The sequence below is a fragment of the Aquarana catesbeiana genome, linkage group LG02 (assembly GCF_042186555.1).
Source record: "Aquarana catesbeiana isolate 2022-GZ linkage group LG02, ASM4218655v1, whole genome shotgun sequence".
Classification (NCBI taxonomy): Eukaryota; Metazoa; Chordata; class Amphibia; order Anura; family Ranidae; genus Aquarana; species Aquarana catesbeiana.
Window position 1 is genome coordinate 581202374 of NC_133325.1, and position 288358 is coordinate 581490731.

The window sequence follows — 288358 nt, forward strand, 5'->3', positions numbered from 1 at the left end:
CGATGCGAATTCTGCTATACAGTTTGTATGGCTGAATTCGCATCACACAGACATCGCATGTGATCTGCACAGCAAGGCTGTGCAGATCACATGCAATGTCTGGCATTGTACTAGTGTGAACTGGCCCTTAAACCTAGAAGCTGATTGGTTTCTATGCACAGCTGCACCAGATTTTGCACTCTCTAGGTTTAGTAAATAACCCCACTGTGTTTAGTATCACTTTAACCACATCCCGCCCACCCTATAGCAGAATGACAGCCGGGCTGGGGATCAGTTATCCTGATTGGACGTCATATGACGTCCTGCAGGATAAGCCGTTCACGCGTGCCCACGATGGTGCGCAGCATGACGATCAGTGGTGTGGTGTGTCGCTGTGACACACTGCATCTCCGATCTTGGTAAAGAGCCTATGACATAGGCTCTTTGCCATGTGATCAGCTGTGTCCAATCACAGCTGATCACATGGTAACCAGGAAGTGCCATTTATCGACTTTTCTTCTATTCGCGCTGACAAGGCGCGAGTAGAGGAGAGCCGATCAACAGCTCTCCTGACAGGGGGGTCTATGCTGATAATCAGCACATCGGTTATTAGTGCAGGCTCTTCAGGGATGCCCACAATTGCCAACCTGTGCCCACGAGGGATGCCAACCTGTGCCCGCCAGGGATAGCAATCAGTGCCCATGTGTAATACCTATCAGTGCTGCCTATCAGTGCCGCCTATCGGTGCCCATCATTGCCACCTATCAGTGCCCACCAGTGCTGCATATCAGTGCCGCCTATCAGTGACCATCAGTGCTGCATATCAGTGCCGCCTATCAGTGCCGCCTATCAGTGCTGCATTTTGGTGCCCATCAGTGCCACCTCACCAGTGCTGCCTCATCAGTGCCCGTCAGTTAAGGAGACACATTACATATTTACAAAATTTTGTAACAGAAACTAAGGAAAACTTTTTTTTTGGGGTCTTTTTTTATTTGTTTAGCAAGAAATAAAAAACCCAGCGGTGATTAAATACCACCAAAAGAAAGCTCTATTTGCGGGAAAAAAAATGATAAAAAATTAATTTGGGTACAGTGTTGCATGACTGCGCAATTGTCATTCAAAGTGCGACAGCACTGAAAGCTGACCTGGGGCAGGAAGTTTATTGAAGTGGTTAAGTCCACAGAGAAAGCAGTTCTGCAAGCACAGCCACCCAAAGATGTAACCCAACTGAGATACTTTTTAGGATTTATTAAGCTGAACTCCAGCCAAAAACAATATTTGGAAATGTACACTATAAAAATAAATTAGCACTAATGAGTGTGGGTCGTTTGTGTAGGGTGCAGTATTCTGTAAATCTCTTACTTTCATTCACCTCACACAGTATAATAAGCCTTGGTATTTGCATGTCCGGCTGGAGCACACAGAGCACAGGGGGTCACTTACTCTGCAGCTCGTCTATTTAGTAAACATCTTGCATAGCATTTACTTATGAGATGTAAGACGTTTTGTGAATGGAGGAGGTGCAGTCAAGATATATACTCCTACAGAGCACCTTGCATTTTGTTAAAAGAATGCAAGATGTTTACTGAATGGATGTGCTGTAAAATGAGCGTCCGCTATCATCTGTGTATTCCAGCTTTCACAACTTTCTGTGCCTACTATTCTGTATGGAGTAAATTTGTTAGAAATTCTGTATATAGCCCTACAAAACACACAGACAGTGCACAGTCCACGTGCACTTTGCTGCTTAACTGCAGACAGGAACAGAAATTTTTTATTCAGGAAAAAGACTATATACAGTACTGTAAATGCAGCTACAAACTTATAAACACTGAAATCTACTGGCTGATGTAGTTGTTGCACAAAATACATGAACAATGTATTCCAACAATTCATGTAGCCTACACACATGGCTTACACTTGATTAGTTTTACAGTGCACATGTCCAAATATTGCTTTTTGGTCAGAGTTGAATTTTAATGATTTGTGAATGTACAAACTTGGCAACTGTGCTATACTCATTAAATTGCTTGCTCCAGAAAGATCAGAAATTGCAATAGAATGAACAATGAAATGAAGTATTTAAGGAAATGATAAGATCTCTTATCCTGTCTACCCTGTATGAAAAAAAAGAAAAATCTGTATACTTACATTACATATTTTGATTTAGTTCTGGTCCGGTTACGTGATCCCACAAATCTGGTTCCTCTGTGTCAGTAAGCGACTGCTGCTGGGGAGAGAAGGGAGCACCACCAATGGCTGGGTCATGGGAGCCTATGGATGACAGGATCCCTTGACTAGGCCAGATTAAAAAGTAGGTTAGTACACACACACCTTTTTTATACAGGTTAGGCAGAATAGATAGGAGGAGGGGGAGGGAAAGTTTTTAAAAATAATTAGACTTTTCATCCACTTAAAATTTGACCTGAAATATGCTGTGTTGTTAGGTACGAAAATCTGTGAACATTTGAGGACTTGCATCATAATACTTGCAGCATATTGATTTCTTGGTAGCATTCAGTATGTTCCAGCTTAGTTTACTCTACTCCTTGGGTCAAAGTCTAGCATAATTGATTTACTCCTATGACTAAGCCCATAATATGGACAAAACACGTCAGTGGCAGAGTCACATCTTGCAGGGAACCACATGCTTGACTGACCATGTTTAGTATCAATAAAGCTTACTTTGATTTGAACAAAAAAGTATACCGAATCAGTATTATTACTTAGCAGCGCAATTTCAGCACTTAACGGGGTGGCTTAACTCTGAGTCCTCTGACCCTATTAGGAACATGGTACGCCCTCTGCTTTCTAGTTAAGACCTTGTGGAATGTATAGAGGCAGGAGACAATGACCAGTTGTCCCACATTAACGTTAATAGACAGAATATGGAGCAAGACCAAGCAACACTTGCAATATAGGGGATATACTAAATGGTCCTGTATTTGGAACAATAGGAACTACTCTGAACTGAATAAGCTACGGGGTTTTTACACCTGGTCTAGATGTGATATAGTGTGTATTTCACAGTTATACCTAGGAAGGCTCTTGAAAGATTTTCCGTCCCTGCGAATGGAATTTGGTTTACCAAACTATTTTTCAAATACCTACAGCTTCGACATGCCATTTTGGCACAGTCTACAATAACTAAGTGGGAATGAACTAGTCCTATTGTGCTTACGCAATTAATGTCATCTTTGTTTTGGAGAAATTGCAGGTATGAGATATATACATACACACACACACACACACACACACACACACACACGCACACGCACACACACACACACACACACACACACACACACACACACACGCACACGCTTCAAAAGAGCATAACTAAAGCATCACCGAAGCCTCACCAAAGCTTAATCGAAGCGCCACCGAAGCTGCATCAAAGCACCACCAAAGCATCAAAAACACATCATAAAAGCGTGTTGAAATGTTAGGCGTTTTAATGTGTGTTGAAGCCGAAGCAAGTGTAAATGAGCCCTTATAGCATTCCTTCTGTTCATGCTGTGAGCCCCACAAGATATCATCTAATGCTTGGGATGTCACCTGGAACTTTGTCAACATGTTTGGCTGGAACTTTTCGGCCACCAGAGGGCATACGCGCATGCCCGCTGCACGGTGGAGGACCCAATGCGTGTGGCCAGCGGTCAAGAGCGCCAGCATGGGGATTTGTGTGTGTAAACACACAAATCCCTGTGCTGTCAGCGGAGGGGAGACATGTTGTTTGTTTCTAGTAGGTAGGAACAGTCTCCTCTCCTACTCAGGCCTATCCCTATACAGTTAGAAAACACATTTAACCCATTGATCGCCCCCTAGTGTTAACCCCTTCCCTGCCAGTGACATTTACACAGTAAGCAGTGCATTTTATAGCACTGATCGCTGTATAAATGTCAGTGGTCCCAAAAATGTGTTAAAAGTGTCCGATCTGTCCGTCGCAATACCGCTAAAAATCACAGATCACCGCCATTACTAGTAAAAAAAATAAAAATAATAAAAATGCCATAAATCTTTCCCATAGTTTTAGACACTATAACTTTTGCGCAAACCAATCAATATACGCTTATTGCGTTTTTTTTTACCAAAAATATGTAGAAGAATATATATCAGCTTAAACTGATGAAGAAATTAGTTTTTTTTTTTTTTTTAAATCCCTTTCCCAACCACTTTAACTGTTTAAGGTTTGTTGGGTTTGAGCCTTAATTGCTGAGCCAGTTTTTTTTGTCATAAGTGAAATATATATATTTAAACATTTATTTTAACCCCAAATTACCTACCATTGCTATTTTAAAGGCACTTGATTTACTGTGTCATTGTGTTTTTATTTATCAATTATATTCTAGTTTTATTTGAGCTTCCCTGGTGTGACAGGGTAGCTGGGATTGGCGTAGTGCAGTCTCACACAGGTGGGACCAATGCTATTCTACCTGGCCTGAATTCAGTGTGTCAGAAAATAGGTGGTACAGAGCTATTGTTGACCTTGAAGAGTAATAGGATCTGTATCACTGTAAGGAAGATCAGCACGACCTTAGGGATAATCTTCCTACAGAGCTGCGCTCATAAGTGCGGGGAGAGGGATATCACAAGTAAATAGTCCAGAGCGAGAGAATAACTACCAAAAATGGGATGTAGGAAAAGAAAATAATATCTAGAGAAACTGACTTTAAACAACAAGCAAATTTACACGTGGATCAATATCTACTCTACAGCTACAGCAGATAGTTTACAGGTAGACTTTTTAATGTATTGTACATGTTTCCTGTTTGGTTGAGTGTTAATATTCATGCTAAGCAGTGAGACATGTATTTTTGTGTAGCACCCTGTAGTTTAGGCAGGGAGCTCCTCACAGATTTACTTGCCAGGAGTAGTTATCCTGGTTGGTTGATAAAGATTTATTGCTTTCTCCCTAAGTTTGGCCTTGTTGCACTTTTCTCTTCTACCACTAGGTGGCTGGGTACTTGGTGGTACTAGATATGAGAAAGGCAACCCAAGGTCAGGTTATGGGTATATGGGGTATCTCAGCCAATGGGCAGGGGTTTTCTTAAATCCCTTGGCCTGCTGGGAGCACCCCATGATGCTCAACTACACTGCAGAGTGTATGAGCATCATGGGAAATGTAGTTCCAAAACATCTGGGGTGCCAAGGTTCGCCATCACTGACCTATATATTTGGATGGAGTCAGGTGATCTATGTTCTGTATAAAACCAAGGGATGTAGGTCATCAGCTCACTATTGAGTAGCCGCTGTACCATGCTAATTAGGTACCTACTGATGCAGCGTCCCTTAATTTGCAGACTCACCAGGTTGGTGCAGTCTCCGTAAGCTAAACCTTGAACTCAAAAAGAAAAAAAGGAAATGGGAATCCTCTAAAAAGAGCTACGGCTCTTGAAAAAGGTATAATTTTATTGTACAAAAAGAAAATTAGTTGTACATATTACAAACACTAAATACCCATCACCTTAGCTCATTTAAAAGTTAATAAGACAACATTGTCTAGTAAAATCAATTACGTCACTAGACAACGTTGTCTAGTAAAATCAATTACATCACATATGGTGCATGCATGCATCAGATACCCACTGTAAAACTACCCAATGAGATACAAAAAATGGCAGGCGATTAGCTCAGGGATCCCGGTGAGTATCACCGTTGGTCAGTGTGCTCAGCCCGTCAGTGGTGCTCAAAGGGCCCCCCGCTAGGGAATACACAAGGGCAATGATGGAATTTGCTGTACATTTGAAGTCCCTGGGATGGTGTACCGCTAGTTAGCTGAGTGATGAACTGGTATTAGGTCCTGTGTAGAAGGTGGCATATAGGCACTAATTGATGGAAAGTCCAGATAGTCAGTCACTAGTAAGACCAAATAGTTCAAAGCTAAAGCACAGTACAGTTCCAGGATATGAGCAGCTGAGGACAGTTGCCTCAAATTAGAACACGTATGATAATGACAGGTATAGAGCAGAATCACATGGACCACTGGTCCTCTCACCCAGCCAAGGTACACAAAGAACGTTGGTGCACAGACAAGTGTCCCGGTGTGTCCACAGATATCCACAGGTGGCTGAGGGTCGTGCACTGCGGGGCTTTTGCAGCTAGAGTAGTATACTGCTGACTCTTGATCCAGGTGGCTTGGCTGGGGGCTCTGCTGGAGATTAGGCCTATCCTGGGGGGGGGGGGGGGGCAATCTGTCTGCCAGGCTTTGTGAAGGCCTATCCAGAAGTAAGAGGGCAGCGCAGGGTTGGGATTGCGGCTTGCAGTCCAACCAAAAGTGACAGTTCTGCCGGCCGGAGAACCTGTCATGGTCGGAGGTAGAAAGGGAGCTGTAGCCACTAAGGGACCAACCACCTTTACCAAGGACCACTGTGAGTAACTGAAGCAAGTACCAGAGCAGCATTCTCACCGAACGGGCACGGTGGAGAATCGGGAAACTTCAGGCAGTGATCAAGTCAGGGACCCAACCAGCGGAGGTGACGCTTGCAGAGAAGCCTTGTGTGTCAAGCCAGGGACTAAGCCAGTCAGCAGGGGGGAAGCTTGACAAATATCTGGAGTGCCAAGCTAGGGACCCAGCAGGGAAGCATGGGTGACAGTTGAGGAAGATACCACCACACAGATTGGAGGAGCTCAAGGGATTCAGAGTCAGTGAATCAGAGGGTCTAGTGAGAGACCGAGAGCTCAGTGTTGAAGAACTACAAGAAGCAGTTGTAGTGAAGCTGAAGGAATTGTTACGTTTGAGTTAGGAACTGTTAAAGACTGTTGCCATAGGAGACAGCATTCCTGCATGTGCAGATGTAGCGCTTTGCTGGGGCCTTTCCCTGCACGGCTGTCCTCCTAATGAAGTCTCGGAGTCTAGCAATTGAATCTACAACTACTTAAGGGTGTCCTGGCCCTAACCCTCTTTCCCCCAAAAATACAAAAAGGACTGTTAAAAGAAATAAAACCTCTTTTACATCCAAGAAGTGTCTGACGCCCACTGACTTTCACCATCTTTGCACCCACTTTGCCTCAAAACCCATTACATATGGAAGGATGTCAGCTATCTTTGGCCTTAGAGGTCCTCATTAGACCAGAAGAGGCTAAAGACTTTGCTGCATTTGCTTTTTTATACAGTTCCTCCTACCCCAGAGTGCAGCCTGCACTTGTACTGCCCTATTTACAATCTCAGTTTAGTGTTGGGTCAGTGGAGAAATACTTTTATCAGTGTTGATGAGAGGCTTTCTAAAACGTATGTGGAAGTTTTTGTTTAGTTAAAAAACATGCAGAAAGCTGTACTCCTTGGATTCTGCCATGTTGTACAAAGGTATATGATGTGAAACTCCATTCAGCAGGTTCTGTGGTAGGTACACTGGGGAGTTTTTACATGCACTTGACCATTCAAAATCACCAGTAGACTAAAACAAAAAAAAAGTGTTTTTTTTTTTCGTCTTAAAATAAAATATAAAATGAAAAACATTTTAACCGGTTCCCGACCGGCTCACGCAGATTATACTACAGCAGAATGGCTCTCCTGGGCGAAACCCCGTACAGGTACGTCCTACCCTTTTTCGGCCACCAGAGGGCGCACTACACAGCGGGGGACCCGAGGCGTGTGGCCGGCGGGCACGATCACTGACGGCCACGCGCGATCGCGTGCATGAGCGACAACACAGGGATTTGTGTGTGTGTAAACACACAAATCCCTGTGCTGTCAGAGAAGAGGAATCATAGCGTTTGTTCCTACTAAGTAGGAAAAACGATATGTCTCCTCTCCTAGTCACTCCCATCCCCACACAGTTAGAACACACTGAGGGAACACACAGTTAACCCCTTGATCACCCCCTAGTGTTAACCCCTTTCCTGCCAGTGATATTTACAGAGTAATCAGTGCATTTTTATAACACTGATCGCTGTATAATTGTCAGTGGTCCCAAAAAAGTGTCAAAAGTGTCCGATCTGTCCATCACAATGTCCCAGTACTGCTAAAAACTGCAGATCACCGCCATTACTAGTAAAAAAAGAAATAATAAAAATGCCATAAATCTTTCCCATAGTTTGTAGATGCTATAACTTTTGCGCAAACCAATCAATATACGCTTATTTGTGAATTTTTTTTTACCAAAAATATGTAGAAGAATATACTGTATATTGGCCTAAACTGATGAAAACTGATGAAGAAATGTGTTAAAAAAAAAAAAAAAATTGGGGATATTTATTATAGCAAAAAGTCAAAAATATTTTTTTTTCAAAATTGTCGCTTTTTTTTTGGTTATAGTGCAAAAAATAAAAACCTCAGAGGTGATCAAATACCACCAAAAGAAAGCTCTATTTGTGGGAAAAAAGGACACAAATTTTGTTTGGGTACAATGTCGCACGACCGCAAAATTGTCAGTTAAAGCATCGCAGTGCCAAATTGTAAAAAGTGCTGTGGTCAGGAAGGGGGTAAAATCTTCCGGGGCTGAACTGGTTAACTGTAATCGGGCCCAAATAAGTCATCCTTATCTTCCCCATTCAGCTATTATCTTTATGGGGTTTTTTCAGTATGTTTTCTAATTATACATTTTTTACCTTTTAAAGCTGAACTTTCTAAAATCCGCATGTTTACTATGGGTCAAGTCTAACAAGGTGCATGCCACCTTGTGGATTCATTACATTTTATTTACATCTGTGCTATACTCCTGGGGCTCTGACAGGAGAGATGCTACTTTCTCACACAGCAGCCCCTCTGCTTTGTATATTGTGAATAAGGGTTACATAATACAAGGTGCTCAGTGATTGGGCAGGAGGAGGGGGGGGGGGCATAGCGGCTGCATAGGACTGCAGTTGCTGGAGCTGAGACCAAAAGCATGGGAAGTATAGTGATAGCTATGCTTCTGTCGCTTATTAAAAATGTAAAATATAAATTAAAGAGGTCAAGGAGGTGGCACGTGAGGAGCTCTGTACAGAAACAGGAGTAGTATTACACACACTTTCCCTTACCTACAACATGTTAAATACACCACCGGATGAATATCAACTTTCAAGCCTCAACAAATGGGAAACAGATCTAAACTGCCATTTTACCACCAAAAAAAAAACACCACATCCTCAAATTCACACACAAATCATCCATATGCACCAAAATTCAGGAAACCAACTACAAAATCCTGTCATGCTGCTACAGAACCCCTGCTCTACTAAATAAACTCTTCCCTACAACATCAGACCTATGCTGGCGTTGCCAAACGGAACGAGGAACCCTGATACACATTTTCTGATCCTATCCCCGGATCAAGAGCTTCTGGGGAGAGGTTCGCCAGATAGCACAAAAATTTACAGACCGCACAATCCCAGATGACCCAGCATACTTCTTCCTGCATGCGAATGACACCCCCGAACGTGTCTACAAAAAATCAGTTACCACTTACTAGATGCAGCCAAAGCCTGTATTCCACTTAACTGGAAGTCACCACACCCACCGACCATTAACTTATGGCTCAAAAAAATAGATGACATTAATAAAATGGAAGACCTAATCCTCACAAGCCAAGACAGACAACAAACATACTCCAAAACATGGCAGTTATGGAATATATTTAAATATTCAGAAGAAGCCTTCAGAGGAGGTGGCTTAAAAACGTACAACCACACAGTTCCCCCATTTCAGACAAAATAACATAACTTAGAGGAAAAGCATCTACTGAGCGGATGCATAGATCCTTGTTTGTGAATCCCCCCCCCCCCCCCACCTATACAACCACGTCTACTACCCCCCTCCCTCTCTTTCTGCACTTTAGGGCAATGCCCACTTTCCAACTACCCCTACCCCACTTTAATGTTAAATATTTAGGCTAAGAAAGGGAATTGGGCCCACGGGGCTATGGAATCCTAGCATACCACAATCAAAAACACGAGACAACCCTATGGATATGGGGACCTACAACAGAAACCCGCAAGAACAACTCTGTAGGTAGATCTAACCAAGAACACCATCACATCCACTATGATTCCAAATACACACCAACATGGAAAAATTATGCAAATTACATCAATCTTACCCACGCTTTGTAACCTATGTCCATGTACCTTTATTTGTATTACTGTTACGTTGGTTGTATCGTTATTGTGGTCTTTGTGGACGTTTCCCAATATAAATAAAAAAAAAAAAAAAAAAAAGGAGATGGCATGCACTTTGTTGGACTTAACCCACAGTAGTTTGACACATTTTCGAAAGTTTCTTAAATTTCAGCTTTATATTTTGTCATGTTCTTTCCCAGAAACTGAATTGTAGTGGCATTTAGTGTCATTATAAATGGGATTAATCACAGAATAAAATTTGCCTTTTTATCTTCAGGAAACTGGTTGTTTGGAAACAAAGGGAAGCCATACATAAATCGAAATTCAGACGTTTCAGCATGGGCCGGCTGAATTTCGATCCATGTATGGGCAGGCTGGTTGTACAGAAGTCATTCTACTGATTGGCTTCTGTACAATCTGCCTGTTGGCAATAGCCAGCAGCACTGATCATTGTATTCTGACAGCGGGGAAGTATCCTCTTTGTCAGAACACAATAGTACAGTGGGAGTGATTGCCCTGTCCACATCTTATTTCTTTCAACTCGCTGGTTGAACGAGAAAAAATATTAATATATAGCCAGCCTTACGATATTCAAACTAGAAATTTATTTTTGTTTTGTTACATCTTTGTGCCTTTAATTTGCATATAATTTTTTATTTTTTTGCAAGACAGTATTATCAAAAGAAAGGTTTGTATGTCCTTAAAAAAGTATAATCATTAGTTTGGTGTACTGTATGTAATGACCAGGTTATTGCTTTATTAGAAGAAAGCCAACAGCAGGGCCCTGAAGTCCATATCAAATAAACATCACTTAACATAAGAAACACATTTACATTGAAGTTGGCATGAAACAGCATAAATAGGAAATACCTGAGACCAAACTGATGGGATCAGTGTGAGGCTGTAGGCATCACTGAGCAAACAGAGACCAAGGATGACAGGGCACTAGCGAGCTCAAGGTATGGATTTTAGCATTGGCGTTCTCACGAAGATGACAGCTGTCAAAATGTCTGATGGCTGTCAACAGAGGGGATGTGCTAGACACGTTTCCAGGGACTTCACCCTCTTTTTCAAATGCATGGTCTGTCATCCTTGTTCTCTGTTTGCACAGTGATGCCTACAGCCTCACATTGATCACAGCTGCTTGGTGTCAGGTGTTCCCTATCAATGTTGTTTCGTGCTAACTTCAATGTAAGTTTGCTGCTTATTTTAATAAAGTGATTTTATTGTTCATTTTCTTCTGCAGTGAGGTGATCCTACCCAGATCTTTTGCGGGAGCTTCAGAGGTTCCAGTCTTGGCCCTTTCTCCTGCTCATCCATCCATCAATTACTCTCTCATCCATCTATCCATCCATCCAGTTACCTCATCCCTTCCTCTACCCTGTTGATGGTTTACAGATACAGATGAAGGTTCCAAAGGTCTAAGTGACTCTGCACTTCTCCCAGGAGTGCCGTATGTACTGTATACACTTTTTGGATTTACCATATTGTTGTATTAGTAGGCTTAGAGTTAAATGTAAAAATTGCTCTGGTCCATAAGAGGTATGTAGATGCGAGAGCTAAAGCAATTAAATTCCTACTCCAGAAAATCTAGAGATTTTTGGCACAATGATTGTAGTTTTATCTTGTTTTCTGCAACAGCTTCAGCAATTTTTTTCAAACTTTAAGGCTCCATTCACACTTGCACCACTCCAAAGTCACACTATTTCCAGTGCAACTTTGATGTGACTCTGGCACTAAGCTGCATTTAAAGTCCCAAAGTAGTTCTGGCAACTTTTCAAAATCGCTGCGACTTTAAGTAACAGCGATCTGAATGGGTACGATTGAAAACAATGGGCTGTGACTTGTCATGCAACTTTGTAACAGATAGTGTACCTATAATTGCCAACAACTTTCATGGAAAACCACCAAAATAATGAAATTACATTGATATGTAAACCTTCCTTTTACTGTTTTGTTTTGTGCAGTTCCTGTTTTCTGCAGTGGCTAGCTGCACACCATATATTCTGCAGGTCGTATGTTTGACTTTGCAGAATTTAGGTTTACAAGCATGGATGCCATCTGGGCCTAAGCCCTTATATATTTTATATTGGTAACGCTGAACTCCATAAATTATCATTTTTGAATACCTACACTGGGCCAGCTTGGCTTGGTTTAAGTATGCATATCTAGAGAGCTGCTGGGTATGCTGTAAACACCGGAAGTAGTCGCGTCACATACAGCAGAGCCGCGCTCTGCACACTGACAACAGGGGGTCACTCCCCATTCATAAAACGCTTTGTAATTTTTCAATGAATACAGGGTGTTCTCTGACTGGATGAGGTGGAGAGGAGAAGCAGGGACAAGTTATATTTGTTTTGAAAGATTTATTATTTTTTTGTGAGGTATTATTTTATTTTAAAAATACTGTTGGTATGTAGAAAAATGGTGTGACATTCTAAAAATCCCATTTACTTTTATTCTTCAAATGTCCTTTATTATAGGGATGGGGTGTCTGGATTTATTCCATTAGTCACAAATAGAGATATTGTCTAAAAACTTTGTTTCGCTAAATTTTTATAGTTGAACTTTTAGATATTATCCAATCACATTAAAAGTGACCTCTAAGTTTTTCAACTCTCTACTGGGGCTGAAATGGTGCAGCCCTATAACCCTGGTACTTTGAGAGAAGGTCCTATTTTTTTCCATCTGTCTCGTAGAGAATAGAGGTTGATATCAGCAGGCAAACGCCTTACATATTTGTTGCCTTTCACCCATCGGTGAACTAGCCTATATGGAATATGTGTTGGGCTGACATCTATAAGGAGGGTACCTCATGCAAATTTTATATTTTAATTTAAAAAAAAATGTTATTTTTATTTAAGAAAAAAACAGTAGATTAAAATTAGGATCAAATTACCAGATTGATTTGTGCATATACTTTCGTAAAAATATAATCCAAGTCATTCTAATGCAATCTGGATATTTGCAGTTGAGTTTGTGACTTATTCTACTTGTTCAAATTATAAACATAGATATTGATATTTCAGTTTAATCTGCATTAGAGTGCATGGCAAAATATCAACTGGAAATCAATAGAAACCTACAGAGATGTGCATACATGCTGTTGAGGCGGGGGTGGGGGAAGGACATCGCTTTCCTGATCTGCAAACAGGAAACCAGCATTTAAAAGGATTTACACATAGACCTCTATTGCCATCTACAGGATATAAAAGTTAGTGCACATTAAACCAAAAGACGTTTTCCTTTATAAAGTCATACTTTACAAATGTAGCAATTTAGAAATTGAATGAAAGTTTTAGCACTGGGAAACACTTTTTGAAAGATAAAAAGTGCATTTTATATACGACTATATAGATCAGACCAAAATGAGGAGGAAAGAGGGACGGAGGGACTTTGGTCCAAATCAGGGACAGTTGGGAGCTATGTAAATTGTATGATTACATTAAAATTATCCTTTATTAAAGATGTAAATTTGTGATGTAATAGCCAATAATGTAAGGTCACATTCAACATTTTTATGTTATAGTAACTTTTGTCATGTTGGGGTAAGTATTATGGTGTTCATGGTTGTGATTATTATTATTATGAGAATTGTGATGTCATAGTTAAGATAATAATACATCAAATTCAGTATTGTGATTTCATGGATATTGTATTTTGTATTTTTATGATGTCAGTTTTATTTCATCAGTATTGTAAAGTTATAGTTGGTTTTGCGATGTTGTAGCAAGTACTGAAAAGTCACCGTCAGCACATGCACTAATATACATTAAGGTAAATAAACCTCCTGTATGCAGCTCCCCCCAGCCCCCTCTAAATACTTACCTGAGCCTGATCTCAATCTAGCCATATGCACAAGAGCAGCAGCTCTCTCCTCATCATTAGACAGAGAGGCAGCAGTGGGAGTCATTGGCCCCTGCTGTCAATCACAGCCAGTGAGGAGAGCGTGGGGGGCGGGGCTGAGCCACGCTCTGAGTGTAAATAGACACACAGAGCTGGCTGGGGCATAAGCACTCACGAGTGCCCCCATGGCAAGCATCTTGCTATGGGGGTACTCGTCAGGGGGGAGGAGCCCAGAGCACCAGAAGGGGACTCGAGAAGAGGAGGATTGGGGCTGCTCTGTGTAAAACCACTGCACAGAGCAGGTAAGTATAACATATTTTAAAGAAGAAAGAAAAATAGGTTTAGAATCGCTTTAAGCAGGATTCCATGTGGCTGTGGAACAAAACCCAGACAAGGAGGTATCTTAGCTTTTCTCTTACTTCACTGATCTGCTGATATTTGCCTGACCAGTATTAGAACAGCAGAGCTGGGGTGCTTTTCAGTGACTCCAGGAACAATATAGCGGGATCCAGAAGGTCCCTAAACTATCCCTATACAGCAGGAGCCTTTCCCTACAGTAAGCCTCTATTCACACCAATGTATTTTTTCATGCTCTTTGCAGAAACGCAGGACATTATTTTTAACATGGGTTTCTGAAGAACACATTCACATCAATGCATTTTTGTGCCTCTGTTTTTGGAAAGTTTTAGGGACTTTTTTAAACGCAAAACGCTGCATTTTTTTTTAGACTTTAATGGAGGAGCTGCAGAAAAGCATGTAGTATGTTTTTACTGTGTTTTTGCCGCAATTTGTGTTTTGCATTTTTAAATCTGCCCAACAACAAATTTGCCTAAAAAAAAACCCCATAAAAAACACGAATCGTGGCAAAACTGGAGTAAAATCCCACAAAAGCACAGCAAAAAGCACTACAGAAACGATCAAATGCAACATGCATAGATGTGAATGGAGCCCAAGAGCTTGTTTATACCAGGTGCAGTGCAGGAATGCATGCAAAATTGCACGCAAAAAAAACACACTGCCTTTTGCAGATACGCATGGGTGCCATTTATTCTTAATGGCACCCCCATGCGTCTAGCAAACGTGCACACATTCTTTCCTGACAAAACGCATAATACCACAGTACCATGCATTTTGTTGTGATGTAATTTAAAAAAAATAAATAAAAAATCGCACCAGCAAATTTCTTGCATGTTTTATGCGCATATGGGAGCCCATTAAAATGACTGGGCTGCCCTAAAACGCGACTCATGGGAATGCAAACAAAAGCCTGCTTGCTCAGATGTTGCACGTTTCACTCGCATAGGGTAGCCCATTGAAATGAATGTGCTGCTCTAAAACACGACATGCAGGCTGCTCTGCAGTTTTTGATGGAACTCCTCCATAAACTGTCCAGTTGGAAACTGCCCCTTTTGGACCGCATAGTAATTTTCTTTGGTGCATTCGACTGGTTAGACCTGTAATGACGCTGACAATCTAAGCAAATATTATCCGCAATGATGCCTCTGCCCCTCTTTGTTCCTGTAGGAAACAAACAGTCTCTCTAAATGCTTGCAAGAAACTTCAGCATCCTGAGATTATTATTATTATTTAAGGTACTTATATAGCGCCGTCAATTTACGCAGCACTTTACATATACATTGTACATTCACATCGGTCTCTACCCTGAAGGAGCTTACAATCTAAGGTCCCTAACTCACATTCATTTACTAGGGCCAATTTAGACAGAAGCCAATTAACCTACCAGCATGTCTTTTGGAGTGTGGGAGGAAAACCCACGCAGGCACAGGGAGAACATGCAAACTCCAGGCAGGTAGTGTTGTGGTTGGGATTCAAACCAGTGACCCCTTTTTACTGCTAGGCAAGAGTGCTACCCACTACACCAAGGTGCTCCTTTTACCATCCAAGCAGGAACATCTGCCAAGTTTGAGAACCGATTATCCAGCTAATCGATCAAACTCTGATCAACCCTCGGACATTAATTGCAAGTATTCTTCCTCTCCAATTCTACTTGATTTCTTTGTGGCTGTATATTTGTCGTGATCTCTTTGCAACATCTTTTTTCTGTAAATATTTTATTTGTACCAACTTTGACCTTTTCATATTAAACCCTTATGTTGAAAAGTATTAACCTTGTCTCTAATGGGCCATACACACAATCGGATTTTCCAACGGCAAATGTTCGATGTGATCGTGTTGTCGGAAATTCCGACCGTGTGTATGCTCCATCGAACATTTGCTGTCGGAACTTCCGACAACCGTTTGAGAGCAGGTTCTCAAATTTTCCGACAAAAAAATTCTGGGCATGTGTACACAAGTCCGAGTCACAAAATTCCACTCATGCTCAGAATCAATTACGAGACGGAAGCGCTCGGTCTGGTAAAACTGTTTTACTTATTTGATTCTTTTACCTGAGAATTAGAACTGCAGCTTGGGGGTGTAGGGAAGCGCAGTAATTTGTTATTTTTCTTTGGTTACTTGCATATTTGGTATTTGCTGCTGCTACCCACTTTAGATCACATTTGGTTTTTAGGTGTGTACTTAATTGTGAGATTATTTAAATCTATGGATGTGTTTGATTATAGAGCCACTAGGGTGGTTAACACCGAAGGTGTGTTCGAGATATACAGAGATGATGAGGGTGACCTCAGTGGTTTGTTTATGAGGCTTAAAAATCTTACAATTTCCGAGATACATACTCAGTGGGATATAGCCTACCTGGATACTTATGTGAAAGGAGGTATGGTTCCAAGAAGTCTCAGGTGGGAGGTCAGCCCTCAAAAGGGCGATGTCCAACTTGAAGATTGGTTTAGCTACTTCAATAAAGCAGGGATCGATTTTTTAAAATTTCTTATCGATCGTAAGAAAGCTAAACTTACCAGATTAGATGAGGAGATAAAAAACATTAAGGATAAATTGAGCCCCCTCAGGGAGAGTAACAAATATAAGGAAAGATCTCTCTCTCTCCTTACCCTCTTGGAGAAGGAGGAGAGGGACCAGAGAGTTAAGAAAAAAAAGAAATACAATAGAGATTTGCTGGACTACCAAGGGGCAGTTGTATTCAAATGGCAGAAGAAACTGCTGGCCGAACAGGCCTCCACCAATCCTGTTGATATGGAGACGGGTCCGGCGAATATAGGGGAATTGCCTTCTTCTGTGCCATATGCCCCCCCCCCCACCACAACCTAGTAATGCTAGACACTTCCCTGGTGGCCTTAATGGCCCCCCGGGGAGATTTAGACAAGGGTCTCAACAATCCCCTGCTAGACGGGGTGGTGGAGGGAAAAGGGCTACACCCAGTTACCCGCCTACTTTCCCACGACGTTCTCGTGGGATGAGTGGTTCCTATCAGAGGGGACGTGGTAGAGGTGGTGGTCATGGTAATGGTGGTCCTTGGTTGGCCCCACAGTCTAGTGACAGACCACATGACCAGTATAACACCTATGCGGAGTATCCACCTTCCCCTCGGACCTTTGATCTTGGACCATATCCTGATCGCAACTACGAGCCCAGCCAAGGCTTGAGGCATGATTATTATGAGAGGCAGGGGCGAGGTTTTCAAATCCCTAGACCTTCAAGTAACGGAAGAGGCTATCCTGATTATAACATCAGTACCTCTAATTGTTTCTATCCCCTGAGTGACCTGGATGGACCTGCACCTCTTCCAATGACCAGGATGGAGGTACCTTGCAGCCCATCCCTATGGTAAGGGGATCCACCGTCGACGGGGGTAATCCGGGCCCTTCCGGTTCTGGTTATCAACGGTGGGGTTTTCACAGGCCAGGTCAGGGCATCAAAAGGTCGGCAGACCAAAGAGAGGATCTAGAGGGGGGCGGCGATTGCGAACAAAAAAAGAAAAAATCGTAACTTATGATGGGATATTCAACTTGAGTTCAGTCACGTTGAGTGATTCCGAAAAAACCTTACTCAACAAGGGCCTTAAGTTTGCACCTCCTCGTGGTTTGGATAAATTCCAGACCTATATAGACATACATAAATTTGTACGTAAGGTTAACATCAAAAGATATATGGCCTCTAATTCTAATTCGAATACTGTGCCTAACTCTACTGAATACCGTCATTCGGGATTGGCGAATGCATCTCTATTCAACCCCCCGGGTACTATGGCTCCCTCCTTAAGGGTATTTAGGGACCTACTTCTCAGGGACTTAGAGCAACTACCCCTGAGAAAAATACATTTCAATAAAGAGTTGAAGTCTGGTTTGAATTCTCTATGTGAGAATAAAAACTTAGTAATCAGACCTGCCGACAAAGGGGGGGGTATTATTGTCTTGGACAAGAAGGACTATCTTGCAGAGATGTCTAAGATATTAGGGGACCGAGACACATATACCCCCCTCAGATCAGATCCTAAGTCTCAATATAAGAGGGAGCTTGAAGTAATTGTTCAATATGGTTTTGATCAAGGTATTTTGAATGGGAAGGAGAAATCTTATTTGGTACCTAAGGCTCCACGTACCCCGGTAATTTATTACTTGCCGAAAATTCATAAGCATCCTACCTGCCCCCCGGGACGCCCTATTGTTAGTGGCATTGATTCCATCTCATCCCGGGTGGGCAGGTATATCGATTTCTTCTTGCAACCATTGGTTTTGAAGATGCCGTCACACTTGAAGGACTCCCGTCATGTGATCAACTTACTCTCCAATGTTACTCCCAAGTCAGGGTGTTGGCTAGTGACGGCTGATGTCGCCTCATTATACACGGTGATACCGCATAATTTGGGGCTATTTGCAGTGGAATATTTTTTGAGGCGCGACTCCGCACTATTTGATGAACAGATTTGCTTCATCATGCAATTACTTCATTTTGTAGCCACCCGGAACTACTTTTGGTTTGGGGGTCAGTTTTATAGACAAGATAGAGGGGTTGCCATGGGGGCTAAATACGCCCCAAGTCTGGCTAACCTCTTCATGGCCCTATGGGAGGAGGATGTCATCTATGCCCACCAGAGACCCCAGGTGGTCTTGTGGGCTAGATATATAGATGACGTCCTCCTCCTGTGGGATGGTGATCGCCATGATCTAGACGCCTTTATGAGTATGTTAAATGACAACAATCGTGGCATACGACTCTCATATGAGGCAAGCCAAACCGAGATTAATTTCTTGGATCTCAAGATAAGTATTAGAGATGGACAGTTTACTACGGCAACTTATTTTAAGAATACTGACCGTAATTCTTATATATCCATCGACAGTTGCCATCATGAAGCCTGGCTAAAGTCAGTGCCGAAAAGCCAGCTCATACGCCTGAAACGTAATTGTTCAGACCATGAGGAATTTTTGGCTCAGGCTGATGTCCTAATAGGACGGTTTCTTGAGAAAGGTTACCCTGAGGCGTCTCTCAAAACCACATTGGATGAGGTTGCTACCCTCGATAGGCGCACTCTACTTAGGGACAAGGTTCCCAACACGGATAGGATACCATCTGTTCCATTTATTACCACTTATTCCTTACAGCATAGGAATGTGGCAAGGCTAGTTAAAAAATATTGGCATGTCCTCCAAAATGACCATATATTGGGTACCATTCTCCCGGCTAAACCACAAATGGTGTATAAAGGTGCCCCTTCCCTCAGAGGGAGAGTGGCCCCCAACATCCTTGATCCTCCCCCAATCAAGAGGGGTTTTTTTGAATACATGACGGGTTTCTACCAATGTAAGAAATGCAGAATATGTTCCCTAAGTGGATGTATGCATAGGAGAACACATAAGTTTATTTCTACCAGTACTTCGGTTGAATTTGAAATTAAATCATTTATTACGTGTTCTACTGAGCGCGTGGTATATCTATTGCAATGTCCTTGCGGATTGCAATACGTAGGGAGGACAAAACGCCCTCTTTCCGTTAGGCTCAATGAGCATGTAACTAACATCTTGACAGGTTTCCCTAAACATCCGGTCTCTAGACATTATCTCGAGACACACAATCGAGACCCTAGAAAGACTATCTTTCTGGGGATTGATAGATATACCACCCCCTGGAGAGGGGGTTCCCTCCTAAGGGGGATTTCTAGGCTTGAGATGGCCTGGATATACAAACTCAGGTGTTACACCCCATTTGGGCTCAACGTTGAGGTAGACCTTAATGCCTTTTTGGACAATTCATGAATTTACATTTTTTCATAATACATTTATTGAGATGTGAGGGCTATATATCTGTAAAGAAGAATTCCAGCTATTTGTGATAATTGACCTATAACGGTTTTTTATCTCCTTTTTTTTACTGTCTTGGTGTGAACCCGCTTTGATCCTCTGGTGGCCTTGCTTTAATGTTAATTAGTTATTGTCAAATGGCCATTAGTGGCCATTTTTTTATTGGCTCTAACATCTGGGGCCAACATTGGTTATTATTGCCTTAGGGTGTTGTACACCCCTTACGATGGAGGCATACAAGTTTCGAGTTTCGGACTGTGTAAGGTCTTTTTAGTAACTTTTAAGTACTTATATATTTTCTATTAATGAATTTTTGTGATTTTTGGCCTATTTGCCAACTATTACTTAGGACACATGCGTAGGTCTATCAATTATTTGGTATGCTCTACTCTTGTTTAAGGCTTTCTTGTCTTCCCTATTATAATTTCATAACTTTATAATAGTTGGCTGGTTAGCGATGTGGAGGCCTACTTATTCTTAGAGGCCTCTTTATAATTTTTATAATTTTCATGTTTTTTTAAATATTTTTATATTTTTTATGGTTTTATGTGCCAACAGGGGAATGATTTGGACCCTATTGCAGAGTGTTATATGACTCTGGGAGTGTTACAATACAAAATTCCTTTCATTAACACCTAAGCAAACTATGTATGCCATTTAGGGACATGTATAATTGAACATTCCCCACTAGATGGCGTCTCTCTAACTGTTTATGGATATATTTTGAAAGGATGATTCCAAATTAGTTACCTGAATAGGTGGTTATTCTCTAAATGGCATTATCCTGTGAAGCCCAGTTAGTATGTTTATGATTTATACTCTCAAGGGATATATACATGTCGTTTTGGCCCCTCTAGCGACCGAGAAATTTCACTGTTCAAGTGGCGAAGTGAGTGTTCGTTCTGTGCATATTAGTCTCTTGTTCGCTATGAGATAGGGTTAACCGGCGTCATTTTCCTGATACCAAAGTGAGGCTTGGTTTCATTTTGAATACTTCCTGCTTTTAAGGCAGGATGTGGCCACCAGAGCGTCAGAACGAGGTGTGGTTCCATGATTGTATTTAAGGAGCGATGAGTCAGTGCGTCGCCCGTTCCTATGACAACGTCCAATAGGACGAAACGTACGTCGGAAGGCAGACGCGCTGACGTCATCGTTTCCATCCCACTGTGAACGGGTGCATGCAGGCCGGCCGGCTGATTTATATTTTATGCTGTTTTATTCGACATTTCGACATTTCTAGTAAGTGCGCTATTTTTACTCCTTTCAATAAACTGTTAAAGCGGATTCACACTATGGAGGATGTGTTTTTTATTTCCCTGGGTTCCTATTGCTGAGATATTTGGCCCTCTTATCGGTGAGTTCCAGGCGATCCTCCCTCTATGCTGAGACCGATGGTGGTGTCCCCACAGAGTGGATTTCTGGCATAAGCTTCATTACAGCTTACCTCTGGTAAACATATATCTGCATAGGTGGTGGATTCTTTTCACGAGAAGTTTTCAATCACTACTGGTGGAATTATTTACATTAAGGACTGTTGGTATCCGAAGTCACTTTTAAAGTCACGGACTTTATCTTTTTTGTCACTTTCTATATTTTATTTGCATAAAGTTTTTTAATACACTTTTTGATTATTCATATTATCACGTATATATTGTGTTGATATTTGGGTTTAGAATTTATTATAACACGTTGATTTCTTCACATCATTTGAGTTATTTGGAATTTTTAGCGCGGTTCTTTTAAATTGTTTTACTTATTTGATTCTTTTACCTGAGAATTAGAACTGCAGCTTGGGGGTGTAGGGAAGCGCAGTAATTTGTTATTTTTCTCTGGTAAAACTAGCACTCGTAATGGAGATAGCACATTCGTCACGCTGCATATTTTGAAATATTTCAATGCAGCACATTCTCTTCTTCTTTATAATGCTAGAATAATTAAGTTGTTTTGCTGCTGATATTCACACAGAGTCCTGATCTCCTGAATAATCTTTTTTTTTTTTTCACCAGATGTCCAGAATAAAGGTTTTAAAATTTCTTTTAGAGTGATCTACTTTTTTTTCTTATCATGATCTCCAGTTTTTTGTTTTTTTCTAGTAATCTCCATAATATTTTTTGTCGTTTTGTGTGTCAAGTTACCACAACACCATTATTATCTTGTATTTTTTAACCTCAAAGAGGTTGGTTGGTGTTGGTGTCCCTTGTTAATTTGACATTGTATTTTTGAAATGTACTTGCCTACTCACAAACAAACTGTCCTTTTTTAACTAAAACACATAGCCAAGGATTTGTAAAAAAAAAAAAAGTAATTTATTAGTGGTCATAACAAAATAAAGCGGAAGGCAACGCTGGATAAACTGTTAAAATTGGTGAAGCCTTTGTACCCCAGGGCAGACATCAGTTATTTGACAGGCCAAATTGGTAACCTGAGGAGTCCATTTAATAGGGAGAACAATACGGTCCAAGACTCCGAGAGATCAGTAGCAGCAGCAGATGACATATTTTATTATTATTATTATTATACAGGATTTATATAGTGCCGACAGTTTACGCAGCGCTTTACAACAACATTAGGGCAGACAGTACAAGTACAATACAATTCAATACAGGAGGAATCAGAGGGCCCTGCTCGTTAGAGCTTACAATCTAGGAGGGAGGGTCAAGTTATACAAAAGGGTAATAGCTGTGGGGGATGAGCTAATGGAGAAAATAATGCAGTTGTTAGATGGAGGCAGGATAGGCTTCTCTGAAGAGGAAAGTCTTCAGGGATCGCCTAAAAGTGGATAAATTTGGAGACAGTCTGACAGATTGGGGTAGGGAATTCCAGAGGGTGGGCGAGGCTCGGGAGAAGTCCTGGAGGCGGATATGGGAGGAGGTGATGAGGGAGCTAGAGAGCAGGAGGTCTTGGGAGGAACGGAGATGGCGTTTAGGTTGGTATTTTGAGACTAGGTTAGTGATGTAGCTGGGGGCACAGTTGTGGATGGCTTTGTAACTTATTGTTAGTATTTTGAATTTAATTCGTTGGGCGAGTGGCAGCCAATGGAGGGATTGGCAGAGAGGGGTAGCAGACACTGATCGGTTTGTAAGGTGGATGAGTCTGGCAGCAGCATTCATGATGGACTGAAGGGGGATAGTCTATTTAAAGGTAAGCCAATGAGGAGGGAGTTGCAGTAGTCGAGGCGAGAGATAACCAGGGAGTGAATCAGGAGCTTTGTAGTTTCACTGGTTAGAAAGGGACGTAGTTTAGAGATGTTGCGGAGGTTGAGGCGGCAAGCTTTGGAAAGTGATTGGATGTGGGGCCGAAAGGAGAGTTCAGAATCTAGGATAACACCTAGCACCCTGACATGTGGGGACGGGTGGATGGTTTTGCCATTGCTCTTGACAGAGAAGTCAGGGGAAGAGGCACGTGGGGGAGGAAATATTATAAGCTCAGTTTTGGACAAGTTGAGTTTGAGGAAGTGGTGTGACATCCATACAGATATGTCGGTTAGTAAGTTAGTGATGCGTGAGGAGACTGATGGAGTGAGTTGAGGGGTGGAGAGATAGATTTGTGTGTCATCAGCATAGAAATGATATTGAAAGCCATGAGAGGCTATCAGCTGACCCAGGGAAGAGGTGTAGATTGAAAATAAAAGAGGTCCAAGAACAGAACCTTGGGGGACCCCGACAGAGAAGGGAAGAGGAGTGGAGGAAGTAGAATTGTAAGTGACACTGAAGGTGCGTTGGGATAGGTAGGATGAGAGCCACTGAAGAGCACAGTCACGGAGACCGATGGAGTGAAGTTTTTTGAGGAGGAGGGGGTGGTCAACCGTGTCAAAGGCAGCTGAAAGATCCAGAAGTAGGAGTACAGAATAGTGTCCGTTGGTTTTTGCAGTTAGTAGGTCATTTGTGAGTTTTAAAAGAGCAGTTTCTGTGGAGTGTTGAGGGCGAAATCCAGATTGAAGGGGATCAAGAAGGTTGTTTTTAATGAGGTGGTCACTCAGTTGGTTGTAAACCAGGCGTTCAAGGAGTTTAGAGGAAAAGGGGAGCAAGGAGATAGGGCGTAGGTTGTTAAGATTGGTAGGGTCCAAGGATGGTTTTTTGAGTATGGGAGTGACCAGTGCATGTTTTAGAGCATCGGGGAAGACGCCAGAGGTGAGGGAGAGATTGAAGATGTGGGTTAGAGAGTGTAGGATGGGGTCAGAGGGTGACCGTAGCATTTGAGAGGGAACAGGGTCCAGGGGACAGGTAGTTAGGTGGGCGATAGAAAGGAGTTTAGCAACTTCGTCTGGAGTAGTAGATTTGAATAGAGGTAGTGTCAGTTGTATCTGTTGACATGGGGTCTTAGCTGGGGGAGATACCTGTAGAGTGGAGATTTCATCACGGATTGTATCAATCTTGTTTTTGAAGTGATTAGCGATTTCCTGGGCAGTGAAATCGCACATATATGTCCCAAGGCTGTGGTCGTACAACAGTCTGCGTCTTTTGCCAGACCACACCAAACCCAGGCGATCACTCTCAAGACTTCCTTGCATGTTTCCTTCCAGGCTGTGGCTGTGGTGTTGGAGTTGTGTCAGGAGGTGGAGGAGTATGGTCCAACTCACATATGTGACTTTTCTTGGTGAGTTCGCCCCTCACCCGCTTATTTAGGACCTGAAATATGAGCTCCTCACTAATGAGGCATTGGCCCACCTCCATTTCCTGCATCTTACTGGCCGTCATATACGCAAAGGCCTCCTGGACATTAGGGGTGTTTGTGAGGACCGCAGAAGCCTGCCGAATCAAACCAAGCGCTGACTCCTCCACGTTCCTCCCCTTCCTGGGCCTTTTTGTTGGAGGGTGGAGGGGAGGAACCTGCGATTTGGTCAGGCTACTGGGCACAGCCACCTCCTGGCTGCCACTTTCCACGGCCACCTCCTGGCTGCCACTTTCCACGGCCACCTCCTGGCTGAGACTTTCCACGGCCTCCTCCTGGCTGAGACTTTCCTGTGTATGAAAATGGGACATAGTTTTAGGTTTTTGGTCATCAATAACACACAATTTAGAGCTTATGACTGTTGCAAATTGAATGTTAACAAAAAGAAAAGACTATCCTTCTGAGCCTAGCATTTTTCATTCTTGTCCCAATCACTTTTGGCTACTACTGTCTATTGATATGTAAACCACTTTGTTAAATCTGAAATTAGTGATCAATAATAATATCTAGTTAACATCATTCATTTTTGGTCAAGAAATATGTTGAACAATGCTATACCTGGCTCAAGCTGGGCTCCTCCACATCTTCCTGGGTGGAAGGCCCAGGTTGTATGTCTGAAGCCTCATCTGAGGTGGAAAGAAGTGTGGAAGGAAGGGTTGAGAGTGATTGCCTGATTTCAGTCTGGTCTGACAAAAACTGCAGTGTGTTGTAGTACCAGAGCCCGGGGACATAAACGTCATCTGCTGCTGCTCCTGATCTCATGGAATCCTGGACCTTCTTGCGATCCCTATTATACGTGCTCCTTAGGCCACCAATTTTGCACTTCAAATAGTTGATGTTTGCCGTGGGACTCACCGGCTTCACCAATTCCAACAGTTGATCAAGCACTGACTTCCTTTTTAGTTTGTTATTATAAAATGGGTGTTTAACTTGCCACAGACAGGGCAGCTCCCTGTATTTATCAATGAAGTTGGGGAGGTAGTCATGGTCATTGAATTTATCCATATTACCTGCAAGACACAACACAAGACAAACCCTAATGTCAGGCTAAACTCTCCTAATCTTTTCCTCAATCTATAAGCAGTATAGGCCACTGATGCCCCAAGTTAATATGGTACCTTCGTTTGCATGATCGGCGCTTACGCTACTCCGTCCTCCGCTCACAGATCGTACGTACAAGGCATGTTATGCTTTATATACATTGCGTATGCGTGAAACTCCGCCACCTGACCTTTTTTCTAGTATATTCCCTGCCCTTCTCTTTCGGCGCAGTGTGAGAGCACATGATGGAGACAGAGCAGGTGCATGCAGAGGAGAGCAGCAACGACGAAAGCCCGGAGCCAGAAACGTCCCAAATCCAGGAGGAGATTTAAGGCGTCAAATATGGCCTTTGTTGAGATTGTGGACATCTTGAAGAAGGCTGACTATGACGGGAAATATGGACCGTACAGCAACCCAAATGTGAGAAAGACCAAAATCATGACTAAAGTTGTGAAAAGTCTGCAGAAGATTTTTGGGGTACGACAATCCAAGGAGCAACTGAGGAAACGATGGTCAGACCTCAAATTGAGGGAGCAGGATCAGTACAGAAGGATCAAGAGAGTGCTGCAAAAAAGTAATTTTGTTGTATGTTCCAATTATTATTATTACTTGCATGCTGCTCCATGTGCTTTTCTTTACTGTTGTACAGTTTAAAATGGCGTTTAAAATGGCAAGTTTCCGGTTCATGGGGACAGTAATCGTTCGTAATAAACATCATTCGTTCGCCCACTAATACAATGTTTTTGACAGATGCAGGTTACCTACATTTGTTCAGGCCTATTTGTATTAAAAGAAGTTTATTACATTGTTGTCTAGATGGGTTTGTAACTAGAATTGAATGCAAACTTGATTCAGTGTAAGGAGGTAACACTCAGCAGCTGTTTACACATCTGGACGCAGGAGCACTAGTGTGGGACATCAGAACACCCTTTTTAGGGTGTCCCACACAGGTGCTCCAGTGGATACTAGGAGTGTCTCCATGTGTGAAACTTTAACAAAAAAGGTAAGTATTCCAGCTTTAAGAAAGGGAAAAAAATCATGTCTTCAGCTTGGAACTCTGCCAAAACAGACAATTGTATGACACTCCCAAGCAATGTTTCATATTCTTATTTCTTGCCGCAAATATCTGTGTGCTAAGTATTCCTTATTTTTTATTCACATAGGGGAGAAAAGACTCGAACATCAGAGGACACCATGAACACCACACCTCCTAAAGAAGGGAAAATCCCTACACCACAACCTGAGGATGTGGATTCCGAGGTACAGGAAGTGGGCGAAATAGTGACCACAACAGGTGAGGTCTGAGACCACAGCTTCGGGTAATAGATGTATGCATGCATATTTATAATACATGGTGTGTTTTTTTATTTTAGGTGATGTGGATGTTGTGGAAGAAGAAACTCATTTCACCAGTGCATGTGCACACGTCCTCATCGGGGAGATCATGGTGTAAAATCATGATTTAGAAAAGATAAAGGAAAACCATCAATGATGTTCAACAAAAAATAAAGAACATCACTGATGTTTTAGGCAGAATCTAAAACACACAAAAATTGTACCGTTTTGTCGTGGAATTTGTTCTTTTAAATCAAGTTTTAAAGTAATTTGAAAGACAAATTTTGAAGATGCACACAGTTTGTCAACATGTGCTATCTGCCATCATGGGATATCAATGTACGTGTTTTGTGGGTGCAACCCCTTCCTCGCAACTCAAGTAGGTGAGAGGAAGGGGTTGCACCCCTGAAACATGCCCATTGATCCCCCATGATGGGAGCTAGCACATGTTGACATTAGGCATGGGATCAGGAGGGAAATCCACATTTTGACTCCTAATTTGTGTGGATCTTCAAAATTTGGCTTTTACATGGGTGACATCACCCCATCTGATGAAGGCAACATCAACACAGTTTGGACATACTAATGTCTGATATTGCCTTCACTTTTTCAAAGTTGATCTTTGTAAGTTCCCGAGTTGTGTATGTGATTATGGTTTTAAACATGCCTGTTCAACCAAAAAAAAGGCTATTTCTAATGTCAACCATAAAAATGTTATAAACCAAAGATGTTGGTTTGTTCAAAAACACTTTTCTAACACACATGTGAATGTGCACGGAGTAAAATGTTTTATACTCAACAATGCGTGGCTTCTTCTTTCAATGCTCAATACCAGTTTTTGGAGTAGGATGGTGTAGTTTACAGTGACAATGGGGGTATTTACTAAAGGCAAATCCACTTTGTACTACAAGTGCACTTTCAGTGCACTTTCAAGTGCACTTGTAGTGCAAAGTGGATTTGCCTTTAGTAAATAATCCCCACAGTGCTCTAAAATTTGCTCCAATCAGGCCATTTTAGGGACTCAAAACAATTAATTCATGGTGCTGAAAACGAGCCCAAGCCACCATTCTGGAGCCATCTGTAAAACTCAGTCTGGGCGATGACTCCACCATCCGACATCCGGCCATTCTTCCCCACGTCCACATACAAAAACTCGTATGTCGCAGACACCACCGCCAACAACACAATACTATTAAACCCCTTATAATTATAATAGTATGACCCCGAGTTGGGTGTTGGGACGATGCGGACGTGTTTCCCATCAATTGCCCCTCCGCAGTTTGGAAAGTCCCACTGCTGGGCAAACTGGGATGCCACAGTCTGCCATTCCTGTGGGTTTGAAGGAAACTGTGGAGTCAAACAAGAAAAAAAAAAGTACTTTGGCACAACCATTGCAAGCAGATTAGACACAAACATTCTTGGCCAACTTAATTATAACAATTATTGAAATGAGTATTTAAAGACAAAAGTATAAGGTCCACTTATCAGATTCCTCACCCCCTCTGATGGCCCACTGTAAAAATTTTATGGTGGGGGGGTTATATTTTGGACAGGTAACCCTCTCCACTTCATTGAGAGCTGAATGCATAAATAATGTGTTTTACTTTGGCCAGCCCCTCCTTACTTACACTATTGGCAGCCCACTGGACAGGTAAGAAGTGTCATAATCCAAAAATATGAATACACACTGTACAAATTGAAGCACATTTTTACATTTTGGAATTCATCAAGATAAAGGGAGAACAAAACTTTAAACAGTACCATTTGAAAGTATTCAAGCAGGCCCTTGCACTACATGCTTTGATGAATTCATCCATAAATATGAACACAAAAGAGGTAGGTATAGTGTGTATGGGTTCGGCAAAGTCAGCAGATATAGTATTGTTATCAGCTGACTTAGCGGTTGGGGGGAGGGAGGGTTTCAAATGAGTTTTGGCCCCCCCCCCCCCAAAAAAAGCCTCTTGCACTCTGCCTGAATTTAAGGACAAAAATCACATTTGTACACATTTTAGGGTGTGTTTAGGGTAAGCACTACAATGGAGCTGACAAAATACATTGTTGTTAAGTGACTAGGCTAGGTATGTATGGGCCTAGGATAGCATGCTGGGGAGGTTAGTGAAGGCAAATATGCATGAAGGACAAAAAAGGAGCATTAAAAGCTTCCAGCATGCATGAGGACAAAGAGGACATTCACAGCATATTACAATCATGGTAATTAGGGAATGATGAAAGAAATACAATAGATTAGCAAACATTAAATACATAGAATGTGATGTTAAAGGAGAAACCTTACCTTAATATAGTCCTTCTGCAGGACTTGTATGATGGCAGAACAGGTCTCTGGAATAATGATCTCCAGGGAGATGCCTGTCGAGAACTTGATGTCCTGCAGACTTCTCCCCATCGCCAAGTACTGCAAGGTGGCGACGAGCCTCTACTCGGGAGTGATGGCTTGCCGTATGCAGGTGTCCTGCTTCGTAATATAAGGGGACAGCAAAGCCAACAGACAGTGAAAAAGGGGTCCGTTATCCAGAGATAATTCCTGAAATCATCAGGATTATTCTCACTGATCTCCCGCAACAAAGACAGGTGAGAGAATTGATCACGCTGGAGCAACCAATTCTTCATCCATGAACTCCTCCTCGCCCTGTTCATGGACTGGGCTTGGGTCAGAAAGAACCCCAACAGCAAGCCCCTGCACAGCACAAACTCTGCGACGAGTACGTACCCGCAACATGGCTAGAAAACGGTCGGCTGGTCAGAACGAACTAACAGAGCGCACTAAAAATCAGAAAGAACCTGATAAGAAGGATCTGAAAATCAGAAACGAGCGGACAAGAACTCACTGTAAAACAGATACAAACTGACAACACGCACTGAAAAACAGATACGAACCCACAAGCACAAACTGAAGAGCAGTAATGAACTGAAAAGCACGAGTGTCACGTACCTGGTGGTGGAGCCCAGAATGCAGGGAATGGCCTCTCGTGTGCCTCTGGCTCAAGAACCCCTGATAGAGGAAACAGGGACTCAAGAGCGCAGGGGGCCACAAGTGCCTGGCAAGTGGCAGATGTCTCTGAAGTTCAACTGGAACACCGGAACAGCAGACTGTAAGAAGATGCACTGGAGAGCTGTCTGGAACACTGGAACCACTGGTCGTAAGAAGAAGCACTGTAGCAGGCAGGAACTCTGGAACAGCAGGCAACAGGGAGGTGTTCTGTAGTTCAGCTGGGGCACTGGAACAGCAGGCTGTAGGAGGATGCACTGGAACTTCTGGCAGGAACATTGGAACCACTGGCTGTGAGAGGTGCACTGTAGCAGGCAGGAACTCTGGAACAGCAGGCAACAGGGAGGTGTTCTGTAGTTCAACTGGAGCACAAGCAGAATCAGACAGACCGGATCAACACTGGCAGGCAAGCAGGCACCAAACGGAGGCAGAAGAATAGTCAGGATACAGTCCGGGTTGGCAACAGGCGGGCAACAGATAACCGTAGGACAGTGTAGGGGTGGCTAGGTGGTACCATAGGATGCAGCACCTCATCCCCAAAATAATCAGATAGCTATTTGGGTATGTGGACGGGGGATTATAACGGTGCTCAGGTCAAGGGGTATGTAAAAGAAAAGCACGAGAAAGGAGAATTTGTAAAAGACAAAAGTTACAAAGTTTTTTAGTGGTAATACAAAGATCGAAAATTACACTTGGAACAATAAACACATTAAAATCAATACGTATACTGTATATGACCCATAGTATGATGGAGCCGGCCAGATGGAAGTGGCCGACAGAGAGGGGGCTCAATTTCCTACATGTTTCGCCAAGACATTGGCTTCTTCAGGGAACAAGAGCTCAAGAAGTGGATATATAAAGGGGGTTCTGTATATGAAAATATAGAAGACATCATGTAATCAACAATTATTTATCAATACAGTACATCGTATACATTCAAAAAAGTCAATATTGTGGCTGGATAGACATGCAACCCAAGGAACCCACCGATCCTGGAAATGCAAACGTACCTGCGGCGTCAGTGCCAAGGGGAGGCCGCACGGAGGCGTCACCACAGGGGAGTGAGCAGGCCGCGCCGTAAATTGTGCCTGCAGGGGGTATGCAGCAAACCTGGCAATGGAGTGTATTGACATTATATAAGTAATTGTTGAGTTTAACATACAAAGGGCAGGAGATAGTTACATGTCGGTTGCATGAAGCTAAAATGTGTATAAGTGTATGAGTAGTGTAACTGAATCTCATTGAAAAAGTATAAACTCACGTTTTTCTCTAAAAGCAGGTAGAATAGAGAGGACACAGAGTGCCTGCAGGTGGATACACACTTACACAGCAAGACAGTCGACGGAGTAAGCCAAATCGGCGATCAGTTGGAAAAGAGCCTGAGTGAAAGAATGAATTGCTTGAAAGACTAATGATTACTTTAAATTTGACTAGGCACGAGTCATCAAAAGGGTACTTACTTAATGTAATTAGCTACCAACTAAAGATGTAATGGTGATGCGGTGACACGTATGAAGTGTCTGGCTTGGAGGTTTTTTAATTAGGTAGTCTTTGAAATAAGGCTGCAATTACGATGCCTACCTAGATAGAGTAAATGCAGGAGGGAAATTTTAGGGCAACATAGATTCTATTGGGCAGGTGGAATTAATAAGAGGACAGAGAGTATCTTACCTAGTAAGCCCTATGGCATGTAGTGTCACTCGGAGGAGAGCAGCATTGGCCAAGAGAGTAGGTTATGAGTCCAAGGTAGCTCCTATAGGTAATGATAGGAGGCACTATAAGTAGTACACAAGAAAGGAATCATTGCAAAGTATCATCAGAGAAGGGGATTACCTGGATGCTGTGTGTAGAGTGGATGCAGGCACGTCCCTCGTCCAACAGAGGGACTGGGGAACTGGCCGGTTGCTGATATACCCCCCACATCTGATCAGATACTGTCTCGTTTGTCCAATATCTCACCCTGAACACGTTCAATCTCAGGTTTACCATGGAGTGCAGCCAGTCACAGATCCACTTTCTGGACCTTGTGATCGGCCTGCAACCCAATGGCCAAATCTACACCGGGTACAATTACGTTTTATCCTCAGATATTGACTGAACGGGATGCTTCTAAGGAGAGGCTCAGGGTGGGCACTCTGGGCATGCAATATCGTGTTGCCCGAAGAGGGCTTGCGGTAGAGGGCGGTGTAGATTTGGCCATTGGGTTGCAGGCCGATCACAAGGTCCAGAAAGTGGATCTGTGACTGGCTGCACTCCATGGTAAACCTGAGATTGAACGTGTTCAGGGTGAGATATTGGACAAACGAGACAAGTTCTTCCTTGGTACCTGACCAAAACAGCAATATGTCGTCTATATATCTGTACCAGGATATCACCCTGGACCAGTAAGGATTAGAATGGGCCGGATCAAATAGTTCCCTCTCCCACCCCCCCAGGTAGAGGTTGACATAAGCAGGGGCACACTTGGTCCCCATGGCCACACCTTGTACCTGGAGGAAGTGGGAGGAACCGAACATGAAGTAATTCCGAGTTAGTATAAATCTCAGCAGGTCAAGGACAAAGTCCCCGTATGTGTCATATTGGGGGCCTCTCTCCCGGATTAGTTTTTTGATTACTGAGATTCCTCTATTGTGAGGAATGATGTTGTACAGACTTTCCACGTCTAAAGCTACCAGCCATGTGTTGGTTGGTAAGGTTTGACCATCAAGTATACGCAGAAGATGAATGGTGTCCTTAATATATGAAGGCAAGGCCACTACATGGGGTGCCAGATAATTATCGACCAATGCGCTGGCCGATTCAGTGAGACACTGTCGACCGGACACAATTGGACGGCCCGGAGGATGGTCTAGGGATTTGTGTAGTTTGGGGAGGGAGTAGAAGGTGGGGGTTCTAGGTTCTGTAACACTCAAGAACTTCCATGTGTTGGAATCTATAATGCCCTTTTGGTGGGCTCCGAATATTAGCTGTTGGTATTCGGATATGTAATGATCAATAAGTGTTTTTGAGATTGGTCTGTACCACTCGCGATTATTTAAAATGTCAAGACACATTTGTTCATAAAAGGGCACATCCATCACCACCACATTGCCGCCTTTATCGGCTGGCTTAATGATTAGTTCAGGATGATTTTGAAGAGATTTGATGGCTTTGATAAGGGCCGGGGTAAGGTTGGAAGGATATGAGGAGTTGAGATTTAAACCTTCAATGGTGTTAGTGACCTGTTGTACAAAAGCCCAGATATTGGGATTTGTAGATAGGTTCGGGAAGTTGGTGGATTTGGGTTTAAAAGAGGCGGGAGGGGGGAAGGAGACACCGAGGGAGGCCACCTCAGGATCATAGGGGTCCAAGAGGTCGTCTCCGTCAGCGTCGCCCTCCTCCCAGAGTGACATCAGCTCCTCAAGAGCTTGTATTTCGGCTAAGGTGGGAGCTTGTTGAGGGGGATTGGTATCTTGGAGGGATACGGTGCTGGAGGGAGATTTATCGTAAATCACTTTGTAAAGCAATTTGCGTGCGAAGAGGTGGATGTCTTTGATAAGGGCGAATTTGTCAAAGTCGTTAGATGGACAGAATGTCAGGCCAAGTTGAAGTACATGGATTTGATCCATGTTAAGTGGGATAGACGATAGGTTGATTACATCAGGGGTGGATGATCTTCGTGCGTCGCCAGAGTTTGTGTGTGTGAATTGGGAGTTGGGCTCGAAAGAGAGTCCTGGCCCTGTCCTAAAAAAATAGGTGCAAGTTTGGGATCCGCAGGTAGTGAATTGACTGGGAACATAGAAGTGATAGTGGGTTCACTTACCCTACGAGTGGCCGTGTGCGCTTGGGAGTGCGAAAGTGCCGATGTGACCGAAGGTGCCTTGTTGGTGGATGATTTTGATGCTGCTGATGTCTTTGATTGTGTTTTAGTGAAAGGAGTGGATACGTGAGCAGTCTTAGAGTGACCTGTGGATGAGTGAGGAAGAGGAGTGGGTCCAAGCGTGCGATGTAGTGATTCCGAGGACGTGGCCGATAGGTCGCCTTTTCTTCTTTTAGCCAGTTGTTCCTGTGTCAGATCTTGATATACGGTGGAGGTACTAGATGAAAAGGAAGCAGATAGAGTGTTAGAGGCATGATTGTTCGAGGTAGGTATATTGGAAGTGAAAGGCTTGTTTTTGGGTTTGGTTTCCTTGGCGTTATCCCAATTGTAGGCATAGCCATTTTCATGGGCCGCTAAATCTCTAAGAAACTTGCTTTCTTTGTCATTGATTATTGTGAGTGTGTATTCCTCCAGGTGAGCTCGCAGGGTTTTGTCCCGTTTGCTATACCTGGGGGAAGACAGACCTTGTGCATGGTCTGAATACCACCGGTTGATCGCAACGTCAAGTTGTATCAACTCAGTGGTGTATTCATTGCATAACATGGAAAGCATGTTGAGGGAGCATGACAGAAGGTTGCTCTCCCAGGATGCCTTTAGTGTATCATTAACTTTTTTGATGTTTGGGAATAGTTGTATTCTTAGTCCCCAGGGGATTATCTTGTGTTCAGCATATTTTTCAAAATACATTTTGTGCCAGTAGATTCTGACTTTCTTTTCTAAAAGGCGTTGTAGTCTGATAAATGCCCTGTCCAGTTCAGCGTCGGTTATAGTGGAAACGTTTTGAGATGCCTGGATGCGTGACATAAGGCCCTCCCAGGCCTCTCCACAAAAATCTGCCATAGCTGCACCCGATGGATCCCAGAACAGCACTGGAGCTGTATACAAACAAATGAAATATAAGTTCCTCACAGTGGTTAGTCACATTGGAGACAAAATGGCCGTAAAGAGGATACGAAATTACTACGAGATAAAAAGAAATTTAGAAATAGATAAGGTTGAAAAAGACAATGGGTAATGGGAGGGAAAGTATGGGGGTACTAGAATGTATATATGAGGGACCAGAGCTAGCCAGGAGAACAATAAGCATTAAAGCTTCAATCTTCAAACAGTGTAGGGGTGGCTAGGTGGTACCATAGGATGCAGCACCTCATCCCCAAAATAATCAGATAGCTATTTGGGTATGTGGACGGGGGATTATAACGGTGCTCAGGTCAAGGGGTATGTAAAAGAAAAGCACGAGAAAGGAGGGAGAGGGATGCGCCTTGGTACCTCCCATTCCACTGCGTCTCGCTCTCCTATTCGCCACTTGGCCCGCTAGCTCCGAGCATGCGTGCGCGATGCATGATGGAACGTGTAGTTCCACGGCACCGCATTGTGCGCAGGCGCGGATGCCTCCCATTCGCGTCCGCACACCTGATCAGTATCTGATCAGATGTGGGGGGTATATCAGCAACCGGCCAGTTCCCCAGTCCCTCTGTTGGACGAGGGACGTGCCTGCATCCACTCTACACACAGCATCCAGGTAATCCCCTTCTCTGATGATACTTTGCAATGATTCCTTTCTTGTGTACTACTTATAGTGCCTCCTATCATTACCTATAGGAGCTACCTTGGACTCATAACCTACTCTCTTGGCCAATGCTGCTCTCCTCCGAGTGACACTACATGCCATAGGGCTTACTAGGTAAGATACTCTCTGTCCTCTTATTAATTCCACCTGCCCAATAGAATCTATGTTGCCCTAAAATTTCCCTCCTGCATTTACTCTATCTAGGTAGGCATCGTAATTGCAGCCTTATTTCAAAGACTACCTAATTAAAAAACCTCCAAGCCAGACACTTCATACGTGTCACCGCATCACCATTACATCTTTAGTTGGTAGCTGATTACATTAAGTAAGTACCCTTTTGATGACTCGTGCCTAGTCAAATTTAAAGTAATCATTAGTACTATCTTTCAAGCAATTCATTCTTTCACTCAGGCTCTTTTCCAACTGATCGCCGATTTGGCTTACTCCATCGACTGTCTTGCTGTGTAAGTGTGTATCCACCTGCAGGCACTCTGTGTCCTCTCTATTCTACCTGCTTTTAGAGAAAAACGTGAGTTTATACTTTTTCAATGAGATTCAGTTACACTACTCATACACTTATACACATTTTAGCTTCATGCAACCGACATGTAACTATCTCCTGCCCTTTGTATGTTAAACTCAACAATTACTTATATAATGTCAATACACTCCATTGCCAGGTTTGCTGCATACCCCCTGCAGGCACAATTTACGGCGCGGCCTGCTCACTCCCCTGTGGTGACGCCTCCGTGCGGCCTCCCCTTGGCACTGACGCCGCAGGTACGTTTGCATTTCCAGGATCGGTGGGTTCCTTGGATTGCATGTCTATCCAGCCACAATATTGACTTTTTTGAATGTATACGATGTACTGTATTGATAAATAATTGTTGATTACATGATGTCTTCTATATTTTCATATACAGAACCCCCTTTATATATCCACTTCTTGAGCTCTTGTTCCCTGAAGAAGCCAATGTCTTGGCGAAACATGTAGGAAATTGAGCCCCCTCTCTGTCGGCCACTTCCATCTGGCCGGCTCCATCATACTATGGGTCATATACAGTATACGTATTGATTTTAATGTGTTTATTGTTCCAAGTGTTATTTTCGATTTTTGTATTACCACTAATAAACTTTGTAACTTTTGTCTTTTACAAATTCTCCTTTCTCGTGCTTTTCTTTTACATACCCCTTGACCTGAGCACCGTTATAATCCCCCGTCCACATACCCAAATAGCTATCAGATAACCGTAGGAGGAAGCAGGAGAGTAGTCAGACGAGCCGGGGTCAGGGACTGGCAGCAAACAAGAATAGTCAGGAACAGGCCGGATAACAGGAAGCAGGTAGGCAGGTATTCAGGTAGCTTAGGGTCACAGGGAACGCTGTAGACCGGACAGCAAGGAAGCGTGCTGACAGGCTCCTTTAAATAGGCCTAATGGCGCCAAACGCTGTCACACTGCATGTCTGCGCGCATCCACGTGCACGCCCGTGTACCGGTCGTATGTGCCCGTTCGTACCATCGTGCACCCGCGTACACCCGTTCGTACGAGCGCGCACCCGCCCGCGTCCGTTCGTGCCAACGCGCCTCCGAACGCGTTCTCTGGCTCTAACAACAGTGGTTCTGTTAAACGATCTTCCGCCGACGGTCGTGCTAACAGGACGCCTTTCATGACAACGAGGCTGAAAAGCACGAACCATCTCTCACCAAACTTCTACTAACACGAGATTAGCAGAAGGAGCCCAAAGGGTGGCGCACTTGGTATTGAACTTCCTTTTTCTAGCCCCGTCGTACGTGTTGTACGTCAGCGTGTTATGCCGATTGGAATTTCTGACAACATTTGTGTGACCGTGTGCATGCAAGACACGTTTGAGCCAACATCCGTTGGAAAAAAATCCACGGTTTGGTTGTCGGAATGTCCAATCGTGTGTACATAGCATAAAGCTCTTAATACAAGCTATATACAAACCTGCCTCTTGAAGAGCGCTACTCTTTTAGAGTAAGGCCTCTGAGCAGACCTGTCTGTGGTGGCAGTGTGTGTTGCAGACACTTATTCTTAAATCATAATTGGCATTGCTAAATTGATGGAAGTCCTGACCCTTCCTAAACAAACGTCAGTGGTGGCAGTTAAAGAGTTAATTGCGTAATTAGCCCAGTAACGATCGCTCTCAGGCTGCTGGCACCTAGATTGTGGTCCCGCAAGCTGGAAAATCTTTGTTCCGGGCGCAGCTGAGAGTGGTATTGTTACGTAAGTGAAAGTGTGGTGTGAGGTTGGCCGGTCCTTCGTTGTGAGTTAGCGAGGAGGGCAGGGATCTGACACCCACGTTCATCACATATTGATGTCAAGTTCCTTTACATGTTGTGGGTTAGTCTCATTTGCTAATGGTGGTATGGCTGGTAATACTCAGTCCAGACCAATGCGAAACTTCAAGGCAAGGGGATAAATCTCAGGACTGGACATATTGGGGGAGATTTACAAAAACTGGAGCACTCAGAATCTGGTGCAGCTGTGTATAGTAACCAATCAGCTTCTAACTTCAGCTTGTTCAATTAAGCTTCGACAATAAAACCTGGAAGCTGATTGGTTACTATGTACAGCTACACCAGACCCTGTGTGCACCAATTTAATAAATCTCCCCAAATGTCTGACAAAAGTCCAGATAGGACGGTTCACACCCCCTAGAGCATGTAACTCCGAGACCCTGCAGGCCAAGTGTATTGCCATTAAAAAGACAGCCTTCAGTATCAAATCATGATGGTACAATTCTTGACTGGAGCAGGTGACAGCTCCAAAAGGTGCCTTAAGACCAGGGACAGGTTCTACTGAGAAAACTCATTTTGCTTTGGGGGTTGAATCTTTTGTACTAATTTCAAGAACTGTTCGATAAAAGGCTCTGAAACCTACTGATAGTCTGTTATGGCTGAGATTACCAATAGTTGTACTGTAGGAACAACTATCAGTTGATTTGAAGGAACCTAGACTGTTTTGCACTATGGTGGTATGAGTATCTTATACATTAAGACCTGTTTTTAAAGCATCCTACTGCTTGATGGTTGCTAGATGTTAGGGCACAGAAAACCGGCTTTACGAAAATGAAAGTGACATCATGCACCTGTGCAGTGCCCCATAAAAAATAGGGGCCGTGACACCATCCACAGCCTAAGACTGCGGCATGGACCAGGAACCTGCCCAAACATTCACGAGGGCCAAGGCATGACCCCCCAGCAAGGGTGAGACCAAAAGAACCAGAAGAAAAGACCAAAGAGAAGAAGTAAAAATGTATAGCTGTAAAAGAACAAACGACAAAAAAAAGAAACAGGAGAAAATATCTGTCAGAAAAGTGAAGCAAAGATAAAACAAGCCAGAGATATCATGGAAAGGTAGTAGCAGTGAAAAGGTCTTATGGCATACACTTATCCCCACTTAAAGCGGAGCTCCACCCAAAAGGGAAGCTCCACTTACCTGCTTCCTCCCCCCCTCCGGTGCCACATTTGGCAACTTTCGATAGTGGAACAGGTACGTGTTTTTCACAGGTACCCGTCCCCACTTCTGGGAGACCTGGCTGCGGCGAGGTCCCCCAGAAGTTTCGCCCCCCCTGAAGTTTAGCCCCCTCCTCCTTCCCCCGCCTCCGGGCCATTCAGACAGCGCAGCACGCTTTGCGCATGTCCAGTAGGGCAATGGCAACGGCAGCACCCGAGAGCCGATGGAAGGACAGGCAAGTGTCCTGATATTAAGTTAGTAGCTACAGTATTTGTAGCTGCTGACTTTACATTTTTTCGTGGGGGGGGGGCTCTTTAAGGCATGTGGCTTCTAACTTGAGCAGCATTGTCCTGGCCCCAGCAGATCCACAGGAAAGGGTTCACCTGACCTTAAGCCTAGATTCAGACTATTGCGATGCGGGAACCAGTGCGATTACAGCACCGGTTCCCGCATCGCTTCTCTCCCGCAGGCAGTTCACACTGCCCTCTGTGAACCACTGTGGGTGTCAATACATTGTTAATCACACCATTCAGAACGGTTCACAGATCGCAGTGCAAACTGTGGATTCGTACAGGAATCGGATTGCATAGGTGAGAACACTCATGCGATCTGATTCCAGTGCGGGGGGGAAAAACAAGTCCCTGCATCTTTTTCTGTGGGAATCCAATGCAAGTTCAGCCATACAACTGTATGGCTGAACTTGCATTGCTCAGACATCGCATGTGATCGGCACCTGCAGTGCGGGTGCGAATCACACGCGATGTCTGAGATCGTATTAGTCTGAACCTAGGCTAAAGGTGCAGTTAGCTACCGAAGATCCACTTTACCTAGAAGAGTCTGAATCTGAGTGGACACCATGTACACAGGAGAGGTAAGGGGTGTTTGCACCACTGGCTATCAGTTCTCTGGGGACAAAAAAAAGGGATGTGGCCAACTCTTCCTCCTACACACTCACATGTGGCTGCTCTGGCTGATCGAGCAGCTGAAACTGGGAAGGGTGCACTGCTTATTGACTGGCTGTCCTCACCACACACCGCACACTGCTTACTAACTGGCTGTCCTCACCGCACACTGCTCACTGACTTGCAGTCCTCACTGCACACTGCTCACTGACTGGCTGTCCACACCGCACACTGCTTACTGACTGGCTGTCCTCACTGTACACTGCTGACTGGCTGTCCTCACCGCACACTGCTCACTGACTGGCTGTCCTCACCGCACACTGCTCACTGACTGGCTATCCTCACCGCGAATTGTTCACTGAGTGGCTATCCTCATCGCACACCGCTCGCTGACTGGCTGTCCACACCACACACTGCTTACTGACTGGCTGTCCTCACTGTACACTGTTTACTGACTGGCTGTCCTCACCGCATACTGCTCACTGACTGGCTGTCCTCACCGCACACTGCTCACTGACTGGCTGTCCTCACCGCACACTGCTCACTGACTGGCTGTCCTCATCGCACACTGTTCACTGACTGGCTGTCATCACCGCACACTGCTCACTGACTGGCTATCCTCACCGCGAATTGTTCACTGAGTGGCTATCCTCATCGCACACCGCTCGCTGACTGGCTGTCCACACCACACACTGCTTACTGACTGGCTGTCCTCACTGTACACTGTTTACTGACTGGCTGTCCTCACCGCATACTGCTCACTGACTGGCTGTCCTCACCGCACACTGCTCACTGACTGGCTGTCCTCACCGCACACTGCTCACTGACTGGCTGTCCTCATCGCACACTGTTCACTGACTGGCTGTCATCACCGCACACTGCTCACTGACTGGCTGTCCTCACCGCACACTGCTCACTGACTGGCTATCCTCACCGCGAATTGTTCACTGAGTGGCTATCCTCACCGCACACTGCTCACTGACTGGCTGTCCTCACCGCACACTGCTCCCTGACTGGCTGTCCTCACCGCACACTGCTCACTGACTGGCTGTCCTCACCGCACACTGCTCACTGACTGGCTGTCTTCACCGCACACTGCTCACTGACTGGCTGTCTTTACCACATTTTTGATAAGTTAAAAAAATGAAAATGTTTACTCTGATAAGTGTCTATTTATTCTTAAAAAATGTTTTAATACATTTGTATAAATGTTTGTTTAAATATGTTTATAAAAGTGTGTGTGTGTGTGTGTGTGTGTGTGTGTGTGTGTGTGTGTGTGTGTGTGTGTGTGTGTGTATATATATATATATATATATATATATATATATATATATATATATATATATATATATATACACACACACACACACACACACACACACATACTGTATGTGTATATATATATATATATATATATGTATATATATATATATATCTCACAAAAGTGAGTACACCCATCACATTTTTGTAAATATTTTATTATATCTTTTCATGTGAGAACACTGAAGAAATTACCGTTTGCTACAATGTAAAGTATTGGGTGTACAGCTTGTATAAATTTACATTCCCCTCAAAAGAACTCAACACACAGCCATTAACTTCTAAACTGCTGGAAACAAAAGTGAGTACACCCTAAGTGAAAATGTCTAAATTGGGCACAGTTAGCCATTTTCCCTCCCTGGTGTCGCGACTTGTTAGTGTTACAAGATCTCAGGTTTGAATGGGGAGCAGGTGTGTTAAATTTAATGTTATCGCTCTCACTCTCTCATATTGGTCACTGGAAGTTTAACATGGTACCTCATGGCAAAGAACTCTCTGAGGATCTGAAAAAAAGAATTGTTGCTCTACATAAAGATGGCCTAGGCTATAAGAAGGTTGCCAAGACCCTGAAACTGAGCTGCAGCACGGTGGCCAAGAACATACAGCAGTTTAACAGCCCGGTTCCACTCAGAACAGGCCTCGCCATGGTCGACCAAAGAAGTTGAGTGCACATCCTCACCCTCATATCCACAGGTTATTTTCTTTGGGAAATAGACATATGAGTGCTACCAGTGTTGCTGCAGAGGTTGAAGGGGTGGGGGGGGGGGTCAGCCTGTCAGTGCTCAGACCATACTCTGCACACTGCATCAAATTGGTCTGCATAGCTGTCGTCTCAGAAGGAAGCCTCCTCTAAAGATGATGCACAAGAAAGCCCACAAACCGTTTGCCGAAGACAAGCAGACTAAGGACATGGATCACTGGAACCATGCCCTGTGGTCTGATGCGACCAAGATAAACTTATTTGGTTCAGACGGTGTCAAGCATGTGTGGCTGCAACCAGGTGAGGAGTAAAAGAAAGTGTGTCTTGCCTACAGTCAAGCATGGTGGTTGGGGTGTCATGGTCTGGAGCTGCATGAGTGCTGCCGACACTGGGGAGCTACAGTTCATTGAGGGAACCATGAATGGCAACATGTACTGTGACATACTGAAGCAGAGTATGATCTCCTCCCTTCAGAGACTGAGCCGCAGGGCAGTATTCCAACATGATAATGACCCCCAACACACCTCCAAGAAGACCACTGCCTTGCTAAAGCAGCTGAGGGTAAAGGTGATGGACTGGTCAAGCATGTCTTCAGACCTAAACCCTATTGAGCATCTGTGGGGCATCCTCAAACAGAAGGTGGAAGAGCGCAAGGTCTCTAACATCCACCAGCTCTGTGATGTCATCATGGAGGAGTGGAAGAGGCAACCTGTGAAGCTCTGGTGAACCCAATGGCCAAGGGGGTTTAGGCAGTGCTGAAAAATAATGGTGGCCACACAAAATATTGACACTTTGGGCCCAATTTGGACATCTTCACTTAGTGGTGTACTCACTTTTGTTGCCAGCGGTTTAGACAATAATGGCTGTGTGTTGAGTTATTTTGAGGCGACAGCAAATTTACACTGTTATACAAGCTGTACACTCACTACTTTACATTGTAGCAAAGTGTCATTTCTTCAGTGTTGTCACATGAAAAGATAGAATAAAATATTTACAAAAATGTGAGGGGTGTACTTACTTTTGTGAAATACTGTATATTTATATATACACACACACATACATACTTACATATACTGTATATGTGCACACATGCATATGTGTTTGAGTTTAGGGGTGCACACCCTAATGCAATAGGCTGCGCACACCTATGGCTCAAACATTTATCTAGATTTACTTTTTATGTTAGTAGATAGACTGCTTTCACATTGAAAGCAGCGCTAGTTAGCACCCGTTAGTGCTACAGCTCTGCCGGTTTTAGCGGCACGTTAGCATCGCTTTTCGGCCGATAGCGGGGTGCTTTTAACCCCCCAAAATGGGTTGAAAACTCCAGTTTTGCGGTGAAATACAGTGCTCCCAACCCACCCCAAAGATACTGCTTGCAGGACTTTTCCGAACGTCTCGCAAGCGTACCGCCCGAGTGTGAAACACTGGAATGAATGGGAGGCGGCTTTCAGACACTTAGCAGAGGCTAAGGGCTAAAGCACCTGAAAACTTCCCCAGTGTGAAAGGGGTCTTAGGGACTGGGCTATTAACATAATGCATGCTGCTATTTAGATAGATGTTTATGGTGTTATTAATGTAAACCATGCCCTCAGAAGAAGCTGCTGTCCTTGGAAAACACATCATGCAATATGATGTTCCGGTACATAGAGGTTCCCTGCTTCACAAATCTCTACAGGGTTCTGGATGTAGCAGATTTACACCACAGTCTGAATACTTTGAGGGAATATACAAGAAAACATTGGAAAGTGCCCTTATATCAGAGACTCTTAAGACATAACTGGCAATGTTGCACATAACACATATTTAGTTTAATATGTACACAATAGGAAAATTAATGTCTTAGATGTACAGTGCAGGAATCAAGATCTTTAGTCTTTAACCATGGGTCATATGCAGCTACCTTCAGGTGATTGGACAGGGGGGAAAAAAAAGAAAGCTGGAGACACGTCCACTATATAAACAATGCCAATCCCAGTTAGCAACAGTTATAAAGCAAGCAGTAGGGAGATCATAAAGGGAAGGATTTTGGTGGCAAATCAGACAGTCCTTTTTCTTTGTAATACGTTATATGACACAGGATCTTTAATATTTGACACAATTTTTCAGGTGGTTTGGTGCAAGACTGGCTATTGTACAGCCTAGTTTTCAGTCAATGAGGATGTGTATGACATTTTTTTCATTTGGATGCTGTTCTCCTAGTCGGCACAAGCAGCTTTGGCTTCCTATTGTACAGAACAGCAATCTTTGGATGCCTACCTGGGTGCAGCAGCCTGTAGTGACTGGCGCAGAAGGCTTCACCTTTCCCCTTTCACAGCTGTGGAAGATAATCCAAGGACCTGCTAGTCAAAAGGTTAGAGGCCCTCTTTAAAGCCCTTTTTCCTTGGCAGCCCCCTCCATGAGACCTACAGTTTGCCAGATCCTTGTTGCCTGAACTAAGCACAAAGCTCTACACTAGACATGTGCGATTAGTTTTGTATGAATCCGAAATACAAATTTTTATGCATACGAATTCTGTATGAAATACAAAATTTTGTTTACGAATTTCGGATCCAAATTTATAATGAACATTTGTAATTGTTACAAAAAGTTAACAAACTTAAAAGCTAAAAACCCAGGAAGTCAGCACAACACAGGGATGGTGGGAACCCCTCACAATGATAAATTTATCATAACAGAAATTTGTAATTGTTACGAAAAGTTAATGAACCTAAAAGTTAAAACCCACGAAGTCAGCACAACACAGGGATGGTGGGAACCCCTCATAATGGGCACAGTGGGTGTACACTCAGACCCAGGAACTCAGCACAGGGATGGTGGGAACTACTCATAATGGACACAGCATGTGTACAGAGCTGAGAACTCAGCATAGGGATGGTGGGAACCCTATGGGAATTTCTATGCTTACGAATTTTATATGAAATATGAAATTTCGTTAACGGATTTCGGATCCAAATTCCGTTACAACAGAAATGTGACTGGTGTTTTGTTCACCAGAAGAAGTCAGCACAGCACAGGGATGGTGGGAACCCCTCATAATGATAAATTCATCATAACGAACTTTCGTTATTTTACGAATCTAATGAAAATTCATATTTCGTACAAATCCGAATTGAATTTCGGACACGAATTACGAATCAATTTTCGTACGAAACAAAACGAATTTATTGACGACGCACATGTCTACTCTACACCCTAGCCCCAAGAGCATTTACCTGTGATAAACGCTCCTCTTATTTTACATGTGGAGAATTTTCTGGCTCAAAAGCTGCTCAGTCTCTTGTGCAAGAAAGAACTTGAGCGTTTGCTCTTTGAGAAAAATTATCTGTTTAGTCACTCTTTGGATAAGTACATCAAGACGATCACCTTATTCGCCCAGAAGAAAAAGACTCCTGCTTCCATGCAGTGACGGCGTTTCCATTCCATTCCATCATCCATGCGTCCATGATCTACATACAGGGGAGCCGAATGCATGGATTCCAATGGGGGGGGAGTTGTTTTTTGAAGCATGTGATTAGAGCCAGAGGCTCTAATAGGTTTCAAAAAAGGGTGGGCTCAGGGTGCAGAGCTCCGAGCCCACTCAGTTGTGTGACAATAGCGAATGAATATTCGCTATTTTCACACTAATTCTCCTCCTGGCCAATCAGGAAGCGGGTCTAAGACCCGTTTCTCAACTGGCCAAAAGGAGAAGTGTTCCGATTGGCCGCCGAGTAGGAGGAAGGAGACGGAAGCCGACCGTTATGCCTGCGGAGGAGAGGAGGGAAAGCCGCCCGTGATACAGAGGAGGAAAGCAGGGGAAGGAGAAGCAGCAGCCTGTCGCCGCCATAGATGGGGTAAGTGCTCCGGTGCTCCTGATGACCCGACCGTCCGACTGACTGGCTTCCGTGGGTATACCTTTACCTCCTGAAACTAGGAAAAGTTAATTTCTCTCCTCTTAGACCTCTAGCTCAAAGCTTAGTGATGAGGAGCCCCCACTTGTCAGAGTGAGGGAACATCTGTTAGCCTTTTCCACATTTTGGTCACAGGAAATCTTAGATGTTTGGTTCCAGAGTGCAATTTCCTGTGGATACAAACTGGAGTTTCAGACTTTACCTCCTCCTTGCTTCATGACCTTAAAATTTTCCTCCATCTCCTCAAACACAGGTGTATCCTCTTCCTGTGGTTCGTTGTCCCAGTTCAAGCAAGAAAAGCTTTCAGGGTTTCTACTCCAACCTGTTCACAGTTCCTAAGCCAATTCTAATCCTGAGGATTCTCAATTTTTCCCTGCAGGTTCAAAAGTTCATCGAAGTTGCATGGAACTAGGCAGGCTGGTGATCACCTCCCTCCTTCGGGGGGGGGGGGGGGGGGGATTTCTTGGCTTCAGTAGATATCCAGGATGCTTACCTGCACATTTCTATTTTTCCTCCTCATTAACCCTATCTGCTTTTGTCCAGTGAGTGATCAGCATTACCAGTTTGTCAATCTTCTCTATGGCCTATCTACAGCCCCCCAGGGTTTTCACTACAGTAAGGATCTGCAGACATTCGGTTGGATCCTCAATAATATGGAAGTCAAAGCTGGAACGTACTCATCAATTAGAATATCCAGGGGTGATGTTAGATACAGGCCTGTCCAAGATTTTCCTGCCACAGGACTTCTGTCCTTCCGTACCTTCCGTGTCCTTCCGTACCTCTAGCCAGGATCTTCTGTCCCAGCATTGACCCTCGATTCATGACTGCATTAGGGGCTGGGCCTGATAGTCTCCTCCTTCGGGGCAGTGACATAATCCAATTTCACTCCAGACCGCTGGTCATCAGAGGAAGCCTGTTTTCCTGTTAACATCCTGGAACTCAAGCCTATTCCAGTTGTTTCTTCATTGCCAGATTTCTCAGTTGAGAGGTCACCCAACAAAAATGGTTGATGGCTATCAACCATCAAGGAGGCACCAGAAGTCACACTAATCAAAGGGAAGCAGACTTGATCTTCTCTTGAGTAGAACTGCATTTTCTGGCCCTGTCCATCATCCACATCCCAGATGTATAAAATTGGCAGACAGACCTTCTCAGTGTACATTGTCTGCATCATGGCGCAGTTCCAAGCCCTTTTCTTCAGGTGGGGGACACCACACGTAGATCCTCTGCCACAAACTGGACAGGATTGTCACCAGGTCCAGAGACCCTCAGGGTTTCACAGTAGATACTCTGGTGACACCATGGTATCAGTTCCATCCGATCTATGCCTTTCCACCTCTCCATCTTCTCTTTTGTTTGCTTAACAGGATTGAGATGGAGAGCATTATCTGACCAAATTTGCAAGGTGGCCTTTCTCATTGCTACCCCCTTTGTGATGAGGGTCTTTTTCTAGTATTACACAAGGCCAAGGTGGTCCTGAGGCCTAAAATCTCTTTTCTCCCTAATGTGGCTTTTCCTCCTCCCCTATCATGCTCCAAAACATCCAGAAAAAAAATGTTCCCCTCTGCTTGACGTGGTACATACTGTGAGAGTCTACTTCTTGGCTATAGGCTCTTTTAAGCAATTGGATTCCCTCTGTGCTTTTTCTTTTTTTTCAAATATAAATTTTTATTGTTTTTCAAAAAAAAAAAAAAAAGAAGGAAAAAAACTAAGAAAAAAAAAAACAGAAGGTACAGTACAATGACAGCCATAACCACTGATGTTCACAGGTAAGTACATGTAACATTAATATCAATAATTGTGGTGGGACATTCATCACACGTACTTCCCATCTACTAAAAAAACAAACAAAAAAAAAACCAAGTGTAATGGGCAAGGAATCTCACCACGTCTTTGTATTTGTAGGTCTGGTTGTACTGCCCAATCCCTGCATACAAATACCTCATAGAACCATAAAAAGAGAGAAGGAGAGAAGAAAAAAAAATAAAAAAAAAAAAAAACACAGAAACTAGAAATAAGGGGACATAAAGGTTCTGGTGAGACTGGAGAAGGGGGGGGGGGGGAGAGTCAGGGCATATTATCTTTCGGCCTGTAGTGTTTTATTATTCATGTGGCAAGCATAGCCACTCCTTCATCGGAGAATATAAACAAATTCCAGGGCATCCATGCTTTGAAGTCCTGTTCTTGTTTATTTTGTGCTGTCAGGACTAAGTCCTCCATCTTCCTGATCTCTTCCACTCTGCGTAGCCACAACCCAATATTCGGTGGTGAGCTTTTCTTCCACATAAGTGGGATACAAGATTTAGCTGCATTCAATAGGTTTCGTATTATCGACTTTTTGTAGCTCTGTGCCGGGATTGTAGTGGCATGGAGCAGGATGAAGCAGGATCATCACTTATCGTGTAATCCGTGATTTTTTGAGTAATCATCCCGACTGTCGTCCAGAAATGCTGAAGCAGAGGGCAAGACCAGAAGATATGGAGGAGTGTCCCTTTGTCCGTCTGACATCTCCAACATTTGTCTGGTGGATGGGAAATATCTGTGTTAGCCTTTGAGGTGTATAGTACCATCTGGTCAGGATCTTATGCCGCGTACACACGAGCGGACTTTACGGCGGACTTTGCCCGGCGGACTGGATTTCGTCGGACAATTCGATGTGTGTGGGCTCCAGCGGACTTTGTTTTCTCAAAAGTTGGACGGACTTAGATTTTAAACTTGTTTAAAATTTATCCGTTGAAATCGAGTCCGGTCGAAAAGTCCGCTCGTCTGTATGCTAGTTCGACGGACAAAAAGGCACGCTAGGGCAGCTATTGGCTACTGGCTATGAACTTCCTTGTTTTAGTCCGGTCGTACGTCATCACGTACGAATTCGACGGACTTTGGTGGATTGTGTGTAGGCAAGTCCGTTCATTCACAAAGTCCGTCGGAAAGTACGTCGAAAAATCCGCCGGGCAAAGTCCGCCGTAAAGTCCGACCGTGTGTACGCGGCATTATAGTTAAGTTCCAGTATCTTTGTGCAGATGGATGTTTTTAAGGAGAATCTGAAAATTATTTGATTTTGGGTGTTGGTAAACTTGCGTTGTAGGTCGGTTTCCCATGTCTGTATGAATGTCAGGTACTCTGCTTTTTCTGACTTTTTTTTTCAAATGGTAATCCTGTGAATAACACACTTCATGTCCTTTTTTGTCTATACTCATTTGTCCACTGTATCTATGTCTGTAGCCATAGTTGTACACACAGGCTGGACTTCAAATGTCTGTCTTTGTTCATCTACATTACATGGTGGATTGATGGGACTAGTAGTTAACACAACAAAGATATGTTTCTCTTTAACCTCCTGACATCCGGCCGTAGCCGAATGACGGCTTCAGTGCGGATGTCAATTCCCGGGAGGCCGTCATATGACGGCCTCCCCTTTCCTCGCTCCCCGTGCGCGCTCACGAGCGTGCAACGGGGAAATTCTGTGTTGGCCGTGTCCCTTGGACACAGCCAATCACAGATCGCTGTAAACGGCCAATCACATCGGCCGTTTACAGCGCGATCGCTGCCTCCAATGGAGAGATGATCTCAAATGTAAACATTTGAGATCATCTCTCATTGCCGGCTCTCTCTCCTCACACAGAGACAGCGTGTGAGGAGAGAGTGATCTGTCAGCGTTCTGTGAGTGTTAGTTTGTGATTTACTGTGCCCACAGTGCCCATCAATACAGTGCCCCATCAATACAGTGCACCATCAGTACAGTGCCAATCGGTGCCCACCTGTGCCAATCGGTGCCCACCTGTCTGCCCAGCGGTGATCAGTGTCCAGCTGCACATCTGCACAATCAGTGCCCACCTGTGCCACCTCATCAGTGCCCACCTGTGCCAATCAGTGCCCATCTGTGCTGCCTCAGTGCACATCTGTGCCGCCTCATCAGTGCCCATCTGTGCTGCTCCATCTGTGCCGCCCCATCTGTGCCGCTCCATCTGTGCCGCCCCATCAGTGCCCACCTGTGCCACCTCATCAGTGCCCACCTGTGCCACCTCATCAGTGCACATCTGCACATCTGTTCCACCTCATCAGTGCACATCTGTTCCACCTCATCAGTGCCCCTCTGTGCCACCTCAGTGCCCATCTGTGCTCATCAGTGCCGCCTCATCAGTGCCCATCAGTGCAGGCTTAGCAACCATGGCCAAAAGAAGCTTTTCCGCCGAGGAGGCATACCAAATACTGTCCCAGGCCGACGAGAGCAACGGGGAGCTCTCTTTTTCAGATTCCCTTTCCGATTCTGAGTCGGACATAAATTATGAGCCAGTCCTCAGTAGTGAAACACTGAGTGACTCAGAGGAGGAAGAGATTCGGCCCGCCAAACGAAGGCGTTCTGGTGGGGAGGCAGTGGCATCTACCAGCACCGCAGTCCCATCCACCAGCATGGCAGTCCCATCCACCAGCACCGCAGTCCCATCCACCAGCACCGCAGTCCCATCCACCAGCACCGCAGTGCCTCGGCAAGAAAGGCCAAGGACCCATGCCAGCCTTCCCTATGCCCTGCAGAACCCCTTGTGGCTTCCTCCGAATTCAGGAGAAGCCAACATTCCCCCTTTCACTGCCCAGCCAGGAGTCCAGGTGAACACGGAGAATTTTTCCCCAATAGATTTTTTTAATTTATTTTTTACCGAGGACATGCTGTCAAGTATTGTGGCCCAGTGCAACCTTTATGCACAGCAATTGATTGTGAATAATCCAACGTCCTACTATGCCCGTCCCTACGAATGGAGAGACCTAACGGTGGAGGAGTTGAAGGTTTTTTTAGGGCTCACATTTAACATGGGACTCACAAAAAAAACCACTTTGCTGTCCTATTGGTCAACCCACCCCCTCCAACACATGCCAGTATACTCCAAGGTAATTTCCAGAAACAGATACCCCATGATATTGAGGTTTCTTCATTTCAACGACAATACCCAGTGCCCTCCCCGAAATGACCCAAACTATGATAGACTTTTCAAAATTCGGCCACTTTTAAATTAGTTTTCTGCACTATTCCCCCTGCTGTTTACCCCGGACAAAAACATATGTGTGGATGAGTCCCTTCTTAAGTTTAGTGGCAGGCTTAAAATAAAGCAATATATTCCCAGTAAAAGGGCCCGCTATGGGGTGAAGGTATACAAATTATGTGACCGAGTCACAGGTTACTTGTATGCCTTCAAAGTGTACGAAGGGAAGGACACCCAGCTGCAACCCCCTAATTACCCAGACTACTTGGGATCAAGCGGGAAAATTGTTTGGGACCTCACATACCCCCTACTGGAGAAAGGCTACCACCTGTACGTAGATAACTTCTACACATCTCTGCCCCTATTCCACAACCTGCATCGGAAGAAGACGCCTGCATGTGGTACCATCAAAAAGAACCGGAAGGGCTTTCCTCAAAGTCTGGTCAATAAAAAATTGAGAAAAGGAGAAACGGCGAGTCTACGAAACAATGAGATTTTGGCAGTGAAGTGGAGCGACAAAAGAGATGTGTACATGTTGTCTTCAATCCACGATGATACCTTCATGGAAATCCCCAGAAGAAATGGCCCCATACAGAAACGTAAATGCATCTTTGATTACAATTTGTTTATGGGGGGAGTCGACTTGAATGACCAGATGCTGGAACCATACCTTGCTACAAGACGGACATACCATTGGTATAAGAAAGTCACAATTTATTTTTTTCATTTGGCCATCTACAATTCTTATGTCATTTATCGTAACTCCACCCAAAACCCCAAACGCTTCCTTGGCTACCAGGAGGAAGTTTTCACTGCCCTTACATTCCCGAACGGCCCCCCAGAAAATATCCGATCTGATGTTCTAAGTCGACTCTCCGAACGCCACTTTCCAGATAAGATCCCTCCCAAACCAACAGGCCAACGATGGCAAAAAAAAATGTAAGGTGTGTACCAGAGCTGGATTCAGAAGAGACACATCTTATTATTGTGCACAATGTCCTTCTGAACCAGGCCTCTGCGTAGGTGAATGTTTTCGTCGTTACCATACTTCACTAAATTATTAGTGAAGTATGGTAAACATAAGCCTACGTTCCTGCAATTTACCCTCACACCCCTTATGCCACTGCCTCCTCTGTAACTGACCCTGGCTTGTTATTTGACCACGCTTCTGCCTAACGATTCTGCACATACCTCTGCCTGATCTGGAACTGACCCTGGACTGTTATTCGACCATGCTTCTGCCCAACGATTCTGTACATACCTCTGCCTGATCTGGAACTGACCTTGGACTGTTTGACCATGATATTTGCCTGCCTCTTGGACTGATCTTGTACCCTGCAACTGGACTAGTGGGATTCAACACAGGGGTCTCACATATGTGAGGGGCTCCAGAATTGTTTTTCTGGATGAAGAAAACAATTTTTTTTGTTTTCTCAATCCTAGATTAGAGTCTGGAGACTCGGAGGCTTCAAAGAGATTTGGGTGGGAGAAGCCTCTACCCCGGTCCCCATTCTGTCCTGAACGAGGCCCTACTTCTGCCTGTAGGACTTACTGCCTTCATGCCTCTGCCTCTTGCACTGACCACACCACATGGACCTGCCTACTACCAGGACCAATATTTTTGGCACTGCGGACAATATCTCTGCCTGCACTGACCCTGGACTTTATATGGACAGTAACCCTGCCTGCTGCCTGGACAATTGTGTTCGCCGCTGCTGACTAAGTCCCTGCCTGCTGCCTGGACCAGTGCTATCCTCCTGTGTACAACTGCGCTACTACAACCACAGGTAATCTTTTTTTACGCTTTGCTCAGCATGATGTATTTTGGGGTGTAATTCTTGGTATGTGCATGCTATGTGTCCCTGGAACACCTGACGGTGTTCCTTGCATGTTGGATCTCTGTATGTGGCCAGGCTGTGTAGAAGTCTCACACATGTGGTATCGCCATACTCAGGAGGAGTAGCAGAATGTATTTTGGGGTGTAATTTTTGCTATCCAAATGCTATGTGTTGGAAATATCTTATAAACGGACAACTTTGTGTAAAAAAATGCGTTTTCATTTTTTTCCACATTTTCCAAAAACTTCTGGAAAAAAATAAACCATTCAAGACTCATTATGCCTCAGATTATACGTTGGGGTGTTAGCTTTCCAAAATGGGGTCATTTTGTGGGTGTTTCCATTGTCCTGGTGCTCCAGGGCCTTCAAAAGTGTAATAGGTGGTTGAGAAATGTGATGTGTAATTTATGCTCCTTGAACACCTGATGGTGCTCCATGCATGTTGGGCCTCTGTATGTGGCCAGGCAGTGAAAAAGTCCCACACATGTGGTATCGTAATACTCAGGAGGAGTAGCAGAATGCATTTTGGGGTGTCATTTGTGGTATACACATGCCATGTGAGAGAAATAAGCTATTACAATGACAATTTTGTGGGAAAAAAAAAAATCTCAATTTTGCAAAGAATTGTGGGAAAAAAAATACAACTTCAAATAACTCACCATGCCTCTAACTAAATACATTGAAATGTCTACTTTCCAAAAAGGGGTTATTTGGGGGGCATTTGTACTTTCCTGGCTTGTTAGGGTCTCAGGAAATGAGATAGGCCTCAGTACATCAGATGTGATCATTTTTTTATGATTTGCACCATAGCTTGTAGACTCACAGACCAAATAATTTCCACAAATTTTTGGTTATTTTTACCAAAGATATGTTGCAGTATAAATTGTGGCCAAAATTTATGAAGAAAAATTACAAATTTGCAAAATTTTATCACAGAAATTAGGAAAAATGTGTTTTTTTTCAAAATTTTCGGTCTTTTTTCATTTATAGCGCAAAAAATAAAAAACCCAGAGGTGATCAAATACCACCAAAATAAAGCTCTATTTGTATGAAAAAAAGGACAAAAAAATCATTTGGGTACAGTGTTGCATGACTGAGTAATTGTCATTCAAAGTGTGAGAGCACTGAAAGCTGAAAATTGGTCTGGATAGGAGGGGGGTTTAAGTGCCTAGTAAGCAAGTGGTTAAAAAGAACATTGCATTTCTGGAAAGAGCAACAAGTATTTACTGAATTTGTACCCTGACCCAACTACTGCACTACTTAACCTGAAACCATTGTGTCTAACTCACTGTCAATTTAAACTTTTTGTCCATCTACTTACTGCCGCTAAACAAACAATAGCAAAAGCATGGAAATCCCCTTCATTGATTATAGTTGAGACAATGAATAGAATGCATAACTCGATGATTCAGGCTAAAATAGCAGCCATAGAAAAAGATCAAATCCCCAAATTTGAAAAACTTTGGCATCCATGGATAAAACATCATCTTCCTTCGACTTTCGATGAGAATGTTCTCTTGCCGTGGTAGTTGATCTACATATATCCAGACTATATCCACAATGTCTTTAGGACCTGCTGATTGGACACCCCTATCTTAGCCTCTCCACCTTCTCTCTTCCTCATTGTTCTTTTTGGTTCACCCCTGTCTACCTCTCACAAACTTGGAGCTCTCGTTACAACAGTATTTTTTCTGTATCTCAACTTATCAGCATTACCTGTTACTCCTTATAACTAATTTTTATTTAGCTTATTAGTTTTATTAACAAAATTGTCCTTCTTTATCTTTGTTTGTACTTACAAATGACAATTTATGGTTACACCATACTTATTTAGTATGTATATATACCACCATAATTTTGAGCTTCAACTCAATTATGATTTTGTAATTTATTATTTTTTCTGTTATCACCTTGCATGTATTAAATAACATCTTTTGACAAGGAAAATGTTCTTAGCCTGAAAAGTTAATACAAATGCAGTCACCACATCCAAGGACTAGCAAACTTAATTAAGGTTTGTTTTTAGGTTTAAATATTCTTTAAGAAAAGAAAATGCGGTGGTATGGCTTGTAACTCCAGTCAGGGTTTACCAACCATCTGTATTGTCACAGAACGTTTGTGAAAAACACCCAAATTTCTCCTGTCCAAAAAAGTCAGTGGATGGGAGAAACTGCACATGAGAATACAGAGGCTGTTAACAGCAAGTGATAATGCAGAACGTGCAGCTTTTTATGGTCTCTCAATAGCCATAGTCTCCAGGCACTGTTCTCTCTGCATAAAGAGGACAGAAGCTGTATGATCTACTCTGCCTCCTCTCCAAACACCAGTGTTCATCCAGCCCCACACTCTGCCTCCCGTCCTATCTCCTGTGTCTGCCCAGCCCCACACACCAACCCCAGGTGTGCAGTGGGATAACCCTGTACCTGTGAAAGGGCTTCTGTGGGTGCTTTGCAACAGATTTGAAACAGTGCAGTAGATAAAGCTGATCCTAGCTAGCTGCTGCCTGAGCCTGGGGGGGGGGGATGGGGGAGACCAGCCGGGGGGGGGGGGGCATAATTGGTGAGTGCAACTTCTGTACACTAAACACTCCCACCTATCTGTCTCTCTGCCCCCTTCCCCTCTCTTTCCCAACCCTCTCCTACTCTCATCCTGCACTCTATGCATTGGGGTTGTTTTACTAAAACTGGAGAGTGCAAAATCTGGTGCAGCTGTATATGACAGCTAATCATGACATCACAATCTCCTCCTCGGTCAATCCCAACCCACTGAAAGCTAAAAGATCTAAACTTCACGAAAACCTAGGGTTAGTCTTTAGGCCCTTTCCACTGTGAGGCTCAACCTGACCATGAGCATCGTTTCCCACAGCAAGCAGATGGAATCTTTTGTGGGCAATAGTGGCCTGGAGCGGTAGCATTTACTCACTGGTGATATATTTCACAGTTACCAGTGTGCTTATGTCTGCTCTCATCCAATCATTCAAGCCCTCGAATGGCAGGTGTTATAGTTGGTCATGTTTGCAGTATCCATGGCAACTGCAGATCTAAATATAGGCTAAGATGACACTTTCCGCAGTGAATAGAATGGTTTAGTTCTGCTTTAGATACACAGATGAAATACATGTTCCCCTCCCAGTACTTGTATATCTTGCTAGATAGCATAGACAGGAAGTAACCTGATTTCTCTTTATGGCAGTTGAGAAATACAGCTGGGACATCAACATGCCTTCATTTTCTGGACAATAACGTGAAGGCAGCACACTGTTGAGGGCATCACTTTGCAATATTTTCCTGCAATCACATTCAAACTGTTGCAAGACAACTCTGATTGGCTCACAATGTTCTTTTTGCTTTTGTAATGAATATACAGTGGGTATAGAATAGAATCACCCCCCCCCCCTTTCTGCAAAGAGTGGGCAAATATTGCAAAGATAGTAGAGACATATCTCAACAGACTAAAGCTGTGATTAAAACAAAAGGTGGTTCAACAAAATACTGAAACAAGGGGGTGATCCTTTTTCCAACTCAGTGATTCTGAGTTTTTTTTCCTGACATGGTGTTATATCTTTCACTTGGATGTTATAAGTTGCACTAGTAAATACAGCTGGATAAAACAAAAGCTGTGTCTGTCTTTGTTTCAGGCCACAAAGCAACAAAATGTGATTATTTTAAAGGGGGAGGGATTCTTTTCTATACCCACTCTATACAAGGATTATCTGCCTGGAGTTTAGCTTTAAAGTAATAAGGGGCTCCAAGCTCCTGCTACTCTCAGTGTGTCCTGTGAAAGCTGAAGAGAAAACAGCACTGGATCGCTGGAACTCAGGTAAGTGTTGAAGAGGGGGAGGGGGGTTTGTTAAATATTGTTGGTAGAAAAAAAGGACAAGTAGTAAAACTTAGTTAAATATCAAGTAGATATTTATAAGTACTGTGGTTTTAAGATATTAAGGTGTGGTAGGGTGGCTAGGAGCTACAGTATACCACAGCTTTTGCAGCAATTTTAAAAACCATGGTATGTTTGTACTGCAAAATAAAAATCTGTATGTATTAATATAAGCCCAGCGTGTGGCTGGTGATCAGATATGTGAGTTCAGAAGCCCTGTGTAGTTTCCATACACTTCTTCATGTAGCCATAGAGTTTATGGCACTCAGGGCTCCTGTTAGAAATCATGGGGCCCCGTACAGCCTACCTGATGGAGTCCCCTTTGACCCCACCCTCAATCCTTCCCCTGGCCCCACCCCTGGTTCTTCCCCAGACCTCCCCTGTACAGTTTGTGTCCGCATACACACTACACAGTGGACACAGGTGGACTTGTGATGGACCTATGGGTGGCTCGATGTAAAATGTCCATTAACATCAGGCTACCTCTGATCTGTACCAGTTAGGTCTAGAAAAACAGAAAAAGACGCAATCATTAAAAAAAAAAATTCTGGGCCTAAATGGACATGGAGGTAGGCGTAGACCTACATGGTGCTTTCAATTAGGTCCACATGAAAATCTGACCGCCACCTTAATGGGAAAACTTGGGTGAGAGGTTCATAAAGCGGAGTGGTTGGGGGGCAGTAAAAATGTGCATTTTTACTGCCCTTCCCCCAAACGCAAGTCTAAAGTAGCATCTCACTGTGCCTTATGATCATCAGCATTAGCATAATCACACAGCACAGCAGGCGATCTATGGCTGTGCTACAGTCTGTAACACACAGTACAGCCATACATTAAAAAAGTCAGCACCCAACTGCCATGTGACAGAGCCATATATTGCCTGCTGTGCTGTGTGATTATCCTAATGCTGATAATTATAGGACACAGTGAGGATTCTAGGGACTTTATCCAGATAGTGTGTCACTCACTGTGTGCTGAAGTGCTGCCACACCACCCGCCACTGCCAGGATTAGTGCTGCTGCTGCTCCCTATCTGTGTCTCACATCAGTCTCGGTACCTGTCCTGAGGCAGCGGAGCATGTACATAAGATTAGTCTTCCAGGGAAGACAGCCTGCCACACCTATAATTGAGCAGCACAGGTTACAGTGTGGAACTACAGTATGTTCCAGGTCATAATTAAAAAGCCCCTGCAATGCTCCCACCGCCTGGTCCCCTCTGTTGACCTAATGGGACCCAGGAAAATGTATTTATACACCCCCTATGCATGTAGGAGCGGGGGTGTATTTTAGTAAGCCCCATTTCTTTTTTTGGCAGACTAACTATAAAGCTGCCTGGGCCCCTCCTGTTGAGCTGATCGAGCCCGGGAAAACAGGACAGGTTGTACTGTCTTATCAGCAGCCCTGGTCACACTTGCAATACCTGAATAGCTTTCCAACCATCATACCACCAGCAGATTCTTTTTGCCAAAAGGTACACCATTGTTACTGTATAAATCAGCAGACAACTTATCACTACACTGTAGACTGAAGTAAGAGGCCGATTTCAATGTGCTGACTGATGAGATGTGCATAAGGTCTACAGAACTCTGGCCTTTCTCCAAAAGAAAAATGCCTGAGAAACTATATTGTAGTAAATGCAACTCAAATCAAGGTGATCTCAAACATCTGCTGTGAAGGAGCCAACACTTAACCACTTCAATACAGGGCACTTATACACCTTCCTGCCCAGACCAATTTTCAGCTTTCAGCGCTGTCGCAGTTTGAATAACAATTCTGCGGTCATCCATCACTGTACCCAAACTAAATTTTTATAATTTTGTTCCCACAAGTAGAGCTTTCTTTTGGTGGTATTTGATCACCTCTGCGGTTTTTATTTTTTGCGAAACAAATAAAAAAAGACCGAAAATTTTGAAAAAAAATAAAAGTTTTGCTTTCGTTTCTGTTAAAAAAATTTGTAAATAAGTAAGTTTTCTCTTTCACTGATGGGCACTGATAAGGTGGCACCAATGAGCGGGCACTGACAGGCACTGACGATGGGCACTGATATGCAGCACTGATGGGCACTCATGGGTGGCACTGATACGCGACATTGATGGGCACTGAAAGGCTGCAAAGATGGGTTCTTATGGGTGGCACTGATGGGTACTGCTGGGCACTGATACGTGGCACTGATAGGCATCCCAGGTGGCACTGGCAGTGGTAGGCATTGTGAGTGGGCACTGATTGGCAGCTGCCTGCGTGCCCTTCTGCGTGAGGCGGTCAGGAAGCGCTTAATATGGACTAGATGGCTGGATGCTGTGGTCATGGAGGCTGGCCACAGGGGTAATACATAAGAAATACACAGAAATATGGCTAAGAAAAAAAAAAAAAAAAGAAAAGGGCAATAGATCATATACTGTAACTAAAATTAATATCATCATTCTTGTTGAAGCTCCCTTGGTCTTAAAAATGACCTTATGTTCCCATATTCTGTATGGGCATGATGATACGCGTCGTGGAGGCCTCTGCTGATAATCAATGTGCTGATTATCAGCGCAAACCCCCCCCCGACAAGGAGAGCCGCCGATCGGCTCTGCCTGTCAGCGTGAACCGAGGAAAGCCGTTTACCGGCACTTCCTGGTTTACTCTGATCAGCTGTGATTGGTCACAGGTGATCACGTGGTAAGGAGCCTCTGTCAGAGGCTCCTTACCAAGATCGGAGATGCGGTGTGTCATTGACACACAGCACCACTGATCACTGTGCGCGCCGGTATGTTATCCTGCTGGACATCATATGACGCCCAGTCAGGATAACTAAACCCCAGCCCGGCCAGGAAGTGGTTAAATTGAAGTGATCTTGCACCTTCACCTTTTGTATCGGCCATCCAACAGCGCAGCACCATCATTTTTACATTTTACATTTATCTGCTACGGATCAGCCGAGCGGTGTCTCCTGCAGTAGGTTGTTCATTTTATTTAGTTCCAGCTGACAACGCGAGAGTACTACCTTTTATTCATTTTTTCTTAGTATCCTATTCACTCTTGCAGCAGTCATGGAAATTTTTACATTTGTTGAACAAAGACAGATCAATTTGGATGAAGTCTTTAATAGTGAGAACACCAAGCAAAATAGCAATGTGGAAAGTTTAATAGAGGAAACTGGGCCATCACATGGAAAAGAAAGTTAGCCTCTGGTGGGATGTCACCACTTTTGATAGCTCTATCAAAGCAAATATAGTACCAAGGCGTCTTCGGTGGAAAGTCCTACTTAATGACGACCTTAAGATCAAGAATCTGTAGATGAATAGTTCAGGTTCTTTAATGAAAAGGGACTTGAGCTATTACATTTTTTCCTGAAAAGGAAACAGACGAAGATTAGGAAGATTGACCAGACAATAGCAGAATTAAAAGGAACTAGAGATTCATAAGGAAACAGCTGAATTTGTAACAGGTTCAACAGAGGAAAAGTAAAAAATATTCCAGAGATATTAATGATTTTAAAACCGATCAAGTTTAAGTGGCAGAGCCAAATTGGTTTCAATGACCCTATTTCTACAAACTCTACACCAAAGAAAGTAGTGAGGGTTCACTCATATCATACAGATCAAACACCAGTACATAATATACCTAAACCACCTTACCAAGAAGATCGCCCTAGAGAACAAGTTGGACATAACCCAAGAGAAGAAACCCCGAGACATCAGAGATATGACGATTGACAGAGAAGACCCAGTAATATTACGCCTATTGGACCAAGAGATACAAGAGGCCCACCCTATGAGCCCTATAGACAATACGAGAAGGGTCCAGCTCACAATAGATCCAATCATAGACCTAGAGATACAAGGGGAGCACCATACAAACCCTATAGACAGTATGAGGAATCCTGTACATAGTTATCATTATGGACAAAGCGAAGTGAGAAGCCCACCACATGAACCATACAAACCATATGATAGATATCCAATCCCCATGTATAATTATTATGCTCCCTTAGAGACTACAGGGAAGAAGAGAGACATCAGAGGCACCAGTATGGAAGTTAAATGGAATCAGGCCACAATCAATCTTTTTTAGGGAAGGGAACAGAATACCATCATACGAGACGAACAGAAGAAACGGTAGAGAGAAGAAAAAGTCCAGTAAGAAAAGAGGATACAGAGCAGGAAACAGAAAACAAACACAAAATAGAATAGTGGGAGAAGGGACCTACAATCTCAGTAATATACTACTAACACAAGAGGAAATAGGGGTACTAGATAAGGGTTTAAAATATGCACCCGTTAGAAATCTTGATAAATTCCAAACGTATATTGGAGTTCAAAAATACGTGAGTAAACTTAATATTAAAAAATACTTGCTGGGCAATCCAGTGAAGGTAGGATTTCAGCACTCAAAAGAAGTGATTAAAACGTACCAATTTGAGGAATAGATCCATATTTAATCCTAATATAAATAAGAACAAATATATTGAGGTGTTTAAGAATCTTCTTACACAGGACATCAAGGATCTGAAGATCAAGCAGATAGAAGAGCCCAAAGAGAAAAAAACCTTGTTATAAGACCATCGGATAAAAGGGGTGGTATTGTCATCCAGTCTTCAGAACAATACCATATCAGTATGCTTAAATTATTGGATGACAAGGAAACTTACCTCACCTTAATAAGTAATCCAATATTTAAATGGAGGAAAAAATTGGAACAAGTTGTCTATTTGGTACTAAAGGAATATATAAAAAGGAAGCAAAATATCTGATACCAGAAGCATGCCGGAAGCCACGCATATATGCACTATCGAAGATCCACAAAGATAAGACGCACCCCTCTCTAAGCCCCATTGTAAATGGCATCGAGTCAATAACAGCAAGAATGGGCCAATACATAGATAAATACCTCCAACCAGCGGTTCAAAAAACTAGATCCTATTTAACCACTTCAATACCAGGCACTTAGACACCTTCCCGCCCAGGCCAATTTTCAGCTTTCAGCACTGTCGCAATTTAAATGACAATTGCGCGGTCATGCTACACTGTACCCAAACAAATTTTTTTATCATTTTGTTCCACACAAATAAAGCTTTCTTTTGGTGGTATTTCATCACCTCTGCGTTTTTTATTTTTTGCGCAACAAATAAAAAAAGACCTAAAATTTAGAAAAAAGTTTTTCTTTGTTTCTGTTAAAAATTTTTGTAAATAAGTACGTTTTCTTCTTCAGTGACGGGCACTGATGGGCACCGATGGGCACTGATGATGGGCACTGATAGGCGGCACTGATGGGTACTTATGGGTGGCACCGATGGACACTGATGGGTGGCATTGCTGGGCATCACTGAAATATAATGGTGCCAATCAGTGCCCATTTGTGGCTCTTTACCAAGATCGGCGTAGCGATGTGTCAGACTGACACACCGCTCCACCGATCGCTGCGATGCGGCGGAATGTTATCCTGCTGGACATCATATGACGCCCAGTCAGGATAACGGAACCACTGCCCGGCCGTCAATCTGCTATAGGCCGGGCGGGAAGTGGTTAAGAGACACTAAACAAATGCTACAATTACTTTAAGAACAGATGAAGGATTATTGATTATGGCGACAGCTGATGTCTCTTCATTATACGCTATTATTTGCCACCACCAGGCATATGAAGCGACAAAATGGGGGCTCAGAACGTACACCAACCTTCCCTGCATTCAAAGAAAATTCTTTATCAAGCGTTTAGATTTTTGTCTCAAACATAGTAATATTTATGATGGTACCAAAAGTAGCTAACAGAAGACAGGAGTGGCCATGGTACCAAGATTTGCACCTAGTGTGGCAGGACTCTTTGTGGCTCAACGGGAAGAAGCCATCTTCCGTAATCCACCAGTGGAACTTATACTCTACAGAAGGTACATCGACAATGTTTTTATTGTATGGAAGGGCGATCGTGAACAGCTACAAAACTTTCTCAGTACATTGAATATTAATAACAGAAACCTCAAATGATCATGGGAAACAAATGTATCGCCAAAACACACTTCAAAAATGTAGATCGCAACAGCTATTTATCGATGGAGAGCTGCCACCATAAAAACCGGCTCTTTAATATTGCCAAAGGCCAATTTATGCAACTGAGACGCAACTGTCCCAATGTTGGAGATTATTTTGTTACAAGGGAATACGATAGGAAACAGATTTGTACAGAAAGGATATGATGGGGAATTTGTAGAAGAGAGAATTGCAGAGGTAGCACAAATAGATATAGGGAACTTGATTAACCGATTGCTTCACGCAGATATACTGCGGCAGAAGGGCACGTACAGGCATGCTAACGTACCTGTATGCTGCCCTTTAAGAAGCAGCTTGCGGGCGAGTACCCGAACTAAACGCCCTAACAAAAGTTCGATTTCAAATCAATAGGCAATGGAACTGTATATGATATACAGGAATTTATAGGATGTAATACTGAGGGGGCAGTGTATGCCTTAGAATGTAGTTGTGGACTACAATACATTGGCCGTACAAAGAGACTCTTCAGGATCCGTCCAAAAGAACACATGCAAAATATATTGAAAGGCTATGATAAGCACAGCATGTCCAAACACTTTGCAAAGGTCCACAATAAAGATCCCACACATTTAAAATTCTGGGGTATTGTACCTTGTAACAGACATTGGGGAGGTAGCCATAAAGTTAGAACCCTCAGTCAACTTGAATCCAAATAGATATTTTTACACTGGACACTTTTTCACCTTTTGCACCTCACGCACTCAACATCGAGTTTGATTTAAATTGCTTTATTAATGATTTCTGAACATATATTTTAATTTCTAGTAATGTCTTCTAATCACCCATACGTCATATCAGCGGTATCACACCTTCATCAATATTCACCATCTATAAATTCTTCATTATCAATTAATCACTTCATTAATTTCCCTTCCACTATCACTTTCCTTGCACTATTTTTTAGATCATTGACACACAATTATAGGATTTTTATATACAGTGGGGACGGAAAGTATTTAGAGTATATAAAAGAGTGGGGAAGTGGCGCTACCCTATGTGGCACAAATTATTTAGTGGTAAGTTAACTAATTAAACATAAAAACCCAGTGTACATATACCTAAAAAAAAGCATATGAATGAGGTGTGCAGATCTCCTACCAGTAGGTAATATGAATAATATCATAAAGTGAACAAGTGTTGTGGGTAGATGTGTTTGGGTAGGGACGCAACCCAGCTGAGACCAAATCTGCAGCGCTCGTATCCCTCACCCATCCAGACCCAAAATACCAGATCTCAAAAACTAGCATTAGTAAAAAACATAATCCTATAAATGCAGATAACTCCACACCTTAGTGCATGTAAACATTAATACTGTGTTCATCAACCTGCAGTCCATGCATCCAGTGTCCACAGTGCTTAGTTGATATGTAAGTGTTCAATATATAGTACAGGTCCAAAAGATTTTAACTAATTGTGACAAAAATAATAATATATAAATTGCATATAAAGGTGATTGAACAAAGCGTAGTCTCAGGTTCCAATTATAAATTCCAGTGACTTCTGTGCACAGCAGGTATCGTGACTTGGTGCTCCCCCAATGTGTCCCCACTTACCAAAGGTAATTACCCCTGCAGGGGTAGAAGGGATAGAGTGGGCAGCTTTACAAGGATCTCCCCCTTGGGTAGCCGTGTTGGTCCTCTGCACCTCCGTCACCCTGTTACTTTATTTCATAGACTCCCAACATATATTCCGAACCAAGGTTCCTCGAGTTTCTTTTTTTTTTTTTTTTTTTTTTAAATTCTTTATTTTTACATATTATATGTTACAATCCACAAAGAGCTTTTAACATATTCTTCATATCTTCTCTAATCACTTGTCACATCCCCATATTTCCAAATTATAACAACATTATTCATTTCATAATCAATACAGCTCAATCTTATCTACTCAATAAGCACATATAATTTCCTTTTCTCTTTTCCTAACCCCTACCCCCACCCTCTAAAGCCCCAATAAAAAAAATAAAAAAAAAAAAGGAAGGGAGCACCCCCTCCCCCTCCCATCCGATCGCACATGACCTATCTCTCATGTTCTCCACTTCTAAAAGCTAGGTAGGGAGCCCATATCTTCCAGTATTTTTCATTCTGTTCTTTCAACATCAATGTCAGATTCTCCATTTGTTGGCTTCTGTTATTCTAGCCAACCACTGTACTCTAGACGGCGGAACTGTGCTTTTCCACAATGCCGGAATACAGGCCCTCGCTGCCGTGAGAAGGTGTTTGAGCAGGGAGTTTTTATATTTTTCCACCGACATGGGGACATCATTTAATAAGAATGCTGCTGGATTTTCTCCAAGAGACACACCTGTAATATCCTTAACCGTTTCCTTGACCATTTTCCAGAATTCCCTAATCTTCTCACATTCCCAAAAAAATGTGCAACATCGTGCCCTCTGACTTCCCACAGCGCCAGCATACATTTGAAACCTGTGAAAATATTTTATGTAGCACGAATGGTGTTCTATACCATCTGGTGAGGATTTTATATCCTCCCTCCTGGTACCTACTTGCGACTGATGTTTTGTGGATAGATTTTAAAATTTTATCCTTCTGTCTTTGGGAGAACACTATCCCCATTTCCCTCTCCCAGGCTAGAATAAAATTAAGATCTTGGGGTGCTTCCAGGCTCGTTAATACTTCATAGAAATACGATAGGGAATGCCTCATACTCTCTCCATCTAAACATCTCTGTTCAAAGCCCGATAGTCCCCGTATCTCGGGGTAAGTTTTTATTTTCGAGCGGATGTATGCTCCTAACTGCATCACCCTAAAAAAGTCCAAGTCCGGTAGCGAGCGTAGCTAACCTATTCATGGACAGGTTAGACGACTTAATCATACTGTGGGACGGAACACCGGAGAGTTTTAGTAAATTCCTTGAAGATCTAAACTCAAACAGCTATGGAATCACATTTACAGGAAAGTGGAGTCATCAGAAGATAGACTACTTGGAGATCTTTAAAGTAGGGGATACACTATCTACCCGTACATACTTTAAAGCAACAGATGGGAACGGGTATATTCCCATTTCGAGCTGTCACCACCCACGGTGGAAGACCAATGTCCCTAAGGGGCAACTATTGCGGATACGCCGTAACTGTGACACACTTGAAGACTTCAATAACCAGGCTGACATCTTAATCACAAGATTCCAAGAAAAGGGCTGTGCAATTGACCGCCTCCTAAAATTGAAAATGGAAAACATGGGAATGGACAGAAACACCCTACTCCAAAATAAAAATACAAGAAAGAATGAGCAAACCGATATTTCTTTCATAACTGGGTTCAACAGTCAGTTTAAAGAATTCAAACGAGTAGTGAAAAAATATTGGCCGATATTAAAAGAGGACCGTATCCTATCCAAAATCTTGCCCACAAAACCTAAATTTGTGTACAGAAGGGCACCCAGTTTAAGGAACCACCTAGTACGTAATTGCTACAGACCCCCCTACACCAATCAAAATCCTTCCTGACCTTAAGGGGTTTTTTAGATGTCAAAGATGTCTACCCTGTAAGGTCAGCAAAAGGCAACCCAGAAAAAAGACCTCATTCAAATCACTCACTGATCATAAGGAATACCATATCAATCAGTTAATTACATGCTGGAGTACACACGTCACATACATTATTGAATGCCCTTGCCACCTCCAGTATGTGGGTAGAACCACCCGCCCCCTTTTTGTTCGCATAAGGGAACATATCAAAAACATAAGAAAAGGTTTTCCCAATCACAACCTGTCAAGACATTTTGATGAGGTCCACCACAGAGATCCAAGTGGGCTCATCTTCTATGGAATTGATCTGGTACAAGAACATTGGAGGGGGGGCAATAGGGAAACTCTAATTTCCAGGAATGAAACCAGCTGGATATACCAGCTGGGATCCCTTGCCCCTAAAGGATTAAACCTAAACATTGACCTGAACTGCTTTATAGAAAACCCATGAATTTCGGAAAGATGTCGAGATACCGAGTTATGCTTATTAGTGTATACTAGGTTAAGGGCAAGTAAATTTTACAACTGGGCACTCCTATTATATCAATAAATATGGTGACACCTGTTTATTTATAAGCAGTGGGAAGGGTGTTAGGGCCTTGGAGACGCAGGAACATCTGTAGTAACCTGGAGGGCACAGCATTATGCTTTTGTTTGCAGTAGCTCATTTACATTAACGAGTAATGCTCATCATCACTCCACTGGAATACATCTCTTCGGGATGTAGATTTCCCCTCCCCCCAATCCAATTTATATGAGGGAGGTTCACTGTCAATTAGTCCTTTACATATATAACATGATTTACGTTAAGTACTAGTTCTTCATTTACTTCTCAGCTTTCCCTTTTTTATTATGTTCACTTTCGACTCTTGTCATTACATACATATCCTCATATATTATACCATATGATCAGTGTATACTCTACGTAGTATATGCAATGATAATATACCACCTCTAATAGCTTTTCCCTCTCGGAAGGCATGCACGTGATACGTGGAGCTAGCCCCTTTATAAGGGCCCCTACAGTCCCTACTAGGGACTCTGATTAGTTCTTCAATGTATACACACACCTCTGGCCAACCCCTATTTATATTGAAAGTAGCTTTGGATTAACTTTATATCCCGTAGGGTTGGTCTCCTGTAAGATCTATTGCCATTATTATTACCCTTTAAACTTATTTTAAACCTACCCTGAGAGTATTATCCTTTTAATGTATTTTACACGTATCTTGAATGTATATAACCTTGGAGGTGTATACTCGTAATGATTCATATTTTTATTAGGCTCACTCATATGGTTTGGTATTATGGGATAACTATATACATCTGGTATCTTGTTTTTACAAATACACACGTATATATATTTTCTCTGCCATGTTTAGCAACATCTCTGTCTGTTTATACATATAGACAGGCGGCTCCATCTATTTACTCAGATACTATTCCCTGGCCAGCCTATCTGTAGCTGCTCCTAATTGCTGATTATTCAATGCAATTGTAGGGGAGGTAGAATTGAGTCCGCCTGCCTATATGATACGTGGAGTGATGGCACCGCCTTTGAGAACGTCCTATGACGAAACGCGTAAGGCAGAGCCACGCTCTTACGTCATACCCAGAAGGTTCGGCTTGGAACGCTGGTGGTGCGCACGCTACGGACTAGCTCTCCATCTACAGTACTGCATGCGCCCCTGCTTATTTGTTTTTCCGCCGGACAGGGTTTTTTTTTATGTATGCTATTTTAAATAAATAGTTTTACTACACTATGGGAGTCCCTTGTGTTTTCCGGTGAGGATCATGCCGCTTGCTGCGGTGAAGGAACTCGAGGAACCTTGGTTCAGAATATATGTTGGGAGTCTATGAAATAAAGTAACAGGGTGACAGAGGTGCAGAGGACCAACACAGCTACCCAAGGGGGAGATCCTTGTAAAGCTGCCCACTCTATGCCTACTACCCCTGCAGGGGTAATTACCTTTGGTGAGTGGGGACACATTGGGGGAGCACCAAGTCACGATACCTGCTGTGCACAGAAGTTACTGGAATTTATAATTGAACCTGAGACTACGCTTTGTTCAATCACCTTTATATGCAATTTATATATTATTTTTGTCACAATTAGTTCAAATCTTTTGGACCTGTACTATATATATTGAACACTTACATATCAACTAAGCACTGTGGACACTGGATGCATGGACTGCAGGTTGATGAACACAGTATTAATGTTCACATGCACTAATGTGTGGAGTTATCTGCATTTATAGGATTATGTTTTTTACTAGTTTTTGAGATCTGGTATTTTGGGTGTGGATGGGTGAGGGATACGAGCGCTGCAGATTTGGTCTCAGCTGGGTTGCATCCCTGCCCAATCACATCTACCCACACTTGTTCACTTTATGATATTATTCATATTACCTACTGGTAGGAGATCTGCACACCTCATTCATATGCATTTTTTTTAGATATATGTACACTGGATTTTTATGTTTAATTAGTTAACTTACCACTAAATAATTTGTGCCACATAGGGCAGCGCCACTTCCCCACTCTCATTTATATACTCCTTTAGGTCCCGAACTAATTAGGGGAGGCTGCAACCCTGGTTTTCCTAAGAGCGGACTTTTATTATACTATTTACGGAAAGTATTCAGACCCCCTTAATTTTTTCACTCTTTGTTATATTGCAGCCATTTGCTAAAATCATTTAGGTTAATTTTTTTCCTCATTAATGTACACACAGCACCCAATATTGACAGAAAAACACAGAATTGTTGACATTTTTGCAGATTTATTAAAAAAGAAAAACTGAAATATCACATGGTCCTAAGTATTCAGACCCTTTGCTCAGTATTTAGTAGAAGCACCCTTTTGATCTAATACAGCCATGAGTCTTTTTGGAAAAGATGCAACAAGTTTTTCACACCTGGATTTGGGGATCCCCTGCCATTCCTCCTTGTAGATCCTCTCCAGTTCTGTCAGGTTGGATGGTAAACGTTGGTGGACAGCCATTTTTAGGTCTATACAGCGATGCTCAATTGGGTTTAAGTCGGAGCTCTGGCTGGGCCATTCAAGAACAGTCACGGAGTTGTTGTGAAGCCACTCCTTCGTTATTTTAGCTGCGTGCTTAGAGTCATCGTCTTGTTGGAAGGTAAACCTTCAGCCCAGTCTGAGGTCCTGAGCACTCTGGAGAAGGTTTTTCGTTCAGGATATCCCTGTACTTGGCCGCATTCATCTTTCCCTCTATTGCAACCAGTCATCCTGTCCCTGCAGCTGAAAAACACCCCCACATCATAATGCTGCCACCACCATGCTTCACTGTTGGGACTGTATTGGACAGTGCCTGGTTTTCTCCACACATACTGCTTAGAATTAAGGCCAAAAAGTTCTATCTTGGTCTCATCAGACCAGAGAATCTTATTTCTCACCATCTTGGAGTCCTTCGGGTGTTTTTTTTAGCAAACTCCATGCAGGCTTTTATACGTCTTGCACTGAGGAGAGGCTTCCAACGGGCCACTCTGCCATAAAGCCCCGACTGGTGGAGGGCTGCAATGATGGTTGACTTTCTAAAACTTTCTCCCATCTCCCGACTGCATCTCTGGAGCTCAGCCACAGTGATCTTTAGGTTCTTCTTTACCTCTCTCACCAAGGCTCTTCTCCCCCGATAGCTCAGTTTGGCTGGACGGCCACCTCTAGGAAGGGTTCTGGGCATCCCAAACATCTTCCATTTAAGGATTATGGAGGCCACTGTGCTCTTAGGAACCTTAAGTGCAGCAGAAATTTTTTTTTGTAACCTTGGCCAGATCTGTGCCTTGCCACAATTCTGTCTCTGAGCTCTTCAGGCAGTTCATTTGACCTCATGATTCTCATTTGTTCTGACATGCACTGTAAGCTGTAAGGTCTTATATAGACAGGTGTGTGGCTTTCCTAATCAAGTTCAATCAGTATAATCAAACACAGCTGGACTCAAATAAAGGTGTAGAACCATCTCAAGGATGATCAGAAAAAATGGACAGCACCTGAGTTAAATATATGAGTGTCACAGCAAAAGGTCTGCTTACTTAGGACCATGTGATATTTCAGTTTTTCTTTCTTAATAAATCTGCAAAAATGTCAACAATTCTGTGTTTTTCTGTCAATATGGGGTGCTCTGTGTACATTAATAAGGAAAAAAAAGAACTTAAATGATTTTAGCACATGGCTGCAATATAAACAAAGAGTGAAAAATTTAAGAGGGGTCTGAATACTTTCCATCCCCACTGTATATCTATCTATATATCCATAGAGATTATATCTATCCATCTATGTATATATATATATACACATATACACACACACACATATATATATATATATATATATATATATATATATATATATATATATACACACACACACACACACACAACGCATTGTCTGCCTCCATTTATTTATTTATTTCAGGTACTTATATAGCGCCGTCAATTTACGCAGTGCTTTACATATATACATTGTACATTCACATCAGTCCCTACCCTCAAGGAGCTTACAATCTAAGGTCCCTAACTCACATTCGTACATACTAGGGACAATTTAGACAGGATCCAATTAACTTACCAGCATTGAGTATATATAAATGGGGTAGTGGCACTCCCTAAAGTTTGGTTGGGCAGGTGAGTGATATAGGATACCAATAGTAATTTGGGACCGGTATGTTAACTCCAAGGCGGGTGGCCCCACCTGGGTAAGTTATATAAATAGATACCAAACAACAGTGAAGTAACAACTCTCCCTCAGTATCCGTGAGTGTGCAAATAGAGAATAATGAGAAATAATATGATAATAAATTATTGATAATAAAATTATTACAGTCTCCTCGCCATGAGTGATAGTGTTGGTAGATATGCTTACCCTAATTAAACATACATTCCATGTGAGTGAAACCGTAAAGATGCCTTATTTGGTATACCAATCGTATACGTGTACACACTCCAAAAGTATGTAATACTGTGCCTGTGACTAAAAAACAAGTGACTAAAAAACAACAAGTGCTGATACCTCAAATTGACATAGGTACCAATAAACCTATAAGTGACTATACAGTTGAGCGCCTAACTAATATTAGGCCTCTACCCAGTTATAGATCCTTAACCATATACATTGAAACAAAATCATTTAAACCAAATCATATAAACCTTAGTTAGTTGTGAATCTTAATCACTATTTAAGAGTGTTTATAAACAGTCCACAATTGTTAGACAGTCCATAGTTGTGAAGAAATCTTCAGTGCAGTGAAAAATAGACCATAAAAACCAAAACCAAAACCAAAAATCGTGACTTAAGTGCATTCAACGTCCTTGGTGACTTAGTGCTCCCCCTCAAGGGTCCCCACTCACCAGATCCATTCACCCCAAAGGGGTAATTCGCATATGGATGTAGCCTCTACGATCTCCCTGCCGGTGTAGTGGATGAATTTCCCAGGATGGTCCTCGGCATATACAGGATGATGGAGCTTTGTCACTCATATAGAAAAAAGGAATGGTGGGCTCCCATAGTGTAGTAATTTAAATTATATTTATTCCAACATAAAATTCTTTCATTAAAAATACTACAGTCCAGCTCAGCTGGCTACAGTATTACAGCAGCAAAAAGATTTAAATATGTACGCACACCATGGGCATAGGTATGTAACCTAAAAGTGCCTAGCACAATTGCTCTCATATATAAAAAATTCCTAGCCAGATAGCCCGTACCGCGAGGTGGAAGTAAAACAAGCGTCTGCGCTCTACCTGTGTTCCACCGGCCTAGTTAGCGGAAATGACATAATGTGCGTGGCGCAGTCGTACGCGTTTCGTCATAGACGTCCTCAGCAACGGTACCCGCATGCCACGCACCACGTCATTTAATAGGGAAGCAGCCGTTCCGGTAACGCCCTACATGAGCAAAGACACCTATCATGGTCAGCTGTAGGTGGAGTTACATGCCTGGTGCATGCCTGCTAACTCCAGAAGTGTACGCAATGAGGGTCAGACCTCTAATGTTTATAATAGGTGTGCAGCGTCTGTCTAATTATGGCTGATTTCCTACTGAAGAACCACTAATGGGGGATGTCATAAGTATCAAGAAAATATATTTAAAATAAATAACAATTAATAATCCAGATATTCAATACTGCCAGTATGTCCATAGAATCCAAGAGTGTGCACCATAGACTATGGCTCTTATGGGGACATGTATATCCATCTGACTAAAAATATAAATAAGAGTATATGTCTAGAGGTATACCGGCTGTGACAATTCCCCACATGTACAAGATAATCCATCATATGCATAGATTGATATATATAATAAGTGGGTACATAGTAGTAAAACAACGGGGATAATGATAAAAATAAATAGATGGTAAATTATATAACATATTGAAAAAGGCCAATGGAACTAAAGATAATATATCCTTGAGCTGAAATATGAATATCTGATGAGAGAAGGAGACCTCAGGATATGCTGAGTTCTTGCACCTCAATATCACACTAACGGTCAGGTCATATAAATCCTATGGACAGGTGTGCCATTAGTATATGCATACAGGTACAAGCCTAAATAACCCACAGCCCAACTACAGTAAAGGCCCATCAACCTGCATGTGGGGGCACATACATGGGTATGCACAATCTAACGTATATGACCGTGCCCATTAATGGGTCTCTAGCAGCCCACCCGCAACATCCCAGGGATGTAGCTCGCACTAATACCAGCAGAACTATAGTAGTCCACTTGTTGGGTTAAACAAGAGGGGGGGGGAATCCTACCCAGATCCCCCTTAGGGGTTGGCTATGAAGTAGTTTAAATCGATATCTAGGTTGAGGCCCCTCGGAGCAAGGGACCCCAACCTATATATCCAGCTGGTTTCATTTTGTGACACCAGTGTGGTTTTATTGCCACCTCGCCAGTGATCCTTGACGCAGTCAATCCTGTAGAAAACTAACCCTGTGGGGTCCCGGTTGTGAACTGCGTCAAAATGGCGGGAGAGATGATGTTTAGGGAACCCTTTCCTGATGTTTTTAATATGTTCCCGTATACGCACATACAAGGGCCGGGTGGTTCTACCCACATACTGCAATTGGCATGGGCACTCAATGACATAGGTCACATGAGTGCTCTGACAGGTGATCAGTTTCCTAATGCGGTATTCTTTGTGGTCCATCCTAGATCTGAAGGTTTCCCTTTTGCTAGGTTGCTTTTTACTGACCCTACATGGTAAGCATTTTTGCCATTTGTAAAAACCCCTCATCTCTGGAAATTTTTGGGCCCGCTTTGGAGGATTAATGACGTTATGTACTAGGTAATCTCTGAGCGTGGGAGCCCTTCTATACACCACCTTAGGTTTACTAGGCAATATATTAGCTAGGACTCTATCCTCTTTTAGGATTGGCCAGTACTTGGTTAGAATATGTTCAAACTCTTTGTATTGGGTATTGAAACCTGTGACGAACACCAGGTCTGTGTTGTTTTTCCCTTTTTTGGACTTTTTGAACAGGCTTTTTCGGTCCAAGTTTGCTATGTCATTCTTCATCTTGCATAACACGTTTAACTTATATCCTTTCTCCTGGAATCGCTCAATCATAATATCCGCTTGTTGTGAATAATCTTCAGTAGTGGCACAGTTTCTCCTCAATCTTATGAGCTGGCCTTTAGGGATATTCCCTTTCCATCGGGGATGGTGACAGCTGGTGATAGGAATATACCCGTTTCTATCCGTGACCTTAAAAAGGTTTTGGTATATAAGCTATCATCCCTCTTGAAGATTTCAAGGTCAAGATACTCGATCTTATGGTTATCCCATTTTCCAGTGAAGGTTAAACCATACCTATTGGTATTTAGATTCTCCAGGAAGTTTTCAAAGGTCTCTCCTGTCCTGGTCTTCCCTGGGATATCCCCATTCCATATATGGTTGATGTACGCCTTCCGGGGTCCTGTGTTGTTCTCCTCGAATTTCTCTTCTGTCCATATTCATTCCTCTCCATCCTGTATTCCTGTAGGCAGGCCGAGTCTTCCATCTCCCCGGTGGCCTGTCTCTGGCCCATCGCTTGGGAAAATCCCTAGGAGGTCTTGGATCATTCCGATGGTATGTACCCACTTATTATATATATTGATCTATGCATATGATGGTCTATCTTGTACATGTGGGGAATTGTCACAGCCGGTATACCTCTAGACGTATACTCTTATTTATATTTTTAGTCAGATGGATATACATGTCCCCATAAGAGCCATAGTCTATGGTGCACACTCTTGGATTCTATGGACATATTGGCAGTATTGAATATCTGGATTAATTATTTATTTTAAATATATTTTCTTGATACTTATGACATCCCCCATTAGTGGTTCTTCAGTAGGAAATCAGCCATAATTAGACAGACGCTGCACACCTATTATAAACATTAGAGGTCCGACCCTCATTGCGTACACTTCTGGAGTTAGCAGGCGTGCACCAGGCATGTAACTCCACCTACAGCTGACCATGATAGGTGTCTTTGCTCATGTAGGGCATTACCGGAATGGCTGCTTCCCTATTAAATGACGTGGTGCGTGGCGTGCGGGTACCGTCGCTGAGGAAGTCTATGACGAAACGCGTACGATGGCGCCACGCATGCTACGTCATTTCCGATAACTAGGCCGGTGGAACACAGGTGGAGCGCAACTATGGACTGTCTAACAATTGTGGACTGTTTATAAACACTTTAAATAGTGATTAAGATTCACAACTAACTAAGGCTTATATGATTTGGTTTAAATGATTTTGTTTCAATGTATATGGTTAAGGATCTATAACTGGCTAGAGGCCTAATATTAGTTAGGCGCTCAACTGTATAGTCACTTATAGGTTTATTGGTACCTATGTCAATTTGAGGTATCAGCACTTGTTTTTTAGTTACTTGTTTTTTAGTCACAGGCACAGTATTACATACTTTTGGAGTGTGTACACGTATACGATTGGTATACCAAATAAGGCATCTTTACGGTTTCACTCACATGGAATGTATGTTTAATTAGGGTAAGCATATCTACCAACACTCTCACTCATGGCGAGGAGACTGTAATAATTTTATTTTCAATAATTCATTATCATATTATTTCTCATTATTCTCTGTTTGCACACTCATGGATACTGAGGGAGAGTTGTTACTTCACTGTTTGGTATCTATTTATATAAACTTACCCAGGTGGGGCCACCCGCCAAGGAGTTAACATACTGGTCCCAAATTACTATTAGTATCCTATATCACTCACCTGCCCAACCAAACTTTAGGGAGCGCCACTACCCCATTTATATATACTTGGCCATTACATAACATTTCACTTCTTTCCCTTAAAAAAAACTCTTTGGTTGCTTTTGCAGTATGCTTCGGGTCATGGTCCATCTGCACTGTGAAGCGCCGTCCAATGAGTTCTGAAGCATTTTGCTGAATATGAGCAGATAATACTGCCGGAAACACTTCAGAATTCATCCTGCTGCTTTTGTCAGCAGTCACATCATTAATAAATACAAGAGAACCAGTTCCATTGGCAGCCATACATGTCCACGCCATGACACTACCACCACCATGCTTCACTGATGAGGTGGTATGCTTTGGATCATGAGCAGTTCCTTTCCTTCTCCATACTCTTCTCTTCCCATCACTCTGATACAAGTCGATCTTGGTCTCATCTGTCCATAGGAGGTTGTCCAAGAACTGTGAAGGCTTTTTTAGATGTTGTTTGGCAAACTCTAATCTGGCCTTCCTGTTTTTGAGGCTCACCAATGGTTTACATCTTGTGGTGAACCCTCTGTATCCACTCTGGTGAAGTCTTCTCTTGATTGTTGACTTTGACACACATACACCTACCTCCTGGAGAGTGTTCTTGATCTGGCCAACTATTGTTAAGGGTGTTTTCTTCATCAGGGAAAGAATTCTTTGGTCATCCACCACAGTTGTTTTCAGTGGTCTTCCGGGTCTTTTGGTGTTGCTCAACTCACCGGTGCATTCTTTCTTTTTAACCACTTCAGCCCCGGACAATTATGCTGCCTAAGGACCAGAGGACTTTTTCCAATTTGGCACTGCGTCGCCTTAACTGCTAATTGCGCGGTCATGCAATGCTGTACCCAAACAAAATTTGCGTCCTTTTCTTCCCACAAATAGAGCTTTCTTTTGATGGTATTTGATCACCTCTGCCGTTTTTATTTTTTGCGCTATAAACGGAAAAAGACCGAAAATTTTGAAAAAAAAATGATATTTTCTACTGTTTGTTATAAAAAAAATCCAATAAACTCAATTTTAGTCATACATTTAGGCCAAAATGTATTCGGCCACATGTCTTTGGTAAAAAAAAAATGTCAATAAGCGTATATTTATTGGTTTGCGCAAAAGTTATAGCGTCTACAAACTAGGGTACATTTTCTGGAATTTACACAGCTTTTAGTTTATGACTGCCTATGTCATTTCTTGAGGTGCTAAAATGGCAGGGCAGTACAAAACCCCCCCAAATGACCCCATTTTGGAAAGTAGACACCCCAAAGAAATTGCTGAGAGGCATGTTGAACCCATTGAATATTTTTTTTTTGTCCCAAGTGATTGAATGACAAAAAAAAAAAAAAATATTTACAAAAAGTTGTCACTAAACGATATATTGCTCACACAGGCCATGGGCCTATGTGGAATTGCACCCCAAAATACATTAAGCCGCTCCTCCCGAGTACGGGGATACCACATGTGTGGGACTTTTTGGGAGCCTAGCCGCGTACGGGGCCCCGAAAACTAATCACTGCCTTCAGGATTTCTAAGGGCATACATTTTTTATTTCACTCCTCACTACCTATCACAGTTTTGAAGGCCATAAAATGCCCAGATGGCACAAAACCCCCCCAAATGACCCCATTTTGGAAAGTAGACACCCCAAGCTATTTGCTGAGAGGCATGTTGAGTCCATGGAATATTTTATTTTTTGACACAAGTTGCGGGAATGTGACAATTTTTTTTTTTTTTGCACAAAGTTGTCACGAAATGATATATTGCTCAAACATGCCATGGGCATATGTGGAATTACACCCCAAAATATATTCTGCTGCTTCTCCTGAGTACGGGGATACCACATGTGTGGGACTTTTTGGGAGCCTAGCTTCATACGGGGCCCCGAAATCCAATCACCGCCTTCAGGATTTCTAAGGGCGTAAATTTTTGATTTCACTCCTCACTACCTATCACAGTTTCGAAGGCCATAAAATGCCAAGATAGCACAAACCCCCCCCAAATGACCCCATTTTGGAAAGTAGACACCCCAAGCTATTTGCTGAGAGGCATGGTGAGTATTTTGCAGCTCTTATTTGTTTTTGAAAATGAAGAAAGACAAGAAAAACATTTTTTTTTTTTTTTTTTCAATTTTCAAAAGTTTGTGACAAAAAGTGAGGTCTGCAAAATACTCACTATACCTCTCAGCAAATAGCTTGGGGTGTCTATTTTCCAAAATGGGGTCATTGGGGGGTTGTGCCATCTGGGCATTCCATGGCCTCTGAAACTGTGATAGGCAGTGAAGAGTGAAATCAAAAATTTACGCCCTTAGAAAGCCTGAAGGCGGTGCTTGGTTTTCGGGGTCCCGTACGCGGCTAGGCTCCCAAAAAGTCTCACACATGTGGTATCCCTGTACTCAGGAGAAGCAACAGAATTTATTTTGGGGTGTAATTTCACATATTCCCATGGCATGTGTGAGCAATATATCATTTAGTGACAACTTTGTGCATAAAAAAAAAAAAAAAAAATTGTCTTTTTCCCGCAACTTGTGTCACAATATAAAATATTCCATGGACTCGACATGCCTCTCAGCAAATAGCTTGGGGTGTCTACTTTACAAAATGGGGTCATTTGGGGGGGGTTTGAACTGTCCTGGCATTTTATGCACAACATTTAGAAGCTTATGTCACACATCACCCACTCTTCTAACCACTTGAAGACAAAGCCCTTTCTGACACTTTTTGTTTACATGAAAAAATTTTTTTTTTTTGCAAGAAAATTACTTTGAACCCCCAAACATTATATATTTTTTTAAAGCAAATGCCCTACAGATTAAAATGGTGGGTGTTTCATTTTTTTTTTCACAGTAATTGCGCAGCGATTTTTCAAACGCATTTTTTGGGGAAAAAACACACTTTTAAATTTTAATGCACTAAAACACACTATATTGCCCAAATGTTTGATGAAATAAAAAAGATGATCTTAGGCCGAGTACATGGATACCAAATATGACATGCTTTAAAATTGCGCACAAACGTGCAGTGGTCGACAAACTATATACATTTTTAAAAGCCTTTACAGGTTACCACTTTAGATTTACAGAGGAGGTCTACTGCTAAAATTACTGCCCTCGATCTGACCTTCGCGGTGATACCTCACATGCATGGTGCAATTGCTGTTTACATTTGACGCCAGACCGACGCTTGCGTTCGCCTTTGCGCGAGAGCAGGGGGGGACAGGGGTGCTTTTTTTTTTTTTTTCCTTTATTATTTTTTTGATTTTTTTTATCTTATTTTTAAACTTTTCCTTTCATTTTTATGTTTTTTAATCATTTTTATTGTTATCTCAGGGAATGTAAATATCCCCTATGATAGCAATAGGTAGTGACAGGTACTCTTTTTTTTTAAAATTGGGGTCTATTAGACCCTAGATCTCTCCTCTGCCCTCAAAGCATCTGACCACACCAAGATCGGTGTGATAAAATGCTTTCCCAATGGCGCTGTTTACATCCGGCGAAATCTAAGTCATGAAATGCGCGTAGCTTCCGGTTTCTTAGGCCATAGAGATGTTTGGAGCCATTATGGTCTCTGATCAGCTCTATGGTCAGCTGGCCGAATCACCAGCTGCATTTTCAGGTTCCCTGTTGGGACAGGAGAGCCAGAGAAAAACATGGAAGACGGTGGTGGTGGTGGTGGGGGGCATTCCCTCCCACTGCTTGTAAAAGCAGTCTAGAGGCTAATTAGCCGCTAGGATTGCTTTTACATGAAAGCCGACCGCTGGCTGAAAAGAATGATATCAAGATGATACCTAAACCTGCAGGCATCATTCTGGTATAAGCACTCAAAGTCCAGCAACATACCAGTACGTTGCTGGTCCTTGTTGGGCATATATTGTAAACTTTTTTTTCATGCAGCCTGTGGGCTGAACGAAAAAAAAGATATTGATCGGTGGGTATGCCCACCATTAGAATACCTCCCTTCATCCACCCACTTCTAATGATGGGCATACATGCACCATTTATATATGCCGAAGCATGGGGGCATCCTCCCGCAAAAGGCAGGAGCAGATCGCTATTCCACCCACTGCTGCCCCCACGCTTCGGCATATATGCTGAAGTACGTAACTGTGGTGGTGAAATCACCTCCGACAGCGCTGGAGTCACGGCTTTATATATCGTGGGAGCAAACGCTGTTGCTGTCAAGATAAATAAATCCGCGCTGCAACTGAATGGCGTACCTGCTAAGCAAATGATGGTTAACCAAAAAACAAAGTAACATTACAGTATAACAGTAATACTTACCATACCGGCAAAGCAAATACAAAAAAAAAACATAGTAAAAAATAAAACATTTAACGCAACCTGTGCCTAAAATATATATGCCGAAGCATGGGGGCATCCTCCCACAAAAGGCAGGAGCAAATCGCTTCTCCACCCACTGCTGCCCCCACGCTTCGGCATATATGCTGAAGTATGTAACTGTGGTGGTGAAATCACCTCCGACAGCGCTGGAGTCACGGCTTTATGTATCGTGGGAGCAAACGCTGTTGCTGTCAAGATATATAAATCCGCTCTGCAGCTGAATGGCGTACCTGAAAACAATAAAATGGTTACCAACAAAACACAGTAAACAGTAAAGTATAAAAAAAATTGCATATCTGAAAAGCAAACATGGTAAAACATAATAACAATAAAACATTGCAGAAAGAAAAAAAAAAAAAAAAAAAAAAAAAAAAAAAAAAAGAGTAAAAAGAGCAGAACAATAGAGAGAGAATAGAGAGAGAGAGAACAATAAAACAACAACTATTTTTGTTTTTTTTTATTTTATATTTTTTTTGCGTTTTTATTTTTTTTATACTTTTTTTTTTAGTAACTTTAACTTTTGTAACTGGTACCAGGTTTGGGTCTCTCAAAATGCGATGGCATCTTGGGAGACCCTGTGAAAGTGTGTCCTAGTCTGTGCAGTGCTGTACCCTACGCTAATACTCAACTAGTGTATGGTAGCGTTCAAAACATTCACCCATGCAAAGACCAGGATTGCCAGGACAGGAGGAACAATAACACTGGGTGTCACGCCTAAATCCGTGCTTGCTACAGACACAAAATCTTTTTTGGGGGGCTCGTTGAGTAGGGGTACTCGGGAGGGCATAAGGAAAATGCCTCTCATGCAGCCGGCCCTACTGCATTTGGTTGGGGATGGTGAGGTGGAGCACTGTCTGGATACAGAAGGGCTCTGACGATCTCTTCCTGGAATTTAAGGAAGGATCCAGTCCGTCCTGAAGCTCTGTATAGCACATGAGCGTTCAGCAAAGCCAATTGAAATAAATAAACAGACACTTTTTTGTACCAGCGTCTGGCCTTACGGGCAACTAGGTATGGCGCCAACTGGTCGTTGAGGTCCACCCCTCCCATATTTTGGTTATATTCGTGGACACAGAGGGGTTTCTCCACAACACCAGTCGCCATAGTAATTCGGGCGTCGTGTCTGCATGAAGGGAGGTGAGAATGAAAACATTCTTCTTATCTCTCCACTTCATAGCGAGCAAATTATTACACTTCAAGCAGGCTCTCTCCCCCAGCCTAAGATGGGAATCTACAAGCCGCTGGGGAAAGCCCCGGCGATTAGGTCGCACGGTGCCACATGCTCCAATCTGCTGATCAAACAAGTGACTAAAAAGTGGCACGCTCGTGTAATAATTGTCCACGTACAAGTGGTACCCCTTTCCGAATAAGGATGACACCATGTCCCACACTATCTTGCCAGCGCTTCTTCCTATGTAGTCAGGGCAGTTTGTTGGCTCTACGTGACTATCTTTACCCTCGTAAACCATAAATCTACATGTATAGCCTGTGGCCCTGTCACAGAGCTTATACATCTTGACCCCGTATCTGGCACGCTTGCTGGGAAGGTACTGTTTGAATGACAAGCAGCCAGAAAATTTAATCAGGGAGTCATCAATGCAGACAACTTGATGGGGAGTAAGCAAGTCTGCAAAACGTTGGTTGAAGTGGTTTACGAGGGGCCGAATTTTGTAGAGCCGATCGTATCCAGGGTCTAAACGAGGACGACAGAGTTCATTGTCAATGAAGTGCATGAACCGCAAAATCTGCTCGTATCGTGCCCTGGCCATGGAAGCAGAGAACACGAGCATATGGTAAATTGGGTCAGTGGACCAATATGACCGTAACTTACCCTTTTTGGTTATGCCCATGTTGAGGGAAAGGCCCAGAAAGATCTTAAATTCGGAGACCGTAATTGGTCTCCAATCTCTGGCAAGGGAGGACTGGGGATTAGCGGCAATGAATTGACCAGCGTATACATTGCTTTGGTCCACAATAGATCTATAGAGATCTTCGGTGAAAAACAGCGAATAAAAATCCAGTGGCGTAAAATCAACTGTTACCACCTGAATTCCGGGTTGGCCAGTGAATGGGGGAAGTACGGGTGCTGCAGAAGTGGTGGGTTCCCAATTCGGATTGGCGAATGCAGCAGGAAGGGCACGATGGGCCTGTCTTTGTCTTCTTGGTGGCAGCGGGACACTACTTGTGCTTGCCACCTCGCCAGCTTGAACTGCACTTATGGGACTCGCCACGTCACCAAGTGTTACTGCAGTGCTGGATATACGACCAGGGTGTACTAGGCCGCTGGTGCTTGCCAGTTCACCAGAAGGAATAGCGGCACTAGTACTTCTCTGCTCCATACGAGAGCCCTGCGGTTCTTGCACTTCAAGGACAGAAGAAGATTGGGGTCTGGTACGCCTGACCTTAGCAGGGACCACAACTCTGTCGTCAGAGCTATCTGTCATGGAGCCGCTGTCCTCTACAGGATCGTATTCTGAGCCTGAATCTGACAGATGAGTGACTTCCTTTTCACTATCTGTCATGCTCAGAAACGTGTAGGCCTCTTCACTAGTGTACCTTCGATTTGCCAATTTGGGCTCTAAATTTAGGGGTACACTAATGAGACTCACAGGCAAAAAAGCTCCTGACTATCAGCGACTGATTCAAAACGCTACCAAAAAACTGTTAGCGATCGCAGGGATCAAGCCTGACTTTGCGAACGCTGCAGTTATGTGTGCTTAGTGTTTTGTAAGTGTCAGTGATCGATCGATACTGCACTTGGGTGGGCTGGGCTGGACTGGGCGGAGGGGCAAAACGCAGGTGCTAGCAGGTATCTGGGCTGATCCCGCTAACACTGCGTTTATGGGAACCCTAAACTACTGGGGACGCTAGTATAGATCTGATCAGATCAGATATCGATCCGCTCAGATACTATAGCATTAAGGGAGGTGTATGCTGCGTGCATGGGTGTTAGCGGTACTGGCGCTAACCTGACGCTGCCTGGGGAGACGCAGACCTTATCTGACCCTAAAAACTTAACTTATATCACCGCCGGGCAATTAGGGGGTTAAACCTTTATAAAGTAATAAACGGCGGGTGCCCTAAAACTATAAAAAACAAACTAACTAACCAGCGTCACCCGTAACACTTATACGGTGATCGCTGGTAAAAGGGTTAACTAGGGGGCAATCAGGGGGTTAAAACCTTTAGTAGGTAGTTATATGGGGGTCCCTGTCACTATAAAACACTGACAGCGAACCTATATAGTTACCTCCCTAACTAGCGTCACCTGTGTCACTAATACAGCGATCAGAAAAATGATCGCTTAGTGACACTGGCGACGGGGGGTGATCAAGGGGTTAACCTTTATTGGGGGGGTTAGGGGGTAACCCTGGACCTAAAGGGGGCTAACCTAACTGCCCTAACACTTATAACTGTCACAAACTGACACCAATGCAAAAAAAACAAAAACAAAAAAACTGCTATTGGTGTCAGTGTGACAGGGGGTACAGGGGGGTGAAAAGTGTGCCTGGCGTGTTCTACTGAACGTGTTGTGTTGGTGCACTTACTTGGATGTCTTCTCTCCTCGGCGCCGGATCGAAAAGACCGGCTAGAGGAGGGATGACATCACTTCCTGTGCCTCTGTTTACATTACAGAGGCACAGAAAGGATTTTCATTCGCCGGGAGCGATCGGGAGGGGGTGGCCACGAATGGATGGCCTCCCCCTCACCTCTCATCGCCCGGGAAGAAATGGCGACCGCCTCTGACACCGGGGGGGGGGGGGTGTCCGATCGGACCCCCCTCCCGCGGAAGGCAGATCATGTATATGTACGTGATTCTGCCTGTCCGTGCCACCTTGCCGACGTACATCGGCGTGAGGCGGTCGTCAAGTGGTTAAGGATGTTTCAAACAGTTGATTTGGCCACATCTAATGTTTTTGCTATCTCTCTGATGGGTTTGTTTTGTTTTTCAGCCTAATGATAGCTTGCTTCACTGATAGTGACAGCTCTTTGGATCTCATATTGAGAGTTGACAGCAACAGATTCCAAATGCAAATAGCACACCTGAAATGAACTCTGGACCTTTTATCTGCCCCTTGTAAATGGGATAATGAGGGAATAACACACACCTGGCCATGAAACAGCTGAGCAGCCAATTGTCCCATATACACATATACAAACTGTTGTAATTCCTACACCGTTTACCTGATTTGGATGTAAATACCCTCAAATTAAAGCTGAAAGTCTGCAGTTAAAGCACATCTTGTTCGTTTCTTTTTAAATCCATTGTGGTGGTGTATAGAGCCAAAAAGATTAGAATTGTGTCGATGTCCCAATATTTATGGACCTGACTGTATATTTCAATAGCGGGCTACTAGAAAATGGCCACCACAATGCTATTTCATTATACTATTTAAGGACATCAACCCTTGCCTGTTATTCTCTGATGAAGTCATGTGGGCGTGATGATACGCGTAGGGATTGAGTGATAGGCAAAACCAGAAGTGACGCAGGAATATGAGCTTGCTGCTCGTGGATTGTTTGTATGTGAGCTTTTTATAAAAAAGTGAGTGTATCAGCTCTAGGTTTTATCTTAATAAACCCTTGTTAAAACGTTATTACAACCATCTGGGATCTTTCTTCCACCTCTATCACTGGGACTGAGGTAACTTTACAGGAGGCTGTATCCATCCTAAGGAATCACTGCTAGACCCATTGGAGAAGGACCCCTAGAGGACCCCCAGAGGCTGTCTGGAGCACTGGACCTAGTTACATGCTATAACCTTACAACAGTAGGGTGAGAGGCTAGTGAACACTGAGGTATCTTCTCATTGGCTTGGCTAGGCATCAGCCGTTTATTCACTGTCCATGGTGAAGGGAACCATCAGTTATTGATTAACTTTAGATTGTTTTATGTATTTTCACTTTTGGTTTGTTGTATATGCCTAGGCTGACACTTTGGACTTTTATTCATTTTGTTCTTTTACCACATTTTTTTTTAATTTTCTAGAAGACAATTCACAAAATTACTGATGCTTTTATTCATGCATTTCTGGTCCCGCACAATGCTTAAGTAATATATTTTCCAGACCAAAAAAAAAATCAGACTCATTTGTATTGATGCATTGTGCTTTAAAAAAAAAATATTAGATATTTTTGGAACTGGATCTCATTACACACTGTACTTAATAACCTTCTTTACATTTATTTCAAGTGTACAAGTCAGCAAAAAGTCACAGAACATCTTAATTTTTGCAGCTTAGCTTATTTGTCTTGCTTGTGCAGTTGCTCTTCAGTTATATAATATGCAGGCCTTGAATGTAAGATTCCAGAGTCTTTAAAGTCCCAGATCATCATTGCACCGATGCTGGTAGTAGAAAACTTGTGACAATCAGATTTGTCCCCCTCATAGACACCTGGGTGATGCTGTTCTGATGCAGAGTGTCCAATGTAGTCTTGTGGTCCTCAGTGGTTGCTCTCTTATCCATGTTTCTAAACCGTTTCATAGCTGAAATGTTACGCGTGTGCTTTGCTTTGGAATGTCCAGTTTAGACACAAATGTCAATGAGCCATGATCATCCAATGTAAAGAGCATAGGACAACATGCCCAGCTGCTAACACGCTGTTCTCAGACACAAAGGTGACACTCAGGAGAGGCAAGCATTCAGTCTTCAGCTGTGAAACGCTTGTGTTTTTAGATGCATCAACCACAGACGCAATACTGTCATGACTGACCCAGTCCAAGCGATTTCCACTAGCAGAAAAGCTTACACTGTGCACCCAGCCACCATTGCCAGCACTTCCAAACACCAACATTAGCTGCCCAAAAGGCATATTTGATCCCCAAGGAGGTGCTAGCTGGCTTCTCGTCAACTTCCTTAATATATGCAGAGAATACCTTAGTCTTGAAATCACAAGATCCTGCAGCCAAAAGTACATTATTTGGGTGCCAGTCCAGGCTTAGCACAGTAAAACGAATTGGTTTCCTGATGTGTTTGCCCACCCACCAGTCGTTTTCTGACTCAAAGTAGCACACGGATATAAGTCTTGCTCTGCTCCCCACTGCAAACTTATTTTCCAAAGGTGACCACTTGACAAAGGTTGCTGCTCGATTTATAAGCAAGATAACCAATGTAGGTGTCCATACGCCATCTTTTTTGCTCCACACATAAGCATTCCGATCAGCTCCACAGGTCACTATACGATCACTTTTTGGAGCCCAGTCTGTGCCTGTAATGTGTCCAATGCGCTGCCTTCAGCTTATGAACCTTCACCCACTGGTTCCCATTTTGCTTGTAGATGTGTACCTCATGGTTATTGGGGGTTATTGCAATCTGTGTGCAGTCTTTATTCCAGGCATGGCAACTGATAGGTTCAAGTAAGAACTGGTATGACATTCTGAATTTGTTTCTCCATAATGAGCTTTACAGCGGGGATAGAAAGATTTGCAGACTCTGGTCAGTCAACACAAATCCACCGATTCAATGGAGTCTGGAAAAGGAAGCGGAATGGAAGTGCTCATCCTTTTATTCATTTTCACTGACTGATTGCCATCTGTGTCTAGGCTGGCATACTGGACATTTATCATATTGCATCGTCTTTTGTATTGCACTGTTGTTTCAATATTATGTGCTTACTTACTTGTACATTCATATCATTTGCACTTTAAATTGAAGTTATCTTGCACCTTCACCTTTTGTATCAGCCATCCCACAACGCAGCACCATCATTTGTACATTTTCCATTTATCTGCTATGAATCAGCCGTATGCTGCAGTAGGCTGGTTATTTTATTAAGTTTCAACTGACAGCACAGGAGTACTACCTTTTATTCATATTCTGTATACTTGTGATCAAGCAGTGTTATGCACCTATGTACCATACAAAACTGTCTTGTTTTTATTTTCTGCATTTGAAAAAGTAAAAAAAAAAAAAAATAGTCAAAAATACAAAATAAACCAAAAAAATAAAACAATCAAAACTCCAGGAATGGAATAACTTTATACACTTATGGTCCAGCTGGGTTCAAATGAATTATGCAGATGCCACCTCTGCATGATTGATGGTAAATATGCGATTTACCGTTGTAGCCTACGCTACTTACAGAAGCATGGTCCTCTTCCAGTGGGTGCCCCAGTCTAGTGACTTTCTATCTGTGTGCTAAAGAAAGAGAATCTCTTGCTCCTGCACCTCTGCCACTCAGAAGAAGCTGTGTTTTTTTTTTTTTTTCAAGGAATAAAAAAGACTTCCTCTGATTGCCCAAGGAAGATGATATATGGTTATCCACCTGCCTCTCCAAGCAGATTTTTTTTTTTTATGAAGAAAGACTACAACACTAGGCTACAGATTTATCAATGGCCACACAAAGCTAGCATCTAATTCGTTTGAACCAAGCTGGCCTGAAATAAGTGTATGAAGTACTTCCATTTCCAGAGTTCTTTCTTTAAGCGCAGATAAATTTACATTACTTGGGTTTACTGGGAACAATGGTCATTTACTTACATTTAATAGCATGGTTTGCAAAGCTAAAAACAAACACAGAATTTAAAAACCATACATTTATTTTCAAAATAATAATAAAAAAAAAAAACTCTTCTATATTTCTCACAGATACCAGAATGCTGATCACCTTTATACATGAAATTGCAATAAATCACTGTGCAGGAGAACTGAACACGCAAAAGGCATCTCTGCACACGTTTAACATGTACACACTTGTAAAATGCTTAACCTAGACATATCTTCTGTATGCAGAGCAAAGGCACATGATGCATGCACATATCTCCCTCGCACAAGCATTCACAAGATCTGGCGCTATTATTGCACAATAAATTGAGTTCTTCAGCTGTAGAAGCAGTGCTGCTTATGAGAGAATTTGTTCCCTAACATGAACGGATAACTAATGTAACTCATTTTTTGGGGGGGCAGAGATATACAGCCCCAATATATCCACATCGAAATGTTTAGTGGAGAGATATGATGTAAGAACTGTGGTTATTTCTAACAAGTCTGTAATATATGTATCTAACTGCAGACAGTGAGAGTGCCAAGCACCCAGAGCTAAGAAAAAATGCATGAAAAAAAAAAAATCGTTCAAGAAGCTGAAGTACCGTGGTGATGGACACTAAACTGCTGGTGTACATGTATATAGTACATTTCTGTAGGTGCATCAATAATTCTATTATACATTCATATGAATAAAATCTGCAGATAGTGTGTTTAGCCTTCTTGAAGCTATGTAATGTATGTAATTTAAGATTTCCATGCCTAAGGCACAGACAGACATGCAGTTGTCTTTTTCAGCTTAGTATGATATTTTTGATAGGAGCTCAGTACTGCATTGGTTCAGACATGTATGATTTTATATATATATATATATATATATATATATATATATATATATATATTTTAATATGAATAGGTTCACCTTGTATATAAAACAGCAATAAAATGAAAAATCGTACAAAAAAAAATTAGCACGTTCATAATTCTTTGGTTACAAATATAAAATAAAAATATTAAAAATGGCAACAAAAAAGAATGAGAATGTAGGTGGAGAAAACAAACAGAAAAAAAATCATTGAGCAAAAAAAAAAAAAAAAAAAAAGAAAAAAAACCACACACACGTGGTGAGGAGTGTAAGATGGAGGCAAAAGCCTACTTCATGCGTCTCATTGCTGTTTGGCTCAGTCCATCAAAAGAATATGGATCAGTCCTTCGGCAGGAAAGGCTGGTTCTCTTCAGGCTGAGGTCCAGGATCACTTAAACAACGCTGTAACTTTTGGGTGTTAGGGCTGTCACTGGGGCCAAACACATCATCTGCCCCTGGAGAAGGTGGCTCTCGTGCAACCATTGTAATCCCACCTTCATCTTCTTCCTCCTCTTGCGTTTCATCCACAATATCTACAGACTCAGGTGAAGCTGGGTCAATGGTGATCACAGGGACATCCTCAGAGCCTTGTTTTGGCTCAAATGCAAGGGGGTCTAAGGTGTAGAGGGGGGAGTAAAATAGATTAAAACAGGTCACATCATAATCAGCTAGTGTAAGGTTTTGCAGTCAGTGCAGGGCTGTGTGGCTTAATACAGGTTCAGTGGGCCTCTAAGCAACTTGTTTATATGAACTAGCAAGTCTGTTGGGCACACATTACTGGAGATAAGCAAGTGCTTTGGGCTTACATATTACTAAAACAAGACAAGTAAAAATGAAGGGCTACCATGGGACTGGGAATGAGGGCGGTCTTAGGACAAACATAATACTAGCGACAAGGACAGTCTTGGGGCAAAACATTATCAGTGATAAGGAGGGGCTCTGTGTACACACATGCATTACTGTGACTAAAGAGGGATTCCGGATAATCCACATACAGTATTACTCAACATAAAGTGCTGAGCTCTGGACACACAATAACCAACATCATTTGCACTCACCTGAACCCACACGAGCTCTGGTAAGGGTGGGAGAGTCCAACTTGTGTGCAGGAACAGTCAAATAATGATTAGCCTAGAACAGACAAAGCAATTACAAGCACCAGTGTGGTCTTAATAAAAAAAGTTAATGTCTATAATTATAAATATTTATAATTATTATTATAAAAGGAATTCTTTTTAAACAATTACAAAACATGTATTTTTCTTTTGATTACCAACCAAAGGACCATGATTGTGAAATATACTTCATTGTAATATATATGTATATGGCCAATACAGGTTACGATAGTTTAAAAAAATTTTATATATATATATATATATATATATATATATATATATATATATATATATATATATATATATATATATATATATATATATATATATATATATATACACACACATACACACATATACACACACACACATACATACACACACACGCATACACATACTTCATTTGGTTAATTTCTGTTTTCACATTCTTATTAGCATCACATCTTCATGATTACACGTAAAAGCCAGTAAATTAGAATATTTTGAAAAACTTGATTTATTTCAGTAATTGCATTCAAAAGGTGTAACTTGTACATTATATTTATTCATTGCACACAGACTGATGCATTCAAATGTTTATTTCATTTAATTTTGATGATTTGAAGTGGCAACAAATGAAAATCCAAAATTCCGTGTGTCACAAAATTAGAATATTGTGTAAGGGTTACATTTTGAAGACACCTGGTGCCACAAACTAATCAGCTGATTAACTCAAAACACCTGCAAAGGGCTTTAAATGGTCTCTCAGTCCAGTTCTGAAGCCTACACAAACATGGGGAAGACTTCAGATTTGACAGCTGTCCAAAAGGCGACCATCGACACATTGCACAAGGAGGGAAAGACACAAAAGGTTATTGCTGAAGAGGCTGGCTGTTCTCAGAGCTCTGTGTCCAAACACATTAATAGAGAGGCAAAGGGAAGGAAAAACTGTGGTCAGAAAAAGTGTACAAGCGATAGGGATCACCGCGCCCTAGTCAAGATTGTGAAAAAAAACCCATTCAAAAATGTGGGGGAGATTCACAAGGAGTGGACAGCTGCTGGAGTCAGTGTTCAAGATCCACCACCAAGAGACGCTTGAAAGACATGGGTTTCAACTGCCGCATACCTCGTGTCAAGCCACTGTTGACCAAGAAACAGCGCGAAAACCGTCTCACCTGGGCTAAGGAAAAAAAGAGCTGGACTGCTGCTGAGTGGTCCAAAGTCATGTTTTCTGACGAAAGCAAATTTTGCATTTCCTTTGGAAATCGAGGTCCCAGAGTCTGGAGGAAGACAGGAGAGGCACAGGATCCACGTTGCCTGAAGTCTAGTGTAAAGTTTCCACCATCAGTGATGGTTTGGGGTGCCATGTCATCTGCTGGTGTCGGTCCACTCTGTTTCCTGAGATCCAGGGTCAACGCAGCCGTCTACCAGCAAGTTTTAGAGCACTTCATGCTTCCTGCTGCTGACCTGCTCTATGGAGATGGAGATTTCAGGTTCCAACAGGACTTGGCGCCTGCACACAGCGCAAAATCTACCCGTGCCTGGTTTACGGACCATGGTATTTCTGTTCTAAATTGGCCAGCCAACTCCCCTGACCTTAGCCCCATAGAAAATCTGTGGGGTATTGTGAAAAGGAAGATGCAGAATGCCAGACCCAACAACGCAGAAGAGTTGAAGGCCGCTATCAGAGCAACCTGGGCTCTCATAACACCTGAGCAGTGCCAGAAACTCATCGACTCCATGCCACGCCGCATTAATGCAGTAATTGAGGCAAAAGGAGCTCCAACCAAGTATTGAGTATTGTACATGCTCATATTTTTCATTTTCATACTTTTCAGTTGGCCAACATTTCTAAAAAATCCCTTTTTTGTATTAGCCTTAAGTAATATTCTAATTTTGTGACACACGGAATTTTGGATTTTCATTTGTTGCCACTTCAAATCATCAAAATTAAATGAAATAAACATTTGAATGCATCAGTCTGTGTGCAATGAATAAATATAATGTACAAGTTACACCTTTTGAATGCAATTACTGAAATAAATCAAGTTTTTCAAAATATTCAAATTTACTGGCTTTTACCTGTAGGTCATGGCGTTACTACTGCTGCACTACCTATCACGTTTATTAGGTACGCACAGATTGAGTTGGTCACGTTTTCAGGTTTCAAAGGCCTGAGTTCTCATTAACCGTTTGGCGACCGCCGCATGTAGATATAAGTCGACACAATAGCACAGACAGGCAAATAGGCGTATAGGTGCATCCCTTTAAATTTGACGCTGTGCCATTGCGTGCGCAGCGGCGCGTGCCCGCCCTAAGCCCCGTGAGTGTGATCGCGGGACCCGCGGACTCGATGTCCACGGGGATACCCGCGATCGTCTCACGGAGAGGAAGAACGGGGAAATGCTGATGTTCGCCGCCATTACTAGTTAAAAAAAACAGTTATTAATAAAAATGCAATAAAACTATCCCCTATTTTGTAGACGCTATAACTTTTGCATAAACCAATCAATAAACGCTTATTGCGATTTTATTTACCAAAACTGAGCAAAAAAATGTTTTTTTTATATATTTTTCGGGGATATTTATTATAGCAAAAAGTAAAAAATAATGTGTTTTTTTCAAAATTGTCGCTATTTTTTGGTTTATAGCGCAAAAAATAAAAAACGCAGAGGTGATCAAATACCACCAAAAAAAAAAAAAAACTTTGTGGGGAAAAAAGGATGTCAATTTTGTTTTGGAGCCACATCGCACTACCGCGCAATTGTCAGTCAAAGTGACGCAGTGCCGAATCGCAAAAAGTGCTCTGGTCTTTGGCCAGCCAAATGGTCCGGGGCTTAAGTGGTTAATTTGCTTGATTACACCTCGGGTAACTCGGCCTGGTAAATGCACGACGCTGACACATTTCAGTCCTGCACAAAACATATCTTCAAAACATACCGCAGGTCAGCCTGTGTTTGTAGGAGGAGTCCGGCTGCATAAAGTCTGCCCTCTTGTTCCTCCTGCCCTGACGATGGTGGCTCGCGTATCCCACCCACCAATTCCCCTTCTTTCTTTTACTTTCCATTTAAATGTTATACTTGGGTATGCCCCCTTTTAGGCATACTGACCACGGCACACCCCAGATCAATTTTCAGTTTCTTCTTCCTTTCCTAAAAACAATCCACAAGGAGTACCAGAATACAAATAAACCTTGACTGCCTGGACAACGTCCAAAGAATGCAGTCTTCTCTTCAACCGAACGAGGCAGAGAGAAAAAAGAAGGCAAACTGGTGTCCTAATTTAAATGAAAGGCCAACACCACTTTTAGCAAAAAGGATGGAACAGGTCGCAACACGACCCTGTCGTGGTGAAGGATCAAGTATGGCCCCCTGCACAAAAGGGCCGCCAACTCCGACACCCTTCTAGCCGAGGTGATGGCCATCAGGAAGCCTAGCTTGCCTGACAGCAAGTCTAATGGAATTTCCTTAATAGGTTAAAATGGTTGTTTTTGTAACACAGACAGCACCAAGTTCAAGTCCCAAGGACACATAGGTGACCTAATGGGGGGAAGCAAGCGAGTTGCCCCCTGAATAAAGGTTTGGATCAGTGAATGGGAGGCTAAAGGCCTTTGGAAGAATACTGATAGGGCCAAAACTTGACCTCTGATTGTACTAAAAGCCAATTTAATTTCCACAGCTGACTGTAGAAAAGATAATTCTCCCAATCACGTATTTCTGAGGATGCCATTTTTTGGCTTTACACCAAGCAATATAAGTTTTCCAGACCTTAGGATAGATCTTCCTAGTGACAGCTTTTCTAGGACACCACTGGTCCAGAGATGCCACGGTCCTTTAACATCCTGGCTTCAATAGCCATGCCGTCAAATTTAGAGACTGTAAATTGGGGTGGAATATAGGACCTTGAGACAGTAGATCGGGGCAACATGGAAGCGTCCATGGCCCATCTATTGTCAGTCTCACAATCACCGGGAACCAGGGCCTTCTAGGCCAGGCTGGTGCCACCAGAATGACTGGAACTCCCTCTCTCCGAATCCGGAGCAATAAATGTGGAAGGGGAGGGATCGGAGGGAAAGCATAAACCAGGGAGTACTGGCTCCATGGAACTACCAGAGCATCTGCTCCGATTGCCAGAGGATCTCTTGTTCGATACACAAACTGTTGTAGTTTGTTGTCGAACCTGGATGCCAGTAAGTCGACCTCTGGTCATCCCCAACATTGGCAAACTTCCTGGAACACCCCTGGATGTAGGGACCATTTCCCCGGGCAGATTTGCTGGCGGCTGAGATAATCTGCCTTCCAGTTCTCTACTCCCATGATATGGATTGCTGATAGAATCGGCACATGTCTCTCTGCCCAGGCTAGAATGTGGTTCACCTCCTTTAGAGTTGAACAACTCCAGGTACTGCCTTGGTGGTTTATATAGGCCACTGAAGTGGCATTGTTGGACTGAACCCGGATAGGGTAGTACTGAAGCTCCACAGTCCAGGACCATAGGGCCAGTCATACTGCCCGTAATTCCAGGATGTTGATGGGCAGGATCTGTTCCTGACCATTTCCCCTGAGCCCTTCTAGGGTTGCTCCCCAGCCTGAGATATTGGCATCTGTAGTCAGTACTCTCCAAGTTACCGGGAGTAAGGATCTTCCCTTTCGCAGGTTCTGATCCTGGAAGCACCAGTTTAGGCTTAAGTGTGCCGGAGGAGATAACATTGGATAATCCAGGGTTTGTGTTCTGTTTCAAGCCAACAATATGCCTTCTTGTAGAGGCCTGAAATGGAACTGGGCATAGGGCACCACCTCGAAGAAGGATACCATCCTCCCTAAAATACTCATACAGAGCTGAATGGAGGGTTGTTTGGTGCCCCTTATCTGACACACCTGATTCTTCAGGGCACAGATCCTTGCAGGTGGCAAGAATACTCTTGCTTGTACTGTATCTAGGATCAGACCTAAATACGTTAGACTTTGAGCTGGTCTCAAGGTTGACTTTTTCGGTATTTATGATCCAGCCTAAGCTTTCCAAATACCGCACTGTGCATGGTATTCTCTGTTCTAGAGCCTGTAGTGAGTGATCTGAGCAGGAGGAGGTCGTCCAGATACCCGAGCACCAAGATCCCTTGAGCCCTTAACCACTTGCTGACCGCCTAACGCAGATATACTGTGGCAGAATGGCACGGGCAGGCAAAATCACGTACCTGGTACGTGATCTGCCTCCCGCGGGCGGGGGGCGCATCGCGCCCCCCCGGTGCCCGAGGCGGTCGGCTTTGTTAGGGGAGCGATCCAGGCTGAGGGGGAGGTCACTCATTCATGGCCACCCCCTCGCGATCGCTCTCAATGAATGACAATCTTCCTTTGCTGCTGTAATGTAAACAGCGGCAGAGGAAGTGATGTCATCTCTCCTCGAGCCGGTCTTTTCGTTCCGGTGCCAAGGAGAGAAGACATCGATGTGAGTTGCACAACACTACACTAACAGTAGAACACACTAGGCACACTTTTCACCCCCCTGTACCCCATCACAGTGACCCCAATTTTTTTGCATTGGTGTCAGTTTGTGACAGTTATAAGTGGTAGGGCAGTTAGTGGTAGCCCCCTTTAGGTCTAGGCTACCCCCCTAATAAAGTTTTAACCCCTTGATCAATCCCCGTCGCCAGTGTCACTAAGCGATCATTTTTCTGATCGCTGTATTCGTGTCACAGGTAATGCTAGTTAGGGAGGTAAGTATATAGGTTCGCCGTCAGTGTTTTATAGCAACAGGGACCCTACTACCTAATAGAGGTTTTAACACCCCGATTGCCCCCTAGTTAACCCTTTCACCAGTGATCACTGTTACGGGTGACGCTGGTTAGTTTGTTTTTTATAGTTTCAGGGCACCCGCCATTTATTACCTAATAAAGGTTTAACCCCCTAATCGCCCGGCGGTGATATAAGTTAAGTTTTAGGGTCAGATAAGGTCTGCGTCGCCCCAGGCAGCGTCAGGTTAGCGCCAGTACCGCTAACACCCACGCATGCACCATACACCTCCCTTAGTGGTATAGTATCTGAACGGATCAATATCTGATCCGATCAGATCTATACTAGCGTCCCCAGCAGTTTAGGGTTCCCAAAAACGCAGTGTTAGCGGGATCAGCCCAGATACCTGCTAGCACCTACGTTTTGCCCCTCAACCCAGCGCTGCCCAACCAAGTGCAGTATCGATCGATCACTGTCACTTACAAAACACTAAACACACATAACTGCAGTGTTCACAGAGTCAGGCCTGATCCCTGCGATCGCTAACAGTTTTTGTTGGTAGCGTTTTGATACAGTCGCTAACAGTCAGGAGCTTTTTTGCCTGTGAGTCTCACTAGTGTACCACTAAATTTAGAGCCCAAAATGGCAAATCGAAGGTACACTAGTGAAGAGGCCAACACGTTTCTGAGCACGACAGATAATGAAGAGGAAGTCACTCTTCTGTCATATTCAGGCTCAGAATACGATCGACGTATGTAGACAGCGGCTCCATGACAGATAGCTCTGACGACGGAGTTTTGGTCCCTGCCAAGGTCAGGCGTACCAGACCCCGATCTACTTCTTCTGTCCTTGATGTGCAAGAACCGCAGGTCCCTCGTATGGGAGCAGAGAAGTACTAGCGCCGCTATTCCTTCTGGTGAACTGGCAAGCACCAGCGGCCTAGTACACCCTGGTCGTACATCCAGCACTGCAGTAACACTTGGTGACGTGGCGAGTCCCATAAGTGCAGTTCAAGCTGGTGAGGTGGCAAGCACAAGTAGTGTCCCGCTGCCACCAAGAAGACGAACACAGGCCCGTCGTGCCCATAGTGCCCTTCCTGCTGCATTCGCCAATCCAAATTGGGAACCCACCACTTCTGCAGCACCCGTACTTCCCCCATTCACTGGCCAACCCGGCATTCAGGTGGAAACAGTTGATTTTAAGTCACTGGATTTTTATTCGCTGTTTTTCACCGAAGATCTCTATAGATCTATTGTGGACCAAAGCAACTTGTACGCTGGTCAACACATCGCCACTATTCACCAGTCCTCCCTTGCCAGAGATTGGAAACCAATAACGGTTTCTGAATTTAAGATCTTTCTGGGCCTTTCCCTCCTCATGGGCATAACCAAAAAGAGTGAGTTGCGGTCATATTGGTCCACTGACCCAATTCACCATATGCCCGTGTTCTCTGCTTCCATGGCCAGGGCACGATACGAGCATATTTTGCGGTTCATGCACTTCAACAACAATGAACTGTCGTCCTCGTGGAGACCCTGAATACGATCGGCTCTACAAAATTCGGCCCCTCGTAAACCACTTCAACCAACGTTTTGCAGACTTGTTTACTCCCCATCAAGTTGTCTGCGTTGATGAGTCTCTGATTAAGTTTTCTGTCCGCTTGTCATTCAAACAGTACCTTCCCAGCAAGCGTGCCAGATACGGGGTCAAGATGTAGAAGCTCTGTGACAGGGCCACAGGCTATACATGTAGTTTTATGGTTTACGAGGGAAAAGATAGTCACGCAGAGCCGACAAACTGCCCCGACTACATAGGAAGCGCTGGCAAGATTGTGTGGGACTTGGTGTCACCCTTATTCGGAAAGGGGTACCACTTGTACGTGGACAATTATTACACGAGCGTACCACTTTTTAGTCACCTTTTTGATCATCAGATTGGAGCATGTGGCACCGTGCAACCTAATTGCCGGGGCACCGTGCGACCTAATTGCCGGGGCTTTCCCCAGCGGCTTGTAGATTCCCATCTTAGGCTGGGGGAGAGAGCCTGCTTGCAGTGTAATAATTTGCTCGCTATGAAGTGGAGGGATAACAATGTTTTCGTTCTTACCTCCCTTCATGCAGACACGACGGTCCAAATTACTACGGCGACTGTTGTTGTGGAGAAACCCCTCTGTGTCCACGAATATAACCTTAACATGGGAGGGGTGGACCTCAACGACCAGTTGGCGCCATACCTAGTTGCCCGTAAGGCCAGACGCTGGTACAAAAAAGTGTCTGTTTATTTCAATTGGCTTTGCTGAACGCTTATGTGCTATACAGAGCTTCAGGACGGACTGGATCCTTCCTTAAATTCCAGGAAGAGATCGTCAGAGCCGTTCTGTTTCCAGACAGTGCTCCACCTCACCTTCCCCAACCAAATGCAGTAAGCCGGCTGCATGAGAGGCATTTTCTTTATGTCCTCCCGAGTACCCCTACCCAACGAGCCCCCCAAAAAAGATGTCGTGTCTGCAGCAAGCGCGGATATAGGCGTGACACCCGCTATTATTGTCCCTCCTGTCCTGACAATCCTGGTCTTTGCATTGGTGAATGTTTTGAACGCTACCATACACTAGTTGAGTATTAGCGTAGGGTACAGCACTGCACAGACTAGGACACACTTTCACAGGGTCTCCCAAGATGCCATTGCATTTTGAGAGACCCGAACCTGGAAACTGTTACAGTTACAAAAAGTTAGTTCCAAAAAAAAAATTGTAAAAAAAAAAAAAAAAAAATATATAAAATAAAAAAACAAAAATAGTTGTCATTTTATTGTTCTCTCTCTATTGTTCTGCTCTTTTTTACTGTATTCTATTCTGCAATGTTTTACTGTTATTGTGTTTTTATCATGTTTGCTTTATAGGTATGCAATTTTTTTTATACTTTACTGTTTACTGTGTTTTATTGTTAACCATTTTTTTGTTTTCAGGTACGCCATTCAGCTGCAGTGCGGATTTATTTATCTTGACAGCAACAGCGTTTGCTCCCACGACACATAAAGCCGTGACTTCAGCGCTGTCGGAGGTGATTTCACCACCACAGTTACATACTTCAGCATATATGCCAAAGCATAGGGGCAGCAGAGGGCGGAAGAGCGTTTTGCTCCTAACTTTTGAGGGAGGATGCCCCCATCTCTCTCATTATGTGTATATGTATATATATATATATATATATATATATATATATATATATATATATATATATATATATATATATATATATATATATATATATATATATATATATATACATACATACATACACACACATACATATACATATATATACACACACACACACACACACACACACACACACACACACACATATATACATACACAGTGGGGACGGAAAGTATTCAGACCCCCCTTACATTTTTCACTCTATTATATTGCAGCCATTTGCTAAAATCATTTAAGTTCATTTTTTCCTCATTAATGTACACACAGCACCCCATATTGACAGAAAAACACATCAATTGTTGACATTTTTGCAGATTTATTAAAAAAGAAAAACTGAATTATCACATGGTCCTAACTATTCAGACCCTTTTCTCAGTATTTAGTAGAAGCACCCTTTTGATCTAATACAGCCATGAGTTTTTGTGAAAGATGCAACAAGTTTTTCACACCTAGATTTGGGGATCTTCTGCCATTCCTCCTTACAGATCCTCTCCAGTTCTGTCAGGTTGGATGGTAAACGTTGGTAGACAGCCATTTTTAGGTCTCTCCAGAGATGCTCAATTGGGTTTAAGTCAGGGCTCTGGCTGGGCCATTCAAGAACAGTCACGGAGTTGTTGTGAAGCCACTCCTTCGTTATTTTAGCTGTGTGCTTAGGGTCATTGTCTTGTTGGAAGGTAAACCTTCGGCCCAGTCTGAGGTCCTGAGCACTCTGGAGAAGGTTTTCGTTCAGGATATCCCTGTACTTGGCCGCATTCGTCTTTCCCTTGATTGCAACCAGTCGTCCTGTCCCTGCAGCTGAAAAACACCCTCACAGCATGATGCTGCCACCACCATGCTTCAATTTTGGGACTGTATTGGACAGGTGATGAGCAGTGCCTGTTTTCCTCCACATATACCGCTTAGAATTAAGACCAAAAGATCTATCTTGGTCTCATCAGACCAGACAATCTTATTTCTCACCATCTTGGAGTCCTTCAGGTGTTTTTTTTAGCAAACTCCATGTGGGTTTTCATGTGTCTTGCACTGAGGAGAGGCTTCTGTCGGGCCACTCTGCCATAAAGCCCCGAATGGTGGAGGGCTGCAGTGATGGTTGACTTTCTACAACTTTCTCCCATCTCCCGACTGCATCTCTGGAGCTCAGCCACAGTGATCTTTGGGTTCTTCTTTACCTCGCTCACCAAGGCTCTTCTCCCCCGATAGCTCAGTTTGGCCGGACGGCCAGCTCTAGGAAGGGTTCTGGTCATCCCAAACGTCTTCCATTTAAGGATTATGGAGGCCACTGTGCTCTTAGGAACCTTAAGTGCAGCAGAAATTTTTTTGTAACCTTGACCAGATCTGTGCCTTGCCACAATTCTGTCTCTGAGCTCTTCAGGCAGTTCCTTTTACCTCATGATTCTCGTTTGTTCTGACATGCACTGTAAGCTTTAAGGTCTTATATAGACAGGTGTGTGGCTTTCCTAATCAAGTCCAATCAGTATAATCAAACACAGCTGGACTCAAATGAAGGTGTAGAACCATCTCAAGGACGATCAGAAGAAATGGCCAGCACCTGAGTTAAATATATGAGTGTCACAGCAAAGGGTCTGAATACTTAGGACCATGTGATATTTCAGTTTTTCTTTTTTAATAAATCTGCAAAAATGTCAACAATTCTGTGTTTTTCTGTCAATATGGGGTGCTGTGTGTACATTAACGAGGAAAAAAATGAACTTAATTGATTTTAGCAAATGGCTCCACTATAACAAATAGTGAAAAATTTAAAGGGGTCTGAATACTTTCCGTCCCCACTGTGTGTGTATATATATATATATATATATATATATATATATATATATATATATATATATATATATATATATATATATATATATATATAGTGCATGTATGCCCAATCATGAAGGGAGGTATTCTAATGGTGGGCATACCCACCGATCAATCTCTTTTTTTCGTTCAGCCCACAGGCTGCATGAAAAAAAAGTTTACAATATATGCCCAACAAGGACAAGTAACGTTCCGGTATGTTGTTGGACTGAGTGGTTATACCAGAATGATGCCTGCAGGTTTAGGTATCATCTTGGTATCATTCTTTTCAGCCAGCGGTAGGCTTTCATGTAAAAGCAATCCTAGCAGCTAATTAGCCTCTAGACTGCTTTTACAAGCAGAGGGAGAGAATGCCGCCCCCCCCCCACCATCTTCCATGTTTTTCTCTGGCTCTCCTGTCCCAACAGGGAACCTGAGAATGCAGCCAGTGATTCAGCCAGTTGACCATAGTGCTGATCAGAGACCAGAATGGCTCCAAACATCTCTATGGCCTAAGAAACTGGAAGCTACGAGCATTTCATGACTTAGATTTCGCCGGATGTAAACAGCGCCATTGGAAAATTGGGAAAGCATTTTATCACACCGATCTTGGTGTGGTCAGATGCTTTGAGGGCAGAGGAGAGATCTAGGGTCTAATAGACCCCCAATGCTATCATAGGGGATATTTACATTCCCTGAGATAATAAAAATGATTAAAAAAAAATGAAAGGAACGGTTTAAAAATAAGCTAAAAAAGCAAAAAGCACCCCTGTTCTCCCCTGCTCTCGCACAAAGGCGAACACAAGCATCGGTCTGGCGTCAAATGTAAACAGCAATTGCACCATGCATGTGAGGTATCACTGCGAAGGTCAGATCGAGGGCAGTAATTTTATCAGTAGACCTCCTCTGTAAATCTAAAGTGGTAACCTGTAAAGGCTTTTAAAGGCTTTTAAAAATGTATTTAGTTTGTCGCCACTGCACGTTTGTGCGCAATTTTAAAGCATGTCATGTTCGGTATCCATGTACTCGGCCTAAGATCATCTTTATTATTTCATCAAACATTTGGGCAATATAGTGTGTTTTAGTGCATTAAAATTTAAAAAAGTGTGTTTTTCCCCAAAAAAATGCGTTTGAAAAATCGCTGCGCAAATACTGTGTGAAAAAAAAAAAAAAAAAAAAAAGAAACACCCACCATTTTAATCTGTAGGGCATTTGCTTTATAAAAAAAAAAAAAAAAAAAAAAAAAAAGTGTCAGAAAGGGCTTTGTCTTCAAGTGGTTAGAAGAGTGGGTGATGTGTGGCATAAGCTTCTAAATGTTGTGCATAAAATGCCAGGACAATTCAACCCCCCCCCCCCAAATGACCCTATTTTGGAAAGTAGACACCCCAAGCTATTTGCTGAGAGGCATTTCGAGTCCATGGAATATTTTATATTGTGACACAAGTTGCGGGAAAAAGACAATTTAAAAAAAGTTGTCACTAAATGATATATTGCTCAAATATGCCATGGGAATATGTGAAATTACACCCCAAAATACATTGTTGCTTCTCCCGAGTACAGGGATACCACGTGTGAGACTTTTGGGAGCCTAACCGCGTACGGGACCCCAAAAACCAAGCACCGCCTTCAGACTTTCTAAGGGCGTAAATTTCTGATTTCACTCTTCACTGCCTATCACAGTTTCGGAGGCCATGGAATGCCCAGGTGGCACAACCCCCCCCCCCCCCCCCAAATGACCCTATTTTGGAAAGTAGACACCCCAAGCTATTTGCTGAGAGGTATAGTGAGTATTTTGCAGACCTCACTTTTTGTCACAAAGTTTTGAAAATTGAAAAAAAAAAAAAAAAAAAGTTCTTCTTGTCTTTCTTCATTTTCAAAAACAAATGAGAGCTGCAAAATACTCACCGTGCCTCTCAGCAAATAGCTTGGGGTGTCTACTTTCCAAAATGGGGTCATTTGGGGGGGTTGTGCTATTTTGGCTTTTTATGGCCTTCAAAACTATGATAGGTAGTGAGGAGTGAATCAAAAATTTACGCCCTTAGAAATCCTGAAGGCGGTGCTTGGTCTTCGGGGCCCCGTATGCGGCTAGGCTCCCAAAAAGTCCCACACATGTGGTATCCCCGTACTCAGGAGAATCAGCAGAATGTATTTTGGGGTGCAATTCCACATATGCCCATTGCCTGTGTGAGCAATATATCATTTAGTGCCAACTTTGTGCAAAAAAAAAAAAAAAAAGTGTCATTTTCCTGCAACTTGTGTCAAAATATAAAATATTCCATGGACTCAACATGCCTCTCAGCAAATAGCTTGGGGTGTCTACTTTCCAAAATGGGGTCATTTGGGGGGGTTGTGCCATCTTGGCATTTTATGGCCTTCAAAACTGTGATTAGTGAGGAGTGAAATCAAAAATTTACGCCCTTAGGAATCCTGAAGGCGGTGATTGGTTTTCGGGGCCCCGTACGCGGCTAGGCTCCCAAAAAGTCCCACACATGTGGTATCCCCATACTCAGGAGATGCAGCTAAATTTATTTTTTGGTGCAATTCCACATATGCCCATGGCCTGTGTGAGCAATATATAATTTAGTGACAACTTTTTGTAATTTTTTTAAAATTTTTGTCATTATTCAATCACTTGGGACAAAAAAAAAAATTAATATTCAATGGGCTCAACATGCCTCTCAGCAATTTCCTTGGGGTGTCTACTTTCCAAAATGGTGTCATTTGGGGGGGGGGGGGGGGGTTGTACTGCCCTGCCATTTTAGCACCTCAAGAAATTACATAGGCAGTCATAAACTAAAAGCTGTGTAAATTCCAGAAAATGTACCCTAGTTTGTAGACGCTATAACTTTTGCGCAAACCAATAAATATACACTAATTGACATTTTTTTTTACCAAAGACATGTGGCCGAATACATTTTGGCCTAAATGTATGACTAAAATTGAGTTTATTGGATTTTTTTTTTATAACAAAAAGTAGAAAATATCATTTTCTTTTCAAAATTTTCGGTCTTTTTCCGTTTATAGTGCAAAAAATAAAAACCGCAGAGATGATCAAATACCATCAAAAGAAAGCTCTATTTGTGGGAAGAAAAGGATGCAAATTTTGTTTGGGTACAGCATTGCATGACCGCGCAATTAGCAGTTAAAGAGACGCAGTGCCAAATTGTAAAAAGTGCTCTGGTCAGGAAGGAGGTAATCCTACTCCTACTCCAGTAGTGGTGCTAGGACCTTTGTGAACACCCGGGGAGCTGTAGCTAGCCCGAAGGGTAGAGCCATAAACTGAAAATGATGTTCCTCTACTGCAAATTGCAGGAAACTCTGATGAGGCTGAAAGATAGGTACGTGTAAATACGCGTCCTTTATATCGACGGAGGCTAGAAAGTCTCCCATCTGGAGTGAGGCTACTACTGAGCAGACAGACTTCATCCGAAAGGACTGGATCAGTAGATACTGGTTCAGGGATCTTGGGTCCAAAATGGGCCGTGTCTCCGTTTGGTTTTCGAACCATAAACAGATTCAAGTAAAACCCTGTGCCCTTTTTGGGTACAGGAACCTCTACAAATCACTCCTTGATGCACATGATGTAGTGCCTGAAGCAATAAGTCTTTTTGGAGAATCCGAGGTAACGCTGGATCTTAAAAAACCTCTGAGGGGGAACCCCCCCGCAACGCTAGCTTGTAACTGCGGGATATAGTTGAGGTAACCCACTCGTCCTTAACCACTTGACGACCGCCTCACGCCGATGTACGTCGGCAAGGTGCCACGGACAGGCAAAATCACGTACATGTACGTGATTTGCCTTCCGCGGGTGGGGGGTCCGATCGGACCCCCCCCGGTGCCTGAGGCGGTCGTGTTTTGTCCCACGGCGATCGGAGGTGAGGGGGAAGCCATCCGTTCGTGGCCCCCCCCCTCACGATTGCCGCCGGCCAATCGAATCATTCCTTTGCTGCTGTATGCTAAACAGCAGCAAAGGAAATGATGTCATCTCTCCTCGGCTCGGTAATTTCCGTTCCGGCCCGAGGAGAGAAGACATCTATGTGAGTGCACAACACTACACACACACACAGTAGAACATGCCAGGCACACAAAACACACCGATCCCCCCCCCCCCCCCAATCACCCCCCCCCCTGTCACAAACTGACACCAAGCAGTTTTTTTTTTCTGATTACTGCATTGGTGTCAGTTTGTGACAGTTACAGTGTTGGGACAGTTACTGTTACCCCCCTTTAGGTCTAGGGTACCCCCCTAACCCCCTAATAAAGTTTTAACCCCTTGATCACCCCCTGTCACCAGTGTCGCTAAGCGATCATTTTTCTGATCGCTGTATTAGTGTCGCTGGTGACGCTAGTTAGGGACGTAAATATTGAGGTTCGCCGCCAGCGTTTTATAGCGTCAGGGACCCCCATATACTACCGAATAAATGTTTTAACCCCTTGATGGCCCCTTAGTTAACCCTTTCACCACTGATCACCGTATAAGTGTTACGGGTGACGCTGGTTAGTTCGTTTATTTTTTATAGTGTCAGGGCACCCGCCGTTTATTACCGAATAAAGGTTTAGCCCCCTGATCGCCCAGCGGTGATATGCGTCGCCCCAGGCAGCATCAGATTAGCGCCAGTACCGCTAACACCCACGCACGCAGCATACACCTCCCTTAATGGTATAGTATCTGTACGGATCAATATCTATACTAGCGTCCCCAGCAGTTTAGGGTTCCCAAAAATGCAGTGTTAGCGGGATCAGCCCAGATACCTGCTAGCACCTGCGTTTTGCCCCTCCGCCCAGCCCACCCAAGTGCAGTATCGATCGATCACTGTCACTTACAAAACACTAAACGCATAACTGCAGCGTTCGCAGAGTCAGGCCTGATCCCTGCGATCGCTAACAGTTTTTTTGGTAGTATTTTGGTGAACTGGCAAGCACCAGCCCCAGGCAGCGTCAGGTTAGCGCCAGTAGCGCTAACACCCACGCACGCAGCATACGCCTCCCTTAGTGGTATAGTATTTGTACGGATCAATATCTGATCCGATCAGATCTATACTAGCGTCCCCAGCAGTTTAGGGTTCCCAAAAACGCAGTGTTAGCGGGATCAGCCCAGATACCTGCTAGCATCTGCGTTTTGCTCCTCGGCCCAGCCCAGCCCACCCAAGTGCAGTATCGATCGATCACTGACACTTACAAAACACTAAATGCATAACTGCAGCGTTCGCAGAGTCAGGCCTGATCCCTGCGATCGCTAACAGTTTTTTTGGTAGCGTTTTGGTGAACTGGCAAGCACCAGCGGCCTAGTACACCCCGGTCGTAGTCAAACCAGCACTGCAGTAACACTTGGTGACGTGGCGAGTCCCATAAGTGCAGTTCAAGCTGGTGAGGTGGCAAGCACAAGTAGTGTCCCGCTGCCACCAAAAAGACAAACACAGGCCCGTCGTGCCCTTCCTGCTGCATTCGCCAATCCTAATTGGGAACCCACCGCTTCTGCAGCGCCCGTACTTCCCCCATTCACATCCCCAACCAAATGCAGTCGGCTGCATGAGAGGCATTTTCTTTATGTCCTCCCGAGTACCCCTACCCAGCGAACCCCCCCAAAAAAGATGTTGTGTCTGCAGCAAGCGCGGATATAGACGTGACACCCACTATTATTGTCCCTCCTGTCCTGACAATCCTGGTCTTTGCATTGGTGAATGTTTTGAACGCTACTATGTACTAGTTGAGTATTAACGTAGGGTACAGCATTGCACAGACTAGGCACACTTTCACAGGGTCTCCCAAGATGCCATCGCATTTTGAGAGACCCGAACCTGGAACCGGTTACAGTTATAAAAGTTAGTTACAAAAAAAAGTGTAAAAAAAAAAAAAAATATATGAAATAAAAAATAGTTGTCGTTTTATTGTTCTCGCGCTCTCTATTCTCTCTATTGTTCTGCTCTTTTTTACTGTATTCTATTCTGCAATGTTTTATTGTTATTATGTTTTATCATGTTTGCTTTTCAGGTATGCAATTTTTTATACTTTTCCGTTTACTGTGCTTTATTGTTAACCATTTTTTTGTCGTCAGGTACGCCATTCACAACTTTGAGTGGTTATACCAGAATGATGCCTGCAGGTTTAGGTATCATCTTGGTATCATTCTTTTCAGCCAGCGGTCGGCTTTCATGTAAAAGCAATCCTAGCGGCTAATTAGCCTCTAGACTGCTTTTACAAGCCGTGGGAGGGAATGCCCCACCCCCCCACCGTCTTCCGTGTTTTTCTCTGGCTCTCCTGTCTCAACAGGGAACCTGAAAATGCAGCCGGTGATTGAGCCAGCTGACCATAGAGCTGATCAGAGACCAGAGTGGCTCCAAACATCTCTATGGCCTAAGAAACCGGAAGCTACGAGCATTTTATGACTTAGATTTCGCCGGATGTAAATAGTGCCATTGGGAAATTGGGGAAGCATTTTATCACACCGATCTTGGTGTGGTCAGATGCTTTGAGGGCAGAGGAGAGATCTAGGGTCTAATAGACCCCAATTTTTTCAAAAAAAGAGTACCTGTCACTACCTATTGCTATCATAGGGGATATTTACATTCCCCGAGATAATAAAAATGATTAAAAAAAAAAAAAAAAAAATGAAAGGAACCGTTTAAAAAATAAGATAAAAAAGCAAAAAAATAATAAAGAAAAAAAAAAAAAAAAAAAAAAAAAAAAGCACCCCTGTCGCCCCCTGCTCTCGCGCTAAGGCGAATGCAAGCGGTGGTCTGTCGTCAAACGTAAACAGCAATTGCACCATGCATGTGAGGTATCACCGCGAAGGTTAGATCGAGGGCAGTAATTTTTGCAGTAGACCTCCTCTGTAAATCTAAAGTGGTAACCTGTAAAGGCTTTTAAAAATGTATTTATTTTGTTGCCACTGCACGTTTGTGCGCAATTGTAAAGCATGTCATGTTTGGTATCCATGTACTCGGCCTAAGATCATCTTTTATATTTCATCAAACATTTGGGCAATATAGTGTGTTTTAGTGCATTAAAATTTAAAAAAGTGTGTTTTTTCCCCAAAAAATGCGTTTGAAAAATCGCTGCGCAAATACTGTGTGAAAAAAAAAATGAAACACCCACCATTTTAATCTGTAGGGCATTTGCTTTAAAAAAATATATAATGTTTGGGGGTTCAAAGTAATTTTCTTGCAAAAAAAAAAAATAACTTTTTCATGTAAACAATAAGTGTCAGAAAGGGCTTTGTCTTCAAGTGGTTAGAAGAGTGGGTGATGTGTGACATAAGCTTCTAAATGTTGTGCATAAAATGCCAGGACAGTTCAAAACCCCCCCAAATGACCCCATTTTGGAAAGTAGACACCCCAAGCTATTTGCTGAGAGGCATGTCGAGTCCATGGAATATTTTATATTGCGACACAAGTTGCGGGAAAGAGACAAATTTTTTTTTTTTTTTTGCACAAAATTGTCACTAAATGATATATTGCTCAAACATGCCATGGGAATATGTGAAATTACACCCCAAAATACATTCTGCTGCTTCTCCTGAGTACGGGGATACCACATGTGTGAGACTTTTTGGGAGCCTAGCCGCGTACGGAACCCTGAAAACCAAGCACCGCCTTCAGGCTTTCTAAGGGCGTGAATTTTTGATTTCACTCTTCACTGCCTATCACAGTTTCGGAGGCCATGGAATGCCCAGGTGGCACAAAACCCCCCCAAATGACCCCATTTTGGAAAGTAGACACCCAAAGCTATTTTCTGAGAGGTATAGTGAGTATTTTGCAGACCTCACTTTTTGTCACAAAGTTTTGAAAATTGAAAAAAGAAAAAAAAAAAGTTTTTTCTTGCCTTTCTTCATTTTCAAAAACAAATGAGAGCTGCAAAATACTCACCATGCCTCTCAGCAAATAGCTTGGGGTGTCTACTTTCCAAAATGGGGTCATTTGGGGGGGTTTTGTGCCACCTGGGCATTCCATGGCCTCCGAAACTGTGATAGGCAGTGAAGAGTGAAATCATAAATTTACACCCTTAGAAATCCTGAAGGCAGTGATTGGTTTTCGGGGCCCCGTACGCGGCTAGGCTCCCAAAAAGTCCCACACATGTGGTATCCCCATACTCAGGAGAAGCAGCAGAATGTATTTTGGGGTGCAATTCCATATAGGCCCATGGCCTGTGTGAGCAATATATCATTTAGTGACAACTTTTTGTAAATTTTTTTTTTTTTTGTCATTATTCAATCACTTGGGACAAAAAAAATAAATATTCAATGGGTTCAACATGCCTCTCAGCAATTTCCTTGGGGTGTCTACTTTCCAAAATGGGGTAATTTGGGGGGGTTTTGTACTGCCCTGCCATTTTAGCACCTCAAGAAATGACATAGGCAGTCATAAACTAAAAGCTGTGTAAATTACAGAAAATGTACCCTAGTTTGTAGACGCTATAACTTTTGCGCAAACCAATAAATATACGCTTATTGACATTTTTTTTACCAAAGACATGTGGCCGAATACATTTTGGCCTAAATGTATGACTAAAATTGAGTTTATTGGATTTTTTTTATAACAAAAAGTAGAAAATACCGAAAATGTTGAAAAAAAATGATCTTTTTCCGTTTATAGCGCAAAAAATAAAAACCGCAGAGGTGATCAAATACCATCAAAAGAAAGCTCTATTTGTGGGAAGAAAAGGACGCAAATTTCGTTTGGGTACAGCATTGCATGACCGCGCAATTAGCAGTTAAAGCGACGCAGTGCCAAATTGGAAAAAGACCTCTGGTCCTTAGGCAGCATAATGGTCCGGGGCTCAAGTGGTTAACTAATGATCTCCAAATGTCCACAAAGTGTAGCAGCCTTCGCCCCACCCGATAGAGTGGGGGCATCCCCTCAAAAGGAGGGCTTGGTGCTGGGTTTAGAAGAATTTGGACCCAGGGCTTTCCCTGGCCTTGCGACTTGCCCCTGGCCCTAGCGCTCTGTTGGCAGCAGAACTGCCTTGGCACTGAGACATTTGAGGAAGCAGTCCCTGAGGTTTTAAACGAGGGATGCCTGGTGCTTTTCTTCACAGGAAGTAGAGAACTCTTCCTTATGGAAATCTTTTGGATATATTTGTCCAAATGATCACTAAATAAACATTCCCCCATGAAAGGGGAAACCTGCCAATAACTTCTTACAAGGAAGCTCGGCTGACCAGTTCGTAAGCCACAAAAGTCTGCGCATATGTACAGACAAGAGAGCCAAACTAGAAACCTGCTGTATTGAATCCTTTAAGGCGTCAACAGCAAAACACAGCTCTCAAGGAATAACTGCCTATTTTTCAGGCAGATCATCCTCCTGGTTAGGCCTGTCAGGCCTTCTGATCTGCTCCTTTACGGACTGGCAGATACCAATTGCTGCAACAGCTGGCTGAATAGCTGAACTGGCCAAAGAAAAGGAAGCCTTTAATAATGACTCCAATTTCTTATCAACAGGGTCTTTCAAGCCCTGTGCGTTATCTGACAAGTCAAGTTCTTGTTTAAGGAAGAGACTGCTGCATCTACGGCTGGCATGCTCCACTTCTTAAACTTTTCATCCATGGGATATAAAAAGGGAAAACCTCTTTAGGAGGAACAAAAATCCTGTCAGGATGTTCCCAATCAGCATACACCGCCTGTTCCAACAGACGGTGTAAGGGCTCTTTCACACGGGGCGGATCAGTGATGATCCACCCCGTGAACACCCGCTTGCTCAGCGGGGATCGCTCCGCCGATCCCCGCTGAGCAGGAAGATGACAGGTCCATCGCTGCACACTGTGCAGCGACGGACCTGTCAGAGCGCCGCTCTCCCCTATGGGGGATCGGATGATGACGGACCGTAGTGTCCGTCGTCACCCGATCCAATAACGGATGGAAAAGTAGGGTTTTCCTCCATTACACTTTTCGGATCGGAGCGGGTCGGATGTCAGCGGACATGTCACCGCTGACATCCGATGCTCCATAGGGATACATGTATGTCCGTTTTTCATCCGAAAACGGAAGGATGAAAAACGGACATACGGATCCTCCGTGTGAAAGAGCCCTAAGGGGAAAGCCTGTGGGCCTGAAGAGGCCTCAGGGATCCCAAAGAGGACCAGGGAGGCTCAATAACCTCTGCAAGAGACAACTTAAAAGGCAGAACAAACAATTTCGGTAAGAGGCAGGATCAAAAGCCTCCGATTGAGAGACAGACACCAACTAGATATCTTCTTGTCCAGATTGCTCGGAAGCAGACTCATCCGCTAGGCCATCCACAGAATCCTGAGCTTTTGGCCTCATGCACACGAGACGCTGTTAAACGCGTGTTCAGAGGCAGTTGGACACTTTTCAACTGCCCCCGAACTCATTCAATGTTATCCTATGTGTCCATATACACAGACTCATTTTTTGGCGTTTTTAGGCAGTTGCGTTTAACCTCGTTTTTCCAGAAGCAAAAAAATGGGTTCAGACGCAACAGTTTTCCACGTTTCAGACGTTTTTAAAGGAACCCTATTTTTTGGACTAGAAAACACAGAAATATGATGGTAAACTGCAGCAGAGAATGGCATTTTGCGACCCGAATTTGGAGCCCCATATCTCGGGGCCACTTGGTGCTAGGAACCCCAAATTTGGATATGTTGTAGTGTTAGTTCCACTCTGTTGGCACACTAAACTTGGAGTTCCTAGCACCAGGTGGCCCTGAGATATGGGGCCCCAAATTCGGGTCACAAAAATGTAATTCTCTGCTGCAGAAAAGTGCTTGACATTTTGCGACCCGATTGGGGCCCCATATCTCGGGGACACTTGGTGCTAGGAACCCCAAATTTGGTGTGCTAACACAGTGGAACAATACAACATATCCAAGCACCAAGTGGCTCCGAGATATGGGGCCCCAAAGTCGGGTCGCAAAATGTCAAGCATCTGCAGCAGAGAATTACATTTTGTGACCCGACTTTGGGGCCCCATATCTCGGGGCCACTTGGCGCTAGGCAAATTTGGATATGTTGTAGTGTTAGTTCCACTGTGTTTGCACACCAAATTTGGGGTTCCTAGCACCAAGTGGCCCCAAGATACGGGGCCCCAAATTTGGGTCGCAAAATGTAATTCTCTGCTCTGCAGACACTTCTAGACGCAAACGCGGTAAAACGCGGCTAAACGCAGCGTGCAAACACGGCAAAATGGGCGTTTCTAAACGCCGGTTTCAGCTTTTAAAAACGTGTTCAGCAGAGTTTGCACCGGCGTTTCGTGTGCATGAAGCCTTAAGCTCTTCCCCATCCTCAACCCATTCCTGCTCCAGACTCTGGGGAGGGGGATCTTTCACGCTTCTTGCCACCCTGTAGGTTGGAGGCAATCATGCCAGTAATCCTGTGCTCTAACCCGGCTAGGGCTTAAGACAGTTCATCCTTAGTGATAAAGGGTGAAGCAGCAGCGTTGACTGTAGGCAATCCCAGATAGGCGCAGCGGCTCAGATTCCCCGAAAGCCTCTGGTCCTTCAGGGGATACGACTAGGTTCATTAGGAACTACTGATGACATAGGTGTGCCCTTCCCTGTAGTGTTAGTCCCACTCCTCTTTTTTGAAGACATTTACTAGCCACAAAAAGGGAGTACCTGGGTGTAGTATTAACACCTCAGAAGGGAGACCCTTTAATAGGGCTCACCAAGCCCCTAGGCAACAAACCTGCTAAGCACCTTTAGCCTGCCAAGCAACACCTGGTGACTCATGTGACCAGTGTAAGGAGAAATGAACCTCTGCAAATGCCCGGTTTGGAGCCTGCTCTGTGTCCCACAGCTGCCTTCTGGAAGCCCCGCATACAGTGTTGCATGACTAAGTAATTGTCATTCAAAATTTGAGAGCACCGAAAGCTGAAAATTGGTCTGGTTAGAAAGAGGGTTTAAGTGCCCAGTGGGCAAGTGGTTAAGAACTATCTTCAATGTAAGGACAACAAGGAGTCCTGGAAGAGATGGTTTGGCCCCCACAGAGCCCTGATCTCAACATCATCCAGTCTGTCTGGGATTACATGAAGAGACAGAAGGATTTGAGGCAGCCTACATTCACAGAAGATCTGTGGTTAGTTCTATAAGATGTCTGGAAAAACCTGACAAGTGCCTACAAAAATTGTGTGCAAGTGTACCTAGAAGAATTGGTGCCGTTTTGAAGGCAAAGGGATTGGATTTGGATTTCTCTTTTGTTCATTTACTTTCCATTTTTTATTAACAAGAACTATTAAAACGTATTTCTGAAAGCATTCCTAATTTACAGCATTCTTTCACACTTTCCTTAATTATCAGCCCTAAAATTAAATGTGTGCAAAAAAAAAAAAAAAAAGGCCCTGGTGGTTGTCCATGGAAAATTTTGAGTGCCATAGTTTTTGCGATTGGACAGGTGCACTGAATTTCAACGCTTGACATGTTTGGTATCTATTTACTTGACAAAACCTACATTATATTTTACCAAAAATTGGGCGAGTAGGTTCTGTAGAAAATATGCACAAAAGTCCTGCAGCATAAAATTTTGCAAATGCCACCATTTTCCATGATCTTCCCACTTTTTTGGGCTAAAAATTACTTCAAAACACCCATACAATTTTCAGATTTTCTGAAAGCAGATTTTAAACGTGTAAAAAAATAAATAAAAATAATTAAACCATTTGTCTACTGTGGCAATTTAAGGAAACACAGGTCCTTCCCCCTCTGTTCTTATGATCCCCTCCTATTACTGCAAAACTGGAGCACGATAGGAGTGGTAAGGGGTATCTTACACCTTTGATTGCAGGTGTTTAATCTCCTGAAGGAAGCAGGATAACCCAATGTACCTGAATTATTTCATCCTGTACTTTAACCACTTCATTACCGGCCCATAGTAATATGACGCCTGCAGGAGAGATCTCCCATCCTGGGCGGGCGTCATATGACTTCCTGGGTTTCCCGGCCGTCTAGGGGACGCCTGCCGCGTTGCTCGGGACCTGGTGTGTGTGCCCGGTGGCCGCGATTGCCGGTAACACAACAGGACCGTGGATTTGTGTGTTTACACGCTGTCAGGAGAGGAGACCGATCTGTGTTCCCAGTACAGAGGAACATTGATCGGTCTCCTCCCCTTGTGAGTCCCCTCCCCCTACAGTTGGAATCACTCCCTAAGAAAACAATTAACCCCTCGATCACCTAGTGTTAACCCCTTCCCTGCCTGTCACATTTACACAGTAATCAGTGCAATTTTATAGCACTGATCGCTGTATAAATGTGAATGGTCCCAAAAATGTGTCAAAACTGTCCGATATGTCTGTCGCAGTCACGAAAAAAAAAAAAAAAAAGCCATAAATCTAACTTTTGTGCAAACCAATCAATATACGCCTATTGCGATTTTTTTTTACCAATAATATGTGGAAGAATGCATATCGGCCTAAACCGAGGAAAAAAAAATTTGTTTTTTTTTTTTAAAAATTGGGATATTTATTATAGCAAAAAATAAAAAAAAAAAAGTTTTTTTTTCAAAATTGTTGCTCTTTTGTTTATAGTGCAAAAAATAAAAACCGCAGGGGTGATCAAATACCACCAAAAAAAAGCTCTATTTGTGGGAGAAAAAGGACATCAATTTTGTTTGGGTACAACGTTGCACGACCGCGCAATTGTCATTCAAAGTGCGACAGCGCTGAAAACTAAAAATTGGTCTGGGCAGGAAGGGGGTGAAAATGCCCTGTATTGAAGTGGTTAATGAACTCCAAGAAATGGATTTTACAGCAAGTCTAAAATTCTATTTTTCATGACCGGATCTTTGTCATCTACAGTTTGGTATGTCTTACCATACAAATACAATAAAAAAAATATTGATACAAAAAAAAGAAAGGAGCGACAGCGAAATTTCCACAGCACTGAAAATATTCGATATGTTTTGTGAAAAAAAGGCCGTGCTTTATTAGTTTCAGTCAAAGTTTCTTCACATTAAAAGCACTTACCCTCTGGTCTATTTGATTTATTTTTTGTCTTCTAAGTAACATCTGATTCCAGGCCTCTTCATAGGGATCAGCTACCAATGTGTGACGATTGTATGAGCGTAGCTGGAGAGATTGTAGTTAAAACAAACATGTTAAAAAAAAAAAAAAAAAAAAAAGAAGAAGAAGACCATATTCTATTGCATACAAAGTTACATTACATGTCTAGGTAAACAGACTTTGATTTAAAGCCTCAACCCTGCTCTACATTAACCACTTGCCGACCGCCGCACACCGATATACGTCGGCACAATGGCAGCGGTGGGCAAATGGGCGTAACTGTACATCCCCTTTAATTAGCGGGGCTAGCGGGCACACACCCGCCGCGCACAGAGTGACCGTGCTTGTGGGACCCGCGGACACGATTTCCGCCGGTGTCCCGCGATCATGTCACGGAGCTGCAGAACGGGGAGATGCCTATGTAAACAAGGCATTTCCCCATTCTGCCTAGTGACATGACCGGAATCTACTGCTCCCTGTCATCGGGAGCAGTGATCTCTGTCATGCCAGTGGTAGGGCCCCCCCCACAGTTAGAATCACTCCCTAGGACACACTTAACCCCTTGATCGCTCCCTAGTGTTTAACCCCTTCCCTGCCAGTGTCATTTACACAGCAATCAGTGCATTTTTATAGCACTGATCGCTGTATAAATGACAATGGTCCCAAAATAGTGTCAAAAGTGTCCGATGTGTCCGCCGTAATGTCACAGTCACGATAAGAAAAAAAAAAAAATAAAAACCCTTACAGATCCCTCCATCCACACAAGTGTTTTGTATACAGGGATTTTCCCCACTATGATATGGTATCATGAAAGTGCCCCCCCCCCCCCCCCCCCCCCGCTTTCAGAATACACAAATCAGATCAAATGCTGGTTTTCCAGCATCAGAAAAAAAAAGGGGGGGGGGGGAATGGAATTAGGGATCAATTCCAAACGAAAGCAATTCGTCAAAGAGGAGCAGGCAATTAAAAATAGAAATAACATTTATTGATAACTCACTTGAACAGTTTAAAAACAGGTACCGCCACCAATTCTTAAAATAGACAACGTTGTCTTGGACAAACACAGATGGCCACCACACATAAAAACCATGCACACCTCCTATAAAGTGGGTACAAGATGATGTCTCCTATTGGGTGTGGCTGTGCTATGGAGAGCGTGATCAGCATGACGCCATCACGCTCTCCATAGCGCAGCCACAGACCCACCCACCAGCCTTGGGAACTCCGTCCGCACTTCTGTGAGGTCATTCAAACGAGCCCGGGAACTGGATGCATGCATGTATCTTACCGCTCACCGCATCTCACCAGTTAAGCACCATGTTCCCCGCTCATCACCAGCTGGACTTCACTGGCAATACTACGGATCCGGCTGGAAGATAGTTTGACCGGATACCCGGAGACGGTTCGAGCAAGATACGGCTTTCATCTGACCGGTGTCACATCCCTGTGCCTACATTTGGGTGAGATCTTACCTCTATACCCCATTATTGGGATTCATTATTCATATTCTGTTCTTTTCCCCTAAATGCACTGATGATTTGCCTGACACAGCTGTCCATCTAAGCCTGCTCCATTCCTCCAATTCCCACGGTCACTCAGATACAGGACTTCCTCCCTTGCAATCTGTCTACCACAGCAATATATGTCTATGGTGAACTCTGCATACTAGGACTGTAATTCTTTATGCATAGCGCTAAGTCGGTCACTGTTAGTTCCCCTCGTTGACATTTGCATATTGGACGTTAATCCCATATAGGCTGTATTCAACATCCACCTTCCCTCCATCCGCAATCAGCCTGAACGCTGACACTTATCAGGACAATCAGCTTCCTGCTAGATGACCAAATAGGAGACATCATCTGGTACCCACTTGATAGGAGGTGTGCATGGTTTTTATGTGTGGTGGCCATCTGTGTTTGTCCAAGACAACGTTGTCTATTTTATGAATTGGTGGCGGTACCTGTTTTTAAACTATTTGATTGGTGTTCAAGTGAGTTATCAATAAACTTTATTTCTATTTTTGTTAATTGGCTGCTCCTCTTTGATGAATTGCTATCGTTTGGAATTGATCCCCAATTCCATTTCTCCCCTCCCTTTTTTCTGATATGTGTAATTAATTCAGGGGAGCACACCCACATTATGGCCTGAGCGCCACCGGTGTTAGCAATTACTTCTACCATATATAGGCATAGATACCATTGAACCTCTGCCTGTTGTCACTACATAGTCAAGAAGAGCCTGTTTGTTCTTTTTTACTCCCTTGTTGTCTTATGTATGGTTTTCCAGCATGGCCAGTCAACAGAAGCCGGTCATTAGAACAGAGAATAAACACATAGAAAGTCGGCCAGTTCCTGCTGAACCAAATGAATTTTGGTACATGTGTATCCTGCTTTAGACCGACAACACTGTGCACTGTAACAGGGCCTTAACACCCTCTGCTACAACTTCCTCTCCTCTAGTGATGCCGATTACAAAACGCTAACAAAAAAGACAATCTGTTATTTGTTACCAGTCGTTTGATTTTCTTGAATGCATATAAAAAAATAAAAAATAAATAAATTTTTACATCCCCACATGGCTCTTAAACTTGCAGCTTTTTTTTTTTTTTATTTAACAAAATGGCAAATGTTTCTGAAAAAAAAGTTTAGCTATCTTACCCTTTGGCGAGTCTTTTGCAAGTTTGTGCGCAGGATCTTGCGTATCTCTTCCTCTTTCACCTTGGACAATGCTGGAAGGATTCTCTCCGGCTTAGGTTTAGTTTGGATATTTCTAAAGAAAAGAAAAAAAAAAAACCTTTGGTCTTCACACACGGATTATCTCAACCAGTCAATGACTGTCTGAAGCCACAGCCAAAGTCTGGGAAGCTGAGCACTGAAGCAGACCATACAGGGCTCACATTTCTGCCGAAATAGGATTTTTGACCTACCGTAAAATCAGTTTCTCTGAGTTCATTGAAAGACACAGCGCTTCCTTATTCAGAACCATAGGGTTATATCGCCCCCTACAGGAGTAGGACACTAGGCAGAAAAAAAAAAAAAAAAGAAGACTTGGCTACACCCATGGGCAGTCTTAGGCGATATACACCCCCCTCTCTGCTATAGGCCTTCCGTTTTGTCCCAAGCAGTGTCAGAAGCATTAAAAACTCCATAGAGGGGTGGGTGCTGTGTCTGTCAATGAACTAAATCAAAAATCCTATTTTCTCCTTCGTTCATTGACAGACACAGCGTTTCCTTATTCAGAACCATAGGGACATCCCAAAGCAGTGCCAAACATGAGGGGCGGGACAATGAAAAATCCCAAGGCTAACAAGAGCCAACAAGGTAACAGGAGCTCAACACAGAAACAAACTGGAGCCCAACCTGAACAATACCCCTTCAAGAGGGAATAGACCCTCTAAACAGCAGCCTGCAACAAGTTGCGGCCAAAAGAAGCATCCTCAGATGCCAGCACTTTTGTGAAAGTGTACACCGACGACCAAGTGGCCGCCTTGCAAACCAGCATAGCTGACACCTGATGATGGAAGGCCCCAGAAGCAATAAAGCAGTCAAGTAGAATGCGCCGTGACAGGGAAAGGAGGAACCCAACACCTGATAGAATAGACCAGAGTCATTGTCTGTCGGAGCCATCTAGAAAGGTCGCAGAAGAAGCAGACAGCCCCCTTTTTGGCCCGTCCATGATCACAAACAGTGAGTCTGATCTCCGAAAAGGCCCTGTGACTGCCAAATGCACCCGAATCGCCCGAACACATCCAGAGCATGCAAGGTAAATCCCTTAGGACATTTTGACCTGGGACACAGGGAGGGCAATACAACGTCCTTAATCAAAAGGAATCAGAGGAGGGAACCACGGACAAGGGCGAAGAACCACATAATCTTTGTGGATCACCAGGTAAGAAGTATGACATGGTAACGCCTACAGTTCCGACAATCTGCGAACAGAGATGATAGCAACCAAAAAAAGCTACCTTCTGGGACAGAGCAAGCAGAAGAACCTCCTGAATATTTTCAAAGGGAGGCTCCTATAGAACCAAACGCACCAATAGTAGATCCCACAGCGGTAGAAGCTATCGCACCAGTGGAGGCAGATGTTGAACCTCTTGATTAAGAGTATGCAAGAGGGAGTGTGAGACCAGGGGACGCTGAAGAAAACCACCAAGGCCGACACCTGGCCCTTGATGGTACTCAAGGCCAAGTTCTGCTCAACCGTCCCGTGAAGGTCAGTCGAGATCTAAGCCACCGAGAAAGAACGAGGGTAAATGGCAAGCACCTCACACCAGGATATGTATGCTATCCATGTCCGGTGGTAAATCTTCCCAGAGGAAGGCTTCCTAGCCTTCAGCAGCGTCATAACTTTAGCACCTGGCTCATAACAGCCAGGTCTTCAAAAACCGGTGTCTGAAACAGGATGGAAGATCGGCCCGTGGGACAGTAGAACCTCCCTGAGCGGCAGTCGCCAAGGGAGATCAGCGACCAAGCGCACCAGGTCGGCGTACCAAGACTGACAAGACCATCCGGGCCCACCAGAATGACTGGAATCCCTTCAGCCTTGATCCTGTGCAAAAGCCACAGCAGAATCTTGAGAGGCGGAGAGGCGTAGATCCGACTATACCGGCCCCACCAGAGCATCTGCAAGGTCCACGAGAGGAGCCCCTGACCTTGCCAGAAACCTCAGTACCGTTCCGTTAAGCCGGGACGCCAACAGGTCTACCTTGGGAGGACCCCATCGGAGACATATCCAATGAAACATGTCCTGGTGAAGGGACCACCCCGTAGACCAACACTACCCGACTGAGGCAACCGCCTGCCATTTTTCCAACCCTAGAATGCATACGACGGAGAGAGCCGGAATAAAGCATTCTGCCCACCGGAGGTTGCTGGCTACTGTCAGGGCTACCAACGCACTCTTCATTTCACCCTGGTGATTGACATAGACCACCACCATGGAATCGTCCGACTGGAGCCATACCCGGAGCCCCCAAAGTCAACCTCCAAGATCCATACATATAGTCTGATCGCTCGAAGTCCCAGGATAATCGATTGGCAGTCCGGATTCCTCCAGCGTCCCACCCAGACAGACTGGCTTTGGTGGTGACCACTGTCCAATACAAGAGGAGAAAGGATGTGCCCTGCCGAAATCCCGGAGAGTGAAACCACCAGACCAGGTACCCCCGGTTTTCTGGCTCAGCCGAATCTGATAGCCCAGAGACCTCGGGCACTTTACGTCAGGATCTCACTTGAAAGGAGCTTGTATGGAACTGCGCAAATGGAACCGCCTCGAAGGTAAATACCATCAGGCCCAACACCCACCTGCAGGACCGCAGGGAGGCCCACCTGCGAGACAACAGTAGTTGAAATGCAGCATGCAACTTCTGGAGTTTGTCCAGAGGAAGAAACACTCTGGCCAGAGATGAAATCAGAGTCAGGCCCAGATAATCCAATTTTATGGAAGGAGCCAGAGCAGACTTCAGGTAGTATAGAAGCCAACTGAAAACTGAGGTCTGTATAGCGAGCTACGGCGCTCCTCAGGGTAGCCGAGGACTCTGCTTGCAGAAGATTGTCCAAGCAGCCCAGGACCACAATCCCCACTTACGTAACCACACCAGAACTGGTGTCAACACCTTTGTGAGAACCCGAGGGGTGGAGGCGAGACCAAAAGTCAAAACTGCGAGCTAAAAATGCTCTTTTCCCACAGTAAAACGGAGGAAGTGTTGGTGTTGGGCAAATATTGGAGTGCGTAAATAAGCATCCGTGATGTCAACAGAAGCCCGAAAGTCCCCATGATGAAGGGATGCCACCACCATGTGGCTGGACTCCATTCTGTACCCACTGGAACCGGGACAAGCACATCATGAAGCAACAGGGCTTGCACAGCCCCAAGGAGAACCGCCAACAGTCCGGTGACAGACGCCAATTGGAAGGAAAAAACCCTTCTCTGGGTTCAAGGCCGGAACACTAGGAAATAGGTGAGGGCACGCCTTCATGAAGGGGCCTTGTCCTTGGGTTTAGGAAGCCCCACTCTCGGCTCCATTGCACGCTGAGAAGCAGGACCGCATCTGCTACGAGGCCCCCCCCCCCCCCCCATTTCAGACTGTGGAAGACATTTACACTTCCCTCCTGTGAGGCTCGTAACAATGTCATCCAGGGTAGTCACAAACAGACAATTGCCTTGAAATGGTAACCCAGTCAGACCTTTTTTAGAAGCTCAGTCCGCAGACCAACACTTAAGCCCCAATACATGTCTAAGCACCACTGCAGAAACAGAGAGCTTAGCAGCCAAGGGAACTGCGTCCAAGAGGCATTGCCAACTCAGCGAAAGCAGAGGGAATCTGCTTCCCCTCCAGGTATGTCAGCCGGATCCTTAAAAGTCAGAGACTCCTCCCAGAATCATGGTCACCTCACACAACCTAGAGACAGGGGGATCCACTACTGGTGGAACAGTCCACTCCTTAAGTAAGGACCCCATAAAGGGGTACCTCACAGCAAAGCGTATTTGGAACCACAAAGGGACGCTTTGGACACTCCCAGACTTTACGAACAAATATCCCAAAATAGGAGGGAGAAGGGAAGGCTTTTGCCATGCGAGACAGTTTATGGGTGCCAAAGGGACCGGCACCTCGGCCACATCCTCCAGCTTTAAAGTTTCCCACACAGATGTAATAAGGGAGACAACCAGCACCTTCTTGTGCGTCACTGCAGCTGTGGAGGAACAACCTCACTGACAGGACAGGGAGTGTGGCCACCAACCCCGCAAGGTGGGCCACATCCACAGCGGCAGAGCCAGACATAGCATAAGTCGAGACCGATGAGGCGGGGGGGGGGGGGAATGCCATTTACTAGCCTATATGCCTAAGCACAACCTGTGAAACCGCAGAACACACAGGGGAGCCGCCGACTGAGACCTCCGCCGCTTTAGGCCCCGCACAGGGGCGTCACCAAGGTCCTCACATACCTTGCACAGAGGGCACCATTGGACTCCTAACAGGGGCACTGGCTGAGACCCCAGCACAGGGGGAACCACTGAACGCCTCACAGGGGGCACTGGCTGAGACCCTGCACAGAGGAGCACCTACGGATGCCCTACACAAGGGACACTACTGGGCCCTTCACAGGGGGCACTGGCTGAGGCCCTCACGGGGGGCATCCACTAAGGCCCCTCACAGGGGGTGCCTATGGAGGGCCCACTTAAAACAATCCCCCCAAAATCGGGTCGCACTCAGAGCCCCCACAGCGCCGTCCCTCTGGAAGAAGGCGTCTGGCGTGGCCGTGCCGACTATAAGGCCCCAGCCTAAATTTTCGTCTGCCTGCCACGAGTGCACAGGTCCTTGGTGGGACCGGACCAGGCTAGAGCAGAGGAAGGAGGGCAGATGCCCGCAACGGAAAGCAGCGACCTCTGCCGTCCACTCTAGGGCCGCCCGTTGCCCAGTCGAGGAGTTGATTGTAGATCTCACAGGAAAAAAATCCAAAAGAGAAAAAAAAAGTAGCTTACACCCTGTTCCAAATTATTATGCCAGTGATATTTTTCTCATTTACCTAAATAATTGATGTAAACAACAGTCAGCATAATTCTTATGTTATCAACTATTACAATGCACTGTTCCAAATTATTATGCACAGTAAGTTTCAAAACACTTTATAGGTTGTAAAGAACTGAAAATTGTCATTTGTTGTGTTTGCAGCATATTTACTGAAATCAAAAGCCATTTCAATCAAACTTTGAACAACATTTTAATTTTTTAAACATTTTAACAGGTCACGTTACATTTTAACATAGGACCCCTTATTTGATAGCAGCTTCACAAGTCTTGCATCCATTGAACTTGTGAGTTTTTGGGCAGTTTCTGCTTGAATTTGTTTGCAAGATGTCAGAATAGCCTCCCAGAGCTGCTGTTTGGATGTAAACTGCCTCCCACCCTCATAGATCTTTTGTTTGAGGATGCTCCAAAGGTTCTCAATAGGATTGAAGTCAGGGGAGGATGGAGGCCACATCATGACTTTCTCTCCTTTTATCCCCATAGCAGCCATTGATGCAGAGGTATTTTTTGCAGCATGAGATGGTGCATTGTCATGCATGAAGATGATTTTATTACGGAAAGCATAGTTCTTCCTTCTGTACCAGGGAAGGAAGTGGTGAGTCAGAAACTCCACATACTCTGCAGAGGTCATCTTTACACCTTCTGGGACCCTAAAGGGGCCGACCAGCTCTCTTCCCATGATTCTGGCCCAAAACATGACTCCACCACTGCCTTGCTGACGTCGCAGCCTTGTTGGAACAGGGTGGCCATCCACCAACCATCCATCTGGACCATTGGTTAGTGGTGGCTGAATGGAAAGTTTATGCACAGTTGCAAGACTCTGAAAGACTCTACACCTTGATGTCCGTGGGACTCCAGGAGGCACCAGCAGCTTCAAATATCTGTTTGCTGCACTGTAATGGTGTTTTAGCAGCTGCTCTCTTTATCCGATGCATGGATCGGACAGAAACCTTCCTCAATGTGCCTTTATCTTGACAATACCCGTCTGTGCCTTGAATCAGCCACATATCTCTTAAGAGTGCGATGATCGCGCTTAAGTTTTCATGAAATATCTAATGTTTTCATACCTACTGAACTATTTTACTCTTTTCGGCAGCAGAGAGATCCCTTTTCTTCCCCATATTGCTTGAAAATGGTGCTCTGCTTAATAATGAGGAACGCCCTCCTTTAGTAGTTTTTCCTTTAATTGGGCTCACCTGGCAATCTAATTATCACAGGTGTCAGAGATTGTTTTCAGTGATCAAAAGAGCCCTGAGACACAATGCCATCCATGAGTTAAACTGAAAAACAAATATTTAATCTTTGTTACACTGAAATAGAATTTGCATAATAATTTGGAACAGGGTGTAAAAAGCAAAAACAAAAAATTGCCAGGACCAGAGATCCCAGCAGGAAACTAGGTCCTTACTCCTGACTAGGCAGAAAAAAAACTGAAAGGCCTATAGCAGAGAGGGGGGTGTATATCACCTAGGACTGCCCATGGGCGTAGCTTAGCCTTTTTTTGCCTAGTGTCCTACTCCTTGTAGGGGGCGATATAACCCTATGGTTCTGAATAAGGAAGCACTGTGTCTGTCGATGAACGAATGAGAAATATAATTTATACTATAAATTGGAGCTTTACCAGTGAGTTAGTGGGAATGACCTGAGGAAGGAGGCCATGCCTCCGAACGCATTGTCATGGGAACCGTGTGTTGTCCTCACTCTCTTCCCCCCTGTATCCTGCTTGTGTGGGTTTGTGTGTCCTCGAAGAGCAGCGCCGGCTGGACCAGATTCATGCACATTAGGATCTGCATGTTGAGCGTGGCGGTGGACAGCCTTGGATGTGCGGCCAGGATTTGGGCAGCTAGGTTGAACATCCATGGCTCCCCCTTTACCTGTCGGGATCTTGAGGTGGTTACAGGAGTGCGGTCACAGTGGAATCCTTATGCTGCATCTATCTTCACACAATGCGAGTTTGACCATTGTAGTGTTTTTAACTTTACCATATTAAAGCCGAGTTACACTAGGGCGGCTTTGCGCTCTTCTTTTTATGTTTTGTCTAGATGTGTTTCTGCCACCCAGAGAATCCATAGAGAGCAGCAGCACCCTTTGACTTGTCTAATTATCACCAATAGCCAGCTGGAGGCTGGGTTCACACTGGTGCGACACGACAGCCGTCCTACTTTGGATCCGACTTTGCCCTGCGACATGAAGCCGGCATGTGTCCGACTTTCAATGAACGGGGATCCGACTTGGATCCCCGCCAATGCCCGGCACTGTGTTTGGTATGAATCTTTAGGGGGAACTCCGCGCCAAATTTTAAATAAAAAACCGGCATGGGTTCCCCCTCCAAGAGCATACCAGGCCCTTGGGTCTGGTATGGACCTTAAGGGGAACCCCCTACGCCGATAAAAACGGCGTGGGGGTCCCCCCCAATCCATACCAGACCCTTATCCGAGCACGCAGCCCGGCCGGACAGGAATGGGGGTGGGGACGAGCGAGCGCCCCCCCCCCCCCCTCCTGAACCGTACCAGGCCGCATGCCCTCAACATGGGGGGTTGGTGCCTTGGGGGAGGGGGCGCGCTGCGGCCCCCCACCCCAAAGCACCTTGTCCCCATGTTGATGAGGACAAGGGCCTCTTCCCGACAACCCTGGCCGTTGGTTGTCGGGGTCTGCGGGCGGAGGGCTTATCGGAATCCAGGAGCCCCCTTTAATAAGGGGGCCCCCAGATCCCGGCCCCCCCACCCTATGTGAATGAGTATGGGGTACATGGTACCCCTACCCATTCACCTAGGGAAGTGTCAATAAAAAAAACCACAGTACACAGGTTTCAAAATTAATTTATTGGGCAGCTCCAGTATCTTCTTCCGACTTCTCCCGGTGTTCCGCCTCTTCTCCCGGGCCCCGCCGCTATCTTCTTCCAGCTCTATTGCCAGCGAGGGGCCCGGTCTGCTGCCGCTGTCTTGTCGCCGCTGTCTCGCCGGTTCTTCTCTTCATCGCTTCTTCCGATGTTAACACGACGCTCTCCCCGGCTGGAATGCTCTCTGTGCGCTCTGCTCTGACTTATATAGGCGGTGACCCCGCCCCCTTATGCCGTCACAGTCTCTGGGCATGCTGGGACTGTGACGGCATAAGGGGGCGTGGTCATCGGTTGATGACCACGCCCCCTAAAACGTCACAGTCCCAGCATGCCCAGGGACTGTGACGGCATAAGGGGGCGGGGTCACCGCCTATATAATTCAGAGCGGAGCGCCCAGAGTGCATTCCAGCCCCAGAGAGCGTCGTGTCAACATCAGGAGAAGAGGGCAGAAGGCAGAAGATTGAAGACCGGGCTCCTCCGCTATAGCAAAAGAGCGGCAAAAGAGCAGAAGATAGCGGAGGAGCCCGGCAGAAGACCCGGAGAGTGCGGAGAGACCCCCGAAGAGAAGAAGGCAGCAGACCGGGCTCCTCCGCTATAGCAAAAGAGCAGAAAATAGCGGAGGAGCCCGGCAGAAGACCCGGAGAAGAACCGGAGAGACCCCCGAAGTCGGAAGAAGACCCCCGGAGCTGTCTAATAAATTACTTTAAAAATCTGTGTAGTGTTTTTTTTTAATTGCCACTTTTTCCCTAGGTGAATGGGTAGGGGTACGATGTACCCCATACTCATTCACATAGGGTGGGGGGCCGGGATCTGGGGGCCCCCTTATTAAAGGGGGCTCCCGGATTCCGATAAGCCCCCGCCCGCAGACCCCGACAACCAACGGCCAGGGTTGTCGGGAAGAGGCCCTTGTCCTCATCAACATAGGGACAAGGTGCTTTGGGGTGGGGGGGCCGCAGCGCGCCCCCTCCCCCAAGGCACCACCCCCCATGTTGAGGGCATGCGGCCTGGTACGGTTCAGGAGGGGGGGGCGCTCGCTCGTCCCCACCCCCATTCCTGTCCGGCCGGGCTGCGTGCTCGGATAAGGGTCTGGTATGGATTGGGGGCGACCCCCCACGCCGTTTTTTCGGCGTAGGGGGTTCCCCTCAAGGTCCATACCAGACCCAAGGGCCTGGTATGCTCTTGGAGGGGGAACCTATGCCGGTTTTTTATTTAAAATTTGGCGCGGAGTTCCCCCTCAAGAACATCTGAGCACAAGTCGCGTGCCGAAGTCGGATCATGCAAGACGGCAATCCGACTTTGATCCGACTTCAATGATAGTCAATAGGCTGAAGTAGGATCAAAGTCGGACCAAAGTAGTACAGGGAGCATTTCTAAAGTCGGAACGACTTGTGTCGGACCAGTTAGGACGGCTCCCATAGCGAAACATTAAATTTCACACGTCATGCGACATGAGCTCCCAATGTCGGAACGTTTGTCGGACCAGTGTGAACCCAGCCGGAGGGCTATACCAAAAACTTTTGATCAGCGCACCTGCTAGTCATTTCTTTCTTGTGTGTATTTTGTTCACACACACAGTGCATTTCTGATTCCAGGAGTTAGAGCACAGCTGCATTCTCAACAGGCTGACAGATACTGCAGCTATTTGCAGGTAATCTCATGTCCTGGACACAAAACTGAGCTACTCAAATCCCTATATGCAAGTTTTTACGCATAGCATAGTAAAAGCCCAGAATTCTACTTTAAAAGTTGCACTAGAGAAGGTTATCTAAAGGAGGCAGGTATACAAACTCCAGGCCTCATCCTTATCAAGGCTGCCCACAAACTGATGGATGTTGATTATATAAACATGCTACAGGAACTAAAGATGCAGTAATTTAAACTTTGTTAGGGTTAGAAAAAGTAGGTCAGGAAAAACAAGAAACAGTGGGGTTGATTTACTAAAGGCAAATCCACTTTTCACTGCAAGTGCACTTGGAAGTGCAATCGCTGTAGATCTAAGGGGAAGATCTGAAATGAGGGGGAAGCTCTGCTGATTTTATCACCCAATCATGTGCAAGCTAAAATGCTGTTTATTTTCCTTGCATGTCCCCCTCAGATCTACAGCGACTGCACCTCCAAGGGCAGTGCAAAGTGGATTTGCCTTTAGTAAATCCCTATGTGTGCCTAGAAGCAAAAACAGAAAAGCAGCAATATCAAAGCATCTTTGACGTTATAGGCAGGGGCATATGAAACCACATGTACCCTGAGACAATGAAAAATTAAGAGTATAATGTTAGTTGAGAAAAAGTTATTAAAATAAGCAGACTTTATATCAGGAGAAAACCATTTTAATATAAATATATGAAAATGTACGTAAAAACTCAGTATGGAGGTAATAAAATGTGTATATGTGTTGCTCATCTAAAATACAGGCTGGTCATATTAGGCCTGGTTCACACCTATGCAGGTTGCAGTTTGCATATTCCAGGTGCGCTTTTCAATACATGTTTTTGATCCATTAAAGTCTATGGAACCAAAAACCAGAAACAAAAAAGTCCCTGGCCCTTTCCACAAAATGCATAAAACATGACCCCTAGGAAACACTGCTAAATGGACTGTTTGAGGAGTTTTTGCACTGCTACTGAATTAAGGGTCACTGAAATATTAAAAGCTGCTGTGTGGCTTTTAGCACTAAATCATAAAAAAAAAAAAAAAAAAATCTTCACACTGAAAACAGCTTTCACATCTATTCAGAATAATGCACTGATCAACACTGCTCATAATTAGTGTTCAGTAAGTGGTCATCCTATGCTCCTAAACTGCTTCTATCCTAAACACAGAGCATGCAACTATTATACAGGTTAAAACACTGATTAAAAAAAAGCAACTATATTTAATGTATGTAGACACCAAGCATAACTTTTTATTCTTTCCATTGCCTCATCTATTCATAGTGAAAAGGTTTTGGCTGGAGCTGCACTTTATATGCGATTAATGAATGTGCCATCATACTTACAGCATGGAAACGGTAGAAACAGTGGATGGGATTTTTCCAATGCCCCCGCTCTCTACCAATTCTATTGCCTGCTTCATCTCCATTTTGTGATAAAAGGCAATGAGCTGAGGCTCTGTGGACCGCTCCCCTGCAATAAGGCACTTCTTCACATAAGTTTTATTAAAACGATTCAGCCTATGTAGTAGAGCAAATGAGAGAATGTTTTAATATTAGTTAGTTTTGAGCAATATTTTAATAGTTTTTTTTTTAATGCGCAGTTTTAATGGAAAATATTTTATATGGTCAAGCCCCCCCAGAGAATTAGGCATTCTATGTATTTAAGATTCAAATATAAAAAGTCTGTTCTGTATATTATTATACACAAAAGTGAATTATTCCAGGACAGGAAATGAGTCTTCGGTGCTACTGCAACTTTTTTTTAGAAGTAGGATTCCAGGTATCATTTCACTTTAAAGTGGAATTCAAGGCTAGAATTACTTAAAACTGCTCCCTGCTCCCCTTTAACTCCCATTCTAACTACCCAGTAGAAGGCAGATGCTTATATTCTCAGCGCCCCCTGGTCTGGTCACATGATTTCCCCAGTGGCCAGCTTCAGGGGAAAGAGAAGAGTGCCCACAACGGATGGAATGACTGGGCTTACCATGGGGCACCCATTGTCGGCTGCCCCTCTTCTCCCCTAAGTGGGCAGCTGGGAGCTGATCACGTGACTGAACCACTGTGAGAATAGGCAAGTATAAGCATTTTCCTTCTTCAGGGTAATTAGTAGATGGGTTGAAGCAGTTTTAGTTTTCGTTTAACGTGTACCGTTTTCGTACGAGCCAAAAAGTCAGAAACAAAAAGACTGCGCATGATCAGAAATGAAAAAAACAAAACAAAAAATAAAAAGCTTGCCGTACGAGGATTTTTATACAAATTTTCCTTCATCAGCTCCATTTTGCTGTGAAACGAGAAAAAACAGACAGACAATCGTTCGCCCGATTTTCTTATAGGGTGTGCCACACTTTACTGAACATGTGAAGTACAGTGTACATCCTCAGCATGGGTTGATGCCAAGATGATTTGACTCCTGTGCACAAGTTATATAATCTCCAGCCAATCAAACAAAATGGCTGAATATGCCAAATCTGGAAAATTAACTCAGAAAACAAAAAAAAGGCATGGTTGGCAAAAGAGTGTTTGCAGCTGTCTTTAGAGGGGAGGAGCGTATAGCAAATTTGAATTCTGCTTAAAAAAAAAAAATATATATAAAAAAAATAAATAATACACAAAACTCATTAAGTACTTTTTTAAATTTTGGACAGAGTGGTGAGGGATTAGAACACCTGTGATATTTTCATTGCCATTTGTGTCACAGTTAGGGAGATTCACCCTCTATTTGTCCTGTTTACCATTAAAAAAAAAAAAAATTTGGGTTGTCTCCAGAAAATTAATAGAGCAGAAATCTTTCAATGGGGAGGCTAGTTCTGGTGATCCGGGGAATCCCTGGGGATTGCCTTAAAGCGAATTCACGCATAGTTCGGTGACTGGTGTTTTACTGCATTGGAAACCACCTGTCACTGCAAGGACACAGAAAATAGTTGCTTTGAGTTGTGTATTATGCGCAAAATTGTGTACCACACTGCCCACTACCGCAGGGGTAAAGCGCTCTGGCAGTTGCCTGTTCTAGTGTGAATTCGCCCTTAATATGCAGGGATTTTCTCACTTCCCGTTTTAGCTAAGAAACAGGAAGTGAAGGTAAATCTCCCCAATGGGACACAGATGGAAAAAAACGACAGGGGTTATAACTCTCCCTTACTCCATCCAGTTAATTATAGTCTAACAGAATTCTATTTAATAAGATTCTTTTAGCTTTCATTTATTATACATTAAGAGTTTTGCATGACTCACTTGTCTTTCCAATGATGATGACCATAGTGACCACATACATCCTCAATTCCAGTTAAAAGGTGATCAAGGAACTATAAAATAAATAAATAAATAAATAAAATAAATAAAAGTGGGAGAAGAACACACACAACAGCATTAGTCTTACTGCAAACATGTTAAAATGTGTTCGTGACAATCAGGTAGTTTTACAGCTAGCCTTGTAGAAATTTACAATGCTACTGGATTTGCAATATGAAAAGCTATTATGAGAACAAGGTGGACACCATTTTGTCAGATTCTTCTGCAAAATGCTAGTGACCTGCTCTGCTGGCCAATGAACTAAAATATTTTCTGAGTCACTATCCCTAATGAAGTATGCAGCAAGCAAAGTCAGACACTCTGTTCTACAGGATTCTTTTAACATGTAAGTGTCCAAAGAGTGGGACAGCGATTTACAATGTTTGAAGCTGTTCTATAATTAGGGGATCACCATGTTGACATCAATTGCTTCATTCAGTAAAGCAATGCAGACAACTCTCATGGCTTCTTCAGTCTTGTTCATTTTAGTACAGCAAAACGTATGAATTCTGATGCATAGAAATGCATTTCATGTAGAAATCATATTCTTTACTATGGAGATGGTTCACATCTTTGCACTTCAATTTGGTGTAAAACTAAAAAGGTCTGAATGTACCATACCTATTAGTGTCTGTCACACACACACACACAATGCACATGAAACAGCACGAATAGGGCCTTGGGCATACTGGTCAGGACTTCTTACAGCCTTACTGAATCTTTAAACTTTGGCAAAACTTCACAAAGTGTGCTGGAACCCCAATAACAAATTATTAGCAAATTAGATAAGGCCAAGAAGTGGCAAACTACCCTAGTTGTAAAGCCCAATTCCAGCCAAAAGAAAAGTTTAGAGAATCTGTTAGCTTTTATTACTGTATGCAAGTCTACTGGTAAGATTCACCATCATCTGTGGCTTTAGGAGAACTGAGTGGACAAGGAGCCATCGAGACAGGCAGCCAAAGACAGTAATAAAGAAAAAAAAGTTCCTTCCTGATCTCCTGGGAGGCAGATTTGTCTATCCATTAGAATGCATGTGTTTCCACTGTGGAGACGCTCATAAATTTAGTAGTGTTAGGACTGCAAGCAATACAGGGTGCCTTGAAGAGGCCTTGCAGCTTATGCATACGTTTGCAAATGTGTGCCAACTAAACCCCTGTTTTTAACAGGTTAATTCAGTTGGTAAGCAGATTGGTTGGTTAGCTGAGCTGGGAATTTCCTCTGGTTTGGTCTTTCAGGCAAATCTAATATTTCCTGATCAACTGGTGTTACCTCTAAATATTAAATATCCAACGTCGCCGGAATGACGTCACATGCGTTCAGCGCAATCTCCTATTGGGTGAGTATATCTTCCCCATTTTAGCTTGGATTGGTTGCGGGAAATGATGCGTCCCGCTGGGTGTGTCATCTCCTGGCCTGACATCCTGTTGGTAGACGGAAGTCACGTGCCCCTAGATGTCGTCACGTGAGAGGTGACGCCGTTCATATCATAATCCGATTGGATTTACCATACCGAGGCTTGGATGCTTACCAGCTTTAGAGCTATTGTGATAGGCTGATTGCTTATGTTGACGCCATTCTTCGGCAACCCGGAAGTGGCGATATACATGGCGCGAACAGCTGCTATTATTTGGTAATCATACATTATATATATATATATATATATATATATATATATATATATATATATATATATATATATATATATATATATATATATATATATATATGCAAGAGTGGCAGACAGTCATATACCCCAGTTGAAGTCCTATCGGACGAAATGCGTCGGTTTGTTATGCCTGTCTTGCCACCATTTGATTTAAGCGCTTTTTTATATTACCTTACACCTGACTCTTATCTTTAAGCCAGTGTGTGTTTTATTGCTTCGTTTTTAAATAAAGCTTTAACATAGCTGATTTACACTATGGGGAAGTCTTCTTTTTGATCCCTATCTTATCTGAGGACCTATACCCACTCCATGGAGTCAGTGCTTTCTGTGAGCAGTTCCAGTTGTTGAGACCAGAGAGGTCCGGTTGGTGAGTTCCACAGTTTTCCTCATCGCCTTCAGCAGCCGTGGAATCAGCCCTCCTGCTCCATTACAAGCTTGTTTGACTCCCAAGCCGCTGGCTTGGGAGTCCATCATTTCCGGTAAGGGTATTTCTTCCTACTTTTCTCATATAGTTGGATTCCGTATCCTGTGAACGCCATCCCTGGATCCAAGGGCCCTATACTACCACTCTCGGCCATTGTTGATGGTCCCAGTTACATCTCCAGATGCCTATCTCCCTATACATGTTTGACTTTTAATTATGTCAGTTACCCATACGTTCATGCTGGATTTTCAGGACGGATAGCCATCCATATTACTATTGTGTCATATCACGGGTTTATTATGTATTTTTGTCACTGTATCTTTTGAGATGATTTAGCTAACTCACCGTTTGATTACGCCCTTCAACTATTTCAGAGACCTTTGTTAGTGGTTAGCTATCAGATTATATACGGTCCCTTTCTAGTGTTATATTAACACACTTATCGCACAGATTGTTTTTATTCTCACTTTGCACTTTTCACCTTTATTGGTGCCTAGCTATATAGCTTATATACGATTAATTTTGTGTTTCATTAATACACTTTGTTGTGCATATTGTCTTCCAGAGGTCCATTCTGTTAGGCTTTGCTCAATAACGCACATATAGATTTCTTTTAGCGCCACACTTACCCACATTATATTTATCAATAATAAACCTCATTTGCCACACAGTTGCCCAATTAAACACTGCAATGAGGTTAGGTTGAAGACATCCTGGAAGGACATTATTTCACTGCATAGCTTGGCATCATCTGCAAAAACTGAACTTTTAATCCCAGATCCTATATCATTTATAAAATAGGTTAAAAAGTATGTATCCCAACAATGAACCTTGGGGTACACCCCGATGACCTTAGACCATTCAGCGTATGAATATGAATACATTAGCCTTCTCTTTGTCCCCAGTCACCCACTCTAGATTACAAAATAATCGAAAGGACAAACAAATATGCTAAATACATTTTGTAGTCAACTCAGATTTGGTGTGTTGAGTGTTCCTTGTTTTTGTTTATTTTGAAAAGGGTCTACATGCTCAGATCTGACCTTTTTCATTGTTAATATATTTGAATTTTTTTGGGTTTGATCTGCTCTTTAAGGCAACCTGACATTTGTTTATCATCAATGAGTCTGACAGAAGTTCAGTCTGACGCCTTACAAATCTCAGCATGCCCCCGAAAAGCAAATGTCGGCACGGGTGACAGGTTCATGTACCTGCAGGAAACAGGTACTTGAATTTTTGGCAAGCATCGCATGTAAAGGTGCAATAAGGTCTAAGGTGTCCAAAAGACACTTGATCCCCATTGCGGCTGAGCTTCCTCCCTGCCATTGCAGCTATCACAAGTTATGTAGCTAGGTGGGTGGAGCATTCAGAGGCGCTAGTTTCCCAATAGGTCACTCCCCTTCTGATTGAAAGCAGGCAGATCCATGGCCAATAAGAAGCTTACTTTTGGCTATACAATCCACCCACTGCCTGCTGTCAATTACAAGGACAGTGCATTGCATACTAGTCCATTATGTGGTACTTGCCTGCAAAGAAAGCCCACGCTGTCCCCGCTGCAGGAAGCTTCAATCTTCACCCCTCTCCCTTCTGGGGCCATGGACCCTGGTTCTGTTACTGGCCAGAGTCGCATGCGCACGGGAGCAGACGGTCAAGGCACAGGCACTATAGAAACACCACGATCGTGCCCATGCGCCAATGTCGTCAGCGCAAGTGTATATTGTATACACGTACACACACACACACACACACACACACACACACACACACACACTCAGTAGAACATGCCAGGCACACATTACACCCCCTCCCCCATTACCCCCCGATCAAACCCCCCCCCCCCCCGTCACACTGACACCAAGCAGTTTTTTTTTTTTTTCTGATTACTGCATGGTGTCAGTTTGTGACAGTTAGTGTGGTAGGGCAGTTAGTGTTAGCCCCCTTTAGGTCTAGGGTACCCCCCCAACCAAGTTTTAACCCCTTGATCACCCCCAGTCGCCAGTGTCGCTAAGCGATCATTTTTCTGATCGCTGTATTAGTGTCACTAGTGACGCTAGTTAGGGAGGTAAATATTTACTTTCGCCGTCAGCGTTTTATAGCGACAGGGACCCCCATATACTACCTAATAAATGTTTTAACCCCTTGATTGCCCCCTAGTTAACCTTTTCACCACTGATCACCGTATAACCGTTACGGGTGACGCTGGTTAGTTTGTTTATTTTTTATAGTGTCAGGGCACCCGCCGTTTATTACAGAATAAAGGTTTAGCCCCCTGATCGCCAGGCGGTAATATGCGTCGCCCCAGGCAGCGTCAGATTAGCGCCAGTACTGGGTCTGGCAAGCACCAGACCCAGGCAGCGTCAGGTTAGCGCCAGTACCGCTAACACCCACGCACGCACAGTACACCTCCCTTAGTGGTATAGTATCTGAACGGATCAATATCTGATCCGATCAGATCTATACTAGCGTCCCCAGCAGTTTAGGGTTCCCAAAAATGCAGTGTTAGCGGGAACAGCCCAGATACCTGCTAGCACCTGCGTTCTGCCCCTCCGCCCGGCCTAGCTCAGCCCACCCAAGTGCAGTATCGATCGATCACTGTCACTTACAAAACATTAAACGCATAACTGCAGCGTTTACAGAGTCAGGCCTGATCCCTGCAATCGCTAACAGTTTTTTTGGTAGCGTTTTGGTGAACTGGCAAGCACCAGCGGCCTAGTACACCCCGGTCGTAGTCAAATCAGCACTGCAGTAACACTTGGTGACGTGGCGAGTCCCATAAGTGCAGTTCAAGCTGGTGAGGTGGCAAGCACAAGTAGTGTCCCGCTCCCGCTGCTAGGCCCGTCGTGCCCATAATGCCCTTCCTGCTGCATTCGCCAATCCTAATTGGGAACCCACCGCTTCTGCAGCACCCGTACTTCCCCCATTCACATCCCCAACCAAATGCAGTCGGCTGCATGAGAGGCATTTTCTTTATGTCCTCCCGAGTACCCCTACCCAACAAACCCCCCCCCCAAAAAGATGACGTGTCTGCAGCAAGTGCGGATATAGGCATGACACCCGCTATTATTTTCCCTCCTGTCCTGACAATCCTGGTCTTTGCATTGGTGAATGTTTTGAACGCTACCATACACTAGTTGAGTATTAGCGTAGGGTACAGCATTGCACAAACTAGGCACACTTTCACAGGGTCTCCCAAGATGCCATCGCATTTTGAGAGACCCGAACCTGGAACCGGTTACAGTTATAAAAGTTAGTTACAAAAAAAGTGTAAAAAAAAAAAAAATAGTTGTCGTTTTATTGTTCTCTCTCTCTCTATTCTCTCTCTATTGTTCTGCTCTTTTTTACTGTATGCTATTCTGCAATGTTTTATTGTTATTATGTTTTATCATGTTTGCTTTTCAGGTATGCAATTTTTTATACTTTACCGTTTACTGTGTTTTATTGTTAACCTTTTTTTGTCTTCAGGTACGCCATTTACGACTTTGAGTGGTTATACCAGAATGATGCCTGCAGGTTTAGGTATCATCTTGGTATCATTCTTTCAGCCAGCGGTCGGCTTTCATGTTAAAGCAATCCTAGCGGCTAATTAGCCTCTAGACTGCTTTTACAAGCAGTGGGAGGGAATGCCCCCCCACCATCTTCCGTGTTTTTCTCTGGCTCTCCTGTCTCAACAGGGAACCTGAGAATGCAGCCGGTGATTCAGCCAGCTGACCATAGACCTGATCAGAGACCAGAGTGGCTCCAAACATCTCTATGGCCTAAGAAACCGGAAGCTACGAGCATTTCATGACTTAGATTTCGCCAGATGTAAACAGCGCCATTGGGAAATTGGGAAAGCATTTTATCACACCGATCTTGGTGTGGTCAGATGCTTTGAGGGCACAGTAGAGATCTAAGGTCTGATAGAGCCCAATTTAAAAAAAAAAAAAAAAGACTACCTGTCACTACCTACTGCTATCATAGGGGATATTTACATTCCCTGAGATAACAATAAAAATGATTAAAAAAAAATAAAAAATGAAAGGAACAGTTTAAAAATAAGATAAAAAAGCAAAAAAATAATAAAAAAAAAAAAAAAAAAAAAAGCTCCCCTGTCCCCCCCTGCTCTCGTGCTAAGGCGAACGCAAGCGTTGGTTTGGCGTCAAATGTAAACAGCAATTGCACCATGCATGTGAGGTATCACCGCAAAGGTCAGATCGAGGGCAGTAATTTTAGCAGTAGACCTCTGTAAATCTAAAGTGGTAACCTGTAAAGGCTTTTAAAAATGTATTTATTTTGTTCCCACTGCAGGTTTGTGCGCAATTTTAAAGCATGTCATGTTTGGTATCCATGTACTCGGCCTAAGATCATCTTTTTTATTTAATCAAACATTTGGGCAATATAGTGTGTTTTAGTGCATTAAAATTTTAAAGTGTGTTTTTTCCCAAAAAAATGCGTTTGAAAAATCGCTGCGCAAATACTGTGAAAAAAAATGAAACACCCACCATTTTAATCTGTAGGGCATTTGCTTTAAAAAAATATATAATGTTTGGGGATTCAAAGTAATTTTCTTGCAAAAAAAAATAATTTTTTCATGTAAACAAAAAGTGTCAGAAAGGGCTTTGTCTTCAAGTGGTTAGAAGAGTGGGTGATGTGTGACATAAGCTTCTAAATGTTGTGCATAAAATGCCAGGACAGTTCAAAACCCCCCCAAATGACCCCATTTTGGAAAGTAGACACCCCAAGCTATTTGCTGAGAGGCATGTCGAGTCCATGGAATATTTTATATTGTGACACAAGTTGCGGGAAAGAGACACGTTTTTTTTTTTTTTGCACAAAGTTGTCACTAAATTATATATTGCTCAAACATGCCATGGGAATATGTGAAATTACAACCCAAAATACATTCTTTCACTTCTCCCGAGTACGGGGATACCACATGTGTGAGACTTTTTGGGAGCCTAGCCGCGTACGGGACCCCGAAAACCAAGCACCGCCTTCAGGCTTTCTAAGGGTGTAAATTTTTGATTTCTCTCTTCACTGCCTATCACAGTTTCGGAGGCAATGGAATGCCCAGGTGGCACAGCCCCGCCCCCAAATGACCCTATTTTGGAAAGTAGACACCCCAAGCTATTTTCTGAGAGGTATAGTGAGTATTTTGCAAACCTCACTTTTTGGTCACAAAGTTTTGAAAATTGAAAAAAGAAAAAAAAAAAAGTTTTTTCTTCTCTTTCTTCATTTTCAAAAACAAATGAGAGCTGCAAAATACTCACCATGCCTCTCAGCAAATAGCTTGGGGTGTCTACTTTCCAAAATGGGGTCATTTGGGGGGGGTTGTGCCACCTGGGCATTCCATGGCCTCCGAAACTGTGATAGGCAGTGAAGACTGAAATCAAAAATTTACACCCTTAGAAATACTGAAGGCGGTGATTGGTTTTCGGGGCCCCGTACGCGGCTAGGCTCCCAAAAAGTCCCACACCTGTGGTATCCCCATACTCAGGAGAACCAGCTAAATGTATTTTGGGGTGCAAATCCACATATTCCCATGGCATGTTTGAGCAATATATCATTTAGTGACAACTTTGTGCAAAAAAAAAAAAAAAGTGTCACTTTCCCGCAACTTGTGCCAAAATATAAAATATTCCATGGACTCAACATGCCTCTCAGCAAATAGCTTGGGGTGTCTACTTTCCAAAATTGGGTCATTTGGGGGGGGGGGGGGGGGGGGGGGGTTTGTGCCATCTGGGCATTTTATGGCCTTCAAGACTGTGATAGGTAGTGAGGAGTGAAATCAAAAATGTACACCCTACGCGGCTAGGCTCCCAAAAAGTCCCACACATGTGGTATCCCCGTACTCAGGAGAAGCAGCTGAATGTATTTTGGGGTGCAATTCCACATATGCCCATGGCCTGTGTGAGCAATGTATCATTTAGTGACAACTTTTTGTCACTTTTTGTTTTGTTTTGTTTTGTTTTTGTCATTATTCAATCACTTAGGACAAAAAAAAATAATACTCAATGAGCTCAACATGCCTCTGAGCAATTTCCTTGGGGTGTCTACTTTCCAAAATGGGGTCATTTTGGGGGGGGGGGTTTGTACTGCCCTGCCATTTTAGCACCTCAAGAAATGACATAGGCAGTCATAAAACTAAAAGCTGTGTAAATTCCAGAAAATGTACCCTAGCTTGTAGACGCTATAACTTTTGCTCAAACCAATAAATATACACTTATTGGCATTTTTTTACCAAAGACATGTGGCCAAATACATTTTGGCCTAAATGTATGACTAAAATTGAGTTTATTGAATTTTTTTTATGACAAAAAAGTAGAAAATATCATTTTTTTTTTCAAAATTTTCGGTCTTTTTCCGTTTATAGCGCAAAAAATAAAAACGGCAGAGGTGATCAAATACCATCAAAAGAAAGCTCTATTTGTGGGAAGAAAAGGACGCAAATTTTGTTTGGGTACAGCATTGCATGACCGCGCAATTAGCAGTTAAAGCGACGCAGTGCCAAATTGTAAAAAGTGCTCTGGAAGGGGGTAAATCCTTCCGGGGCTGAAGTGGTTAACCCTCATTTGCCATGTAGTTACCCAACATATTAATTTGTTCAGATCTTCTTGCAAGGTTTCCACATCCTGCGGACAAATTATTGCCCTGCTTAGCTTTGTATCGTCTGCAAATACTGAGACTGAGCTGTTTATCCCATCCTCCAGATAGTTTATGAATAAATTAAATAGGATTGGTCCCAGGACAGAACCCTGGGGGACCCCGCTTTCCACACTGGACCATTTCGAGTACTCCCCATTTATCACTACCCTCTGAACTCGCCCCTGTAGCCAGTTTTCAATCCATGTACTCACCTCACCTTATGGTCCATGCTGACAGACCTTAGCTTGTACAGTAAACATTTATGGGGAACTGTATCAAATGCCTTTGCAAAATCCAGATACACGTCTATGGGCCTTCCTTTATCTAGATGGCAGCTCACCTCCTCAGTGCTGGGACAAGGCAATTTGGTGCCCAGGGCGAAGATGGCAAACTGCGCCCCCCCATTTTTAAGAAAGAATCAAAACAAGAATATACTTAAAACAATAGAAATTCAATTATCACCCCACACACAGTATTTAACCCTTTACATGACCCCCCCCCCCCCACAGTATTGTTACTCTTATGCCTGCTAACAACCCGCCCAGGGCCGTCTTTAACCACTTGCTGACCAGTGCACGACGATATACGTCACAATGGCACGGCTGGGCAGATTTTTTTTAAAAAAAGTTATTGAACAATTTACATTTTGAACATAGTTCTGCAAGTTACAAGGCAATACGGGAGAAATGCATAAAACAAAGAAATGTGGCTTATACACATATAGACACAGCAGATCAAAAACTTATTCAGATCCTGTATCCTCCCCCCTTCTATAGCCACCTCTGTATACCCCCCCTTCTATAGCCACCTCTGTATACCCCCCCCCCTTTTATAGCCACCACTGTATACCCCCCCCTTCTATAGCCACCGCTGTATACCCCCCCTTCTATAGCCACCGCTGTATACTCCCCCCTTCTATAGCCACCGCTGTATACTCCCCCCTTCTATAGTCACCTCTGTATACCCCCCCTTCTATAGTCACCTCTGTATACCCCCCCTTCTATAGTCACCTCTGTATACCCCCCCTTCTTTAGCCACCTCTGTACCCCCCTTCTAAAGACATCTCTGTATACCCCCCCTGTCCACAACCCCCTCTGTATCCAACCGCCCCCCACCATTGTAATCCTCCCTTTAGAGTTTTCACCTCTTTTCACAAATTCCTCCCCCTCCTTCTCACAGATCTCATCCTCACTGCGTGACACTGCACCTCTCTGGTATGTGTGAGCGCTCTTTTTCCAACACACAGTCTCAGTGCAGTCTCAGATCTGTAGCATACAGCCAGAACACTTCACTCTGTTTTGTGCTGTGCTATAGAAGTCTGGGGGGGGGGGGGGTGACAGGATGGGGGAGCACGGACGACCGCTCTGCCTCACTCCCTGTCACAGGCCAGCCACTCCGATCCTGCAGCTCCTGACAGAGGGAGAAGCAGGATGAGTCAGCGCTTACACACACAGCCCGCAGCTGTTATCCTCCCCTGTCAGTGTGGTCATTTGTGTTAACCCAGCCGAAAGAGCAAACGGGGGAGGACAGCACAGGTGTGTTCGTGACCGCTACACCGGGAGAACTGTTCTAAGCAGTGCGGGCTTCAGGGGCAGCTGCTTTTGCTCTGCATTAAAGAGGGCACTGAACCCGCCCCCTCTCACACTCCGCCCAGGGCACTCGCCCCTCTTGCCCACCCCACCGGCTCTGCACCTCCTCATAGAAGGTTAATAGATTACTGCTAATGTGTGAAGCAGTAGGCAGGGACTCCATGGCAAAACAGAATCTTTAGTTAAGAATTCTATATCTGTCGTTACTGTTAATAAATGTTATACTTATTTTTTTAACTTTATAATCTTCATTGAATTTTTTTTTACGATTAAACATCTTAACATACAAAACCTCACTGATCCACTCCCCCTCTCCTCCCCATTTAATATACAAGAATACAAAGAGATGGGAGATAGACATATTCGCAATACATTTTTCAGTTATTTGTTCTATACCAAGACAGTCTTCCTCCCATAAACTTCCCATTCGAAATCTCCTCCTCTACCCTCACAACACCCTCTATCACACCATCCACTTCCTTCCTGTTCCATCTCTTTCCTTGATATCCCAATACCCACTCTTATCCTCCCTCCCCTCCATATTCCACACCTTTCACCCTCATTCACACTACTCTTCCATACCTATGTGTCACCGCTTATTTTAATTGCATTCATCCTCTACCCTTTTTCTTTTTCCTATAGCAAGGGTATCCTTTATCCCCATCTTCTCTTCAAATATTTATGTCCTCCTTCCTTTGTTCAAATGGTTCATGGCCATTTATTTCTTCCACCTCTCTCTAAAAAGGGTATCCTTTTACCTCCCACCAGGGTTTCCAAATTTCTTCATATTTCTTTAAACAGCCTTGTCTGACATATACAGATTTTTCCTTCAGGATTGTCGGGTTCATGCCTCGCTCCCATTCTATACAGGTTGGGGGTGAGACTGACTGCCACCTTTGTGCTATCAATTTCCTTGCCTGGAATAAACACCTGAATATTGTAATCTGGGTGTGTCTGGGGTTACCCTCTCCCTCTACAAACCCCAGCACACAAAGCCTTACTTCCGGGTTTGGAACCTCCAGAACATGTGGATTACATCCCCCTTCATTTCCCCTGCATCTTTAACAACTTACGTCCAATCTAAGGCCGAACAGGAAGAGTCGTTGGGGAGTTTATTATGCTCTGTATAACAGGAACAGGTGTGACATCTTTTGGGAGGGGGAGAGTGAAACCAGGGGGCCCATTTCAAGGATTCTTCTCCATTGCTCTTCTGATATAGTTTCTAAGTCTTGTTCCTATCTCCTACTCGGTGGGGCCCCTATCCCTTCCGGGCTCCCCTTAAATACAGTGGGGACGGAAAGTATTCAGACCCCCTTACATTTTTCACTCTTTGTTATATTGCAGCCATTTGCTAAAATCATTTAAGTTAATTTTTTTCCTCATTAATGTACACACAGCACCCCATATTGACAGAAAAACACAGAATAGTTGACAGATTTATTAAAAAAGAAAAACTGAAATATCACACGGTCCTAAGTATTCAGACCCTTTGCTGTGACAGTCATATTTATTTAACTCAGGTGCTGTCCATTTCTTCTGATTATCCTTGAGATGGTTCCACGCCTTCATTTGAGTCCAGCTGTGTTTGATTATACTGATTGGACTTGATTAGGAAAGCCACACACCTGTCTATATAAGACCTTACAGCTCACAGTGCATGTCAGAGCAAATGAGAATCATGAGGTCAAAAAGGAACTGTCTGAAGAGCTCAGAAACAGAATTGTGGCAAGGCACAGATCTGGCCAAGGTTACGAAAAAATTTCTGCTGCACTTAAGGTTCCTAAGAGCACAGTGGCCTCCGTAGTCCTTAAATGGAAGACTTTTGGGACGACCAGAACCCTTCCTAGAGCTGTCTGTCCAGCCAAACTGAGCTGTCGGGGGAGAAGAGCCTTGGTGAGAGAGGTAAAGAAGAACCCAAAGATCAATGTGGCTTAGCTCCAGAGATGCAGTCGGGAGATGGGAGAAAGTTGTAGAAAGTCAACCATTACTGCAGCCCTCCACCAGTTGGGGCTTTATGGCAGAATGGCCCAACAGAAGCCTCTCCTCAGTGCAAGACACATGAAAGCCCGCATGGAGTTTGCTAAAAAAAAAAAAAAAAAAAAACACCCGAAGGACTCCAAGATGGTGAGAAATAAGATTATCAGGTCTGATGAGACCGAGATAGAACTTTTTGGCCTTAATTCTAAGCGGTATGTGTAGAGAAAACCAGGCACTGCTCATCACCTGTCCAATACAGTCCCAACAGTGAAGCATGGTGGTGGCAGCATCATGCTGTGGGGGTGTTTTTTAGCTGCAGGGACAGGATGACTGGTTGCAATCGAGGGAAAGATTAATGCAGCCAAGTACAGGGATATCCTGGACGAAAACCTTCTCCAGAGTGCTCAGGACCTCAGACTGGGCCGAAGGTTTACCTTCCAACAAGACAATGATCCTAAGCACACAGCTAAAATAACGAAGGAGTGGCTTCACAACAACTCCATGACTGTTCTTGAATGGCCCAGCCAGAGCCCTGACTTAAACCCAATTGAGCATCTATGGAGAGACCTAAAAATGGCTGTCCACCAACGTTTACCATCCAACCTGACAGAACTGGAGAGGATCTGCAAGGAGGAATGGCAGAGGATCCCCAAATCCAGGTGTGAAAAACTTGTTGCATCTTTCCCAAAAAGACTCATGGCTGTATTAGATCAAAAGGGTGCTTCTACTAAATACTGAGCAAAGGGTCTGAATACTTAGGATCATGGGATATTTCAGTTTTTCTTTTTTAATAAATCTGCAAAAATGTCAACAATTCTGTTTTTCTGTCAATATGGGGTGCTGTGTGTACATTAATGAGGAAAAAAATGAACTTAAATGATTTTAGCAAATGGCTGCAATATAACAAAGAGTGAAAAATGTAAGGGGGTCTGAATACTTTCCGTCCCCACTGTATATGCGAATATAAGCTTGAAATAAGGCCTTTTGGGGTGGTTGCATTAATTCCCTTCTAGAGCAAAGGTATCTTGCTCCATTTCAGCGCTCTCTTTCTCTCTCTCTCTCTCTAAACTGAGCCCCAGAGCATGCCTAATCTGTAGGTACCTAAAAAATGTTTTATTCGATATTGTATATTGTCCCCTCAGTTCCTGAAAGGATTTCAGAATGCCATCCTTGTATACCAACTTTATTCCACATCTTTCCCATTCCTTAATTGTCCCCTTCTTCTCAATTAAATTTCTGTTCTCCCATAAGGGAGTATACTCTGTTAGTCCCTTATACCCCAACAGTGTCTTGACTGTCTCCCAGGTTTTAACCATTAGATTTTATGTGGGAAGCCTAGAGGGGAAAGAACCCTCCTCCATAGCTTCCACCATTGATCCACGTGTGGTATTTTGTAGCAACATTTCCCTCCCTACATATCCAATCTATTACACCCTCCTATGTGCTTGAGTTGTGCCGCAAGGAAGTAACTCTGAGGGTGTGGGAGTGCAACCCCACTATCCTGTGTTTGTAGTTGTAGGGTACGCAGATGGATTCTTACCGGGCCACCTTTCCAGATTAATTCTCTGAAAACATCTAGCTTCAGAAACCATTTTTTATATACCCACACTGGGGAGTTATGCAATGCATACAGAAGCTGTGGCAACCATAGCATTTTGATCAAGTTACATCGTCCTGCTACTGACAATGGGAGGCGTTTACATATTTTAGTTTTCACCCCTAAATTTTTCCATTAGTGGGACAATGTTATTTATTGTTTAGGATCTCTTGTAATAGTAATTCAAGTACTTCATTTTGTTCACTACTTGAATTTGATCAACCTCCTCCGGCAAGGGACCGTCCAGGGGATCTATTGGTAACAATGCAGATTTTTCCCATTTTATAACAATTCCGGAAAATTGGCCAAAATTCTTTATTTCCATTGAACTCAGTAAGGAGGCCTGCATATCTCCTAGAAATAATAAAATGTCATCCGCGTATAGTGCCACTTTTTCTTCCGCTGTTCCACTTTAAAGTCCCATTACATTCGGGGAAAGCCACCGCCAGAGGCTCGGCTGCGAGAGCAAAGAGCAGGGGGGACATGGGGCACCCGTCTCGTCCCCCTCATCAGTCGAAATTTGTCAGAGTGTTCATTGTTCACTCTCACTTTTGACCCTGTATAGCATTTTTATCCATTTAATGAAACCTGGGCCAAACAAACTCGGTCAGGACCCTCCACAGATATCGCCACTCAAGGCTATCAAAAGCCTTAGCGACGTCCGAAGACAAAATAGCCCTCGATCCATCCCCATCAGCCGGGACCTGCAGGTTCAGATACACATGCCTTATATTTATGCTAGTAGATCTTCCCGGTATAAATCCTGACTGATCGGGGTGGACAAAATTTCTGGAAGACCCTAGTTAATCTGGTCGCCAAGACCTTCGCTAGGATTTTGACATCCGCGCTTAGTAGGGAGATGGGTCTATATGAGGATGTATTAAGTGGGCCCCTGCCTTCCTTATGTATCACGACTATGGTAGGTTCCACCATCGATGCAGGGAGCTCCCCCTTTATCGCTGACCAGTTTAAAACCCCCAACAGCTCGGGTAATAGCACCTTCCTGTAACGCCTGTAAGTCTCTTATCGGGAGACCGTCAGGGCCAGGAGACTTGACCTGCCATCTCCCTTGTAGCCCGCTGCAGTTCCTCTAATGTAGGTCCAGCTCGTCTATCAGTTTCAGAGAGGGTCGGAATCACCAAGCCCTTGAAAAAAAAAGCGTCCATTTTCTCCTGCTGGGAGCTATACAAATGCTCATAATATTCTTTGAACTTTTCTACGATTTCTGGAGTATATGAAGGTATCCTATCCTCCCCTATACTAATCGTGGGGACCATAGATGGTGGGGAGTTTGTCCTGACCAGGAGGGCCAGCATTCATCCCACCGTTTCCCCCTCCCCAAAAGGTTTTCTGCCTCTGAAAAAGTTGTTTATTCTCAGTCTTCCCGATCATTAATGTACTGTAAATCTGTTGTTCATCTAACCAGGACCTAAGGGTCTCAGAGGTTGAGTTATTCACATATTGTTCTTCCATGGTTACCACTCTCTCTCTGGCCACCCTTTCCCAATCCTTGGTCCGTAAAATTTTTTACACCTGCTGTATAAGTATTCCATGAAGGAAAGCCTTCAAGGTATCCCAGATCACTCCCACCGGGGCGGTTCCTCTATTTAAATGAGCAAACTCTCAAGGCTGTTAGCACCTTGTCTGGATCACCCGATAGTTCCATCCAAAAAGGGCTTATTTTCCACTTCACCGGGTCGTGGGCTCTCTCTCTCACCTCTAACGATACTGTCAGCGGGAGTGGTCCGAAAGACCTCTTGGCTTGTAACTCACATTTTTTTTATCACCTGTAGTGCCTCCTCATTCCCCAAAACCATATCAATTCTAGAAAGAGTGGAGTGTGTCCTGGAAAGACATGGAGTACTGTTGAACCGCCGGATTCCGCGTTCTCCATATGTCTATTGTTCCGGTCTCTATCAGGAAAAGGGACAATCAATTGTCAACTATAGCACTCGTCTGCGTCCAATGAGGAAACCTATACACCTTCCAGACCAAAATCATATTAAAAGTCACCCATAACAATCGGCACACCCGGTTTATCCAGAACTCCACCAACCTATACAAATCAAAAAAGTGTCAAAAGAACATATAAACTGGCCAACATAGGCGTAGGTTCTATTCTCTATTGTACAATAATAAAAAAAAATAAAAAAATAGCTTCCTAGTTTAGTCTTAATCTGACTGCAGGTGAACATCACCACAGACCTAATGAGGATACTTGCCCCCCTAGGAGTAGGAGGTGTGAAGTGAATTGTACTGGGTTCGAAATTCACCCCAGCCCAGTTGGAGTATAGAGACATGAGTAAGGTGCGTCTCCTGCAGGCAGAGTAATCCCACCCCATACGTTTTTACCAAGGAAAGAACTACTGTTCTTTTAACGGGATCTCCCAACCCCCGAATGTTCCAAGAACATATAGTTAATTATTTTCCTTGCATAGGATTAACCATTTAGTGTACAACAAATGCATATCATTCAAAATATCCACTCCCAATCGTGTGCTTTCCATATACTTTGTGTAATCTTTCTTATTAACCAATACCCCTTCTTCTCATTTTTCTCCTCTGTGATACTTTAGTGGCAATATTTTTCCTATTTAAGATATATTTATTCCTCACACATCCCCACATATGCCTTTCAGACCTTACCCACCATCTGTGCCTCGTTCCCATTTCACTCACCACCCTTTTGGGTCCCCTCTGGGGGCTTTCAAAGTGACCTTTCCATGTGCTCGAAACTATTATTTCCCTTGTGTATATCCTCCCCTCCATTAACTTTGGAGAAAGCCATTTACACATTATCCCTCTAACCTAAATGCAACCCCCTGCCCCGACTCCTTAAAGTGCAAAATAAATAAACAGCTATACCCCTGGATCATCCATGCGGTTATTATACCTCTAGTTCTTCTATAATTATTCCTTATGGGATGCCAACCACCCCTCCATGAAATCAAAAAACAGTCTCCCCATAGCTGTCACCAGCAATCTTGCTGGGTATAACAAGGCATAGGAGACTTTCAGATGTTGTAGTTTGCGTTTGATTTCCAGGAACTTGGCCCTCCGTCTCTCTAGTTCTGGTGAAAAATCTGGGTACATGGATACCCCAGTGCCTTCATAAAATAACTTTACCCATTTCCCTGGCCTTCTGCAATATGATTACTCTGTCTTTATAATAAATAATTTTAACCAGTAAAAAGTCTTGAATAACCCCCTTGCAGGGGAGGTCTAGAAAGTACCCTATGGGCTCTTTCCATTGCAAAAAAGGGTGAGAAAGTGTCCTTTCCAAAAAGAACTGAGCCATTTTTCGAGAAATAACACACGATTCGGGCCCACACAATCCTGACATTCTTCCTTCGCAGTCTGTTCTCCATGTCGTCCATTTCATTTGTTCTTTTGTTCTTATCTCCCGATTAAGGGGGTTCAGGTCATCCTCCATCAGGCTAACTCTTCCTTCTAGGGTGGGTGGTAGTTCTTTCACGCACTTTCTGTAAGTCATCCTGACAAAGGATAGTTCTTCCCGAATTGTTTTAAACTGATAATTCACCTAGAGAGGTCCTGCAGGAATTAATTGCTTGCAGGATTTTTTTAATGACAGTTCCCCTTCTATTGGGGGTTCAGCTCCAGGAGAGGATTCTAGATTATCTTGAGTATCCTGGATGTCCTCCTCTGCAGGTTTTACTCCTGTGTGAATTCCCTCTGGTGCCATCACCTGTCCTTGTCCTTGGCTTTTTCTCACCGCTCCAGCATGCGCCTTAGGCTGCACCTGTGGGTTCTGTTGCCCTCCCTTTGTAGAGGTCTGACTTGGATTATGAGCAAATCTCTCTAGTTTGGCTGCCGCCTGATTCCCTTTCATGCTTCGGTGTGGCTGGGTGCTAGAGCTGGCACTGTCCTGTTGCACAGGATCTTCCCCCCGCTTCCTCGTTATTGCTATGCGTTAGCGGAGGCTTGGGGGAGAGCAATACTTGCACCCAAAAAAAAGGAAAGTGGGAGAGTAAGGTCAGACACTTAATAAAGCCAATGAGCAACATCCCAGTAAACCAGGTAGGGTCCCCCTAGTTTCCCTTCAATCCGTGACCAGGCTATACAAGCTCTCCCCCTGCTCAGCTTCGACCATCCACGCAGCGCTGGGGTGTCTGGGATGTCAACTTAGGCGAGGCAATGCTCACTCCTCTGAGGGAAAAAAATATGCCTGCAACAATCCCTAAGATGGCCCTTTTTTTCCCCCCCTTCCACTGCAGGTAAATCAGTGTCCACTGAGTGTCTCTATAGGACAAACCAAGTCTCCCTCTAACAGTTATATTTACCGTAGCGTCTTAATGCAGGATCCACTCACGTTTTGCCGAAAAGGTCTCTTCCCTCACTTCTCTGCTGCAACTAAACAGTCTCTGTGGGCTCTCCCTCACTTAGCTGCAGGCTAAGAAAGCATGGACTGTCTGTGGTTGTCCGTGCTGCACGACAGGGAGTGGTGGCAGGAGTGTCATCCAAGGCACCAGCGGCTCTCCCTCCAATCTCAGAGTGGTGGTCAGGATCCCCTGGGTTGAGACAGCCAATTCACCGTGGGTAAATGCTGTCCTCGCATCACCGCTTCAGCGAGGCAGGATCTTTCCCGGAGTTGCGACGGGAGCTAGGTCGCTCACGTCCTCCCTCTAGCACATCCGGTCACGCCCCCAATGTTATATTTATAAGCATTTGTGGGATCTCTCTTTGCACATATCGCCTACAACCCCAAAAACTTAAAATATCAATTAGCCGTGATGAAATAACAGCTCTAGGTTTATACATATTAAATAGGAGTTCATTTATAGTCAAATTATTTTGCAAGAGTACACTGGGAACCCCTAAAGTGTAATTCCACGTTTGCAGCCAAATTGGGATAACACATACCTCATGTTCCCATTAGCATAGCAGAACTCAAATATTAAAAAGTTACTGGTTACATTTTACTTGCTTAAAAATCCTTGACCCCCCACCCAATTTGTTTCTTTCTCTCCCTTTCTGGGCCTCTTTGCAAGGTTGTCTATGGCCTATTTTACTCTGACTTTCCAAAAAGCTCAAATGGCTTCTGTTATATTCATGGTAACACTAATGGAACCCATTACAGATAAAAGTATACCAACTTCCTTGGCCCTCTTGGCCTCATAGGCCACTTGGAGGCATAACGAGTTACAATACACTATGTCAGAGGCGTAGCTTAAAGCTTGTGGGGCCCGATGCAAAGGTTGACCTGGGCCCCCACTACCACCCACCACGTGTGCAGATACACCCACCGTATGCCAAGATACTCAAAGTGGCTTAAGAGTTTTGAGTTCCTCCTTACATCAGAGGACAGGGGTCGCCCCGGGAGAATCAGAGGACAGGGGTCGCCCCGGGAGAATCAGAGGACAGGGGTCGCCCCGGGAGAATCAGAGGACAGGGGTCGCCCCGGGAGAATCAGAGGACAGGGGTCGCCCCGGGAGAATCAGAGGACAGGGGTCGCCCCGGGAGAATCAGAGGACAGGGGTCGCCCCGGGAGAATCAGAGGACAGGGGTCGCCCCGGGAGAATCAGAGGACAGGGGTCGCCCCGGGAGAATCAGAGGACAGGGGTCGCCCCGGGAGAATCAGAGGACAGGGGTCGCCCCGGGAGAATCAGAGGACAGGGGTCGCCCCGGGAGAATCAGAGGACAGGGGTCGCCCCGGGAGAATCAGAGGACAGGGGTCGCCCCGGGAGAATCAGAGGACAGGGGTCGCCCCGGGAGAATCAGAGGACAGGGGTCGCCCCGGGAGAATCAGAGGACAGGGGTCGCCCCGGGAGAATCAGAGGACAGAGCTCCTTTCCCATTCCAGCACTGTAAACAACTCCTCCCCCCACAATACACAAGGCTGAAATCACATTCCTTTACACACAGTCCATCAGCCTTCACAGGGTGTATCTGGCTTTTATGTTGCCGTTCTGAACTGTGAAATCCCTTGGTCGGAATGGCAGTGTAGTTGCAGTAGGCAGATACACCCTATGCAGATCATGGCTGACTGGCTGTGTTGTAAAGGAATGTGATTTCAGCCCTGCGGAGGAGGAGCAGTATAGAGTGCTGTACTGGGAAAGAAGCTCAGCAGCGGGGCATAGCATCCGGGGTGGAGGGGGTGGTCAGTGGGCACAACTTAGGTCGGGGGGGGGGCAAAGCGAAATCTGGAGCCTGCAGCCCCTCAGGAGGTGTTAAGGGATATGTTTTAGCAAATTCTGAAGGTTTCTCGGTCAATGTTGGTGGAAGGTCACCTCCCGGAGGTGCGTGTCTTTTGCCCAGTTGTCAGGGAAGTGGTATAAGCAGACATCCCCGGATGGGGGGGGGGGGGTTACAGAGAATCCCAGCTAGTGACTAGAAGACACTGAGCGCTGTCTTACGTCACCAGCGACATCGGTCCCATCGTGGCTACAGGACGGAACTCTCCTCCTTTTAACTCGGTTACCATTCCATGTTGCCAGCACACAGCACAGATACTTCCCCATCCTGGGCCGTTCTCACCCCGTGCTTCTCTCCATTCAGGAAATGGCTCACAGCTTCTCCCCAGTCAATGAGAACAGAGGGGTGTGGACTGTGGAAGGCAAAGTGTAAGCCCAGTACTGGAGCGTGGCTGTGGGGCATATCGGAGCTGGACTTTGTGGAGGATATGATAACATGACAGGGAGGCTGCAGGGGCCCCCTGGAGCTAGGGGCAGGGTTGTGATTGTGATCCCTGCAACCCCTTATGCTACGCCCATGCACAATGAAATTTACTAGATCCTGTGATGGTCCTTCAGTTTCATATTAGAAGTCATATTGCTCCTATCCAGAGTCTCCATTCTAGAAACCACGGTTGTACCGATGCAGATTTAAAGTGTTATCAAGTAAGCCTGTATTTCATTAAATACTACTGCTGTTTTTTTGTATTTTTTTACTGGCTATATATTTTCTAAAATGAAAAATAAAGAATTTACAATAAATTTTTTGTAATGTTTAGAAGGGGGTGGTGCAGTAATGTTTAACATAACTTACCCTGTCTTTACTGTGTTCGCATTTATTCATTATCAGCTGTAAACTAAATTTGAACTGTCCCAACAATGTGTTACAAAATTTAAAAAAAATTAAAAAAACTGTCTTCCTGCATTGTATGTTAAAGGGGTTGTAAAGGAAATAAAAAAAAAATAACAAACATGTTATACTTACCTCCACTGTGCAGCTCGTTTTGCACAGAGTGGCCCGAACCTGGTCTTCTGGAGTCCCTCGGCGGCTGTCTCAGCTCCTCCCCGCAAGAACTAACCAGCTTCATGTGAGCTCTCTCGCATGGTGTTTAGTTCTTGCGGGCGTGCTCCCATGATACAGCCGGTGGCTATAGCCGCTCACTGTATCACTCGGCCCCGCCCCCCGCATCATTGGATGTGATTGACAGGAGCGCGAGCCAATGGCTGCGCTGCTTTCAATCCATCCACTCTAGCCAATCAACGGCCAGGCTGAGCGGCGAAAAGGACATCGGGGGCGAGCGCAGCAGGTTTAGGGGCTCAGGTAAGTATGGGGGGGCCGGTATTGTCGGATGTTTTTTCCCCCTTTAACCACTTAACAACCGGCCCATAGCCGAATGACGGCTGCAGGGCGGCTGCTTAACTCTGGGAGGACGTACTAGGACGTCCTCCCGGAATTCGCCTCTCGCGCGCCCCCTGGGGCGCGCACCCGAGCACATCCGTGACCGCCAGGTCCAGAGGACCCGGCCCATCACGGATCCCGGTAAATGGCCGCTGATCGCGGCCGTTTACCATGTGATCGCGCCGTCAAATGACGGCGCGATCACATGTAAACAGACCGGCGTCATCCGATGACGCCGGTTCCTCTCCTCCCCTCCTGTGTACCGATCGGTACACTGTGGAGGAGAGGGAGATGGATGGATGGCTGCAGCGCTGTGGGCTGGATGTGTAGTGCCCACAGCGCTGCACAGAGACATCCAGCCATCCCTTCTGCTGTGCAATACTCCCACAATACTCCCACAATACTCTGCCATGCCCCGCAATACCCCGCCATACTCGACAGTACTCGGCCTCTGTATGTGGCCAGGCTGTGGAAGTCTCACACATGTGCTATCACCGTACTCAGGAGGAGTAGGAGAATCTATTTTGGGGTGTCATTTTTGCTATGTACATGCTATGTGTTAGAAATATTGTATAAATGGACAACTTTGTGTTAAAAAAAAAAAAAAAAAATGCGTTTTAACCACTTCCCGCCCGCCGGCCGTCATACAACATCCTTGACTTTGTGCGGGGATATCTGAATGATGCCTGCAACTACAGGCATCATTCAGATATCAGCTTTTTCAGCCGCCGATTACCTACACCATAAGAACGATCATAGCGGCTGTTCCACTGCTTGATCGTTCTTACGGGAGGCGAGAGGGGATGTCCCCCCCTCCCGCGCTTCTACCGACTCACAGCTACGATCGAAGCCAGGATCGTTTTTTTTTTTTTTAAATTTCAGGCTTCCCAGCCTAGAGGTGAGATGTGGGGTCTTATTGACCCCATATCTCACTGTAAAGAGGACCTGTCATGCCATATTCCTATTACAAGGATGTTTACATTCCTTGTAATAGGAATAAAAGTGGTCACATTTTTTTTTTTTTTTGGAAAAAAGCATCAAACTAAAATAAAGTAAAATGAACAATAAAAAAAAAAATAAAAATTTTAAAAGCACCCCTATCCCTGTGTGCTCGCATGCAGAAGCGAATGCATACGTAAGTCCCGCCCACAATGAAAACGGTGTTCAAACCACACATGTGAGGTATCGCTGCGATCGGTAGAGCGAGAGCAATAATTTTGGCCCTAGACCTCCTCTGTAACTCAAAACATGTAACCAGTAAAAAAATCTTAAAGCGTCGCCTATGGGGATTTTTGAGTAGCAAAGTTTGGCGCCATTCCACAAGCGTATGCAATTTTGAAGGGTGACATGTTGGGTATCTATTTACTCGGCGTAACTTCATCTTTCACATTATGCAAAAACATTGGGCTAACTTTACTGTTTTGGTTTTTGTAAAGCACAAAACAGTTTTTTTTTAAAAAAAAACGCGTTAAAAAAATTGCTGCGCAAATACCATGCGAGATAAAAAGTTGCAACGACCGCCATTGTATTCTCTAGGGTCTTTGCTAAAAAAACATATATAATGTTTTGGGGTTCTATGTAATTTTCTAGCTAATAAATGATGATTTTTACATGTAGGAGAGAAATGTCAGAATTGGCCTGGGTGCTCCAGAACGCCTGAAGGTGCTCCCCTGCATGTTGGGCCTCTGTAAGTGGCCACGCTGTGTAAAAGTCTCACACATGTGGTATCGCCGTACTCGGGAGTAATAGCAGAATGTGTTTTGGGGTGTAATTTGTGGTATGCATATGCGGTCTGTGAGAAATACCCTGCTAATATGACAATTTTGTGGAAAAAAAAAAAAGTAAAAAAAAAAAAAACCTTGATTTTGCAAAGAATTGTGGGAAAAAATTACAACTTCAAAAAACTCACCATGCATCTTTCTAAATACCTTGGAATGTCTTCTTTCCAAAAAGGGGTCATTTGGGGGGTATTTGTACTTTTCTGGCATGTTAGGGTCTCAAGAAATGAGATAGGCCGTCAGTACTTCAGGTGTGATCAATTTTCAGATATTCGCACCATAGCTTTTGGACTCTATAACTTTCAAAAAGACCAAATAATATCCACCGATTTGGGTTATTTTTACCAAAGATATGTAGCGGTATAAATTTTGGCCAAAATATATGAAGAAAAATTACTAATTTGCAAAATATTATAACAGAAATGAAGAAAAATGTATTTTTTTACAGATTTTTCGGTCTTTTTTCTTTTACGGCACAAAAAAATAAAGAACCCAGCAGTGATTAAATACCACCAAAAGAAAGCTCTATTTGTGTGAAAAAAAGGACAAAAATTTCATATAGATACAGTGTTGCATGACTGAGTAATTGTCATTCAAAATGTGAGAGCACCAAAAGCTGAAAATTGGTCTGGTTAGGAAGGGGGTTTAAGTGCCCAGTTGTCAAGTGGTTAATGAGGGATAGCCAAGTCTGGGCAAGGACTTTTTTTATGCTGTTTGAATGGGAACACTGTAAAAAGTAGATACGCTTATACCTCTGCCTAGTGTTGACTCAGGGTAGCAAACACATTGAGCAATGCATTACATTGTTTATCATCATCTCCACTGTATAAAAAAAGGAAGTATTCAGCATGACAACACTCAATGATGTTTCTCAATTTAGCACCAGTGTTCAAATCTGTTAAAAGGGAAACAATATAGGTTCCTTTAACCCTTCTCCATCAAGGCAAATTTTAATTTTTTTTTCTTTACACTATAAAATGCATTGAGTGTTTTTTGCGATACGGCACTGCATTATTTTAACTGACGATTGCGCAGCTGTGCGGCGTAAACAAAAAAGGACAAATCTAAAAAAAACAACCCAATAGTTAAAAGTAGTAGTTAAAATTACTTCATACCCAAGACATTAGATATCGTACAAAAGCAGAGAGGCTGTGGAATTAAAAAAGGTAGCTGTACATTTTTTATGGCACACAATTTTGTGCAAATTGCAAAAAAAAAAAAAAAAAAAAAAAGAAGAAGTGCACATCTGGGTTTATTGCATGGAAGAGAGATCCGGTGCTTTAGAAGCACCCACAGCACTGTGCTACAATATAGCCATGAGTCAAGCAGATTGATATTAGACCAAGCTGAGTGAGCTTGAATCACTGAAGTGTTTACAATTTTTATATGACTTACATTTTCTTTAAATTCATATTTTTTCCTATAGTATTTATTACAAAGATTTATTAGCCACTAGAAACCCTCAGTTGCTTACTGCAATTACTGCTCTTCCCTTAAAGGTAATCTGTCATGTAATAATAACAAGGGCTGCCATTGCTGAGCTTTACTTTGGAGAATCTTAGTTCCCTCGCTGGAATTCAGAGGTTCTCCCATAAGTGCCGTCTGTTGATCCGCAACAGGTATAGAGAGAAGGAATGTTGACATTCATTAATAGCATGCCTGTTTTGGGTCTTCAGTACCCAGTAAGTCAGAAGCAGCAAAATACTAAACAATCCCTACAAAACACATTTCGACCATGCATTCCTTATTCTGTTAAAGTCCTATGAAAGCATTCTGGACCTGCTAATTTTCTTATCTAAATGTGTGACCATAACAAATCCGGCATAACTGCTTTTTACATGTGACTGTATCTGCGGTTAAAATCAGACAGACATTCTGAACATACTGTCAGTGAACCCAAAAGAAGAATAGGCTGGTAGATACGAAAAAAAAAATGTGTGCGTGTGTGTGTGTATATGTATGTGTATATGTATGTGTATATGTATGTGTATATGTATGTGTATATATATATATATATATATATATATATATATATATATATATATATATATATATATATATATATATATATATATATATATATATATATATATATATATATATTTTATAAATACAAGTTTTGAACAATTCTTTTTACCTTTCCTAATTATTGTAAACAGTCCATCACCTTCCTTTCCCTATAGGAGCTAGTGGGATCCTTCTTTAGTGGCTCACAAGTGCTGGCATCACTAAGAAGAGTGGTCAGATTAGAATGGTAATCAGATGTATTAATGACCCCCAGTGCATCTCTCCATTTGTCTGCTGGCATGACAGTAATGCTTGGCACCTACTAACCACAACTTTCACACCTCCCATCCTGTTTTTGGACTAACATCTACACAGCTTAGAGAAGCTACAAAAAGGTCTTTAAAGCTGAGTTCCACCCAAAAGTGGAACTTCCGCTCATTTGTCTCCTCTCCTCCGGTGCCACAATTGGCACCTTTTGGGCGACTTTGTCTTTGACAAGTATCCTGTTCCAACTTTGGGGAGTCCGGGCCCTGCCCCGTGACATCACCGCAAGGCTCCCTCCTCCTCTCCCTGTCGCCGGGCCAGTAGGAGAGAGGAGCGGGGCCTTGGGCATGCGCAGTAGGGTTCCTGGCGTGAAGCCGTAAGGTGCCGACATCGCTGGACTATAGGACAGGCAAGTGTCCTATTGTTAAAAGCCAGCAGCTGCAGTATGTGTAGCTGCTGGCTTTTTATTTTTAGGGGCGGAACACCGATTTAACATTACAGAACAAGTCCAGTTGAAATGTGACTGCTATAAATAGATACACTTAGATGGCGAAGTCTTTGTTTCCTTTTGTTTTTACAGTGTATAGAGGAGATCCAATATCCTGAGAAGAAGTGCAGCAGCCATCACTATAGTGGACTTTTAATTTGTACCTCCTTTACTATATTGACTTTATGGCTTTTGTGTGGGGTTCTTTCCACCCTCTGCTTGCGCTATTGAGCCTTTTTTTATGTTTTACTGTTACATTATGGTACTGCCAAGGTACATAAGCTAGTTTTTCACATTTATGGAACATCGGGTTTACACACCACTTTAACGACTTTAACCACTTCCTACCCAAGGAATGTACCTGTACGTCCTTGGGTTTCAGTGTTTATACCGGTATGATGTCTGCACTTACAGGTATTTTTTTCAGCCAACGATTCAAAGTAATGCAGAAGTGAGCCGAGTGGCTAATTAGCCCCTCGATCACTTCTGCAGGTGGTGGAGGGGGGTCCGGTCCCATCGCTGAGGCCGGGAGCGATATGGCTGCCCTGTACAGAGAGAAACTGACGTTGTTCCCCTTGCTCTGTAACCCTGTAAACCAGGAGCAAATAGTTTGTCACTTCCGGTTCCGACCCTTTACCTGGCCACGAAAGCAGTCAGAGGACTACAACCCCTAGAGGTTTAACCCATTATGTTTTATACCTCAGGCTGACAGTGTAAACAGATTCTTGAATTGGGTGGGCTATTTTTTTAGGCCTATTTTACTACCCTATCTGTGTTAAATTGGATGAGCCTAGCCCCCCCCCTTCTTTCTCTGCATTATTGTAATTTTTAGGGATCATACTTCCCTTCTGGACCCTGGCTCTCCATATCCAGATACACCCTTCTCTCCAACTCATATTTTAATGTGTTTACAGGGGCGATCCTGTAGTGTGATTTGTGTTCGATCCCCGTGTTGACTAAACTACATGTGATTTCTGAAACACTAGCACCTGTTTGGGAATCTAAATACATATAATTTACATTCCAGTATGGCTTATCTCTTGGATGAAGGAATCGACCTTGAGATACAATCAGCATTTTCCTGTGATTCATCTACCACCTATACTGGTGATGATTGCTTGAAAAAATTATTAAAGAACCACAAAAAATTGACTATTAAATTCCTTAATAGGAAGTGGGACATTTCATCACTAAAATCACATATCGAGCATAAAATCATCCCTAGGGGCCTGAGGGAAAAAGTCACTCCGGCTGGCCACCTACATACACGATTCCTTGAGCTATGGAAACAAGGTTGCCTGGAACGTGGTCTTGCTATTTTACATAGGAATGTAATTGGAGAACAGATACAACTCGAGGAAATTAAGAAAGAAATAGATAACAGTGTACAGTTATTGGAACCATATAAGTCAGACCCGGCGTTTATTAAAAGTAATGACCTTCTCAAGAAAGAAGTGGAAAGAACACAGAAAACCCTAAAGTCTACTAAAGAGGACAAATTTAAACAGAACCTACTAGACTGGGAAAGTGGGGATATATTTGACCCTACTATCCCCAGAGGGAGAAGTAGGTCCCGTAGAGGAAGTAGGAGAAATAAATCAAATAATGGCCGCTCTAGACAATCATCAACTGATAGTGAAGCTGGATATCAGGAAAAAGCAGTTGCTTTTTTTTTAGAACAGGAGGGGGACAGTATAGACGATCGGGTCTCCAGAAAAGGCAAACCAAAAACTACACCTATCGGCAGACTACTTCCCCAAATCAATGTGGGAGGCCAAGGAAGAGAAAAAGATACAAAAGGAAATCAAAGGGAACTCAGATCAGGGTCAAGGAGAGTCTAGTAGACACAACAGATAATCCCGATATTCATACTAGTGATAGGTCATGTTTTGATATGAAGGTGGTCAATTTAACTGACTTCCCACTTAACCAGCATCACATATTGTTACAGAAGGGGTTGTCTTTTTCACCTACGGCCACGATGAGTGATTTTGAAGTATTCAAAGATGTTAGCCTATTTTTGCGGAAAGTAATTTTTAGATATTGGCATTCGGAACAAAAAAAAACAAGATATAGAAACGGATGAACAATCTAAAGAAGAGCGTGAATCTCTTGAAGCATTAATAGCTGAAACCCTTAGTTCATCACCAATGTGTCCTCGTCCTTCTAAATTATCCATCAAGTCACTCAAAATGCCCCCTCTATCCAAGCATAAACGGATCCATCTATTCTTGGAACAGCTCAAAAATGACCTGTCCAAGATAGATTGGAAATATAAAGGGTTTGACAATCTCACTAAAGCAGAGAGGAAGGCTCTTAAGGAGCTACAGGAGGCCAACGATCTCAACATTAAGGGGAGTGATAAAGGGGGTAACACGGTTTTGCTTTCACAGAGCTTGTACGAGGGAGAAACTATGCATCTCCTTCAAGACGAAACTACATACCAGAGGCTTCCCCCTAAACCCCTTTCCTAAAATCGTGGCCAGTCTTAATTTCAAACTTAACATGACCCTAGAGGAACATCTCATCACACCTAAGGAATGTAAATATCTCAGTGTCCACGAGTTCAACACCCCCACTTTTTATACCATTCCTAAGCTCCACAAATCAATTACCAACCCCCTGTGGAAGGCCGATTGTGTCAGCCATCAAGGGTCCCCTGGAGAGGGTTGGAAAATTTGTGGATGCCCTCATTAAAGAGTTGGTGTGTGAACTCCCTTCCTATGTACAGGACACACATGATGTGCTCAAGAAACTGGATAGGGTCTTATTGCCACCAGGAGCTATCCTAGTTGGAATCGATGTAGAATCCCTTTATACATCGATTCCACACAACTGGGGTCTAAAAGCGGTACACCACTTCCTGGACCATAAATTCCCTCTGCTAGCTACACAAAATGAATTTATCGTGGACCTACTGCAATTCATGCTGGAACACAATTGCTTTCAATTTCTAGGAAAGTATTATCGGCAGATCAGGGGTACCTCGATGGGTGCCCCTTGGGCCTCTTCATATGCATGTCCGCATTTGGGGCTGTGGGAGATGGAATGTGTACATTCCTCGTCGATGTACCTTGGCCACTGTCTCTTGTGGCTAAGGTACATCGATGATGTGATCATGGTCTGGGGGGTTCATCCCTAGACCTGGTTTCCTTCATTGAGGAGCTAAACAATAATGACAGGAACATCAGGTTAACCCAGTGTTTCTCAACTCCAGTCCTCAAGGCGCCCCAACAGGTCAGGTTTTCAGGCTTCCCATTATATTGCACAGGTGATTTGATCAGTTTCACTGCCTTAGTAATTACCACAGACATTTCATCTGAGGGAAATCCTGAAAACATGACCTGTTGGGGCGCCTTGAGGACTGGAGTTGAGAAACACTGGGTTAACCTATTCCTTTGATGCTGCCATTTTGCCTTTTCTGGACCTATCTTTATTAAGGAGGGTAAACTCCACACAAAAACATTTAGAAAAGAAACGGCAGCAAACACTTGATTGTTGGCTTCCAGCCACCATCCCAGATCTCTTCCAGGGAATTCCAGTAGGCCAGTTTCTCCGCGCTAGGAGAAACTGTTCAGAAGAATCGGACTTTAAAACTGAGGCACATGAACTGTATGGGAGATTCCGTGACCGTGGCTACTCTCATGCCAGTATCAGGAAAGCCAAAAGAAGTGCTCTTCAAACATATAGGTCGTCTCTGCTTACTAATGCCCCAAGGGGGAAAGAAAAAATCTCCAATCATGCCCCCATAAGGATTATTACTAAATTCGGGGCACAGTGGGAACAGACTAGAAATGTACTGAGACGTCACTGGCATATTCTAGTCGAGGCACCTATACTTGGTGACATTGTTGGTGACCGGCCCCTCCTTACAGCAAGAAGAGCCACTAACCTAAGGGACAGACTGGTTCACTCGGAATATCGTAGACCTGAGAGGCGGGGATTGGCTTACTAGCCTCCCTCCTCTTAAGGGTATGTATCCCTGTGGCAGATGCCATATCTGCAGATTTGTGGATAAAACGGACATGTTCACCAGTTCTGATGGAAGCAAACAGTTTAAAATTAATAACTTTATAAACTGCTCTACAACATGCATGATATACATGCTCACTTGTCCCTGCGGATTGATTTATGTGGGTAAAACCAAAAGACAGCTGAAAATCAGGATTGGTGAACATGTTCTGAGTATCATCAACAAAGATGATGATCCGCCACTCTCTCCCATCATCTGGCGTGAATAACCTGCTTTACTTGGTTTTCTATACAGCCCCATGAGTTTGGAAGCCTGTGTGCATTGGATTTTACCAGCTCCTATGATTTCCGGTTGGAATTTTTTCAAGCTGATACTCCAGTTTCGGCTACTGATGTAGTCTGCAAGACAGTGGATCATTGCTACGGAGACTAGACTTTCATGGACAAGGACTCTACAACACAAGACGTCAAACGGTGAGCTGTATCCTGCCCCAAGTACCTGAAGGGGAACTGCATAAACAGTATATCGTTTGCTTTCCTTGTGTCAAGCTATTTCCATGTCTTTGTGTCAGCTATCTCCGATCCTTACCAATATCAGTCTCATGATATACACAATGCAGGCTTAGCACCACGATATTACCAGCTTATATATCCAAGGGACTTCCCACATATCTCAAGAAGCACAAGCACTTTCCTACATTCCCATGGGAATACTTAACTGAACATTCCAATAATATCTTTTTAAGGAGGAAACACATTTTTTCTAAACCTCCATTTGCCAATTTTTTCCATGACCGAATTAATTTATTCCCGTATCTGACACTAGGTCATATTCATGTTGGATTGTGTGTGAGACGGGTATGAATTGTTTGAATCGGGTGTGGTGGCCACCTGTGTCCCATTAAGACGTTAGGTCTTATTTTTAATTATGTGTTGGAGATGGGTGTAGTTTTCTATTTTCTATTATCATTTCTTATTTATATGAATAATCAATAAAGATATTTAACTTACACCGGACTGTCCTCTCTGATGAATAACTTTTGGGTTCTTCCCGTTTTTTTGCACGATCGGACCGATCTGCCTGATTGGCTGCATGGGGGGCCGGAGGAGAGATTTGGGGTCTAAGACCCCAAATCTCTTCATAAAGAGGACCCCTCATGACCTATGCTGTCACAAGAGATGTTGTTCATCCCTTGTAATAGCAGTAAAGTTAGTACAAAAAAAAAAATAAATGATGCAAGTTTAGGAGATATTTACAGTACCTTATTATAGGCTTACCTATAGGTACAAACAAACTAGGGGAGTTTACTTCCTCTTTATTGGTAAAAATGAAAAATATTTTTATTAAAATATGCCATTCTAGTATGTGACATAAGAATTTATTTGTGCAGACTTGAAAAGTTGCTTGCAGTTTGGTCTCAAAGGCACTAAAATGACTATCCCAATATATATGGTTACAAATGTTTAATTTCTTAAACATGCACTTTCATAAGAAAAGGATATCTGTTATTCAATTACCTGTGTGTGTATTTCTTCATTTACTGAGCGCTTCGTTTCTTGTTTCTTCTTCACAGCTAAAAGTTCCACCAGTGGACGAATGGTCATTCCCTTTCAGTGACAGAAGTTTGCAAAAAGGGTTAATGCTCAGTTTAAAGCATGGTCATTCAGCAACCATAAGTCCTATCAGATGTAGAAGTAAAGCATGTGCAGTGTTTACTTGCCCTGTACTGTAGTTGTTCCACATCTGCCTATAGCTATGCTCACACCCCTTTTATTATCCTTCCAAAATCACTGGGTTACAGTCAACTTTTAGGAACAATTCAGTCTCTTCAATTTGGGTTATCCTGAAAGTCAAACATAGCTCAAAGTGCTAACGTGCAGCCACTGATGAAAGAGAAGTACTATCTGCTTTAAATATGCTGTGAATCTCAGAAAGTGGTTTTGCTCATATGATCCTGTGGTTGGATAGCAGCAGTTTAGGGTCACGTTCCTCAAACAGTGCAGGGTGTGGACTGCATTATTATTCTTTATAAGTTTATATGATACATTTCCTAATTTGTGGCAGTTATGTTCTGGGAGTCCTGAGTAGGCTGTGGGAAGGGGGCATAATTTATGCATACATACTGTAGCTGTACAAATATATACACCACATTCATACCACAATATCCTCAAACTTAGATACTGAGACAAGGATGCAACTTCAGGTAACTGCATAGTCTCATAACAAAAAGTACTGGATATCTTGGTGTACAGTGTAATTTCCTTTATTTTCAGTACACATACTCAGAAGCCTTTAGACTACTACAACTAATGAACTGCATCTCATCAACACTGGTAGGCAAGTTTATCTTTTGTCAGCTGTCCAGTTCTTTATAGTGAGGTTTGTCCAACACAACAAGGTTTCTACTATATACTGTACATTCCCTTGTTCATAGTTTTTACATAGTTATAACAGGACAATTTCATGTGTTCATTTTCAAAACACAAAATTAAAAAAGTAGTTCACACGGGCAGAAAAAACTCCACTGCAGTTACACCCGCAAGGAAGGAAGGAAGGAAGGAAGGAAAGAAGGAAAGAAGGAAAGAAGGAAAGAAGGAAAGAAGGAAAGAAGGAAAGAAGGAAAGAAAGAAAAATACACACCTAAAGTACATGTGTTTATGCGAATTTATACATGTATAATCTGCAGTTGTGTTCTACTTCTACTTGTGAGCGACTAAAAGCAGCACACGTTGTTGTAAAAGATGCGGCTGTGTATGGGCTCATCAATTACTATAATGCTGCGTTTAGATGCATACAAAACCATCTGCTGCACGCATCTAAAAACGCAGTGTTTTTTTCTGCCAATGTGAATGGGCTCTGTGTGTTTGGGCTCACTGATTACTATAGTCCTGCATTTAGATGCATACAAAACTATCTGCTGTACGCATCTAAAAACACATTATTTTCGGCCGGTGTGAATGAGCCCAAAATTTGCTAAACTCTTGTTTGTGCATGTTTAGAACTTCCCCAAAAGCATTAATTTCCAACTCATACAAGTGACATGGCTAGACAAATGTGCTATCATTGTCAAACAATATGTTGCAGCCCCTTTACACACTGGACTATTTATTAAAATTAAAAAAAAAAACTAATGTAACAGTATAACAGTTGTACCTGCCCCAAAAAGTTCCTTTCCTCACCTGCACAAACACCGTGAAGAATATTACTGTAATTATTGCAGTGAGGAACATATTTCTGTTAGGACTATGTAATAAGTATCCCAAGGAGAAAGCAATGGCTCCACGCAAGCCACCATATGCAATAATGAACTGGTCTTTGGGTGTCAACTTCACTATGCGGAATTTGTTGATAAACCAAGTTAAGCCAAGAACACCTAGGAAAGAGACAGAAAATGTAACACTTGACACTTATAAGTAACACAAACATTTTTTCTATGTATCGTAATTATTAGTGTTAAGGACATTTGTCAGGAAATGTAATAAAAATACACTACAGGTAAAACTGTTAACATGAAAGGATTGGGCAGGGGGGAGCATTTAGGCTACTTTAACACAGAGGCAATTTACATGCGTTTTTGTGCTTAAAATAGCGCCTGAAAAGCGCCTGTAAACTGCCTCTTCTGCAGCCCCAGAGTGAAAGCCAGAGTGCTTGCAGGACAGAGAAAAAAAAATCTTGCAAGCAGCATTTTTGGGGCGGTGCAGGAGCGGTGTATACACCGCCCCTGCCATTGAAATCAATGGGCAGTGCTGCCAAAAACGCCTGCAAAGCGCTTTGGCAGCAGCCCTTTTTGGGTGCTTTTAACCCTTTCCTCAGCCTCTAACGGGGGTTAAAATCGCCCCCGCTAACGGACGAAAAGCACCGCTTTACCACTTACGCCCCCGCGCCCCAAGTGTGAAAGTAGCCTTATGAATGCATATTTACTTCTATTTTCAGTCTTCTGGATCCTGGAACACATAACGCCCCCATCTGCTTTGGGTTTAAAGCACACCTGCTAGCTACCACCACAAATATATAAGATCAATAATATGTCCTTAAAGGGCATGTTCACCTTTACAGAAAAAACTGTAAGGTGAACTTAAACAGGGCGCCCTCTTCACCCCACCCCAGTCCCGTTGAGCCGGAGCGCGGCGTTCACCCGCACTGACACATCGGGTCGCCGCCTCACTGTTCGGGGCTTAGAAATCCCCCGGCAGCTTAATCTCCAAAGCTTACCTCATCAGGAGGTACGTTTAGGAGCATTCTAATTGGTCAGGCTCCTCACATTGGCGGCGCCGACCAAATTAGAAACCCGCGTAGGCTGTCCTGTCACCGCAGGCGAAGAGAAAGCTGCAGGGATTTCAAATCCCCAGACCGGTACAGCTGCGATATGAGCTGTCAGTGCTGGAATCGCTGGACTGCAGGTTAGCAGGACTGAGGGGGATGGGGAGGGGGTCCAGTGCAAGTTCACCTTACAGGTTTTCTGTAAAAGGTGAACTTACACTTTAAGAGGGAAATAATCCCTTGAAGTGGTTGTAAAGGTTTTTTTTAACCTTCATGCATTCTATGCATGAAGGTAAAAAAACTGTGTGCCGCTCCCCCTACACACAATACTCACCGGAGCCCTTTCTAGATCCAGCGATGTGCACGGGAGCCTTGGTTTTCTCAGGTGTTTCTCTCCTCATTGGCCGAGACACAGCAGCGAGAGCCATTGGCTCCCACTGCTGTCAGTCATAGCCAGTGATCCAATGGAGGGAGAACAGGGGGTGGAGCTGAGCCACAGCTCTATGCATCTTAGGGATGCATAGAGTGGGGCTCAGGAGAAAGCATGCACTAGTGCCCCCATAGCAAGTGGCTTGCTATTGGGGGCCCTGGTCAAGTGGGAGGAGTTGGCGGAGGACCCAAGAAGAGGATCGGGGTTTCTCTGTGAAGAACTATTACATAGAGCAGGTAAGTATGTTTGTAATAAAAAATAAACCACCACACACACTGTCTAGGGAGTGACAGCATTGCCACAGTCAGTTCAGTCCATGTGTTGATTTCTATTGTTTTTTTTTCTGTACTTGCAGAAATTGTACTTAGCCTTTAAAAGAAAACTAATGCAGCCATCTCATCCAAGGGCTTGTAAACTGCAGTATATTACATTTTTGGGGATCAGCTACACCTTGAGGTCAAAAGAAAATAAATCCACATTGACCCGTGTGTACATGTTCACATGCACTGTATACTTGCTGTGTCCAGACTGTTACCAAGGTCAATATAAAGGAAGAGAAGCCAAACACATTGACAGACGTTATTTCTGACATTTACCATGACCCCATGACAAAGCAGGGTCATACAAACACAGCTGCTATTCAAAATCCGTCTCCATCTACACCTTATAGTTAATAGGCCAAGGCCAAGATGAAATGGCACTTTAAAGCCATCTATATAAAAAAAAAAAAAAATGTTGTTAAAAGCCCCAAACCACTCAGGTTATGAAGTTATGAAGACACAAAATAGCCCAAATAAGGGGATTAAGGTATTCTAGAAAAAAAATGAATACACAATGGTAGTGGTGTCCAGAAAAAAAGTATTTAAAAACACACAGATTTATAGGTGTATTCACTCTTTTGATTTGCTAAAATCACATATTTAATAAGCATTGTTATACCGTGAAAGTAGGTTACTAGTTACACTATTCAGATAATGGTAAACTAAAATGCCCCAACTGTCACATGTAAATCTAGCTACACTTCACATGTTCATGCTAAATACAGTCTGAATTAAATTTAAAGCAATACCCAACACGCGTGCTATCAGACAGAAGATAAGGGTGCAGATGACATAAGTCCAATTCCAAGAATGAGGTCCAGCCACGGTGGAAACTCCAAGAAAGATGAAAATTAAAGTCTCACTGACACTGCTCCACATTTTCAGAAAATATTTGATGGTAGTATGGGACTTGTGGGAAATATTAGCCTCCACATAAGGTCGCATTACAACTCCTGAAGCAATAAGCCTGAAAGAAAAAAAAAAATTTAAATAAGTTTTCAATCTGCAAAACATTTTATTTTTACAAACCAGAGCAATAAAGCAACAAGACAAGCCAGCATGGTGTCAGCATGCCAAACAGAAGGCAAGAGCATGGTGATACCCACCAAAAACAGGTAGTTTGGAACAAATACTATAAAACATAACATATGGTAAAAGTAACTTACGCCATAATTCCTGAGAGATGGAAGAGCTCTGCAGACATATATGCCATATAACTATAGAGGAAAACAAACAAGGGCTCAATGACACGGATGTGGGAGGTGAAGCGGGAAGTGAAGGCTGCGATAATCCCATATACCACTCCAACAAATATCCCTCCCAGGGCAACAACAAAGAAACTCAGGAACCCCAGAGCTATATCACGGAATTCGACTTGATCCAAAGCAGAATACTCTTCAAAAAGGTGATATAAAACCTAGAGAAAGAGATACACATCAACCAATAGGAAAAGAACAAACAAATGAGTGGACATATGGGAATAAATAGGTTTTGGATTGGAAAGATTCAAAATAACATGGGTGACAGGGAAAAGTGTTACTTACATGGCAAAACGTTGAGTAGGTTATTTATTTTTACCCTTTGCCTACACAGAGCCCAGTGTTTTCTAGCATTGTAACTAAAGTTGGTCATAGGTGGGTCAGTTTTTTGTTCAACGAAAAATAAAAATTGTCCGAATCGACGTGCATTTGAGGTGGATGGAGGAATTCTCCCTGCTGTGGCGTTGTACTCCGACAACATCAGAATACACAGATAAGCAATGCAGTATAGAGCCTGCAGCGCTCAGCAAGAGGACATTTTCCAGCAGGATGGTTGTACAGAAGATCAACTTCTGTACAACTACAGTGTCGAAATTTGGGCTGTCTCTGCTGCACTTCGATCCACCTATGGGCAACTTAAGGCAACCGAGTCTGGTAGACACTTTTTTAATTTTATTCGTTCAACCCAGTGGGAGTTTGAGAGGAGTGCTTTGTACTAACTATGCAACGTTAGTACCGTGATTTCTCCGCTGAGCTATTGTGTGCTGACAGGGGGATGGCCCCCCGCCAGAACACGGATGCTGGTTTTCCAGCATGCCTGTTAGGCAGGCTTCTGTCTTACCACCTGGTGTACACAAGGGCCGAAGATTGGACGTTTTTTGTTGAACCGGCCGATATTCAGCCCATGTGTACCAGGCTTTAGGTACAGTGGAAAAATGAGTTTTAGGAGGAGGGTTTAGCAAACAAAAAAAAACAAAAAACTTTGGCAATGACGCCTCCTACTCTACTTCCACCCCAATTAAACTTCCTTTCCTCATGTATTTAAAATTCAGTTCAATACAATAGTTTAAATGCAAGATGCTGCTCATTTACAAAATGTGCAATATAATCATTTAGAAGCTCTTCTACAGAAATCTTACAGTGGACTTCTACCCAACAATATAAAATGTATAATTATTCTTACCTGCATATTCTTGACACAACTGTACAATGTAGGTATTCCTTAATTTTGGTGAGCTCCCCCACCCCCCCACCCCCCAATTTCCTGGTGCATTTCCAGGATAGGAAGCCTAAGAAAATCACCTAGAAATATTCCCTATTCTATCCAAAAAAAAATAAGTCTGGGTGTTACATCCACTTTGTGCTAGTTCACACCAGATGCAGTTCCGTGTGCTTTTTTTCCGCACTAAAAATGCATGCACAGTGTTTTCAATGTATTCCAATGCATACATACACTGAAAAAACTGTGCATGCATTTTTAGTGCAGAAAAAAAGCACACGGAACTGCATCTGGTGTGAACAGGCCCTAAAAGGAAGGTCTGCCCTCATTTTTGCAGAAAGGAAAGAGAAAGTCTCACTGCTAAAGCTAGCTAGTTTGTTAATCAAAAGATAGAAAAGCACAGCTAATTTAAAGTATAACTAAAAGGCCAAACTTTTTTTGGATAGAGTGGAGAGGGATTAGAAGATCTGCCAGGTCTTTATTGCTGTCTGTGCCCCCATTAAGGAGATTCTCTGTGTCCGGTTTACCATTATCATTGAAAGTAAAAGAAAAATCCCAAATTTTAGGTTGTCCCCAGAAAAATTATAGAGGGGAAATCTTCCCAAGGGTACAATCGTTCTGGTGATCTGGGGGTCCCCAATAGATTCCTTTAATTTGCAGGGATTTTCTCTCACTTCCTGTTTTGGCTAGGGGAAAGGAAGTGAAGTGAAATCTCCCCATTGGCCGTCCCTTACTCTATTCAAAATGAAAAACAAAAAAAAAAAAAAAAAAAAATTGCCTTTAGTTCTACTAGAATAGCATATGGAAATATGACTACGGAACTTGGTTACATTGAACAGCTACCAATGTTGTATGTTCTTGCAAATACCTTTAAGCAAGCTATTCTTAAAAAGAGGAGGGTTCCTCTACTCCAGAAAAAAATAAAAACGTAAGCAGCTACAAATACTGTAGCTGCTGACTTTTAATACAAAGGATACTTACCTGTCCAGGGATCCAGCGATGTCCTCCCACGAACCTTAAATCGACATTGGGTGCAGGCAGTAACGGAAACAATGTGAAGCCTTTTGGCTTCACAGCCTGTTTCCTACTGCGCATGCACAAGTTGTGCTGCGCTTTGTGAATGTCCCAGGACCTGTGATGTGTCCCAGAAGACTGTGGAGAAAGGGGGGGGGGGGGCGAACATCGGGGGAAGGGGAGCGGGTACCTGTCAAAACCATGTACCCCCCCACAAAAAAGTGCCAAATGTGGCAGTAGAGGGGATGAGGTGCAAACAAGGGGAACTTGGTTTTAAATTACCCACACCACCTTAAAAAGATAGGTCAGTTCACCTTCTTTGTTGGTTTGACATAAATCATCGTAATATCACTTTTAGTTATATATATATTTTTATTACACACACATATACATACATACATACATACATACATACATACATATACATATATATATTTATTGTGACGGACCTGGCCGGGACAGAGGCTGTTGGAGAGGACTGGGTGCGGGCCTGTTGCCTTTTGATTATGGGCCCTAGCATTTGGGGGAATGGTACTCTCTGTGAGCTGTATGCCTGGGGACCCTGGGGTTGGTGTTACTTTGGATTCAGCTCCATGTCCCCCCAAAAACACACAGACTCTGGGAACCCTTTATATGCCATATTAGAATGGTGACTGATTTATACCGTTGGGACTCGTACTGTTAAATGCTAATGTCATCAATTCTGCTATAATGTGTTTATTGTAAATAAGTCTAGTGTGGCTCTAAGAGTCTTTTCACCCATTGTTGTTTGTGTTAATTAACTGTGTGAAGCTCGGTGACCACAAGTCTGGGCGAAAGGTCATGTCTCAGTCACCTAGGCTGTATAAAGGATTAGATAATTAGCTCATGTTAATTAAGTTACAGTTGTATTGTTAGAGGAGGTTCCAACGGCATATAAAGTCTTGTAACTTCGATTCATGATAAACAGTCCATGTTAGCAGTGAAGCAAGTGTCGCCTTGTTTTCTGCTCAGAGAGGTTGGAATACCTGATATCTGTGTACAGACTGGCAGGAAGTGGTATATGATGGAAGCACTCAAGCGGAGTGTGGGACGTTCCGTGACATGCTAGGGCCCATAATCAAAAGGCAACAGGCCCGCACCCAGTCCTCTCCAACAGCCTCTGTCCCGGCCAGGTCCGTCACAATATAATAAATATATATATATATATATATATATATATATATATATATATATATATATATATATATATATATATATATATATATATATATATATATATATATATATATATATATATATATTTTTTTTTTTTTTATTTTTTTTTTTTTTTTTTTATTACACACACAGTGGATACGGAAAGTATTCAGACCCCCTTAAATTTTTCACTCTTTGTTATATTGCAGCCATTTGCTAAAATCATTTAAGTTCATTTTTTTTCCTCATTAATGTACACACAGCACCCCATATTGAAAGAAAAACACAGAATTGTTGGCATTTTTGCAGATTTATTAAAATAGAAAAACTGAAATATCACATGGTCCTAAGTATTCAGACCCTTTGCTCAGTATTTAGTAGAAGCACCCTTTTGATCTAATACAGCCATGAGTCTTTTTGTGAAAGATGCAACACGTTTTTCACACCTGGATTTGGGGATCCTCTGCCATTCCTCCTTGCAGATCCTCTCCAGTTCTGTCAGGTTGGATGGTAAGCGCTGGTGAACAGCCATCTTTAGGTCTCTCCAGAGATGCTCAATTGGGTTTAAGTCAGGGCTCTGGCTGGGCCATTCAAGAACAGTTACGGAGTTGTTGTGAAGCCACTCCTTCGTTATTTTAGCTGTGTGCTTAGGGTCATTGTCTTGTTGGAAGACAAACCTTCGGCCCAGTGTGAAGTCCTGAGCACTCTGGAGAAGGTTTTCGTCCAGGATATCCCTGTACATGGCTGCATTCATCTTTCCCTCGATTGCAACCAGTTGTCCTGTCCATGCAGCTGAAAAATACCCCCACAGCATGATGCTGCTGCCACCACACTGTTGGGACTGTATTGGACAGGTGATGAGCAGTGCCTGGTTTTCTCCACACATACCGCTTACAATTAAGGCCAAAAAGTTCTCTCTTGGTCTCATCAGACCAGAAAATCTTATTTCTCACCATCTTGGAGTCCTTCGGGTGTTTTTTTTTTTTTTTTAGCAAACTCCATGTGGGCTTTCATGTGTCCTGCACTGAGGAGAGGCTTCCGTCGGGCCACTCTGCCATAAGGCCCCGACTGGTGGAGGGCTGCAGTGATGGTTGACTTTCTACAACTTTCTCCCATCTCCCGACTGCATCTCTGCAGCTCAGCCACAGTGATCTTTGTGTTCTTCTTTACCTCTCTCGCCAAGGCTCTTCTCCCCCGATAGCTCAGTTTGGCCAGACGGCCAGCTCTAGGCCGTCTGGTCGTCCCAAACGTCTTCCATTTAAGGATTATGGAGGCCACTGTGCTCTTAGGAACCGTAAGTGCAGCAGAAATTTTTTTGTAACCTTGGCCAGATCTGTGCCTTGCCACAATTCTGTCTCTGAGCTCTTCAGGCAGTTCCTTTGACCTCATGATTCTCATTTGCTCTAACATGCACTGTGAGCTGTAAGATCTTATATAGACAGGTGTGTGGCTTTCCTAATCAAGTCCAAAAGAGTATAATCAAACACAGCTGGACTCAAATGAAGTTGTAGAATCATCTCAAGGATGATCAGAAGAAATGGACAGCACCTGAGTTAAACATATGAGTGTCACAGCAAAGGGTCTGAATACTTAGGACCATGTAATATTTCAGTTTTGTTTTTTTTTAATAAATCTGCAAAAATGTCAACAATTCTGTGTTTTCCTGTCAATATGGGGTGCTGTGTGTACATTAATAAGGAAAAAAAAAATGAACTTAAATGATTTTCGCAAATCGCTGTAATATAACAGTGAAAAATTTAAGGGGGTCCGAATACTTTCCGTCCCCAGTGTGTGTGTGTACAAAATGTATTTATGTTGTATTACTACATTATACCTGCTACAAGCAATGTATATTGTACTTTTTTTTTTTAATAAAAACTGAACCTGAAAAAATGTTCAATTAGGTTTACGTATTGAATGTATTGAAATGAGAGATGGGAAAATTTAAAAGGAGATTTTACCCGCAGCAATTAGATTTAGCTCTGCACAGGAAATAAAAGCAGGTCTCATTGTCTATGGCTAAGAGCTCATCATTTTTTTATGCTACAATTTTTAAAACACATCTCTAGATTAATCCATTCAAATTCTTTAAAACCAAGAATGATGAAATTAGTTAAAAGCCAATACTTACTACTGTGACTGCATCATTAAGCAAGGACTCCCCAAACACTAGAATGTGGAGCAGCTCATTGATGTGGATTTCTTCAAACACAGCCAACACAGCCACCGGGTCCACAGCTGATATGATACTGCCAAACAGCAAGTTGTCCAGGAGGCCTACATTTGAAAGATGGGGTCCACTTATCTGGCACACTGCAAACAGCAGTGACCCTATAAAGAAGGCATTCCAGAGGGTGCCCACCACTGCAAACATCAGAATAGTTCCCAGGTTTTCAGAGAAAGAACGCAGGGGCAAGAAGTATCCAGCATCTAGGATAATGGGGGGCAGAAGGTACAGGAAGAAGACTTTGGAACTTAAAACTGGAGGGATTTCACCCACTGCTTTGATAAGTCCACCAACCAAAAGCCCAACAACAATCAGAAGACAGCTTTCTGGAACGACGTTGGACACAGTAGGAATCACATGGAATCCTGAAAAAAAGAAAACCCAAGATATTACATGATCAGTATTTGGCAAGGGATTGTGTTACAACATTTAGGTGTAGAGTTAAAAAACAGAACATCTGACAATCACCAAGCATTCATTGCAGGTAAATCTTCCTGGTACAGGTGTTTCAAATTACAGTGATTTATTACACATTATATACATACACAAATACACAGCCTTGACAAATCTTATCCAGAACTAGGGGCCAGCTTTAAAAAGATAAAATTCACCTTGTGCAGGTTAAAAAAAAAAAAAAAAAAAAAAAAAAAAGCACATTTAATATTTTTGGGTTTTGGAAGCCTGTAAAGGGGCTGGTGCATTCATAACATGTTACATAAATATGGGTGTAACATGCTATGAAAGGTGAAACTTATCACACCCTGAAAGCTACATAATTAAAAGAAGTACAGCCAAAGCTAATTTGGCTGTACTTCTATGGATCACAGGAGTGCAGTTAGTTTTGCACTCCTGTGATCCGTTTTCAGCAGAGAGCGGTCTGAAGTCCGCTCTCTGCTGACATCACAGAGTCGGTCCAGGCTCGGGCGTCATCACAACCATAGTCGGGATCCGCCCTGATCAGCCTCTCAGCGAGCCGCTGAGAGCCTGAGCCAGCTGCTCCAGCCCCCTCCACAGCCCAGCGCTCCAGGGGGGCAGAGCAGAGAGCCACTGACTAAGCTGTGAGAACTGAGCATTCACTCGGTTCTCAGTGTTAGAGGCGCCGGAGACCAATGCTGCATCCACCTAGGTAAGTATGATACTAACAAAACAAACACACCCCATACATCTCTTTTAAGAAGTAGTAAAAATTAATACACAGGTTCAGTTAATTTTGAACAGACTTTATTTTATTAAATTAAAATACAGAATGGACTATTACTTTACCTAAGACACTGTATCCCAAATCATATTCCTGCTTCTAGGCATGAACCTACTGAATCAACAAGGATGTAGGAAAAGAACATGGCTGGTCAGCCACCAGGTCAGTGATATCCTGGTCTTGGGACAAAGATGCATGGGTTGGTCCAGAGACTGGGTGATATAGTCCCACATAGTCAGCACAGAGCCAGAGAGGCCTGGAGTTAAACTGGCTAACATCACCACATCAGATGATGCCAACATGAGGTCCAAAACCTGCATGCAAAAATCAAAACACAGAGCTTTTTTTTTTTTTTTGAGGAATACAGTCCAGTCATGAGCTCAGAAGGTCAACACTCTAATGTGGATTCCCCAACAAGGCCCTCTAAATAAATGCAAAAATATATATTTTTTGGAACATTTTGGATGATGTGTGGCATAAAGTGGAACTCCAATATTGAATTTATAATTAATTTTTAATTCTATGGCCCCCCTCCCTTTCCCATTACACTACGTACACACTATATGCTCCATCACTGTCCCCAGACATGTAGATAAAAAAAATTCTCATTTAAATGGTAGCCAAACACACTTAAATCTAATTATCCAATCATCCAATGTGCGTTTCTATCAAAATGATCAAGTCCGCAATCAAAAAGCCTCAACTTCCCTTTCAATCTATTTCGATCAAACCGAGTCGATCGGCAAGGATGGAAAATCATCAGTCGTTTTGGATCACTGAGATACTTTGTTCATGAATACAATCGTATTTCAATCAGATTATGAGATTACATGTAGATGGCTGTAGACTGATCAGAAACCAAATTGTTCATTTATCAAAGTGATCATGGCCACCATAAGAGGAAGCCGACACAAACCTACATACCTGCTTCCGAAGATACGGCACTGCGTCACTTTAACCGACAATTGTGCCGTTGTGCAACACTGTACCCAAACAAAATGTCCCCCCCCCCCAATAGAGCTTTATTTTGGTGGTATTTGATCACCTCTGCGGTTTTGTTTTTTTTCTTTTTGCGCTATAAACAAAAAAATAGTGACAATTTTCAAAATTAATATTTTTTTTACTATAAACCCCCCTAAAAATTATATTATAATATATATAACGTCTATCAGTTTAAGCCAAATATTCTACATATTTAAAAAAATTGCAAGAGGGAAGAGGGAGGATCTGTTTGTTTACATACACAGATCCCAGTTCTGGCTCACTGTGGAGCGATCGCGGATGGCATCAGCTCTGGCGTAGCGCCCCCCCATTGCTCTTAAAGCGCCCGACGTACACTTATGGCGATTCGCACAGTCATGCCAACCTGACGCAGTATAAGGACGGCGGCTGGTCGGCAAGCGGTTAAAGTGTCACTAAACCCACACAAAAAACGGTGTATTACATGCTATTCATACTCACTGAGATTTGTTTTCTGTATTCTGCAAAAAACCTGACTGAGCCTGCTGTTCTCTATCGCCCCCTTTTGATCATGTCCCCAATGCAGCTAGGAATTTTGCAGCTTTGCCAGCTCTGCACATGCTCAGTTTTCAGTGTATTTTCTACCCTGAGCATTTACTCCCCATCACATCTGAGCAGCACATGTGACTATAGAGTAACAAATGTGGGCGTATACACAATGATATTAGCCCACTCCCTCCCTCCTCCTCCATGCCCACTAACCAGCTAAACCAACACTTGCTTTAAATCTAGGAGCCAGCTAAAAAATGCATTTGCACCCCAACGCATGTGTTTACTTTTGTATGTGCGTATATCTGGGGGTGGGGGGGCTCAAAAATTAGTTTTATGAGGTTGGGGAAATTTTATGTGCTTGGGTGTAACATTTTTTTACAATTAAAAAAAATTTTACTCAACTTTTTTTTTTTTTTTTCCATCCCATAGGGGGGACAAAATCTCTTATGCGATTATCTTTGGAGACAGGTAGGGTCTAAAAGACCCTGCACGTCTCCCCTGTGCTCCACTGAATGTAATGCAGTACAGATCGCACTGCATTACATTCTTTCCGGGGAATCTGTCAACGGGGACCCGGAAGTGACATACACATCACGTCTGGGTCAGGAACAAGATGGGGAGGAGAGCAGATGTGTGTCCACTCTCCTCTATACCCGGCGGCGCCTGCTATGCCTGTCCCGAACCCGCAGATGGGCAAGTGGAAACTGGGATAAATAGTGGGGGGCGCGTGCAGGTGGGGCACTTTACCTGAGCGTGTGAAAGCAATTGGGCGGCAGCAGTGCTGCCCAAATGCTTCCACCCAACAAGGGAGCCCTGCTGCTTGCCCGCAGCAGGGCTAAATGTAAAATAAATAAAAAAATATATTATAAAAATAAATAATATACTAAATGCCCAGCACCCGCAACTGAATGTCCCGGGGGTCGGCTGATAAAAAGTGTACATCTGTGCAACAGTGAATGGGCCAACAAAAGCCCAGACCTCAGGACTCAAATTTCTATTCGCCATGACGACCTGGCGCCTGGGATACATCAAGCCCTGAGCCCACAATGGGGGTGGGATATTACATGTAGATTGATGGAGGCTTCGCCTCCGTTATTTTAAGATACAGGCTGAAGGGGTGTGACACAGCCTGTGACTGGCAGAAATCTGCCCACACCATGTTATTGCCAAAAAATAAAAGATTTAATTTCTCTTTCAATACATTTTTATTGAAAAGTTTTATGGAATACAATGGGCAACTACGATCAGATATACAGACAGAAGCATAATATCAGTGACTTGCAAGTCAGTAGCAATCGTACATAAAGCAGGGTGGATATAAAATCACAGATTTAAAAAAATAAATAAATAATAATAATTCGATTTTTTTAAATTTTTATCAAATTTTAATAAAATGCTTTTGGAGTAAAAATCTATCTAAAAGATAGTTTTCTATTTAAGATACATTCATAATTTAGTTTATTCAGCATGAAATGGAGCTTAGGTATGTAGCATGAGGCTGTATATTCTGCAATATTTACATTTTTGGTACACTCATTCAATGAATCCAAGCTCTGCAAGTCGAGATAACATGCACTGAATTGATGCGGTTACACAATCGCACAGTAACCATGAAATAAACCAAAGTTTAGGAATAATCCTTTATCTCATTGTTTTGTAAATCTATGTACACTACAAACTGTATGACTGAATGGTTTCTGATATCGCTGTTTTACTAACCTGACAGCTTATTATTCTAAATAGGAAACCTTCATTTTGTTTGCAAATATTAAAAAAATTCTAACTACCAGCAAGAATAAGTCCTTACATTTAAAGAGCACCTGTCATTTCAGATCCATCATGGCAGCGCCTATTAGTGGGTATCCACTCACCTGCTGCCACCATGTGCCTCACCTTGTGTCACTTCCGCATCACCAGCCATTCCATTAAAGTGAATGGGACTGTTGGCGGGTCAACAGCGGGTCAGAGGAGAAGTCACTGCAAGACAGAGATGACAGTTGCTCCTTAAAAATTATGATTTAAATCGACTTGATTTAAATCAAATCCACCCTGACATCAAGTAGAGAAATGATAGCAAAATGACAAAACGTTTAGCATGCCAAAGAGCACGTTAATCATGCCATAACAGCGGATCAATGCAGAGAAAAGGAAATGGAATCTGTGCGCCTACACTAGAGAGAAAAGCAATGTCGGATGAGATGCTTATATATTGTGTTCACTGTACAAGTCTCTGAGTTGAAGCCTTGTACGGGGAAACGCGTTGAGTGGAGCACTAGTCTCTGACGTCACTAAGTATCAGCCAGCTGGCTTGAGCCACGGCTTTTTTGAAAAATTGTTTCATTGCTTGTGGATGTCAGTGTTTATGGAAGTCTTTGCAATAAATTCTTTTAACGGAAATACTACACCATGAAGCCTCTTATTCTCTTTACCTGGTAAACGAATTTGGGTTTGGAAGACAAATCAGGAGGATTGTTTTTTTTATTATACAGGATTTATATAGCGCCAACAGTTTATGCAGCGCTTTACAATATAAAAGATGTGTGGAAATATTGCCTGTAACAGCAGTCCGTTGTATCGATAGGAACACTGATTCGGGAGGTGTATTAGGAGAAATACCCACGGTCGGATTGACCCATCCCTGAGCGAGTGTTACATCGGTTCCGGAGGTACCTTGGAAGGAATATCTATATTGCTGAGCCTGTTTGATCCCTGTAATTGGAGATCCACTTTATCCGGTAAGCTGCCCCCCATATGATTCAACACTGAATTGGAAGTTTCAAATCCCAACATGAATGTTTGACATCACCATTTTCATTATATATATTTTTTTGAAACACCATATGGATTTGAATGTCAACACAGTTTGATAATACCACTAGTTTTGTTTCATTTTCGAAAAACGCTATTTTTGACACAATATAAGGACTTGAATGTCAACACAATTCGAATATTCACATTTTTTATTACACACAGGTGGATTGTATCAGAATTTTTTGTTATATAGGTTTGCGCAAACTTAATCTCTTTTTTTCCCCCAATACTTATGGGCTGTATATTCAGGCTAATTAAGTTGCAGCACCTACACTTAATCATAATACTTTTCACGGTTAAGGAATTAACCCTCTTTCTTTCTCCTTGATTCAGCACTTTAATTGCTGGTGTTTTTTCAAGAGTAAGAGGCGGCGCAGATTTTCCACCAAACACTATACAAGAAACCTAGGAATCCGTAGGAAGAGACCATCCCTACGGAAGAGGGATAGGAGGAGAGATACAAATATATATTTTAAATCAAATAATTTTTTGACAATGAAGACCCCTTTCACACTGAGTGTCAGCGGTAAAGCGGTGCTATTTTTAGCATCGTTTTAGCGGCGCTATTCGGGTTTTAACCCCCCCACTAGCGGCCGAAAAGGGGTTAAATCCGCCAGAGCTGCCTTTTGCCGGCGGTATCGCAGCGCTGCCCCGTTGATTTCAATGGGGAGCAGCGGTGGGGGAGCAGCGGTGGGGGAGCGGCGGTGGGGGAGCGGCGGTGGGGGAGCGGCGGTGGAGGAGCGGCGGTGGAGGAGCGGCGAGTTCACTGCTCCTTCACCGGTCCAAAGAAGCTGCTGGCAGGACTTTTTCTGACGCCCTGCCAGCGCACTGCTCCCTCGGGCTTTCACACTGGAGTGAATGGAGTAGCTGTTTTAGGGCAGTTTGCAGGTGCTATTTTTAAGGCTATAGCGCCTGCAAAACGCTCCAGTGTGAAAGGGGTCTTAAAGCAGTTTTATACCCTTTTTTTCCCCACTTTGACCTATAGGTAAGCCTATAATAAGGCTTACCTGTAGGTAAAAAGAATATCTCCTAAACCTGTACGGCAGGGGTCCTCAAACTATGGCCCTCCATTTGTTCAGGAACTACAATTCCCATCATGCCTATGAATGTCAGAGTTGTACAATTCCTCATGGGATGTGTAGTTCTGCAACAGCTGGAGGGCCGTAGTTTGAAGATCCCTGCTGTACGGTTTAGGAGATATTCCCCTTGCATGCAGCCGCTGACCTTGTCGGGACGTAGTCTCCCACGCACATGCACATGCCCCTTGCGATGTCATCACCCCATAATGCCCCGGGTGATTACATCACAAGGGGTGTGTCCTCCAACTAAGTCATCGGGTGGCCCCGCCCCATGCCAATATAAGCCATTGCACACAGCAGACCCAGCATTACACCGGGAGATCGTGTCGAGTTAGCATCAGAAGAAGAACAGAGGGAGAAGACCCAGCAAAAGAGCAGAAGATAGCGGGGAGAGAGAAGAAGAACAAGAGAGGGGAGAAGACCCAGCAAAAAAGCAGAAGATAGCAGAGAAAGACCAGAGAGGGGAGAAGACCCAGCAAAAGAGCAGAAGATAGCGGAGAGAGAGTAGAAGAACCGTGGCTGCTTTAATAAAATACTTTAAAAACCTGTGTAGTATGTTTATTTTTGACACTTTTTATTTAGGTGAACGGGTAGGGGTATGATATACTCCATACTGATTTACCTAGGGTGGAGGGCCGTGACCTTGGGGACCCCTTGTTAAAGAGGGCTTCCAGATCACGATAAGTCCCCGCCCACAGACACCGACAACCGCCGGGCAAGGGTTGTCGGGAAGAGGCCCTTGTCCTCCTCAACATGAGAACAAGGTGCTTTGGGGTGGGGGGGCAAAGGGGCCCCCCCTCTGCCCCAAAGCACCCACCTCCCCATGTTGAGGGCATGTGGCCTGGTGCCCCCCCTTTTCCTGACCTGCCGGGCTGCGTGCTCAGATAAGGGTCTGGTATGGATCTTGGGGGGAACCTCACGCAAAATGTTGTCAGGGTTTCCCTTCAAGAGTCTCAGCACACAAGTCGCACCGCAAGTCGGATCATCTTGATCTGACTTCTATTCAAATCAATGGGCTCCCGTAGGGAACCATTGATTTTGAATAGAGACAGAGAAACGCGGGACGGTGCATAACGCTGTGTACACAGCGTTAAGCCCCGTTAAATCGCATTTAACACTTTTTACCAGCGTGTGGCATTTTTACAGCTCTAGCACTGGAGCCTCAGAACGCACTGGTCCTGGGTTTTTTTTGGAGCTTAAAAATGTCTATGCCACTTAACAGCTCAAAAACGCCATGGTGGGCATTAGGCCATAGGCTAACATGGAGAGGCATTTTTAAGCTGCAAAAAACGCTCAAAAAAGTGGCTGTAAAAACGTCCGTGGGCATGAGGCCTAAAAGTTACTTCACTCAAAGTGATGTTGCACTTCTGGAACTAGCAAGCAACAATTGGAGAACAAAAGCATTTAGGATCTTTTTGATAGACTGGCTTTAAAGGTTCTAAAGATGCACCGAAACTTTAGCAGCTGAAACATATCTGCCAAAAATTGTGTTTTCGGCATTTTACCGACAGAGAAAAAAGGTGCTGATAAGGGCGCCGAAAAAACACGATTTTAAACATGATTTTACTGTGACTATGGGTTTTTTTTTTTTATAGGTCATGTGACTCAAAAACTGCATGAAAATGTAACACGGGTGCATTATTGATGCGTTACTGCTGTGTTTTCAATGCATTTCAATGGGGAGGTGCAATTTGTTTTTGTTTTTGTTTTTTTTTAACTGGCCAAAAATGCAGCAAGCAAGATTTTTAACACCACAATGGAAGCTCAACAGACCAGCGTGAAGACATACATAGAATTTAAAGGGATGCATTTTTCTTGAGCTTTTCTTGCGCTAAAAAAGGTGCCGATAATTGCTGACAATAAATTTATATTAAATTCAGGATATTAAGTTAACCACTTGCCGACGGCTGAACGTCCATGGACGTCCTGGGCTTTGTGGTGGTATATCTGAATGATGCCTGAAGCTACAGACATCATTCAGATATTGCCGTTTTTAGCCAGCGATTTCCTACACCATAAGAATGAACATAGCGGCTGGTCAGCCACTAGATCGTTCTTACAGGCGGCGAGAGGGGACGTCCCCCCGCCTCCCTCCGATGCTTCTGACTCACCTCTGTGATCCGTGAGTCGGAGAACGGATCCACCGGCCCCGGATGTCCACCATTAGAGATTTCCAGCGGACCAGATGGTCGCCGGAGTCTCTATGATAGTCGGAGGCCGGGCTCGTCGTTATGTCACGCCCGGCCTCTGCATTAAAAAAAACGTTGCCGCCTCGGCTGGGAGGCCATGACCGTTTTTTTCTTTTCTTTTAGTCTTCCCAGCCTAGGAGGTGAGATGTGGGGTCTTATTGACCCCATATCTCACTGTATAGAGGTCCGTCATGCCATATTCCTATTACAAGGGATGTTAGCATTCCTTGTAATAGGAATAAAAAAAAAAAAAAAAAATGTTTTGATCACTTTTAAGTGTCAAATTAGAAAATTTTAAAGTAAAATTAACAAAAAAAAAAAAAAAATTTTAAAGTGCCCCTGTCCCCATGTGCTCGCACGCAGAAGCAAACGCATACGTAAGCCCGGCCCACATATGGAAACGGTGTTGAAACCACACGTGAGGTGCCGCCTAACGTTAGAGCGAGATGAGAGCAATAATTCTAGCCCCAGACCTTCTCTGTAACTCAAAACATGTATTTAAAGCTTCGCCTATGGGGATTTTTAAGTACCGAAGTTTGGCGCCATTCCACGAGCGAGTGCAATTTTGAAGCGTGACATGTTAGGCATCTATTTACCTGGCGCAACTTCATCTTTCACATAATGCAAAAAAATTGGGCTAACTTTACTGTTTTGTTTTTCTTTAAAGCATGAAAAAAAACAAAAACAAAAACAAAAAAAAAAAACCCATGTTTGAAAAATTGCTGCGCAAATATCGTGCGAGATAAAAAGTTGCAATGACCGAAATTGTATTCTCTAGGGTCTCTGCTAAAAAAAAACATATATAATGTTTGGGGGTTCTATTTCATTTTCTAGCAAAAAAAAAAAATGTGCGGGGAGAGGATTCCCTGCTTCCCTCCCCAGTAAGAAAATCACATTTGTAACATGTTACAAAAAGGTAAAAAAAAAAAAAACTTAGCCTTTGATTTATGATCCTTACATTCAATTGTATGCAATATACACTTGCTAATGCGTTTTTTATTAAGTGACCGCATACATATCTCTATCAAGACATATTTATTCTCCCCTCCAACAGTGTTACTGATATACAAACATTTCATGGTGCTTTTATTTTTTTTTAAACGGTGTTGGCTGTAAATTTAATAATGTTTCCAAGGATTAATACTGAGTTTCTCAACCAGGGTTCCATGGAACCCTGGGCTTTCTCCAAGTTTCTAAAGCTCATAACCAATAATTTCAGTTATCTTTAGTTGTGTGTAAGGGGGTCAGTTTTCACACTAGTCAATGTAAAGCCTAGTACACATAATGAGATCAGACGAATGATCTGCCTTTTTTTTTTTTTTTTTGATGCTAATCTCTACATCAAAAATGAAATAGGTGACTAAAGTATGGAAATTCTCGTACGACAGAATAAAAATTTTCAGACAAAAATTGTACTGATTAAACTAGAATCGTACGAGAAAATTTTTTGCGTTTGTCCCTTCAGAAAATTTCGGATGACAGCTCTGTACTAACATTTAGATTATCGTACGATCGCTTAGAAAACTTTATTTTTTGTACAACATTCTGATCGTGCGTACGGGGCTAAAGAGTGTTTTAACCCAGTGGTCATCAACCCTGTCCTCAGGGCCCACTAACAGGCCAGGTTTCTATGTATTACCATGGGGAGATGCAGACTAGAATACTGCAATCGCTGAGCAGCAAATGATATCACCTGTGATGTATTTCAGTTATCTTGCAAACCTGGTCTGTAAGGCCCCTTTCACACTGGGGGGGGTCGGCGGTAAAGCGCCGCTATTGTAAGCGGCGCTTTGTCGTTGGTATTCGGCCACTAGCAGGGCGGTTTTACCCCCCGCTAGCAGCTAAGAAAGGGTTAAAAACCACCGCAAAGCGCCTCTGCAGAGGCGCTTTGCCGGCGGTATAGTCGCGCTGTCCCATTGATTTCAATGGGCAGGAGCGGTGAAGGAGCAGTGTATACTCCGCTCCTAAGATGCTGCTAGCAGGACTTTTTTTTCCCGTCCTGCTAGCGCAGCGCTCCAGTGTGAAAGCCCTCAGCAGCAGCTGTTTCGGGCCGGTTTGCAGGCGCTATTAGTGCAATAGCACCTGCAAACCGTCCCAGTGTGAAAGGGCCCTTAGTGGGCCCTGAGGACAGGAGTTGATGAAGACTGTTTTAACCAACAGACCATTAATAGAATGGGTTTTTCGCTCATTGTCCAATCTATGGGATTGATTTACTAAAACTGGAGAGTGCAAAGTCTGTTGCAGCTCTGCATAGAAACCAGCTTGTTCAATTAAGCTTTGACAAAAAAAATTTAGAAGCTGGTTGGTCTCTATGCAGAGCTGCACCAGACTTTGCACTTAAATCAACCCTTAAATGACAACTACTACCAGGGACACTAGTAAAATTTTCACTATTGGTGCTCCTATTTGGCCTTTATTTTTATTTGCTCCAAGGAAATGAAAAAAAAAATAAAATAAATTACCTGCTCTGGGCATAATATATGTTAGTAGCACTACATTTTTTTTTTTTTTAATAAGTTTACATTTACAACTTACTGACCATGAAAATGTACCATGAGCTAGAGACTAATAATTTAGCAGGTGTTCCCCGAGACATAATAATGTGAAGGGTTACGCTATTAAAAACGTTGAGAAGGGCTAGATTAAAGTGGTATTAAAAAGGCTGAGTTTTAATATACTTTCCTTCTCTGTGTAATGGTTTTGCACAGAGCAGCCCCGATCCTGCTCTTCTCGGGTCCCCCGAAGGTGCTCCTGGCCCTTCCCTCCTGCCGAGTGCCCTCACAGCAAGCAGCTTGCTATGGAGACTCCCGAGCCGCTGCTCTGTCTGTCCATTCAGACACACAACGCAACTCAGCCCCGCCCCTGCTCTCTCATTGGCTCACTGGCTCTGATTGACACTAACGGAAACCAATGACAGAGACCCCGAAGAGCTGCTGGTCTCGTGAACATCGCTGGATTGAGATGGGGCTCAGATATTAGGGGGGCTGGCTGCCGCACACAGAAGGTTTTTTACTTTCGTGCATAGATTGGACAGAAGGTAAAAAGCCTTCAACCTTCACAACAACTTTATCACGTCGCACAATGTTTAAGGCAGGGCACACAACCAACTGTTTTATTAGGACACGGTGAAAATAGCACTGCAACTTATTTTGAGCACCCTCAAAGCCAATACCAGTAGATTAAAAACACAGCTATTGGATGTAATAGGTGACATTTACCAGACATACAATTAGAGAGCCTTCTAATTCAATCCATACTGCAATACTTTCACAGAGTAATGAGGCATCAATGTCACTTTGATGTTAAACACATTCAGATACACAAACCTTATACAAATCGCAGGTAGGGTAATTATCCTGTACTATGCATGTACCGTTTCACCTGCGTTCATACAGCTAGCTTTATCCTTTAAAGGACATTTACCGGTCAGTACAATTATAAATCAAGAAATGTGGCATGCTTTGCTTTTTTCTCCCTAAAGGCTCTGTATAGCTTTACCTGATAACACAGTAGAATGAGGTACCCAAGTCAGAGGTCATAATTAGTGAGTCACTAGTGATTACAAAGAAATTACACAGTATGGAAAGATTAGGTGTGCAAATATCGTAGGTGGTTAAGAAGGCCCATTAAGCTATTTGTAGTCTTTCAATGCTCACACCCTGTGCCTCATACAAAAAAAAAAAAAAAAAAAAAAAAAAAAAAAAAAACCCTGGACTTCAGCTTACCACAAGTGATCCTCATAGCACTTGCTTTGAACGAAATATTTACAATAGATACTATTTTACTATACTATAATTGCACTGCCTTTGAAATCTGCTGTGAGCGCCAATACATTGTTAAGGCTAGGTTCACAAGGTGGTTGCCTCTCTGGGACTGCACCTGTATGCAAAAAAACACGCTATAGCTTATGAGACTTGTGGTTTCTGTGCAGGCCACATTTTCAAAAAATGGTGCAGGGACCTTTTCAAATCAATGGGCTGCCGTGCACACGCAAAATGTGTCTCGCAGAGTCGGAAATGTGAACCAAGCCGAACTGGTGTTGCACACTTTTCATGTACTACTTTGTGTGTCCTAGTCTGATTTGCAGCGCAAAAATTGCACTGCAGGGGAACACACAGTGGTCCATGTTTCTGTGAGATTCTGGTCAGTTAGTTGTTGTACTATAACCACTGACTCCACCCAAAATAAAGTTTGCACCTCTAATATGTTTTCATTGTGGTCTGTGCCCTTATTAAAAAGATACGTTTACTGTATTTGGGATGCAACATGTTCAACATCCCTCCTCACCCCCCTTCTTCCTGTGACAGCAGGTTCCTCTCCCCCACAGCCGCTGTCAATTTTAAAATCGGCATGGGTTTGCGGATCAGAACTTTGACTGAATAAACTAAAAAGGTCCAGTCTGCCAAACTTTTAGTTTCAATGAACTGCAGTCCATTGGACCAAAGCCCAATTGCAAGGGTAATCCATTTACTCTCCCTAGCTTTTAAACTGAAAACCTGTACAGCAGGGGTGTAAAAACTCAATTATATCGTGGGCCACACAAGCATTTTGGTTGCCCTTTTTTTATCTGCAAGACTAGATGTCCAGAGCACCCCCCCCCTTACATCAGATGTCAAGAAGGACCCCCCCCCCACACCCTCCCTTATATCACAGTGCACCCCCCCTTACCTTGTGCTGCTTCCATAAAGAAGCTGGGGGTGGAGCTGGGAAGCAGGAAGTGCAGGGTCTGGAGGAGGGCTGCAGTCTGCTGAATTCTGAGACCAGGAGAGACGGAGGGGGGCAGGATCTGTAGTAGGAGTTCTGTTCTTTGGTGGTTACAAGTCTCTCCGTGGCTGCACAGAGAATTGCAGGATCTGGCAGAGAAGTTCTGTCCTCCTCTCCGCTGCCAACTGCTGGGACAAAAAGGGGGTGGCACAGCTGCAGGGGTGGTGTCTTGTGTTTGACGCATGTGCTGTACAAAAATATGAGAAAAGCTGTAGCTGACATTGCAGCCGTAACTCAATGGATTGCGGGAGCAATGCTATGCAGGCTCCAGTAGTTAGAAAAAATAAAAATAAAAATGCTCATTTTTACCTGCAAAAATATGTACTTTTTTTTTAAAGGTGAACTTCTCCTTTAAAAAGAGAATTACATTCACTTCCTCTCTCTTCACAACACTTGCTTAAGGTGATTGTAGCTGTATTAGTGCACATGCGACAGAAACAATTACGTACTTTCCGTGATACTTTTTTTTTTTAAATAGTTATTTGCACTAGCTCTCCCTCTGTCTTATCTCACCAACTATGCTACTTTTATTACCATTAACGTGTATATTTGTTTTTTGTTCCCCAACACCCCCTCTTTCCTTCAGATTTTTTTTTTTTTTTTTTTTCATTTTGCTAAAACTTTTGTGAATCAGTACTGCTAGGATCTTTAAGGGGACATACCCTGAAGGCTTGTTTCACAGACAGTAAAAAACACTGAAATCCCCCAACGGGGATACAGACAGCAATAAAAAGCAGGCACACAGCAAACCAGTATCCACTCCATAAATAAAAGCAGTTTGTATTTCAGTTTAGTCCCCACTGGAGAAAGTGCACCTCAGTTCCTGCTTAGGTTAAAGCGGGGGTCCACCCACACCGCCAAAAAAAAAAAAAAAAAAAAATATATTAAAAGCCAGCAGCTACAAATACTGCAGCTGCTGACTTTTAATACATGGCCACTTACCTGTCCCAGGGTCCATCGATGTCGGCAGGCGACGCCGAGAACCCGCTCGGTTCTCGGCAGCTGCCGCCGCCATCCAAGGTGAGGGAATCAGGAAGTGAAGCGTTGCGGCTTCACTTCCCGGTTCCCTACTGCGCGTCCCAAGTGGTCCCCGCTCTCTCCTGGGAGCTGTGTGTTTCCCAGGAGACAGCGCGGTGGGGACGGGAAGAGGCGTAGACTCCCATGGGAGTCTATGCCGGAAGTGGGTGCAAATACCTGTCTTAGACAGGTATCTGCACCCCCCTTCCCCCTGAAAGGTGCCAAATGTGACACCGGAGGGGGGGAGGGTTCCGAAAAGCGGAAGTTCCATTTTTGTGTGGAGCTCCGCTTTAAAACAAACAAACATTCTCAATTAGAAAACTTCCTCCATCTTCCATTAAGGAAATTCCTCCACCTGGGCCACAGACGAGAATAAAACTTAGTAGAGAGGTTACCGACTATCCAATACAAAACAAAGAACTTGGGACGACGTTCCGCCAACGAATGAGAAGGCAACATCTGTGAAGCCTATCTTGCTGAAAAAGCTGTTTATTGCTTTTAATTACAGCTGTTATCTGCCGATATTCTCTGAACCATTCATCATGACTTGCTAGCTTTGCATAAAATGTTTTTCATAAAACACATCATTACCAAACCGTCTGTGGTTTTGCTACGGCCATTAACAAAACATCACAACTGCATAAAATAAGCGTTTGTTTCTAGTAAATAAAATGTATTATTTCCATTATCCCCAAAATGGAAACAAACCTACGCCATTTCATTAATGGGCTCCGCAGCTACAGCAAGTCAGCCTATATATGTTTTTCTAGCAATACAAGCTGGGACCCAAAACCAAGTATGCTAGGCTCTTATGCCCTGTTCACATATAGGCAACTTGGAATTGTGGGCAGAATCGCAATAATTCTGCCCAGGATTCCAAATTGCAGCAAAAACGTGTGATGCGCATTTCAGTGCCATTCAACCAAACGCAGAACAATTTTTCCGTGATTGTCACAAGGCAAAAAAATGCATGCAAAAATCATGCCTGGCTCAGGGCCAAAATTTGGTTCCTAAGCTTCTTTGGTGTGGCAAACACACATAGGGCATAACAGACTGCCCTAGGCATGACACACATTTCTGCTTGTGAATCGCGCTTTTCTAAATTGCTAGCCAAGAGATGCATGAACGTGAGCTTAAAGTCCAAAACAGTTTAAGTTTTTTTTTTTGTTTTTTTTTTTTAAATTACAAATACATATGGTAATGTATGGAAACACTACTGCAACCAAACGATGAGGAAGGTATAGCTACCTTCAATTCATAGATATATTTAGCAGCACAGATGGACCTTTTTCTGAGTAGGGGGATCCACCTTCTATATCACATACACTAGATTACCAAAAGTTTTAGGATGCCTACCTTTACATGAACTTTAATGGCATCCCAGTCTTCGTCCATAGGGTTCAATATTGAGTTGGCCCACCCTTTACAGCTATAACAGTTTCAACTCTTCTTGAAAGGCTGTCCACAAGGTTTAGGAGTGTGTCTATGGGAATGTTTGACCATTCTTCCAGAAGTGCATTTGTGAGGTCAGGCACTAATGTGGCCTCCCCCCCCCCCCCCACCTGATAAGAGTGGTGGCGTCCCCTCAAAAAAGGAGGGCTTGGTGCTGGGTTTAGAAGAATTTTGGACCCAGGGCTTTTTCTGGCCCTGGCCTTGCAGCTTGCCCTTGGCTCTAGTGCTCTGTTGGCGGCGGAACTGCCTTGGCACTGAGACATTTGAGGAAGCAGTCCCTGAGGTTTAAACGAGGGATGCCTGGTGCTTTTCTTCACAGGAAGTGGAGAACTCTTCCCTCCAGAAATATTTTGAATATATTTGTCCAAATGATCACCAAATAAAAAACATTCCCCTAGAAAGGGGGAAACCTGCCAATAACTTTTTACAAGGAAGCTCGGCTGACCAGTTCTTAAGCCACAAAAGTCTGCACATATGTACAGACAAGAGAGAGCCAAACGAGAAACCTGCTATATTGAATCTTTTAAGGCGTCAGCAGCAAAACACAGCGCTCGAGGAATCTCTTATTTTCAGCAAGATCATTCTCCCAGTTAGGCCTGTCAGGCCTTCTGACCTGATCCTTTACGGGCTGGCAGATACCAATTGCTGCAACAACTGGCTGAATAGCTGAACTGGCCAAAGAAAAGGAAGCCTTTAATAATGACTCCAATTTCTTGTCAACAGTCTTTCAAGCCCTGTGCATTATCTACCGAACAAGTTACGTTCTTGTTTAATGAACATTTCATCCATGGGATATAAAAGAGAAACCTCTTATGAGGAACAAAAATCCTGTCAGGATGTTCCCAATCAGCATACACCACCTGTTCCAACAGAGGGTGTAAGGGAAAAGCCTGTGCGGCCTTAAGAGGCCTCAGGGACCCCAAAGACCAGGGAGGCTCAGTAACCTCTGTAAGAGGCAACTTAAAGGCAGAATGAACCATCTCGGTAAGAGTCTGGATCAAAAGGCTCTGCAACTGAGAGGCAGACATCAACTGGATATCTTCTGGTCCAGATTGCTCAGAAGCAGACTCATCCGCCAGGCTCTCCTCCACAGAATCCTGACCTTTTAGCTCCTCCCCATCCTCAACCCATTCCTGCTCCAAACTAGGAGGCTCAGGGAAGGGGGATCTGTCACGCTTCTTGCCACCCTGCGGGATGTAGGCAATCATGCCAACAATCCTGTGCTCTAACCCGGCAATGGCCGAGGACAGTTCATCCTTGGTGATAAAGGGTGAAGCAGCAGCGTTGACTGTAGGCACAATACCAGATAGGCACAGTGGCTCAGATTGCCTGGAAGCCTCTGATCTTTCAGGGGATACAACTAGGCTCATCAGGAACTACTGACCACATAGGCGTGCCCTTCCCTGTAGTGTTCGTCCTGCTCCTCCTTTTTGAAGACATTTACTAGCCACAAAAAGAGTACCTGGGTGTAGTATTAAAAACACACCTCAGAAGAGAGACCCTTTAATATGGCTCACCGAGCCCCTATGCAACAATCCTGCTAAGCACCACCTGGTGACTCATGTGACCCGGGTAAGGAGAAATGAACCGCAGTAAATGCCTGGTTCAGAGCCTGCTCTGTGTCCCACAGCTGCCTTCTGGATGCACACAGCTTAAATAAGCTGTCTGTGTGCTGGAACGTTCTGCGCAAGCGTGCGCACGCGGTCCCAGCTAATGGGCACGGCTGTACTCGCGTATGACCCGAATCCTCATGTGCCTAGATGAAGGCTACGGCGCATGCAGCTTTGCAAAGCCGTGTGCGCCATAGCCAACCAAACTGCTGCGCACAGCAGCACTCTTGCAAATGCATGTGCGCCATGGCGAACAAACAGGCAAAATGGCACACCGTTGTGCGTCATCATACAGGTAAAAAACAGCCAGACACAAGCGGAAAAAAAAAAGCTAGCCCAAAACTCCCCTGTGTGGTCATCATACACAGGTGTCCAGCCTCTAGCTAGCTTGACTGATTGTAACAATCACTGGGACACCCCACAATATTAAATAAAGGGGTTTCACATACCCATTCAGGCAAAGGACAACTTAGAAACTAAGAGCCCAATCGTCACCCATTAAGGTGGGTTCCCATCACTTGAGGACCTTCAAGGACTGGGTACCCTTTTCATGTTTAGGGTCCACTCACTTGGACCTGTACAGCACCCTGCAGGAATGCCTTTGCACTGTGGTGTCCAGGATTCCAATTCGCAGGGTCCATCGCCCAAAGGTCGCATTACAGGCAAAACTGTGCAGGATCTCGAGTCTTCTTTGTGAGGCTTAGGTACCAATTATCTAAGCATATAAAGCCTGGGTCAATTGGATCCGATCGTTCAAACCCTTGATTCATTTAAGAACCGTTTGTGGGACCTGGAGCTCAGAGAGCTCAAACAAAACATGCCATCCAGCTTGCAGACACTGGTAAAAAAAAACTAAAATACTTCCTGTATGGGAGGGGTTATATAGGGGGATCACTTCCTGTCTAAAGACCTTTGGTCTACCAGTGTCCATTTACCTGAAGATGAAGTATAACCCAGTAGGTAATGAATATTAGCCTAATTCTGTGTCCCATGATGTATGAAAAAGAAAATGTATATATATTTATCAGCTTACTAATACTTAATTGTGGTGGCTGCATTAGTTTTGCTTTTTATAGGCTTTTTCACCTGGTAATTCAGCCAGTACCATCAGTAACACTTCCAGTCTTAGGGTGTCTGTACTTTGGAAGGGGGAGCAACAGAGACACCTTTGGACAGCAGCATTGTCAATCTGGGGAAAGAGTAATGTTAGACGCACCAGCAGATTTAGCAGACTAACAACTTAAAACAGAACTCCAGCCAACACTTTATAAGCAAATTAATTGTTTTACATAAATGCCGACAATTCTAAGCACCCCTGTGAATGGTAAATGGTTTGCCCCAACTGTTTAACTGCTACTTTGTCTGGACAGCTTGGTCTGTTAGAGTAAGCTGGGGAAAAAAAAAGGAGGAGAAACAGACTTACTGGCTCGATCACCAATGAAAATTAAGGAATAAAAGCCTAAAATAAAAATCAAGAAAAATACAGCCACCACATTCCAGATGCCACAGAATAAATTTTTGCTTTTGGGTTTAACATTGCTTTGAGATTGGAGCACAGCAGAACATGGTTTCTAGCTAGACAACTAATTGCACAAAAAGGTGATTTCACTACACAAACAGACCACGAGGGAATGGATACCAGCATTCAGAATCTGAACTTGGAGAAGATGTGCTTTTTAATAAAGGGGAGTTTTAATAAATTTTTAAAAGACAATGACAGAGTGGCTTCAGGTACCTGGCTTGGCACTGAACTGGTGGGAATTTGAAAGCGGTTACAACAGCCATTCTCAACCAGTGTTCCATGGGACCCTAGGGTTCCTCCAGAGGTTGCTAGGGGTTCCTTGAGCTGTGATTGATTAACCTCTCATCTGATGATTCCTGCATAGTTCCGGAATCAGTGCCACTTAGCAGAGCCAACTGCCTGACACCAAAGATCTTTTTAGCTGCCTGTAAGGATGGCAATCTGACCATTACTGTAAAGGGGGCATTCTTCCCACTGACCACCAACACAAGGGGGCATTGTTTTCATTGACCACCAATGAACTGGTTTTAGCAAGGGTTCCACAAGGCTTAAACATTTTTTTCAAGGGTTCCTATGAGATAAAAGGGTTGAGAAAGGCTGGGTTACAAACTTAGGTATGTTGGAGTAAAACTTGTTAAGGAATTTTTTTCTCTTGCTTCTTTTGACCAAAGGGATGAGCTAGATAAAGTCTGACATACATAATGTTGGGTCTAGTTTGGTGTGTTTGTTTTTTGCATGTGGTTTGTTTTGGTATGAATTTATGGTATATGTAAGAAAAATTAAGAAAATTTTAAGTAAAAAAAATAGTGTAGTGCTTAAAGCGATTGTAAAGTCTCTTTTTTTTTTTTTTAAACAACAAACATGTTGTTATACTTACCTGCTCTATTGCAGTGGATTTGCACAGAGCAGCCTGGATCTTCCCTCTTCTCGTGTCCCTCTTTGCTGCTCCTAGCTCCTCCCTCCTGTTGAGAAAGCGGCTTGCTATAGGGGCACCTGAGCCAAGCTGCAGCTCTGCGTGTCCAGACACAGAGCTGCCATTCCGCCCCGCCCTCTCTCCCAATTGGCTAACTGACCTTGATTGACAGCCGCGGGAGGCAATGGTGCCGCTGCTGCGTCTCAGCCAATCAGGAGGGAGAGTCTCGGACAGCCGAGGGACTCGTGCACATTGCTGGACAGAAATGGGGCTCAGGTAAGTATTAGGCGGTGCTGAGGCTGCTACACAGTTTTTTTTTATCTTAATGCATATATTGTAAGCCTTTACAACTCCTTTAAGCAGGATCCTTATGCCTGGTACACACTTTTTTTTTTTTTTTACCGGTAACGTTTTTTCCAAGAGTCTTTCAGGACAGCACACTTGAGAGACCTCGGCTCCTCCCCTCTTAGGAAACACCGCCTCCACCAGACCTTTAAGTCGCCCCTTCCCTTCAGCCCGTCAGTTTTTGCACGAGAACCTCCGGCCAGTCTAGGGAGACATAAGAACACATCGTAACAACTTTCATATTCCTGATGCTCTCACGTCCTAGTGGCAAGACAATATTTGGGTGGGTACCGGTGCTCTCCTGAAAGACTCTTGGAAAAAACGTTACCGGTAAGTAACTTCAATTTTCCCTCTTTCGTCTTTCAGGACAGCACACTTGAGAGGATAAGCGAGCACTTACCCTAGGGTGGGACTACTGCCTGCAGAACTTTACGCCCAAAAGCCTGGTCCTGGGCAGACAATAAGTCCAGTCTGTAGTGCTTAACGAAAGTCTTAAAACTTGACCACGTTGCTGCTCTGCAGATCTGATCGGGTGTAGCACCAGCCCACTCTGCTTGTGACGTTGCCATAGCCCTAGTGGAATGAGCCCTAATACCTTCCGGAACTTCCACCCCCTTTGCTATATAGGCCTGACTGATAGCCAATCTTAGCCATCTGGCTATAGTGTCTAGAGGCTTTGGAACCCATCCTTGCCCCTGAAAAGGAAACGAAAAAGGAGTCGGATTTCTTAAACTGCTTCGTAACCTCCAGGTACCTTAATGCACATCTTCTGACATCTAACTTGTGGAAGACCTGTTCCTTCAAAGGATTTGAGCAAAAAGTGGGTAAACAAATTTCCTGGCTTCTATGAAATTCTGAAACCACCTTTGGAAAATAGGCCGGATCGGTTTTAAAAATAATCCTATCCGGAAAAACTTGAAAGAAAGGTGCCCTCCTAGAGAGGGCTTGTAGCTCACTAACCCTCCTTGCAGTAGTGATGGCTACTAAGAAAACAGTCTTGAGGGTTAAAAACTTCACCGTACAAGCCTCAATAGGTTCAAAAGGACCCTCTGTAAGGGCCTGCAATACTAAGGACAGATCCGATACCGGAAAGGGGCGAGAGCTGACTGGTCTCTGCCTTCTTAAAGCTCTAAAAAACCTGGATATCCAGGGATTTACTGCTAGCTGTTGTTCAAGGAATACACTTAAAGCCGACACCTGACTTTTAAGGGTACTAAGTGCCAACCCCTTATCTGCCCCACTCTGTAGGAACTCTAGAACTGCTACTGGACTGCGAACATTACAGGAGCTCTCTGCGCACAAAGAATTGAATTTCTTCCAGACCTTCAAAAAGATTCTGCGCGTCTCTTTCCTAGAATTTAGAAGAGTTGTTACCAATCCTTCGGAAAACCCCTTACTTCTCAGCAAGTCCTCTTCAGTAGCCAGGCAGCCAGATTCCACCTCTCCACCTGAGGGCAGCAGACTGGGCCTTGATAGAGTAGATCTTCCCTGACCAGTAGTATCCAGGGTGGTTCCACCGCCAGTTTCTTTAGGACCGAGAACCATGGCCTCCTGGGCCAGTGTGGAGCTATCAAGATCAGGGGTGTGTCCTCTAACTAGGGCTGCTGAAATTAATCGCAGCATCGATGCAACGCGATTCGGGTGTCCCCGATGCGGCATCGATGCATGCGACCCGAAAAATCGATGTCTGGCCCCGCCCCCTCCCGGGAGAGCGCTCCGTGCATAAAGCTGTTTTTAGTGTGTGTATAATCCGGTCATGTGATTCTCAGCCGCACCTCCCTCCTCTCAGTCTCTCCTGGTGTCAGCTCCGCCCACTGACTGGAGCTATCAGGTCGGAAGAGAGGCGGGCGGGGCTGACATCAGGAGAGACGTGAGAGGAGGGAGGCGCGGCCGAGAGTCACATGACCGGAATATACACACACTAAAAACAGCTTTATGCACGGAGTGCTCTCCCGGGAGAATTCACTGCAGATCCTGAGATGTGACAACCGGCAGAACACCGGCCAGAGCAGCATGTAAGTAGGGAGGGGGGGGAGGGCGCTGTGACTGACCATCTCCTGTGCCATGTCCCCAGTGTCTGACCATCTCCTGTGCCATGTCCCCAGTGTCTGACCATCTCCTGTGCCATGTCCCCAGTGTCTGACCATCTCCTGTGCCATGTCCCCCAGTGTCTGACCATCTCCTGTGCCATGTCCCCCAGTGTCTGACCATCTCCTGTGCCATGTCCCCAGTGTCTGACCATCTCCTGTGCCATGTCCCCAGTGTCTGACCATCTCCTGTGCCATGTCCCCAGTGTCTGACCATCTCCTGTGCCATGTCCCCAGTGTCTGACCATCTCCTGTGCCATGTCCCCAGTGTCTGACCATCTCCTGTGCCATGTCCCCAGTGTCTGACCATCTCCTGTGCCATGTCCCCAGTGTCTGACCATCTCCTGTGCCATGTCCCCAGTGTCTGACCATCTCCTGTGCCATGTCCCCAGTGTCTGACCATCTCCTGTGCCATGTCCCCAGTGTCTGACCATCTCCTGTGCCATGTCCCCAGTGTCTGACCATCTCCTGTGCCATGTCCCCAGTGTCTGACCATCTCCTGTGCCATGTCCCCAGTGTCTGACCATCTCCTGTGCCATGTCCCCAGTGTCTGACCATCTCCTGTGCCATGTCCCCAGTGTCTGACCATCTCCTGTGCCATGTCCCCAGTGTCTGACCATCTCCTGTGCCATGTCCCCAGTGTCTGACCATCTCCTGTGCCATGTCCCCAGTGTCTGACCATCTCCTGTGCCATGTCCCCAGTGTCTGACCATCTCCTGTGCCATGTCCCCAGTGTCTGACCATCTCCTGTGCCATGTCCCCAGTGTCTGACCATCTCCTGTGCCATGTCCCCAGTGTCTGACCATCTCCTGTGCCATGTCCCCAGTGTCTGACCATCTCCTGTGCCATGTCCCCAGTGTCTGACCATCTCCTGTGCCATGTCCCCAGTGTCTGACCATCTCCTGTGCCATGTCCCCAGTGTCTGACCATCTCCTGTGCCATGTCCCCAGTGTCTGACCATCTCCTGTGCCATGTCCCCAGTGTCTGACCATCTCCTGTGCCATGTCCCCAGTGTCTGACCATCTCCTGTGCCATGTCCCCAGTGTCTGACCATCTCCTGTGCCATGTCCCCAGTGTCTGACCATCTCCTGTGCCATGTCCCCAGTGTCTGACCATCTCCTGTGCCATGTCCCCAGTGTCTGACCATCTCCTGTGCCATGTCCCCAGTGTCTGACCATCTCCTGTGCCATGTCCCCAGTGTCTGACCATCTCCTGTGCCATGTCCCCAGTGTCTGACCATCTCCTGTGCCATGTCCCCAGTGTCTGACCATCTCCTGTGCCATGTCCCCAGTGTCTGACCATCTCCTGTGCCATGTCCCCAGTGTCTGACCATCTCCTGTGCCATGTCCCCAGTGTCTGACCATCTCCTGTGCCATGTCCCCAGTGTCTGACCATCTCCTGTGCCATGTCCCCAGTGTCTGACCATCTCCTGTAGCATGTCCGCAGTCTCTGATCATCTCCTGTAGCATGTCCGCAGTCTCTGATCATCTCCTGTAGCATGTCCGCAGTCTCTGATCATCTCCTGTAGCATGTCCGCAGTCTCTGATCATCTCCTGTAGCATGTCCGCAGTCTCTGATCATCTCCTTTAGTATTTAGGAAGAGAGCCTGGAGCTCCTCTGCTGTCTCTTTTTTTCTTAAGAACAGATAGAATAAAAAAAATGGAGTTCTCCTGACTACTTTAATTTTTTTTTATGAAAACCATGAGCACCTGTGGACTTGCGCTGTAATCGTGATGCATCGTGATGCATCGCGGAATCGAATCGAATCGTTGACTTGATAATCGTAATCGAATCGAATCGTGAGGCCAGTGAAGATGCGCACCCCTACCTCTAACTGGAATTTTTTCAAGACCGCAGGCAACAGAACCGGGGGGGGGGGGGGGGGGGGGGGGAAGGCATAGCACTTGGAAAAATGCCAGCTCTGAGACAGTTCAGGGAGAAAAAGAGGGGAGCCTTCGTGTTTTCCCCTGAAGCGAAAAGGTCCACACATGGGATCCCCCATTTCTCAATAATCATCTTGTAGATGACTTGAGTTAGGACCCAATCGCTTTCCCTCAACTTCCTCCGGCTGAGGAAGTCTGCTCTCTGGTTTAATTCCACCTTCAGGTGAACAGCTGATAGTGAGAGTACCGTGACCTCGGCCCAACTGAAAATGGTTTTCGTCAGACCCCAAAGGGAACCGCTTCTGGTGCCCCCTGTCGGTTTACATAAGCAACTGCTAAAGGAATTGTCTGAGCGGATCTGTACATGATGTCCCCGGAGCTCGTGTTGGAAGGCTCTGAGGGCCAGAAAAATGGCCCTCAGTTCTCTCCTGTTCGAGGACTGCACTGCGTCCTTCGACTCCCCAGGAACCTTGTGCCAGACTCGCCCCCCAGGTGTGCGCCCCAACCTGTGCCGCTTGCGTCTGTTGTCACAATTTTGGACACAGGCAGAACCCACTCCAGACCCTGCGATAGGTTTGCTGCCTTTCTCCACCACCACAGGGATCTCTTCACTCGTACAGGAATGAAGACCGCCGAGTCCAAGGACTTTTGAGTGCGGTCCCAAACTTTCAGAATGAACCACTGTAAAGGGTGGAAGTGCAATCCTGCCCACCTTACTGCTGGGAGGGCAGCTGTCAGCAATCCCAAGGCTGACATGGCCCTTCTTATGGTGATTTGGTGATTGCCCTGCAGAACTGCCAAGGCTCTGTCTATTTTCTCTTCGGGAAGGAAAACTCTCCGTTGGGTTGAGTCCAGGATGTAACCTAGGAATGTAATCCTCTGGGACGGAACCAGGCTGGATTTCTCCAAATTTAGGAGCCATCCCAGATGTTCCAGTATACCCCTTGCTAACTGCAAATCCTGGACCAGCTGCTCCGGGGAGGGAGCAAAAAGGAGCAGGTCGTCCAGGTATGCGATTACCGAAATTCCCCGAAGGCGCATAAAAGCCAGAACTTGCACCAACACCTTAGTGAATATCCGGGGCGAAGAGGAGAGCCCAAAGGGGAGGGCTTGGAACTGAAGATGGACCAGAATTTTTGACTGTCCTCCGCGATCGGAATGTGCAGATAGGCGTCCCTTAGATCTATGGACACCATGTAGCAATTCGGAGGAAGTAGTGTTTTTACAGAAAAAATGGAATCCATCCGAAACTTCTTGTAGGAGATTGATAGGTTCAGGGGTTTCAAGTTCAGGATGAGCCTGAATTTCCCTGAAGGCTTCCGAACCACAAAGATGTGGGAGTAACAACCCCTGCCTATTTCTCCGGATGGAACACGTGATACCACATCCTGCCTTTCTAGATCCTCCAGAGAGGCTATTAATGCCGCTGCCTTCTCTGCGCACTTTGGCAAGTCCGTAATCAGCAGCCTGTGGGGGGGGTGAGAATTCCAATCTGTACCCCCTCCTTATGATCCCTAGAATAAATTGATTGGAGGTAACTGCCTCCCACTGTGGGAGGAAGACCCCCCAAGTCTTCCTCCCACTGGGTTAACCTGTCATTGGGGCTTTCGGGGCTGTTCGGGAGGGCGAAAAATCGCTCCCCCCGCACCCTCTGCCCTTGTTGGTCCAGACTTTTTTCTGAGACTCTGCTCTTGGAAACTTTAAACTTCCTTTGTGAGCGAGTCTTCTTTTTAGGCTGTTCCCCCAACTTTTTCTTCAAGGGGAAGGCCTTCTTTTTATCGGCCGTTCGATCAAGAACCGCCTGCAGATCCGGGCCGAACAGGAAGTCCCCCGTGAAAGGGACTCCGCAAAGCTTGATTTTTGAAGCATTGTCCCCCTGCCAGGTCTTTAACCAAAGAGCTCTCCTGGCTGAGTTGGCCAAGGCAGAAGATCTAGCAGACATGCGGACCGACTCTGCTGAGGCGTCAGCAATGTATGCAATCCCTATCAAGAGCATTGGGAAGGAGGAGAAAATCGTCTCCTTAGCGGTCCCAGCTTCAATATGAGCTTTTATATGTGTTAGCCAGTGCTCCATGTTATGTGCCACCACTGTGACAGCCATGGCAGGCTTAAGGTTGCCTAGAGAAGAATCCCAGGATTTTCTAATTAGAGAATCCATCCGTTTGTCAATGGGGTCTGCTAGCACCACCATATCTTCAAACGCCAAGTCTGTTTTTCTAGATACCTGAGAGAAGGATGCATCCAGCGTAGGTGACTTGTTCCATACAGCAACTTCATCCTCTGAAAAGGGGAATCTGCGCTTTAATGCTCTAGAAAAGAAAGGTTTCCTTTCTGGGTCCCGCCATTCCTTTTTAATGGTGTCTACTAGGCCCTCATGTACCGGAAAGACCTTTTTCTTCTGCTCTCCAAGACCCACGTACATTCGGTCATGTAGAGACAGATTTCTTCTCCTCTTGGATACCTAGGGTGGTGTGGATTGCTCCCAAAAGCTCTTTCACTTCCTCCAAGGAGAGTTTATATCGGGAGGTTCTGGAGGACTCACCGTCCACCTTCTCTCTGTCTGATTCGCTTGAGGAATGTGAGGATGCACTATCTGGTTCATCCTCCAAGGCCTCTCTAGAGCCCCCCCGGTAACTCCTCACTGACTGAGGGACCTGAAGGACCAGGTGCGACATCTTGCTGTGCTGGCAGAGGACCGGCTGGGGGCTGTATAGGCTGAAAATTTTCAAACAATGCTTTGAAAGATTGAAAAGTGCTGGAAAGCTCCTTAACAGAAGCTGCCAGGTCAGAGCTCTGTTCCATAGAGTGTTCCTTAACTAAGCCTTCAATGCATTTACTGCACAAAACCTTCCCCCAGGACTCCCCTAAAGTACTCCTACATGATGGGCTCTCTCTTGGACACATGTAAGGGCTTGTTTTTTTTCCGCAGATTTGTCCTGAGACGACAAAACAAGCCCCGCCAGCATCAACAGTTTTTTTTAAAAATATAAAAACCATGTGACCAACACCAGGAGTGCACCCCCCAGGACCAACCACCACCAGGGTCCCAAACGTGCCTCTCCTCCCCTCTGACCACTAAGAGGAGGGTTCACCCGTGGAGCTAAGTGGGAATAAGGTAAGGGAACACCACCTCAGACCAGGGTTCCACTTACCTTAGTGTGGCTGGTGCTGGTGTCACCCGGCACAGAACGGGAACCATCAGTCTCCGACATCCCTCTGGCCAGGGGAGCGGTCCACCTCAGGATGCTCCTCTGGCTGACACTACAGCCTTAATGGAGCCCGCACCAGCCATTGCGCCGTTCGTTTATCCGTCCCGCAGGCCGGAACCGGAGGCCGCAGGTCAAACGGAAGTGCCCTCCCCGCCGGAAATGATGTCGCCCGTCATCCGACTCAGCACTGAGCTCCATGCTGACTCCAGAGTGAGGGGGATCTGGACACTTCCGCATCGCCCCCCCCCCAGGCAGCGGAGAAACGAACTCCCAGGCCTCCACATTCCCCAAGGGAGGGCAGGGAGCGCAATGCCACAGCAGGTAACCAGACTCCCCATCCGTGCTGCTGTGTATGAGAGACCTCTGTCTCTCCCTTCCAGGATCGTACCGGCCTCAGCCTCACCAGTTGAAATAGTCCAGGTTCCTAGCGATGTCTCCCTTCTGGAGGAAACACCAAAACTGACGGGCTGAAGGGAAGGGGCGACTTAAAGGTCTGGTGGAGGCGGTGTTTCCTAAGAGGGGAGTCGTCGAGGTCTCTCAATCGTGCTGTCCTGAAAGACGAAAGAGGGAAAAATAAACAAACACCTCCTTTCGGAGCTGTTGTACTATCTGATGTTAGTACAGAGATTCCCCACTGAGCTGTTGTGTTCTGACAGGGGAATGGCCCCCCCCCGCCAGAACACTCCAATCACCACTCTCCACCACTGGTGGAACAGGAGCAGTTAAGCTGCTGGTTTTCCACGATGCTCGGCTGGCTTCTGTCAGACCGGGTGCTCTACACACGGGCCGAGTGTCAGCCAGTTTTTATTGTACTGGCCAATGTCTCCCGACAGACTCAAGGCCTATGTGTACAGGGCTTGAGGCTACCTTTACACCACTGATTAGAGCTGGTGCCAATAGTTGCTGCAGGAATCAGATTTAATTTGCAATTCTCACTGGGTAGGTTCAGTTGTCAGCCCCATTCACCATGACAGGTCGTCCGGCTGTCACAGGTATACGCTTCTGTCCGCACACCCAGCTTTTAGCTGTGGTGATCACTGCTGGACACACATTGTGCAAAAAGCCGTGAATAGCTGCGGTCACCGGCAACCTGTAATTATAGTGAATGGGGCCAGCCAGAAAAGAAGCACCACTTTCTCTAGCACCGGTAAAGAATATAGTGGCGTCATTTCCCTGCACCAGACTGTGGAGTGGACAATAGAGAATCAGCACATATGTGCACTCTTTCTACAAGCATGTTTCTGGTGTGAGACTTGCAACATTATGCAAAGCAACAGTGTTTAAACTGCTCTCCCTCCCTCTCAGCCCAGCCTCTGTACAAGCCAAGGCAGCTAAGTGCACACTACTGAATTACCACAATGCACAGTTATGCATATTAGGGGAGTTGACATGTATTAATATACTGGGCATGTGCAAATCTAGTCCAATGCACTAACCAGTGTAAAGGAAACATAGGAAAGAGGTGCAGCAAAGGGAATTTTTTAACACAATTATACCATATCATATTTACCTTTTTAGCCAGCAGCAGGAAAATGAAAAAAAAAAATAAAATAAAAACTGGAGACTAGATACTATGGACAGCAATTTTTACAAGTCTTTAGTTTAAAAAGTCAGGTGCCATTGAGCATTCACCTTCACCTAATTAACCAGTGCAGAGAAGAAGATTTCAACATATGGCAAGACTATGCCGAAAAAAATCCTTTACTTTTAAATGTTTCATTATAAAAAAACACTACAGTAACTATTAACAGTAGAAATCAATTTATAAGCTTTTTCACACAGCTTTCACCCATGAGTGGCACATTTTATGATTTGATTTCAAATGTGTAATTTCTATGCGAATCTTGTGTAAAACATTTAAACAGAGACCTTATGTATCAGACCACTGAAAGATGATTCCAAACTTGCACAGATCTTTGGATGCATTTCATCTTTCCCTGGAGGAGTTTTAAAAAATAAACAGTATAACGCATGAGGAAGATTTTCAAAATGCTGATGAATACTCCCTGGGTACCATGGTGTTAAGTTGTTTGCCTGGAGGAAGGAAGTAGCTGTTAAATTACAGTATGCAGCTCTGTCCCTTGTTGGTTATATGAAAACCCAACTCCCAAAAGTAGAGTTAAACAACATGCAATCTCTATTTAGAGGGGGTATTAAAAATATTACCATTCTTCTGACCAAACCACAGAATTAACCAGAAACAAAACACTTTGGATCTGCTTTCCTTAAAGTATATGTAAACCCCAACTTTGTAAACCAACCCATTCAATTTAAAGTGGCACTTTACCCAAAACAACTTGTTAACAATAATGTTCTTTATCAAGGAACATACAGTACAGGTACATTCCACATTAACCACTTCAATACCAGGCAATACACCTTCCTGCCCAGGCCAATTTTCAGCTAGCAGCGCTGTCGCAGTTTGAATGACAATTGCGTGGTCATACAACACTGTACCCAAACAATTTTTTAATCATTTTGTTCCCACAAATAGAGCTTTCTTTTGGTGGTATTTGATCACCTCTGAGGTTTTTATTTTTTGTGCAACAAATAAAAAAAGACCGAAAATTTTGAAAAAAAAAAAAACAAGTTTTTCTTTGTTTCTGTTAAAAAATTTTTGGAAATAAGTATGTTTTCTTCTTCACTGACGGGCACTGATATGGCTGCACTGACGGGCACCGATGAGGTGGCACTGATATGCGGCACTGATGGGCATTTGTAGGTGGCATTGATGGGTACTTATGGGTGGCACTGATGGGTACTGATAGGTGGGCACTGACAGATGACACTAATTGATGGCACTGATGCCCCTAAGGGTGGCATTGCTGGGCATCAGTGCTATGCACAGATTGGGCACTGATTGGGCACATGTGGATGGCCATGGGGTACATACCTGGCCATCCACATGTTGCCCCCTTCCCTGGTGGTCCTAGTGGCGATCCCTGGTGGTCCAGTGTGGTGATCTGAGGGGGGGCTGCGCTGATAAACAATCAGCACAGACCCCCCCCCCCCCCGTCAGGAGAGCCGCAGATTGGCTCTCCTCTACTTGCGTCTGTCAGACGCGAGTGAGGAAAAGCCGATCAAGGGCTCTTCCTATTGACATCGTGATCAGCCGTGATTGGACATGGCTGATCATATGGTAAAGAGCCTCCACCGGAGGCTCTTTACCAAGATCGGTGTAGAGGTATGTCAGACTGACACACCGTTCGCCGCGATGCGCGCCCCCACGGGCGCGCGGCGGCATGTTATCCTGCTGGACGTCATATGACGCCCAGTCAGGATAACTGAACCACCGCCTGGCCGCCATCTGCTATGGGCCGGGCGGGAAGTGGTTAATAATGCTGCTAAAATGTGTGTGCTATAAATTGACTCCAGCATTGCTCCCGTTTCTTCTTGCCAGAGGCTGCCATTTTTAAGAAACCTAGAGCAGCAGTAAATCTTTAGGCTGTCATCAGATCGGCATCTACAAATTTGGCAGAGTGCCTAAAAATAGAGAGCAACTGAGCATGTGCAGAGCAGGGTGAGACAGTGTATTACTGGATCTTAAACAGTAAAGGCACTTATTTTAAATGTTTTACATAGATATACCTGCAAAAGAGGCCAGCCTGGAGTCATCCAGCACTTTTTTTTTAACTAAAGTTCCATTTTAAACATTCTGTTACACTGCCTCGAGCACTGTGTAGTAAGGTTTTAAAGGTTGGAATGTTATACTGACTGGAGAGGACAGCAGAAGATGAGAATCATCTTCTGGAGGTTCCTGGGAGTTCCATGAGCTGTGGCAAATTAACCTCCCGATTGATGGTGTTGCATAGTTCTGGAGCCAATGCCATTTTGAAGAGCCAGCTGCATGACACCAATGACCTTTTTAGCTGTCTTTAAAGCGGAGCTCCAGTCATTTTTTTTCCCTAAAAAAACACCCATGTGATAGTGGCAGCTTATCCAATTTATTCTGGCATATGCTGCATATGTAATTTTTTGTTATTCAGTTATTCAATTTACTCACGTCTCTGACGTGCAAACTCCCATCTTCATTGTGGGCATCTGAAGCCTCCTCACCATTTCTTCCAGGATACAGTGCTGCTGGCTAAGCCAGCATGCACCTCCCGATCTCGTGCCTGCGCAGTGTGTGCAGTATACACACACACACACGTTGTATTGCAGGTTGCCATAGTGTCAGAGAAAATTCTGGTTTGGAAATACCGCGATGCTAGAAGCGGAGGAATGCTCATGGACTCCTGGGATTGATGGCACTTATATCCCAGGAGCCTAAGAGCGGCAGGATATGACGTACCTCACCGCAGAGAAGTACAACAGAAATGGAGAGCTATATTTAGCCCACATGTAATATACTTTGAGAATACAAAAAAAAGACAAACATTCATTGTATTGCGATCGGCAACACCGGGAACCGAGGATTAAAAATAGGGTGGTACTTGGCTTTCAGGAAGATATTCACATCAATGTATTAAAACCTTTTTATTTCCCACGCGCCACCTTTTTTTTTTTTTACACCTTTTAGATTGGACAGGGTGAAAGAGTGGAAAGAGCATTAGTACACCCGTTGGGTTTTTCACTGATCAGGCGGGGGAAAAGCCAACAGGCTGGTTTACAGAAGTCAATCTAGACACTAGTTTTAGTGACCCTGGTGACTACCAAGGATTTCTCTCACTTTGGAGGGATTTCCTCTCAGTTTCTGCTATAGTTTTGGGATAGGAAGTAAACAGAAATCTCTCCAATGGGACACAGATGGCAAATTAAAATATGACCAGGATTAGCTTTGCCTTTAGTTCTACTGTCATATAGTTATTTGCCTTGGATCTTGCTTTGTATGTCCCTTAAAATCAGTCATTACAGGTGCTAGACCAGAGTGAAAACTGCCATTGTACAGTGTAGATAGCAGCATGTAGATAGCAGCAACAAGTAAACACCATTTAAACACAAATTGCAGTTGGGGCTAGAATTACATGGGACAGAAACCACAACCCATTTTATGGGTTCCAAAATCTTCCAACAGTGCAGAAAAATGAATTTTATTGAACGTGCAGGGAGCTGTAGGAGCAAAAAAAAAAAAAAAATTCTGGTGGTAACCCATTTATTGACTGCCAGCATGTTAAACAGCTCTTACAGCAAAACCGCAGATATTGGCTGATGTATTATGTGCAACTGGGATAATGTTTTGCCAGATTTCTGAAAAACCCAGGTTTCCTTACTTCCTGCAGTGCTTTCCTGAGCTGCTGTCTGTTTTACAAGTCAAGGTCGCAACAGCCAGCTAGTCTCTAAGCTGTACGGCACCAGCTGATAAATGCAAGTCGATGGCCATCACAGCATCTGTAAAATAATGGTTTATGAAACTAGAAATTTTACTTTTTCCAGTATCTTAACAGTTAGGTCCTGTGATTTTCAAATATACAAAAATAAAAGCTGAACAATTTGCAGCCTTCAAATGTACCCCACCTAAGAACTGATTGAGGACAGATTTACTTCTATGTGTTGCCATTCACCAACGCTTCAAGGCAAGGCACATGCAGTGCAATGTGCTGCAAAGCATGGCAATGCACCATAGTGCACTGGGGCAAAGGTTTTAAGACATTTTGATGTGTCAGAAGCGCGTTTTTTTCTTTTTTTTATTGCATCGGCTGCCACCTACATTAACACATGACATAGTGAACATTAACATTCCACATGTAAAAAGGCCCCAAATGTACCTATTAGTAAAAGTGTTGGATATGAAAGGGTACTCAGACATAAGATAATTTGACAAATCTGACCAGTCTCCGGTAGATATGCTGTTTACTGTTATGTCTATGAATAGCTGCAGCTCTTTATTTCACAGAAACAAGGATGAAAGTTTAAAAGTGATATATTATGGAATACCTACAGGTAACTAGGCTTGACATAAGCCAAGCATAGGTGTAGCCTTTTTTAGCTATGAAATTATGATCTACATTTTTCAGTTCATATAAAAATAAAACCTGGAAGCTAGAAGAAATGTCATATATGAGTTTGCTGATTACACGCACTCATAGTCCATTGATGCTTCTTTTAGCTTCACAAGATACTAGTTGACTTTTTATTACACTGACCCATTGGCTTAAATGGTTTCTAAGTCAATGACCTGGACCAACTATGCAGATCTGAAAAGTTCAAGTTAAAAGCAAACCTTTGCACTCTATGGGAAAAAAGCCTCCTCGGATTGCCATTCTTGTCTGGGAACTGGGGGATTTTGGAGGGTGTAGGTGTGTGTGGTTCACCATTAAAGCCAAGTACACATGGGTCACATATCGGTCAGTATCCACCAGTTCAACAGGAACTGGTCGACATTCAAAGCTGTCCTTCCAACAGAAGTCTAACGAGAGTTAAAGGGACACGCTGGCAAACCAGCTTCTTGCCGCGTTGGCAGCCAGTGGCCGGTGAGTGTGTTCTGGCAGGGCAGGGCAGCCCCCCTGTCAGAACACAAAGGAACAGCTGAGAAGATCGCCACACTAACAATCGCTTAGTTAGTACGGTGACCTCTCAGTTTAAAACTCAGCCTGCTGGGTTGAAGCTTTTTCTCGATTGCCTATATACAGGATTACTAAATACAAAAGGTAATATCTAGAACCTGTTTTTTATCGTGTTTAGTAAAAGTACTAATTTTTTAACAAAAGCAGGTCTGTTAATAAGGGTCATGTCAGATGGGCAAATTTATTTGCAGTAATACGCTAAGAGAATTCTCGCTAAGGGCCCTTTCACACTGGGGCGGTTTGCATGCGCTATTGCGCTAATAGCGCCTGCAAACCGACCCGAAAGTGCCGCTGCTTTGTCTCCAATGTGAAAGCCCCGAGGGCTTTCACACTGGAGCGGTGCGCTAGCAGGACGGGAAAAAAAGTCCTGCTAGCAGCATCTTCGGAGCGGTGAAGGAGCGGAATGTATACCGCTCCTTCACCGCTCCTGCCCATTGAAATCAATGGGACAGCGCGGCTATACCGCCGGCAAAGCGCCTCTGCAGAGGCGCTTTGCAGTGGTTTTTAACCTTTTCTCAGCCGCTAGCGGGGGTAAAACCGTCCCGCTAGCGGCCGCATACCGACGGTAAAGCGCCGCTTACAATAGCGGCGATTTACCGCCGACGCCGCCCCAGTGTGAAAGGGCCCTAAGGAAATCATAGTTATTTTCTATGATTGCGTTTATCATTCATTATCAATGACAAGGTTGCCAGCACAATGACTCTGCATTCACCTCCATGGCTTTAACGACAAATTGCTGAATGAATTGAATGACCCGTAGCTACCAACCAAAAAGAACTTGCAACAAACTACCAGTGACTATAGCAATGTAAAAAAAATAAATACTGTATTTATTGGCGTATAACACTCACTTTTTCACCATGAAAATCGGGTGCACATAGCGTGTGCGTCTTATACGCCAACTCTTCAATCTTAAATACAGTGAGATTCTCCTGTTTACTTGGCGGCCTCTGTAATAGAAAGTCCCATCTCCTGGGCCGCCATTGGACCACTGTTCTGTCTATCATAGGAGATTCTCACTGTATGTAATCTGTTGGCGCTTGTCCCGCACCCCTTCCCTGTCCCCTCTAGGCTGCAGATGGGCATCGATCAGACTGCACTGATGGCAGTGATGAGGCTGCTGCATTGATGGCAGTGATGAGGCTGCTGCATTGATGGCAGTGATGAGGCTGCTGCATTGATGGCAGTGATGAGGCTGCTGCATTGATGGCAGTGATGAGGCTGCTGCATTGATGAGGCTGCTGCATTGATGGCAGTGATGAGGCTGCTGCATTGATGAGGCTGCTGCATTGATGGCAGTGATGAGGCTGCTGCATTGATGGCAGTGATGAGGCTGCTGCATTGATGGCAGTGATGAGGCTGCTGCATTGATGGCAGTGATGAGGCTGCTGCATTGATGGCAGTGATGAGGCTGCTGCATTGATGGCAGTGATGAGGCTGCTGCATTGATGGCAGTGATGAGGCTGCTGCATTGATGGCAGTGATGAGGCTGCATTGATGTAGACTAATGAGGCTGCACTGATGGCACTTCTGAGGCTGCAGATGGACATTGATCAGGCTGCATTGATGTAGACTAATGAGACTGCATTGATGGCACTTGTGAGGCTGCAGATGGACATTGATCAGGCTGCATTGATGTAGACTAATGAGACTGCATTGATGGCACTTGTGAGGCTGCAGATGGACATTGATCAGGCTGCATTGAGGCAATGGTGAGGCTGCATATGGGCACTGACCCTTATTTTGCTTCAAAGTTCCTTATTAAAAATTTTAGTTTTTTTCCTGAAACTTCCCTCTTAAAATGAAGGTGCGTGTTATACGCCGATAAATACGGTAATCGGTGGCATTTGCGATTTGTAGTGACAAGGAATCACTGCTCCAAGGAGGACTCATCTGGAGGTCCCAAGTAGAAAAAAAAAAAAAATTATATGTTTAACCACTTGCCGACCGCCTAACGTAGATATACGTCGGCAGAATGGCACGGGCAGGCAGAATCACGTACGTGATCTGCCTCCCGCGGGCGGGGGGGTCCGATCGGACCCCCCCCCCGTGCCAGCGGCGGTCGGCATTTGACTGGGAGCGTTGGGAGGCGAGGGGGAGACCATCCGATCGTGGCCCCCCCCTCGCGATCGCTCCCAGCCAATCGGAATCCTCCCCTGCCTGTGTGTAGTTTCACACAGGCAGAGGATGTGATGTCATCTCTCCTCGGCTTGGCAGTTTCCGTTCCAGCGCCGAGGAGAGAAGACATGTAAGTGCACAAAACACTACACACACACACAGTAGAACATGCCAGGCACATAAAACACCCCGATCCCCCCCCCCCCCGATCGCCCCCCCGATCCCCCCCCCCCTGTCACAAACTGACACCAAGCAGTATTTTTTTTTTTTTTCTGATTACTGATTGGTGTCAGTTTGTGACAGTTACAGTGTTAGGGCAGTGAGTGGTAGCCCCCTTTAGGTCTAGGGTACCCCCCTAACCCCCCCTAATAAAGTTTTAACCCCTTGATCACCCCCTGTCACCAGTGTCACTAAGCGATCATTTTTCTGATCGCTGTATTAGTGTCGCTGGTGACGCTAGTTAGGGAGGTAAATATTTAGGTTCGCCGTCAGCGTTTTATAGCGTCAGGGACCCCCATATACTATCTAATAAATGTTTTAACCCCTCGATTGCCCCCTAGTTAACCCTTTCACCACTGATCACCGTATAAGTGTTACGGGTGACGCTGGTTAGTTCGTTTATTTTTTATAGTGTCAGGGCACCCGCCGTTTATTACCGAATAAAGGTTTAGCCCCCTGATCGCCCGGCGGTGATATGCGTCGCCCCAGGCAGCGTCAGATTAGCGCCAGTACCGCTAACACCCACGCACGCAGCATAAGCCTCCCTTAGTGGTATAGTATCTGTACGGATCAATATCTGATCCGATGAGATCTATACTAGCGTCCCCAGCAGTTTTGGGTTCCCAAAAACGCAGTGTTAGCGGGATCAGCCCAGATACCCGCTAGCACCTGCGTTTTTCCCCTCCGCCCGGCCCAGCCCAGCCCACCCAAGTGCAGTATCGATCGATCACTGTCACTTACAAAACACTAAACAAATAACTGCAGCGTTCGCAGAGTCAGGCCTGATCCCTGCGATCGCTAACAGTTTTCTTGGTAGCGTTTTGGTGAACTGGCAAGCACCAGCCCCAGGCAGCGTCAGGTTAGCGCCAGTACCGCTAACACCCACGCACCGTACACCTCCCTTAGTGGTATAGTATCTGAACGGATCAATATCTGATCCGATCAGATCTATACTAGCGTCCCCAGCAGTTTAGGGTTCCCACAAACGCAGTGTTAGCGGGATCAGCCCAGATACCTGCTAGCACCTGCGTTTTGCCCCTCCGCCCGGCCCAGCCCAGCCCACCCAAGTGCAGTATCGATCGATCACTGACACTTACAAAACACTAAACGCATAACTGCAGCGTTCGCAGAGTCAGGCCTGATCCCTGCGATCGCTAACAGTTTTTTTTGTAGCGTTTTGGTGAACTGGCAAGCACCAGCGGCCTAGTACACCCCGGTCGTAGTCAAACCCGCACTGCAGTAACACTTGGTGACGTGGCGAGTCCCATAAGTGCAGTTCAAGCTGGTGAGGTGGCAAGCACAAGTAGTGTCCCGCTGCCACCAAAAAGACAAACACAGGCCCGTCGTGCCCATAATGCCCTTCCTGCTGCATTCGCCAATCCTAATTGGGAACCCACCACTTCTGCAGCGCTCGTACTTCCCCCATTCACATCCCCAACCAAATGCAGTCGGCTGCATGAGAGGCATTTTCTTTATGTCCTCCCGAGTACCCCTACCCAACGAACCCCCCCAAAAAAGATGTCGTGTATGCAGCAAGCGCGGATATAGGCGTGACACCCGCTATTATTGTCTCTCCTGTCCTGACAATCCTGGTCTTTGTATTGGTGAATGTTTTGAACGCTACCATTCACTAGTTGAGTATTAGCGTAGGGTACAGCATTGCACAGACTAGGCGCACTTTCACAGGGTCTCCCAAGATGCCATCGCATTTTGAGAGACCCGAACCTGGAACCGGTTACAGTTATAAAAGTTAGTTACAAAAAAAAAAAAGTGTAAAAAAAAAAAAAACACAAACAAAAATATAAAATAAAAAATAATAGTTGTCGTTTTATTGTTCTCTCTCTATTCTCTCTATTGTTCTGCTCTTTTTTACTGTATTCTATTCTGCAATGTTTTATTGTTATTATGTTTTATCATGTTTGCTTTTCAGGTATGCAATTTTTTATACTTTACCGTTTACTGTGCTTTATTGTTAACCATTTTTTTGTCTTCAGGTACGCCATTCACGACTTTGAGTGGTTATACCAGAATGATGCCTGCAGGTTTAGGTATCATCTTGGTATCATTCTTTTCAGCCAGCGGTCGGCTTTCATGTAAAAGCAATCCTAGCGGCTAATTAGCCTCTAGACTGCTTTTACAAGCAGTGGGAGGGAATGCCCCCCCCCCCCCAACGTCTTCCGTGTTTTTCTCTGGCTCTCCTGTCTCAGCAGGAAACCTGAGAATGCAGCCGGAGATTCAGCCAGCTGACCATAGAGCTGATCAGAGACCAGAGTGGCTCCAATCATCTCTATGGCCTAAGAAACCGGAAGCTACGAGCATTTTATGACATAGATTTCGCCGGATGTAAACAGCGCCATTGGGAAATTGGGAAAGCATTTTATCACACCGATCTTGGTGTGGTCAGATGCTTTGAGGGCAGAGGAGAAATCTAGGGTCTAATAGACCCCAATTTTTTCAAAAAAGAGTACCTGTCACTACCTATTGCTATGATAGGGGATATTTACATTCCCTGAGATAACAATAAAAATGATTTAAAAAAAAAAAAAAAAAAAAAATGAAAGGAACAGTTTTAAAATAAGATAAAAAAAATAATAATAATAAGAAAAAAAAAAAAAAGCACCCCTGTCCCCCCTGCTCTCGCGCTAAGGCGAACGCAAGCGTCGGTCTGGCGTCAAACAGCAATTGCACCATGCATGTGAGGTATCACCGCGAATGTCAGATCGAGGGCAGTAATTTTAGCAGTAGACCTCCTCTATAAATCTAAAGTGGTAACCTGTAAAGGCTTTTAAAGGCTTTTAAAAATGTATTTCGTTTGTCGCCACTGCACGTTTGTGCGCAATTTTAAAGCATGTCATGTTTGGTATCCATGTACTCGGCCTAAGATCATCTTTTTTATTTCATCAAACATTTGGGCAATATAGTGTGTTTTAGTGCATTAAAATTTTAAAAAGTGTGTTTTTTCCCCAAAAAATGCGTTTGAAAAATCGCTGCGCAAATACTGTGTGAAAAAAAAAAAAATGAAACACCCACCATTTTAATCTGTAGGGCATTTGCTTTAAAAAATATATAATGTTTGGGGGTTCAAAGTAATTTTCTTGCAAAAAAAAAATTATTTTTTTATGTAATCAAAAAGTGTCAGAAAGGGCTTTGTCTTCAAGTGGTTAGAAGAGTGGGTGATGTGTGACATAAGCTTCTAAATGTTGTGCATAAAATGCCAGGACAGTTCAAAACCCCCCCAAATGACCCCATTTTGGAAAGTAGACACCCCAAGCTATTTGCTGAGAGGTATGTCGAGTCCATGGAATATTTTATATTGTGACACAAGTTGCGGGAAAGAGACAATTTTTTATTTTTTTTATTTTTATTTGCGCAAAGTTGTCACTAAATGATATATTGCTCAAACATGCCATGGGAATATGTGAAATTACACCCCAAAATGCATTCTGTTGCTTCTCCTGAGTACGGGGATACCACATGTGTGAGACTTTTTGGGAGCCTAGCTGCGTACGGGACCCCAAAAACCAAGCACCGCCTTCAGGCTTTCTAAGGCCGTAAATTTTTGATTTCACTCTTCACTGCCTATCACAGTTTCGGAGGCCATGGAATGCCCAGGTGGCAAAAAACCCCCCCAAATGACCCCATTTTGGAAAGTAGACACCCCAAGCTATTTGATGAGAGGTATAGTGAGTATTTTGCAGACCTCACTTTTTGTCACAAAGTTTTGAAAATTGAAAAAAGAAAAAAAAAAATGGTTTTTTCTCATCTTTATTTTCAAAAACAAATGAGAGCTGCAAAATACTCACCATGCCTCTCAGCAAATAGCTTGGGGTGTCTACTTTCCAAAATGGGGTCATTTGGGGGGGGGGGATTTGTGCCACCTGGGCATTCCATGGCCTCCGAAACTGTGATAGGCAGTGAAGAGTGAAATCAAAAATTTACACCCTTAGAAATCCTGAAGGCGGTGATTGGTTTTCGGGGCCCCGTACGCGGCTAGGCTCCCAAAAAGTCCCACACATGTGGTATCCCCGTACTCAGGAGAAGTAGCTAAATGTATTTTGGGGTGCAATTCCACATAGGCTCATGGCCTGTGTGAGCAATATATCATTTAGTGACAACTTTGTGCAAAAAAAAAAAAAAAAAAATTTGTCACTTTCCCGCAACTTATGTCAAAATATAAAACATTCCATGGACTCAACATGCCTCAAAGCAAATAGCTTGGGGTGTCTACTTTCCAAAATGGGGTCATTTGGGGGGGGTTTTATGCCATCTGGGCATTTTATGGCCTTCAAAAATGTGATAGGTAGTGAGGAGTAAAATCAAAAATGTACGCCCTTAGAAATCCTGAAGGCAGTGATTGGTTTTCGGGGCCCCGTACGCAGCTAGGCTCCCAAAAAGTCCCACACATGTGGTATCCCCGTACTCAGGAGAAGCAGCTACATGTATTTTGGGGTGCAATTCCACATATGCCCATGGCCTGTGTGAGCAATATATCATTTAGTGACAACTTTTTGTAATTTTTTTTTTTTTGTCATTATTCAATAACTTGGGACAAAAAAAAATGAATATTCAATGGGCTCAACATGCCTCTCAGCAATTTCCTTGGGGTGTCTACTTTCCAAAATGGGGTCATTTGTGGGGGTTTTGTACTGCCCTGCCATTTTAGCACCTCAAGAAACGACATAGGCAGTCATAAATTAAAGGCTGTGTAAATTCCAGAAAATGTACCCTAGTTTGTAGGCGCTATAACTTTTGCGCAAACCAATAAATATACACTTATTGACATTTTTTTTACCAAAGACATGTGGCCGAATACATTTTGGCCTAAATGTATGACTAAAATTGAGTTTATTGGATTTTTTTTAGAACAAAAAGTAGAAAATATCATTTTTTCAAAATTTTCGGTCTTTTTCCGTGTATAGCGCAAAAAATAAAAACGGCAGAGGTGATCAAATACCATCAAAAGAAAGCTCTATTTGTGGGAAGAAAAGGACGCAAATTGCGTTTGGGTACAGCATTGCATGACCGCGCAATTAGCAGTTAAAGCGACGCAGTGCCGAATTGTAAAAAGTGCTCTGGTCAGGAAGGGGGTAAAACCTTCCGGGGCTGAAGTGGTTAAATATGCATACGGCTGCAATTTTCTAGACCCCACTAAAAACTAATTGCTATTTTCTTGCAGCCATGGAAACAGTAGTGTGCTTATAGGTCTGATTTGCTGCTTTTCTCAACTCCTGAAAATGACAGCTGAAGAATGAACTTATGAATCGGATTATTTGCTATAGGGGAGACTCTGACACTTTTATATATAAAAGTAGCAAACTGACTACTGGTTACCATAAATACGCTTTAATATATTTGATGCAGCAGCCCTGAAGGCCTTTGAACTTCATTACCAAGGGCTAATCCATTACATAACGCCTAAAATGCGAGCAGCTATAAAATTCAGTTACATTTTGAAAACATTTAAATAAATGTAGTCTTCGTACTGCAATCCCCTGCACATCAGCATTAAGACTGAAAGAATGAGCAGCAATTACAAGCCAGCATTGCACAGTGCCAGGAATCCAAACAATAGAAGGTATTGCCTAGAAGACTGACCTTAGCGAGCTGCTGTTGCTTTACTATCCAATCACAGCCTTAATTAAATTGAACTGTTTTGATTTGGGGGGGGGTGATCACTGACGGGTGTTTTTTTCACCTTAAAGCATATGATGCATTAAGGTGAAAAACCACTTACCTTTACAACCCTTTTAACTCTCCTAGAAGTCAGCAGTGTTTTTGCAGAAAAACACTTGTAAAAGTGTGCATGGACACTTCATGGAGGTTAACATGCAGGGAAGATTAGGGGCAGGGAAAAAAAAATAAATAAAAAACAAATGCCCCTAGGAACAGCTGTAGAAATGTCCAGTGTGCATGAGGCATCAATATCCAGCTCTACTAAAATAACATTTTTGGAAGAAAAGACACATACAGTCAGGTCCATAAATATTGGGACATCGTCACAATTCACCACCACAATGGATTTGAAATTAAACGAACAAGATGTGTTTTAACTGCAGACTTTCAGCTTTAATTTGAGGGTATTTACAGCCAAATTAGGTGAACGGTGTAGGAATTACAAGAGTTTGTATATGTGCCTCCCATTTTTGAAGGGACCAAAAGTAATGGGACAGATTAACAATCATCCATCAAACTTTCACTTTTTAATACTTGATTGCAAATCCTTTGCAGTCAATTACAGCCTGAAGTCTGGAACGCATAGAAATCACCAGACGCTGGGTTTCATCCCTGGTGATGCTCTGCCAGGCCTCTACTGCAACTGTCTTCAGTTCCTGCTTGTTCTTGGGGCATTTTCCCTTCAGTTTTGTCTTCAGCAAGTGAAATGCATGCTCAATTGGATTCAGGTCAGGTGATTGATTTGGCCATTGCATAACATTCCACTTCTTTCCCTTAAAAAACGTATTGGTTGCTTTTACAGTATGCTTTGGGTCATTGTCCATCTGCACTGTGAAGCGCCGTCCAATGAGTTCTGAAGCATTTTGCTGAATATGAGCAGAGAATATTGCCCGAAACACTTCAGAATTCATCCTGCTGCTTTTGTCAGCAGTCACATCATCAATAAATACAAGAGAACCAGTTCCATTGGCAGCCATACATGCCAACGCCATGGCACTACCACCACCATGCTACACTGATGAGGTGGTATGCTTTGGATCATGAGCAGTTCCTTTCCTTCTCCATACTCTTCTCTTCCCATCACTCTGGTACAAGTTGATCTTGGTCTCATCTGTCCATAGGATGTTGTTCCAGAACTATGAAGGCTTTTTTAGATGTTGTTTGGCAAACTCTAATCTGGCCTTCCTGTTTTTGAGGCTCACCAATGGTTTTTATCTTGTGGTGAACCCTCTGTATTCACTCTGGTGAAGTCTTCTCTTGATTGTTGACTTTGACACACATACACCTACCTCCTGGAGAGTGTTGTTGATCTGGCCAACTGTTGTGAAGGGTGTTTTCTTCACCAGGGAAAGAATTCTTCAGTCATCCACCACAGTTGTTTTGCGTGGTCTTCCGGGTCTTTTGGTGTTGCTGAGCTCACCGATGCGTTCTCTCTTTACAAGGATGTTCCAAACAGTTGATTTGGCCACACCTAATGTTTTTGCTATGTCTCTGATGGGTTTGTTTTGTTTTTTCAGCCTAATGATGGCTTGCTTCACTGATATTGAGAGTTGACAGCAACAGATTCCACATGCAAATAGCACACTTGAAATGAACTCTGGACCTTTTATCTGCTCCTTGTAAATGGGATAATGAGGGAACATACACCTGGCCATGGAACAGCTGAGCAGCCAAATGTCCCATTACTTCTGGTCCCTTAACCACTTGGCGACCACCGCACGATGATGTACGTCAGCAGAGCGGCACGGGCAGGCAAAAGGGCTTACATGTACATCCTTGCCTGCCCGCGGGTGGGGGGGTCCGATCGGACACCCCCCCGGTGCCTGCAGCGGTCGCATACAGGTCAGGGGCGATCAAAGGTGAGGGAGAGGCCACTCATTCGTGGCTCCCCCCTCGCGATCGCTCCTGGCCAATGACAGACCTTCCTCTCCCTCTGTAATGTAAACAGAGGGAGAGGAAGTGATGTCATCCTTCCTCGAGCCGGTCTTTTCGTTCCAGCGCCGAGGAGAGAAGACATCCAAGTAAGTTTGCAATAACACTACACTAACAGTAGAACACGCAGGCACACCTTGTCACCCCCTGATTCACCCCCCTGTACCCCCTGTCACACTGACACCAAAGCAGTTTTTTTTTTTCTGATTATTGCACTGGTGTCAGTTTGTGACAGTTATAAGTGTTAGGGCAGTTAGGGTTAGCCCCCCTTTAGGTCTGGGGTACCCCCCTTTAGGTCCAGGGTACCCCCCAACAAAGTTTTAACCCCGTGATCACCCCCCGTCGCCAGTGTCACTAAGCGATCGTTTTTCTGATCGCTGTATTAGTGACACAGGTGACGCTAGTTAGGGAGGTAAGTATATAGGTTCTCCGCCAGTGTTTTATAGCGACAGGGACCCCCATATACTACCTACTAAAGGTTTTAACCCCTGATTGCCTCCTAGTTAACCCTTTCACCAGTGATCACCGTATAAGTGTTACGGGTGAAGCTGGTTAGTTTGTTTATGATAATAAACGGTGGGTGCCCTAAAACTATCTTATAAAGGTTTAACCCCCTGATCGCCCGGCGGTGATATAAGTTAAGTTTTTAGGGTCAGATAAGGTCTGCGTCGCCCCAGGCAGCGTCAGGTTAGTGCCAGTACCGCTAAAACCGATCAGATCTATACTCCCCAGCAGTTTAGGGTCCTCAAAAACGCAGTGGTAGCGGGATCAGCCCAGATACCTGCTAGCACCTGCGTTTTGCCCCTCGGCCCAGCCCAGCCCAGCCAAGTGCAGTATCGATTGATCACTGACACTTACAAAACACTAAGCACACATAACTGCAGCGTTCGCAGAGTCAGGCCTGATCCCTGCGATCGCTAACAGTTTTTTGGTAGCGTTTTGATACAGTCGCTGACAGTCAGGAGCTTTTTTTGCCTGTGAGTCTCACTAGTGTACCCCTAAATTTAGAGCCCAAAATGGCAAATCGAAGGTACACTAGTGAAGAGGCCTACACGTTTCTGAGCATGACAGATAGTGAAGAGGAAGTCACTCATCTGTCAGATTCAGGCTCAGAATATGATCCTGTAGAGGACAGCGGTTCCATGACAGATAGCTCTGACGACGGAGTTGTGGTCCCTGCTAAAGTCAGGCGTACCAGACCCCAATTTTCTTCTTCTGTCCTTGAAGTGCAAGAACCGCAGGGCTCTCGTATGAAGCAGAGAAGTACTAGCGCCGCTATTCCTTCTGGTGAACTGGCCAAGCACCAGCGTCCTAGTACACCCTGGTCGTACATCCAGCACTGCAGTAACACTTGGTGACGTGGCGAGTCCCATAAGTGCAGTTCAAGCTGGCGAGGTGGCAAGCACAAGTAGTGTCCCGCTGCCACCAAGAAGACAAAAACAGGCCCGTCGTGCCCATAGTGCCCTTCCTGCTGCATTCACCAATCCGAATTGGGAACCCACCACTTCTGCAGCACCCGTACTTCCCCCATTCACTGGCCAACCCGGAATTCAGGTGGAAACAGTTGATTTTACGCCACTGGATTTTTATTCACTGTTTTTCACCGAAGATCTCTATAGATCTATTGTGGACCAAAGCAATTTATACGCTGGTCAACACATCGCCGCTAATCCCCAGTCCTCCCTTGCCAGAGATTGGAGACCAATTACGGTCTCCGAATTTAAACTCTTTCTGGGCCTTTCCCTCAACATGGGCTTGAATAAAAAGAGTAAGTTGCGGTCATATTGGTCCACTGACCCAATTTACCATGCGCCCGTGTTCTCTGCCTCCATGGCCAGGGCACGATACAAGCAGATTTTGCGGTTCATGCACTTCAACAACAATGAACTCTGTCGTCCTCGTGGAGACCCTGAATACGATCGGCTCTACAAAATTCGGCCCCTCTTAAACCACTTCAACCAACGTTTTGCAGACTTGTTTACTCCCCATCAAGTTGTCTGCGTTGATGAGTCCCTGATTAAATTTTCTGGCCGCTTGTCATTCAAACAGTACCTTCCCAGCAAGCGTGCCAGATACGGGGTCAAGATGTATAAGCTCTGTGACAGGGCCACAGGCTATACATGAAGTTTTATGGTTTACGAGGGCAAAGATAGTCACGTAGAGCCGACAAACTGCCCTGACTACATAGGAAGCGCTGGCAAGATAGTGTGGGACTTGGTGTCACCCTTATTCGGAAAGGGGTACCATTTATATGTTGACAATTATTACACGAGAGTGCTACTTTTTAGTCACTTGTTTGATCAGCAGATTGGAGCATGTGGCACCGTGCGACCTAATCACCGGGGCTTTCCCAAGCAGCTTGTAGATTCCCGTCTTAGGCTGGGGGAGAGAGCCTGCTTGAAGTGTAATAATTTGCTCGCTATGAAGTGGAGGGATAAGAAGAATGTTTTCGTTCTCACCTCCCTTCATGCAGACACGACGGCCCAAATTACTATGGCAAATGGTGTTTTGGAGAAACCCCTCTGTGTCCACAAATATAACCAAAATATGGTAGGGGTGGACCTCAACGACCAGTTGTTGGCGCCGTACCTAGTTGCCCGTAAGGCCAGACGCTGGTACAAAAAAGTGTCTGTTTATTTATTTCAATTGGCTTTGCTGAACGCTCATGTGCTATACAGAGCTTCAGGACGGACTGGATCCTTCCTTAAATTCCAGGAAGAGATCGTCAGAGCCCTTCTGTATCCAGATGGTGCTCCACCTCACCTTCCCCAACCAAATGCAGTAAGCCGGCTGCATGAGAGGCATTTTCAATATGTCCTCCCGAGTACCCCTACCAAACAAGCCCCCCAAAGAAAATGTTGTGTCTGCAGAAAGCGCGGATTTAGGCGTGACACCCGGTATTATTGTCCCTCCTGTCCTGGCAATCCTGGTCTTTGCATTGGTGAATGTTTTGAGCGCTACCATACACTAGTTGAGTTTTAGCGTAGGGTACAGCATTGCACAGACTAGGACACACTTTCACAGGGTCTCCCAAGATGCCATTGCATTTTGAAAGACCCAAACCTGGAACCGTTACAGTTTTAAAAGTTAGTTATAAAAAAAATAAAAAATAAAAAAAGGGAAAAAAAAAAAAATAAATAAAATAAAAAAAAACAAAAATAGTTGTCGTTTTATTGTTCTCTCTATTTTCTCTCCATTGTTCTGCTCTTTTTTACTGTATTCTATTCTGCAATGTTTTATTGTTTTTATGTTTTATCATGTTTGCTTTTCAGGTATGTAATTTTTTTTTATAGTTTACTGCATTTTAACCATTTTTTTGTTTTCAGGTACGCCATTCAGCTGCAGCACGGATTTATTTATCTTGACAGCAACAGCGTTTGCTCCCACGATACATAAAGCCGTGACTCCTGCGCCACAGTTACATACTTCAGCATATATGCCGAAGCGTGGGGGCAGCAGTGGGTGGAGGAGCGATTTGCTCCTGCCTTTTGTGGGAGGATGCCCCCATGCTTCGGCATATATATTTTAGGTAGGCACAGGTTGCGTTAAATGTTTTATTTTTTACTATTTTTTTTTTGTATTTGCTTTGCAGGTATGGTAAGTCTTACTGTTATACTGTAATGTTACTTTGTTTTTTGTTAACCATCATTTGCTTAGCAGGTACGCCATTCAGTTGCAGCGCGGATTTATTTATCTTGACAGCAACAGCGTTTGCTCCCACGATACATAAAGCCGTGACTCCAGCGCTGTCGGAGGTGATTTCACCACCAGTTACATACTTCAGCATATATGCCGAAGCGTGGGGGCAGCAGTGGGTGGAGGAGCGATTTGCTCCTGCCTTTTGCGGGAGGATGCCCCCATGCTTCGGCATATATAAACGGTGCATGTATGCCCATCATTAGAAGTGAGTGGATGAAGGGAGGTATTCTAATGGTGAGCATACCCACCGATCAATATCTTTTTTTCGTTCAGCCCACAGGCTGCATGAAAAAAAAGTTTACAATATATGCCCAACAAGGACCAGCAACGTACTGGTATGTTGCTGGACTTTGAGTGGTTATACCAGAATGATGCCTGCAGGTTTAGGTATCATCTTGGTATCATTTTCAGCCAGCGGTCGGCTTTCATGTAAAAGCAATCCTAGCGGCTAATTAGCCTCTAGACTGCTTTTACAAGCAGTGGGAGAGAATGCCCCCCCCCCACCGTCTTCCATGTTTTTCTCTGGCTCTCCTGTCCCAACAGGGAACCTGAAAATGCAGCCGGTGATTCAGCCAGCTGACCATAGAGCTGATCAGAGACCAGAATGGCTCCAAACATCTCTATGGCCTAAGAAACCAGAAGCTACGAGCATTTTATGACTTAGATTTCGCCGGATGTAAACAGCGCCATTGGGAAATTGGGAAAGCATTTTATCACACCGATGTTGGTGTGGTTAGATGCTTTGAGGGCAGAGGAGAGATCTAGGGTCTAATAGACCCCAATTTTTTTTTAAAAAAAAGGAGTACCTGTCACTACCTATTGCTATCATAGGGGATATTTACATTCCCTGAGATAACAATAAAAATGATTAAAAAAACATAAAAATGAAAGGAACAGTTTAAAAATAAGATAAAAAAATAATAATAGAAAAAAAAAAAAAAAAAGCACCCCTGTCCCCCCCTGCTCTCGCGCAAAGGCAAACGCAAGCGTCGGTCTGGCATCAAATGTAAACAGCAATTGCACCATGCATGTGAGGTATCACCGCGAAGGTCAGATCGAGGGCAGTAATTTTAGCAGTAGACCTCCTCTGTAAATCTAAAGTGGTAACCTGTAAAGGCTTTTAAAAATGTATTTAGTTTGTCGCCACTGCACGTTTGTGCGCAATTTTAAAGCATGTCATGTTTGGTATCCATGTACTCGGCCTTAGATCATCTTTTTTATTTCATCAAACATTTGGGTAATATAGTGTGTTTTAGTGCATTAAAATTTTAAAAAGTGTGTTTTTTCCCCAAAAAATGCGCTTGAAAAATCGCTGCGCAATTACTGTGTGAAAAAAAAAAATGAAACACCCACCATTTTAATCTGTAGGGCATTTGCTTTAAAAAAATATATAATGTTTGGGGGTTCAAAGTAATTTTCTTGCAAAAAAAAAAAAATTTTCTCATGTAAACAAAAAGTGTCAGAAAGGGCTTTGTCTTCAAGTGGTTAGAAGAGTGGGTGATGTGTGACATAAGCTTCTAAATGTTGTGCATAAAATGCCAGGACAGTTCAAAACCCCCCCAAATGACCCCATTTTGGAAAGTAGACACCCCAAGCTATTTGCTGAGAGGCATGTCGAGTCCATGGAATATTTTATATTGTGACACAAGTTGCGGGAAAAAGACAATTTTTTTTTTTTTATGCACAAAGTTGTCACTAAATGATATATTGCTCAAACATGCCATGGGAATATGTGAAATTACACCCCAAAATAAATTCTGTTGCTTCTCCTGAGTACGGGGATACCACATGTGTGAGACTTTTTGGGAGCCTAGCCGCGTACGGGACCCTGAAAACCAAGCACCGCCTTCAGGCTTTCTAAGGGCGTAAATTTTTGATTTCACTCTTCACTGCCTATCACATTTTCAGAGGCCATGGAATGCCCAGATGGCACAACCCCCCCCCCCCCCCCCGACCCCATTTTGGAAAATAGACACCCCAAGCTATTTGCTGAGAGGTATAGTGAGTATTTTGCAGACCTCACTTTTTGTCACAAACTTTTGAAAATTGAAAAAAAAAAAAAAAAATACATTTTTCTTGTCTTTCTTCATTTTCAAAAACAAATAAGAGCTGCAAAATATTCACCATGCCTCTCAAATAGCTTGGGGTGTCTACTTTCCAAAATGGGGTCATTTTGGGGGGGGGTTTGTGCTATCTTGGCATTTTATGGCCTTCGAAACTGTGATAGGTAGTGAGGAGTGAAATCAAAAATTTACGCCCTTAGAAATCCTGAAGGCGGTGCTTGGTTTTCGGGGCCCTGTACACGGCTAGGCTCCCAAAAAGTCCTAAACATGTGGTATCCCCGTACTCAGGAGAAGCAGCAGAATGTATTTTGGGGTGTAATTCCACATATGCCCATGGCATGTTTGAGCAATATATCATTTAGTGACAACTTTGTGCAAAAAAAAAAAAAATAATGTGTTACTTTCCCGCAACTTGTGTCAAAATATAAAATATTCCATGGACTCAACATGCCTCTCAGCAAATAGCTTGGGGTGTCTACTTTCCAAAATGGGGTCATTTGGGGGGTTTTGTGCCATCTGGGCATTTTATGGCCTTCATAACTGTGATAGGTAGTGAGGAGTGAAATCAAAAATTTATGCCCTTAGAAATCCTGAAGGCAGTGCTTGGTTTTCGGGGCCCTGTACGCGGCTAGGCTCCCAAAAAGTCCCACACATGTGGTATCCCCGTACTCAGGAGAAGCAGCTGAATGTATTTTGGCGTGCAATTCCACATAGGCCCATGGCCTGTGTGAGCAATATATCATTTAGTGACAACTTTTTGTAAATTTTTTTTGTCATTATTCAATCACTTGGGACAAAAAAAAAAAAATGAATATTCAATGGGTTCAACATGCCTCTCAGCAATTTCCTTGGGGTGTCTACTTTCCAAAATGGGGTCATTTGGGGGGGGGGTTTGTACTGCCCTGCCATTTTAGCACCTCAAGAAATGACATAGGCAGTCAAACTAAAAGCTGTGTAAATTCCAGAAAATGTACCCTAGTTTGTAGACGCTATAACTTTTGCGCAAACCAATAAATATACGTTTATTGACATTTTTTTTACCAAAGACATGTGGCCGAATACATTTTGGCCTAAATGTATGACTAAAATTTAGTTTATTGGATTTTTTTTATAACAAACAATAGAAAATATCATTTTTTTTCAAAATTTTCTGTCTTTTTCCGTTTATAGCGCAAAAACTAAAAACGGCAGAGGTGATCAAATGCCATCAAAAGAAAGCTCTATTTGTGGGAAGAAAAGGACGCAAATTTCGTTTGGGTACAGCATTGCATGACCGCGCAATTAGCAGTTAAAGCGACGCAGTGCCAAATTGGAAAAAGTCCTCTGGTCCTTAGGCAGCATAATGGTCCGGGGTAAAGTGGTTAAAAAGTGGGAGGCACATATACACACTGTTGTAATTCCTACACCGTTCACTTGATTTGGATGTAAATACTCTTGTTCATTTCATTTCAAACCCATTGTGGTGGTGTACAGAGCCAAAAAGATTAGAATTGTGCCGACTTAATATTTATGGACCTGACTGTTTCTATTGGTATACTGTACTATAATACAGTTAGTATTGTCACATTTGATTTCAGTGGTTGTAAACCTCAGACATAAAATATGAACAAAACATATCCCCCTATAGTGTATACTTGTCTCAATTAGGATCACTAAGTGTCACTTTTGTCTGAGTCTTTGTTCCTCTGCTATCAGCATGAATCACTTCTGACAAGTTTTCCGGACACCAAGAGAAAAATGGTGACGTGAGGGACCTCCAGCTAATTGACAGCCCCAGCTCTGTTCCTGTGTGAAAGAGGGTGTGTCCCTTCCCTCCAATCAGCTCTCAGACCTGTCCTCACTGAGCTTTGCAGAGTGTAATGTCAATTCTCTACCCCTTTTTTTCTGAACTCTTGAACAAGCTTTATAATCCAGCATTTTGAACAGGATGTAGAGAAGAAAGGACTAGAGGATAGACAGGTAACAACTTACGTAGGAGAAATTGTTACATCTCTGTGCATCACCTAAGGCCAGTTACTTCACTGGCTATATGTAAGGGTTTACAACCACTTTAACTGCTTCCGGACCAGCCGCCGCAGTTTTACTGCGGCAGGTTGGCTCCCCTGCGCGAAATCACGTTAATGTACGTGATCTCGCGGGGTCCGGCTGCTGCACAGTGGGTGGGTGCTGATGCCTGGGTCCCACAGACTCAATGTCCGCCCGGGAGTCCCGCGATCGTCTCACGGAGAGGAAGAACAGGTAAATGCTAACGTAAACAAGCATTTCCCCATTCTTCCTAGTGACAGGACACTGATCACAGCTCCCTGTGATCGGGAGCGGTGATCAGTGTCGTGTCACACGTAGCCCATCCCCCCTACAGTTAGAACACATTTAACCCCTTCCCCGCCCCCTAATGGTTAACCCCTTCACTGCCAGTCACATTTACACATTAATAAGTGCATTTTTATAGCACTAATCGCTGTATAAATGTGAATGGTCCCAAAATGGCACCAAAAGTGTCCACCATAATGTCGCAGTCACGATATTAATAAATAAATAATAATAAATAATAATAATAATAATAATAAAATGCCATTAAACTATTCCCTATTTTGTAGACGCTATAACTTTTGCGCAAACCAATCAATAAACGCTTATTGCAAATTTTTTTACCAAAAATATGTAGAAGAATACGTATCGGCCTAAACTGAGGAAAAAAATTGTTTTTTTATATATTTTTTGGGGATATTTATTATAGCAAAAAGTAAAAAATATCGCTTTTTCTTAAAATTGTCACTCCATTTTTGTTTATAGCGCAAAAAATAAAAACCACAGGGGTGATCAAATACCAGAAAGCTCTATTTGTGGGGGGAAAAAAAATGATGTCAATTTTGTTTGGGAGCCACGTCGCAGACTTTCGCGCAATTGTCAGTTAAAGCAACGCAGTGCCGAATTGCAAAAAAATGGCCCGGTCATTGGGCAGCCAAATCCTCTGGGGCTGAAGTGGTTAAGTCAGCTTTTACCAGAACCGCTTGTGCTGGTCATCAGGCTACCACTTCGGATATGGCTGTAAACACCTGTTCAGTTTAGTAGACCAGCATGTTGCAGATTGTGTGCCCTCCAATTTCAGTGACAGGCAAACCAACTAAAGCTTAAGACCCCTTTCACACTGGGGCAAAGCAGGCGTTCGCAGTAAAGCGCCAGTAGTTTTAGTGGCGCGTTACCGCTGTTACAGTGGCGCTTTTCGGACGTTAGCGGGGCACTTTTAACCCCTCACTAGCGGCCGAATAAAGGGTTACGTGCACCAGTGTTGTGGCGTTGCCGAAGCGCTTGCAGGCGCTTTGGCAGCGCTGCCCATTCATTTCAATGAGCAGCGAAGGAGCTGTGCATACACCGCTCCCGCACCGCCACAAAGATGCTGCTTGCAGGACTTTTTTTCCGTCCTGCTAATGCACCACCCCAATGTGAAAATACTCGGGCTTTCACACTGGCGAGGCACACTTTTCAGGCGCTATTTTTAGCAGATCTCAAATTTTCCGACAACAAAATCCGTTGTCGTAAATTCCGATCGTGTGTACACAATTCCGATGCACAAAGTTCCACGCATACTCGGAATCAAGCAGAAGAGCCGCACTAGCTATTGAACTTCATTTTTCTCGGCTCGTCGTACGTGTTGTATGTCACCGCGTTCTTGATGTTCGGAATTTCCGACAAGATTTGTGTGACCGTGTGTATGCAAGACAAGCTTGAGCCAACATCCGATGGAAAAAATCCATGGATTTTGTTGTCGGAATGTCCGATCTTGTGTACGGGGCATAACTTTAGCTAAAAAAATAAATAAATAAAAAATAAATTCTCTCGTTTTTGTGACCCATCTTATCTGTAAAGAAGAAAGTCTCATTTTGCGCAGGAAGCTGAATCCTGTTGCTATCTTCTGTGCAGTGATGACAGGTCCTCTTCCTGCTGCTGACTCCTAGATCTTAAAAAGAGAGAAGTATGGGAATCTGTTTTTTTCCCATAATCATATGTACCTAGGTGGATACAGCATCGGTCCTATGCTGCATCTGTCCCCTCTGTGTCTCTGCACTGAGAGCCAAGCCATCAAACACCGCCAATGGTTCGGCTCTCTCGGCTCCCTGAGCAGAGAGAGCTGCTGCCTGTCAATCAGCAGCTCTCCTGCTCTGCTCCTCCACACTCATTGAAGCGCCGAGCTGTGGAGGGGCGGGGAGCAGCCATCTCAGCGGCTCACAGAGAGGCTGAGACAGCCATCAGTCCAGGCACCTGGCGGATCCAGACTCCCAGAGTCGGGATGACGCGGTGCCTGGACTGATCTGTGTGATGTGTCACAAGAGTGACAAATGAATTGCACCAAGATAAAAAAAAAATCTTCTGTGTGCCGAGCCAGGGCTCTGTGTCTGAATGGACACACAGAGCAGCGTCTAGGGAGCAAGCCCGTCGGGTGCCTCTATAGCAAGCAGCTTGTTGTGTGGGCACTCAGCAGGAGGGAGGGGCCAGGAGCGCCAGCGCAGGACCTGAGAAGAGAAGGATCCGGGCTGCTCTGTGCAAAACCATTACACAGCGTAGACAAGTTTAACATGTTGTTTTTCTTTTTTTTTTTTCTTTTTTTTTTTTTTTTTTTTTTATTTAATTTAATATCACTTTAATTGAACAAGCTGAAGTTAGAAGCCGCTTGGCTACCATACGCAGCTGCACCAAACTTTGCACTCACCAGTTTTAGTAAATCAACCCCATAGCCCCCATAACCCCAACCCCATGTGAAACAAAAGAAGCCGACTTAATAAAGAAAGTCCATGCAATATACTGTATTTTATAAATCTATATTTGTTGATGCATTGGTAAGTGCGGATATTACCAGGTACAGAATTCTCATCAGTTTAGTGTATGCAATATTTTTTTTTTTTTTTTTTTTTTAAAGGAGGCAGCAAATTAGACCTGGTAACCATGGTGATCAGTATTTTCCAGTCTTACTAAACATATCCTGACAGATCCTGATTACCATAGGGTTTTTTTTTTTTTTTTTGGACCATCCCAGAGACAGTACTGATCCATACTCCTGGCCCCCATATAGGCACACAGTAATGACTCATATGTTCTCTCATAGAATACAAATACACAATATATAGAAATCTTTGTTTAACCCACAAAAGGCAATTGCCATCATTCAGGCACCGAGAAGAAGTTTCCTGGGATATGGGACTCAAAGTGGTCTTGAGGTTTAACATACATTACCAAAATATAAAACGCTGACTTAAAAAAAAAAAAAAAGGAATAAAATGCATTTCAATTAAGTTGTGAAACATATCCAGTACTGTACTGCTGTTTACTTTTCTCTGTGGCCAAACATCTGAAACGTACCCTCTCTACCTCTGCTGGCTCCAGATCTCAGGAGGAGGGGGGGGGGGGGGGGGGGAGGCAAGGGAGTGTCTTCCTACCTGGGCTATCCGTTTCAGTAAAAGCATGGAGACTCATCCATGACAAAAGCTGGCAGTGCACACGTAAAAGTGGTGCCATGGGAACCTCTAAGGGCACGGAGCCACCAGAAAACAGCAACAAGGGAAGAGAGAATTTCAAGGAGAGGATTTGAAAAGAACCACAGGCTTAAAACGAAAAAAAGGCATGCAAACAAGGGAAGGGCTGATATCTGCAGAACTAAAGTCTTTTTTTTTATTTGCAAATAACAAACATGTTATACTTACCTGCTCTGTGCAGTGGATTTGCACAGAGCAGCCCAGATCCTCCTCTTCTCGGGTCCCTCCCTCCTGTCAAGTGCCCCCCATAGCAAGCAGCTTGCTATGGGGGCACCCGAGCTGAGCTGCTGTCCTGTGTGTCCATTCAAACACTGAGCCTGACCCCCTTTTTTTGCTCAAAGCGCTCAACAAGCCAAATCCTACTCATTTTATGCCATTTCACATTTGAGCATTTTGCAAGTCTCCTGATGCAAAACGCCTGTTGCTCAAAAAACAAAACACAAGCTGCTTTTTGGCAGATTGGGTCCATAGAATTCAAAAGAAACATTTGAAAATGTGCGACAGGCATTTTACGCTCAAACAGTAGCTCTCCACCCCTAATCTCCTCCGCCTCTCCTCCTCTCAGTGCTTTCTATTGGCTAACCAAAAATGCCTGACGCTGTAAAATACTTGTAATACGCTTCTAAAAAACGCTCAAAATCTCTCAAATAAAAACTCCTGAAAGTAGCACTGCTCAGGTGTGATTGCAGCCTAAAGGCTTCTAAAGCGTCACCTATGGATAATTTAACCACTTCAATACCAGGCACTTTCCCCCCTTCTTGCCCAATTTTCAGCGCTGTCACTTTTTAAATTACAATTGTGCAGCCATACTACACTATACCCAAACAAAACTTATCATTTTGTTCCCACAAATAGAGCTTTTCTTTTGGTGGTATTTGATCACCTCTAGGGGTTTTTATTTTTTGCTAAACAAATAAAAAAAAGACAAATGGTTTCTTTGTTTCTGTTATAAAATTGTGTTTATAAAGTAAGTTTTCTCCTTCACTGATGGGCACTGATAATGTCGCAATTATGGACACAGCCATTGCTGGTGTGCACCGATTGGCACCATATATGGGCACTACTTGGCATCCCTGGTGGGGCTGCGCTGACAATCAGCACAGACACCCAACCCCCCCCCCCCCCCCGTCAGGAGAGCCGCCGATTGGCTCTCCTCTACTTGTGTCTGTCGGACGCGAGTGAGGAAAAGCTGATACATGGCTTTTCCGGTTTACATCGTGATCAGTTGTGATTGGACACAGCTGATCACATGGTAAAGAGCCTCCGCTAGAGGCTCTTCACCGAGATCAGTGCTGCGGTTTGTCAGACTGACACACAGCACCACAGGTCACCGCGCCAGCTTGTTATCCTGATCACACCATAGGACGTCCGGTCAGGATAACACAACCACTTTGCGCACGTCATATTGCTATATGGCAGGCGGGAAGTGGTTAATGTACAATAGTTTGTTACCATTCCTCACGCAAGCACACTTTAAAAGCATAACATTTTTGTTATCCATTTACTCGACGTAACATTTTACCAAAACATTTGTTTTATACTGTGTTTATGTTCACTAAAAATCATTAAAGTGTATTTTTTCCTGAACATTTGCATTTGATAAACTGCTGCACAAGTATTGTGTGAAAAACAAAAACCCACAAATTTTATTCCCCAGGGACTTTGCTTTCAGAAAACATATTTGGGGGGGTCCAAGTATTCTTGCAAAAAAATTGCAGATTTTTACATGTATGTGAAAAATGCCAGAAATGGCCCGGTTTTTAAGTAGTTAAAAACACTTTACACGAACTGTCAAGGGAACAGTTATTCTATTGTGTGTGTGATGTTTAAAATGTCCTAGTGGCCTGCATTCCTGATATGTGTGCCTGATGCAAGGTCACGCCATTAGGCCTTTGAACTTTTGCAGCTTCTTTCCAACAGCACCGCAAGTCTTTCACACGCCACTGGCCGGGGCTCAGATGGATAGGAATGATGCTTTTTCATTCTGGCATCTCACCCTTCAGATAAATCATTTCTTCACTTTAAGATCAGATTACAAGGAGCTCTTCCTTAATAGTTATCTTCTGTATGTATCTGCAGGTGGGGAACCAAGGATCTGTTATTCCACCAACTAAAAGAGCCTGCTACACACAAATCAGCTGTATGGTGGAAATAAGTAGATACTAAATTGATCATGTCTAAACCTATTAATTCATGATAGCAACATTACAATATCTCCAAGTGCATTAATTTAAAGTATTTACAGAATGCTATTTGCAATAAATATGGGTGGATTATATTAGAACGCTCAATGCCTGTAGCAAACTATAATTATTTCCTTACTGTTTTTTTCACCATCTTTAGTTTCTCACTTTGTAGTGATTTATGTATTTGTGTTGAATAGGATACAATTGGAAGCAAGTGTACAGGAGCAATGTAAAATTCATTTGTGTAAAGTTTTAATACATATTAATTTTCAACCTATAACATTGAAAAATGGCCTGGTAACAAAGGGGTGTAACATGCTGGTATTAACCACTTCAGCCCCGGAAGGATTTACCCCCTTCCTGACCAGAGGACTTTTTACAATTTGGCACTGCGTTGCTTTAACTGCTAATTGCGCGGTCATGCAATGCTGTACCCAAACGAAATTTGCGTCCTTTTCTTCCCACAAATAGAGCTTTCTTTTGATGGTATTTGATCACCTCTGCGGTTTTTATTTTTTGCGCTATAAACGGAAAAAGACCGAAAATTTTGAAAAAAAAAAATGATATTTTCTACTTTTTGTTATAAAAGAAATCCAATAAACTCAATTTTAGTCATACATTTAGGCCAAAATGTATTCGGCCACATGTCTTTGGTAAAAAAAAATGTCAATAAGCGTATATTTATTGGTTTGCGCAAAAGTTATAGCGTCTACAAGCTAGGGTACATTTTCTGGAATTTACACAGCTTTTAGTTTATGACTGCCTATCTCATTTCTTGAGGTGCTAAAATGGCAGGGCAGTACAAAACCCCCACAAATGACCCCATTTTGGAAAGTAGACACCCCAAGGAAATTGCTGAGAGGCATGTTGAGCCCATTGAATATAAATTTTTTTGTCCCAAGTGATTGAATAATGACAACAACAAAAAAAAAAAAAAATTACAAAAAGTTGTCACTAAATGATATATTGCTCACACAGGCCATGTGTCACACAGCAGCTAAATATATTTTGAGGTGCAATTCTACATATGCCCATGGCCTGTGTGAGCAATATATCATTTAGTGACAACTTTGTGCAAAAAAATAAATAAATAAATTTGTCACTTTCCTGCAACTTGTGGCAAAATATAAAATATTCCATGGACTCAACATGCCTCTCAGCAAATAGCTTTCCAAAATGGGGTCATTTGGGGGGTTTTGAACTGTCTTGGCATTGTCACACATCACCCACTCTTCTAACCACTTGAAGACAAAGCCCTTTCTGACACTTTTTGTTTACATGAAAAAATTATTTTTTTTTGCAAGAAAATTACTTTGAACCCCCAAACATTGCTAATGCACTAAAACACACTATATTGCCCAAATGTTTGATGAAGTAAAAAAGATGATCTTAGGCCGAGTACATGGATACCAAACATGACATGCTTTAAAATTGCTCACAAACGTGCAGCGGCAACAAAATAAATACATTTTTAAAAGCCTTTAAAAGCCTTTACAGGTTACCACTTTAGATTTACAGAGGAGGTCTACTGCTAAAATTACTGCCCTCGATCTGACCTTCGCGGCGATATCTTACATGCATGGTGCCTTAGCGCGAGAGCAGGGGGGGGACAGGGGTGCGCTTTTTTTTTCCCTTTATTATTTTTTTGCTTTTTATCTTATTTTTAAACTGTTCCTTTCATTTTTTTTTTTTTTCAATCATTTTTATTGTTATCTCAGGGAATGTAAATATCCCCTATGATAGCAATAGGTAGTGACAGGTACTCTTTTTTGAAAAAATTGGGGTCTATTAAAGTATAAAAAAATTGCATACCTGAAAAGCAAACATGATAAAACATAATAACAATAAAACATTGCAGAATAGAATACAGTAAAAAAAGAGCAGAACGATAGAGAGAGAGAACAATAAAACGACAACTATTTTTAATTTTATATATATATATATATATATATATATATATATATATATAATTTTTTTTTTGTCACTAACTTTTATAACTGTAAACGGTTCTAGGTTCGGGTCTCTCAAAATGTGATGGCATCTTGGGAGACCCTGTGAAAGTGTGCCTAGTCTGCTAGTCTGTGCAATGCTGTACCTTACGCTAATACTCAACTAGTGAATGGTAGCATTCAAAATATTCACCAATGCAAAGACCAGGATTGTCAAGACAGGAGGGACAATAATAGCGGGTGTCACGCCTATATCTGCAACTCTTTTTTGGGGGGGGGTTCGCTGGGTAGGGGTACTCGGGAGGACATAAAGAAAATGCCTCTCATGCAGCCGACTGCATTTGGTTGGGGATGTGAATGGGGGAAGTACGGGCGCTGCAGAAGTGGTGGGTTCCCAATTAGGATTGGCGAATGCAGCACGAAGGGCACTATGGGCACGACGGGCTTGTGTTCGTCTTCTTGGTGGCAGGGGGACACTACTTGTGCTTGCCACCTCACCAGCTCGAACTGCACTTATGGCACTCGCCACGTCACCAAGTGTTACTGCAGTGCTGGTTTGACTACGACCGGGGTGTACTAGGCCGCTGGTGCTTGCCAGTTCACCAAAACGCTACCAAAAAAACGGTTAGCGATCGCAGGGATCAGGCCTGACTCTGCGAACGCTGCAGTTATGCGTTTAGTGTTTTGTAAGTGTCAGTGATCGATCGATACTGCACTTGGGTGGGCTGGGCGGAGGGGCAAAACGCAGGTGCTAGCAGGTATCTGGGCTGATCCCGCTAACACTGCGTTTTTGGGAACCCTACACTGCTGGGGATGCTAGTATAGATCTGATCGGATCAGATATTGATCCGTTCAGATACTATACCACTAAGGGAGGCGTATGCTGCGTGCGTGGGTGTTAGCGGTACTGGCGCTAACCTGACGCTGTCTGGGGCGACACATATCACCGCCGGGCGATCAGGGGGCTAAACCTTTATTCTGTAATAAACGGCGGGTGCCCTGACACTATAAAAAATAAACGAACTAACCATCGTCACCCGTAATGGTTATACGGTGATCACTGGTGAAAGGGTTAACTAGGGGGCAATCAAGGGGTTAAAACCTTTATTAGGTAGTATATGGGGGTCCCTGACGCTATAAAACACTGACAGCGAACCTAAATATTTACCTCCCTAACTAGCGTCACCAGTGACACTAATACAGCGATCAGAAAAATGATCACTTAGCGACACTGGCGACGGGGGGTGATCAAGGGGTTAAAACTTTATTAGGGGGGTACCCTAGACCTAAAGGGGGCTAACACTAACTGCTCTAACTGTCGAGGAGAGATGACATCATTTCCTCTGCCTCTGTGTACTATACAGAGGCAGGGAAATGATCCCATTGGCTGGTAGCAATCGGGAGGGGGGGGGCCACAAATGGATGGCCTCCCCCTCACCTCCGATCGCCAGGGGGACAAATGCCGACCGCCTCGGGCACGGGGGGGGGTCCAATTGGAGCCCCGCCCACGGGAGGCAGATCACGTACAGGTACCCGATTCTGCCTGCCCGTGCCATTCTGCCGATGTACATCGTCGTGAGGCGGTCGGCAAGTGGTTAAGGAGATAAAACAATACAAATATAAAGATCTTCCTTGGAGACCAAGCTTATTTTTATTACTTTTGTACAGTTTGACTTGTGTACACTGGAGTTTGGTCTGTAGTAGTCAGCGATACACAGTTATTGTTTAGGGAGTGTTTAGTGATTGAGCAAGTCCTGTTTCTACTAGGTACCACCTAGTGGTGGCTGGTGGAACTGCAATCAACGAAACAGCATATAAAATGCTCAAATAGCTTGTCGCCCAGAGAGCTTTTTTCATCACCATAACCTGGATTTGCCCAGCCCTGGGCTATGGACAGGTTTATTGAATACAGCTGATGAAGAAGTAGCAATTGATGAAACACGACTGGGAGGAGCCTGATGACATGATGACCTGAGGAGGGCCCCGACAACCCCAATTATAGGAGCAAAACATGACAAAGTGTACTCCTGGATGGTTGCGAACACAAAGCAGAGGATGGGGGGGGGGGGTAATAATTAATATTTTTCTGATTTGCGTTTCCAGTAATCTGTCAAGTAGCTGTTCTGGAAGATGGTTTGGGAAATAAAAGTTTTAAAGGTTTTATGCTATGTGTGTGTGTACTTCTTATGTTATGCTGAGCTGAAGCCAAAAGGATAGGGAGGAAAGGGTATTGTGAAGATAAGTAGAAAATGCAAGTTTTGACATACTGAGAGGTAGGGGGTCAATACAATCTGTTGAGTGTTCATCCTTATATGCATACACAGCGCCGAAACACATATAAATGGACTGTTTGGTGGCAAGGAAGATGAAACCATTTAGCTGTTTGCACCAAGTGAAGTGAGGTGGAGAGTGTGATGTCCCTGACCTACCTTATCCAATCAGAGAACATGCAAAGCATTGTCTAAATGGCACCCATGCCAAGCAGATAACCTCCTGTGTTCACAATGCAGCAGGGCAACTGCTCGGCACAGAAGTGGATGCGTCTACTACAGTGTTTCTCAACTCTAGTCCTCAAGGCGCCCCAACAGGTCATGTTTTCAGGATTTCCTTTAGATGAAACGGCTGTGGTTAATTACCAAGGCAGTGAAACTGATCAAATCACCTGTGCAATATAATGGAGAGCCTGAAAACATTACCTGTTGGGGCGCCCTGAGGACTAGAGTTGAGAAACACTGGTCTACCACATTGATATCAAGCTTCTAGATCACTTATCAGGGCCCAGGTATGGCCTTTTGATGGTTTGTCTGTCTCCTCCATCCACAACCAACACCAGCGATGGGGCACTTATTTCTCCTAATGATACCACTAATGGGGCACCATTCCCACAACAGAGCACTATTCCTGCCACTGATAGCAACAACAGGGCGCCCAATACTCCCACTAAACCCAATGATTGGGGACTGTTTACTCCCACTAATGCTGGGAAATTTTTTACTCCCACTGGCCACAGTCTGGCCCCACTAAAGCCTGAAGAACAATAAACTGGTCCTTTGTTTAGAAAGTTTGGAGACCTCTGTTCTAGATGGATGCCACAGGAATGGGACACAAAAAAAGGTGCTTCGTCTTTAAAGAGGAAGTAAACATCCTCTGCTAACATTTACCTATAGGTAAGCCTATAATAAGCTTTGCATGGATGGGTTGACCCTTTAGCCCTGGTTCACGTTGATGCGATCGGCAATGGCACCGTCCGAATTTGGGCGATGTAGCACCGATTCCCAAAATTAGTTTCTGTACTACTTTTGGCGATTTCAGGGTGCGATTTCCACTGACATCTGTGCAGAAACCCCGCACAGATGTCCTTGAAATCGCCCCTGAAACCAGTTCAGCTGAACTCGCACGATTTAATTCCTGCAGTCAGTGAACCAGGGCCTAATTGCACATTTATGCAGTAACTCAAGGTGGAGTGCTGTAGAGATTCAACTACAGTAGATATAACTGTGGTAACATGCAATTATATCTAGGAGGACTAGCTATGTGTCAGTCAAAACATCAAATGCTTAAAAAACCATTAGTCAGGACATTTACCTGTAAAGCAGGTACAGTAAAACCTTGGTTTGAGAGGTACAACATTTAGAAACTGATTGAAACTGGTTGATGATTAAAAGAGGCACATCTAAGTAAGCACGCATCCGGGGTAAAGCTGTCCACATAGACCGTCCTCCTCACCATCATTGACATCGTCCCTTCCACGCTGCACTCCACGGTTCAAGCCTCGCTTTCAGATCACGATTGCAGACTGACAGCAGTGAGAGCCGGCGGTGCAGGGGATGGTCTATGTGGACAGCTTTACCCCGGATACTTCTATATGCCTCTTTTAATCATCAATCATGCGAGTTGCTAAATGTTTTACCTTCATTAAATGTAACCATATTGCTACACTTAGAGGCACCTCTCTTCTCTTTTATACTCTGTAGCTCCTGCTGGATTTTGCTTCTAATCCCCTTGTGGATGCTTCCATTTGTAGATGGACATTTTATGGTTACGCAACCTATCCCATTGCTATAATCTTTTTGTATGGACTATAAACTGAAATACCTATGAATAAATGGTTGTGGAACGAATCTTCTGAGTTTCCATTATTTCTTATGGGGAAATTTGGTTTTATATACACAAGTGCTTTGGATTGCAAACATGCTTCCAGAACAAATTACGCTCACAATCCAAGGTTTTATTGTATATGGTGTCAGACATTTGACTAAACCTTGTACTATAAACAAAGGTTTGTTAGATCTACACATTTATAGGCTGCATTAACACTTGAGTATCTTTGATCATTTTTTCACAGGCTATTTATTTTTTAAAGTTTCTATAGAAGCTTTTAAGTGTTTTTCACAGGTACTTTTGCTTGAGCTTTTTAAAATTATATTTAGCCAATAGAGGACGAGTCACTAGGGAAAGAAAAACAAAAAACAAAAAACAAAAAAAAAACTGCACATTTTCCAGATGTTCCCATTGAATTCTATTGGGGGCCAAAATACCTTGAAGCCTGTAGCTCATGTACCTTTTAGAGATACAAGCTTCAAGTGAAGCTGAGTACACACGTGTCGAACTTTGGCCAGATCAGTAGGAACCTGCCTGAATTTCGATCTGTGTATAGTTCTTTCTGTTCAACAGAAGCTGGTCGTTAGCCTGGTTTCTGTTGAGCAATCCTGATGGAAAACCAGCATTCGATCAGCAGATAGGGTTGGGGGGGATCCCCGTTATGAGAATACATCAGCACAGTGGGGGAGATCCCTGCACCCACATCACTTGTATGGATGCAGGAAATGTGGAGGTTGTTTTTCCCATTCAGTCCACTGGTAGAACGAAAAAAAAAAAAAAAAAAAAAAAAAACACTCAGTGGGGTTGTTTTACTAATGGCCCGTACACACGATCTGAAAATCGGAGGACAGATCGTCCGTTTTTTTGGTTTTTTTTGCATGCTAGTCGCATATCGAAAATAGATAGGTTACTAAAGTGACAAAAATTCACGTACGACAGAATAAAAATTTGGAAGTGACGTCATGTGTTGTAGTGTATTTCTATTGTATTTTCAGACGACAACTATACTGATTAAATGAAAATCAAATGAGAAAAATTCTCACATTCATACATACTAGGGACAATTTAGTTAGGATCCAATTAACCTACCAGCATGTCTTTGGAGTGTGGGAGGAAACCGGAGTACCCGGAGGAAACCCACGCAGGGACAGGGAGAACATGCAAACTCCAGGCAGGTAGTGTCGTGGTTGGGATTCAAACCAGCGGCCCCTTTTTACTTCTAGGTAAAAGTGCTAGTGTCCACTACACCACTGTGCCACCCTTTTTAAATCTACATGTCATACTTACCTTCACTGTGCAGCTCGTTTTGCAGAGTGGCCCTGAACATCCTATTCTGGGGTCCACCAGCAGCTCTCACAGCTCCTCCCCACATCAGCTAACCCCCTAAGAGAAGCACTCTCCCGAGGGGGTTACCTCGTAGGTGCGCCCCCGAGTCCAGCATTTGCGTCCACAGACACGAAAGCCGGGCTTAGCCCCGCCCCCGCGTAATTTGATTGACAGCGGTGGGAGCCAATGGCTGCGCTGCTATGAATCTATCCAATCAAGAGCCGGGACCCCGCGGAGAGAGGGAACCGCCAAACAGATGAAGGGGCTCAGGTAATGTGCATTAAGGTGAAAAAACACGAGGGTTTACAACCCCTTTAAGAATGAGCTCAGGCAGGTTAACAACTCTACGTGTCCATGCCCGCCAAGAAGCTGACGCTCTGCAGCGCTAATCACAGGCAGTGTGACATTTCCTGATCCGCGACTGCACAGAACAGGAAATGTATCACTACCTGTGATTTGCGCTTTGGGGTCTCAGCTTTCTGGCGGCTGCGGGCACGTGGAGTTTGCGAACACACCTGAGCTCATCCTTAGCCACCATACACATTACAATCCGACAATACAACATTAGATTTACCAAAACTCTCTAATATGAGGACCACCCTAAACTATGCAATAAGGAGGCAGGCCCTGGCACCACATAGAGGTTGGTAGATCTAAAAGGTGCTACAGTGTGTGGCGAGCATTACTCAAACTCATTAGGGGTACAATTGTTAATGACTATAACCATTAGCATGTAAACAATGCACAGGATACTTGGTTGTCATGCAATGACAGCAATAGATGACAGTACCAAGCACTGTCACTCACCCAGCTTCATCAGACAAGCCAGAAGAATCCACAAGGCGATCTCGAAGGGATCCCGGATATGAGGGTAGTCCAGAGCGAGCACCGGGAACAGTTTTCGGTGTCTAGGTTTATGGGTGTCATTGTCAGCAGTATGGTGGGGATCCGGGACGACTCCCTCATCATAAGGGGTGATACCTGGGGGGTGAGGGTCTGGATTGACATCAGAGGCAGCAACAGGCACCACCACCAGCAGCAGTGCCAGGAGGAAGATGGCACTCATTGCCCATCTGAAGTTGGGGAAGATCCTCATCATGTTCATGGCGAGCTGGGGAGGGTTCCTATATACAGCACAGAGTATATTCTGCTCTCATTCAGTGTCCCTATATACAGACACAGCTAGGTGAGCCTTATCCACAGCCTGCACCCAGCACATACTGCTTCATAGACACTGTCCCAGCAAGAACACACACGGAACGCTCCAATCAATGGGCTGCTCGGGGTACATAGTATTTCCTGGACACAAGCGGCTGGTTGGTGTCATAGAAGGAGCAGGTCTTCCGGGGTATGACACTCAGCCTGTCCGCTCCCGGCTCTGTAATGAGGCATGTGATGTGGGGCTGACAGGAAACTTCTCTATCCGCTAGCTAGGACATGTAGCCGGACTACACCGACTCTGGATCATACGTATGGTGAGGACCACCCCGGCTTCATGTGAAGCCTCTCAATCCCAGGCACCGCCTTCCTTCTACGAGCGACCGGCCTCCTCCTCCTCTGACTGGCTGCTGGGAGCGAGAGGAAGCTTGGCCAGCTCAAGAGCCTATGAAGGGCGCCTATGGGAAAGACAGTTTGAAGGGCGACCTCTGCTGGTCTGGAGCTAGAAGCGAGTAAACTATTCGTAGCGTGTCAGGGCATGGCGCCAATAATTAGGTCTCCTCACAGAGGCGGTTAAAGAGGAGTTCCAGCCGTTTTTGTGATTATTAGGGCTACCTTCACACTGCAGCGCCCAGCCGATAGCACCTTTTGTTTTTGCAGTGCTTTTCGGCCGATAGTGGGGGTGCTTTTAACCCAAAAAGAAGGTGCTTGCCATGGAAGCGCTGCCCATTAATTTCAATGGGCAGGGTGTTTTGGGAACAGCGCTCCCAAATCGCCCCAAAGATGCTGCTTGCAGGACTTTTCCTAACGTCCCGCAAGCGCACTTCCCGGGTGCTAAAGGTAGCTAGCGCTAAAACGCCTGAAAACCGCCTCAGTGTGAAAGTAGCCTAAAGGCCCGTACATACGATCCGAAAATTGTACTAAAAGTAAACATACAGTTTATGAAGCGATCATACGATAATCTGATTGTTAGTACAGAGCTTTTCAATAGCCGATCACGACAGTTCATCCAATATTATCCGATCGGACAAGCGCAAAAAGTTTCCTCGTACGATACCAGATCATACGATTTTCGTTTAGTCAGCACAGTTGTCCGAAAATACAATACAAATACACCATAACACATGACTTCACTTCCGATTTTTTTTTTTCTGTCGTATGAGAATTTTCCTGACTTTTAGTAACTTATGAAATTACTACTTGCGACTAGTAAGCGAAAAAAAGTTGGACAATCTGATTTTCGGATCGTGTGTACGGGGCATTACAATCAGCAGCTACAAAAATTGTAGCTGCTGACTTTTAATAAACAGACACTTACCTGTCCAGGGATGCGGCCTCCCCGAACCCTCGCCTCTCCTTTGTCTCTCCCCGGCACCTAGGCAGGCCGAGCGGAAGTGGAAACTGGGTACCTGTCAAAACTAGGTACCTGCTCCCCCCCCCCCCCAAAAAAAATGACATGCCAAATGTTGCATAGAAGGGAGTAAGGAGTGCTTAAAGAGGAACTTCCACTTTTGGGTGGAAGTCTGCTTAAAGGGCTCATGTACACAGGGCAGTTGAAAACCTTTTCTGAACACTGGAAACCAACGGTTTAACACATCCATTTTCCTCCTTTTACATACTGAGTTTATGCGAGTTTGGCAGCAGTTATGGGCATTTGAGGTTAGAAGCATTTTTCACCAATTACGGACTGCCCCACATACATATACTGCAGCAGGGCGGCCCGGCTGCGCGAAATCACATACAGGTATGTGATTCACACATGCTGCTAGTGGGTGCGTGCGCACCTGCCATCCCTGCAGCGATCTGATTCGGTTCAGGACCGATCACTCATCAGGTCCAGGCCAATGATTTATGGCCTGGACCTGCTGATCGGTTTTGACCAATCGAAGAACCTCCTGTGCCTGTGTAACGTAAACACAGGAGTGGCAAGTGATGCAGTCTTCCCTCTTGGAGCCTTTTGGTATCAGCGAGCGAAACAAGTGCAGGATCAGTAGATTACTGTCGCTTCCTATACACCGTACACAAAACCGCAGCGTTAGAAGAGTCAGGCCTGATCTCTGCTAGCACTAGCAGTTACATTTTTTTAAAGCGGTTCAGTCCTTGACAACCAGGTGCTTTTTTACCTGTGAGTCACACCAGGTACCTGTAAAGTTATTGGCCAAAATGTCAAACGAAAGGTACTCTAATGAAGAGTCAAAACAAATAATGCTGCGCTGGTGTTAATAAATGTATCCAACCACTAAGTGTCTCAATTCTTCTGTGCCAATATGAGTGCCATCATAATAACGCGAATAAACAATAATGTGTCTACGTCCACCATTGCCGCATGTCAGGGACCACCAGAGCCAAATGTCAGGGACCACCAGAGCCAAATGTCAGGGACTACCAGAGCCAAATGTCAGGGACCATCAGTGCCGAATGTCAGGGACCATCACTGCCGAATGTCAGGGACCACCAGAGCCGAATGTCAGGGACCATCAGAGCAAAATGTCAGGGACCACCAGAGCCAAATGTCAGGGACCATCAGAGCCAAATGTCAGGGACCATCAGAGCCAAATGTCAGGGACAACCAGAGCCAAATGTCAGGGACCACCAACAATGCAGAGTATCAGGGACCACCAGTGCCGCATGTCAGGGACCACCAGTGCCGAATGTCAGGGACCACCAGTACCGTATGTCAGGGACCACCAGTGCTGAATGTCAGGGACCACCAGAGCCAAATGTCAAGGACCACCAGTGCCAAATGTCAGGGACCACCAGAGCCAAATGTCAGGGACCACCACCAGTGCTGATTGTTAGGGACCACCAGAGCCAAATGTCAGGGACCACCAGTGCAGCTTATCAGTGCCCATCAGTGCAGTGCCGCCAGTGCAGATTATCAGTGCCCATCAGTGCAATGTCGCCAGTGCAGATTATCAGTGCCCATCGGTGCGGTGTCACCAGTGCCTTGTCAGTGCCCATCAGTGTGATGTCACCAGCACATATCAGTGCGGTGTCACTAGTGCCTTATTAGTGCCCATCAGTGTGGTGACACCAGTGCCTTATCAGTGCCCTTCATTGCAGAGCGGGGAGAGTTACAGATCAGCAGGATGACAGAGCGCATCTCGGGCTAATAGGCTTGTATGTTAGAACACCGCTCGTGGTACAGCCCCCTCCCTGCACCGGAATTGTGATAGACAGCACAGAGCGCACTGTTCCTATGTACAGGGAGGCGGGGCTGTACCGCGAGCGGTGTTCTCACATACAGACCTATCAGCCCGAGATGCGCTATGTCATCCCGATGATCTGTAACTCCCCCCGCACTGGAGACAGATGGAGGGATGGCAGGCGGTGGCGGCGGGGAGGACGGGGGAGGTGCTGGCAGGGAGGAGTCGGAGAGAGCAGAGGAGGAGGACACCACCTCTATGGGAGGCACAGACCAGGGACTATGAGACCCCTCTGCCCACTACAGTGAGCCAGGCTGAAATAGAACTCCCTGCTCATTTTCAAAGGACTACAAGGGGGCGTGTCAGACCGCTGGCTGAGATTACTGGAGGGACAGCAGCCAGCGGCCTTACAAACAGGAAATCACCAGGCAATAATGGTTTTTCAGAGAGTTCAACAGGCTATTGCAGAGGAACTACAGAGCTCAGAAGAACATGGCTGACATAGTTGGTGAACGTAAGAGATCAGCAACGAGAACATGGAAAAAAGTGTTTGTCCGGAGTTCTGCTTTAAGTGCAATTAAATAGTTAATGAATAATGTCAGAATTTTTTTTTAACTTGTTGAGTCTTTACAAACCCTCAAAAATCCGTGCTTTATATCTATTCACCGCAGTGCTCCCCCATAAGAAATGCGCTCACCTCACAGAGTGTGACCTCACACTTAAGTTTGGTCAAATAAATCTTTTTAGTCACCCCAAACTAACAGATCATGCTTTCCTCCTCGTTGCTCCATTGTTGTGCCTCCATTATGACTTGATATATGTGAGAGAGAAAAAGCTCCAAATAGTGCTTATATCGTTTTAACCTCCTGACATCCGGCCGTAGACGAATGACGGCTTCAGCGCGGATGTCAATTCCCGGGAGGCCGTCATATGACGGCCTCCCCTTTCCTTGCTCCCCGTGCGCGCTCACGAGTGCGCAATGGGGAAATTCTGTGTTGGCCCTGTCCCTTGGACACAGTCAATCACAGATCGCTGTAAACGGCCAATCACAGCGGCCGTTTACAGAGCGATCGCTGCCTCCAATGAGAGATGATCTCAAATGTAAACATTTGAGATCATCTCTCATTGCCGGCTCTCTCTCCTCACACAGAGACAGCGTGTGAGGTCTGTCAGCGTTCTGTGAGTGTTAGTTTGTGATTTACTGTGCCCACAGTGCCCATCAATACAGTGCCCATCAATACAGTGCCCCATCAATACAGTGCCCCATCATTACAGTGCCCCATCAGTACAGTGCACCATCAGTACAGTGCCAATCGGTGCCCACCTGTGCCAATCGGTGCCCACCTGTGCCAGTCGGTGCCCACCTGTGCCAGTCGGTGCCCACCTGTCTGCCCAGCGGTGATCAGTGTCCAGCTGCACATCTGCACAATCAGTGCCCACCTGTGCCACCTCATCAGTGCCCACCTGTGCCACCTCATCAGTGCCCACCTGTGCCAATCAGTGCCCATCTGTGCTGCCTCAGTGCACATCTGTGCCGCCTCATCAGTGCCCATCTGTGCTGCTCCATCTGTGCCACCCCATCTGTGCCGCTCCATCTGTGCCGCTCCATCTGTGCCGCCCCATCTGTGCCGCCCCATCAGTGCCCAGCTGTGCCACCTCATAAATGCACATCTGTGCAATCTCAGTGCACATCTGTTCCACCTCATCAGTGCCCACCTGTGCCGCCTCATCAGTGCCCACCTGTGCCACCTCATCAGTGCACATCTGCACATCTGTTCCACCTCATTAGTGCACATCTGTTCCACCTCATCAGTGCACATCTGTTCCACCTCATCAGTGCCCCTCTGTGCCACCTCAGTGCCCATTTGTGCTCATCAGTGCCGCCTCATCAGTGCCCATCAGTGCTGGCTTAGCAACCATGGCCAAAAGAAGCTTTTCCGCCGAGGAGGCGTACCAAATACTGTCCCAGGCCGACGAGAGCAACGGGGAGCTATCTTTTTCAGATTCCCTTTCCGATTCTGAGTCGGACATAAATTATGAGCCAGTCCTCAGTAGTGAAACACTGAGTGACTCAGAGGAGGAAGAGATTCGGCCCGCCAAACGAAGGCGTTCTGGTGGGGAGGCAGTGGCATCTACCAGCACCGCAGTCCCATCCACCAGCATGGCAGTCCCATCCACCAGCACCGCAGTCCCATCCACCAGCACCGCAGTCCCATCCACCAGCACCGCAGTGCCATCCACCAGCACCGCAGTGCCTCGGCAAGAAAGGCCAAGGACCCATGCCAGCCTTCCCTATGCCCTGCAGAACCCCTTGTGGCTTCCTCCGAATTCAGGAGAAGCCAACATTCCCCCTTTCACTGCCCAGCCAGGAGTCCAGGTGAACACGGAGAATTTTTCCCCAATAGATTTTTTAAATTTATTTTTTACCGAGGACATGCTGTCAAGTATTGTGGCCCAGTGCAACCTTTATGCACAGCAATTCATTGCGAATAATCCAACGTCCTACTATGCCCGTCCCTACGAATGGACAGACCTAACGGCGGAGGAGTTGAAGGTTTTTTTAGGGCTCACATTTAACATGGGACTCACGAAAAAAAACACTTTGCTGTCCTATTGGTCAACCCACCCCCTCCAACACATGCCAGTATACTCCAAGGTAATGTCCAGAAACAGATACCTCATGATATTGAGGTTTCTTCATTTCAACGACAATACCCAGTGCCCTCCCCGAAATGACCCAAACTATGATAGACTTTTCAAAATTCGGCCACTTTTAAATTATTTTTCTGCACTATTCACCCTGCTGTTTACCCCGGACAAAAACATATGTGTGGATGAGTCCCTTCTTAAGTTTAGTGGCAGGCTTAAAATAAAGCAATATATTCCCAGTAAAAGGGCCCGCTATGGGGTGAAGGTATACAAATTATGTGACCGAGTCACAGGTTACTTGTATGCCTTCAAAGTGTACGAAGGGAAGGACACCCAGCTGCAACCCCCTAATTGCCCAGACTACTTGGGATCAAGCGGGAAAATTGTTTGGGACCTCACATACCCCCTACTTGAGAAAGGCTACCACCTGTACGTAGATAACTTCTACACATCTCTGCCCCTATTCCACAACCTGCATTGGAAGAAGACGCCTGCATGTGGTACCATCAAAAAGAACCGGAAGGGCTTTCCCCAAAGTCTGGTCAATAAAAAATTGAGAAAAGGAGAAACGGCGAGTCTACGAAACAACGAGATTTTGGCAGTGAAGTGGAGAGACAAAAGAGATGTGTACATGTTGTCTTCAATCCACGATGATACCTTCATGGAAATCCCCAGAAGAAATGGCCCCATACAGAAACCTAAATGCATCTTTGATTACAATTTGTTTATGGGGGGAGTCGACTTGAATGACCAGATGCTGGAACCGTACCTTGCTACAAGACGGACATACCATTGGTATAAGAAAGTCGCAATTTATTTTTTTCATTTGGCCATCTACAATTCTTATGTCATTTATCGTAACTCCACCCAAAACCCCAAACGCTTCCTTGGCTACCAGGAGGAAGTTTTCAAATAAGATCCCTCCCAAACCAACAGGCCAACGACGGCAAAAAAAATGTAAGGTGTCCACCAGAGCTGGATTCAGAAGAGACACATCTTATTATTGTGCACAATGTCCTTCTGAACCAGGCCTCTGCGTAGGTGAATGTTTTCGTCGTTACCATACTTCACTAAATTATTAGTGAAGTATGGTAAACATAAGCCTACGTTCCTGCAATTTACCCTCACACCCCTTATGCCACTGCCTCCTCTGCGTTTTCATTTTTTTCCACATTTTCCAAAAACTTCTGGAAAAAAATAAACCATTCAAAAGACTCATTATGCCTCATAGATTATACGTTGGGGTGTTAGCTTTCCAAAATGGGGTCATTTTGTGGGTGTTTCAATTGTCCTGGTGCTCCAGGGCCTTCAAAAGTGCAATAGGTGGTTGAGAAATGTGATGTGTAATTTATGCTCCTAGAACACCTGATGGTGCTTCATGCATGTTGGGCCTCTGTATGTGGCCAGGCAGTGAAAAAGTCCCACACATGTGGTATCGTAATACTCAGGAGGAGTAGCAGAATGTATTTTGGGGTGTCATTTTTGCTATCTAAATGCTATGTGTTGGAAATATCTTATAAACGGACAACTTTGTGTAAAAAAAAATGTGTTTTCATTTTTTTCCACATTTTCCAAAAACTTCTGGAAAAAAATAAACCATTCAAAAGACTCATTATGCCTCATAGATTATACGTTGGGGTGTTAGCTTTCCAAAATGGGGTCATTTTGTGGGTGTTTCCATTGTCCTGGTGCTCCAGAGCCTTCAAAAGTGTAATAGGTGGTTGAGAAATGTGATGTGTAACTTATGCTCCTAGAACACCTGATGGTGCTCCATGCATGTTGGGCCTCTGTATGTGGCCAGGCAGTGAAAAAGTCCCACACATGTGGTATCATAATACTCAGGAGGAGTAGCAGAATGTATTTTGGGGTGTCATTTTTGCTATCTAAATGCTATGTGTTGGAAATATCTTATAAACGGACAACTTTGTGTAAAAAAAAATGCGTTTTCATTTTTTCCCACATTTTCCAAAAACTTCTGGAAAAAAATAAACCATTCAAAAGACTCATTATGCCTCATAGATTATACGTTGGGGTGTTAGCTTTCCAAAATGGGGTCATTTTGTGGGTGTTTCCATTGTCCTGGTGCTCCAGGGCCTTCAAAAGTGCAATAGGTGGTTGAGAAATGTGATGTGTAATTTATGCTCCTAGAACACCTGATGGTGCTTCATGCATGTTGGGCCTCTGTATGTGGCCAAGCAGTGAAAAAGTCACACACATGTGGTATCGTAATACTCAGGAGGAGTAGCAGAATGTATTTTGGGGTGTCATTTGTGGTATACACATGCCATGTGAGAGAAATAAGCTATTACCATGACAATTTTGTGGGAAAAAAAAAAAAAAAAATCTCAATTTTGCAAAGAATTGTGGGAAAAAAATACAACTTCAAATAACTCACCATGCCTCTAACTAAATACATTGAAATGTCTACTTTCCAAAAAAAAAAAAAAATTTTATTTGGGGGCATTTGTACTTTCCTGGCTTGTTAGGGTCTCAGGAAATGAGATAGGCCTCAGTACATCAGATGTGATAATTTTTTTATGATTTGCACCATAGCTTGTAGACTTTAAAACTTTCACACAGACCAAATAATTTCCACAAATTTTTGGTTATTTTTACCAAAGATATGTAGCAGTATAAATTGTGGCCAAAATTTATGAAGAAAAATTACAAATTTGCAAAATTTTATCACAGAAATTAGGAAAAATGTGTTTTTTTTCAAAATTTTCGGTCTTTTTTCATTTATAGCGCAAAAAATAAAAAACCCAGAGGTGATCAAATACCACCAAAATAAAGCTCTATTTGTATGAAAAAAAGGACAAAAAAATCATTTGGGTACAGTGTTGCATGACTGAGTAATTGTCATTCAAAGTGTGAGAGCACTGAAAGCTGAAAATTGGTCTGGATAGGAGGGGGGTTTAAGTGCCTAGTAAGCAAGTGGTTAAACAATATTCAATTTATTAAAAATTGTGCATAGATAGATATAGGGTACAGCACAGTCCTAAGGCATACTTTTACACAGGGTCTCGAAAGATGTTGGATGGCCATCACATTTTAAGAGATCCTAACCTAGAATGTTTATAAATATAATAAAAGTGTATTCAATCTCCCTGAGGAAGACACGTGATCCCTGTGTCTACACGCGTGTGGGAGGGGAGAGGACGGTGTAGGCAGCAGCAGCCTCACAAGGAACGAGGTGCTGCGGACACATACGGCTGTACAGCTTCATCTGGAAATATGCAGTGATTGTATAACATAGATTGGTGCGCTGTAAGCACCCACAATGTGTGAGTACATCTATGGATATTTAATAAACAGCACAAAAGTGGTGGCACATTGATTATGTTTGGAGCACTATCACATGGATCAATCTTAACTAGAAAAGCTACAATTTCTGGGGAAATTGTGTGAAGTGTTCTTGCCTCCACCTACAGTAGTCTACAACTTGAGTGTGCAGAGTAATGGGGTGGAGTGGCTTGAGTAACTGTTGTGTGGTTGGAGTGACTGGAGTAACTGTGAAAAGTGTTAAAAGCTTAGTATTTTAAAAAGTATAAATAGTAGTAAAAAAGTTGAAGAAGTCCCATCATTAGCTGAAAGAGCTGAACATTTTTTTCAAAAATGATTTTTTTTTTCAAAAATGATTTTTTTTTTTTTCAAAAATGATTTTTTTTTTTTTCAAAAATGATTTTTTTTTCCAAAAATGTTTTTTTTTTAAATTATTTATTTATTTATTTTTCATGGGGTGGTCATAATGTTTTGGCTGATCATGGGGTGGTCATAATATTTTGGCTGATCATGTTGTGGTCATAATGTTTTGGCTAATCATGGGGTGGTCATAATGTTTTGGCTGATATAGTAATAGCTCACCAATCGGGAACAATCTGCATGTTTCGGTATATTACTGTCTATGTAGTGTAAAAACTGTGGGAGGAGTTAGGGTGGTAAATTTGGCTATAATAATATATATGTGAGATCACAGTAAGTGATCTTGCTATGCAAGAACACTCAATTAAGAAGTTCACTAAGGACACGATTTGATGAACTTATTAGCACTAATAAATGCATGTATTGGGAAGAATTTTATCTATATTATTATTATTATCATTGCTTATCTACTAATGTATATGATATTGTTATACACTTGTTGTTGTGCCAGCTCCGTTCTCAGTGGGTTTTTATATAGCCTTGTGGTGTGGCCATCCGGTGACGTCACCATGAGAGGGAGAAGACCAGAGGAAGAACACATCACTGGAGGGAGAAAGAGAAGACTGGAGGTAGAACACATCATCGGAGGGAGAACAGGCCACTGGAGGGAGAAGACACGTTGAAGCTACGACGGGGGACATACTTTATTTTTTAAAAAGGATTGTCAAAACCATCTCTTGTTTTTTTTACCTTACACTGCCTTTCTTTTGGGTGAACAGGTATGGATACAATGTACCCCATACTCATTCACATGGGGGGGGTGGATCTGGGGGGCCCCCTTGTTAAAAGGGGCCTATGGATTTATTATAAGCCCCCTGCCGCAGACCCCCACAACCACCCCCCAGGGTTGTTGGGAAGAGATCCTTGTTGAGGGCATGTGGCCTGTTATGGTCCAGGAGGGGGGGCGCTTTCTGGTCCCCCCCTTTCCTGACCTGCCGGGCTGCATGCTCAGATAAGGGTCTGGTATGGATTCTGGGCCGTTTTTTTTTTGGAATGGGGTTACCCTTCAAAATCCATACCAGACCGAAGGGTCTGGAATGGTCTTGGGGGAACCCCTTGCTGTTTATTTTTATATTTTTGCATGGGGTTCCCTTTCAAGATCCTTACCAGACACAAAGGGCCTGGTATGGATCCGGGGGCGGCTCAGGCCATTTTTTTTCAAATTTTCAAATCCCCTTCAAGGTCCTCAGAGCACAAGTGCCGTGATGATCTTACTTGGATGCGACTTCCATTAAAATCAATGGGCTGAAAGTTGGTTCAGTTAAGATGGCTCTCATAGGGAACCATTGATTTTGACATGTCATGCGACTTGTAAAATTGTATTTGGGAGTGGAAAATAGAGGCAGAGAAACGCTATTGGACGCTAAACGCGCATTAACGCCTATGCAAAAATCTACCAAAAGCGCGTTCTTACAGATGCTTTTTCCTGGCGTTGGTACTGGCTTTGCAGCTCTATTTTTCTTACGCTCTGTGTGCATGAGGACTTAAATCTATGGGTTTTCTTCCGCTTTAAGTAAAAGTTGCATCAATTTTTCTGAGCCCGGTCTGAAGTTATTTAAAGGGGTGCATGTTGGTTCTGGCGTATCCAAAGAATCAGGGTCAGTAAAGCATATGTGGGGTATGAAGCAAAACTGCAACAAGTGGTTCACTGGGCAAGTCAAGGAGGAGTATTAACCCCTTCCCGCCAACCACCTCTCAGCCCTTTAAGGGTTCTAAAAGCCGGGAGGCTGTGGAGGGCATTCGGGTTATGTGACCGCTGTGATTGGCTGCTACAGCGGTCACATGATTGGTCACTAGTATGCATCGGGAGTTCTCTGGTAACTGCCGACCACTGTGCTGGGAACAGGCTCCCAGCATGGTAAGTGGTCTACACAGGGCTGCATATATGCGGCGGCTCGGCGAGAAGGCCCACACACTGAGAGGCCGCATATATGTGTGCGGCTGGCGTGAAGAGGTAATGCAGTTGTTATGGGTAACTAAAAATTATAACAAGCTACAATGCAAGCAGTCATTAAGTGTGGTAACTGGTATAGGTGACGGGTCCTCCGGTAGAGAGGGGGTCAATGTTCTGGCTCCCTTCCCAGCGGTCTGTATCCAAAAGCAACTCGAACCGAACACATGCTATGGAGATCCATGACCTGGTCACAAGGTACGTGAAGGAAGGACTTAACAAGTGCATGCATGAGGTCCTCACTAGTTGTATGGCAGAACCCCATTCTGGTACTGGGAGTGAGGTAACAGAGATACACTGGACTGGTGGAGAGGGTGCAGGCTCAGCATTGTTCCTCCTAATGCAAACATACATCAAGTTACAGTGTATAGTGACAGGGGACAGCACTTCTCAGAGGCACTCTGTACTTTTATTTCTACACACACTGTTACAGCTCATCTCAAAGTTGAGGAATTGCCTCAATGTTAGACTTTCAGATAGCCACAGCCCCTGCCCAGGCCCAGACATTGATGAGCACGTGCACTGCAAAAGGTACCGCTCACACACTGGGCAGCACTGCCATTGAACGTGACCCATTCAAGTGAATGGGGCAGTGCTGCAATTGCATGTGTTTGTAGTGTGGTGGTGCACCATTTACAGAGTTATCCCAGACATGGAATTGCACACACAATTACATGCTTGCTAACTGTCCCAGATTTGCAGAGATTGTCACACTTTTTACTAAGTTGTCCTGGGCTGGCCGTGTCCTGAGCAGCATCTCAGAATCTGGTCTGTGGGTACAGCAGCAGCCTGTCACTAGGCTAAATCTCAATCGGAATGACATCTCCCCCTGTATTTTCCCCCTTCAGTTTCTAGCACTCTTCCGGCACTTTGTGGGGGTTAAGAAAGAACCCCCAAGGCATGGCATCTTACTACTGATGCTGTATGGGCGGAATGTGTCCTGCTCCGTTCATATGGGCGGCACAGTGGTGTAGTGGGTAGCACTTTCGCCTAGCAGCAAGAAGGGTCGCTGGTTCGAATCCCAACCACAACACTACCTGCTTGGAGTTTGCATGTTCTCCCTGTGCCTGCGTGGGTTTCCTCCCACACTCCCACACTCCAAAGACATGCTGGTAGGTTAATTGGATCCTGTCAAAATTGTCCCTAGTATGTATGAATGTGAGATAGGGACCTTAGATTGTAAGCTCCTTGAGGGTAGGGACTGATGTGAATGTACAATGTATATGTAAAGTGCTGCGTAAATTGACGGCGCTATACAAGTACCTGAAATAAATAAATAAATAAATATGGAAAGAATAGGAGAGGAAGGCTGGCCGGGTTCGGAGCAGTACATATCTCATGCACAAAAGCAGCAACAGTAGTAAGATGATCTCTCTCAGGGGTTCTTAACCCCTGCAAAGCTCCCCCCCCCTACTGTGCCCTCCTTCCCCCTGTACTGTGACCTCCCTCCTAATGTGACCTCCTTCCTTCCTTTACTGTGACCTCCTTCCCCCCCTATACTGTGCCCTCTTGCTCTACTATTTTGCCCTACTGACTCCTAGTTCTCTGCCCTCGTGCCCCTGGTGCACTGCCTTTCTGACCCCTGTCCTCTACTGACCCCCTGCCCGCTATCCTATTGACCCTGTCCTCTGCTCTACTGACATTTGTACACTGCCCTACATGCTACTGACCTCTGTACACTGCCCTACATACTATTGACCTCTGTACACTGCTCTGCATACTACTGACCTCTGTACACTGCTCTAAATATTACTGGCCTTTGTACACTGGTCTACATACTACTTACCTCTGTACACTGCTCTACCTAGTACTCAACTTTGTACACTGCTCTGCCTACTACTGACCTCTGTAGACTGCTCTACTTACTACTGACCTCTGCACACTGCTCTACCTATTAATGACCTCTATACACTGCCCTACCTAGTACTGACACCTGTACACTGCTCTACCTACTACTGACCTCCTTACTCTGCTCTACATATTACTGAGCTCTGTACACTGCCCTACATACTACAGACGTCTATACACTGCTGTACATACTACTGACATCTGTACACTGCTCTACATAATACCCACCTCTGTACACTGCAGGAGTTGCAGTACTAAGAAGAATGGTCAGTGTTAAATGATGCTTCCAGAGAATTTGATGCAAAATATATTTGCAGTCTAATTGGTGCTTATCCCTGTATTCTCAGTAAGATCTGTTGGATTGCTTCACTTTAAAAAAGACTATGCTGTTGCAGTTAAACAAATACATCAATGATTTTACTAATGCACAGTTCCGTATTGGCTGTATTTCGGTCCTTATGATAAATCATGTACATACAGTATTGTAAAATTAAATCATTACATATAGTATGCAAAGCACTGTGGAAATTGTAGGCACAATATACAGTATATGCCAGCAACAAATCAATTAAGAGGTGAATGATATGCTTCTTGTAGAATCACGCCCATTTTACATGAATACCCCCCCCCCTCCCCCTCAAGTACATTCTCCACCTACAATGGCTTGCTGGACACACAGCCAAAAAAGGTGCCCCTGGAAACTTTTTTGATATGCTGGAAATTATCCCATTAACATAGGGTGACCAGACATCCCCGGTTCCCGGCAGGGCTGGCCTCAGGTGGGTGCTTGGGTGTGCTTAAGCACCCCCAAAAATTCTTTAAGCACCCTCATAGCACCCCCAACTTCAGATGCCCCTAGTTGCATAACTCACAATTATTATATTTTTTTATTTTTTTTGTACCTGCACATCCTCTATTGATGCCAGAAGGTTGGGGGCTCTTTTTTTCCTGTGGAGGATACAGCTGCTTCGGTCGCGTAAGCTGATAATCTTTAGTTAGACTGATTTCAGAGGCGGATTGATATACAGCCTCTCTGCTGCTTCCTCAGCCAATGAAAAAATATTGTACCCGCCCACTTTCTCAACCCGCCTGATTTGACTTCTAAGCTAAGCATATCAGGAGGAGGTGACGGCAGATCGATAGGAGGGGAGTGGAGAGAACACAGCCTGCTATGGAGAATGGATTAGAAGAGGCAGACGGATCATTTTTCAGCCTCTGCAGTGAGTCCACAGAAACAGCTTCTGCCAGTAATGAGAGAGCAGTCACAGTGTGTGTGATACAGAAAGTTAGAAGAGCAGCACCAGGACAGGATGTCTGTGTGTTCTATCCCTCCCTCCCTCCTCCCTCTATCCATCCATCCCTCCCTCCCTCCATACCTTCCTTTCCCTCCATCCATCCCTCCATCCATCCCTCTATCCATCCCTCCATCTATCCCTCTCTCCTTCCATCCATCCCCCCATCCATCCCTCCTGCTATCCAACCATCACACCATTCCATCCCTCTTTCTATCCATCCATCCCTCCCTCTCCCTATCTATCCCTTTATCCAACCATCCCTCTATCCATCCATCCATCCCCTTATCCATCCATCCCCTTATCCATCCATCCCCCCATCCATCCCTCCTTCTATCCATCCATCACTCAATTCCATCCCTCCTTCTATCCATCCCTCTCTCCATCCATCCATCCATCCATCCATCCATCCATCCCCCTATCCATCCCTCCTTCTCTCCATCCATCACTTCATTCCATCCCTCCTTCTATCCATCCATCCCTCCCTCTCTCTATCTATCCATCTATCCAACCATCCCTCCATCCATCCCTCTATCCATCCATCCCTCTCTCCATCCATCCATCCATCCATCCATCCATCCATCCCTCCTTCTATTTATCCATCACTCCATTACATCCCTCCTTCTATCCATCCCTCCCTCCCTCTCTCTATCTATTCCTCTATCCAACCATCCCTCCCTCTATCCAACCCTCCCTCCATCCCTTCCTCTAGCCAGCCACCACCCCCTCCCTCCATCCATCCCTTCCTCCATCCATCCAACCATCCATCCCTCCAACCATCCCTCCCTCATCCAACCCCTTATCTATCCCTCCCTTCATCATCCAACCATCTCTACCTCCATCCATCTCTCTATCCATTCTCCCCTCCATCCATCCTTCCCTCATCCATCCATTCAACCATCCCTCCCTCCATCCAACCAGCCCTCCATCCATCCGCCCAACCATCTCTTGTTCCTTCCATCTAACCATGCCTCCCTCCATCCAAACATCCATCCGTCCCGCCATCCCTCCCTCCAACCTCTATCCAGTGAACATAGACATGAGTACAGCAGCGTACAACTATTCATGTCAGTGATGGGCCGTATATTGAACCTGAGCTGCAAGTACACTGAATGGGCTCAGCCCTGAATCTCAAGAAAAGTAATGTGAACTGTCTCTATTCTATCTCTCTCTTCTCATATTAGTGTAAATAATATCCCATATTGCGTTTTATGGTCAGTATCATCACCAAATGCAATCTTTTCAAGAAAATCAGCTGATTCACAACTCTGCACTATATATGTAGCGCACAAATGATCTCTGCACTGTGTACGTACACACGCCTGATCTCTGCACTGTGTGCGTAGCGCCTTCCTGATCTCTACACTGTGTACGTAGCACATTCTGATCTCTGCACTCTGTACGTAGCACACTCCGGATCTCTGCACTGTGTGCATAGCGCATTCCTGATCTCTGCACTGTGTACGTAGCGCACTCTTGATCTCTGCACTGTGTACATAGCGCATTCCTGATCTCTGCACTGTGTACATAGCGCACTCCTGATCTCTGCACTGTGTACATAGTGCACCCCTGATCTCTGCATTGTGTACGTAGCGTACTTCTGATCTCTGCACTGTGTACGTAGTGCATTCCTGATCACTACATTGTGTACGTAGCGCACTCCTGATCTCCGCACTGTGTACGTATCGCATTCCTGATCTCTGCACTGTGTACGCAGCGCACTCCTGATCTCTGCACTGTGTCTGTAGTGCATTCCTGATCTCTGCACATCGCGCACCCCTGAACGCTGCACTCTGTATATAGCGTACCCCTGAATTCTGCACTCTGTACATTGCGCACCCCTGAACTTTGCACTCTGTACATTGCGCACTCCTGAAATCTGCACTCTGTCCATAGAACACCCCTGAACTCTGTACATAGCGCACCCCTGAACTCTGTACGTGGTGCACCCCTGAACTCTGCACTCTGTACATAGTGCACCCCTGAACTCTGCACTCTGTACATAGCGCACCCCTGAACTCTGCACGCTGTACATCATACACCCCTGAATTCTGCACTCTGTACATTGCGCACCCCTGAATTCTGCACTCTGTACATCGCGCACCCCTGAACTCTGCACTCTTTACATCGCGCACCCCTAAAATCTGCACTCTGTACATAGCACACCCCTAAACTCTGTACATAGTGCACCTCTGAACTCTGCACTCTGTACATAGTGCACCTCTGAACTCTGTACATAGTGCACCTCTGAACTCTGCACTCTGTACATAGCACACCCCTGAACTCTGCACTCTGTACATAGCGCACCCCTGAACTCTGCACTCTGTACATAGCGCACCCCTGAACTCTGCACACTGTACATAGCTAACCCCTGAACTCTACACTCTGTACATCGTGGACCCCTAAACTCTGCACATATTATATTACTCTGCACATTGCGCACCCCTGAATTATGCACTCTGTACATAGCGCACCCCTGAACTCTGCACTCTGTACACAGTGCACCTCTGCACTTCTTTGCTAAGAATAAAATACAAAATATCCATTGAAAAGTTTTTTCTCTGTCTAATCTTCTTAACATTTGGTAATCATATCCCAATAAATTCTAAGAAGTATCTTTTTTTTATCTCATGGACGAAATGTGAAAAATAACGTATATATCATACAGTCATTCAATAAACATATACCACATGCACTGCATATATAATTTGAGGAAAATATGCTTATAAAATAGTTTACCATGTGCCAATAAAAAAAAAAATATGTCCCTGGATTTCATTTTATCATCATACCATAACAACATACTTAAATAATGAAGTAAATACACAACAAGGATTGTGGGAAAATTTATGTCACTTCCCTTTTATTGGGTTTAAGTCAATTTGAATTATGTAATAAACTTGAACGTTTAATACCAAACAGAATCACTATTAGCCATTAGCAGGCCGACATGTTTAGTAACCAAGATTCAAGTCGTAATATCTTATACCAACCAGATACCAGTTTACCAACCCTTGTCCACCCACAAAGTGGGCAACATTATCCCATATCCCAAGATGGACCGCAACAAGAGAAAATAACAAAGGGAGGGTGAGCAGGGGAATAGAAAATAGGTAAACACATGTATGAGAGTCCACAGGGCTGCACAACCCAAAAGTTGAAAAGTTTTAACAACAAAAATGGACAGTTTTCCTCGGGGGGGGGGGGGGAGTTAGGCAGCAAGGAATTTGTAGAGAAATAATTAAGTAAAACCTTTTAGGTAGAAAAATAAATAATACATAATACATTTAAATATACAATAGATTTAAGATACAAGCTCTTGTTGGCGACACAAACAACAACATAAAACATCACTCGTGGCATGAAAACCCCAAGTGAAGCATGGTTTACCAATTACATTTACAGCATAGTTATCCACATGAATACCCCAATGCATTTCGACCCTTTTGTTTCTGGTCTTCTTCAGGGGGAATTATATTCTAAGGAAATATATTTAAAAAATTCTAGTTTTAGGTATTTGGCAATATATAAAGCATTATAGCAGAAGTAGTATCTCCATAAGGGTGTATTTAGTAGATGAAAAAGTGAAGATGTATCGCACAAACCAGATGACTAAAAACATTTGCGTTCAGTGATCCCATCGTCTCCGCACGTCCACACCACGCCCACCAGGTGAGACCGCATTCCACCGGGCTTGCAGGAGGTCATGCTTTTAGAGGTGAAAAGATCTAAAAGGAAGGCTGAAGATAATCCAGAGGTGAGTCCAGATGACAGTCCTGAGGTATCTGCTTACTCTGCCCAGTGACAGGAGAGGATATACAGACCAAAGGTTACACTCATTCGCTAGCTGTTACCAGCCAAAAGATTTGTCACCAATCCAGCTCTCAACTGCCTGAAGATCTGCAACCGAGGTAAATCTTCCTAACAGGCATCTTGTAACCTGAAAGACAAATCAGAAGAGAGAGATCTACTTTACAGTCACCATAGCCCTCTATTAAGAATAGAATACATTTAAAAAACCAATAGGTGATAGAGGTGACAATTCCATGGGGCCACTTTTCAGTTTTATCTTTAGTGGTGCTCATAGTAAAGAGGCAACATATCACCTCCTCACCACCTGTCAATCTGCGGTGGATCACTTTTCAGGGGGGCAGAAAGCACTGCCACATGTATAAGCCTAAGTACATGCAACCACTCAGAGCTGTACACATGTCTCAGCCATGATGCTTTGCTTAGCCGCTGCAGAAAAAAATTAAATATCATGTCACATTTCTGTCCCAATGCAATGCATGCATTTGTGGTGCAGTGATTCAAACCTTTCAGGGTTATAACAGGTGCTGAGAAGGCAACATATTACAACAAACCACCATGGATCACTTTTCAGAGGGGCAGCAACACAGCTGAATGAGGCATTAACCACTTGCTGCCTGCCCACAGTACCTTTACGGCAAGCGGGCAGCAGCTGCAGGCACTGCACATGTGTACAGGCGCGACCCTGTGACCACTGCGGATCATGGCACTTGGTACCCGGCCACTGTGAGCAGCCGGGTTATCATGTGATCCCTATGACCAGCAATAGCAATCACATGATTACATGTAAACAAAGTAGGCATGAATAGCTTCTATTTATGACTGTTTGGTACTATTGTGATGCTGTGATTGGCCCACAGCTATCACATTGCACCTGTCACCCTGCACCATGTGATTAGCTGTAGCGAATCATAGATCGCCATAGCAAGCAATTATTAAAAATAACCAGGAAAGGGGAAGACAGAGGAAAGAGACTGAAATGGTCTGGAAAATAGGATTCTTCAACGAGGAACACCCAGGTAGTAGAATAGTTTAAATAGAATTCTTTATTTGTAAACAATTCCACCCACAGTACAAATAATATATCAAATACCTCCACCAAAAATTGTAAAATAGTAACAAAGTATACAAAATACAGACACACACCACGCACACACCCCTCATATACTCAAACTCCCTAAGGTGGCCGGCTACCAGTTGAGATCAAAAAATCAGATAGGCCATTAGTTAGTGGCTGTAAAAAATAAAGTGCCAAAAAGATTTTTGAATTTATCCTCAGCTTTAGGTAGCAGTCTCTATTGAAAAATAGTTAATGTCTGTCCTGCTAATATACCGTGAAAAGAAAGCGGGATACACTGATGAAAGGAACAGCTGAAAGTATATTCAAAATAAGTCCTTGGAAAATAGATTAAACAATCTCTTAATTGCGGCGAGGTAAGCTCATGTCAATACGCACTGACAGTTTTTTGCACAAGTGGAGCGGGTGTATTAGTCTACTCCTCTTAGACTGCTAAACTTGATGTTCTAAATACTGGTGCAATTGAGTGACTCTCCCGATCTTCTAGATTGCTGCAATTAAGAGAGTGTTTAATCTATTTTCCAAGGACTTATTTTGAATATACTTTCAGCTATTCCTTTCATCAGTGTATCCCGCTTTCTTTTCACGGTATATTAGCAGGACAGACAATAACTATTTTTCAATAGAGACTGCTACCTAAAGCTGAGGATAAATTGAAAAATCTTTTTGGCACTTTATTTTTTACAGCCACTAACTAATGGCCTATCTGATTATTTTTATCTCCACTGGTAGCCGGCTACCTTAGGGAGTTTGAGTTATGAGGGGTGTATGCGTGGTGTGTGTCTGCATTTTGTATACTTTGTTACTATTTTACAATTTTTGGTGGAGGTATTTGATATATTATTTGTACTGTGGGTGGAATTGTTTACAAATAAAGAATTCTAAAGTATGTGTGGGTAGGGGCAGTTGGCGCTACCTGTATGGGTGCGTATCAGTTAAGTGTTAGCTATATGCTATAAATTCCTTGTGTGCTCCTCTAATAGTGACTTATAACTGTATCTAGGCAAATCCGTGTAACAAAATGTGTCTGTGCCCGATGGGATAGATATCCCATACCAAAAAGTGTATCCAAATTAAGCTGGTTTAACAACAAGATGTAATATATATACGGTATAATAAAAGTATCATCAGTGGTTTTAACAATATTTAAATGATAGGTGTAGCTACACACAGCTTCCTCCTATTATATAGGGGGTAATCTTGATTGTACAATTCGTTCTTCCACCTACTCCAATGGCTAATAAAAAGTCTCTTATCCGTCCCCCTCAGGTGCTACCCACTGATTCTCATTAAATCTCCATTGTGCACAATAGACGTGACAGAAAATAAACATAAATAAAAATAAGAAAATGTATATAACCCACAAAATGTATACAAATTGTGTATATAAAGTGATCAATTATTTAGAAATGTACCGATTGTACCACAAACATAATATCAAGCAAATTGTAAATAGAAACCAGTTATGAAAGTTCTATTCTTGAAAAAATTGTGAAAGTTCTATTCTTGAAATTATTTCATTCAAAAAGTTCCTGCGTGAAGTGACTGTGGTGATGACAGTTGAAATCCAGTGACTTAGGTGCTCCCCCTCAAGGGTCCCCACTCACCCGCTCCCTGCACCCCTGCAGGGGTAAAACGCATCTGTTATCCTCGATATTTGCTAGGAATCCCAACAGCAGTTGTCCAATGGGGTTGTCCAAAGGGGGCTTCCGCTCCAGATGTAGCTATCCTTTAGGTTTAGGCTTTATCCTCATATAAGAAAAAACAGGGCTCCCATAGTGTGATAACGTAATAAATTTATTAAAAAAATATATATTAGGTCCAATGACCAATAAAAAGAATGAGAATAAAAATAAATATAAAGTTTAAAACAATAAACACTCCTAAAAGGAGTGAAAATATCACACTGCGTAAAGGGAGATCAAGCCCGGAGAAGAGCTCGTGGGATAACGCCAACAGCTGAGCGGCGTACGCCTCAGCTGCCTAATTTTTTTAATAAATTTATTACGTTATCACACTATGGGAGCCCTGTTTTTTCTTATATGAGGATAAAGCCTAAACCTAAAGGATAGCTACATCTGGAGCGGAAGCCCCCTTTGGACAACCCCATTGGACAACTGCTGTTGGGATTCCTAGCAAATATCGAGGATAACAGATGCGTTTTACCCCTGCAGGGGTGCAGGGAGCGGGTGAGTGGGGACCCTTGAGGGGGAGCACCTAAGTCACTGGATTTCAACTGTCATCACCACAGTCACTTCACGCAGGAACTTTTTGAATGAAATAATTTCAAGAATAGAACTTTCACAATTTTTTCAAGAATAGAACTTTCATAACTGGTTTCTATTTACAATTTGCTTGATATTATGTTTGTGGTACAATCGGTACATTTCTAAATAATTGATCACTTTATATACACAATTTGTATACATTTTGTGGGTTATATACATTTTCTTATTTTTATTTATGTTTATTTTCTGTCACGTCTATTGTGCACAATGGAGATTTAATGTGAATCAGTGGGTAGCACCTGAGGGGGACGGATAAGAGACTTTTTATTAGCCATTGGAGTAGGTGGAAGAACGAATTGTACAATCAAGATTACCCCCTATATAATAGGAGGAAGCTGTGTGTAGCTACACCTATCATTTAAATATTGTTAAAACCACTGATGATACTTTTATTATACCGTATATATATTACATCTTGTTGTTAAACCAGCTTAATTTGGATACACTTTTTGGTATGGGATATCTATCCCATCGGGCACAGACACATTTTGTTACACGGATTTGCCTAGATACATTTATAAGTCACTATTAGAGGAGCACACAAGGAATTTATAGCATATAGCTAACACTTAACTGATACGCACCCATACAGGTAGCGCCAACTGCCCCTACCCACACATACTTTATATTATCTCATCCCTAAGGGGGTGAGTAAGGGGAGGCTGCAAGCCTTGGTCTGTGAGCGCGGAAATCCCAAACCTTTTTAAATAAAGAATTCTACTTAAGCTATTCTACTACCTGGGTGTTCCTCGTTGAAGAATCCTATTTTCCAGACTTTTTCGGTCTCTTTCCTCTTCCCTCTTCCTGGTTATTTTTAATGAATGTATTGATTCAGAGGAACCTGCTTTTTTTGTTATGTACATTTCTTCCTAACAACTAGGCATTAGGTAAAGTGTCTCTTCAAGGGTGTAGTACTGTTGACTAATTATCATTAGATAAATATATACTACTAGCCAAATAGACACTCCTACTAGTTAGGAGTTCCCTGACCTACCACCTGTTTTTCCCGCAATAGCAAGCAAGCTGTTTTGACTAAAAGCCATTCATAACAGTTAAAATTATTGCTCATAACATTGATCATCACTGTTATTAGAAATAATAGTGTGAAAAAAAAAATCCCTGATTACCCCCCCCCCCCCTCCAGAGTAGTACAATGTCCACGGTGGCCATGGTGACACTGAACTACTCTGATAAGAGTGTATAAAAAAAATCTTTAAAAATAGGAAAAAAATCTTAAAAAAGAAAAAAAAACAAATGCTTAGAAAATGTAAAATATTTTTATTTTTTTTACATACTGTCACCAGTCCCTGATCACTGCCACACCAGTAATATGATGACGCTGTACTGCACTAGTGACACTATGCAAAAACAATTGTGAAAATCTTTTTTTATTATTTAATTTCTTCATTTTCTACAAAATTGTGACAAAAAAACAATTACAACTTCACAAACTCGCTATGCCTCTTACTTAATACATTGCACTGTCTACTTTCCAAAAAGGGGTCATTTGGGGGGTATTTGTACTGTTTTGGCATTTTAGAGCCTCAAGAAATGAGAGGCCATCAGTACATCAGGACTCATCAATTTTAAAATATATACAGTATACCATATTTTGTAGACTATAGCTTTTACACAGACTAAATAATGTACACAGAATTGTGTTATTTTTGCCAAAGAAATGTAGCAGAATACATTTTGGCCTAAATTTATGAAGAAAGATAACGTATTTGCAAAATTTTAAAATAGAAATGAAGAAAAACATGGGGGTTTTTTTCAAAATTTTTGGTATCTTTTCGTTTTTATAGCAAAAAAAAAAAGTGTTGATTAAATACTATCAAAAGAAAGCTTTATTTTTGCGAGAAAAATTATATAAATTTAATTTGCGTACAGTGTTGTATGACCAAGTAATTGCCAGTTAAAGTAGCACAGTGTCGAATAGCAAAAAATGCCCTGGTCGTGAAGAGGTAAAATCTTCCGATGGTCAAGCAGTGGGACTAAACTCATATTTTTTTATGAAATAAAATAAATTCAATATGTTTAAATATAAGTAGAATGTGCCTTATGACGTTTGTTTAATCATTCAAATTCAAGGTTTTTTTTGCTGTTCCTAGACTTCCTGTTCTAGGGTGGCTAAGTTTGTTCTCCATGCCATGCCATGTCTTCATGCAAAAAAGAAGAGCCATGGTTTACTTAACCACTTGCCGACCAGCTGCCGCAGTTGTACTGCGGCAGCATGGCACGGCTGGGCGAAACGACGTTATGTAACGTCGCTTCGCCCTGTGGCCGATCCGAGTGCCCGGCGGTCTCGATCACCGCTGACACATGGAGAACCCGGAACTGTGTGTGTAAACACACAGTTTCCGGTTCTCTGAAGGGAGAAGTGACAGATCGTCTGTTCATACAGAGTATGAACAGTGATCTGTTATCTTCCCTGCACAGTCATCATCCCCCTTCAGTTAGAACACACACTAGGGAACACATTAACCCCTTCAGTACCCCCTAGTGTTAACCCCTTCACTGCCAGTGACATTTTTACAGTAATCAATGCGTTTTTAATCGCACTGATAGCTGTATTAATGCCAATGGTCCCAAAAATGTGTCAAAATTGTCCGATGTGTCCTCCATAATGTCGCAGTCATGATAAAAATCGCAGATCGCTACCATTACTAGTAAAAAAAAAAAAATTAATAATAAAAATGCCATAAATCTATCCCCTATTTTGTAGACGCTATAACTTTTGTGAAAACCAATCAATATACGCTTATTGCGATTTTTCTACCAAAAATATGAGGAAAAAATGTTTTTTTTTATATATTTTTGGGGGATATTTATTATAGCAAAAAGTAAAAAATATTGTGTTTTTTTCAAAATTGTTGCTCTTTTTTGTTTATAGCGCACAAAATAAAAACCGCCGAGGTGATAAAATACCAACAAAAGAAAGCTCTATTTGTGGGAAAGAAAGGACGTAGATTTTGTTTGGGTGCAGCATCGCATGACCACGCAATTGTCAGTTAAAGCGACGCAGTGCCGAATCGCAAAAAGCGCTCTGGCCAGGAAGGGGGTTAAAATCTTCCAGGGCTGAAGCGGTTAAAGTGATACTAAACACACACTGTTTAATCTACATTGTCCCTTCTATTTCTGTATGTGGATGATGGCACTGTATTCATTTTAACCACTTGCCACCCGCCCACCGTCACATAATGTCGCCCCAGAACGGTCGCTCTGGCATGCCCCTGGTGGCACGCAGCGTGGCGATCTTGACCGCCCGGTGTTCCTAGATGACGCAGCTCTTTAACCATGTGATTGGCTGTGTCCAATCACAGCCGGTCACATGTAAATGTGGAAGTGCCAGTAATCAGCTCTCATCGCCTCACACTGACAGAGTGTTGCGAGGAGAGCCGATCAGCAGGATCTCCTTGCAGGGGACACCCGGACAGGTAATCAGGGCACTGATCGTCAGTGCCCTGATTACAGTAAAGCCTCCCAGTGCCCATCAGTGCCACCAACCAGTGCCCATCAGTGACACCAATCAGTGCCCATCAGTGACACCAATCAGTGCCCATTAGTGATGCCAGTCGGTGCTGCCTTTCAATGCCCATCAGTGCCTGCTCATCAGTGCTGCCCATCAATACCTCCCATCAGTGCCACCCTTCAGTGCCCAACAGTGCAGCCTCATCAACGCACATCAGTAAAGGAGAAAAATTACTTATGTACAAAATTTACTGACAGAAACTAAGAAAACTTTTTTTTTCACATTTTTAGGTCTTTTTTCTTTTTTTTTGTAAAAAAAATATAAAAAACCCAGCAGTGATTAAATGCCACCAAAAGAAAGCTCTATTTTGGTGAAGAATATGTTTACAATTTTATTTGGGTACAGTGTTGCATGACCACGCAATTGTCATTCAAAGTGTGACAGCAAAGCAAAGGGGGTGAAAGTGCCCTGTATTGAAGTGGTTAATTTAATAAAAAATATAAAATAATACAAAATTTGTTCCTTTTTCCTAATTGATATACAGCTGTCACATGACCCAGATTTTTCTTAGCTTGTCTGCAGAAAATCATAAGCAGTAGGAGAGTCTAGTCCTCTGGTCCCATGTTTAAAAAAAAAAAAAAAAAGAACCTTTGGAATGCAGAGTAAAAATAAATAATTAAAGTGGAGTTCCACCCAAAAATACAGGGGGAGGGGATACCTGTATAATCCAGGTATTTGCTCCCACTTCCAGGCATAGATTGGCGCAGTACCCGCAGCTATCTACGCCATGTCTGGCCCCTCCACCGTCCCCCCGCTGTTCTGGTAGACACATAGGTCCCAGAAGACAGCAGGGACCAGTGAGATCACGCAGCGCGTCTCGCGCATGTGCAGTAGGGAACCAGGCTGGGAGACGTCTCCGTTCCCAGTCAAAGCCTGTTAAGGGGAAACGGGTCGGGTGGAGCAAGTGGCTGTGACGCTATCACGTTCTCTTTTTTTCCTGTTCAGTTAGTTGGTTCAATCCTGTGCTGCTGGATGCTAGCCATATGCTATTTTTTTTATCCAATCTCTTTTCCTATGCATTTGCCGTGTGGTTTGGATTTCAAGTTTGCAGTTTGTTCAGCGTGATGTGACAATTTGCTGTGATTAATTGCTGTGAATTCATAAGTGACTTTTTTAATAAAAACTTTTGGAAATACATCTGCACTATGAAGTCTCCCCCCCTTTTTATTTTACTGAGGGGTTAACTCCAAGACGGTCTGTGGAAGGAAAAACCGTAATTGAAGGCAATATATTTCCTTCACCTTTGGATCCAACTTGCTAAGATAACGGAAAATTTATATCAAATACTTACCGTAATTTTCCTTTCCTGATGGACTCCATGGCAGCCTACGTATGGGTTAATCCCGCCTCTCATACCTCATAGGACCCCACTCCCATAAATCTTTGCTTCTAGTCAGAGATTCTGTAAGTTCCGTAACTTCGCCTACTCCAGCAAATGGGAGGGAACTCCTGCTGCCATGGAGTCCATCAGGAAAGGAAAATTACGGTAAGTATTTGATATAAATTTTCCGTTTTCCTGACAGACTCCATGGCAGCCTACGTATGGGAAATGACTAGCCATACACTCCCGGGTGGGAAATTGCTGGTTCAAAGAAAAAAAGGTTTATTTGGCACCGTCAACGGACAAGACATGTAAACCAAAATTAACTGAAGACAAAGAAGCCGGTTCTACGCAATAGTGCGTCATAAAAGTGTTGATCGACGACCAAGAGGCCGCTTTGCAGATTACTTCCGGGGATACATGACGGGAAGCTGCCCATGACGTAGAATGAGCGGTCACCGCTTCTGGGGGAGCCAGGCCCTTAGCTGTATAAGCCCCTTGTATAGCCTGAACGATCCAGGCCGCAATGATTCTGGAGGAAGCACGCAAACCCTTGTTCTTTCCTTTGAAATAAACAAACAAATAATCGGATCTTCGAAAAGAGGCAGTGGCTTGAAGGTACTGCCTTAAAACTTCTCCCACATCCAAAGGATGAACAGTAGAGTCCTCAGTTGCCCGAAAAATTGGAAGAACAATCTCTTGATTCTCATGGAATACAGATGTTACCTTAGGATTTGATCCTAGCATAGGAATCAAGACCACCCGGTCAGGGAAGTAGGTGAGGAATGGTTCTTTACATCCTAGAGAACTGATCTCAGAGACCCTCTTGGCCAATGTTATGGCCACTAGGAATACAGCTTTGAGAGAGAGATCTTTAATAGTTGCCTGATCCACAAGTTGTGTTTCTTTTTCCGAAAAGAAATCCAGGACAAGAGGAAGATCCCACTTGGAAAATCTTGGTTTTCTCTGAGGTCTGATCCTTATTGCTCCCCTGAAGAACTGCCTCGTAAGAGGGTGTCTGGCCCAGGATATACCCGTGAAGGCAGAGATAGCAGAAACCTGAACCCGCAGAGAACTTACTGATAAGGATAGATCCAGGCCTGTTTGCAAGAAACCAAGAATATCCTGAATCCTTGGGTCAGTACAGGAACCATCAGTGGTGGAAACATAATCTGCAAATTTCGACCAAATTCTTTGGTAAACTCTATTGGTACCTGGTCTTCTGGCATTCAGTAGAGTCGAAATAGCCGCACTTGGACATCCTAGGGCTTCCAACCTTCCCCTCTCAAGAACCAAGCCATCAGATGGAGCTGGGATGAACATGGGTGAAGAGATGTCCCCTGTAATAGGAGATCTGGTCTGGCTGGGAGAGGAATTGGATTCCGGTAGCTGAGTTGTAGTAAGAGGGGGAACCACAGTCTGTTGGGCCAATATGGAACAACTGCCACTATTTCGACCTCTTCCCACCTGAGCCTCGATAGGAAACGCAGAATGACCAGAACTGGTGGAAAGGCATAAGCCCTGTGCAATCTCCACTGGTCCGTCAGGGCATCCACTCCGAAAGCCTGGGGACAACGACATCTCGTGTAGTACTTTTCTATTTTGTGGTTGCAAGGGGACGCAAACAGGTCCACTTCCGGTGTCACTCCCAGAGACAGAATCCAGCTGAAGACTTCCGTGTGGAGAGACCACTCGTTGTTGTCCAGGACAAACCTTGAGAGAAAGTCTGCCTGGACATTTTGAACTCCTGGAAGATAGAAAGCCGTCAGAATTGATAGGTTCGTCTGAGCCAAGGACATGATTGGACTCACTTCCTTCAGTAAGGAGAGACTGCGTGTGCCCCCTTGTCTCTTGATGTAAGACACCGCTGTCGTGTTGTCTAGCCTCAGGAGGACTGAGGCCCCAGATGTTAAGTGGAGAAAGGCTCGTAGCGCACAGAAGGCAGCTTGAAGCTCCAGGACATTCGAAACTACACCCCGGGATGGGAAATCCCACTTGCCCTGGGCTATCTCCGTCAGACAGAGAGCGCCCCAGCCTCTGCTGCTGGCATCCGTTGTCACCGTGATCCAGGAAACGGGTGCTATGGAATGGCATTTGAGGAGATTCTTCCGCTGCAGCCACCAGGGGAGACTCTCCCGCATGGACGGGGTTATCCGGACAAGATGGTCTTGAGAACCTGGGACCCACTGTTGGAGAAAACCCTTCTGAAAGGGGCGCATCCTCCATTGAGCCCACTTCACCATGGGGGCCGTCGCCACCATGGTGCCAATTATCCTGAGGCACTGAGAAGCTCTGAGTAGGGGTGATGACATTGCCAGATGAATTCTGTCCCGAATCAAAGGGATTTTCTCCAAAGGCAGAGAGATGGTACTCTCCATCGTGTTGAACTGGGCTCCGAGGAATATCAGAGACTGTGTCGGATCCAGATGACTTTTCTCCCTGTTCAACAGCCAAGCGAACTCTGTCAGGGTAGAAATTACCTGATCTTGGTTTGACAATAGTTGATCCCTGTCCTGCGACAGTAAGAGTAGGTCGTCCAGGTAGTGGTGTAATCGGATACCCTTGACTCTGATTAATGCCACGACAACCAGTAAGAGCTTCGAAAACACTTGAGGCGATGTTGTAAGCCCGAATGGGAGACATGTAAATTGGAGGTGTTTCTGACCTACCGCAAAACGTAGGTACTTCTGGAAGTCTCTTGCAATCGGTACATGAAAGCAGGCATCTTTCAGGTCTATGGAGACTAGCCAATCGCCTGGATGTATTATCTGACGAATTGTTAGCAGTGTCTCCATCTTGAATTTTTCCTTCTTGATGAAGGAGTTCAGGTGTGTCAGGTCGATGACTGGCCTCCAGGAACCACTCTTTTTGAGGACCATGAAAAGGGGGGAATACACCCCTTGAAATCTTTCTTCCGAGGGCACCGGGATGGCAGCCCCTTGAGCTACCAGAGAATCCGTGTACGACAGAAGAACTTGTCTCTTCTCTTCCAGGTGAGGAAGGACTGTGGGAACAAACCAGTGTACCGGTGGATTGCAGAACACCCACGAATGGCCTGATGAGACTGTCTTGACCGTCCAGTAGTCCCTGATCGAAGCTGCCCAGACGTGCTGAAAAAGGAGTAACCGAGCCCCAACTTGCTCCGCCTGGACAGGCTTCATATCAAAAGGACTTAGAAGTCTCCCGTCCACCAGAAGAGGTTGTCTTTGAGGACTTCTGGCCAGAAGGTTGATTTCTCTTCCAGTTCCTCCTGAAATCACGGCGCGGCCTATAGCGGCGGGCATCTCTAGCGCGTTCTTGATCTTGCCTGGGTTGAGGTCTTCTCTGACCCAAGAGACGACGATCCTGAGGTAAGAACCCTGACTTACCCCCTGTAGCACGGGTAATGGCGGAATCAAGTTTGTTCCCAAAGAGGGAAGAACCCTCAAAGGGAATTCTACACCAAGCCTGTTTAGAGGCAGGATCCGCAACCCACGGGCGCAGCCACAAGGCGCGCTTGGCCGTGACTGAGGAAAGCATGACCCGTGCCACTAAGCGGATAATATCCAGAGAAGCTTCCCCTAAGAAGACTGACGCCAGTTTCAGTTCATGGATTGGTGAACTCTTGACCAATTCTTCAGACACACTTGCTAAAGCCGCATCCACATCGTCCGACCAGGACTCCATAGCTTTTGACAGAGCTGCGAGGGCTAAGGGTGGTTTACAAGCCATACCTGCCGTGATGCGTTTAAGATCAGTATCGATCTTTCTCTCCAGACCATCCTTGAATGAAACGGTATCTTCTAGAGGAAGGGTGACATGCCTTACCAACCTCATCAAAGCAGCATCAATGAGCGGAGCCGACTCCAGATGCTTTACCTCTTCACTCTTAAACGGATACATCTTAGCCACTTTGGAGATTAGTGAGTTCTTCCTCTCGACTTTACTCCACTCATCTGAAATGATTTCGCCAAGCTCTCCCAGGAAAGGAAAATTTGGGTGATCCTTCTTGAGATGTTTGAAGTATTTCCTCTGTTTAAAGGGTGCTTCTACTGGCTCTTCCCACCTCAATGCGTCTTTAACTGCCTTAACCAAACGTGGCACCAGGGAAAAATCAAAACCCGCGCCAGGATCATTCAGCTCAGTCTCGCTTTCCGAGGATCCACTTAAGGAGGGACTGCGTCTAGAGGGACCAGGAGCCCCAAGGTCGACCCCGCCAGGAGCTAGCACTGGAGCAGAAGGAGAGATAGCTGAACGATTGGGATCCGTTCTGATCAGGGATTCCTGAACCACTTTTCGGACCAGAGCTTCTACCTGCTGGTCTCCAGCTCCTCTTTCTTTTGCAGCTCGGGAGTAACATAGCTCATAGAGGGATTTACCTTCTGGGACCTGAGCTTTACAACCCCAGCAAAGTCTTTTATCAGAGCGGCTAGAATGGCGGTAGGAGTGACGCCCAGATGTAGACTTGGGCTCTTCACTATGGCGTCTAGAAGCTGATCTGGAACGCCTGGAACTTGAAGATTGTTTTTGATGATGCGATCTGGAACGATCGGTATCTTCACGTGCTGAGGGCCTATGTTCAGACCTAGAAGGGCTGTGGAAAACAAAAGGAAATAAACAGGATCCTAAAAAGAAACAATCCCAAAAACAGACAAGCAGAAGGAAAAAACAAATTCCTACCTGCAGCGTAAGGGTTGGCCACTGGGGGGCGGTGACACGTCCATAGCAGAAAACCTGGTATCTGTAATGAACAATCCCAGTCAAACACAGGAATCAGAGAGAGAGAGAGGCTTGGACAGCCAGCAGCATAGCCTTCTACCTTGCCAGAGATTAAACACTGCACCGGGAAGCCGCCGTTCTCACCCGCAGTCATCCCAAGTAATAGCTGTATTCTGACAGCTATTTAAACTTGGCGCCGCCGATGATGTCACCGCGCCCCCAGCGTCGTCAAGCGGGGCTCGCGCGCATGCGCGACCGGCGCCATTTTCCTGGAACTGCGCACGCGCGAACCAAGCCTCGCTTTCAGACGAGGCTCGCAGATGCGCAGGGACCCGGAAGACGCGGCGGACTGGGACGCAGATGCCATAGAGGCCAGGAAAAGACACAGGAAAAAACGCACAATACACACAAAAACAGCTGCCATATATGAAATGAAAATGGAATATACGATACCACCGCACGATCCTGGTCCAGCCTGATTTGGGGACGATCATCCACTGCACGGCCGGGCTTTTATAAGGGGGGGGCCTCCTGCTAATAGCAAGGACGTTTGGCCCAATTGCCGCTTGCCTGCCAATGGCAAGGCTATCAAGCTCTTCATGGCATCGCATAAGTCGCCCGTATCCACCCTGCTAATAGCTGGGACTGCTGGACTCCAGAACCGCCATCAAAACCACCATGCAACCAGGACCGGACCGCAGAAACTTTTCATAAGGTAAGATACACCTTGGTCCTAGGAGGAGGACAAAAAAGGAACACGGTCTCTGACTAGAAGCAAAGATTTATGGGAGTCGGGTCCTATGAGGTATGAGAGGCGGGATTAACCCATACGTAGGCTGCCATGGAGTCTGTCAGGAAAGAGAGCATTTACCCTCTGGTTGGAAATCGGATGAGGATATCTTTCTCCTTGGATCGAAGTGTGAGTGGGAACCAGTGCTGCCGGCAGGCTAATACATCAGGCGTATACGATCTCTATAATCTGAGATCCAGCATATCTGGTAAGCGGCCCCTTTTTTAAACATGTTCAAGCAGGAAGAACATCGATTTCTTTACAAGTGTTGAAGATTTATGGCTGTTGTTTCTCTACTACACATTGGGACTATTGTTTATGAGATAAATTAGTTGTTGATGTTAATAGATACACTTTATCTCACTATTTTAGAGTTACATTGTATCACAATTTGTTTCATTTTCACACTCCTCATTTTTTCCTATTCAGTTCATTACGCTAGAGTCATATTACGCTAGAGTCATATTTCGCTAGAGTCATATTAATATCAGGTTACACTTTTATATATGCTTTTACCACACAGATTATGATGAGATGGGTGTTGACACATCATGTCTGGTATAATATGTTTGTGATATATTTTTTGTCACATTTTTTTTCACATTTATTTTTCACTTAAGTATTAATTTTAATTTTAATTTTATTTTTAACATTTGTAATAATCACTTGTGGATGCGCGCTTGTATTATTTTATGACACATTTGGGTCTTTCGTACTTTGGGCTTACACGAGCAGCTGCACCCCCCCCCCCCCTTTTTTTTGTATATGGTTAGCGCAATACACTTTTACCACTTTACTTCCTGATTCCCTTACCGAAGATGCCGGCACCTCCACCCAGGAGTCGAGAGACAGATCGGCTTTGGGTGAGGACATCGTGGGTGCCCTGGGCAGGTAAGTGTCCATATATTAAAAGTCAGCAGCTGCAGTATTTGTAGCTGCTGACTTTTAATTTTTGTTTTTTTTCGGCGGAACTCTGCTTTAATATTAATGAACTGTTTCAAATTGTCATACAAACTTATATTTGAAATCAAATCTTTATTATTTTTGGCAATAACATGTGTGGGCAGATTTCTGCCAGTCACAGGCTGTGTCACGCCCCTCCAGTGTGTGTCTTAGAATAGGAGGGAGGTGAAGCTTCCATAAATCCACATGTAAAATCCTGCCCCCATTGGGTTTAGCTGGCTAGTGGGTATGGAGGAGGAAGGAGAGAGTGGGGGGTCATTTACAACTGTGTATATGCCCACATGTGTGACTCTATAGTCACATGGGCTGCTCAGGTGTGATAAAGGAGAAATACTCAGTATAAAAACTCACTGAAAACTGAACATGTGCAGAGTTGCCATCACAGCTGCAAAATCAATAGCTGAATTGGGGACAGGAACAGAAGGGGGATAGAGAGCAGCAGGATCAACCAGGTTTTTTGCAGAATTCAGAAAACAAATTTCAAATTGACTGAGTGAGTATGAACAACATGTATGATGTGGGTTTAGCGGCACTTTACCCACTTGTCCTCAAAGTGTTATCCCCTTCAATACCATAGCATTTTTTTTGCTATTCAGCACTGTGCTACTTTAACTGGCAATTGTTCGGCCATGCAACACTGTGCGCAAATGAAATTTATATAATTTTTTTACACAGATAGAGCTTTCTTTTGGTGGTATTTGTTTACCACTATTTTTTTTTGTAAATGTTTGTGATTATCAATGAAAAAAGACGAGAGTCTTAAAAAAAAAAAAAAAAAAACAAAAAAAAAAAAACAATATTTTGTACTTTCTGTTATAAGACATATCAATAAAATCTAATTTTCTTTATAAATTTAGGCCAAAATGTATTCTGCTACATGCCTTTGGTAAAAACCAAACTATGTTTTTTGGGGACACTAAACTATTGGGGCACTAGTATAGTTCTGATCAAGATACTGATCCGTATAGATACTATACAAGTAATAGTGGTGATCAGTTTGACTGTGACAGTGTGGTGGCCATTCTGACGCTAAGTGACCACTGGCGGGGAGGGACACTAACTGACTAAGGGTTAGTTTACACTTGCTTAAAAACATGGCTTTGGACACACTTTGTTAAAGCTCTCTGAACACCAGTCAAAGCCCCAACACTAAATAAAATGGTTAGCTTACAGTCTTGTTTACACCTTGCATTTGCTTTGCTTTTCTTCGGCTTTGCTTCAAAAATTATACCCCATGTAGCTTTAGTGGTGCTTCAAAGCGTCTTCAACGCCTCCATAGAAGTCTATGACAAAGCTCGCTTGAAGCAACTTAAGCTTTTGAGAAGCTTTAATTCAGCTTTAGATTCACTTTGTTTTGGAGAAATTACAGATATCCACACATAAACAGTGCACCTGCCAAGCTTCAACAAAGCTTCAAAAGAGCATCACCGAAGCATTACTGAAGCTTCACTGAAGCATCATTAAAGCTTCATCGAAGCACCACCGAAGCATCAAAAACACATCATAAAAGCAAGTTGAAGCGGTAGGGGCTTTAATGTTTTAGGCTCGGTTTTCACTATTGCAACCCCAAAGTCACGCGATTTTACTTGAAGCAATGCCTGTGTATTCTTGAGGTCTATGGACCTCAAGTCGCATCTAAGTGGGACCAAAGTAGTGCAGGGACTTCTTTGAAGTCTCACAGATATGAATGGTACTCATTGGAAATCATGGAGTACCACTTTTCATGCGACTTTTCAGTCCCAAGTCACATGAAAAGTCACACTAGTGGAAACCGAGCCTAAGCTCTAAATTGATAAGCTTGTCTAGGGTAAGTTCTAGTCTAATAAGCTTGTTTAGGATTAGTTCAGCTAATACGCTTGTCTAGGGTTAGTTCCAGGATAATACACTTGTCCGGGGTTAGCTTTAGGTGAATATGCTTGTCTAGGGTTAGTTTTGGGCTAAACAGCCTGTTTATGGTTAGTTCTAGGCTAATGCCGCATACACACGGTCGGAATTTCCAACAGTAAAAGTCCAATGGGAGCTTCTCATCGTATTCCGACCGTGTGTATGTGCCATCGGACTTTTTCCGTCGAAAATTCAGACGGACTTAGATAGAGAACATGTTCTGTATTTTTCTGACGGAAAAAATTACTATCGGAAAAAACACTCATCTGTATGCTGTTCCGACGCACCAAAAACGACGCATGCTCTGAAGCAAGTACAAGACGGAAGCGCTCGGTCTGGTAAAACTACCATTCATAATGGAGATAGCACATTCCTCACACTGCAAATTCTGTGATCTTTTAATGCAGCGCTTTTTTTGTGCTTTATAATGCTAGAATAATGAAGTTGTTTTGCTGCTGATATTCACACAGAGTTCTGACAAACTTATTTCCTTATTTTTTCTCATGATCTCATGAATAATCTTTTATTTTTTTAAAGCCAGATCTCCATAATAATGTTTAGAATTAATTTTTATAGTCATCTTTTTTCTTTTTTTTTTAATTTCATCAAGATCTCCTTTTTTTGGATTATTGAAAAATTATTTTCTAGTGATCTCCATAATTTTTTTTTTTTTGTGTGTGTGTCAAGGTACCACAATAACATTATTATCTTGTATTTTTTATTAACCTCAAGGAGGTTGGTTTGTGTTGTTGTCCCTTGTTAATTTGACATTGTCTTTTTGAAATGTACCTGCCTACTCAGAAACAAACTGTCCTTTTTGTATAACACATAGGCAAGTATTTTCAGAAAATAAAATATCAATTTATTCTGGGTAACAAAATAAAGAGGAAGGCAACGCTGGAGAAACTTTTGGAATTTGCGAAGCCTTTTGGCCCCCAGGGCAGACACCAAGTCTGTGGAAAATAAAAAATTGTTAGCTTGAGGAGTCCATATAATTTGGAGCCCAATCTGGTCCAGGACTCCTACAGATCAGGACCAGGAGCAGATGATATCTATGTCCCCAGGCTGTGGTACTACACCAGCCTGAGTCTTCTGTCAGACCAGACTGAACCCAGGCCATCACTTTCTTCTCTTCACTGCAGTCTTCCCTCCACGCTTCCCTGCACCCTTCCCTGCAGCCTTCCTTGGAGGCTGTGGCTCTGGTGGTGGACTTGTGGCAGGAGGAGGAGGAGGATGCGCGAGCTCACGTGGCTGTTCTCAGTCAGCTGGCCCCTCAACCCCTTCTGAAGGACCTGAGCAAAAATTCCCTCACAGAGGAGGCATTGGCCCTCCTCCAATTTCTGCAATCTAGTGGCTAGATAGCAGCCATAGGCCTCTTCAGCGTCGGGGGGCTTCTGAGGACATCACATGCTTCTAGGGTTGCCACCTTTTCGTCAAGCCAAAACCGAACGCTTAAGCAGCGCAAGCCAATTTTTTTTATAGCACATTAAATTCATTACCTCTGCACAAAGCAATGCACAGCAATTTTGTTATGTAGTATATATACACTATACATATATTTTTGTGATTAAATAACATTTCTAATCATATGGAATTAATCACATGAGTCTCCCTTTACACCAGAGTCAACAGAGTTTCCCTTTAGATCTGAATCCGCAGCGTTCCCCTTTACATCTGAATGCACAGGGTTTGTTCCCCTTTACATCTGATTCTGCAGGAGAGGAGTGTGGAAGGTATGATGGAGGCAGTATGTACAGGAGAGGAGTGCAGAGGGGATGATGGGGGCGGTATGTACAGGAGAGGAGTGCGGAGGGTATGATGGGGCAGTATGTACAGGAGAGGAGTGCGGAGGGGATGATGGGGGCAGTATGGACAGGAGAGGAGAGGAGTGCGGAGGGGGATGATGGGGGCAGTATGTACAGGAGAGGAGTGCGGAGGGGGATGATGGGGCAGTATGTACAGGAGAGGAGTGCGGAGGGGGATGATGGGGTAGTATGTACAGGAGAGGAGTGCGAAGGGGATGATAGGGACCGTATGTAGAGGAGAGGAGTGCGGAGGGGATGATAGGGGCAGTATGTACAGGAGAGGAGTGTGGAGGGGATGATGGGGGAAGTATGTACAGGAGAGGAGTGTGGAGGGGGATGATGGGGGCAGTATGTACAGGAGAGGAGTGCGGAGGGGATGATGGGGGCAGTATGTACAGGAGAGGAGTGCGGAGGGGATGATGGGGGCAGTATGTACAGGAGAGGAGTGCGGAGGGTATGATGGGGCAGTATGTACAGGAGAGAAGTGCGGAGGGGATGATGGGGGCAGTATGTACAGGAGAGGAGTGCGGAGGGTATGATGGGGCAGTATGTACAGGAGAGGAGTGTGGAGGAGATGATGGGGGTAGTATGTACAGGAGAGAGGTGTGGAGGGGATGGGGGCAGAATGGTTAGGGATTTCTTGCAGTGTCTGTGGGGTGACCAGGGAGTAATGTTGGGAAGATAAGGAAAGTGACTATGGAATGATGTCCCTCAGCTGGATGTATGAAGTGATCTGGGGGTGATATACGCTGGGGGGGAATTGGGGACTGAGAAGTGGTCAGATGGTAATGTCTATAATCAAAATAGCTCTTCTACTCAGCTACTAATCAGTGGCGGCTGGTGCTCAAAATTTTTGGGGGGGCGCAAACAAACTGAAAAATTCTGAAAAAAAACATCAATCGCAGCCACTGTCATCAAAATACAGCCACGGTGTCATCAACAACGCATCCACTGTGTCATCAACAACGCATCCACTGTGTCAATAACAACGCAGCCACTGTGTCATCAAAAACGCAGCCACTGTGTCATCAAAAACGCAGCCACTGTGTCATCAAAAACGCATCCACTGTGTCATCAAAAAACGCATCCACTGTGTCATCAAAAACGCATCCACTGTGTCATCAAAAACGCATCCACTGTGTCATCAAAAACGCAGCCACTGTGTCATCAAAAACGCATCCACTGTGTCATCAAAAACGCAGCCACTGTGTCATAAAAAACGCATTCACTGTGTCATAAAAAACGCATCCACTGTGTCATCAAAAACGCATCCACTGTGTCATCAAAAACGCATTCACTGTGTCATCAAAAACGCATCCACTGTGTCATCAAAAACGCATTCACTGTGTCATCAAAAACGCATTCACTGTGTCATCAAAAACGCAGCCACTGTGTCATCAAAAACGCAGCCACTGTGTCATCAAAAACGCAGCCACTGTGTCATCAAAAACGCAGCCACTGTGTCATCAAAAACGCATTCACTGTGTCATCAAAAACGCATCTACTGTGTCATAAAAAACGCATCCACTGTGTCATCAAAAACGCAGCCACTGTGTCATCAAAAACGCATTCACTGTGTCATCAAAAACGCATCTACTGTGTCATAAAAAACGCATCCACCGTGTCATCAAAAACGCATTCACTGTGTCATCAAAAACGCAGCCACTGTGTCATCAAAAACGCAGCCACTGTGTCATCAAAAACGCAGCCACTGTGTCATCAAAAACGCAGCCACTGTGTCATCAAAAACGCAGCCACTGTGTCATCAAAAACGCATCCACTGTGTCATCAAAAACGCATCCACTGTCATCAAAAACGCATTCACTGTCATCAAAAACGCATTCGCTGTGTCATAAAAAACGCATCCACTGTGTCATAAAAAACGCAGCCACTGTGTCATCAAAAACGCATCCACTGTGTCCACTGATCCCAGAAACCACGATTGTCTCCTTAATAGCAGCCAGCATCTCTTTGAACAAGGGGGAAGGGGGGCAAGTTATCAAAGAAAGATAATCACAGTGATTTGGGGGGCTGGGAGAGGATGCTTTATGTGCTAGGGGCCACTTTGGGAGCAGAGAGGATTTGTGCTGGGGGGGTCTAATTTTATATTTAACCCCCCTTCTAGCACAAATCCTCTCTGCTCCCAAAGTAGCCCCTAGCACATAAAGCATCCTCTCCCAGCCCCCCAAATCACTGTGATTATCTTTCTTTGATAACTTGCCCCTCAGTCCTGTGTATGTGTCCATTCTCCTCCCCCTCTGTCTGTGTATAGGTGTCTTCAGTCCGTGTGTAGTGAGACAGGAGGGGGGGGGGGGGAATGGGGAAGAGAGGGACAGATACAGATGCAGCTGTGCTGTGCTGGAGCTCACCCTGCTTGCCAGACAGCAACCCATCCCTCATATGGCTCTTACCTTCCTCCTGCAGCTCCGCTCAGCCGAAGAACGGAGCTGCCGACATCACTTCCGGCTCTCGTCTTCTTCACGAAAGCCGGAAGTGAGCTCAAGATTTGAAAAGCAATGCTCCCGCCCATAGAATCACACTGATTCTACGAGCGGAAGCTAATTGGCGTTTTCGTTTGCGCCACAAGGCGGGTTAAAAGCCCGCAAATGAAGCGCCGCGTCTGCAATCTCGTGATTGCATTGACGTGGCGCTTCCCATAGTGCACTGGCGTCCGGCGCCACAGTGCACTTTGTTAAAGGACTTTTTTTTTTTTTTTTGTTCTTAAAGGGGCCGTTTTAAAAAAAAATTTTTTTTTTTTTTGAATTTTTTTTTTTTTTTTTTGACTACAGGGGGGGGGGCGGCGCCCTGGCGCCCCCTATGGACGGGCCGCCACTGCTACTAATATATGCAGCAATAAATCATACAGCAGTACTATTCAGTGAAAACAATCTATTATAAACTGTAAGCACAAAGGTAATGTATGACAATTCATATATTATAACCCTATGTTATCCAAGCTCTGTACAATCAGAAGTGTACACTCATCACACAGGGTGAATGGTCACACATTACTTTCACATGATCTGGTCTGAGTGATTGGTGGATGTTTGTATAGACATGTGTACTGCTAAGGAGGGATCTGTCAGCTGTGATTGTACACGCCTCCCCCCTCCCCCATACACTCACTATCTCCTCTGATTCTCCTGTCACCTTAACCCTTCACTGCATCACCTGCAATACAAATACTCCTAAACTTTGCAGCTTTACTTCCTAGGAGACTTTTCTCAGGGAAAAAAACAATTCAGCTCACCTTCTCTCATCCTCTGGCCAGCCTGTCAGGAGCTTCAGTGAGCTCCACTACCAAAGCCCCCCCCCCATTCTCTCAGCACTCCACACTGGTGATTAGAGGGGGGGGTTGAGTCAGAGATACCAGAGACTGTGCAGGAGACTGGAGGAGGGAGGGGGAGACAGAAAGGAGTTTGGATTCCAGCACACACCGCAGGCACAGTGTACTTATTTAAAAGCAATGCCGCTGTTGCTGTCTCACAGTGACAGGTGTGCCCGGGTTACAGGCAGTACAAAACCCGGGCACATGATTCAAGACCCGTACTGTCCGGGTGAATCCCGGATTGGTGGCAACCCTATTTGCTTCCCTAATGAGGCCTAGTGCTGCCTCCTCCATGATCGTTCCCTTCTGGGCCTTTTTGTTGGAAGGCGGAGGGGAGCCATCTGTGATTGGGTGAGGCCACTGGGCCCGCCCACCTCCTTGCTGACACTGGGCCCGCCCACCTCCTTGCTGACACTGGGCCCGCCCACCTCTTGGCTGACACTGGGCATGGCCACCTCCTGGCTGACACTGGGCACGGCCTCCTCCTGCCTGCCACTTTCCAGATCCTCCTCCTGGCTGAGCTCATCCATAGTTTTAGTTTGTGGTTCATAAATCACACACAATTTTCAGCTCATGACTTGCAAATTGAATGTTAATAAATAGAAAAGACTATCATTCTGACCCCAGCATTTTTCATTCTTGTCCCAAACATTTTTGGCCACTACTGTCTATTGATATGTAAATCTCTTTTTTTAAAATCATTAATTTGTTATCAATTATAACATCTAGTTAACATCATTAATATGAGGACAATAAATATGTATAAAAATAATATACCTGACTCCAGCTGGGCGCATCCACTTCTTCCAGGATGGAAGGCTCAGGTTGTTCTTCGTCAGCCTCTGCTGTGGTTGAGGGAAGGGGGGAGGGAAGGCTGCAGGGAAGGGTAGAAAGTGATTCCCTGGCTTCAAGCTGGCGGTCCAGAAAATGCAGTTTGTTGAAGTACCACTGCCTGGGTACATACACTTGCGCTGCTGCTGCTCCAAATCTGAGTGATTTCTGGATCTTATTATGCTCCTTCTTATACATGTTCCTCAAGATCCCAATTTTTATTTCCAAGAACATGATGGTTGCATCGGGGACCCGAGTCTTCACAAATTCCAGAAGTTTCTCCAGCGTTGACCTCCTAGCTTGTTTATTATAATATAAGCTGTGTTTCACCTCCCACAAATTCCTCATGTCCCTGTACCTGTCTATGAAACTGGCCATGAATTCTGGGTCTTTAAAGTGATTCATATTTGCTGTAAGACAATACACAAGACAAAAACACTAATGTCAGCCTAAACTCTCATAATCTTAACCCAATATAGGCCTCAATCTTGAAGCAGTATAAGCCACTGATGGCCCAAGTTAAAATTTTACCTTCGTTTAGGATGCTCGCCACTTCCGTTCCTCTTTCCTCCGCACACAGAACGTAGGTACGACACATGTGTGCTAGCTTAATATACACTGCGCATGCGTGAAACTGCACCCGCGACGCCCGCCCCTGACGTTCTTTCTAGTCTTTTCCCTGCCCCTTCTCTTTCGGCGCCCAGTAGGAGCGACAAGGCGGAGACACAGCAGGCGTGTGTTAATTCCAGTAATGAAGAGGAGGAAAGCCCGGAGCTCTAAACGTCCCGATCCCGGTGGAAAAGATTTAAGGCCTCCAATATGGCCTTTGTAGAGATGGTGGAGATGGTGGACATCTTGAGGAGGAACGACTATGATGGGAAGCATGGACAATACCTAAACCCAAATGTGAGAAAGGCCAAGATCATGACAAAAGGTGTGAAGAGTCTGCACAGGAATTTTGGGGTACGATGATCCAAGAAGCAATTGAGGAAACGCTGGTCAGACCTGAAACTGAGGGAGCAGGATCAGTACAGAAGGATCAAGAAAGTGCTTCTAAAAAGTAAGTATTTGTTGTGTGTTCCTATTATTATTATTACTTGCATGCTGCTCCATGTGCTTTTCTTTACTGTTGTACAGTTTAAAATGGCGACTTTCATGTTCGTGGGCACAGTAATCGGTCGTAGTAAACATTGTTCGCTCATTAAATACGATGTTTTGGGCAGATACAGGTTAAATACATTTGGTCATGCCAATTTCTATAAAAATAAGTTTTGTACATTGCTGTCTAGATGTGTTTGTAACTTGAATGAAATGCAAGCTTGATTCTGTATATTGTACGAGAGGACATTCAGCAGCTGTTTACACATCTGGACTCAGGAGCACTAGTGTGAGACACAAGAACAAACTTTTTAGGGTGTCCCACACAGGTACTCCAGTGGATACTTGGGGTGTCTTCATGTGTGAAAATTGTCACAAACAGGAAAATATTCCAGCTTTGGTAAGGTAAAAAATCATGTCTTCAGCTTGGAACTCTGCCAAAACAGACAATTGTACCCCGCTTCCCAGCAATGTTTCATATTCCTATTTCTGGACTCAAATATCTGTGTGCTAAGTATACCTTTTGTTTCATTCTCGTAGGGGAGCAAAGACTCGGAGGACATCACTCAGAGGATACCAGGAACCCCACACCTCAGAAAGAAGGGGAACTCAGCACAACACCATACCCAGAGGATCTGGAGGAAGGAGAGGTGGAGGAAGTGGGCAAAATTGTCACCACAACAGGTGAGTATCTGACACCCCAGCTTCAGGTAATATATGTATGCCTGCATATTTATAATACATGTTTTTACTAAAATTTTTAGGTGATGTGCTGGTTGTGGAAGAGCAAGCTCAACATTTCACAAGTGCAAGTGCCCAAATCCTAATCCAGGACATCATGGGGTGGAATTGTGAAATAGACATCATAAAAAATAAACTCAATGTTCTTGAACAACAAATAAAGAACATGATTGATGTGTTGGGGAGAATCTAAATATCTTCAAAATGCCACTATTTTAACTTTTTTTGTACTGAACGAAAATATTTTTTGTACATTTTAAAAGCCAAATTTTGAAGATGCACATGGTGTGTCAACATGTGCTATCTGCCATCAGGGGATATCAATGTACGCGTTTTGTGGGTGCAACCCTTTCCTCGTAACTCTAGTAGGTGAGAGGAAGAGGTTGCACCCCCAAAACACGTCCATTGATCCCCCATGATGGGAGATAGCACATGTTGACATTAGGCATGAGATCAGGAGGGAAATACCCATTTTGACTCCCAAATTGTGTGCATCTTCAAAATTTGGCTTTTACAGGGGTGACATCACCCCATCTGATGCAGGCAATATCAACACATTTTGGACATACTATAATGTCTGATATTGCCTTCAGTTTTTCTAAGTTGAACTTTGTAAGTTCCAGAGTTGTGTATGTTATGTTTTGAAACATGCCTGTTTATACCAAAAAAAAAAGATGGTGAAAAACGTGAGAAAAAAAATGTTTTATTTTACAAAAAAATGTATTTTACAAAAATTTTTTATAACGCACATGTGAATGTGCACAGAGTAAAACGTTTGCTAATCAAAAATGTGTGGCTTCTTCTTTCAATGCTCAATACCAGTTAATGCTCAATACCAGTAATTTTGTGTTTACAGTGACAATGGGGCTTATTTACTAAAGGAAAATCCACTTGGCACTACAAGTGCACTAGGAGAACCTAGGAGACAGCTAAAAAGAAACACAAGCAATAAAGAAAATTCAAGATTTTATCAGATTTTTTTTTTTAGTTAAAAAATTATTTAGACATTGTCTGGCATAGCAATGGCCCCCCTACCCATAAAATAATTGACATATTTCTGGCGAACTTCACGGGTGCTTTTGGGTGCCAAGCCAGGACGGCCAGTATACAGGCTCGTCAGGGGATTAGCAGGAAGTCCGGCCTCAAACCCAACTGAGGCAAGATAATTTTGGGCATTTTTCTGTAAAAAATTATTCAATATGCAGCAGGATAATATGATGTGGTTTATTTTGTAGTCCGCCATATGTAGCGCTGTCAGAAACAGGCGGAACCGGCTGGCCTTTATCCCGAAGGCATTCTCAATGACTTTTCGGGCTCTGGCCAACTGGTAGTTAAAAACCCTCCTCTCTGGGGTTAGGGTCCTCTGGGGGAATAGCCTCATCAGGTGATCACCCAGACTGAATGCTTCATCAGCAATAAAGACGAACAGGAGTCCTTCAACGTTGTCTGCAGCAGGTGGCAATGCCAGGCCACCAATCTGGAGACGTCGGGAAAACTCCATCTGGGCAAAGACTCCTCCATCTGACATCTGGCCATTCTTCCCCATGTCCACATAGAGGAACTCATATTGTGCCAACACCACCGCTATCAACACTATACTATTAAAACCCTTATAATTGTAATAGTAAGACCCCGAATGGGGTGGTGGCACGATGTGGACGTGTTTCCTATCGATTGGCCCTCCACAGTTGGGAAAGTCCCAACGGTCGGGAAAATGGGAGGTCACAGTCTGCCATTCTTGTGGCGTTGAAGAAAACTGTGGAGTCAAACCAGCAAAAAAATATTAGTACTTTTGCACATAACATTGCAAGCAGATTACACAAAAACATTCTTGCCCAACATCAGTATAACATTTATTTTAAGGAGTATTTAAAGACAAAATATAAGGCCCACTTATCAGATTCCCCACCCCCTCTGATGGCCCATTGTAAAACCTATAGGCGAGGAGGGTTCGAGCTGAGTTTGGGACCCAAAAAAAAGCCTCTTGCACTCTGCCTGAATTTAAGGAGAACAATAACATTTGGACACATTTTAGGGGTGCTTAGGGTAAAGCACTACAATGGAGCTGACAAAATATATTGTTAAGTGACTAGGCTAGGTGTATATGGGCCCAGGAAAGCATACTGGGGAGGTTAGTGAAGGCAAATATGCATGAAGGACAAAAAAGGAGCATTAAAAGCTTATAAGCATTCTTGGGCACAAAGGGGACATTCACAGCATATTACGTTCATGGTAATTAGGGAATTATGAAAGAAATACAATACATTAGCATACATTAAATACATAGAATGTGATGTTAAAGGAGAAAACTTACCCTAATATAGTCCTTCTGCAGGACCTGAATGATGGCAGAACAGGTCTCTGGAATAATGATCCCCAGAGCCTGGGGGGAGATGCCTTTTGAGAACTTGAGGTCCTGTAGACTTCTCCCTGTTGCCAAGTACCGCAATGTGGCGACTAGCCTCTGCTTCGGAGTGATGGCTTGCCGCATGCAGGTGTCCTGTTTCATAATATAAGGGGACAGCAAAGCCAACAGATGATGAAAAACGGGGTCCGTCATCCTGAGAAAGTTCCTGAAATCATCAGGATTATTCTCCTGGATCTCACGCAGCAAAGGCATATGAGAGAATTGGTCACGCTGGAGTAACCAATTCTTGGTCCATGAACTCCTCCCCACCCTGTTCATGGACTGGGCTTCGGTCCAAGTAAAAACCCCAACACCAAGCCCCCACACAGCATGAACTCTACGAAGAGTACGTACCCGCAACATGGCTTCAAAATGGTCGGCTGCTCAGAACGAACTAACAGAACGCACTGAAGAACAGCAAGGCCTGTGAAGAGCGAGCTGAAAATCAGAAACGAACGGACAAGAACGCACTGGAAAACAGATACGAACTGACTACACGCACTGAAGAACAGATACAAACCCCACAAGCACAAACTGAACAGCAGTAAAACGATCTGAAAAGCACATATCTGAAAAGCGTGAATCGTCTCTCACCAAACTTCTACTAACATGAGATAAACACGAGATTAGCAGAAGGAGCCCAAAGGGTGGCACACTGACTATTGAACTTCCTTTTTCTAGTCCCATCGTACGTGTTGTACGTCACCGCGTTCTGGACGGTCAGAATTTGGTGTGACCGTGTGTATGCAAGATAGCTTGAGCGGAATTCCGTCCTCAGCTAATAAGCTTGTCTAAGGTTAGTTCCAGGCTGATAGGCTTGTCTAGGGTTGGTTCTAGGCTAATAAACTTGTCTAGGGTTTTTTTCCAGACTAATATGTTTATCTGGAGTTAGTTCTAGGATAATAGGTTTGTCTAGGGTTAGTTCTTGGATAATAAGCTTGTCTATGGTTAATTTCAGGCTAATAAGCTTTTCAAGAATGAATTCTAGGCTAATACACTTGTCTAGGGATAGATCTAGGCTAATAGGCTAGTCTATGGTTAGTTCTAGGCTACTAGGGTTACATACAGTAGTTACATAGTTAGGTCTGGTTAAAAAAGCCCATCTAGTTCAACCAATAAAAAAAAAAAAAAATCATACAATCCCATATACACAATCCTATACCCACAGTTTGCTACAGCAGGGGAAGAAAAAATCCTTCCTGAGAGGCAATCGGATTTTCCCTGAATCAACTTTACCTATAAATGTTAATATCCAGTTATATTATGTACATTAAGGACAGAATCCAGGCCTTTTCTAAAGCAATCTACTGAGCTGGCCAGAACCACCTCTGGAGGGACATTTTTACAGCTCTTACTGTGAAGAAAGCTTTCGGTATTTGGAGATTAAATCTCTTTTCCTCTAGACTTAAATGTGCCCCCTTGTCTCTGTGATGACCTTAAAGTGAATAACTCAACACCTATGTATTTATACATGTTGATCTTATCCCCCTTAATCTCCTCTTTTCAAGAGAGAATAAATTTAGTTCCTCTAATCTTTCCTCATAGCTGAGCTCCTCCATGCCTCTTATATTTGGTCGCCCTTCTCTGTACTTTCTCCAGTTCCCCCATATTCTTTTTGAGAATTGATGCCCAAAACTGAACTGCATATTCCAGATGAGGTCTTACTAATGATTTGTACAGGTTCAAAATGATATCTCTCTCTTAATACAAGAAAGGACTTTGTGTCAGAAACCACGAATCAGACTAAAGAGACACAAAAGTACAGTTAAATCACACTTGTTTAAAAAATAATAAAAAAAGTAAACAGAGTAACATAGTCAAAACATAGCCAGAGTTCAGGAATCGGAACGGATAGTCAGACAAGCCAAAACGTCAGGGAGCCAGAGATGAGCGTAGTAGAACAGCAAGCAGGATCTGGAGCCAGAAGGAATGTCAGCCAAGCAAGTCTTTAACAGGAACACAGGAGAGCGTCTCTAGAGATGTGACCAAGGCAAAGGCAGAGATCATCTGGACTGGACGGCATAAGTATGCAGGATTGACAAGCAGAATATCATCAACAGGTGAGTCACTGTGGAGAGATAGGAGCTGGCAATTAGCCAACACACAAGGATGCATATCGCTCTGAGAGGTAGGACGTTGAGACAGAAGGGCGCCAACTCCAGTCTCATAAGCATCAACCTCAAGGATAAAAGGTAACATAGGATCAGGATGTGCCAACACAGGAGCAGAAACAAAGGCAGCCTTGAGACTCTCAAAGGCCTTAATGGACTCCGGAGACCAACTCTGTGGGTTACCGTCCTTTCTGCTCATATCAGTAAGGGGCTTGACCAGAGACGAGAAGTTACTAATAAACTTCTGATAATAGTTGGCAAAGCCAAGAAAACGCTGCAGAGTCCATCGAAAAACCAGCAGTGGAAATGACATAACCCAGGAATTTAACCTGTTCACGATGGAATTCGCACTTCTCCAATTTACAATAGAGATTGTTCTCTCTTGGTTTCTGAAGAACACAACAGACATCTGTGTGGTGGCTCTCCAGGGACTTGGAAAATATGAGGATATTGTCGAGATAAACCACCACACATAACTGCAACAAATATCGGAGGACATTGTTAATAAATTACTGGAAAACTGCCGGCATTACAAAGGCCAAAAGGCATTATGAGGTACTCATAATGGCCTGTTCTGGTATTAAAACATAGTTTTCCACTCGTCTCCCTCCTTAATCCTCACGAGATTATATGCCCCTCTCAAATCAAGCTTTGTAAAAACTGTTTCTCCCTTGAGGAGGTCAAATAACTCCGTAATCAATGGAATCGGATAGGCATTCTTAATCGTGAAACGATTGAGACCCCTATAATCAATACAATGTCTCAGTTCACCACTCTTCGGATGTGGAGGCAAAATACCAGCTTGACTTTTGTCAAAGACATCACTAAAATCGCTGTACTCCTCCGGCAGGAAGGAGAGTGAAGGGGTGCACAGGACCTTGGCTACCTTCTGGAAGCATGTCTTACTGTATTGTGGTTACCAGGAGAGAACCTCAGCACAAAGCCAATCAAAAGAGGGGTTGTGCCTCTGTAACCAAGCATAACCAATTACCAGCGGAAACTTAGGTGAGGAAATAACTTGGAATTGGATTATCTTATGGTGAAGAGCCCCTATGGCCATGGACAAAGGAACAGTCTCATGAGTGACATTGGCAGACTGTAGAGCCTCAATGGCAAGTGGAGTGTCACGCAGCTGCAGCGGAATCGAGTGCTTCGATACAAAGGAAGCATCAATGAACAGGCTTGCAGCCCCAGAGTCGATTAGAGCCTGTATCTCGACGGACGACTCAGCCCAAGAAAGGTTAAGCGAAACCAGGGGCTTTTCCTTCTGGATAACTGGGGACAAAACAAAGCCACCTAAGGTCTGTCCGTGACAGGACCTCAAGGTTCGGGCGTTCCCTGGATGAGTAGGACAAGACTTCAAAAAGTGACCTGCCTGGCCACAATAAAGGCGCAATCTCTCTCTCCTCCTAAGGGTTCTCTCATCCGAAGAGAGACGCGTGAAGCCCAAGTGCATGGGTTCGACTCGGTACCAGGAGGCATGGGAGGTGAGAGAGGCAAGGGTGGGACTGCAAAGTCCAGAGATAAATATACAGAAGGCTTCCGCAAGCTTAACCTTAAAAGGGAGTCTTTCTCCGATTCTGAAGTCAATGAGGATGGCAAACGTGATCAACCTCTCCAGCTCAGTGGGTATATCTCGGGCTGCTATCTCATCCTTGATGGTAGCCGAGAGACCATGAGAAAAAGCAGCCACGAGGGCCTCATTGTTCCAAGCAACCTCTGCTGCTTAAGTACGGAACTCAATGGCGTAATCGGCAACAGTTCTCGTACTCTGTTTGATGGACATGAGGCACTTGGCAGCAGAAGTGGAGCATGCGGGAACGTCAAATACCCTTTTAACAGAAGTCACAAACTCAGGTTAACTCAAGACAACAGGTTTTTGCGTCTCCCATAGAGGGTTTGCCCAGGCCAAGGCTCTCTCAGAAAGCAAAGATATCACAAAACCTACTTTGCTTCTGTCCGTGGGAAGCGCCTGGGGCAGCATCTCAAAGTATATCTCAACCTGGTTGAGAAACCCTTTCCATTGGACTGGATCACCCCCAAATTGCTGGGGAAGCAGGGCGGAACCAGACATACCTCTTATAGAGGTAATAATCGAGGCTGGTGCCTGCACATAGACTGGAGCAGCAGTAGGGACGGCCTGCAACACTGGTTGTACCGGATCAGCCACAGTGGGAGATTCAAGGTGAGCTGTGTGACTCAAGAGAGTTTGTATCACCATGGCAAAATGATCCATGCGGTGATCCTGCTCATCCAGTCTGTAAAAAATATTACCAACAAGTGGATTGACTGCATTTTCTGAATTCATGGCCTTCACCTACTGTCAGAAACCATGAATCAGACTGAGATAGAAGTACAGTTAAATCACCCTTGTTTAATAATAATAAAAAAAAGGTAAACAGAGTAAACATAGTCAAAACATAGCCAGAGTTCAGGATATCGGAACGGATAGTCAGACAAGCCAAAATGTCAGGGAGCCAGAGATGAGCATAGTAGAACAGCAAGCAGGATCTGGAGCCAGAAGGAATGTCAGCCAAGCAAGTCTTTAACAGGAACACAGGAGATGGTCTGTAGAGATGTGACCAGGGCGAAGGCAGAGATCATCTGGACTGGACGGCTTAAGTAGGCAGGACTGACGAGCAGGATATCATTAACAGGTGCGTCACTGTGGAGAGATAGGAGCTGGCAATTAGCCAACAACTGAGTGGCTAGCTTTGAGAAGGAAGGGCTGAGCCCAGCCCTGGCACTTTACTCGTTTTGGGAACCACAGCTTGGCACTGTATGCTGTTATTAAGCTTATGATCTACCAAAACCCCCATATCCTTCTCCACTATGGATTCCCCCAGTTGTACTCCCCCTAGTATGTATGGTGCATGCATATTCTTAGCCCCCAATTGCATAACTTTACATTTATCAACATTAAACCTCATTTACCACATAGTTGCCCAATTAAACAGTACATTGAGGTTGGCTTGTAAGTTGGAGACATCCTGTAAGGGTGTTATTCCACTGCATAGTGTGGTGTCATCTGCAAAGACTGAAATTGTACTTTTAAGCCCAGACCCTATATAATTTATAAAGATGTTAAAAAGTTAGGGTCCCAACACTGAACCTTTGGGCACAGCACTAATAACCTTAAACCATTCAGAGTAAGAATCATTAACCACTACTCTCTGAATTCTATCTTTTAGCCATCCAGTTACAAACTGACTTTTCCAAGCCTGTAGACTTTACCTTATACTTTAGCCGTGTGTGGGGGAACTGTGTCAAAACACTTTTGCAAAATCCAAGCATACTACGTCCACAGCCACCTCTCTGTCCAAGGTTTTAATTACCGCCTCATAAAAAGAAATCAGGTTTGTTTGACAACTTCGGTCTTTCACGAATCCTTGCTGTCTGTTGCTTAAAATATTTTTTTTCCCCGCAAAAACTCATCTATGTGGTCTTTTATTAAACTCTCCAGTATCTTCATGACTATAGAAGTTAAACTTATAGGTCTATAGTTACTTGGTAAAGACTTTGATCCATTTTTAAATATAGGCACCACATTGGCCTTACGCCAATCCATGGTACTATTCCAGTCATTAACGAATCCCTAAAAAATAAAAACAATCGCTTTGAAATGACAGAGCTCAATTCTTTCAGAATCTGTGGGTAGATGCCATCTGGTTCAGGTGCATTAACCACCTTTATTCTGTCTAAATATTTCTGGCCCATATCACTTTTGAGCCATTGTGGATCATTTGAGGTTGTGTCAATACCATCCCCATTATGGACTTGAGCTCCCCCATACTCTTTTGTATACACAGAGCTGAAGAAATTATTTAATAAATTTGCTTTCTCTTTGTCCCCAGTCAGCCACTCCAGATTATTTTGTAAAGGGCCTACATGCTCAGACCTGACCTTTTGCCTATTTATATATGAAGAATTTTTGGGGGTTTGTCCTACTATCTTTTGCAATTTGTCATACGTTTTGAATTTTTGCGTCCTTTATTTTCTTTTTACATATTCTGTTATATTCTTTGTAACACTTAAACGATGATAGTGTTCCTTCATTTTTATTTATTTTAAAAGCTCTTTTCTTATTACTTATA

The 288358-nt window shown here is 43.9% G+C and overlaps 1 protein-coding gene and 1 pseudogene across 1 annotated transcript; both read right to left on the bottom strand.

The window, feature by feature from the left end:
* Positions 1–84786: 84786 nt before the first annotated feature.
* Positions 84787–86413, bottom strand: LOC141128724 (actin-related protein 2/3 complex subunit 1A-A-like; annotated as a pseudogene).
* Positions 86414–87143: 730 nt separating this feature from the next.
* On the bottom strand, positions 87144–237436 carry SLC9A1 (solute carrier family 9 member A1). The gene is made up of 12 exons (XM_073616168.1): positions 236641–237436; positions 170850–171310; positions 165217–165467; positions 164800–165017; positions 162220–162413; positions 160558–160647; positions 129008–129078; positions 127121–127294; positions 116413–116524; positions 113720–113821; positions 89029–89101; positions 87144–88584 (listed from the first exon to the last, which is right to left on the bottom strand). Exons 1-12 carry the CDS (start codon positions 236936–236938, stop codon positions 88310–88312), a joined length of 2319 nt encoding a protein of 772 aa, XP_073472269.1. The 5' UTR covers positions 236939–237436; the 3' UTR covers positions 87144–88309.
* Positions 237437–288358: the final 50922 nt, after the last annotated feature.

Bases quoted from the DNA above. Each gene is read 5' to 3' on its own strand.
- SLC9A1 (XM_073616168.1), bottom strand. From the start codon at position 236,938: ATGAACATGATGAGGATCTTCCCCAACTTCAGATGGGCAATGAGTGCC. The intron at 171,311-236,640 runs GTGAGTGACAGT...TCTTTTTTTCAG, and splicing joins GGCTTGTCTGATGAAGCTGG to GATTCCATGTGATTCCTACT. The intron at 162,414-164,799 runs GTATTGCTTTAA...TCTCTTTCCTAG, and splicing joins TCTGATAGCACGCGTGTTGG to GTGTTCTTGGCTTAACTTGG.